General features: G+C 35.9%; 1 protein-coding gene across 1 annotated transcript; it reads right to left on the bottom strand.

Moving 5' to 3' along the window:
* Positions 1 to 51,935: 51,935 nt before the first annotated feature.
* On the bottom strand, positions 51,936 to 243,092 carry SEMA3C (semaphorin 3C). The gene is made up of 18 exons (XM_004263410.3): positions 242,686 to 243,092; positions 240,518 to 240,658; positions 145,178 to 145,338; positions 143,866 to 143,928; positions 136,417 to 136,536; positions 129,416 to 129,506; positions 125,476 to 125,595; positions 123,936 to 124,078; positions 122,510 to 122,624; positions 120,446 to 120,515; positions 118,568 to 118,712; positions 110,473 to 110,695; positions 80,769 to 80,857; positions 77,746 to 77,787; positions 74,255 to 74,412; positions 60,730 to 60,797; positions 58,485 to 58,615; positions 51,936 to 54,762 (listed from the first exon to the last, which is right to left on the bottom strand). The coding sequence occupies exons 2-18, from the start codon at positions 240,618 to 240,620 to the stop codon at positions 54,349 to 54,351; spliced, it is 2,256 nt and encodes a 751-aa protein (XP_004263458.1). The 5' UTR covers positions 240,621 to 240,658; positions 242,686 to 243,092; the 3' UTR covers positions 51,936 to 54,348.
* Positions 243,093 to 288,358: the final 45,266 nt, after the last annotated feature.

Genomic DNA, 288,358 nt, shown 5'->3' with positions numbered 1-288,358 from the left:
AAAAAAAAAACAAACAACCCAATTGAAAAATGGGCAGAAGACCTAAACAGACATTTCTCCAAAGAAGAAATACAGATGGCCAATAGGCACATGAAAAGCTCCTCAACATCACTAATTATCAGAGAAATGCAAATCAAAAGTACAGTGAGGTACCATCTTACACCAGTCAGAATGGACATCATTAAAAAGTCTACAAATAACAAATGCTGGAGAGTGCGTGGAGAAAAGGAAACCCTCCTACACTGTTGGTGGGAATGTAAGCTGGTACCACCACTTGGAAAACAGTATGGAGGTTCCTCTGAAAACTAAAAATAGAATTACCATATGATCCTGCAATCCCACTCCTGGGCATATATATCCAGAATTAGAGAAAACTCTAATTCAAAAAGATATATGCACCCCTATGTTCACAGCAGCACTATTCACAATAGCCAAGACATGGAAACAAGCTAAATGGCCATCAACAGATGAATGGATAAAGAAGATGTGGTACATATATACAATGGAATACTTCTCAGCCATAAATGAAATAATGCCATTTGCAGCAACATGGATGCAACTAGAGATTATCATACTAAGTGAAGAAAGAGGAAGACAAATACCATATGATATTACTTATATGTGGAATCTAAAATATGACACAAATGAACCTATCTATGAAACAGAAACAGAATCAGGGACATACAGAATAGACTGGTGGTTGCCAAGGGGGAGGGAGATGGGAGAGGGATGGATTGGGAGTTTGGGGTTAGCAGATGCAAACTATTATATATAGAATGGATAAACAACAAGGTCCTCTGTATAGCACAGGGAAGTATATTCAATATCCTGTGATAAACCATAATGGAAAAGAATACCAAAAAGAATTAAAAAAAAATTTTTTTTTAAATATTGAATCAGTAATCAAAAATCTCCCAATAAAGAAAGCTCAGAACCAGATGACTTCATTGGTGAATTTTACCAAATGTTTAAAGAATTAATGCCAACTCTTTTAAAACTCTTCCAAAAAAAATCAGAGTAAGGGACACTCCCAAACTTATTTAACAAGGCCAGCATTTCCCTGATACCAAAGCCAGTAAAAGGACACTACAAGAAAAGAAAACAACAGGCCAATATCCCTGATTAACACAGATACAAAAATTCTTAGTAAAATACTAGCAAACTGAATTCAGCAGCACATCAAAAAGATCATTCAATCTGATCATGTTGGATTTATACCTGAGAGGCAAGGGCAGTTACCATACACAAATCAATTAATGTGATACCTCACATAAAGAGAATGAAAGAAAAAATCATAGAATCATCTCAATAGATGCAGAAAAAGAATTGACTAAATTCAACATCTGTTCATGATAAAAATGTCTTAACAAATCAGCCATACAAGGAATATACCTCAACATAATAAAGGCCATGTATGAGAGGCTCACACTTATTATCATACTCAATGATGGAAAGCTGAAAGCTTTTCCTCTAAGATCAGGAACAAGACAAGGATGTTCACCCTCTTCATTTTTATTCAACATTGTATTGGAAGTCCTACCCAGAGCAATTAGGCAAGAAAAAAGAAATAAAAGGCATCCAAATTGGAAAGGAAGAAATAAAACTGTCACTGTTTGCAGATGACATTATATATAGAAAACCCTAAAGACTCTACCAAAAACTGTTAGAACAAATTCAATAAATTTGCAGGATACAAAATCAATACATAAAAATCTGTTGTTTCTATACATTAATAATGAACTAGCAGAAAGAGAAATTAAGAAAACAATCCCATTTACAATTGCATTAAAAAGAGTAAAACATGTAGGAATAATTTTAACCAAGGAGGTAAAAGACCTGTACACTGAAAACTGTAAGACATTGATGAAAGAAATTGAACATGACAGGAAGAAATGGAAAAATATTCCACGCTCATGGACTGGGGGAATTAATATTGTTAAAATTTCCATACTAATCAATATAATCTACAGATCAAAACAATCTCTATCAAAATTCAAATGGCATTTTTCACAGAGTAGAACAAACAATCCTAAAATTTGTATGGAACTGCAAAAGATCTCAAATAGCCAAAGCAATCTTGAGGAAGAACAATAAAGCTGGTGGCATCCATGCTTTGATTTCCAACTATATTACAAAGCTATAGTAATTAAAACAGTATAGTACTGGCATAAAAACAGACACATAGATCAATGGAACAGGGCCAAGAAATAAACCCACACACATATGGTCAATTTCTTCATGACAAAGGAGTCAAGAATATACACTGCAGAGAGGATAGTTCCTTCAATGAATGGTATTAGGAAAACTGGACAGCTTACATGCAAAAGCATGAAACTGGACTTACCTATACACAAAAATCAACTCAAAATGTATTAAAGACTTCAATGTAAGACTGGAAACAATAAAACTCCTAGAAGGAAACCCAGAAAAAAATATCTTTGACCTGGGTCTTGGTGATGGTTTTTTGAATATGACAGCTAAAGCACAAGCAAAAAAATAAAAAATAAGCAAGTGGGACTACATTAAACTAAAAAACTTCTGCACAGCAAAAGAAACCATCAGCAAAATGAAAAGACAACCTACAGACTGGGAAAAAATATTTGCAAACAATATATGTGATAAGGGATTAGTATTCAAAATATATAAAAACTCATACAACTCAATAATAAAATAACTAAAGAATCCAATTAAAAAATAGGGAAAGGACCTGAATAGGCCATTTTACAAAGTAGAAATATGAATGGCCAATAGGTACATGAAAAGGTGCTTAACATTACTAATTCAGGGAAATGCATATCAAAACCACAACGAGATATCACTTCATACCTGTTAGAATGGCCACCATGAAAAAGAGATAAATGCTGGGGAGAAGAGGAAGGAAAGGGAACCCTTGTACATGGGTGGCGGGAATGTAAACTGGTGCAGCCACTACAGTACAGAAAACAGTATGGAGGTTCCTCAAAGAATTAAAAATAGAACTGCCATATGATCCAGCAATTCCACTTTTCAGAATATAACCAAAGGAAATAAACACATTATGTGGAAGAGATATCTGTACCACCATGTTCATAGCAGCATAATTTACAATGGCCAAGACGTGGAAACCACCTAAGTGTCCATTGATAGATGAATGGATAAAGAAGATGTAGTAAATATATACAATGGAATATTATTCAGCCATAGAAGGAAGGAAATACTGCCAACTGTGACAAAATGGATGGACCTTGAGGGCATTGCACTAAGTTAAATAAGTCAGACAGAAAAAGACAAATATTGTATGATTTCACTTACATGTGGAATGTAAAAAAAGAAAAGGAGGTAAGATTTGTGGTTACCAAGATTTGTTGTTACCAGAAAGGGGATGAGAGGAGGGGGAATTGGATGAAGATGGTGAAAAGGTAAAGACTTCCAGTTATAAGATAAAGAATTAATAGATATGCAATGTACAACATGATTACTATAGTTGACACTGTAGTATATTTGATATATACATACATCACATATATGATAATTGTTAAGACGGTAGATCCTAAGATTCTCATCACAAGGAAAATAAACCTTTATTTTATTATCAATATGAGATGAGAGATGTTAACTAAATTTATTGTGGTGATCATTTTACAAAGTATAAATCAGATCATTATGTTGTACACCTTAAACTTATACAGTGCTCTATGTCAACTATACACATCGTTGACACGTGTACAGAAAAAATTAGAAAAATAAAATAATGTACATGTTCCTTTTAATGATTCTTATTTCCCCAAATCAATTCTAATAATTATAATTTAAGTTTCAAAAGACCAAGTACAACATTGTGTGTGGATAGTTTTTTAAAATTTGGCATAAAGGTTTAGAGAGAAAAAATTATACTGAAATTATTGTTTATTTTCTAAACCCTTTTTTTCTATTAGTATTCAGAATTAGAGATATAAACATGTGAATCTAGGTGTCCTTTACTTTTCATATGAATATTTGTCCTTCTCTGTGAAAAGGGTAAATATTGGGGGCAATAGTGATAAAGAGGCCAAAGTGTCTGAAACTGAATCCTGGTCCTGCCACCTCCCATTGCGCGGACCTAAGCATGTTAGTTAGCCTCTCCAAGCATCAAATAATTTTTCTCTAAAATGAAGATAACATGGTGCCATCCCCCTATAGTTGTTGCAAGGATTAACTGAGTTATTACATATAATGTGACCATGTACCAACATTTAAGTGTGATGGTAGATTCAGCTATCATAATGATCATGATGGTGATGGTGACAATGATGTAGCAGGCAATGATGATGATGGATATATTATGGAGAATGGAGATAAAAAGGAAAACTTCTCTTACCTCTGAAAGGAGGAAGAAGATGGAGAGAAAGTATTTAATTTTAATACAAAACCAAAACAAAATGTGTAGAAATATAAATAGGGTGACTGTCTGTCCCAGCAATGATCCAGTTTATCCCCGTTCTAGCATAATTACCAATTTTTACCAATTTCATTCAGAATTGGTGCAATGGGATGAAATAAAGTAAGTAAAAAACACTTGACACAAGAGGCCAGGGGATGAAATTAAAGCCTCAAGGAGGAAAAGACTTTTGACCTGATCAAAAGGAATGGTTAGAATAGGAAAGCCATTTCTCTGTTCCTTGCCAAGCTCCCCCTGAAAGGGAAATGGGCAGGGGAAGCCTAAGTTTTCCTTGAGTTTTCAGCAAAGCAGAAAGCAGAAAATTCTAAATGAGAGTATTTTGATCTCTTCTTGCTACTGTAGCACTGAACACTAAATTAGTGCCTTAAAGCAATGCAAATAGTCTCTCCTACAATTCAGGAGGTCAGAAGTCTAAAATGGGTCCACAGGCCTGCATGTCATTGGGAGGCTTCCGGGGAGACTCTGTTTCCTTGCCTTTTCCAGCTTCTAGAGGTTGCCTGCGTTCCTTGCCCCGTGGCCCCTTCCTCCACCTTCAAGACCTGCAGCCTAATCTCTTCTCTCTGAATTCAGCTTCCACCCTTACATTTTCCATAAATGTTAGAATCCTCCTGCCTCCCTCTTCTAAGGACCTTTGTGATTACATGGGGCCCCACCTGGATAATATAGGATCATCTCCTGCATTTTAAAATCCTTAATGTAATTACATCTGCAAAGTTCTTTTCACCATGTCAAGTAATATATCCACCACTTCCAAGGATTAGAACATAGACATCTTTAGGGACCCATTATTCAGCCTACAGTGAGAGCCACTGTTTTCATTGTTCTGGTGTCAAGAGTACAGCACTTGGAACCAAATACCATTCTATTGAAGATGAAAGGTACAATATTTTAACAATCTCAGGCACATGACTAAGTCAGTTAACTACAATTGCCAACACCAGAATCAGGAACACATTTACTAAGAAAATAGGGCTCCAAACTTCAATATGACTTCTACATGTATGTTTAAACTAGGAGAATACCAATGTAGGAAATCTTCATTATCTGAGAATAATTAAATAAAAGGCTTTTAAGGTGAATCCCTTTATAAAGGGGTGGGGGTGGGGGTCCATAATAATTAATGATAACCAAGAATGACTGGATGTTTTCTTGACAAATAAAATTGAAAAATTTTAAAATACATATGTTGAACAAAACACATTACATTTCAATTGTGGTCTAATGTGTTGAATAAAGATTAAAGTAAGTTGACTCTTTTGGTATAATATTTTTTTAATGTGATAGAGTATGACTGCATTTATATTTGGCTTTTATGGAATGATCTTAAAGAGGCATTTCTGAAAATATATTTGAGGGCATACCAAATTTCTCAAGCACCTCACAATTATTCACTTCTGAATAATCTATTTTGTTACCAATGTTATAAACATTTTTCTTTGTTAACAATTCTTATTCTATCAGATTTTCATTTCTTTATTGGATTTGATTACAATATTTTTCCAACATTATTTTCATCAACTGTGTTATATCTTATATTCTCAATAACATTGGTAAATTTACTTCAAAGTTGATCCGAAACAAATTTGCATAGAACATCAGGTCATAAAATACAAATACAATAATTAAAAGCCTGGATGGGCAAGGATATTGCTGTCATGGTGACACAATGTAGTCCTATTAACAGAAGAAGGATGTTTGCGCAGGGACTAACTGAATTGAAAACTCTAAATGAATTTTTCATCATATGATGACTTTTTCTTCCCTATGCAATATTCTTTACTATGGAGAGCTAAAACATTGAATACCCAGGTAACCAATTAAGACTTTTACTTAAACAGAGTTGTAAACACTGGGGGAAAAAATGGGGAAAAAAATCACATTAAATTTGCCTTAAAATTTTGTTCTTTATTTTATTACTATATCTACTACATTTAATGGCCACTTGACTAATTTCTAATGATTTTTTTCTTACAGTAATTATGTCTATATTGTTCACTATTGTGTCCCTAACACTAAGATAGTACCTAAAATAGAGCAGACATTCATCTGGTTTAGGGGAGAAAGCACAAAGTAAAAATTGTTTAAAGGTGAATATGTTGAGAGAGCATTCATTAAACCACAATATTTATCATGGAGAATTTATTATATCCATTTAAACAAAGAGTTCCTTGTAGAAAGTAGGAATATTTGATTAAAATATTTTATTACCAATATTTAATGTAAAAAAAGTATAACATTTACCTCCTCCTTTTACTATGAGAACATTCTTGGTCATAATTCAAAGTCAGTATTTCCCATAATGTTTACACTAAACATAGTATTATCCAAGATAAGCATTTGGGAAACAGGGAAATTTTTGTCCAATAAATGGAAAAAAACAGCATACTATACAAAGCAAAACAAAACATTTTTTACATTTGCTGTATTTAACTGATAAGGAAGACTCTGTCCCTCTCAAAGACCTACAGGAACACAATGAGTCTATTTAGAACTACTTTTGGAAGCACTTCTTTCTTTTTCTCTTCTTCCCACCCCATCTCTTCTCTACTACTTTGAGCTTTAAGAATTTGGAAAGTAGATAATGAAGTTCTAAAAAATAGGGAAGTAAGTAAAGAAAGGAGGGGAAAAGAAGAGTAGAAATGTTCAAGAAATATGGAGTTGATGAGTAAACAAGAGGCACGGTTGCCTGGAGAGTAGAGACTTGGAGGTAAAACTGCTGGAAGAAGATGTGGGCGGCTCATCACCCACAGGAAGCCTTTCGCGTGAGGAAGCTCTCCCAGCATGTGATGACATGGTCACAAATACCTGTGATTGTTTGCAGAGAGGAGGGAGGTGGTGATATTTTGGTCTTTCCTCTCTCAGAAAGCCCCTGAGATTCTTATGCAAATGGTTCTTCACCTCCCTAGAGTTTTGCAATCCAGGGAGTCAATAGAGAGCCATGAAGATTTTCTGACTAGACTTGCACTTATATAACTAAAGAACCCACTTAAATGAGTCTTTAAAATTTTTTAAATTATGAAATTATATATGTTTTTATGTAAATGGCTGTGCACAAAACAAATAATGAATATGTTTGGGTTAAAGAGGAATAAAATAAACACTTTGTTCTCTATACTATATAAGTTCACAATATCTGTGGACCCTCCCATATGCCTGTCTCTGGTCACAGTTCGCTCCATCCCCTCAAGAGCTAACTAGGATCCAGAAATTTGTGTTTATTATTTGTGTTTCTTTATTACTTTACCACACATGTACATATCCTTTAGCCATATATTGTTCAGTTTTTCATATTTCTGAAATGATATATGGCCTCAAACTGCATGTGTTCTGTGACTTGCCTTTGTTGTTGTTCAACATCTTTTGTGAGATTTATCCATGTTGGCACGTGTAGCTCTTGTTCATTTATTTTCACTGCTGAATTTTAATCCATTCCATGACCGTATCATAATTTATGTAGTCATTCTCCATTGCTGGATATTTCGACCATTTCCCTTCTTTTGCCAATACTGCCACGAACATGCTTTCTTGAGCATATACTTAAGAAGTGGAATTAGTAAGTATAAGCAAGTTCACATCTTGAACATTGCTAGATGTTAAATTGTTTTTCAAGGTGGGTGTGTAAGCAATTTGTACTCCTACCAGCATTCTCTAAAGCTTACAGATTACTCACATCCTCAAGAGCACTTGGTATTGTTAAACTTGAAGCCAATTTGCAGCAGGGCAGCAAAGTTTACTCCATGATCAGCTGCCAGCAGGCAGAGCCTGTGGAATTTTGAGCTCACCCTCTAAGAACATCTCTGCGGTCTCGCTCCCTTGTGAGTCAGCATGAGTTGAGACCCAGCCACTGTGGTATGGTGTCCTGTTATAGGAAACAATGTCTGAGAAAATATTTATCTAAGATATGTATCCTTGAAGCTGAAAGATGGTCACAACTCTATGCTGATCAGTTATCAGAAGTGACAAGGGCACCCCTGCAGGAGGGGAGAAACATCATCTGACTCTGTGAAACGCCCATGAGCAAACCAATGGTGGATGTGGATTAATCTGACCTTATAGTCCTCTCTTCCTGTCTGGTATTTGGAAGCAGAACTAATCTCCTTGGTAGTCAGTAAGCCCCTTTGTTCTTAGACAGTTCAGTGTGGGATTGGGATGGGAATGTAGGGGGACATCTTGAAAAGGGAAATAGAGGACATTACACTATATAAGGAAACTTGAAAACTCAAACAACTAACTGGAAAATAAAAGTGTGACTATTTATATTGCAAACAAGTTAAACAGGTGATACCAAATTCATATTAATTGCTGATATAAGACCCCTCCTTTTACCTCCTATTTCATACTAACCCCAATTTAAACTTCTCTGGCAAACTGCACCCAAATCCAGCCTTCTTATAATTAGCCAGGCTTATTTCTCACAACCTCATCCAAAATTTCACCTTGTCTTATCAACCTGGTCTTCTCAAAACCTTATGAATATGCCAAAGTTTAATTGTCAATATTTTCCTCTCTCTGGAATAACCTCTCCTCAATTCTTTCTCAGTATAATTAGTCTGAGGTCACACTTAAAACTGTACCTTAAATCATAATAACTGTAAGTCTGTACAAACCTTGCTTATAGAAATTCCAGTATTTGTAAGGACTACCGTTTTCTATAAATTTCCAACATTTGCTTACAGTGAATTATAAAATATTTGTCACTGGTCTTACCCTTCAGACTCCAAGGTAGGAATACCTCAAATAAAGCCCCCAGAGGTCGAACTCCATTTCTAAACCTCTTTCTTCCATCAGTTGTCCGTGGCCCATGTACCATTGACAGTGACTGATTGCTGTTCCTCCCAGTGACGCAACTGGACATAAAATGTCACTGCTAACTTTGCTGGAAGCCCTAGCAACTCTTCAAGTCTGTGGCTTACCTAAACATCAATCACCTCTTCCTGAATCCCTAGTGCCATGCTCCCCAAGATCCTGATGTTTTCAGCCAGTGGCCTCATCCATTCCTTTCCTCCTTCTTATAGAAAGGATGGCCTATCCATTAGTGGAAACCTTTCTCCAAAAGAAACCAAATACAAATTCAAGCTGATATAAGTAAGTAATCAAATAAGTAAGTAAATGAGTGAAGTATTGACTCATACACCTGGAAAGTCTAAGCACGTGGTAGACATTGAGCACATTTAGATCCAGGGTTTCTGAAAAAGCTGTCACACTCAGTTCTCTATCTCTGGGCTCTCCTTGCCTCTATGTGATGATTTCCTTCTTATGCGAGCTTTTCCACAAGGTAGCAAAAATGGCTGCTGTCAGCCTCAGGTCAGTATCTCCATAGTTTATGAACCAAAAAACAATGAGAGCCTCTCTCTTTCCCAGTGTCTATCCAATCTCATGGACTCAGGTAGGTCCTGCTTGGGTCGCATGTCTACTCCTTGAACTATCGCACTCACTGATTAGGGAGATAGATTATCCTGATGAGCCAGGCCAGATGTGGAGCCCAGCCTTTTTGCTAGGAAATGGTGGCACTATGTGATTGACAGGTCCCCTCAGAACCACACTGAATGGAAGAGGAACATTCCCCAATGGAAACAGTAGTGATAAAGCATGAATGCATTCGTGCACACACACACACACACACAATGTCCACTAGGCCACTCTAAACTAGTCCTATTTAGGGGACTTTATGTTCATCCCTTTACTAATTATTATTGTTATAGTTGATTTTACTTTTTTGTCTTTTAATCTTCATGCTAGCTTCTTTAAATGATTGATCCTTTGTCTTTACTAGTGGGATTTTTCCTTTTCTATAGATTATTACTTCTTGTTATAGTGTTTTCTTTTCCACTTAGAGAAGACCCCTTTAACATTTCTTTTAGCAGTGGTTTAGTATTGATGAACTCTTTCAGTTTTTGCTTGTCTGAGAAATTGTTTCTCTCTCCTTCTCTTCTAAATTATATTCTTGCTAGGTAGAGAATCCTAGTTTGCAGGTTTTTCCCTTTCAGCACTTTAAATATATCATGCCAGTCCCTTCTGGCCTACAGATTTTCTGCAGAAAAATCAGATGATATCCTTATAATGGTTTCCTTTCTACATTACTCTTTGTTTTTCTTTTGCTGCCTTTAGAATTCTTTATCTTTAAATTTTGCCATTTTAATTATGATATGTCTTGTTCTGGATCTGTCTGGATTCATCTTGTTTGGGACGCTTTGTGCTTCCTGGACCTGGATATCTCATTCTTTCTTCACATTTGGGAAATTTTCAACTGAATTTCATCACATACATTTTTGACCCTCTTCTCTCTGTCTCTTCTCCTTCTGGGACTCCTATAATGAAAATGTTGATATTGTCCTAGAGATCCCTTAAACTGCTGTCATTTTTTAAAATTTATTTTTCTTTATGCTATTCTGATTGGGTAATTTCCATTATTCTTTCTTTCAGACCACTTATGTGTTTTTCTGTATCACCTAGTCTGCTGTTTATTCCTTTTAGTGTGTTTCTCATTTCAGGTATTGTATTCTAATTCTTTTTTATATTTTCTAGTTCTTCATTAAAATTCTGGCTGTGTTCATCTATTCTCTTCCCTAATTCAATTAGCATACTTATTACTAATGCTTTGAACTCTTTATCTGATAAACTGTTTATTTCTGTTTCATTAATTATTCCAGGGTTTCCTTTTGCTCTTTAAAAAATTTTTTTCTGTCTTCTAATTTTGCTTAACTTTCTCTGTCTCTATGAAATTAGGTGAAACAGCTGTCTACTGCAGTCTTGAAGTAGTGTCCTTGTGTAGGAGCATCCCTATATAGTCTAGGTATGTCCAGTGCTTTGGTGGGAGAACTGGACCGGACATGAATACAAGTCATGTCTTTCCTCAGGGTGTACTGGCAGCTATCACCTTGGTAGGAGGTAGGGCTGGAGATAGAGGTGCTGGGGCCAGAGCCAAGTGTGAACCAGGACTTCTCCTCTGCGCATTGGCTGTCACCACCCTATAGGGGGTGTGGATTGGTCTCAAGTTGCTGGAGCTGAAGCCCTGAGGTTTGGGTCCATGATGCTCTGTTCCTTTTAAGTGTGTTTTGTCCCCTCTCTGAGCACTGGCACTCTTGCCCCAGAGGGGAGCAGTGCTGGGACAAAGGGAGCTGGCAATGAGCACCCGGTGTGGGTCAGGGCACGGGCTGCAGCAGTCCAGCTGGGGTCAGAGACCCAGACTGCTTCCAATACACTGCCTCTGTAAGCACCAGAAATGGCTGTCTCCACCCTGCTCAGACACTGCTTCGGGTCTGAACCTCCTTTGTTCCTCATAGCTGAGATCTTCCTTTGGTCTCTGCTGCCATTGCCTTGGTGTGGAGCCATGACACAGGGCAGGTGGGGCCGGGGCAGGTGCTCAGCATGGGTTGGGGTATGGGGTGTGTTCATCTGGCTGCAGAGATTGGGACTGCTTCTGATGGGCTGCCTGTGAAAGCACCAGAATGGCTGCCCCTGCCCCACTCAGACACCATTTTGGGTCTGAGCCATCTCTGTGTCTCATAGCACAGCTCTCTCCTTGGCCACAGCAGCCCTTGTCCCCGTGCGCAGCTAAGTCATGAAGCAAGCAGGGCTGGAATGGTCATTTGGCCCAGGCTGTGGCACGTGCTGGGGTAGTCACAGGAAAGCTTTTGGTCCACTCCTTTGGAATAGGGGCTGTTCTCTATAAACTGGCTGAAAAAGCCTTTGGCCTGGCTCCTCCTGGACCAAGCTATCACTGTAGAACTGGCTAGTATTAGCTTGAAAGCTGTTTGAATTGAGTTGTTTTTCGCTGTAACCTGTTAAAACTGTTTGAGAATTGTTCTTTTACTCTAGAGAAAAACCTCTGAGAAATGGGATCCTAGTTATCTATGTATTTTGAAGGCATCCCCCCCCATACAGGAACTTTAGCCAATTTTACCTTTATAAACCATTGTCCTTTCTCAGGTACCTTTCTCAGTAAATGGACTGATCTGACTAAAGGCAATGTAGAATGCCAATGGCCATTATGGGAAATTTTTGAAATCCCCAAACTTAATTTCCTTAAAACTTAGTACTACAATTGCTCAAAAATTTCCGGAGCTGAATAGTATGCCTATTTTGACTGGGATTTTGAGGCTTCCAGGCATGATCAGGAGTCTAAAATTGTCTCCCTGCAAAATTAAATTTTAAGATTAACTGAAGCAAACAAAGGTTTAAAGTAAGATTAAATGGCTCCCAAAGCCTCAGGCTCTCTCCTCCTTTTTTCTTTGTCTCAGGCTCTGCCTCTGGCACCATTTTCTCTCTCTCCCTAAGCTTCTCATGGTCAGACTCCACCTCCAGTGCCATTTTCCTCCTTTCCTTCTATGCTCCTTCTACCTCCTCTATACCCTCAAGTCACCCATATAAATTCTCTTGACAAACTTCTTTTCTTTGTCACTCTCGTCACTCCTTTTTCCTCTGAACTCATCAGAAACTATTTCTTTAAAATCAAGCCTTCCTAGGGTCCAGAGACTAAACCATTAATTTCTTATAGCGCATGGACAAAAGCTGTGAGCCACAGACAAAGATTTTCCCAAAGTAGCTGAAGATCCACACAGATTTGCTGAGGAATTTAATACAGTCATTCAAACTCATCACCTGGTTTCTCTGACTTATATCAGCTAGTTCACATGCTTGTCAGTAAAGGCCAGGCCCAGCGTTGTATGAAAACCGCTCACTGGGAAAAACCCTGAAATGTCTCCATGTTTACAACCAGGAGACCAGCCCACTAACTAATTTATTGTATGACAGGCTCTGGCGATCACTAGGCAACATCATCAAGTAATTCCTAGGGCTTTTCCAAAGTCTGTTGAATGTTACAAAATTCAGGCTTGCACACAAAAATTTGATGACCCTTTTCATGACTACTGCAACTGATTTCAGAGTGTTTTTAAAGAAAACTCTCATCTTCCTTCAGATATTGATTCCACCAGGTAGTTTTTAACTTTATGTTTACTAATGGGCTGAACTGCGACCTTTCACTTCTAGTAAAAAGGACCAGGATGGAATGAGAAACTTGTCCCATTCCACTCCAGATTTAGTCAATCTGGCAAACAAGCTTTCTCACTCTAAATGAATCACCCAGAAGGAAGACTGCCAAAATTCTTAATCTTCAACTCCAGCAAATGAAGGCTCCTAAGTGAAACCAGAGCACTCCTAGTTATTATTCAAGACACTGCAAAAGAAATTGTTACAAATTTAAGTGCACTAGGTGCCTACAGCCCTCTAACCGGCCTTCCCAGCGTTCTCCCTGTTCTCAATGATGGAGCTCCAAGAACTACAGAGGCTCTTTCCAGTCCTCCCTCTTAACTGGCTTGGAGAAACATTTTTCTGGATTGGTGATGAACCTCTTTCAGTCCTAGCTGACACCAGAACACCACTCTCAGTTCTCAACCCTACTACTATAAAACAGCCCCTTCCTCAGAATAGTACTAAAACAGCTCAAATAGTGGGGATCACTAATGAACCTCAAGAGGTTCCTGTCTCTGAACCTACTCCCTTTTGTTTAGGCCCTTTAGAGAAACACATCCTTTTCTCTTTAGTTCCTCTGCCCCTTCCAGTTTATTAGGCTGAAACTTCTTAGAGAAATATCCTGCCAGAATTTCTTTCTCCTAAAAGGGGGAAATCATTCTAGAAATTGACAGTAGTCATCAATGTAATCAACTAGGTGAATTAAATGACCCTTGCATCTCTGATTGTACTAGATTTGATTCCGGAAACACTGATCCTTTTGTCCCTATTGAATCAGCTCCCATCCTCCTTATGGGCAAAATCTCCAACTGATACTGGCAAAATTCACAAGGCACCTCCCATCAAGATTCATACAGATCCCTCAAAACCTCTTCCCAGAAATAATCAACACCCTATAAGTAAAGAAGCCCTTCAAGGCATCAAGCCCCTAATAGAAGATTACAAGGCTCAAGGCCCCTTGGCCAGTCCCTTAATACTCCTATTGTACCAGTGAGAAAACCTAAGGGCCAAGGCTGGAGGTTTGTCCAAGACCCTGAGCAATAAGCAACATTGTTATCCCTCTACACCCTGTTGTTCCTAATCTTCATACACTACTAAAATCCATTCCCACTGGAAGCAAATTCTCTACAGTAACTGGTTTGTGCAGTGCATTCTTTAGTGTTCTAGTTGATAAAGCTAGCCAATACCTTTTTGCCTTCACTTGAGAATAAAAACAACTCACTTGGACTATAATGCCTCAGGGTTTTATTGAGAGTCCTTCTTGTTCTTGCAAATTCTGAAGGCTGATGTGGGTGATGTAAAGTTCCCTAGAGTTTCTACTTTGAAGACAGCATCCAATTGCTAAAGCTTTTAGCATTAAAGTGTCATAAGGTCACAAAAGAACAATTTCAGTTTGCCCAAACTCAGTTAAATATTTAGGGCATATGATATTAGAACAAGAGTTACACCTAGATCCAGAGAGACTTCATGGAGTCCTAAGTTTCCCAAACCCAAAACTAAGCTGAGAAGTATTCTCAGGCTAGTTGTTATTGCTGAAATTAAATTCTAAATTTCTCTCAAGGCCAGATCTCTGTATGTTTTACTAAAAATAACATCCAGACCCAATTTTACGGGAAGAACTGGACAACATAGCTTTCAAGACCTTAAAGGAGAGTTTGAAGAACCCACCTGCTCTTGGGCACCCCAATTATCAGATCTCTTTTACCTTTCTGTATGTGATAAGGAAGGGAATGTTCTTGGGGAACTCACCCCAAAACATGGGACCACCATCAACCCATAGGGTATTATAGACAGCAACTGGACCCTGTGACACAGGGCTACCCCTCTTGCCTGTGCCATTACAGCCACTGCCCTTCTGGTTAAGACCACTGTGAAAATCATTATTTTTGCACTTCATGCAGTAGTAGCTCTCCTGGATTCTCAATCACACAAAACATTTCTCTGTCAACTGCCTCACCTCCTATGAAGTCCTTTTTTTATCTGCTCCTCACATAACTTTTATAATAACATTACTCTGCTACTCTTCTCCTCTCTGTCACCAATGAAGTCCCTCATGACTGCTTAATACTGACAGATCACCTCCAGACTCCTTGGGATGATCTAAAAGGTAGATCACCTTTGGGTAACACTGACTTCTCATGGTTCATTGATTTAAAAGGTGACAATGGCAAATATTGTGCTAGGATTGGAAATTCAACAATTGTTGGTTTGACAAAAAGAGAGAGCTCTGGTTTAGACCAAATAACAACCCAGTCCTACTAGAGACTCTAAAACTCTCACTCCTCCCCACCATACATGCATTAAACTATTGGTCTCCTGACAAAATAATAGCCTGCATGAATCAATATTGATGGGAAAACATTAACAAGAGTGCAGAAAGTGCCTACATCATTTGTCCAGCTTGTCCAAAGTACAACCCAGGGAAGCCTGTCTGTACTGCTCCCAGACATTTTAAACTGCCGAATGGACCACTCAAGGTCTGGAAAATGGATTTCACACAACTTTCTCCATCTCGTGGATGTAAATACATGTTAGTCATAGTCTGTATGTTTTCGCACTGGACTGAAGCCTTCCTGTGTAGACAGGCTACTGCCTCTTCTATGGTTAAAGTCATTTTGGAAAAGGCCATTTTTACCTGCGGAACTTCTCTTGAACTTTACGGTGACAGAGGAACCCATTTTACTGGTCAGAAATTTGGACAAATCTGCACTATTTGGCAACACTTTCGCTGTGCTTACCACCCTCAAATCTCTGATTTAGTCAAACACACTAACGGCCTTATTAAGACTCATTTGGAAAAATCTGTAGAGGCCCTCCAACTACCTTTACGCTTACTCCTTCTAAATCCTAGATCTATCACTTTTGGAACTCAGAAACTCTCACCATTTGAGATAGTCAAAGGATGCCAAATGCACTTGCTTCCTTCTTCTTTTGACTCACAACTGATAAAAGGAGAGACAGTCCAATATTGCAAAAACCTAATTACTTTCTAAATACAGTCACGTTTGGGTAGAGCAATCTTCTCTCTGTGCGCTCTTGGGAGACAAAGACCTTAAGAATCACACTTTGAAAACTGGGGACTTTGTCTATTGGAAAAAACACCTCCAGAAGAATTCTCTTCAACCTTACTGGAGAGGTCCCTATCAGGTACTGCTAACCAACCCTCATGCCAACAAACTCCAAGGAATAGACTCTTGGCTTCATGTGACACACTTATAGAAAGCATGGAACCCCAACTGGACCTGCACATCATCTAGTGACCTGAAAGTAAAGATTTCCTGGAATTGAAGTAGACAGCATCTGATAAGACAGCTTTCCCAAAATATCCAGACCATGACTGTTGGAATTTTGTCACCAAACCTTTCATGATGACATAATGCTTCAGATGATCTCCAATGTTTATAATCTTAATAACATATGGACTTTAGATAAAAAGTGCCTGAGAGTTCTCCCTTTTACCCCTCTTTGTTACTCTCATGTGACATCAATAGGTTTGCAATATGTACATGTGCGCTTGGACATGAGACGCTGCACCCAGTAAAGCTCCTTCCTGACACTGAGGGGAAAAAAGGCACTGAAACTAGAAAACCTGATTCTTGATCAGCAATGCTTTCAGAGAAAGATCTTGATCAAGATGGGGAAATGTAAAAAATTAATCAACAGAAACCTCAATTAAATAGAGTCTGGAGACCGGAATGGGAAGCTCTCATATCCTGCCATGATAGTAGAGCCCAACAGGAAGAAGAAAGAACCCTCTTCTTTTCGGGCAAAATCTCAGCCAATGAAAAGCCATGGACCCTTTATTTACTACAGCTCTTCCAGCTTTCTTTTTCCCCTATAAAAGTGTTCTCTCCTTGCTGTGTGGGAAAATTACACATGGCTCGCTATGGTTGCAGACCCCAAATTGCAATTCCCTGCTGATCCTGAATAAACCCATCTTTACTGGAAAAATATCTAGCATTCTACTTATTTCAGGTCAACAACAGTTACTTCACACAAGAGGGAAATAAAAGGATTAAAGTGTCAGGATGGTTTAAGAAAAAGCCCATTTAACTGGGAGATCAGTCATCTGGGTCCTATGCCTATCATAGCACATTGAATGCACTACTTTCACTCCTGAACTTTATAACAAGTTCATTACTTGTTTACCTCTAATTTTCTATTTGGATAGGTTTCCTGTTTTGAGGTTATCTTAAATTCATCCTTTCATTTACTCAATTAAATTTTATTGAAAACATATTATGCATAGGCTCTGTGCTATATCTAGGAATGAAAAATTTACAATGAATATATATAAAATACCTTCTTTAATTTTCTAGTCCACTGGGAATTTCGGGAAGTAATTGATGAATGAGTAATGGTGAGGTGACGAACTGTCAGGAAGCAGTGTTCCAAACAGAGAGAATAACATGTGTTCTGCTGATAGGAGGAGAGAGAAAACACTGGGTTCAAACTAATATACTAAACTAAACGTCAGTATTGCTACAGCATAGAAGGAATTTGGGGACAGTATAGTGAATGGATGAAGCTGGAGCTTATGAACAACCTTGCAAGTCATTTTCAACAGTTTGGACATGATCAGATTTGCATTTTAGAAAGATAGCACCAGGGTGGGGGGGCTCCAATCAAGCTGGCAGAGTAGAAGGACATGGAACTCACCTCCTCCCACAAATACATCAAAAATAACAATTCAAAATAACAATAACAAATGGAACAATTCTCACAGAATACCTACTGATCACTAGCAGAAGACCTCAAAAACCTGAAAAGACAAGAAAGATCTCCACTTAAATGGGTACGATGAAAGGAAAAAAAAGAAAAAGAGGAAGCAGACGGGACCTACCCCCTGGGAAGGAGCTATAAAACGGAAAAGGTTACCACACCTCTCACTGGTGGACAGATAAGCCAGGACAGAAAAGGAGCCTTAAAGGCTCAGAGGAGAGCACAATAACCGGCCTGCAGCAAGCAGAACAGAGAGAGAACTGCACAGTCAGTCAGCCCTGCGCACCCTAGCCTAAGACACCTGTCCACTGGTACGAGTGGGGCCTGGGTGCTGAAACTCGGGGTTTAGAGGACAGACCTGAGGAGGGGAGAAGACTGGTGTTGGCTGTGCAGAGAAAGCCTGAAGGGGCTGAAGTGTGGCATGTCCACAACCAAGAATGTTCACAGAAGAAGCCTGGGTCCACCAAAGAAGCAAAGCACCGACGTTAAGTGGCTGGCGAAGGGAGGGCCAGGGCCGCCATAGCAGCCTCTTTCTCTGCACACCAGCCCCATCTCCATGGGCTATGGGAGTGCACGCCCCAGCTGCCACCTTGGCGGGCTCCCGCATCTCAGCTACCGCCTCTGCAGGTTCTGGGAGCAGAGGCCAGCAGGTTGCCCATCCACAGGGGTTTGGGGGGGAGGCTGAAAACATAGCTGAGGCCCAGGGGCCTTACAATTTAGGAAGTGGGCTGAAATCTCTCCCTGCATCTGCATGAGCCACGGATTTACACCTCCGCTGCTGGCTTTGTAAATTCAGCACCTGCTCGGGACATCTGAGTGATAACAGGTGCTCCTGCTGCAGGGACTGGTCTGGCCTCAGCAGCAGTGGGCTTTGTGGGTGCACGCACTCAGGGGCCAGGGTCTGCGCTGTCTCCATACTCCCACAGTGAGTGGGTCCAGGTGCATAGCTACTGTAGTCCTCAAACCTGACTTCAGTGGATCTGTACTAGTAGCCTTGTGAAAACCATGCCTGAGGGACACCATGGCTGACTGCTGGCATTCCCACGGTTGAAGCAGGGCCTAAGGCAGTGACAAAAACAGTGTATTTTATAAGCCTGCACAATGGGTGACAGGTGACACAACAGAGTGCACTCAGCGGTGGACAGCTGTGCCAAAGGAATACTCAGTGGCTCCTCTCCCAGGGAGGAACATTTCTATCCTGCCTACCTCATACTGCAGCTCAGAAACAAATCTGGGGGCTTGTACTCCAACAACTAGGGAGGAAACCCTGCCTCTCACAGCACAGTGACAACCACAGAGCAAAGAGGAGGCCCTGGTCAATATCCAGGGCAGGCTTTGGTCACCCCAACACCAGTCACACCTCCTATCAAGGGGATAATGGCTAGCATACACTGAGGAAAGAGGTGGCAGACATCCATACTAAAAACAGCCCTCACACCAAAAATATTAAAACCACACAGGCTACATACGGACACTCTCACATAAAAATAGCATTCCAAGACCACAGTAGATAACTGTATCTCCTAAACTCATACAGCAAGAGAAATATAAGTAAAATGAAGAAGCAGAGGAATCACTCCCAACTGAAAGATTAAGAGAATTCCCCTGAAAGAACAAACAATAAAACAGACCTCTTCAGTCTTATAGACACCAAGTTCAAAAAGGAGATAATGAAAATACTGAAGGAATTAAGAAGGGCTATTGATAGAAATGCAGATTGCTGTAAAAAGGAATGAGAAACTATGAAAAGGAACTAAGAAAAATTAGAGAACTGATTCACAGAAATTAAAACTGAGCTAAAGGCAATGAATAGCAGAATGAATGATGCAGAAGAATGAATAAGCAATCTGGAAGATAAAATGACTGGATGTCAGCAAATCAGAACAGCAGACAGAAAGCCAAATGAGAGACCAATGGGATAATGTAAAGCATGTCAATCTACACAGAATAGGGATCCCAGAAAGAGAAGAAAGAGAAAAGGGGATTGAAAATGTATTTAAAGAAATTATGGCTGAAAACTTCCCAGACCTAAAGAAGGAAACGGATATCCAAGAACAGGAAGCACAGAGGGTCCCAAACAAGATGAACCCAAACAGACCTACACCAAGACAAATTTTAATTAAAATGGTTAAAGTTAAAGAGAGGATTCTAAAGGCAGCAAGAGAAAAACAAAGAGTCAATTACAAGGGAACCCCCATAATGCTATCAGCTGATTTCTCTACAGAAATGTTGCAGGCCAGAAGGGAGTGGCAAGATATATTCAGAGTCCTGAACGGGAAAAAACCTGCAACCTAGGATACACAGCAAGATTCTCAATTAGAATAGAAGGAAAAAAAGAACTTCTCAGACAAGCAAAAAAAGAATACAGCAATACTAAACCTATCCTAAAGGAAATATTGAAAGGTCTTCTCTAAATAGAAAAGTAAGAATCTATAGGAAAGAGAAAATCACAGTTGGAAAGTAAATTATTTAAATAAGCCAGTACACAGATTTTTTTTTTAAAAAATCAAAACATTTCTGTGAAAGCGATGATAACCACAATGAACAGCAAAAGGATGAATATAAAGATGTAAAACAGGATATCAAAATCATAAAACATGAGAGGAGAGTAAGAAAATGTAGGCTTTTTTTCTAGAATGTGTTTGAGTCTATATGACTAACAGTCTAAAGCAAGTAGATATAGTAAATGGTTAACATACTTTAAAAACAGGGTAGGCACAAATCAAAAACATACAATAGATTAACAAAAAACAAAAAGAAGAGAATACAAGCATAATACAAAAAAAAATCATCAAACCACACAAGGAAAAAAAGAAAAAGAGAGGGAAAAAGAAGAAATATAAAATCAATGGGAAAATAAGGTTTAAAATGGCAATAAATACATAGTCATCAATAATTATCTTAAATGTCAACAGACTAAATGCTCCAATTGAAAGACACAGAGTGGTAGATTGGATTAAAAAAACAAGAGCTTACAATATGATGCCTAAAAGAGATCCACTTTAGGGCAAAGGACACACATAGATTGAAAATGAGGGAATGGAAAAAGATATTTCATGCAAATGGAAATGACAAGAAAGTGGGGGTCACAATACTCATATCAGACAAAATAGCCTTTAAAACAAAGGCTATAAAGAAAGATAAAGAATGACACTATATAATGATAAAAGGATCAATACAAAGAAAGGATATTACATTCATCAACATAAATGCACCCAGTAAAGGAGCAATCAAACACATAAAACAAATACTACCAGACATAAAGGGAGAAACTGATGGGAATACAATAATGGTAAGAGACTTTAACACCTCACAGACAATGGACAGATCAATGGACAGATCTTTGAGACAGAAAATCAATAAGGCAAAAGAGATCCTAAGTAATACAATAGAACAATTAGACTTTATTGATATTTTCAGGACATTCCATCCAAAACAAGCAAAATACACATTCTTTAAAGTGCACATGGAACATTCTTTTCAAGTGCACATGGAACATTCTCTAGGATTTATGACATACTAGGGCACAAAACAAGCTTCAACAAATTTAAGATTATAGAAATTATTTTAAGTATCTTTTCTGACCACAATGGCACAAAACTAGAAATCAACCACAGAAAAAAAAACAAGAAAAAAAACCAAAACAATTACATGGAGACCAGACAACATGCTATTAAAAAACCAATGGGTCAACAATGAAATCAAAGAAGAAATTTTAAAAATGCCTTGAGGCAAATGACAATGAAAACACAACCATACAAAATTCTATGGGATGCTGCAACAGCAGCTCTTAGAGGGAAGTTCACAGCAATACAGATCTTCTTTAAGAAACAAGAAAAATCTCAAACAACCTAACCCACCATCTAAAAGAATTAGGAAAAGAAGCAGCAAAGAAAACCTAAAGTCAGTGGAAGGAAGGAGATAATAAAGATCAGAGAGAAAATAAATTGAGATTTAAAAAACAATTTTAAAAAATCAATAAAACCAAGAGCTGGTTCTTTGAAACGGTAAACAAAATTGACAAACCTCTGGCCAGGCTCACCAAGAAGAAAAGAGAAAGGACCCAAATAAACAAAATAAGACATGAAAGAGAAAAAAATCGCAACTGATAGTGCAGAAATACAAAAAACCATAAGCGAACACTATGAACAATTATATGCCGATAAATTTGACAACCTAGAAGAAATGGACAACTTTCTAGAAACGTACAGCCCACCAAAACTGAATCAAGAAAAAAATAGATAACTTAAATGGACTGATCACTAGAGGTAAAATAGAATCTGTAATTTTTAAAAACTACCTACAAACAAAAGTCCAGGACCTGATGGGTTCACAGGCGTATTCTACGAAACATACAAAGAAGAACATATACCAATCCTTTGCAAACTCTTCCAAAAGACTGAGGAGGAAGGAGCACTCCTAAAGACATTCTATAAAGCCACCATCACCCTGATACCAAAACCAGACAGACACACTACCAAAAAGGAAAATTACAGGCCAGTATCTTTGATGAATATAGATGCAAAAGTTCTCAACAAAATATTAGCAAACTGAATTCAACAACACATGAAAAGATCATACACCACGGACCAAGTGGGATTCATCCCAAGTACAGAAGGATGGTTCAGCATACGCAGATCAATCAATGTGATACACAACATCAACAGAAGAAAAGACAAAAACCACATGATCATCTCAATAGAGGCAAAAAAATCATTTGATAAAATTCAACATCTATTCATGATAACAACCCTTATGGAAGTGGGTACAGAGGGAACATACCTCAAAATAATAAAAGCTAGTTATGACAGACAGTCAATATAATACTCAATGGTGAAAAGCTGAAAGCCTTCCCACTAAAATCTGGAACAATACAAGGATGCCCACTTTTACCACTTCTAGTCAACATAGTATTGGAAGTTCTAGCCACAGTAATCAGACAAGAAAAAGAAATAAAAGGTATCCAAACTGGAAGGGAAGATGTAAAATTGTCATTATATGCAGCCGACATGATTCTACATATAGAAAACCCTAAAGACTCCACACAAAAATTACTATAACTGATAAACGAGTTCAGCAAGGTAGCAGGATACAAGATTAATATACAGAAATCAGTTGCATTTCTTTACACAAACAATGAAATATCAGAAAGGGGATGTAAAAAAGCAATACCTTTTAAAATCACAACTCAAAAAATAAAATACTTAGGAATATACCTCACCAAGGATGTGAAGGACATATATTGAGAACTATAAAATATTAATAAAGGAAACTGAAGATGATTCAAAGAAATGGAAAGATATCCCATGCTCTTGGATTGGAAGAATTAATATTGTTAAAATATCCATACTACCCAAAGCAATCCTCAGAATTAATGTGATCCCTATCAAATTACCCATGACATTTTTCACAGAACTAGAACAAAGAATCCTAAAATTTATATGGAACCATAAAAGATCCAGAATTGCCAAAGCAATCCTAAGGAAAAAGAACAAAACAGGAGGCATAACCCTCCCAAATTCAAATAATACTACAAAGCTACAGTAATCAAAACAGTGTGTTACTGGCCTAAAAACAGACATATGGATCAATGGAACAGAACAGAGAGCCCAGAAATAAGCCCATACACCTACAGTCAATTAATCTTTGACAAAGGAGAGGAGAATATACAATGGGAAAAGACAGTCTCTTCAGCAAGTGGTGTTGGGAAAGGTGGACAACCACATGCAAATCAATGAAGTTAGAACACTTCCTCACACCATACACAAAACTAAACTCAAAATGGCTTAAAGACTTAAAGATATGACACCATAAAACTCCTAGAAGAGAACATAGGCAAAACATTCTCTGACATAAATCATACCAATGTTTCCTTAGGTCAGTCTCCCAAGGCAATAGAAGTAAAAGGAAAAATAAACAAATGGGACCTAATCAAACTCACATGCTTTTGCACAAAATGAAAAGACAACCTATAGACTGGGAGAAAATATCTGCAAATGATGTGACTGACAAGGGCTTAATTTCCAAAATATACAACCATCTCATACAATTCAATTAAAAAAAAAATCCAATCCAAAAATGGTCAGAAGACCTAAATAGACATTTCTCCAAAGAAGACATATAGATGGCCAACAGGCACATGAAAAGATGCTCATCATTGCTAATTATCAGAGAAATGCAAATTGAAACTACAATGAGGTAGCACCTCACATCAGTCAGAATGGCCATCATTAAAAAGTCTACAAATAATAAATGCTGGAAAGGGTGTGGAGAAAAGGGAACACTTTTACACTGTTGGTGGGAATGTAAATTGGTGCAGCCGCTATGGAAAACAGTATGGAGGTTCCTCAAAAAACTAAAAAGAGAGTTGCCATATGATCTAGCAATCCCACTCCTGGGCATATACCCAAACAAAACTATAATTCGAAGAGATACATGCACCTCTATGTTCATAGCAGCACTATTTACAATAGCCAAGACATGGAAACAACCTAAATGTCTGTCGACAGTTGAATGGATAAAGATGTGTTATATATATACAATGGCATAACACTCAGTCATAAAAAATAACAAAATAATGTCATTTACAGCAACATGGATGGACCTAGAGATTATACTAAAAGAAGTCAGTCAGAAAGAGAAAGACAAATACCATATGATATCCCTTATATGTGGAATCTAAAATACAACACAAATGAACATATCTATGAAATTGAAACAGACTCACAGACATAGAGAACAGACTTGTGGTTGCCCTTCGTGGGGGAAGGGGCAGGGGAGGGAAGTACTGGGAGTTTGGGATTAGCAGATGCAAACTATTATATAGAGAATAGATAAACAACAAGGCCCTACTGTATAGCACAGGGAACTATAATCAATATCCTGTGATAAACCATAATGGAAAAGAATATAAATGTATATTTATATATATATATGTAAATATATGTATAACTGGATCACTTTGCTGTACAGCAGAAATTAACACAGTATTGTAAATCAAGTATACTTCAATACAATATTTTTTAAAAGATAACACTGACTACAATGTGGAGAATAGATTGGAAAGGGATAAGTTGAAGAGCAAGAAAATCAGTAGTAAAGTCTGTTTAATAAGCCAAGGGGTAGTGGGCTGATTTTTAAATTGAATGTAAAACTTTACAAAATGGGAGCATGTCATATCTAAGCTATTCTGGCAGCTGGTCCACACCCTGTTTGGCTCTGTGTACTTCAGCCAATGGGATAATGAGGAAAAGCAGGGAAGCGGGATCAACAGAAAAGGACAACAGGAACAATCACAGGTTAGTCTGTGCTGAACACGCAGCAAGTGGTTGACCTACAACAGTGTCTCTCCATCCTGCTGCTCATCAGAACCACCAGAGCACTTTTAAAATGCTGATGCTAAGGCAGAGATTCTGATTTAATTGACCTGAGTTGGGGTCTTAAAAACATCCCCAAGAGGGATGAGTAGGCAGGACTGAGATCCAACGAGAACCAATGAGTCTACCCAGAAATTCAGGCCTATCTATTCCAGCTTTATTAATTTATGTTCCAGAATCTAAGGCAGTTGTTCTCAAACTTTAGTAGGCATCAGAATTCCATGGGGAGCTTGTCGAAACTCTGATGGGACCCCCGTCAGAGTTTCCGATTTAGTAGGTTTGTGTGGGACCTGAGAACTTACATTTATAACAAGTACTAAGGCTCTGCTTCTGCTGCTGGTGCAGAAACCAGGCTTCAAGGACCACTAGTCTAAGGCAATCATTTTGGAAATGAGAATTTTACCAAGTGGGGGTGGGAGGGTGGGATGAACTGGGAGATTGGGATTGACACATATACACTAATGTGTATAAAATAGATAACTAGGGGCTTCCCTGGTTGCGCAGTGGTTGAGAGTCCGCCTGCCGATGCAGGGGACGTGGGTTCGTGCCCCGGTCCAGGAAGATCCCATATGCCGCGGAGCGGCTGGGCCCATGAGCCATGGCGGGTGTACCGAAAAAAACAACAACAAAATAGATAACTAATAACCTGTTGTATAGCACAGGGAACTCCACTTCGCTGTACAGTAGAAACTAACTCAACATTGTAAAATAACTATACCCTCCCCCCCCCAAATTTTTTTAATTAAAACAATAAATTATTAGAGAATTTAGTCTTATAAAATAAAGTCATATTAGTTTTCATTGTAAAAAAATAAAAATGATTTATTTTTTGCTGGAGGAACTAACTTTTCTTATTCTTTTATTCATTTAGATATGTAGAGTCTTTTTAGTTTCACACCTTGTGTGCTAGAAAAACACCAGAATGGAAACAAAGATGAAGAAACTATGGTAGGATTTTACTACAGATGTGACAAGTAAATAGAGCCTTAAAGAGTTTCCTCAAGATACAATCTGTGCTGATTCTTCTGCTTTTTAAAAATTTTAGAATGAGGCATATACAATGAGAAAATATATAATAATCTGATGGTTCACTATTGTTCATGATTTAGAAAAAGCTTGTCCACCATAATCATGACTGACCTATGTTTCTGTCTAAAATAAGTCTGCAATTTATGACAACCCAGTACCTGGGGCTGGTTGGCTATCTCATAATTCTGATAATGCTGATTCATTATTATTGATGTGACATCAATCATTGTTCTTTCAATTCTTTAGGAACCTTGGTTAGTTAACAAAAGACGCTTTTTCTTCCAGAAAAATATTACCAAAGAAATTTTGATTTTATAGTCAAGCCTGATGTATTTCTCAAATGTACACAAATCATTTCAAAGTTCTTATTAAAAGTAAAAGCTACTTTTACTTTAACTGCATGGTTTAATAACAACAAATGTAACTTAGGTCAGGAATTTAATGGCTTTTTATATAAAATACCTTTCCTTATTTAAAAAAATGACTTCCACAATGTCAAAATTCTTAATAATATTTTTCTGCTTAGCACATTGACATTTCTTATGCCAACTGGTGAGTAAAATCTTATGGATACCAAGGAATTTTCTTTTTCTTTTTTTAAAGGAATTTTGCCTTTTTTAAAAAAATATTTATTTATTTATTTTTGGCTGTGTTGGGTCTTCGTTTCTGTACCAAGGGCTTTCTCTAGTTGCGACAAGTGGGGGCCACTCCTCATCGCGGTGTGCGGGCCTCTCACTATCATGGCCTCTCTTGTTGCGGAGCACAGGCTCCAGACGCACAGGCTCAGTAATTGTGGCTCACGGGGCTAGTTGCTCCGCGGCATGATTGTTGCGGCTCTGATTGCCATGGCTGGGACTTCCAAAACTATGTTGAATAATAGTGGTGAGAGTGGACATCCTTGTCTTGTTCCTGAACGTAGAGGAAATGCTTTCAATTTTTCACCATTGAGAATGATGTTTGCTGTGGGTTTGTCATATATGGGCTTTATTATGTTGACGTAGGTTCCCTCTATGCTCACTTTTTGGAGAGTTTTTAATCACAAATGTTGTTGAATTTTGCCAAAAGCTTTTTCTGCATTTATTGAGATGATCATATGGTTTTTATTTTTCAGTTTGTTAATATGTACACCAGTATTATTTTTAACAGTAACAAAATGAAACCTATTCAAAGGCCAAAAACATACTAATCACCGTAGACTTTTATTTCTAAAAATGTACGAGTATCAAATATCACCAAAACTATGGATATAAAAATAAACCCATCAAAATAAAATGAAATGATGCAAATTTGAAATTAAGGAACTGGCTGACATTCTCTCAATTAGGAAAAAAATCTGGCTAAACAGATGGATTCTGAACTGAGCCCTGAAGGAGAATAGACTTGGCTTTACTGTACTTGGCTTTACTGAGACGCAAGCCATGGGTCTGGACTGTCCTTGTCCTTAACTCAGAACACTTTACCAGAGTGGAATATTCCAGAAATAAGTGACTATTAAATTGGCTTTGGGGAGCATTTTAAAAACTGACAGGAAAACCCAACAAACACTTTCTATTTACTTACCATTCTAGATTAAGTCATCAAACAACATGAGAACTTTTAATCAATTTTGGATGGTTGCTGGATTTTATCCAAATATTTCCTGATACACCTGTATTCAATAAGATGGTCCCTGCACACACCAAAATTCCATTACAAAAGAAACAACATGGTTTCTGCTGCAATCTCACTTTTGTCGCTTCCATGCCCTTGGGAACTCTTAATTTATCCAGAGCAATTTTAGCATTTCAGGGCAATGGGAAATTATTTTAAGATACATTACAATTCTAGACAAAAAGACCTGAAGCATCTTATAAGCCCATGGATGGATCTACTCTTTATTGTTCAAATCATGCAAAGGTGTTTTTAAAAATCATTGTTTGTGTCAGAAATAATTTGTGGAGTAATTCATCACCATTCAAGAAACATTTACTAAGTGCTAATGCAAGACACGGTGCTAATGCTTCTCGACACAGGTTTAGTTTCTCTTTAAGCATACAGATTGCTTATCATCACTTATTCATAGCCTAAAAAGACACATTTAGCTAAAAACAATCATAAAAAGCCTGAATGGTTAGACATGTAATCCCATAAGCCATTAAAAGAATATTAATATAGACTGTATTTTTACAATAAAGAATACTTGACTAAAATTAGATACTGAGATAAAATGGAATGTTTTGGATATTATTGACTTTTTGATGTTTTAAGTATTTAATATTTTCATTTGGAAGTAAAATCTAATTCAGTTATCTTGTAAGATTGTCCAAGAATATGATCATCATTTTGAATATTCTGAGTAAAAAAAAATTTGGAAGAAATGGATCAAAATGTGAAGAAAATATTTACAGCATTTGCCTCTTTCCCCTTTATTATGCACCAACAGGCGTGATAAAGTTGAAATACTTGCCTCTAGCCAATGCAGTAAATAATGTGGTCAAGCAGGAAGCCCAAGGAAAACCATATAGCATTATTTATGGTTCTTGGAAGTGGCTATGGGTACTGTTTGATAAACACACAATTTAGCACTTTAGAACAAGGAAGAGGAATTAGAGATAATCTATTCTGACACTCTCATCTACCCATGAAGAAACTGAAGCGCAGAGCTAATAGCAGAACTCTTCGTACGTAACCCTTTCTCATATTTGCTTGTAGTATACATAGCACATCTGGTGATACTTCCTCCTGTGATCTAGTATAAACTAGGGAAAACTTGCTTAGTGGCTCTCAAATTTTCATGTGCTGGTGTGTTTAATGGACAGGCCCCATGCCCTGAGATCAAGTTCAATATGTCTAAATGGAGCCCAGGTATCTGCGATTTTGTGATTGTGATGAGATCACTATGACTGTGATGAAGTCATCCTGAATTAGTACTGAGAAAAACAAAACTGCAGAATGCAAAAGTTTTAAAAAGGGATGTTATGCTGAGTGAGCACAGTTTTCCAAACAAGTCACAGCTTTTTCATTAAACTGTAATTGCTTTTCCTTACCTTTACAACTATAAGGAAAAGGGAATGCTGTTTAAACAAGAAACTGGGGAGACCACAGAGCAATATTCGATCAAATTCTTGACAATCAGAATCACCTGGGATACTTGTGCGACTACAGATTCATTGGGCCCTTTTCCTGGAGAGTCTTATTTATAGGGAGATACTGATGGGACCCAGAAATCTGTAGTTTTCAGAATCATTCCTGGTAATTCTGAAAACAAACGCACTTTGAAAACTACACCGTGATCTGTTGTATTAAAACAGGCTTCAGCGGTTCTCAACTCTGGTTTACACAATCAGCCAGGAGACTCAGGAAAACACTTACCTCCAGAGCTTCTGAGCGGGTAGGTCTGGAGTAAGTCCAAGAATTTGCACTGTTTCAGGCTCCCCGGTGACGTTGACACATTGCGAACCGCGGGGCGAGACTGTGCTGTGCAAACTGAGACAGAAGAGTCACGGGAAAATGACCAGACGCTGCGGCAATTTCTCTGCTGAAACTCGTACCTCCGCCTCCCGCTGCCCGAAGAACAAGACAATGGCGTCCGCGGCTTTTTCAAACCTCAAGCAGGTGCTTCTGATTAGTGGAACCTAAATTGGAAGCTCCTGGGAGAGAATCTGGCCCAGGTAGTTCCCAGGCATCTAGCTGTTACACTGGGTGGGGACAGCCCGGGGCTGCCGTGGAGAGGGGCGGGGGTGGGAAGTAGACGAGGGGAAATCGTGCTAACTCCCAACACGTAAGGTAGCGCAAATGTCAGGTAACTTTTAGTAGTAGTTTGTCCCAAACTACATAAATCAGTTAATCCCTGATCATATTCAAACCATAACGCAAAAATGTCCTCGTCTTTCATGGAAGTTGTGTAGTGAATTCTGTAACGTGATACCCAGAACCCCCTTCAGGACGGGTACACTTACTTCCTCGCTGCTGGTGAGGGTGCCGGAAGCACCGCCTGGTCAACAGCCCTCAGCGCTCAGCTCCCTTCAGGAACTGCATCATCTGATGTGAGTCACCTGGCCTAAGCCCCTGCCCCCTTCAGGAACAGCCAGCAACCAGTGACTGGACATCCGGGGTCCCTGCCAAAACTCTGAAGGATCTTGTAAGCTTTAGAGCCCCATGTGGGTTACAAAGGAATATTTTGATTGCATAACAATCCACCTTCTCTATTATCTGCCCAATCTCGTTTCCTTCTCTTCCCTCACCCTTCAAGGGCACGACCCCCAAATCGTCCTGCAGTCAAATGTCCATCGCAGAAAACCATATAGCAGGTTCTAGCTAACAAGAAAAACAAAAGAGAAATTAGATATAAATTATTAAAAAGATAAAAACTGCTATCTGGAAAAAACCCTAAAGAAAATGAATAATTGCAAAAACTCATAAAAATTCCATAAGGAGATCAATAAAAGAGCAATACACAAAAATCTATTAAAACCTCAAAGAGCAACACAATAAAATCTAAGGCCCTTCACATCTCAACTAACAAAAAATTGAAAATGTAATGGAAAAATTCTGAATAACAGCAAAAAGATAAAGCATCCTGGAAATCTAAAAAGCAAAATAAAGCACAAGATATATATGAAACACATTTTGAAATTTAAAAAATGCAGAGTAATGAGGAGAAAGGTTTTGTCCTACCAGTTATCAAAATGTCATATAAAACTATGGTAATTTTATCAATTTAATATTGGATGAAGAATAAAGTTATGAAATAGAAGCATCTAAAAACATGCTCATGAATATATGCGGATTTAATTTGTGATAAAAGAAGCAATATGTATATGTGGGAAAAGAATGAACTAACCATTTGCAAAACATGAAGTCAGATTTATGTCGTACCGTACACTAAAATAAGGTTAACTCTTAACTTGCCACTTAATCCTTTGATTCCCGTCCTTCCTTTCACCTGTGTAAATTCATCCTGTTGATTTTCCTCATCTTTTACTGAATGTTCCTCCTCTCCCTCTCTGTTCCGTCAACAAGGAAGCGAAGTCTTTCCCATCTTAAACAAACAGCCAGTAGCGACAAAAGAAAAACCCTCAACCCCACTGGCTTCTTGGAGCTACCACCATGTTTCTTTCCTCTTGATTGAAAGGCTGCCCCTGGTACTGTCTGTGCTTCGGCCTCTCCTGCTGCCCCTCCTACAGCAGCCTGCCTTCGGACCCAGGCCTCACACTGGGTCTCTGGAAACAGAGTCTGGGATCAGAGAATTCTGGACTAAAGGGGTTTGAGGACATTCTGCGAGGAGATACACTAGTAAGGAAGTGAAGGGGCAGGATTAAGCAGCTGGATAAAGTGACTTACAGAGTCGTTCCTGCTGAGGCCCCAGTTGATCCTGAGGGGAGCACAGGAATCCTTCCAACTGAAACAAGGGGCCTGGGCCTTTAACCCCCACATCAGACAGTCACTGGCCTGGGCTGCCTGTGCGTGGCGGTGCCCTGCAACTGAGGACAACTGCCTATGGGAATGACGACTCTTGGTTAAGGATGGAGTAACTGGCCCTACAGAAGGGATCTGGGTGGAGCCACAATATCTGCTACATCTCTTCTCTGAGGGCCTCACAATCACTTGCTTCTTAGCTAATTTCTCCCCATCAGGGAAAGGCTTGGCCAGGATTCTGGCTGGCCTGACTTTCTGGGGAAAATTGTGAGAGAAGGGTTGGTAGAATGAACTACAGTCCCCGTTGCCACACCTGATCTCAGAACTACAACTGATACTCACCATCTCTCTCCTCCACCACCCATTCTAGACTCCCCTCAGCCAACACCTCTGCTGGTCCAGGCATTTTACCTCCTTGGATGACCTACACTGTCATTCCTGAAGGGTCGGAGCCCCTGGTGACTGTGCCATTTCCAGGCTGCAGCTGCTTCTCCACACACCATTTAAACCAGGCATGGCAGTGCCCTGGACAACCCAGTGGATCACCTGAGGACCAAACATGTTTATCCCTCCCCACACTGGGTAGCAGCTGCCCTGCCTCCTCCTGAAGACGGGCTCCATCACTGCTGCTGGGATGGCGGCTCCTCTTCTTCATGCTGGCCTCGTGGCATGAGGATCCTGGAAGACTAGGTGGCAGCAGGAGTCTAAATGTCAGTGCTACTGTTACGGGGAGCCAGAGTCTCTAGATCTGTGGAATCTACAACGGTACGGGTGGAAAACACAAATTCCCTCCAAGTGGATCACTGAGAGTGGAGGTAATAAGGGCCACTCCTACTTCAACAGTTTGGTTCCCAAGCCCCTGAACTCTCCCTGCTGTGGACACAGCTCCAGGCAATACTAGTTGATTTAGGCTGTACGTGACACCCTGGAAGGTGGCACCATCCTCACAGGGTGTCCTCTGCAAGCCTGCACCTCAGCTATGCTTTTAAGAGGCCAATCCGTCTCCATCAGCCTGCTTGGTTCTGAGGGGTGCAGTAACATGCAGGGCCAGGATAATGTGAGGCAAGTGAGGCACGAAGGCTCAGCATTCAGGAGGCACTAATCTCCAGACGAATCTCCTTCCATACAAGTTGATGGACAAGGCCCACCAGCAAGAGTTCTGCCCATCAGGAGGATTCTTCCTCATTGATGTCTTTCAAGGCCAGCCCTGAAAACTCCTCAGAACACAAAAGGGTTTATGGTGAAAAGTAATCAGCTCCCCTCAGTCTCCATTTTACTTCCCCTGAAAGGTAAACATAATTATAGATGACATATATGTCTCTAGATAACCTATGCACATACAAGCATGTACACATATACTATACACACATGTCCATTTTATCTACAGATTTTTAAATACTTTTTTCTTAACCTTATGTTTTAAAATTTATCATATCTTGGAAATGGTGTCAGATTATATAGAGCTATCATTGTATAGCTATAATTTATTGATGGACATTTAGGTTGTTTTCAATTTTTTGTTATTAAATATAGCATCGTAATGGATCAGACACAATTTAAATTTTGATAGATAAATTAAAATCTATATATTATGGTATTTCAAGTTTTGATTGAGGGTGAGCATCTTTTCATATTTAAAAGACATTTATATTTCCTTCTTTGCTAAATGATTGGTTAATATCATTTGCTTATTTTATGATTAGTTCATAGAATTTTTTCCCTGTTAATTTTAGAGGTTCTTCTAATTATTTTTATAATCATCTGTGTTATAAATTTTTTAATACTCCATTAGAGTTTATTACAAGGTAATGGCTATAATTCCCTGTGCTATATAGTATATTCTTTATTTTTTGAATTTTATTTTTTTTTTTAATATAGCAGGTTCTTATTAGTTATCTATTTTATACATATTAGTGTATATATGTCAATCCCAATCTCCCAATTCATCCCACACACCCCTTTTCCCCCTTGGTATCCATACATTTGTTCTCTATGTCTGTGTCTCTATTTCTGCTTTGCAAATAAGATCATCTTTACCATTTTTCTAGATTCCACATATATGCGTTAATATACAATATTTGTTTTTCTTTTTCTGACTTACTTCATTCTGTATGACAGTCTCTAGCTCCATCAATGTCTCTGCAAATGACACGATTCCATTCCTTTTTATGGCTAATATTGCACTGTGTGTATATATATATATATATATCACATCTTCTTTATCCATTCCTCCATTGACGGACATTTAGGTTGCTTCCATGTCCTGCATATTGTAAACCCATTCACTATAACTTTATGTATGAATGATCGCATTGGCTGACCACTCCATACTACATTTATTTTTCAAAATTTTTTCTAGGTTACACACAATGACTTAATATGCAAAAGTTACTGAAACAATTTACTGTCTCTGCTGTTGCAACTAGTTAAAAAGGTAAAGGTGATATTTGTTTTCCTGTTCCTCTGTCACCAGTTTTATACTTTTCTCACCATTAGCTAAAATTTCACTCTAGATGACTTACTTGTCAAGGATTTGGAGCTTTCATTTGCTTCAATATTGCCAAAGGGTTTACTCCTCAGTTGGCATGAAAACACCAAGAGATGCTCCAGGGAACCACAGGGATCTCTAAGTACACCTGTCTTCTCACACTTTGTTGCAGCAGCCCCTGCTTATGGATTCAGGACCACATCTAGTGATAATGGTAACTCCTTTCTTTGCCTACTTGCCATCCAAAAAGAAAGAAAAAAGAAAAAAACAAATTCATAGAAAAAAAGATCACATCTGTCTGTGGTTATGAGAGGCAGATGTGCGGAGAGGGGGAATTGGATGCGGGTGGTCAAAGGTACACATTTCTAGTTATAAGTAAGTACTGGAGATGTAATGTACAGCATGACTACTATACATACACTGCTGTGTTTTATACATATATATAAGTTTGGAGTAAATCTTGAGTTCTCATCACAAGGAAAAAAACAATATTTTTTCTTTTTTTTTTTGTATCCATATGAGATGATGATGTTAACCAAATTTATTTTGGTAATCATTTCACAATATACATAGGTCAAACCATTATGCTGTATGTACACCTTAAATTTATACAGAGCTATAGATCAATTAAGTCTCAATAAAACTGGAAAATAGTAAATTAATAAAAATATAAACCTTAAACATACTTTTAAATGCAATTATTTAGGAAACAAAGTTAATTTATATAGTTAATTAACATAATATGAAGAGCTTGTAATGAATCATAAAGAGCCAACTTTCCTAAGGCAATTTTGATTTTCAATCAAGCTACACAAATCTCCGCGGGAGCGAGGGACTACCGTGCCGGGTTACTTGCTTTGAAGTATAAGGGCAGATAAGACGAGAACAAACACCCTGAGAGCAAACTAAAGTATCTCCATAATCTATCCTGCCATAGTTGAACACACACACAGACAGACACGCACACACTCCTTTAACAGTTCACTTCTGGCACCTGTGTAGTTATATAGTACAAACTACTATGGTTTGCCACTCATTGACCTTCTCGTCCCTGTGACCCACATTAGTCATCAGTGATGATTGACCCTGGTCCACTCGCCCCATTGCGTGGTCTTTCAGCCGTTCCACCCCCGTGAGCCATCGCACCTCGTGCCAGTGCGCTCTGCGCCCCCTTCCCCAGGGGCTCGGCTTCATTCTCGCATCTTCGGTCTGCTCCGGGCCACCGTACCTTCTGTGAGTCAACCTTGCGCTTCTCGTGCCACATTTCCCCGCCTCTGTCTTACTGTAAAAGTTTTCTATTGCTCTTTCACAAGGACTTTTCTTTGTCCTGGGTTACTCTCATTTCCTTAATTTATAGACTCCCTTAGGGTTAATAAATCAGGATTTGACAGGATCAGGATTATGACATATTTCTGTAATTCTAGCATAGTATTTCTAACACTCATTTTGTTGTGGTTATTGGACAAATTCTGGACATAGAGCACTAAAGATTAGGTTAATGAAATTTTATGATTAAAATGAACTTATTTCTTTTGTACATTTGCACTCCAGCTGTAGTGGTATAGGGGTGTGTGCGGCAGAAATAAAGATTTAATGAAAGTTTTGAAACAACTTCTCATTCGTGTAGGGAAGTTAAATCTCTACAACCTTATAATGCCTCAGTTAAATACCAGGATTATCTGAGGACACTATGAAATGGAGCGTTCAAATTCCAGGCCCATTCAAAATACATAGGTAAATCTGCATTTTAGAAGTGTTTCCTCCCCCCAAACTAGTTGTAAGCAACCATTTGATTAATTAGACACATTTTGTAAATCAAAGCCATTGATCTAAAAGATCCAGATAGAAAATCAACCTCTTTGAATAATCAGATAGTCTAGCTCTGTACTAGGTCCTGGGAGGAATTCAAACTACTTTGAGGTCTTTGCTTTTGCATATATACATAAAAAATAAAATTAAATATATAACAAGCAAGCCCCAAATGTCATAAGCAGTGCATTTTTCAGACAAATGCTATAGACAATAAACACTCTCAGGTGAAACTTGAGAGAAGTTGGAAATCATGTGAGCAATTATTCAGTAGGCACTTTTTGTTTTGTTTTGTTTGTTTTGCTTCAGAAGGCTATTCTTAGTTATACTATGATTAAAACTTAGAGATAGAATTGGGAGATGCTTTTAAAAAGAGAGATGGCAAAATAAGGAGTGGGAGAGCAGGAGTAATGTGGGGAAAAGCAAGAAAAAGAAGCAGAAGTGAAAAGGAGAGAGGTGAATATAAAAGCAAGAGAGGGACTTCCATGGTGGCGCAATGGTTAAGAATCCACCTGCCAACGCAGGGGACATGGGTTCGAGCCCTGGTCCAGGAAGATCCCACATGCTGTGGAGCAACAAAGCGCGTGCACCACAACTACTGAGCCTGCTCTCTAGAGCCCGCGAGCCACAACTACTGAAGCCGGCGTGCCACAGCTACTGAAGCCCATGTGCCTAGAGCCCGTGCTCCACTACAAGAGAAGCCACCGCAATAAGAAGCCCGCGCACCGCAACGAAGACCCAACACGGCCAAAATAAATAAATAAATAAATTTATAAAAAATATAAATAAAAGCAAGAGAGAGAGAAAGTCACCAGTAAGTGCCAGTCTGCTGAGGGGCACCCATGCCACAGGACCTATGTGCTCTGGGATGGGACAGAATGTGGAGGCTTGGATGGAAAACAAGTTCATCTGAGTGAATTACTTAATTTACCTTAGTCCCATTTTTCTTGTCTGTAAAGCAGCAGTCTGACCCCGATGATCACCAAGATTCCTTTTTTGCTTTAAAATACAAAAATGATATGAAAGGTCACACTCTAAGCCAGGTGGCAGCTGGGCAATTCAAGTACGTGTTTACATTCCAAACATATTCCAAAAGCACCCTGTAGAGTTTGAAAAGGCCCCTGAATGTGTCCATCAAAAATTCTTAAATATGAGCTGCTCTTTGGACTTTGTCAAAGTGTTCCTTTCTTCTTTTGTAAGAGACCTCTGTCTGAAAAAGCCACCTGGGAAATAATCACCTCAAGTTTTCTCGTAGGGTGGAAACAGTGTCGCTTGCTGACTGCCTAGAATGAATACAAATCCACCCAGTGGTAGCTAAGGGCCATCAAAACCCTAAATCACTTTCAGCTTGGAGAAGACGTGTGTGTTGGGATGGGTCCCATTTAATTAGTCTGTTTCAGCTGAACTCTAGAGTGAATCAGGGCTTAAGCCAATTCTTAACAAACACACCAGATTTTACCATCTGGAAGGAAGCTGATCCAAAACAAGTTATATGATCCATATAGAGTGTAGCTCTGGTGTGGTCATCTGATTCCTAAGCAGTGACCATACTCTGGATGAGTATGACGAACTTTTAACCAAACAAATGACAGTTTAGCAAACAATAGCTGCTCAACCCTTTCACTAGTAGACCTATAAAAATTCGCAGAAAATAAATTTTGTTTACAGCAGTATTAACACTTCAAAAATGGCTTTTTCTTTTTTTTGTCTGCAGAAAATAAGAGAGCTTGCAGCAATCCCAGGGTTCAGCTCTCCTTTAGGAGATAAACCATGCCTTAGAAAAGCAGATAAGTTTAATATCTTTTCTTCTTCTGCTCAACTGGCTCTTTAATTTTATCTTGAGCTCTGTTTTGAGCCTTTGCTAAGGCAAAGCAGAATCTGTCTTGGATGATTTTGTTAACAATGTGGGTTATACTATGTTTTATTACTAATTAAAATGGACTAAAAACTGCATAATGGTGTCTCAAATTAATGCACCCTCATTTGGACCCCCAGGGCTTGTCTCAGGAGGTTTTGCCCTAATCCTGTAGCCCTAGGCACTTTCAGGTGGTTATTGATTGAATCCACAGATTCACTTACAGCAAATGACACTATGTGGTCTGTCTCTTAATTACTTAATGCGGTCTCTGTGGGTCATGACAATATGCACATTAAAACAGGTGGTGTAAATTTAGCTGGAATGAGCCTGGTTGAGGCAATTTTTATAAAAGCTGCTCTACCCAAATGGGAGGATCTCAAATTCAGTTAGGCAAAGTGTTTCAGTGAAAATGATGCATTATCCTAAAAGCCATTTGGATGATGTTATCTGTTATGTATAAAATGACCTAATGAAAAAATTAAATTGATAAGGAAAGCGTGAATGTCTGTATATTGGGGGTCTGGATGGGCAGGGTAGTATTTTGCCTTGCAGGGAGCTCCTTTTTAAACTAGGATAAATAGGGGAAATGATGATGTCTAATTATTAAGCAGAGTTCATGGGTTCTTATTAAGGACTCTCATCTTGTCCTAAACATCTCTGAGGCACATCCACATGCTAGATATGAACCTTGAGTAATCCACAAGGCAGGGAATCACTTTAACTACATCGTTGGTCGGTTTTCTTGTAGTTTTAATACTTTAATATTCTATGAAACTATTCACTTTTTATTCATTTTTGGTTGGCTGTTTGGTCCAAAAACATTGCAAGGAAGAAGCCAATGATGAAGATTTAGTAAAAACTCCTGAGCTCAGGCAGTCAGTGTGTAGGAAAGATCTTTAAGAGATTTTCTTCAAGATTGTTAAACATCCCATGAGTAATTGAAGGTTAGGTGTATTTTCGTATTGATTCATCATGTTGTGTTACTTGGATGTTGATGTGTTTCCATTAGGTCCTTAGCCTATCAGTCTTGGGTCTTGTATTTTTTGAATGATAGCGATTCAGAGCCCAGAATCAAAATGCTGTGCTATATGTCACTCAATATCCTATCCAGTCCTAGTTTTTTATATCTGAAAAAAAAAAAAAGTGCCCCTGAAACTACAGAAACAGATGCAGATTGTTTTATCAAAGGTTAACTATTTCCAGAATATAATTGCTTTTATAGCCTTATTATTCTAGCATTTGGAAAGTATAATACACTCTATTATCAAAGTTATATTTCATATTGATTCTGTGGTATGCGAGGGAGGGAAAAGAAACAGATGTGTCTACTAGAAGAGTAAGGTTATTACTCTCATTAACCAGGTTTGTGAATAAGAATGAAGAAAAATATCACAGGAACTAGTTTTTGGTCCAGAAGTTATCCACAATAAAGATACAGCCAGCAAGACTTTTCAGACCTTGGCTATTAAGTCAAAGACAAGTTTTGAAATGTCTAGTCTGTTGCTAAACTCCAACAGCTAGGCTTTCTTGTCCACTTATTCATCAACCTCATGCACTCTGAGATCATGAGACTATAGCATTTCTTTAAAAATAAAGGAACTTGGACAATTCTCTTGTGGCGTATGCAAACCACAGCTCTTGTGTCAGTTGAACTACACTGTTGAGTGGCTTCATCTTCAACAGCAATGACGGACAAGTTCCTCTTCACTGACCCCACTGCCATCTGTCATCCTGGATTCCACCTACAGTGCATTATCTGAGCTACACTGAACAGGTTTCACCCTGGTCAAGGTCACTGCCCAGCCAATCAGAACTGACGGGGTCACTGCAAATATCCAAATTACTTCCAAATGGAGGTGCTGACAGACACTGTTAATGAGGACTGTTTTGTCAGACTTGTTGATGACCTTTGACAACATCGCTCTTGCAGACTGCCAAGAGTCGTCTAGTTTTTCTCCCTCTGACATTTATGTGGTATCCGATACTTAAATGCACATTTGAGGGTAATCTGAATACAGTGTCCAAAGATAAATTTGCACAAGTGATAAAACTGAGAGCATCGTTATCCATTCATTAGCTAAGAAAATATTTTAGCCACTTATCTCAAGAAAGATCTAAGCCTGCACCTCTGGGTAACTGTTATTGCAGAAGCAGATGTTAGATACGCAAATCTATATAATTGTAAGTATAGCACAATGATGATAGCAGTGCAAATAATTCTGCTTCTAAAAAATGTCATGTACCTATTTTTCCACTTGTATCCTGTGCTGACCAGTGAGGTGCAGAATATGAGAGAGAACAGATTGTTCAAAACTATAGTTTACATTCTAAAATAATGACATCTGCATATGCTTGGATGTTGTGATAAAAACAAGCAGGGATATTATCCAATAGACTTTTTTTTTTTTTTTTTTTTTGCAGTACGCGGGCCTCTCACTGCTGTGGCCTCTCCCCTTACGGAGCACAGGCTCCGGATGCGCAGGCTCAGCGGCTATGGCTCACGGGCCCAGCCGCTCCGCGGCATGTGGGATCTTCCCAGACCGGGGCATGAACCCGTGTCCCCTGCATTGGCAGGCGGACTCTCAACCACTGTGCCACCAGGGAAGCGCCCCCAATAAACTCTTTAATCATAACCTTGACCTCAACACTAGATAGCATTTCCAATTATCCTCTGTGATAAATCAGCCAAATCTCAGCATTCTCAAGAAGCCACTTAAAATGATGAGTATTAGACTGTGTGTGTCTGTGTCTATGCAGGTAGGAAACTCATACATAGGTAGATCATTGACAAGTCTACATTTCAATAAAACATCCAACTTAGAAAAAATTAATATATAATTTTGTTGTTTAATTTTAAAATTATTCTACCCAGCAGCTTTCTATTTATACTCCATATTTTCAGGTATGCATTCTCTGAGTTATACTTAAATACCACTTTTTTTAATACTTCTTCACAGTCACTTGATTCTGTGTTTTAATTGTCTGTGAACTTAAATTATGTGAAGGGAAATCCTTGTACGACTCTATTCCTTAGCTCCAAATGTAGGCTCCGTTGTCTCTCTGTTCTCTGCTTCCTCAACTAGCTTTAATCTCTGTTCATAAGCAGACAATTACTACCTGTAGCCTCTCTCAGGATTCTATGGTTCATCTTGCTTCCAACTTAAATCTGGAAGGCTGCTTCACACCTGTGTCACAACTTCAGATGAAATTACTTTAGTCTCAGAAATATAGAAATTTCCTTAGAATAGCCATAATTTAGGAAATATTGTCTGTTCTTAAAAATCACAGATGATCACCATAGAGATTTACTCTATCAATCCTCTTATTTTTTCAGTAAAAATTGTATCTGTAAACTCAGTCTTTTTTGCTTCAAAAATAGTCTAATGGAGTCAATTTTATGCTCCCCTCCTTTTGCAATTCAACATATATTTTTAAAAACCATTTACTATAAAGATAAAGGACCAAAGACATTTAGAACATTGACTTATGATCTAACGTCTGGGGAACGAATCCAAAATTAACTATGAGACAAAGATAAATGTAATAGAAAACAACATAAATACAAAGTTCTACAGAAAATGATCGCCAACATTCTTTTTCCTTTGTAATTTTATGCCATCCTTCCTTGTAGCTTCAACTCTGTTTGTGGAGAGCCCCTCAGGGATTCCTGCACCAGCTCTGAAGGCTTTTACACGAATCTCTTCCTGGTTTTGTATCCTGTGATCTCATATTGGTAACCACGGTGGTGGCATTTATGCCATGGAAATAGGTATAATTTCTTTGGTTTTTCTTCTGGAGACCTAGTTAAAACGTTCACCAGAGCATCACTGATCTTAATTCTATCGTAATTCAGGTTAAGACTTGGTGAAAATAATTGTACTTTCCCCCCTTTGTTTTTAAAATAGACATACAAAAATCACATTAATTTAATGAGCTATGGCTATGAAAAATAAGCAAAGTTAAGTTTTTTGGAGAAATGTTCTCCATATATTACTACAAAAGAGGCAGGTAACTGCATGCAAAGATAAATTGTATATTTTCAAGTCTGTGTCAGCTGTCCCAAGGAAGATAGTTTCTAATTGTTTGCAGAGAAATGAAACAATTGTTTCACTGTGAAGGATGAGAGAAAAGGAGAAAGGAATTGTCTTTTCTCTTCCTCCAAAATCTACCTTCATCCTCTCAACCATCAATTACAAAAGTAGACATAGAACCTTACCACTCATAGTGTGATCTGCAGACCAGCAGCATGGACACCTCCTAGGAGCTTATTAGAAATGCAGACCCTCCAGAGCAATCTTATTGAATGAACAATCTACCTCTTAACAAGGTACAGGTAATTCATATACATATTAATGCTTGAGAAGCATTGGCATCGAAGAGACAGAAGCATGGGAGAGGTAAGGAAAGGAAGGGGCTTGGATGGAGGGTAAGGGGATGCGGGGTTAGGCCAGAGGCACATCCATTCGGTTGTCAGGCCATAGTACGCTGGATTCTCTACAAAGGCAGGCACAACAGAGGACAAACTTGGGCTTTTTTAACAACATTTTTTTTCAGATGACTTTTCTATCCCCTACACCTGTGGTTGCTTTCCCCCTCCCAGCACCTGTTAAAAAAGACAGTGATGCTGACAAGATAATTCTCAACTACTGCTGAGAAAATTGGAGAAAGTTGTTGTTGTGACCCTGAGGGCGAAGCTCTTCATTTTTTCACCAGGCAGAAAATGTGGATTAAGGAAAAGCATATTCTTTCACTTTGGCCCTGTTTTATACAGAGGCCATGTGTAGCTGAGCAAAGCCAAATGAGACTGACCCAAAAAATCTGCTCTAGTAAGACAGCACAATTGAACAGCATCCAGGCAGTAATATGGAATCCCAGAAAGTCAAGCTTTTACTTATTTGATGCTGACAGCCAAAAAGAATCATGTTTTTGTTCTCGTGTGCACTTTTCTGCACTATATAGCCGTATCTCTAGGTCACTTATATATATGGAAAAAGCACTACATTGAGAAATAAATGTACTTCTTAGTAACAAAATATGTGACCTCTTTATGGCTGTCAGTTTCATCATCTGTAAAATGGTTGTGTGTGACAACTCTTGGGACCACCCTTGTCTTCCCACCTGCTTTATACTGTTCACCCCAGAGTATTCTCATCTGGAAGAGCCATTTACTCAGAACATTTGTCCTCTGGCTCTAGCTGTTTCAGTGTGTGCTGACAGCGTGTTCCCCTTGCCTTAGATTTTTTGGATTCTTGAACCTTACATTTGTTAAATTTGTCAGAAAGATTTTCTCAACTAAATTGTGCACAAGTATTGTGTATAATTCTACATATGGGTGTTATTTTAACCTAATCTTAATCATTGATTTTTCTTGTGATAAAGTGATGTCCTGAGACACTACAGTTGTTGGTACAATTGGTAGTTACTAGAAATTCTGCTATGCTGAAACCATATAATCTACAGAGACAAATATCTATAAATAGGAAGACAAAGCTGGAAGCCCTCATTTATAGACATTAATATTTCCTACCAAAATTTATCACTGACATTACAGATCACTTGAGTCTCATAGAGCACCTATGAATGACTCATTATAATGTAACAGGGCATCAGAGATTAGAATATTCTACTTACTAACTCTCATTAATGTTAAATTTCTTAATATTTGTGTGCCTTGGTTTCATCATCTGTAAGAAGGTAAATAATAGTAGTGTATTTTTCCTGGGTTTGCAGATGAGAATTAAACAAGATAATGCATATAAGCAACACTACCTGGCAATTAGTAAGCATCCCATTGATGTTAGCTATATTGTCATTTTAAGTAGTAGTAGTATTTCTCTTATATAAAAACATAAATAAAGCACAAGGTAGGTAATATTCCAATCCATTCAACAATTATTCAATATTTAACCCACATCTAAATATCAAGGGCCTTCTTAGTTTTGACACATACATGCAATACAAACCTAGCCTCAGTGTGCCCACTGAGTTGAGAAACGATAAGCGTTCATTACTCTTCTACCACGTTAACCTTATTGACCCCTAAAGTATCTTCTCACTTCAGATTCCTTTGAGAAGCATCCAGGGCATCCATCAATCAATTAAAGTAAATGTTTGCCCCTCGTTTCTCCCTTCTTAAATATATCCTCAAAAGCAAAGCTCAAACCATGTTTATTTCATTATTTACTCCATTCACTTGCACTCACATCTAACTTTAACTTTGCTCTTCCATAACTTCAACTCTCAAAATCAATCAGCGGGTTCCTTTTTGCATGGCCATTATGTTTCCCACCTCTGAAGCTCCAGTAATGTCCTTCTTCCTCCACATTAACCTATGTGAATTCTAGTCTCAGTCCATTTCAAGATCTTTCTGCAGCAAGGAACCTTCCCCCATTACTATAGTAAAATCTCCGTTCTCTCAACTCTTACTCCTTGGGCGGTATGGGCCGAAAAGTAAATGTGGTTTTCAGTCCCAGTCCAGTAATGTGCTAGCCGTGGTGGGAACATCTGGGCTTGTTTTTCCATCTGTAAAATTCATATAACAATGCCTACCAAATCATTGCTGCTGTGGGAATTAGATGAACTACATCGGACTTATAGCTAATACATCGGACTTATAGCTAATAGAACACTCATAGAGTGAAATAGATATTTTAATCATGTTCCCTTGTTGCCCTTGTAATATAAATTATTTGATTGTTGTTTATCGTCTTTTATTAACAGATATTTTAAATTTGTCTTAGCTTTCTCTTGTACAATTGAGATGGGGTTATTCATTTTTCACATGAAGGTAGATGGTATATTAATATTTTAAATTGTTGGTTGATGATAAGTTTGAGCGTTCTAGTTACCATAATGGATTTTCAAACCAATAACTCTTCACGTTCTGAAATCTGTATTACAGTATATAGTATCAATTCCCTATTCATTAGATATTAGAGTTTAAAAGGATTTACTATATACTATCTAAAAGGGAAGATGCTGTGTGTTTATTAAGCACCTACTATATAGTCAGCAATGTCCTAGATAATAAGAATAAAAAATGATTAAAATGAAAAACACACTGTAGCTGGCAAGAGAAAAAAATAAGAGATTAAATGTTAATAAACAGGGCTAATGCTATGACACATGTGGACAAGCCATGTGGAACAGCAAGGAGGGATAAACCAACCTGGGAAAGTGGAAGAAAGCCTCACAGAGCTGCAATTTTTTTCCTGAAAAAAAGTGTTGCAAGGAAGTCTGCAAAAAGGTTTTTATTATTTCTCTTGATGAATTTAAAAAAGAAAAGAAAAAAAAATTCTGGTAATCTCAGAAAATGTTAAGCACTTCTCCTGCTGTTCTCTGGCTGTAAATATTTTTTTCTTGACCCAGCTAGTGGTTTTGGTGGTGGTAGTGGTAGGGATGCTACAGGCTAATGCTCTTTATTCAGAAATGAATCGGACTCTTATTCCTTCTTTCCCTTCCTCAAATCCATCTTCCATAGATATTTTTATCCACAAATGTCCATAATTACTCTGTTCCTGAGAAGACACTTGGATTTTCCTCCATTTTCAAAGCCTCAACGACAGCTTCTGATGAAGCCGTCTCAAGGGAGTCAGTCCAGAAACCATCTTTCCTAGCAACACTTCGTTTCCCTTTTTAACATGGCAGAGGAAACAGTCATCTGGGGTGGAGAAGGGTCCATTATGAAGAGCTATAAGAGCTCCAGAATCACTGCTTCAAGGCTGACCCCAGTGCCTTAATTAAAGATTTGAAGTCCTATGTAACGTGCATTGTAATTTCACCCTTCTGAAAAAGGATATTTTACCCCACAATCCATTTTCTAAGTAGTTCTCACTCACTTGACAATTTGTTTCTAAGTGCATGATGAAACTGCATCACTTGCCCAGTAAATAAAATCAGGATTAATTAACTGGATTATTAAGACAGCTGGTCTTTACAAATTGTTGGTCTCTTAATCATGTCGCACTATATATTCAGTAAGGTTATTTATTGTGGACTCTCAACCATAAAGGCTGTTTGCATCCTCAGTTATTTACAGCCCCTGGCCATGTGACCCCAGCCTGTCTTAAAAGCATTCACACAACACTGTCATTAATGGCTCTTGGATTTTTATCCATGACTGATTTAGTTCTCAGTATTGAAACCTAAGCCACTTCCTCCTCTGGCTATTACTGCATAATAAATCCCTCTTTCTGACAGTTTCTGCATATTCTAGCTCCAGGACCACCCCTAGGGCTCTCTACAAGCCACCTTTGACCTCTTTTGGTGTCCCTTTTTCCCTTCTGGGGCAGGCCACTCCAACAATTCTTGCTCAACCTCAGGGGATGAGTACTCTCTCATATCACCCCTGCCTTTTATTTCAAAAGTACCCTCCAGGAGGAACCATTACCAGTTGTTTATACCTCTTTGTGAGTGAAAGTCAATACTTAAATCTACCGGTTATGTGCTCTTTTAAAAATATGTCTTTGGCTCCTAGTTGCTCTTTCTGTTTTCTTTGTTTGCATTCCTTGCTCTCAAAAGTCCTCTGAAATACAGCCAGAGATATTTTGTATGGAATGTAAATCACTAATGTGATGTCATTACCTCCATGACTTTTGTATTCCTTAGAATCAGATCTAAACTTCTCCCCGTTGTCATCAGGACCCACGTGGCTTTGTTTCTCTGCCTTTGGAATAGTCTCATCCTTGTCTTCTCTTCTTTCACTGAGATCAAGCCACTCAGGTTTTCTTTTCTTTGCCTCAAATCTGCCAGAATTATTTTTGCCCCAGAGCGTTTACTAGTTTGTCGCTCTGCCTGAAATGCTCTTTTCCCCTGATCTTTGCAAGATTTTTTCACCTGTCTTTAATTTCCTTCATAGAACTTATCTCAGCCTAACTTTTTTTTTTCTTTTATCGGGGTATAGTTGCTTTACAATGTTGTGTTAGTTTCTGTCGTTAGTTACAACGAAGCGAATCAGCTATATGTATACCTATATCCCCTCCCTCTTGGACCTCCCCCCTCCCACCCCCCCCCTTCCCACCCATCTAGGTCACCACAGAGCACGGAGCTGAGCTCCCTGCGCTATACAGCAGGTACCCACTAGCTATCTGTTTTACACATAGTAGTGTATATAAGTCAATCCCAATCTCCCAGTTCATTCCACCCCCATTTCCCCACTCCCTGTGTTCACATGTCCATTCTCTATGTCTGCATCTCTATTCCTGCCCTGCAAATAGGTTCATCTGTACCATTCTTCTAGATTCCACATATATGCATTAATATACGATATTTGTTTTTCTCTTTCTGACTTACTTCACTCTGTATGACAGACTCTAGGTCCATCCACGCCTGTACAAATGACCCAATTTCGTTGCTTTTTATGGCTGAGTAATATTCCATTGTATATATGTACCACATCTTCTTTATCCATTCGTCTGTCAATGGACATTTAGGTTGCATCCATGTCCTGGCTATTGAAAATGGTGCTGCAGTGAACATTGGGGTCCATGTGTCTTTTTGAATTATGGTTTTCTCACGGTATATGCCCAGTAGTGGGATTGCTGGGTCATATGGTAATTCTATTTTTAGTTTTTTAAGGAATCTACATCCTGTTCTCCATAGTGGCTGTATCAATTTACATTCCCACCAACAGCGCAAGAGGGTTCCCTTTTCTCCACCATCAGCCTGACTTTTACATAGCTATTCGTGTGTTTGTTTTACCTTTTCCATCCAGGAAGTAAATTTCACAACAGCAAGGATGTTGCTTTGTTACCTGCTATACCCTCAATGCCTAAAATACTGCCAGGCACATAGTTAAGTGCTCAATAAATCTTTGGTGAAAGAATTAATAAATGGTATTTCCAGTAGCAAAGACATAGTGATAAAATAGTTAATACTACCTGATATTCATTTTACATCAGGTAAGTTTTGAGCACTTTACATGAATTATCATGATCTTCACTTTCTCATGAGATTGATATTATCATAATGATGTCAGACCTGTAAAGTTAGGTAGTAGTAACCTAGCAAATTGAGTCTAGGCATTCTGACTCCATGGCCTGGGCTAGATGTTACCCAGAGTCCTATAAATTATATTATGAAGGCTGCTGTGTATGAATGTTTTTGTAGTGAAAAGCCTTCTTGGTGAGACTCTAAGTGATGAAATATAGAAGATGCTTAAAGTTTGGAGCTAGACTCTTCGGGGCCTTTAGAAAGTTATTTAACTCAGGGCAAGTATCTAAATGCATTAGACTCTCAGTTTTGCCATTTACAAAACAGATTAATACCTTCAGAAGATCCTATGAAGAAAGCAGATAACTACGTATAGTGTGTACCTTTACATAGGAATGCTCACAGAAAATGCTCAGTAAATGGTTATTTTTAAGAGGGTGATAATTGTGGTAGTTTTCTGGTGCTATAGCTGTTGACTGTTATGAGTTGCCTAGCACATAGTTTACATTCTTTACCAATATGAATTCAGCCATGATTTACCATGCCTGGAGCGTTGCCAGGAGACATTCGACGGGAGGCTATAGAATGGGAATACGGAGGACGATTATGATAAAGGACAAGTTTGTAACAATGTAGATGACAGCTAACATCCAGGGTGAGTAAATCGAAGCTCCAGGAGAGCCAGCTTCTCCCAGCAACTCAAGGTTACAAGGTGAATGGAGAAGAAATTCAACTTGAGGAAAGAATGAGTCAAGACCCTACTCTTGAATTGGGAAAATAAAAGTTCAGGGTCAAACATGAAGACCCACAGGTGCATAACATGATAATGATCATCAGAATGTCTGCTGGACAGTGGCAGGGGGCTAAGAAAATAGGAGCAACAATAAAGATAACTAATCCTCACTGGAGCTTCTGAATGAAGTGGAGAGGTCTTATAACAGCACATAACAAGAGCATTAATTCAACTAATAATAATATATAATCCTGTGGCAGGAATGTTATGAACACTTTATGTATAAATACGATTCTAACCTTCACAACAACCCTGTGAGTTGCTATCATTATTATCCTCATTTTTCAGATAAGGCACCCAAGGTACAAAGAGGTTAAGTAACTTTCCCAAGGCCACTCAGTAAGCAACTGGCTGCTGGGAGTCTGCATTACAGATGATTATCCTGGAAAATCCACGGATATGGGTCCATTGAGCCACACAGCCCATCAAGGCATGGTTGGAACTATAGGTACAAGTATTGAGAAGAAAGGTGGTTTCCAAACATTTTAAAAAATAAAATTGCAAGAGAACCTAATGAAATTGTCAGTTTTTAATGAAAATAAACTTTAATAATAATTATGTGACATATTCTTCAAAAGATACTTAACTGTTTGAATAGCAGCACTATAATGAAATTTCTTCCATCTCCAATTATGTAAGGACATTTCCTCACACTTTCATATCTAAAAACAAAAATTAGAAATAGCATTTTGGTTCAATCTCATTTCATCCAAGGTAATTTAATTAATGAAAGAAAAACATGCTACATCCATCTCATGTACATCTTCATTTAAGATTTTTTTTGTTTAGTGATTTTTATGCTTTTGAGCTTTTACCATGCGTCAGGTACTATAAGAATTCCACATGTATTAACTCATTTAATTCTCACAACTACTACATGTGAAAGATATTATTATAATTCCAATTTTAGAGAAAGCAACATCTCATCAAGAGGAGCATAACATTCCCAGGCTGTATCATTTTTAAGTGGAGAAGTTGGAATGGGAACTTGAAGCAGAAACTGAGACTCATTTTGAAATAATAAAAAAATTGAATATAGCTGGCTTGTGGATCTCGATGTGCATGATCTGTGGATACAATGCACATACATCTGCATCCATTAAAATATCACTGGGAATCCAATGAGTGTCCCAGGCAGATGTGGCTTGGGTAGTACCTCCTCAGTTTTTTTGTTTCCCATGGTTGCTTTTCCTATTCACAGCTTACAACTGTGAGTTCTCATCAACTCAAAAGATACTTTGAAGGTCCAAGTTCTCTGTTTGATGAGCCATGATGCAGCAGAGAAGGGAAGTTGATTATTAACCATACCCTCTCCACCCCCGACCCACACAAATCAGTGAAAGGGAAAAAATTAAACAAGATATTGAAAAATATCCAGAGAAACAATAGGAATGGCTTTGATTTTTATAATAATTCCATCATATATCCATTTGACAATGCAGAAATCATTACATTTTTGATCTCATAAAATGTTTGGATGGCATGTTTATAATTCAGAGGAAAAAACACTTAAGGAATATAATTCACCCCACTTTTGTACTTGGGGGTTGAGAGATAACCTTACATAGGATTAATAGTTTTAATGTGTTTGTTATAATGTCATTCTTTAATAGCACTTTATGTAACACTCAAGCATGGCAACATAATAGCCCTGAGAAATATACAATTCAACCTGTGGAAAGTATTATTTTGTGAGGTACATAGACAAATACATTAGTCACTAGAGTGAAGATGGCATTTTCTTATCTTGGAGGTAGTTCTTCCAATTCTCAATACCTGTGCACTATGAAAGTAAAGTTGTTATGAAATCATAAAAATTGAAATATATACCAGAGGCCCCTTAGGAAAAACAATTCATTGACAGTGAAGTTCACTGAACGGCACATACACAGAATTTGTTGCAATTGGTTTTGATTTTGCAGAGGGGCTTGTATTTTTGTGCAAAAGGTGATTGGATAAAATGATGGTGGGATAAATCTTATGAAAAAAAATATTTTTCACAATAGTCTTCCACAACTTTGTCACCATGCATAAAATTCAAAGAAATTCTCAATGCCACGGGTTAAGTAACCATTTTACTTAGTCTGCTTTTTCCTTGTCTAGACTGAAGTTTTCAATGGACTTGACTGTGCTGCAAAACAAAGCTGCGGTGTCTCTCTTGACTTTAGCCAGAGAGCAAATATAGGAAACTGTGATCCTTTCCTTAAAAAATTTTTTCACTTAGGTAGGAGGCACAAAGCATCAGAAATGCATTAAAATTATAAGAAATGCATTTAAAAAATTTTAAACTAAGGTTAAGTTCAAATAGAAGCAAGGGAGATACTGAGAAATGAAACAATTAGGGAGTGGTGCAGAATCATCAGGTTGGAAGATTTGTTGAGATTACTTTTATTTTTTGTTGTTTCTTTTCCTGTGGCTTCCTTTCCCTCACTTTCATAAAGGCTCATTTATCTTGGTAAGGTGTTATCTGATCCACTGACCCCAGGCTCCCCAGCCTAGACCATTGGCATTTAACTTGTCAAAGGACACAACTTAAATATTCCTTCCTGTTCTAGCAATATGTCACTTTCTAAATAAACAAATATTAAGAAATTTATTAATACTTATTATATGATATGTTCTGCCCTAACACTTTACTGGGATGAACTTGGGCAGAGAACTGAGGCAGAGAGAGATTCGATAACTTTCCCATGATAAGACAGTAGGATTGGATTCAAATCCTAGCAGTCTGGCTCCAAAGCCCAAGTATTTATAAACTATACTTTTTTTTTCCCCACTGTGGACACAAGTCTGAATAACTGTCCACAGACATGAATGTATGTACCATGCCTCTTAAAGAGAAAACAAACATGAATTTGCTTGCTGTTTATAAAACATCATAGAAATACACACAGAAACTGAGAACATTGGATCCTTCTGGGGTAGGACTTGCATAAAGGAGAGATAGTAGTGCAAGGAGAGATTTCCAAGTATATCTTTCTGGAAGTTTTGAATTTTGAAATCCAGATGCATTACTTTCACACACAAAAAAAGGATAAATAAATAAAACAGGCAAAAAAAGAACAATTACGAGAGTCAGTAGATTCTACCATGCCAACAAGAAATTGTAAACCCAACATTAAAAAGGAAAATTAAAGACATCCTTGGGGAATTCAACATGTTTTATTTTGCCAGGCACATGATTTCTTCAATATCCAATTAAATAATACTGTGCTAACTACATTTTCTAACAGAGTGAACATTCACTGTAATGACAGTTTCATCATGCTAAAATCTATCCACAAACCTACACTGTTAAAAAAAGTGCATTTCTAGGAAATTTTATGTACAAATGGAAAACATATCAAGTCATCGAACCGTCAAACTACACAAAATAAAACCAACCAATCAACCACCAACATTCAGTATACGTTAACAATATTTTAAGAAAGAAAATTTTCTTTACATTTGGCAGTTTTGTTCAAGAGGGGCTCTATAATTTTAAAAGTAAAATAATAAAAGTATATACAATTTAATAATGTTCAAAATAGAAGATATTAAATAGCACAAATAATGTTACAACACTAAACACCCTATTGTCTATCAGTTTGGGTTTACATGAAGCAAGGGGACCTGTATAGTTTACCCTATCCTCTGCGTCTAAAACAATTTTACTTTCAACTCTGTACATAGAATAGATTGGCCATAAATACAGAAGATGGTTTTGGCTTTATGCACATTTCTATTTGTGCAAGTAGAGTAGAAATAATGACCTACTTGCAAAACAAACTCCTTTAGAGACTACTTTAGAATCATATACATTTGGAACAATAGCTTTTATTTAATAGGTTTTTTTTGAATAAACATTATTTATGTTGTGTTTGTTAACTGCTATTTTTGCCCCATTGAGGCTTCCTCTTATAATATCATAATTTACCACCATTTAAATAATAAACTTTATTCCTAGATTTTGATCAGTGATTACATTCATTTTGACAATGATTTTAGTTCTTGACGCTTTATATTGTAGTGCTTAGGAAGGTAATATATCTACCTTGATTACCTTCTTCATGGCTTGTTAACTACAAATAAAACTTTTGTATTAGATTTTGATTAGGTATGATATAAGTTCTGTTTGCACCTAGAAACATGAAAATGTCTTTAAAACTAAGTAAAATGAAAGAGCAAAAGTTGTGTTTTTAAAAGAAATGTGAGGATATGAAGAAAATTTTTATACTTATCCCATCTAGTTGTTATTTGGAGTAAAAAAAAAAAATCACTTTTAAATTACTCTAATAAAAGGATCCAAACATACAATTAGAAGATAGTTATTTTATTCATCACAAACTTACCACATTTGTATTTATATACCAGTGAACATAATGTACCAACATTCTTTTAAAATAAAGTATGTCTATTTTTGTTCAAATTAGAATTTTTCTCACTTCTCCACAAAATGAGCATCTCTCCAGCATACATGAAAGAGTATTAAAAAAAAAAAAGAACCGGTGACTTAAAAATCAGTATGATATCTGAGGTTGCTAAACAAAAAAAGTGAGTTAATCATTGAAATTAATTATTGAAGTTAAAAATTAGTAACATTTTTAATAAACTTCTGTCAATAAAATTGCATTTTCTACCTTGTTTTTTTCTTTTTTTTTTCCACTTTGATGGTTTCGGTCCTCATATACAAGTTTGATATTTCAAAAGAAATTTCTTCTTATATTTTTTAAAATGCCATACAAACTAGAAAATTAGAATAAACACATTTATCAATTAAATTGTGTAAGATTATATTCTCTGAATCTAGAATAACTTAAATAACTTCCAAAAAAGAAAGTGCTTTTGTTTGGAAGATGATTACATAACAATATAAACTTAAATGCTTCACTGACATAATTCCAATTAAAGATATTAATGGTTAGGTGTTCTTTTATCTTCCTGAAACAAGGGAACAGAGATCAATGACAGATATCAAAAACTGATAATTTTTGCAATCTTAAAAGTAACCAATACTATATTTCACTGGAAGCACATAAACTCCATGTTATCTTTTTATGAAAATCGCTCGTGTTTTAGATTCCCTCTTCCTTGTCTCTTTTCTATTCTACATTTCTTTTGACAACTACTCTGTCACATGCATTTATATAACTTTTACTATGTAAAAATTGTGAACTTGGCATTTGGTCTTGTATACAAATGATTGACAGAACTCTAAACCCTTAAAGCAAGGATGGAAGATCACAGGTTATGGCCCTAGTTCAATTAAGGGATGTAAGAATTCTAGTTTTATAGTCGCCATATTGGTTTTGAAGAAAAGGTAAATAAAGATAAATAAAATCTAGGTTAAGTTAAATATTTCTATGCACCATGAGGACCATGACATGTCTAGTGCTAGTCAATATCATACAAGAAAATGCATACTCATTTCAGTTCATGTAACGTTCACCTTTAGGAGTGAGTAACCACCTTTCTCAGGAATTTCCCATGGGTAAAGCACAAGATTCTTTGCTCAGAAGTTGATCACTGAAGACAGATCATTTACTGATGGAAGCATAAGCCCCATTTAAGAAAACATTATGACTCTGGCAGCTGATTCCTCCTATTTCTACTTTTCCGGCTATTGATGAGAGCCTTTAACTTGCCGTAGTCCCCTCTCATCTTCTGGGATTCTTCTCCGTGTTGATGTTGCTGCCGAGTATCTTTGCAGTACTGATTAATCATCTGCATTTCTGAGTGGCTGAACGCCCCCATGATGTCCTTTGGGTGGAAGGGTAAAGCCCTCACAGAGCTGGCCCAGGTCCATGGAGACCATTTGTCTGTAACAACAGCCACCATTTCGGAATCTAAAACTTTAAAGTTGATCTTGGCTATGGTCTGCTTGAAGCTGTTTTCTGTTGCAATGCAGTGATACAGTCCTTGGTCAGAATTCTGAACAGAGCGGATCAGGAGTCCTTGTGAAGTGGCTATGATTCGCTCATTCAGCTTGACCTAAAAGAGAGATATCAAAGTTCTGAATAGCCAACTCTCTATATCTTCTAAAAAGATATGAGCAACAATACAGAGTGTTAACTTCCTTCTTAGTGGACACAGATTTTTGGTAAGTTCCATTGCCTTTTTTTTTTTTTTTTTTTTTGCTCAGAAACTCTAGTCTCAGCGGTACTGAATCTATTAAAGAGAGGGTGAAGTTATCACTCATATTGCCCAAAATAGCTTAAAGTGCATTCCCTTTGTATAGAAGTTTCTCCACATATAAGCCAGAGTTTGGGATGTTTCTGGAATGTAAATCACAGTCAACATATATAAATGAAATTCACAGATAGTTTAAAATGTCTATTTTATCCTATAGTTCTTGCCTTTTATTGTAACAAAAATACTCACTTATTGAGTAAAAACATGAAGCCACAATTAAAGAGTTGAATTTTGCCTTTTTTTCAATGAATGAATGAATATTCCCTTAACTAAAAATTTTATAAGCAGAGGAAGCATTTTGAACATTATCAAGGGCTTTTTCCTATTATCTAACACAAAGAATGACTAAAAATAAGCTGGAACTCATTATCTTGTAAGTACTCCAAGTGGTTTTACTTTCCAAGGAAAAGTAATAAGAAGCTATGAGGTGAATATTTAATTACTTTACAGGCTTATACTGGAAAAAATATCATTTTCTAGATATAAACTAAATGCTGAAATCCATTTCCTTACAGTTCCCGCTATAGTATTGTCAATGAACACATAAAAACCTAAGTGGTAAGTAGTTCCTTCACATGTATACTCAGGAATGCTCTTTCATTGAGGGAAGAAAGAAATTTGACCCAAAGAAAAATAAGGGAAGGCAAAATATAGTATTGAAATACAAAAAATAGAACAGAACTAGAAAAGAGAGATTAGGAAAAAGTAAGGACAGAAATATATAAAGCAAAATTTTTTATGTTCATTTAATTTTTAAAGTTTAAATGCACCTTGAAAATAGTTTTAAATAATGTAGAAATGCATTCAAAAATAAAAGAAAAGAAAGCCTTTTCCATTTGTGTGAAATTGGGAAAAATTTTGGAGGCCAATTTGATAATATCTATTAGCATGTATATAATATTCAGTGCAGACATTTTATTTCTAGGAATTTATATAGAAGATATACTCATACAAGTATGCAGATATTCATTTACATGATGTTTTTGATAAGAGGAAAAACAAGAAATAATGTAACCAGTAGATAGCTTCAGAAAACTTAAGGTATGTTCATACAGTGGAATACTATGCAGCCAAGAAAAATAAGGCAGTTCCACATGTACTGATATGGTGTGTGTGTGTGTGTGTGTGTGTGTGTGTGTGTTTCTGTGTGTCTGTGTGTATGTATCAGAGAGACAGAGACAGAGAAAGAGAGAGAGGAAAATAGGAAGATTATGGAGACTATTTGGAGGAATATATAATTCTTAGCAGCCTTTGATGTGGAGAAGAAGAGGGCTTTTAGTTTTCACTTATGCTATTCAATATGAACTATTTGCATTTTTCTCTGCATGCTTTTTTTTTACCATTTGTCTTACTTTTCAAAATAAAAGTTCAATATTTGCACACCATTAATATGAGAAATATGTGTATGTTTGCCTAAACTACTAAGGAAGAATTAAGATAAATTTAATTAAGTGTTAATAGTTTATTCAACTAAAGTGAGACTGAGTGGAATTGTGATCTACTTGAATTCTGGACAGAACAGATTTTCGTAATTACATTAGAGTTAATTTTTTCATAGTCTTAAATTATGGCATTCTTCTGTTTTTTGAGATTGGAAGAAAAATCAATATAGTCATATTTGAGTCTCCACATTCTTGAACCTTCTGAAATAGAACATTAGAAATACCATAAAAGTGATAAAATTTATGATCCATTCCCTTTTAAATTTCATTTGATAATTCCTGTGACATCTATTCAAGACTGTATATATTCATTTATTTCAATTTTACATAATAGAAATTACATTCACTCATTATATATTATTCCACTGGACTTTCTACTGAATAAAAGAAAAGCATGTTATCTATGTTAGGTAAGCCCCCGTTTGAGTTTTGGATTTCCAATTCACATACACACATACAGACTTTCTCTGGAAGGATGGTTCATGTCCACATGTCATGTGCTAATCTAAGAATTCCATTTCTGTATGATAATCATCATAGTACTTTATGAATTTTACCCCAGATTACTTTGCAAGGCAATTATTCTTATGCTCCATATCCATTCAAAATAATTTTAAATTAATTAGACTACAGACAATTCAAGACTAATTTGATGACAGATTTGATAGCAAAGAAAATAGGTCTCAAACAATAATTTTTTATGAATGAAAAAACTAAAAAAAAAAATTTAATATCATGGAAATCTGGGGCAAGAAGGGGCCCTGAAGTGCATGGAGCTCATCTTTGATAGTTATGTCTCATCTTATGCAAGTGTTCATCAGCCTATGGTTTAATATTCCAGTGACAGGGGACACAAAATTTCCTAAACAGCTCATAACATCTTTGGATAGGCAGGTCTGAGAATTGGGAAGTATTTTCTCATAAAGAGCCAACATCTGTTTCAGTAATTTTGATGCAATGCCTGTATTCTATATCTTGGGATTGTATCCATTCTACATAGCCCTCATTAATCTAATATGTAGTATGAAAACTGCCTACAATAGAACACACACAAATGCAGAAGGCTCTATTTTCTCTTTGCTACATCAGACTTTATGATGTACTGTTAGTACCACTGCAGGCTAGGCTACTTTAACGGTTTATATATACATATATATTTTTCTTCTTATCCTTTCATTTGTCAGGACAACGTGATATCAATATTATGGAATTCATTATTTATAATATTTCACTCTATGCTGTTTTACAATGTTTTCCTTTTTTTTTTTTTTTTTTTTTTTTTGCGGTACGCGGGCCTCTCACTGTTGTGGCCTCTCCCATTGCGGAGCACAGGCTTCAGATGCGCAGGCTCAGCGGCCATGCTCACGGGCCCAGCCGCTCCGCGGCATGTGAGATCCTCCCGGACCGGGACACGAACCCGTGTACCCTGCATCGACAGGTGGACTCTCAACCACTGTGCCACCAGGGAAGCCCTACAATGTTTTCCTTTTAAAGCAGCTCTTTACAATCAGTGAAAGGTTAATAATATAAGTGTCCTTTTATTTGAAAATCGAGGTTTTTATTACATATCAGTAAATAAAGGCAATGGTCTCATACACAGTGATTCCACATATTACCTAACAAAACCCCAGGAGTTATGAATAATAAAGCAATGGAAACAGATTACCACACAGCAGAAAAATGCTCTTTACCATTTCCTGCTGAGGAAAATTGAACTTTTTTAAAAGCCCCTTTTATCTTGTGAATCACACAAAGCTGTTGTATGAGAACTTAGCTTCTGGATTTGCACACATCTTGTTTCTTTTACAAATGCTACCTCACATCAATACCCCCATCTGAGTGCACAAGCTCTTGTTTTAATCACTGTGTTATCGAGGTGAGCAGGAAGAAAGGATTTCTAATTAATCCGTCAACTCTGTGGACAAAGCATTTTAAAGAAGGTGGCACTTGTCATCCCAGAGACATTAAAGGATGTTCATATGTCTTTCCTTTTCCATTTGATCTGAACCTCACTGAGGGATGGTGATTTAATGCTCTTTCCAAAGCCCTGACTGATTGCTGCTCTGCTGAGTTACTTACCTCTTTCCTTCTGTCCTCGTCTTTCTGTAACAACCACTTGATAGATGCCTGTGGAGACTTAGGGACACACTCAAGGAAAGTGGTGTTATTTTTTACTCCATACTGAACAATTTCAGCTGCATTTCTATATGCTGAAGAGCAAAAATAAAAGGAGAGAGGATGACAATGGAATTCTATTATTTGAATGTTTGTTTCTCTATAAAATTGTGAGCGACTATGGCAAACCCCAAAGGCAGTCTTAATCATTTAACAAGCAGACTATTATACATTGTTTGCCTGGTTTGTTTAAGCTAAAGGCAAGGAGAGAAAGATATAAGGGAATCAGTGTTTATTCAAGAATTACTTTACACGAAGGAATACACTTAATATCATCTTGAACATTTAATTATTATAACATCTTTGTGAATTAAATTTTCTCAGCTTTTCATAGCTGAACAAATTGAGGCTGTGAGTTATGAGGACACATATCCTAGTTAAAGAATCAGTAAGTGCCAGGCAATACTGAAGCCAAGTTCATCCCACCCTTAAACTCCATACTCAGTGTGGTATAGATTAAATTCGGAAAGGCAGAAAAGGCAGAAAGCAAGGTGTGGCCACAGTGGGATGTAATGGTTGAGAAAACGATCTTTGAAATCAGATTTTAGCCGAGGTAAAATCTTGACTTTATCACTACTGGCTGTGTAACCTTAGAGAAGTTATTTAATATCTCTGTGCTTCAGTTTTACTTGGTTCTAAAACAGACATTTTCAGACATTCTTTACTGAAATTCTTAAATTAGGAAGAGTATTTAGTATAATCATGTGGTAGCTTAGACATGGGCAGAATTCTCTTTCATAAAGTGGGAATAGGAATAGACCTTACTTAAGAATAATTTCTTGAGCACTGAAATAATCCATGAAAAAGCACTTAGCTCAGGTTTTGACACAAAGTCAACATTGCTGTTTGTTCATCATTACCTCCGCTGCAAATACTCTTACCACTATGACTGACACTCGGATTTATAAAATACTCAGCAAACAGAGAAATAGTAACCTGGCTTTATTCCCTCAATTAGATGTATGGAACAATTAAGCAAAACGTGTCTCAATTTTCTTCTTGTAGTTAGTGTAGTTAGTGACAAGAATTTCATTCTTTAAATAAAAACAAAAATGCCCAGACTCAAAAAGATTAGCAACAGGAATCTCAGTGTTAACAGTTAACAACAGTACCTCTGTAGCACCTTGGTGAGCCTGGAGGAAGGTCCCTCTGTTGGTGGGGTGGAGGTGGAGGGAGGGGGTCAGTGGGAAAAGTATAATAACATAATATCTCCATGTCAGGATGGGAAGAAAGGAATTAGATTAATTGTAAGATACAAGGCAGGACTGCCAGAAGTAAATGGAATGGTTGTAAACTGTAAAACCAAGGCACTAAAGTACACCCATGTTCAGAGCAGGATAATTCATAATAGCCAACTTTTGGAAGCAGTGCAAGTGTTCATTGATGGATGAGTGGGTAAACAAAATGCGATATATATTATACATACAATGGATTATGTTTTCACCTTAAACAGGAAAAAAAATATTCTGACACATGTTACAACATGAATGAAACCTGAAGAAGACATTAGGCTAAGTGAAATAAGCCATTTACAAAAGGACAAATATTGTATGATTCCACTTATATGAGATATCTAGAGTATTCAGATTCATAGAGACAGAAATTAGAACAGTGGTTGCCAGAAGCTGGGGAAGGGGGAATAGGGAGTTAGTGTTTAATGGTTATGGAGTTTAACTTCGGGATGATGAAAAAGTTGTGGTGTTGGTTGCACAACATTGTGAATGTACTTAATGCCACGGAACTGTGCACTGTAAAATGGTTAAAATAGTAAATTTCGTTATGTAATTTAACACAGTAAAAAACAAAAAACCAAGATGTTATATTTTCTTCAGTGGTAAACAATAAAATAAGTAAATTTTTTTCTTCAGAAAGAAAATAATGTCTAAGAAAATCTATAATTACTATCTTTGTGAAAGACTTACCTACTAACATATCCAAAGTATCTGTGTTCCCGGACTTTTGTTTTACAAAATTCTTAGTATACATACAAATAATATTTAATTTTTAATTACCATATATGAATACCACTAATTTTTTATAGTGAATCTTTCTTTAAAATGACATACTTGAATCTATTACAAGGTTTCCCTTACTGAAATGTGATACTGAGCACTGTTAGTCTTTACCAAGTCTGACCACTTTTAATTACCTTTCAGATTAAATCCTCTGCATTGAGTCAATGGATTTCCATGTCTCACATCTTGTCGTCGGCTCCTCCTATAAAGCACAGAAGTATATACAAGTGACTTAGAATTAACATCGCCAATTATACCACATTTAAAAGACTTCAGTTTAAATTTTGCAACCTTCTGATTGCCTAAGCTTTCATAAAGAAAGGTGGTCTGATTATCTGCATTTTTTTGTTCAATGCTTCCAATACAGTGTGGGTACTTAACCTTGTTTTCAATCTGAATTAATTCAGACTCTCCCCATCTACCACTTGTGATAGATGAACCTCCTATTATGTGTACATCCTGGGTAAATGCTAGATTCCAAGTTAATATTGTAAATTTTTATTTTAGAGACATTCATAGAAAATTTTCTAAGATGATAACTCCAAAGTATAAACTCACTAGCATCTTCCTCCTTATAATTTTTTCTTAAATAAGTACAATTCTCTTACAAAAGTCAATGCTTTCAAACCATTTCCAGAGATACTAAAAAGTTTCCAGAACAAGAGATACAGAGAACATGGATTTTTAGTATAAAGCTAAGCAAAAATTTTCATTTACTAGAATAAGAATTTTCCTTCACGTTTTTATTTTGAAAAATTTCAAGACTACAGAAAAGTGGATATATGAATACAATGAATGATGGTATACCTAGACTCATAAATCGTGTTTTGCCATATTTATTTTTTCTCTCATATGCAAGTATATGTCATGTATATACTGTGTATGCACATATATGAAAATCTTTGGAAAATAAGTTGCAGACATGATAATTTTACACCCTTAAATGTATGTGTCTTCTAAGAATAAGTAATTTCTGTACATAAGAACAATATCATTATTATACTAAAGATATCAATATTTATTTAATAATACTATATAATACACATTTTATATTAAAATTTCACTACTTGTCCCCAAAATATCCCTTATGAAGTTTTTAAAGTTTATTCAGGATCCAATCAAGGTTCACTCAGGGTATTTAGTTGTTACATATCACCAACTTAAGCATTTCAAAAATTTAGTTACATCCTTTGTAAGTTGGTCATTATTTAAATTAAAGTTACTTGCAAACTATTTAATTTCTTGTCTTAGATTCACTTACATATTAGCTTCAATTGTATTACATAGTGCAACAAATCAAAATAGAGCAACTGAAATTCTCTTAGCAATGAATCGTGGACATGAACATGGTTATTAGAGAGAAGAAAGGCAACACTCTTCGAACATTGGGAGTACAGGGGTAGATCAGTTGTTTATTATCAGTGCTGAAAAGTATATATGGATAAGCATACCACTTAATTGGGTTAGTTAAGTCTCTTAATATTTTTAACCTTAATGATAAATTAAAATATTCAGTAAGAAGAAGGGAAATATTAAAATCACACTGGGTTTATAAAATTTGCAAAGCAAAATGAACCTCAAAGTCAATGATAATGAAAAAAATTATTTTAAGGTTACAGCAAATAGTTAATAGTTTAAATAATCAAGGGATTATATACATCTATTTATGAAAATATGAGTACAATTTTTGTGTCATTTAAGTATTGTTTCTCCCAAAAAGCCACATGATGCTTATTCAATTGTATATTTCTTTACAATCACACACACACAAACTAGTGGAAGTCACTCTTGTCTCAGAAATTAAGATTAATACTGTATTTTAGAATAGATCCTATGTCAGGTTTTTACTGCATTGTATTTGCTATATTTTGAAGTCACAGCATTATTTACTACCAGCTAACTTGTGAGCGTATATTATATGAGAACCATATGACAGTTCTTATGGCTGAACTGGTCATTTTCAGCCATCTAGACAAGCAATATCACTCACAATGGTTAAACTTATTGTCCTGTGATCAGCACTGTGTTACGGTTTACTCAAGTACATGAACCTCCAAGCTGGGCGATCTGAATTTGCAGTATCACATAGCTTCCAGACATTCAAATACCATTCAAATACCATTGTTATGGCTTGGCTTAAATGATGAAAACAACAAGGCAGCCATCTGAGCTTTCTATATGTGTCGATTCCCTTTCAGGCATTTGTATAGCATTGTGAAAGCATGAGGGTAGACAGTCATATTATATTGCATTTAGGATTGGGGATTTGGCTCAAGTTGCCAATGTTTCTGCCATTATAGTCTATTCTTTTGGATAAACAATGAAATCATCTACTTCTTGTGTAAAAAAGCAGATATTTACTTTAAGGATGAACTGATTATCTTGTCTTAAAGTTTCCAACTTCATGTCTGAATCCATAATAAATAACATTTGAGATTAAATTGTAATATTTGATACAGATGCACAAATAAAGGTAGTTGAGGGTGAAGAGGAAAAATGCTTATGTTGTTTACTATGAAAAAACTTTTTTTAAAAAAGAGAAACTACCGAGCCAATGATACTTAACAACTCTATTATGTCAAAATATAACCTCCATTGACTTCCAAGTGTAACTGTACTTCTTTGTTTCCATACAAAGAACATGTTTTTGTTTTTCATTCCTATGAATTCCTCTACATGATCCTTGTGTTCCAGTTAGATAGTGCAATCGAAATAAAACCAGGTAAGTTAACACTATTAAAGAAAATGAAAAATACTCCAAATGATCATTTTCATATTACTATTTAATCTCTAAAGAAAACAAATGCTACATATGGGAATTTTACAAACAGCAGCAAACATGTTTTGTATTCACTATAACTGTATGCTTAAAAAAGTTTGGGAATAATTTGGAGAATTTAAATAGTATAGATAGTTTTTTTTTGTTGTTGTTTGTTTGTTTTGCGGTACGCGGGCCTCTCACTGTTATGGCCTCTCCCGTTGTGGAGCACAGGCTCCAGATGCACAGGCTCAGCAGCCATGGCTCACAGGCCTAGCCACTCCGCGGCACGTGGGATCTTCCCAGACCGGGGCACGAACCCGTGTCCCTTGCATCGGCAGGCGGACTCTCAACCACTGCACCACCAGGGAAGCCCATATAGATAGTTTTAATGAAACTCCCAGTATGCTAGCCAAAGACAGGTAAGCGTAGGCCAAGGAATACCTTATATATGTGTGTATATGTACACACACACACACAAGTCAAAACCACAATAAGATATCACCTCACACCTATTAGAATGGATATATATATATATGTGTGTATATATATATATACAGTATTGTTTTGGATCTCTGTGATAGAATTAAGACACTGCTAGAGGTATCAAGATAGCTCCTTAAATCCTTAGTTTCTTTTTCAGCCCATGATACATGTTTTTTTTCCTATCTGTACTTGAAAAACTGTGGTATAATTGACATATAACATTATATTAGTTTCAGGTGTACAGTTTCATATTTATATATATTGCAAAATGATCACCACAGTAAGTCTAGTTAACATCTGTCACCTTACATAGTCAATTACAAAAGGGTTTTTTTTTCCTATGATGAGGACTTTTAAGATCTACTCTCCTAGCAACTTTCAAATATGCACTACAGTATTATTAAGCAGTCACCATGCTTTACCTTACATACCCATGACAATTATTTTGTAACTGGAAGTCTGTACCTTCTGACCCCCTTTTGCCCATTTTTCCCACCACCACCACCCCTACCTCTGGCAACCACAAATTTGTTCTCTGTATCTATGAGCTCGCTTTTGTTGTTGTTTTTAAAATTCCACATAAAAGTGAGATCACACAGTATTTGTCTTTCTCTGTCTGACTTATTTTCCTTAGCATAATGCCCTCAAGGTCCAACCATGTTGTCAGAAATGGCAAGATTCCATCATTTTTTATGGCTGAAGAGTATTCCATTGTGTGTGTGTATGTAAGTATGTACCTATCAATCTATCTATCTATCTATTTATCTACCATATCTTCTTTATTCATTCATCCACTGATGGACACTTGGGTTGTTTTCATGTGTTTGCTATTGAAAATAATGTTGCAATAAACATGTGGGAGCATATATCTTTTTGAATTAGTGTTTTTGTTTTCTTTGGATAAGTACCCACAAGTGGAATTGTTGGATTGCATGGTAGTTCTATTTTTATTTTTTTCGGGAACCTATACACTTTGCCACAGTGGGTGCACCAATTTACATTCACATCAACAGTTCACAAGGGTTCCCTTTCTTCCACATCCACGGTAACACTCGTTATTTTTTGACTTTTTGATGATAGCCATTCTAACAGGTATGAGGTGATAACTCACTGTGGTTTTTGATTTGCATTTCTCTAATGATTAGTGATTCTGAACATCTTTTCATGTGCCCCTTGTTTATCTGTATGTCTTCTTGGAAAATGTCTGTTCAGATCTTCTGACCATTTTTAATCAAATTATTTGTATTTTTGCTATTGAGTGGTATGAATTCTTTATACTTTTTTTTAATAGATCTTTATTGGAGTATAATTGCTTCACAATACTGTGTTAGTTTCTGTTGCACAACAAAGCGAATCAGCCATATGCATACACATGTCCCCATATCCCCTCCCTCTTGAGGCTCCCACCCCTCTTCCCTATCCCACCCCCTCTAGGTCATTGCAAACCACTGAGCCGATCTCCTTGTGCTATGCTGCTGCTTCCCATCAGCCAACTATTTCACATTCGGTAGTGTATATATGTTGATGCTACTCTCACGTCGCCCCAGCTTCACCCTCTGACCCCATGTCCTTAAGTCCATTTTCTATATCTACCTCTTTATTTCTGCCCTGAAACTAGGTTCGTCAGTACCATTTTTTTTTTTTTTTAGATTCCACATATATACGTTAACATAAGGTATTTGTTTTTCTCTTTCTGACTTGCTTCACTCTATATGACAGACTCTAGGTCCATCCACCTCACTACAAATAATTCAATTTCATTTCTTTTTATGGCTGAGTAATATTCCATTGTATATATGTGCCACATCTCCTTATCCATTCATCTGTGGATGGACATGTAGGTTGCTTCCATGTCCTGGCTATTGTAAATAGTGCTGCAATGAACATTGTGGTACATGTCTCTTTTTGAATTATGGTTTTCTCAGGGTATATGCCCAGTAGTGGGATTGCTGGGTCATATGGTGGTTCTATTTTTATTATTTTAAGGAACCCCCATACTGTTCTCCATAGTGGCTGTATCAGTTTACATTCCCACCAGCAGTGCAGGAGGGTTCCCTTTTCTCTACACCCTCTGCAGCATTTGTTGTTTGTAGATTTTCTGATGATGCCCATTCTAACCAGTGTGAGGTGATACCTCATTGTAGTTTTGATTTGCACTTCTCTAATAATTAGTGATGTTGAACATCGTTCCATGTGCCTCTTGGCCATCTGTATGTCTTCCTTGGAGAAATGTCTATTTAGATCTTCCGCCAATTTTTTAACTGGATTGTTTGTTTTTTGATATTGAGCTCCATGAGCTGTTTGTATATTTTGGAGACTACTCGTTTGTCTGTTGTTTCATTTGCAAATATTTTCTCCCATTCTGAGGGTTCTCTTTTTGTCTTGTTTATAGTTTCCTTTGCTGTGCAAAAGCTTTTAAGTTTTATTAGGTCCCATTTGTTTATTTTTGTTTTTATTTCCATTACTCTAGGAGGTGTGTCAAAAAAGATCTTGCTGTGGTTTATGTCAAAGAGTGTTTTTCCTATGTTTTCCCTAAGAGTTTTATAGTATCTGGTCTTACATTTAAGTCTTTAATCCATTTTGAGTTTATTATTGTGTATGGTGTTAGGGAGTGTTCTAATTTCATTCTTTTACATGTAGCTTTCCAGTTTCCCCAGCACCACTTATTGAAGAGACTGTCTTTTCTCCATTGTATATCCTTGCCTCCTTTGTCATAGACTAGTTGACCATAGGTACATGGGTTTATCTCTGGGCTTTCTATCTTGTTCCATTGATCTATGTTTCTGTTTTTGTGCCAGTACCATACTGTCTTGATTGCTGTAGCTTCGTGGTATAGTTTGAAGTCAGGGAGCCTGATTCCTCCAACTCCCTTTTTCTTTCTCAAGATTGCTTTGGCTATTCAGGGTCTTTTCTATTTCCATACAAATTGTAAAAATTTTTGTTCTAATTCTGTGAAGAATGCCATTGGTAGTTCAATAGGGATTGCATTGAATCTGTAGATTGCTTTGGATAGTACAGTCATTTTCATAATATTGATTCTTCCAATCCAAGAACATGGTATATTTCTCCATTTGTTTTTGTCATCTTTGATTTCTTTCTTCAGTGTTTTACAGTTTTCTGAGCACAAGTCTTTTGCCTCCTTAGGCAGTTTATTCCTAGGTATTTTATTCTTTTTGTTGCAGTGATGAATGGGATTGTTTCCTTACTTTCTCTTTCTGATTTTTCATTGTTGGTGTGTAAGAATGCCAGATATTTCTGTGCATTAATTTTGTATCCTGCAACCTTAGCAGATTCATGATTAGTTCTAGTAGTTTTCTGGTGGCATCTTTAGGATTTTCTATGTATAGTATCATGTCATCAGCAAACAGTAACAGGTTTACTTCTTCTTTTCCAATTTGTATTCCTTTTATTTCTTTTTCTTCTCTGATTGCTGTGGCTGGGACTTCCAAAACTATGTTGAATAAGAGTGGTGAGAGTGGACACCCTTATCTCATACCTGATCTTAGTGGAAATGCTTTCAATTTTTCACCATTGAGTATGATGTTTGCTGTGGGTTTGTCATATATGGCCTTTATTATGTTGAGGTAGGTTCCCTCTATGCCCATTTTCTGGAGAGCATTTATCATAAATGATGTTGAATTGTGTCAAAAGCTTTTACTGCATCTATTGAGACGATCATATGGTTTTTATTCCTTAATTTGTTAATGTGGTGTATCACATTGATTGATTTGCGTATATTGAAGAATCCTTGCATCCCTGTGATAAATCCCACTTGATCATGGTGTATGATCCGTTTAATGTGTTATTGGATTCTGTTTTCTAGTATTTTGTCCAGGATTTTTGCATCTATGTTCATCAGTGATATTGGTCTATAATTTTCTTTTTTTGTGATATCTTTTTCTGGTTTTGTATCAGGGTGATGGTGGCTTCATAGAATGAATTTGGGAGTGTTTCTCCCTCTGCAATTTTTTGGAAGAGTTTGAGAAGGTTAGGTGTTAGCTCTTCTCTAAAAGTTTGATAGATTTCTCCTGTGAAGCCATCTGGTCCTGGACTTTTGTTTGTTGGAAGATTTTTAATTACGGTTTCAATTTCATTACTTGTGATAGTTCTTTTTATATTTTCTTATTCTTCCTGGTTCAGTCTTGGAAAATTGTACCTTTCCAAGAATTTGTCCATTTCCTTGTGGTTGTCCATTTTATTGGCATATAGTTGTTTGTAGTAGTCTCTATAATCCTTTGTATTTCTGCAGTGTCAGTTGTGATTTCTCCTTTTTCACTTCTATTTTTATTGACTTACTTCCTCTCCCTTTTTTTCTTGATGAGTCTAGCTAAGGGTTTATCAATTTTATCTTCTCAGAGAACCAACTTTTAGTTTTATTGATCTTTGCTATTGTTTTCTTCATTTCTGTTTCATTTATTTCTGATCTGATCTTTATGATTTCTTTCCTTCTACTGACTTTAGGTTTTCTTTGTTCTTCTTTCTCTAGTTGTTTTAAGTGTAAGGTTAGATTGTTTATTTGAGATTTTTCTTGTTTCTTGAGGTGAGATTGTATTGCTATAAACTTCTCTCTTAGAACTGCTTTTGCTGTGGCCCATAGGTTTTGGGTTGTCGTGTTTTCATTATCATTTGTTTCTATGTATTTTTTTATTTCTTCTTTGATTTCTTCAGTGATCTCTTGGTTATTTAGTAGCGCACTGTTTAGCCTCCATGTATTTGTGTTCTTTACATTTTTTTCCTGTAATTGATTTCCAATCTCATAGCATTGTGGTCAGAAAAGATGCTCGATATGATTTCAATTTTCTTAAATTTTCCAAGTCTTGATTTGAGACCCAAGATATGATCTATCCTGGACAATGTTCTATGTGCACTTGAGAAGAAAGTGTATTCTGCCACTTTTGGGTGGAATGTTCTATAAATATCAGCTAGATCTATCTGGTCTATTGTGTCATTTAAAGCTTGTATTTCCTTATTTATTTTCTGTTTGGATGATCTGTCCATTGGTGTAAGTGGGGTGTTAAAGTCCCTTACTATTATTGTGTTACTGTTGATTTCTCCTTTCATGGTTGTTAAGCATTTGCCTTAAGTATTGAGGTGCTCCTATGTTGGGTGCATAAACATTTATAATTGTTATATCTTCTTCTTGGATTGATCCTTTGATCATTATGTAGTGTCCCTCCTTATCTCTTGTAACAGTCTTTATTGTAAAGTATATTTTATCTGATATGAGTATTGCTACTCCAGCTTTCTCTTGATTTCCATTTTCATGGAATATCTTTTTCCATCTCTTCACTTTCAGTCTGTATATGTCCCTAGGTCTGAAGTGGGTCTCTTGTAGACAGCATATATATAGGTCATGTTTTTGTATCCTTTCAGCCAGTCTGTGTCTTTTGGTTGGGTCATTTAATCCATTTACATTCAAGGTTATTATTGATACATATGTTCCTATGACCATTTTCTTAATTGTTTTGGGTTTGTTTTTGTGGGTCTTTTTCTTTTCTTGTGTTTCCTGCTCAGAGAAGTTTCTTTAGCATTTGTTCTAAAGCTGGTTTCGTGGTGCTGAATTCTCTTAGCTTTTGCTTTCTGAAAAGCTTTTCATTTCTGCATCGAATCTGAAGGAGATCCTTTCTGGGTAGAGTAATCTTGATTGTAGGTTTTTCTCTTTCATCACTTTAAGTATATCCTGCCACTCCCTTCTGTCCTGCAGAGTTTCTGCTGAAAAATGAGCTGATAACTTTATGGGGATTCCTTTGTATGTTGTTTTTTTGTTTTTTCCTTGCTGCTTTTAATATTTTTTCTTTGAATTTAATTTTTGTTGGTTTGATTAATATGTGTCTTGGTGTATCTTTCCTAGGGTTTATCCTGTATGGGAGTCTCTGTGCTTCCTGGACTTGGGTGACTATTACCTTTCCCATGTTAGGGAAGTTTTCAACTATAATCTCTTCAAATATTTTCTCAGACCCTTTCTTTTTTTTTTTCTTCTTCTGGGACCCTTATAATTTGAATGTTGGTGTGTTTAGTGCTGTCCTGGAGGTCTCTGAGATTGTCTTCAATTCTTTTCATTCTTTTTTCTTTATTCTGCTCCTTGGAAGTTATTTCCACAATTTTGTCTTTCAGCTCACTTATTCGTTCTTCTGCCTCAGTTATTCCGTTATTGATTCCTTCTAGTGCATTTTTCAATTCAGTTATTGTGTTGTTCATCTCTGTTTGTTTGTTCTTTAGTTCTTCTAGATCTTTGTTAAACATTGCTTATATTTTCTCAATCCGTGCCTCCATTCTATTTCTGAGATTCTGGATCATCTTTACTATCATTACTCTGAATTCTTTTTCAGGTAGATTGCCTATTTCCTCTTCATTTATTTGGTCTTGTAGGTTTTTACCTTGCTCCTTCATTTGTGACATATATTTTTGCTGTGTCATTTTTTTTTTTTTTATGAGTGGGATTGTGTTCCTATCTTACTGGTTGTTTGGCCTGAGGCTTCCAACACTGGAGTTTTTCGGCTATTGGGTAGAGCTGGGTCTTGGTGCTGAGACAAGGAACTCTGCGAGACCTCACTCTGATGAATATTCCCTAGGATCTGAGGTTCTCTGTTAGTCCAGTTGTTCGGACTCAGAGCTCCCACTGCAGGAGCTTTGGCCCAACCCTGGGTTTGTGAACCAAGATCCCGCAAAACACCTGGGGTGGCAAAAAAAAAAAAGAATAATAGCAAAGTAAAAAATAAAATTAGACTAGGAAACTAACAGATATGTTAGGAAGAATATAAAAGTAAAAATGTAGATGAATCAACAACTGGAAGGTACATTAGTACCACAATAGTAAAAAAGAGGAGGAGGGAAAAGAAAAAAAATGGGGGGGGGAAGGCCTTGGCTGTGGAAGGCAGGGCCTAAGCAAGGGCGAGGTTTGGGCGGTGGGTGGGGCCAAACCTCGCCCTTGCTTAGGCCCTGCCTTCCACAGCCAAGGCTGGAAAAGTCCCTGGGGGCTGTGGGGGTGTGGGGCTTAGGCTCAATGGAACAGAAGGGGCCCAGGTGTGCCCCCCACCCCTGTTCTCAGAGGGCGGGGGACCTCACCTGGGATCCCAGCAGGCTTCTTGGGCATGAGTGGGCAGGGAAATGCCGTCCTCTCGTCTCCTGCTCCTCTGGTCTGGGAGGGCCCCTCCTGCCTGCCTCTCCTGATCTCCTTGGCCTCAGGGGCACAGATCCTATCTGGCTTCCACTTCTTCTATCCCCTCAGTCCCCCTACGTCCTGCTGGTTCACTTTGGGGTTCCTCCCATCTCCTTCAGCATCAGAGTCCCCCACCAGTGGCCAGCAGGTGCCCTAGTTGTGGGGAGACACTAACTCTGCATCTTCGCACACGGCCATCTTGACTCCGCCTCCTCTTTATACATTTTGGATAATAACCCCTTATAGGATATATGTTTTGCAAATATTTTCTCCCATTCAGAAGGTTGCCTTTTCATTTTGTTGATGGATTTCTTTGCTGTGCAGAAGCATTTTAGTTTGATATAGTCCCACTTGTTTATTCTTGCTTTCATTACTTTTGCTTTTGGAGTCAGATCCAAGAACTAATCACCAAGACATATCAATGAGCTTACTACCTACATTTTCTTTCAGGAGTTTTGTGGTTTCATGTCTTATGTTTAAGTCTTCAGTTCATTTTGAGTAAATATTTGGGTGTGGTGTACGAGAGTAGTCTAGTTTCATTCTTTTGCATGTGGCTGTCCAGTTTTCTCAATACTATTTATTGAAGCACCTGTCCATTCCACATTGTATATTTTTGGCTCCTTGGTTGTAAATTAATTGAGTATATATGCTTGGGTTTGTTTCTGGGCTCTCGTCTCTTCCCTTGATCTATGTGCCTGTTTTTATGCCAATGCCATACTGTTCTGATTACTCTAGCTTTGTAGTATAGTCTAAAGTCAGGGAGCATGATTCAATCAGCTTTTTCTTCTTCCTCAAGATTCCTGTGGATATTCAGGGTCTTTTGTGGTTCCATACAAACTTTAGGATTGCGTGTTCTATTTCTGTGAAAAATGTCATTGGAATTTTGATAGGGGTTACCTTTAATCTGTAGACTTTGAAATTATCCAGGCCACTTTTCCCTACTCCAGATTCATATTTCTAATTGCCTACACAACATCTCCACTTGAATATCTCATAGGCAGCATTAACTTAACATTATCTTTCTCTCCACAAACCTGCTCCTTCCACAGTCTTCTCTTTCTCAGGAAATGACATGTACATACTTCTGATGCTCAGTTCTGAAAACTTGCTCATTTTTGAGTCCTCTGTTTCTCTAACATCCCTACATGTAATATGTCAGCAGATTCTGTGAACCCTTGAACCCTATCCAGAATCAGACCACTTTTGGCTACCTCCACTTCTATCATCCCTTTGCAAGCCAACATTGTATCTCACTTGGATCATTAGTTAGTAGCCTAACTGTCTTGCAGCTTCTATTTCTTCTTTCCCACATCTTCTTCCCATCTCAAGACTTCAATCACAGCCAAACCCAACCAGACGATCTTTTTAAACCAAAAGTCAAATAATATCACTCCTGAGCACAAAAACTCTCAGCAGTTTCCCATTTAACTCTAAATAAAGGACCTTCAATGATTTACTAAGTCCTACGTCATCTGGCATTCTGATCCCTTTTCTTCCTACCCTTTTTTTTTCTCCCTACCCTTTTTTTTTCTCATTCCAGTATTGCCCCATTAGTCTTGGTGTTGTTTTTTGGACAATCCTGGCACACTTAAGCTTTAAGGATTTCTGGCCCCTCTCTCCGAAATGCTGTTCTCCCGAATAATGGTGGTATCACCTCATGGTATCATTCATCATCACATTCAAGCCTTTGTTCAAATATACCTTCAGTAAGGCCTCCCCTGCCCACCCATTTAACAATGCAATCCCCTGCTTCCACATGCCCTATCTCCTTTCCCTGCTCTTATAAAAGTTATAGGTCTTATCATTATTTGATATACTGGGGGGTTTCTTTCTTTATTTGTTAATTGTCTGTATTCCCCCTCTAGAACTTATTATCCCTAAGGCAGAGATTTTTGTCCTTTTGTTGTTAGTTTTTTTCCTGTTATATGCCTAGCTCTAGAATACTGCCTGGCAAATAATTGTCTCATGATACAAATTTATTGAAGTAATAGATAAAAAGATCAGAATAATCTTGATATGCAGAAGTGCTAGGGTTGTTTTAATCTGTCAAGTCCTTTAAGGCCTATATCTTTTTTGTTGTTGTTTGTTAGTTTTGTGGTATGCAGGCCTCTCACTGTTGTGGCCTCTCCCATTGAGGAGCACAGGCTCCGGATGTGCAGGCTCAGCAGCCATGGCTCACGGGCCCAGCTGCTCCGTGGCATGTGGGATCTTCCCGGACCGGGGCATGAACCCGTGTCCCCTGCATCGGCAGGCGGACTCTCAACCACTGCACCACCAGGGAAGCCCAGGCCTATATCTTTAACAGAGAATAAAGGAGGTATAAAACACCATCACCCCAGTGATTTTACTTGAAATATCACTGGTGCTCAAGGCTGGTCCTATTTGCTCTCTCCTGATGACCTGTGTTTTATAGGTTTTCCTCCTGTCACCTATTATGACCCATATCAAATTTTGACTGAAAATAGCTGTGACCTTGGTTAAACCTAAATTCTGCTTATTCTTTGTTCTATAATTTCACTACTGGTGTTTCCTTCCAACTTGGTGCAAGTTGGTTCAGAGTTTCCTGCCTAAGTCTTCTCTTGGATAAAAGGCACTATGCCTCAGACTGCCTTAACCTCTTAATCTAACCAGCAGTCATGCACTCACCATTCTAAGGGGTAAAGCATGGTCATCAAGGTTTTGAAAGTGTTCATGGTACCCATTCTGGAGCGATGCTCCTGTTGCCTGAAGTAGGACAAGCATTTGATTACAGGGGAATTAAGCGGCCAGGGAAATCCTAGGAAAGTTAGATTTAAGGATATCTGAAGCATATAAAACAAAAAAGATAAAAATTAGGTAATGTGAGAGTTAAATGCTGCTTGAAATATTTGAGGTGCGGATTGTGTTGCAGAGGAATGTTAAAAGGAGAAAGGAATTTTTCCAAAGTACTGCATTCTAATATGTCTGTGAGAATCTCAAGTTATAAAGCAGGGCCATTTTCTGTTTTGTTGTTGCTGTTTTTTTTAATATGTTAATCGCAAACTCCTAATTTATCTCCTCCCAACCCCCACCCCTCTGTCTCCCTTGGTAACCATAAGTTTGTTTTCTATGAATGGCCATTTTCTTTATTCAAAGACTACATATGGTGCTAAACTTAGCTACTACTTTTAGTATCATTTTACAGAGTACTGCAATAGAACTGATTTTAATAATGTGGAGCATTGCTTAATTGTCTGATGATGTCAATTTTGATTTTCAGCTGAATATTAATACTCACCGTTTCCCGGTTGGATAGAACCTAGAGCAAGCATGGCCATCCCAGGCGCAGTAAGGGTCTCTTGCCAGGCAGCAGTCAGCACAGGCTGTACCGTAGATGTGGCAGCGATGCAGAGATACTTGGGAAAGTCCTTCATTGGAGCTCACATACAACTGTTGCTATTAGAAGAATGATGGTGATTTATTTCAGATGTGGAAGTTAAAAGTGGACTTCCAGCAGGAACACAATGTAATATATGCCCACAAACCCTTGGATTCATTTTGAAATAGACTAAAAACAAGAAGCAAAGTACAGAAGGGTATAAAGCCAAAATAAATAGAATTTTCCTACGTTAATATGCCTATAACATTACCACTTTCCTGTTTAAAAAAAAAGTTCAGAGCACCATGTAGAATGGTAATGTATTTTAGACATTGGGATTCATTGTTCTCTCAGATTTGAGCTAATGTATTACAGATTTAAATTATGATGTTTGCCTTTTTTCTTTGAATGCTGTCTCTTGGCAAAGCACAAGGCAGCTTTCTTATTCTTCAAGTCTGGCAAACCATTACCTTGTAAATTTGAAAAAGTAGAGTCTAAAATAAGGGGCACTTTTATGTTTAGAAAAAATAGATGGTAAATATTAGATAAAAATATTAGATTAAAAAAAATTTCACATGCCTTTGAAAGTGACTTATTACTGAGAGCAATTTTAAAATTATTTAGAAGACTGTAAGTATTTATATTTAGACATGTTTTAAACTTTCTGTATGATCTCAAGATCTTCAGCAGCCTAAGTCATAAATAAAGATTTCATCCTCCTTCATTTGTACAGTGGCAAGAGCTTATTATGATATTTCTCCAACTCTTTTAGCTGTGCATAAAGCAGTTCTCAGGAGTTGAAGGGATGTTTCTAATTCACAGTCCTTATTTTACAAAGGACTGATAATATGTAATTCAAGTTAACATAGAATTTCTAAGCTGGAACTTGAATACATGCACATGTGCACACATATGTGTGTATATGTGTGTGTGTCTGTATGTATATATGTATATAAATTTAGAAATTATATATAAATTTAAATATTATATATAAATTATATATAAAAATATTTTAAAATTATATATAAATTTAAAAATTATATGTAGATTTAAAATTAAATCAGTGAGGGCACCATTGGTCTATCAGGTTCTGGAGGCACATCTCTGAGATTCAGATCCCAGCTACCACAAATTTGCTGGTTAACTTTTCTGAATCTCAGCTTCCTCTTTGGTAAGACTGAGACAATATAGCACTTACTCCATAGATTTTATGTAAGAACTAAATATAAGGGCTAACTCCACATAAAATGCTTAGAATAGTTTCTGGCACCTAAAGGCTTAATGAATATTAAGCAATAGTATTAGTAAACTACCAATGAACAAGCTAGCAATTTATACATTTTCAATTCTAATTAATCATTTGAATCACATCTCAGACTAGCACATGTAATATAAAATAATTATTTTATTCAGATCAATGAATTTTTCAGAAAATAGGCTGAAAATTACTGATCCCCATTTGAGACATTCAAGCTATAAGAAAACAACTGCATGTTTTGACGATAATCATTTCTCTAGAAATATTTGAAATAAATGTTCATTGAGTACATTAATAAATAATACAGTGAATGCATCAACCTCATTAAAATATTTCAGGGAAACTTGTTTATTTGAGGAAAGGATACAGGTAATTCCATTCTAGAAATTATCTTTTTTATTAATCTATTTTCTGCTATATGGAATGCAAGGATAAATTAGAGAATAAAGGAGCATAAAAAGAAAAGTAAAATTTTTAGTTTGAGCATTAGAGTAGGTACTAAATTCGTGGAATTTAAATATATATAAAATACCATTGGCAATTTGTAGTTCTTTCACACTGAAAAAATAATTCAATACGTAGTTGTGTAAGTGAATTCTCCCCCAAATCAAACAATTACCTTGCCCTGAATCTAATTGCTTTAATTAAACATTTTAAATTACCTACAATATAAGATGTTGAAACAAATTTAATACTCAGTCTTTCCAGTGTATGTTTGTGCTGTACACTGCAATTTAATGGAATGGATTGTGTATTACAAGTTCACCAGTTGAATTATGAGCTGAAACCTATAATTGTATACTGTACTACTATGTCACACAAATGGCTTTGTGTCCGTTTTGAATCTTGCTCTGATACTTTCTCCTTCCATTAAACTACTGTAAACAAAGGGATTCCATGCTGACTTCAAAGACAATTCTGACTTGGGATCAGCTCCCTAGGACACTGGGGAAAATGACAAATGGCTTCTGGTTACTTGGGAAAATGTTTGTTATGCACCATACAAACATTTTTACAGATGAGATCTTTAGCTCCCTTGTACCCTATTTATTTTTCTTCATAAAATTTAGTCAAGTGAAAAGAGTACGAGACTAACTGTGGAATACTTCTTTATCTGTAACAGACCAAATATGGTGAAGAACACTAAAGTTATATCATCAGTTATGCCAACACATAAAACCTTTATTCCATATTCCAAGAAAAATAAGTCTTAGGCTCTTACAAACAGCAGTTACCGAAGACCCATTTTGTTTTAGGTCATTTATATAAGTTAACTCATTTGTGAGAGCATTACCTTGCAGAGGCAGAAATTTAGGTCAGTGAAGTAAAATAATTTGTTTATAATTTAAGGTCACGTTGGGGTTCAAATGCATGTCAGTCCCATTCTGAAGCCTACCCCATTTTTGACTATACTGCTCTGCCCCTTAGAACTTTTGTTTTAGAGATAGCAACTTTGGGGTCTGGAGAGGTGCATGTTTTGCACATGTAGAGATTGGAATTGGGCTTTTCCTCTCCATGATCATTGTGTATTTGCGTGTGAAGGCACAAATTAGAAGATCAAACATTTCTGATAATCATAGTAAAACATTTATTCCCCAGATCCTGAACCCTGATATGGCTTAGATTTGAGACATTCAGATTTTTTAAATGACATGTAAACCCTATAAAATAGCATTTCCTTAGAAATAAGCATAAAAGAATGTACTGCATATTTCAAACATGTGACAGCAACAGGAACTCAAAAGAGGATTGATTACTCATTCCAAGTCCCTGAGAAGGTTCGTGATGCTACAGTAGCCCAAACATTATACTAAATTCTTCCTTCAGAAAGATTATTTTTATTTTGGTTGGCTTCATACACTGTAATATTTGAGAATAGAGGATATACAAATGTTGGAATATCTTGCTGCATATATATATATATATATATATATATATATATTCTACTCTGATGAACTTCTGTACAAAAATAAGCCTATTTTGTCTTCCACTAAAGCTAAATTCCATATCAAAATTAAGTGTGTGGTATACTATGAACAGTATTAATTATTTTGCTAATAGTAAAATTAAATTTTCAGAAATTATAAAATACATTCTTCCACAACAGTAAAATTTTTATATACAAAGAAAATAAAAATGGGGTTGTTTTTACCTTTTTGGATGAAATTTTCATTGTTGTTACAGGAGCACGATTCTAAAAAAGTTAGAAAAACATTGTTAGTTGCTCAAATAATCCTTAAAACAGATTTTACATTCAAAAACTTTTCTTGTTTCTGTTAAAATTCAAGAAATCATCATTTCTCTCTATATGCACATATAGTTTCAAAGTTTAGCAGTAATTGTCTATAAAGTACATTTCCTCTGCTTAGAATAAGGACAGATTTGTTACACAAATATAGGCCTAAACTAAAAAAAGTGGCAATTATAACACATCTATCAATATAGTCATTAGAAAAAAATGAAAATTTGAGAAATTTCAGAGAACTGAAAAAACTGTATCTTGGAATATTGAACACAGCGCATAACTCAGGATTGGATCTGGGTACTTGGGGTGGGGGGGCTGTGGAATGGTACCCCTCCTCAACACAGCACTTTGCATAAGATACTATTGTTCAGCTGCCAAATGTTGCTATGCCAAGAAGTATTTGCCTGAGCCATACTTATTCTCTTTGTTGAATACAAAGAAATATTGTTAGGTAAGGTCCTCTTTTGATAAATGTGAATTAGTGAAAGAACCTAAGAGTTATCTGAAATAGTCATCCTTTCTGAAAGTTCCTCTATTCTTAACTTTACTTCTTAAACATTATTAGTTCCTTTTAAAGATTAAAAATTAGAGTCGTGATAACCTGATAAAGATGTGTGAAGTTTTATTTGAATAAGTCAAGTGGCAACACACTGTCAAAGTCAACTGTGCCCATAATTATTTCACTTTCTGGAGTTGTGTGTTCCTACAAACATTTTAAAAAGAAAATGGTGATATCTTTAAATACTCAGTTGCAACAGATCATGACATTCATTCAGAAATATACACACATACAAAACAAGTTTTGCAATTTATATCCACCTAGGCAACTACTAATAGTTGTACCTCCAATTCAAATTAAGTTTAGGGAAGTTGGACATATTTTCAGAAAATATTCTGAACAGAGGATTAAAAAATATATTATGGTTCTGCGCTCTTTAAAAACAAAGTGCCTGGTTTTTACATTGAGTTTCCTGCAGTATATCAGTGTAACACTTAGCTAAGGAATTTATTTCAGTTTAAATGTATTATTTCCTCAAGTGCCCATCACAGTATATCATACACACCCAATTATTTTCACCTCACCTCAGAAAATGTGACACAAACACCATGCTGAAGACAGTAACTGTATTTGGTAACTGTTTCTCTCAATTTAGCCATATCAATCACTGGCACACGCATCCAGAAGGAAGCTCAAACTTCTTTAGTCTCTCTTGGGTTGATGTCCCCCAACATGCATTTTGACTGACTCCATTTTTCCACTGAGAGTTTATTCTTTATGATATAACACCAGCATAACTCATAAGTAGTTAGCACATGATCAGAATAACTCTCATTTCTACGACCTTTCCATAGAACATATGTAAAACTCAATTAATGTTTCCTTATTATCAAACTCACTTAATTAATGTTTGTGTCAAACTCACTTAATTAATGTTTCCTTATTATCAAAAAAATATATTTCAGAATTAAAAATGGAGTGCTGCAATACGGCCTTTTTGCTATTTTCAAGAAAACTACTGAATAAGGTACTTTATACTATTTTGGCCATCCAAGTTGTCCCTATTGAATTGAATGAGAAGAAATATATTATATATATATTATACGTAAAATGCAGTTTTGGTTAATCCAATGAAACAATCAATTTCTTTACAAAGCAAGGCATAGAAAAGGCACTTAAATGCACATAGTTAATATTTTATGAGCATAATTTTAATGCACTAACCACAAGGAACCTTATGCCAAAGTTAGTCTAGCATTAAAAATTGTAACCTTAATAACATATTGGGAAATTGCCAGAATTCCTCAGTTTCTGTATTTGATTTGATTTTTAAAATAGTTCTTCATATTTAAAATGTGTTAGTAAAATCTAATATCATTGTATCTTGATCACTTATGTGCTTATAAATCCAATATTTTTAGTGACTGGGGGAATATATATTAAGTTAATACATTCTGAGTCCACTCAACAAAGCAAGGCAACTTACTGGACTAGCAATAGGCTGCTCCCAGGGGCTTTGAAGTGCTATTTTTACTCCAGTATAGGCTGACTCTGCTCTTTTGGTGTCCGTGGCCATTGTTTCTTAATTGGTTTAGTTGGAAATAGAAGTTTGCTGTAGGATTGATTCCATACCAAAGTTTCTTTGAAATCCTCTGGCTGTGCTTTACCCATCTTTCCAAATCAGGTAGGAGGGACCACTTAAACTGCAATGACCTATACTTTAAGGAGAGAAGGATTTGCAGGACATAATGTACCAGCTCTCCAGGCTCACAGACACATAAAGAATTGGCACTCTGCCCTCAGTAGGTTACATCTTACAGGACTGAATCTTCTTCTATGTGCCTGTTTTTTGTTGTGTTTTCTTTTTCTTTTTATCCCAAATTCAAGGACAAAGAGAGTAATACAATGCAATCTCAATTTCAGACAGAACATGAAGTTTTAAGAGACAACATTTGTTTTATTTAACTAGAGTGACATTTGAGTTGAAAGCAATAAAATAAGAGAAAACAGCAGTTTTTCTTGAAGTTACTGGCTAAAAAAATATGAGAAAGTTTATCTAACAATCAATAATGTGGAAGAATTTGGGTCTCGGTGGCTTGTGAAGCAAATGATAAAAGCCCTTTCATGGCAAATCTTCTGGACCTTGACCACAAGAACTCATTCTTTAAAAATAATGATGACCACAATTCTTCAAGTTGTGACGATAGCTAAAAAACTAATTCTTTTATGCTAAGATAACTTAAAATGTTAAAAATTACTTCAGAAGAATATTTGTTATTTCTCATTTTATCTGGTGTTTCCTCCCCTCAAAAATTTATAACATTCATTTATTTGATCTTTTATCAATTTTTTTCCCTCCCCAAGAGATTGTAAGATTAAAGAGTTGCATTTATCATGCGTGTGCTGGGGCTAATAGAATAGATGTTCAAACCTTAAAGACTTCCAACTCCTCCAGAATGAGCTCACCGCTGGCAGAGCTGTTAGAAGGAAGAACAACCACCTTCTGCACAGTACCTCGATCTAAATCAGAGAAAGAAACAATGAGATGTAGGAAACAAAGATATTTAGACATAAGACTACTACTGGCTTAGAATTTAGAATATTGTTTATGTAATTACTTAGTCATCAAAAAAGAGATTACATACATTGAGCTATTACCATTTTCTGATTTCATTATAAATCTCATATGTTTAAATTGAGATTATGTAAAATTCAAAAGGAATTAATAGGAACACCTTATATTTTGCACATATTTGGTATAGTCATAATTATGAGAGAAGAAAGGAATGTCCAAATGTCTTATGAAGTTCAAAGTTCTGTTTCTGAACCAAGTGTGTATTCTTGAAATAGTAATACATAACTTTAAGTTTGGCCCTTAAGAATATTACTCCTCCTAACCAACATTATAAAGTGACACTCTCATATTTTTGTTAAAATTGACACATAATGGTTTGATTATCGGAGAAAAAATTACTATGAATGAGTTTTTATAATAATTTTATTATAAATCATTAGTACTAGAAATTGACATTTGACCTGTAGCGGTGAGAGATTTTAGACATGGTAAAATGTTTCACTCACAATTCAAAATAATTTTCAAAGCAGAAACATAGCTATGGCTTTATTTCAGATGTGGACACCTATTCATAGAATAATTCTATGATTTTCACAATTATCTTTATCAGTTGGGAATGTTTCTTTGGGTATTTTTAAAATATACGGAAAATTTCAAAATTACATGAGTCGAATAAACTTAAGCAAATAAAAAACCTACTTGTATTTCTCAATTATAGATTGCCAAAAACAGAGACGCCCAAATAAATGTACTATATACAGAAAATGTTACTTATGTCAAGATTTTTTTTCTTTTTTTTGCGGTACGCGGGCCTCTCACTGTTGTGGCCTCTCCCGTTGCGGAGCACAGGCTCCGGACGCGCAGGCTCAGCGGCCATGGCTCACGGGCCCAGCCGCTCCGCGGCACGCGGGATCCTCCCGGACCGGAGCACAAACCCGCGTCCCCCGCATTGACAGGCGGACTGTCAACCACTGCGCCACCAGGGAAGCCCTATGTCGAGATTTTTAATTAAGATTGTTTCATATGTAACATAAGCATTTTCTAAACATATAATTATGCCACTCTACCAATCACTTAAATTTTAGGTTTAAAAGAAGCTAGTTGAAATTTAGCAATGTGGGGTTAAAGCAAATTTGTGAGTGATCTGAGAAAGTAAAAATATATTTCCTCACCAAAATATGTTTCCATTAAAATAATTAATGAGCTGCTTCATGAATATCAAGTCATCACTGTTAAAGTATGAGCATATAACTGTGAATTTATAATTTGGATAGGCACATTATCATCAACAGATACTAAAACATTTTCTAATTCTGTTGAGAAATGTCACTAAGAAGAGGTAACTTGAACTGAGCTGTACAGGACTTTACAACTAGGAATCATTTAGTGATGAATACCAATACCACTAATCTCAAGTCTCACATCTCAAGCTGGGCGATCACACAGGCAAGCATTACTCTAACATATAAGATCCTATTTATTGTTTATAGTTTCTATTTTAAGAACCTAACTGGAAGATAAAATAATTCTTAATAAAAAATAAACTCTACTTTAAAATTTTACCAACTAACAAACTAAAAAATTAAAACCTACTAAATAATAATAAAAATCTTTATACAGAAAAACGACAGAGATTTTGCCAGAACAAGCCTTGAATCTTGTGAGACTGCGAAGTTTAAGTACCTGATCTTTGAAGTTTCAAACTACGCTCTGTAATTTAAAATTCTCTTCTTAAGCCATACTCAAAAATAAACAAAAATCCTAAAGATTGGCAGGCTCTAGGTGTAATTAAGAAACTTGGAAGTTTCTCTGTTTCACCGTTCAGCTTCCTAAGAATTAGCTCTGTACCAATCTGTACTATTTTCTTGGAAGATAATTAATGCAGGTATGAATTGGAAGCGAAAAAACATTTGGGGATATGGTGCAGAGACACATCACAATTGAAAATGGATAAATGTGATTGAAGGTGTTCCCCATTTTCTATTAACAATTCATCACAAAGAACAGTGTAAACTTCGACAGGAATAGAATATACCAAAAACCCTAAAATTAAAGCCTTGACATTATAACAGCTAGGGCAGGATTTGTGTGGTATTGTGTTTGTGTGTGTGTGTGTGTGTGTGTGTGTGTGTGTGTGGTGTGCCTGTGTGAGTGGGTGGGTGAAAGATGAGGGCATAAAACTATCTTTGTTTTAGGTCATGTTATCATAAAGATCACACTCTTTTTTTAAGTCACAACAGCATTTTATGGTTCCCTGCTGAAGCTTGCAAGGATCACTGCCATTCTACATGACAGCAATGACCACTTCTTGAGTAGAGACTGAGCAGAAGCAATGTATAACCACAGCCCCAAATAAAGCTGCATGAGAGGAAATCTTGATTACAGGAGCTCCCAAAGATAAAACTATCAGCTTTGAAAATAATTTTAAGTATTCTCAAATGAGAGAAATGGCTACTTTTTTACCTAACGTTTTAACTAACTATGAGAACATTATTCTACATAAATCATCATTTCTTCTGAAAAAGCCCACAACAATCATATTTTATTCATGCCATTTATAAAATATTACACAAAGAGCAGCTATAAAAATGGGCTAATAAAAAGACAATGCAAAACTTGGTTTTGACTCATTTGAAATGAAAGATAGAACACCACCTTTATTTATTGTTTGCCTTCCTATTTTAGTCATTTTTTGTTTTGCTGGTAATGATGAGTAGATTTCCCTTTAAAAAGTAAAAAAATAAAAATTTAAAGGTTAAAAAATATATTTTTCTACCTAGTAAAATGTCAACTTATCTGAAATTCTTACAGAAATATAAGTAAATTTAAATATTGGTAATGTTTCTACCTCAAAATCAAGTTTAAATAAAATCATAGAAATGCAAGATCCCCACAGTGAAACAAATATTTATTGGATGCCTACTATGTGCCTGGATCTATGATAAAAATATATCATTTCAAGAACGTAAATATGCATTTTAATTCCTTTACTTTTCCACATTTAGATTTGAATTGGTACTTTATGAGGTAGCGTATCTGCAGAGTTCTTCATTACACTGGTTCAATTTTCATCAGTGTGTCACAAATGAACATATTTGTTCTCATACTACATATTAAAGCTTTTTATACATAAATTAGAAGTCTCAAATTTATGGATTCAATATGAATGGAATAGCTTTAGATCCTTGTGAGAATCATCACTATTAACAGTTGTTAATTGGATTTTATGAGACCTTGAACTTTTATAATTTGGGGGGGGGTCTTCTTTAAGTAAAATAATACATAAACACAAAAACAGAGTTGTTTGGACCTTTCCCAAACAGTTATAAATGAGGAATTCTAAAGTTTCTGGTAAGTCCACCTCTGACAATTAGCCTAGTTTTCTAAAAAAAGAAAGTTTCTATAAAACTGGACAATGATACTTTCTTTAAATTGAAGAATCTCTAATTATCCAATGAAATCTCATCTACAATATCTTATCACTACAATTTTATTATCCAAGGTCAGTTTTTCACAAGTTAGCAAAAGGCTGGAAAATTCTTCTTTAGTTGAATGCAAATAGCTCTACCTCCCTGTTTATTTTATCCATTGGCCTTTCTTCTACAGCTGCCAAGAATATACAGTACTCAATCTCTTTTTCACATCTCTCCAAGTGTATCTTTATACCCTCCATACTCTGTTTCTCTGGTCTAAGCATGAGCACTCTATTCAAGTAAATCTTATTCAAATTCAAAGTCAGATATTTTTACCTGGCTTTCTCTGAACACCCTGCAGTTTGGGATTATCCTATTTAAAATGTGGTGCTCAGAATTATACATGACTATGCAGTTTTCTTACCACAATGCAGATCTCACTGAAGGGACTATTTATTTATTTATTTTTTGTGGTACGCGGGCCTCTCACTGTTGTGGCCTCTCCCGTTGCGGAGCACAGGCTCCGGACGCGCAGGCGCAGCGGCCATGGCTCACGGGCCCAGCCGCTCCGCGGGATGTGGGATCTTCCCGGACCGGGGCACGAAACCATGTCCCCTGCATCAGCAGGCGGACTCTCAACCACTGCGCCACCAGGGAAGCGCTGAGGGGACTACTTAAAAGACACAGCAGGAGTTCTAGTTGATCAACTCCTGCTGTGACTTAGGTGATTGGTCAGGATCTCTAGCACTTGGACCCTCATAAACAGAGATCCCAACTGTAGTGTACACGTTTACAAGGCTCTACTCTAGATGTCTTTATATTTCTGCTCCTCTTACAAACTGCCAGACTCCCACAACCTCCAGTTCAGATTCTCAAGAGGCAGATTTAATTTGGTCCAATTTAGTCATGATGAAGGCACACTGCAAACTGTGGTTTGGTGGATAGATCAGTTGTCAAGTGCTAATGTGTCATTTCAATCAGTTATGGCACCAGGAAGGAGCCAATATATATATCACCCATGGTTGCCCCTTAAATTGGCCCATGTTAATGGGAAAATTTCTCTCAAAATGCAGTCATGCATGGTAGACACCTTTGGTTTCTTTTCTAAACATACTCACAAAACCTCAGTTCCATATATAGAAAATACTTTTGAGGTATCCTTGGGATGAACCATTCACTACTAAGTAAATAAAAGGACTTGGGTTGTCTTCCACCCATTTTTACTCATTGGTTCAACAAGAAATTACTGAGTACCTTCAGTATGTCAGGCACTATCACCAGTATGAATGCAAAGATAAAAGGGCATGGCACTCAAGAGCTCACAGTCTAGAATTTACAGTTTTTTTTTTTTCTATGGTTTTTTGAATAGTGTGTTCCCACTAAATGTTAGTCATTGAAAAATATGCATTCCGGAATGTCCATAAAATTCCCAATTACTTATGTCTACATAAAGCCATCTCTGAACCCTTTAGCTTGAAGATGATAATATATATAGTTATCAAATACCTTCCTTCTGGCGGTAGTGACAATGGCATTCCTTGAATATATGCAGCATAAATTCTTTTTGCTTTTGATCTGCAGAATTGGGATATAGCTTATATTTCCTTGGGAAAAGCACCTTGCCTACAATATAGTTACAGTTTGCTTGTGTGCAAATGTAAATAATAATTATAACTTTTGTAATGGATATCTGTTACTAAGGTCTACCTAGGATCACTTCCCCTTTCTTGGTAATAACACCCTGAGACATCTTTTGGAAACAACACCTCTCTCATTCTCAGTCTACATGGTTAAGGAGTGGAGTATCTCTCTTTCAGCCCCAGGGAGATGCCATGACTTAGGCCTATGCAATTAGAACATCTCTTTGCCCCTATGATTCATGCAGGAGTGGGCAGAGAAACAAGTCAGGGCCTAGCCCTCCTTGGGAATTAGATAGGTGGGAGCCTCTTTCTTTCTGAGATCAGGATTGTTAAAGACTTGTAAATTTGGAGGTGCTGAGGCCATCCCTGCTACCACATGCACAGACTCCATTTGAGAATAAAGAGGAAGGCAGAGCTGAAAGTTGGTAAGATAAATTCCTGAAAACATCCAATTAGCACAAATTCAGCTATATCTGAGGCTGCCTCCTGCATTTCCCAGTTGAACACACAAAAAAAATTATTATTCTTTAACTAGTTTAAGTAAAGCGTATGGTCACTTTCAGTTGAAAGAGTTCTGACTAATAAATCTAAATGAATAATACATGCAAATTGCTTAGTATGATGTCTAGTGCATAGTATACCCTCAGTAAGTGCAAATTATTTTTTATTTGTAGCTCGACCACTTACTAAACTTTTGACATTATTGGAGTCACTATGTTTTCTGAACCCCAATTTTCTTATCTGTGAGATATACATAATAGGCATGCCTTGAATACATTAAAGCATTGTGACATGAATCAAGCAAGACACATCTTACAAGTGATTTGCATAATGTAAACTGATATACAACGATAGCATAGTAGACTCACCAACCCATATTAGTGCTCTTAATTTTCTTCTACTTCATTGAATCTTTAAAGAAAATTCCCCAAACTTCTTTCCTGTATTATATATTTTATAACATCTAGGTGTTCTTTTTCTTTCTAGTACAACAGATCATAGCAATACTATCCTTAAACCTTACCACTGTCTCCAGATGAGAGAACAGCTTGCATTTATAGCACAGTATAAACAAGTGATGAAACATAACTCATTGCCTGCAGGTCATTTGAACAGTGTATGTGTATCTGTCTACTGAGTCTCCTCTAAACTAGTCCTTAGAGGTTTCCCTAGAAACTGCTCTGCCAAGCTGTCTGCTTGCCCTTGGGCTTCTGGCTGCCTGGGGATTTGGGAGAACACTGCCTCCTTAATCAGATTTAGTCAGTCCCTTACCCCTGGTTGTTATTCTTTAAAAATATTCTAGTCAGGGTTGGCTTCATGGGTGTTAGACTTGTTCAGTCACACATATTTCTGTGGTCAGAAGGGTTCATATTTAGTTTAATGCTCTGTTGTCACCTCCTTGAAATTCTTAATAATTTTAAACAAGAAGCCATGAATTTTCATTTTGTAGAAGGCCCTGCAAATTACGTAGCCAATCTTATTCTAGGTGTTGGTAATTAAAGCTAGCAATTTGTACCAGCTAAGGAGGGACCTCATTCAATTTAGTAAAGACAAACATACAAATTCCAAAGTCATATACTTAACTGTTTCCTCCTTTTTCTCAATCTTCACTATAGTGTCTCTAAATGTCAACCTAAGCAGCCCTTTGCATGACTTCAGAGGTTAATTATTGCAGGAAAATCAGTTCTAGTGTTTATTAGTTAAAATTAGTATTATCTAAGATAAAATCACTATATTTGTTAAATAACAATACTTTTTTAATTATAGTTTTCTGCACCAATTTGTTTATTAAAATTAAGAAATATATTATAAAGCCAAAAAAGAACTGCAAAAGCTCTGTTTGGCAAATGAAAGCTTTATAGACAATATAGGGAAGAATGAAATGACTAGATACCTTATATTGTTAGTTTCTATAATTAGACCTTACCAATTGGCTGCTTTAGTTCATGTTAGTTAAAATATATATTCATAATAGATTTCTTTTTCCTGTTAGTTTATCAAACTGCTGCTACATTCTTTTAATAATATTTTTTAAAATTTGAGAATAAAACTGAATCTTAAGTTTATAAAATCTTTATTAGTAGTTTACTGAATACACCTTTAAGAGGTGGCAATTCTATTCATGTATGACCCCCCGTTACTATATATATATATATAGTATATATGTATATGTATATATATTTCTAAACTAGGTCATTTAGCACAATTTCTCACACTTAGCAGAGCTTTTCACACGCAATAGGTTATCTAAATGCTGTGATGTTGACACCTGCAGCTTCAGCCCTTGGGCAGTTAGAGCCCTAGTTGGTCATCAAAGGCATCTCAAGTATCTCTATTTGAAGGGAGGTCCTTGGAAAGACAGTATCAACAAATGCTATCTATTCAGCCTCTCCCTGAGTGTGATAATGTTAAAAAGTTTGTAGGAAAAAAAAAAGTTGGTAGGGTTGAATAAATTTGGATAGTACTAGATTAACCTAAGTTAAATAGGTTTCTTTGCTCTTTACTACAGAACCTTTCAGAACTATAAAATACTTTTCCACATTGTGAGGAAAATACAGTATTCAGTGACTTTGAAGTTTATTTGCTGATACCATTAATTTCATTTGACTCCCAAGCACCTACCACCCTTTTAGATACCATGTTCTTTTAGATACTCTTAGATAATCTTTTAGATTATCTTTTAGATTATCTTTTAGATACTCTTAGATACTCTTAGATAATCTTTTAGATACTCATGCTCTTTTAGATACCATGTTCTATTATACAAATAGTTTCTCAAAGTGTTGTGTTCAGTCCACCTCAAAAAAATTAGGAAGTTTCCAAAAAATTTTGATGTTGATTCCCACGTCAGATCACAGATTTATAATTTTTAAAAGTGCTAATTTTAGGGCTTCCCTGGTGGTGCAGTGGTTGAGAGTCTGCCTGCCGATGCAGGGGACGCGGGTTCGTGCCCCGGTCCGGGAAGATCCCACATGCCGCGGAGCGGCTAGGCCCGTGAGCCATGGCCGCTGAGCCTGCGTGTCCGGAGCCTGTGCTCCGCGGCGGGAGAGGCCACAACGGTGAGAGGCCCGCATACCGCAAAAAAAAAAAGTGCTAATTTTAAATAAGCTTTACAAAATAAATATATATCTGTTCAAACATTCGAAAATCACAAAAGATGAACATGTACTGAAAAAGCTACTAAATTCATTTTAAAATATCTATTGATTTTAATTTTTTTCTGCCTAAGTTCAGCTAAAATAACATATTTTCTCTGAATATATAAAATTAATGACTTATCTGGAATGTACTAAAATATTCTGGGAGTGTCCCCAAGCAAAATTATAATAAAAAGTTTCAGATATTTTGAAAATCATACTGTATATGATTTGTATGTAAAAGTGTACATGTATGAAAAAGTATATATATCTAAAAAGTGTATATACATATACATATGAAATTACAAAAATACCCACTTAATCTCCAAACATTAAAATAATGTTAAACCTAGAGCTGGTATGGATATAAAGAAAGAGGTATTTTCATACACGTTTGGTAGAAATGCATTCTGAAAAATCTTTCTGGAGGGCAATATGGCAGTTGGTCATGATGCAGTAACTGATACTAGAATATCCTTTTTGTAAGAAACAACTATAAAACTGGATGAGTTATATGAGACAATTCTTTCTAGGTAATGGATAACAGACAGTACAAGACTAAAAGAAGAAAAAAATTCACAAGGTGGTCTTCATGATTACCCCACTTTCTGCCTGGGAACAATTTCTCAACAGAGGTGCAGAGAGCAGGTGTCCAAGTAGTGCGGAGTAGTCCCACTGCGATGAGAAGGCAGGTATGAGAATTTAGGGCAGCAGAAGCAAATTAATTCTCTGGCACATGGTATCAGAGAAAGGGAGGGGTCCAGAAAACGGGTTCTAGAAGGCCATGTGAAAATCCCCTGTGGGTCTATGGCTAATTCCTGGGCTATACATTTGCAGGATGACACTCCCAAAGCTTAACAGATTGCAACTCCTATTAGGAGTATGGAACAGACAAATTATGGGTGCAGCAGATCTGGAGAAGAGCAATCCTGGTTTAATTGGAGCTCTGGCTCTATTAGAGTAGACAGATTGCATTAATACCTTGTTAAAAATCCTGACATCCACCTGACACAAGAAGGTTGACCCTATAAGAGTAAGAGTCACATTCTAGAGTTAAGAACTACGTTAGGTCTGCCCTAACACAACTTGTAACCAAGATCTGACAAGAGTTACAAGGGAGAGAGTTTGGAGTTTGAGTCCTGCTAAATTAGAATGCTTGAGCACAAGAATTTTAACAGAGAGTAAAGAAGTCTAAACAAATTCAAGGTGATCAACTAATAATTGACTTCTTGAACCTAAAGGCAAGTTATTATCTACAATGTCCAGTATCAACAGCAACAAAAATTATTGTATGTGTAGAGAGAGAGAGAGAGGGAGAGAAGAGGAATGAATACATGAGTGGTTAGTCTTCGGGAAGAAAAAGAAGTTAACACTATCCAAGATGTTGAACTTAGCAAGCAGAAACTTTAAAGCAGCTATTATAGCTATTATAACTATGTTCAAAAAATTAAAAGGAAATCAGAAATGAAAAGAAGTTATGGTCTTAACGAATGAACAGACAAGAAAAATTCAGCAAAGAAATAAAAACTATAAAAAGTCAAATGGATATCTTAGAACTAAACTATAATAACTAAGATAAAAGATCAATTTTATAGACAATAGCAGATTGGGGTTGAAAGAAGAAAATCAGTGAACTTGAAGCCAGATCAATAGAAATTATCCAGTTGCAAGAACATAGAGAAAAAAATTGAAGATAAACAGACTCTTTTGGGCATGCCTGACATTACTGAATGGTCTAATATATGTGTAATTAGAGTTCTGAAAGGAGAATGAGGAGAGACTGGGGAAGAAAAAACTATATGAAGAAATAATGGCTGAAAATTTCCCAAATTTAGTGAAAAATAATATGTTGTAGATCTAGGAATTCTGTGAGACCCTAGCTAAATAGATATAAAAAGAGCCACGCACAGGCACATTATATTTAAATCTCTGAAAACAAAACTTATAGAAAGAAAACTTCTAAAGCAGCCAGAGAAAAAAAGACATTATGTCATGAGAACAAGGAATATAATTATTGCTGACTTTTTTTTTTTTTTTTTGGCGTTACGTGGGCCTCTCACTGTTGTGGCCTCTCCCGTCGCGGGGCACAGGCTCCAGACGCACAGGCTCAGCGACCATGGTTCACGGGCCCAGCCGCTCCGCGGCATGTGGGATCTTCCCGGACCGGGGCACGAACCCGTGTCCCCTGCATCGGCAGGCGGAGTATCAACCACTGCGCCACCAGGGAAGCCCTATTGCTGACTTTTTATTACAAACAATGGAGCCAGAAGATAATGGAGTGACCTTTTTTTAAATACTGAAAGAAAAAAAGAGTTAACCCATAATCTTATACCCATTGAAAATATTCTTTAAATAGTAAGATGAAATCAATCATTTTTTAGATAAATAAAAGCTGGGAAATTTTGTTGCCTGCAGACCCCCTTCATTTGAAGAAATGCTAAAGGATGTCTTTTAGTCAATGGAAATAATACAAAATAGAAACAGGTTTATAGGAAGAATAAAGAGAATCGGATATGACCTCTTTCCATTAGGGCTGATTGCTTTGTAGATACGTTTTGGAACTTCTGCAGCCATTTGTAAATATGAGAAGAGTTAACCTAAGAACAAAGCTGATCTCTGCTCCCTGCTAAGGAGGACAGAGCCAAAAACTCCAAAGAAAGAAGCTGGGGTCCTGGTCAAACAACATGTAAAACCACTCTACAATTGTGTTTTTCAGTTTTGTGAACCAATAGATCTGTAACAAAATGTAAGTAATAATATTTATGAGAATCTTAAGTGACAGTAAAATAAAATATCCCTCTCTTCTCTCCCAAATATGCCAAGCAGAGCTATTTGTGATATCTTACAGGGTAAAAAAATAATTAGTGTATATATAGTATAATCCCTCTGTATAAGTAGTGGGTTACACTAAATTTTTAATATGGGCTTATAATCTTTTTTCTGCAACTCTAAATTTCAAAAGTTTTTTTTTTTTTTTTTTTTTAAGTGCTTTGGTGGTAAAATCTGCCCTGACTTGAACTCCTTTGGTCACAAAATTTGACCTGCACTTACTTAAGGCTATTTATGGTCTTTATTTATTATACTTGGTTTGAAGATTTCTATGTTTCACTGTAGAAATAGTACTGTGCATTTCACTGTGATCCAAGGTTCTACAAGCCATTATCTAATATATATGTACACATTACCTTGTCCTATTCACATACTTCTTAATGTTGAAATACACTTGGTTTCAAATTATGGAATACAAACTAGGATTGTTTTTTCTTTTCTTTTTCTTTTTTTTGTTCATCTATTTCCTTGATTAAAAAACATTTAGCTCACGCAATAAAAAATAATAATTTAAGAGATATAATTAAGTAAAGCTATAGATCGAAATAATGTTCTGGTTATTACTAAAAAGATAAAGTAGAATGTAAGTATTCAGAAGTAAACTAAAGCTACTGTATAATTCAGGACACTGCTATTGAGTCTGCCCAACATCAGTTACATTAGAAGGAATACAACCAATTAGTACTGTTTCACCATACGCTGAACGCTGAGTACACTTGTAACTGCGCTCTATGATGGTTCTCTTTTTGCAGTTAGCTCTCAGGAGTAGATAAGCATTGCTTATTAACAGCCCAGTGAATGGCAGTTCCCACACCACTACTGAGAAAAAATATATCTATTTCCCCAAACCTACAATAGTGTCCTCTATTCTTATCCATTCTGGTTTTATACTGGAAAATGGTGTAAACTTGAGCAAATCTGCCTCCTGTAAGCCTTTTTATTTCTCTATAAAATGTGGATATAGTATTTGCTTTACATACCTGACAAGGCTGTTCAAGATCAAAGGCAAAAGTCTATGTGAACCTTCTTTGTAAACTCTACAGAGATTATAATTTTTCTCTTAGTGTTCCGAAATTGTCATTCCTCATTGTCACTCTTTACCTGTTACATAAATTACTTACTGTTCTTATATACCAGCGCTTTACTTTTATCTATAATTTCCAAACAGAAGAAATGCCTCTCATTTATTAAAGGCAAATTCATCTATGGTCTGTCATCAAAGGTTTTGTTTCCTTTCTGCTTTTCCTAATACAGTGTACTCAAATTTAAGTAATGCTGTAAAATAATTATGCACATATTATTCATTGCCTGTTTCCTCCCACAAGAATATGAACTTTATAAAAGGTGAGACACTTGTGTATTTTTTTCACTGCTTATTTTTGGTGAATAGAATAGTATCAGGATTTGCAATAGAAATTCAAAAATACTTATGTATGCACAAATATACTTATATATATGCATATTTATATTCATAGATATGTATGATTGATGTCAATAAATATGTATCTACTGTATAGATACTTGTGTATATATACCTGTTGAGTGCTTACTAATTTCTAGGCAGTACATTCAAGGTTTTATACACATCATCTCATTCAATCTTTAAAATACATCCATAAAGTAGGTACAGTTAAGAAAACCAGGCTTAGAGATGTTATATAATTTGCTCAGGTCATATAACTGGTAGATGATACAGAGCAGAATTTAAACATACGTCCTTTGAAGTTAAAGCATGTTCCCTAACCCTTAGCCTAGAACTTATCCAAGAATAACTTATTATAACTATTCTAACAAGTTATTCTGTTTTTAACAAGGTTTTGGAGAAATCCTAAACAAAGTTAGAATTGATCATTATGAGAATATCTCTGGAAATTTTAATTTCCCATTTCACACTGCCATTTGTAGGACCTAGGATTTTACAGGTAAGCACACACACGCTTGTATCCGTTACTGCTGTAGAAAGTTTGGGAGTTACATATCTAGATAAGCTAATCGAGAAGTAGACTTCTGGGGCAAAATTTTAAGGCCAACAATCTTACTAAACTGGCAATTTTATAAGGAGTGACTAAATTATAAGCCTTGACTTAGTTGGGGCTTACCAAAAAATCAGAATCCAGCAAAATGTGCCATTTTAAAAAGTTGACTTAATTATTTATTCAACTAAGGTTTCTGTCCTCACGAAAAATATCTAATGTATCAAAATGTGTTTAATTAAGTTACAATATAATATGTTCTGGTTCTAGAAGCTAATTTTTCCTGTAATGATTTTGAAAAATAATCTAACAGTATTAGACCAAGGGATAATCCATCAGCATATGGTTTACTGTAGTTATTTCCTGGTGATACAGCTAAAAATAATACTCAAATAGGGCCTCAGGAATCACTAAAATTAATGTTTTAGGATTTTGTAAATTACCAAAAGGTACATATCATGTCTCATTATCCTTCACTGCATTATATCATGAATGTTTTATTTACATCTCAAGTTAAACAGACTTACATGCAGGTGCATGTCCTATGTAAAGTTTTACTGATTCTACACTATGAAATAACTAAATTTCCAAAGAGGCAAAACTGGAGCTAACTCTTTCTACTTAATCCTTTATCATTTGGGGAAAGAATTACTCATCTGAGATTAATGAATTTTATGGTCATTAATTAATTTATTTTCTGCACCATTTTTACCATAAGATAGGCTGTTCTGCATTAATTTGCAAAAATTAAAGCACATACAGAAGCTGATTTGGAACATTTACCTATGTTACTGGGTGCTTGGGTAAAGAGGAGCTTTCCCCTCTTCATTTAGTCATCTCTTAATCCACCATGGACTTGCTCATGCTAACGCCTTCTTACTGCCTCCTGTTCACAACTCATTCTTTCCACTGGAATGGTTGTCTCCTCTCAAACTTCACTGGTCTTCAAGAAGACAGGCTAATGAGGAAAGGAATGTATTGCAAGGGCAGTCAGACATAACTGTGCTACATCTGATGATCTCGACCACGGCTTCTTTCCTGCCTGCTATTCTCTTCTCTCCAGATCACCATGATATTATTTCCTCTTATTCTCCTGTTACTTTCATGGTCACTTGTTCTCCATTTTCTTGGTAAATACTCTCTATTCCCCTACTTCTCCTACCATGTAAATGAGCTCCCCAGAGTTAAATCCTTATCTGTATAATTCCTAGACTGACCTCAAGAATTGTCATGGATTCAGCTAACACCTACATTGCTAATGACTCCTATATCTACATCTCTAGCACAGCCCTCTCTGCTGAAGTGTATCTACAACAACACCCTCTTTGACTTATCCATCTGAATGGTACACAAAATCTTTAACTCAGTGTGAGACAGACCTGGGTTGGAATTTAATTAGTTTCTAATAGCTTCATGAACATAAGCTCAGTTTACACAGTTGTAAAATGGGAATAATGATTCCACCTCATTGGGATGCTATGAGGTTTTAATGAGATAGTGTATTTTAGGTGGTAAATTCAGCTTCTAATCATAACAGGTCATAGGAGAAGACAGGTGTGCTCTTCAGAAGGAATTCGTTACTTCCCAAATCTGCTTGCTGATTCTATATTCCCTTGATCAGTGAATGGTACTTCTTTTCACCCCTTTGCCAGACCATAAATCTACAAAACACTTTAGACACTTTTCTTCATCTGCCTACCCTTCCCTCATCAATTTGTTATCATCAGGTCTTTTCCTCTTCCTAAATATCTCTTGATAATCTCTCTCAATCTCTGACTTCTAATACCTGTTTTAATTTAGGCTGTCATCAATTCTTGTCTATAAAAAACAAAACTCTCCTAACTGGCCTTCTTTCCTCAGTCTGTAATGTATCCTCCCCACCAATACCAAACAGATCTATTTAAGTGTATCTGGGCAGTGACTGACCTACACTAAGGTGAACCCTACTACGTCATGCCCCTGTATAACTTCTCCCCTTGAGTGCAAGTGGATGTGTGATTTGCTTCTAGGCCAAAGAATAATGCTAAATTGATGGTATGTCAATCCCATGATTATGCTCCATTGTATGAGACCCCGTGTTACCAGATTGAAGGAGCAAACAATCATGTTTTGAATGGCCAGTGGCAGGGAACTGCAGTGCCTCATTCTTGCATCAGGAAGGAACTTAATTTTTCCCAAAACCATGTGAGTTTGGAAGAGAATTTAAACTCCAGAAAGGAATGCAGTCTGGTTTACACTTTGACTGCAGCTTTGTGGGACCCTGAGCAGAGAGACCATGATCCAGGGATTAGGACTTTGGGGGACTCTTATTCTGCTTACCACATTAGTGAAGAGAAAAATAAGCATACAACTAAGTAAAACATTTATGACTCTAAACTAAATAAAACATTTATGACTTACCTCAGAAAATCCAGTTTCAAATATTTTTGGTTCAATTCACACTACACTTCATATTCTACAATGAAACCTTTCTTTCCATTTTTGACCATTTGAACTTTTCTCAGTTCCATAAAACTTTTTTTTAAAAAAACTGGCTTCCCACAAAGACCACCCTCACAACTGACACCTGGCTACGCACCTCCTTTGGGTAGTCACATAGAGAGGGCCTGGCCTGGCTGGGTAGTGGGCTGTGAGATTTTCTCCTGGGGACAAAGGCTGCCAAGTCTGCTTCAGCAAAGCTTGGCAGCACATCAAGAACAAGAACAGAGTGTGGTTATTTCTTCTTAAGATGCAGACAGAAGACTTCATAAATTAATGTCTTTAGGCTAGAAAATTTTCTTACATTCATATAAGAGTAAGGGGTTAAATGAAGGCAACATACGGATTAGGTTTGACTGTAGTTGTTTTATATTAGTGATTAAATAGTAAACGAACCAGTGATAAAGAGCATATTGTTGCCAGCTCTACTGCTGAGAGGCACTATCTCCTTGTGTGATATTCTGAAATCCTCCATATCTATCTACTGAATATGCAAAATCTATTTTAAGTAAATAGAAACCTGCAAATTAGATATATGTGTTTTGGTGAGTGCGTAAGACATTTTGGACACAGATATAAGCCCCATTTCAAAACACACAAAGATTTAGTGATATATCAAAAAGTAAGATGAAGTACTATTCCATTTCTGTACTCTACTCTCCCCCCAAAGTATTACCTCCTTCACTCCTAAATATATGGCAACTGACATAAAAAGATATCAGAATCACAGGTTAATTGGTTAATTCACATACAAATCCAGTCTGTTCCAAGTCTTTTCTGTCACCTTGAGAGATATCTCGTTCACATGTAAGACGTGGTGACAGCATGTGGATGGGCAAAAGCGAGTGATGTCATTCAAACAAAGCAATGCTGATGCTAATGTTGAATGTCAACGCATCAGCAATATCTTCTTGACATATGTGGATGAAACATTTAATTCATAGTAAAATGAGACAATATAAATTAAATTACCTTAACTTCATAAAAGGAAAATATGTAAAGTGCTGATGGTAGATGAGGTAATTAACTTGAAGAGGGTAAATGCTCAGGATGTGAAATCAGACAGCAAGAGGTGATATTCTGGTTGTATCACACCCTCAATATCTATGTGATCTTCACTTATCTGAGCTTCTGTCAAACACGATGGAGGATAAGTGCAACTCATTCACTCATTCATTCAAATAATATCTACTGAGTGACAACTTTGAGTGATGCACTATTCTAGGTACTGAGGATATGCCAATGAATAAATCAGACAAATATCCTTGCTCTCTATGGAGTCTACATTCTCACAGTTCTTCAATGGGTAGCTATAAGGGCTGGGGGTGATTCAATAACATATCTGGAAAAAGTAAGCACTGTAAATAACTTTAATTAGCATCACTATAATAGTAATAAAATATTTCAGAAACTTGAAAAAGTACACTTATTTGCATAATAAGTAGCATACTAAATAAGTAAATGGGTAATCCAGGCAAACTAGCAACACTAAAATTTGTATAAAAATTATGTGAGATTTTATGCTAGCTTTAAAAGAATGTATCTCTGAAGAGTAGCTTAAAGGAAAAGAATTATGCTTAAAAAACTTTTTTTCAGCAATTATCCATATATTTATTTTTAACAAATTGTCTTTTTAAAGTAAAATTTAAATGAGAACATTTCTCTGTGGATTAACAATCACCATATGGGCTCTCTTACATTTTTTTCTCTTCACATATCCCTTTTGCTACTCTTCCACATGATCAAGCAGTCATCACACCATGATTTATCATCTTTCTCCTGTCAATTCAGCCATCACTCCACTCTGTTCTATTACTATTTCCTGCTGTGAAAATCCCTGTAGAATCCTTGGTAAACTCTCAGAAGTTTCCAGATTCTGCTTTGGAAAGCAGTGAACCACAATGTTATTAAAAACCAGTGACTTATACGGGGATTTGTTCCTTACTCCTAAGCAAAGGAGTGACACTCATGCACAGCTTCCAACTGACAGTATAGTCTTTTCTGAAGTCAAACGTACTGTTTCAGCTATCAAATTTTACATCTTGAGTAATTTAGGGAGTTCTTTAAAAAGCAAAATGCCTGGCTCTGCCGTTCATTCAGTGTGCCATTCCAAGAGCTGTGACTGCCAGAACTTGTTAGTTATTATGAAGGCAGTTATCCTGTAATGCTGCAAGGCAAACGTATTAAGGTTTGAGTCACATATGTGGGCACATACTTCAAAACTCCACACTTTCAAAGGACTTATTGGAGCCTACAGTCCAACTTAGTACTCGTCCAGTTAAACAGACGTTAAGAAGAGCATGAAACACTACACACTATATAAGAATTTTCACAGAGTAGCACACGTATTGAGCTTACATTAAAAAATCATAATGGCATTAAATCATCCTAAACCTCTAACAACCATTCACAAGAAAACTCTCACTCTTTCATCAGAAAGCACATGGCATTCTGATTCATATTTAGTGCTAAAAATGTAAATTCGACAAAACGTGTCTGAAATTGACCTAGACACTTAAATATTTTCATAACTCCAGAGGCAAAAGGAAAACAGGCAAAAATCTCTTCACTGTGCATTATAGTTGGCTTTGAACAAATAGCCTGGACGTAAGCAGTAGGTGGCAAAGTTAAAATAGAAATGTTAATCCTATGAGAACCCTTGCCTGCTGTTTTATAGCCCTTCCTAAAATTAAAAAAAAAAAAAAAAGAGTAAGGAACATAAAAATACCCATCGCCCTAAATACTAAAAACTAAAAAACAAAAAAACGAAAAATCAAAAATGCTACAGAATATCAACAAATAATACCAAATTTTAGGAAGCACTGATTATAAATTACATTTTTTTCAACCTGTGCTCCTTTTTAGGGGATGTAGTAGCAGGAATGAATGGGAAAATAATTAAGTAAACTTGGTTTCTAGTTTAAGTTTTAATAGAAGAGCAGGACATTTTTTACTCAAGATTAAAGAAGATGTATTTATATGAGGCAACGTTACAAATTCTTGTATTATAGCTACATATTAGAAAATAGCTTCTTTCAGAAGTCTTAATTTTTCTAAAATTATATAATTATTAAATAAAACAGGAGTCAGCAATTTTTTTCTGTAAAAACCCAAATAATAAATAATTTAGGCTCTTTGGGCTAAGCAGTCTCTGGCAACTACTCAACTCTGCTGTAGTAGCACAAAAGTAGCCACAGACAAAATGTAAATGAATGAACGTGGCTGTGGTCTAATAAAACTTTATTTGTGGGCACTAAAATATAAAAATCTTATGATTTTCACTGCTCATGTAACATTCTTCTTGTAATTTTTTTTAAAGTCGTTAAAAAATGCAAAACATTCTTAGTTTACAGACCATACTTGCAGAGGGCAGTGGGCTAGATCTGGCCCATGTTGTAGTTTTCTGATCCCTAGACTAGACATTGATAATGCAAGCTAAGAAATAAAAGATGACAGGACAAAGCTTACTTTTCTTTCTCCCCTCCCTCCCTCCCTTCCTTCTATTTATTTACTTATAAATGTACATATGTACATACGTAGGTATGTATGTATTTATTTGTTTGTTTATTTTGTCAGCTGACAGCACACAAAAACTAATGAGGCAGTCCTAGAAGGGCGAAAAGACAGATTACCAGCCTCTCAAGCTCAGCCAGAGTAGTACACTGTAATGGACTAACTGTAACAGTTATTGGGCATTGAGCCCACACAACTACCATGGAGATTCTGTGAACTACAAATCATTCATAATAGTCAAAGTGGATACAGTTACAAGATACGTATTTGCATTCCAATGACCTGTCACATAAGTTTTTCCTATGGCAAATTTTTTGACAACCAATGTCTTCATCAAATTTCCTTAAATTCTCCATGAAGGTCCAGAGAAAAGGGAAGCCATGAGAGAAACTTGCTTCATTGTGGGAATAATTGAAGCATCATTATTTATTTATAACAATTAAAGGGCTATTTTGTACTTGGGGATTTGACAACACCCAAGACATATTATATCCTTCCTAAGACATTTAGATACACAAAGCTAAGAAATCCTGGGAACAGTGATCTGTGTTTCTCCTAAGTTCTATTTCAGAAAAGGCTATTTTATTCACTTTTAGCAGCAAACAAGCGCAGAGAACTGTCTTCTGAAGAAATTTCACCAGAAATCCAAGATCTACTCAGGCAGAAAATATTTCATCACGATATACTGTTTGTTAGAGTTTCACGAAAGTTGAAATCACTTTTAAAAATTACAATGTGGGGCTTCCCTGGTGGCGCAGTGGCTGACAGTTCGCCTGCCGATGCAGGAGACACGGGTTCGTGCCCCCATCCGGGAGGATCCCACATGCCGAGGAGCGGCTGGGCCCGTGAGCCATGGCCGCTGGGCCTGCGCGTCCGGAGCCTGTGCTCCGCAGCGGGAGAGGCCACAACACTGAGAGGCCCGCGTACCGAAAAAAAAAAAATTACAATGTGGTTTGATAGAACCATGAGGATAAGGTTCAATGGTTAAGTGAGTTACCATCTATTCAGAAAGGTGCTGTTGGCAGAGGCACTGTCATAACATGCACTTTCCAAATAGGATACAGTCTTCAAGAGACTTATGTGGCTTTGTAAGCAAGCAGTAGTGAAGCTTCCCACTACAATTAAAAACAGATGCCTAAATACTGTTTTTGAAAATGATACAAGTTTTTTCTTTTCTTTTTTTCTTTTAACATCTTTATTGGAGTATAATTGCTTTACAATGCTGTGTTAGTTTCTGCTGTATAACAAAGTGAATCAGCTCTATGTATGTGTGTATATATATATATATATATATATATCTCCCCATAATTCGACCCTCTTGCATCTCCCTCCCACCCACCCTATCCCACCCCTCTAGGTAGACACAAAGCACCTAGCTGATCTCCCTGTGCTATGCAGCTGCTTCCCACTAGCTATCTATTTTACATTTGGTAGTGTATATAAGTCCATACCACTCTCTCACTTCGTCCCAGCTTACCCTTCCCCCTCCCCGTGTCCTCAACTCCATTCTCTACGTCTGCGCCTTTATTGTTGACCTGCCCCTAGGTTCTTCATAACCGTTTTTCTTTTTCTTTTTTTTTAGATTCCATATATATGTTTTAGCATACGGTATTTGTTTTTCTCTTTCTGACTTACTTCACTCTCTATGACAGACTCTAGGTCCATCCACCTCACTACAAATAACTCAATCTCGTTTCTTTTTATGGCTGAGTAATATTCCATTGTATATATGTGCCATTATCCATTCATCTGTTGATAGACATTTAGGTTGCTTCCATGTCCTAGTTATTGAGCTGCAGTGAATATTGTGGTACATGACTCTTTTTGAATTATGGTTTTTCTATTTTTAGTTTTTTAAGGAACCTCCATACTGTTCTCCATAGTGGATGTATCAATTCACATTACCATCAAAAGTGCAGGAGGCTTCCCTTTTCTCCACACCCTCTCCAGCATTTGTTGTTTGTAGGTTTTCTGATGAGGCCCATTCTAACAGGTGTGAGGTGATACCTCATTGTAGTTTTGATTTGCATTTCTCTAATGATTAGTGATGTTGAGCATCCTTTCATGTGTTTGTTGGCAATCTGTATATCTTCTTGGAGAAATGTCTATTTAGGTCTTCTGCCCGTTTCTGGATTGGGTTTTTTGTTTTTTTGACATTGAGCTGCATGAGCTGCTTGTAAAGTTTGGAGATTAATCCTTTGTCAGTTGCTTCATTTGTAAATATTTTCTCCCATTCTGAGGGTTGTCTTTTCGTCTTGTTTATGGTTTCCTTTGCTGTGCAAAAGCTTTTAAGTTTCACTAGGTCCCATCTGTTTATTTTTGTTTTTATTTCCATTTCTCTAGGAGGTGGGTCAAAAAGGATCTTGCTGTGATTTATATCATAGTGTTCTGCTTATGTTTTCCTCTAACAGTTTTATAGTGTCTGGCCTTACACTTAGGTCTTTAATCCATTTTGAGTTTATTTTTGTGTATGGTGTTACGGAGTGTTCTAATTTCATTCTTTTACTTGTAGCTGTCCAGTTTTCCCAGCACCACTTATTGAAGAAGCTGTCTTTTTTCCATGGTATATTCTTGCCTCCTTTATCAAAAATAAGGTGACCATATGTGCGTGGGTTTATCTCTGGGCTTTCTATCCTGTTCCATTGATCTAAATTTCTGTTTTTGTGCCAGTACCATACTGTCTTGATTACTTCAGCATAGTCTGAAGTCAGGGAGTCTGATTCCTCCAGCTCCGTTTTTCTTTCTCAAGATCACTTTGGCTATTTGGGGTCTTTTATGTTTCCATACAAATTGTGAAATTTTTTGTTCTAGTTCTGTGAAAAATGCCATTGGTACTTTGATAGGGATTGCACTGAATCTGTACATTGCTTTGGGTAGTATAGTCATTTTCACAATGTTCATTCTTCCAATCCAAAAACATGGTATATTTCTCCATCTGTTGGTATCATCTTTAATTTCTTTCATCAGCATCTTATAGTTTTCTGCATACAGGTGTTAGGTTTATTCCTAGGTATTTTATTTTTTTTGTTGCCATCGTAAATGGGAGTGTTTCCTTAATTTCTCTTTCACATTGTTCATCATTAGTGTATAGGAATGCAAGAGTTTTCTGTGCATTAATTTTGTATCCTGCTACTTTACCAAATTCATTGATTAGCTCTAGTAGTTTTCTGGTAGCATCTTTATGTATAGTATCAAGTCATCTGCCAACAGCGACAGTTTTACTTGTTTTCCAATTTGGATTCTTTTTATTTCTTTTTCTTCTCTGATTGCTGTGGCTAAAACTTCCAAAACTATGTTGAATAAGAGTGGTGAGAGTGGGCAACCTTGTCTTTTTCCTGATCTTAGTGGAAATGGTTTCAGTTTTTCACCATTGAGGACGATGTTGGCTGTGGGTTTGTCATATATGGCCTTTATTATGTTGAGGTAAGCTCCCTCTATGCCTACTTTCTGGAGGGTTTTTATCATAAATGGTGTTGAAATCTGTTGAAAGCTTTCTCTGCATCTGTTGAGATGATCATATGGTTTGTATCCTTCAACTTGTTAATATGGTGTATCACATTGATTGATTTGCATGTATTAAAGAATCCTTGCATTTCTGGGATATGACCCGCTTGACCATGGTGTAGGATCCTTTAAATGTACTGCTGGATTCTGTTTGCCATTTTTTGCTGAGGATTTTTGCATCTATGTTCATCAGTGATATTGGCCTGTAATTTTCTTTCTTTGTGACATCCTTGTCTGGTTTTGGTATCAGGGTGATGGTGGACTTGTAGAATGAGTGTGGGAGTAATCCTCCCTCTGCTATATTTTGGTAGAGTTTGAGAAGGATAGGTGTTAGCTCTTCTCTAAATGTTTGATAGAATTCACCTGTGTAGCCATCTGGTCCTGGGCTTTTGTTTGTTGGAAGATTTTTAATCACAATCTCAATTTCAATGCTTGTGATTGGTCTGTTTATATTTTCTATTTCTTCCTGGTTCAGTCTCGAAAGGCAGTGCTTTTCTAAGAATTTGTCCATTTCTTCCAGGTTGTCTATTTTATTGGTATAGAGTTGCTTGTAGTAATCTCTCATGATCTTTTGTATTTCTGCAGTGTCAGTTGTTACTTCTCCTTTTTCATTTATAATTCTATTTATTTGAGTCTTCTCCCTCTTTTTCTTGATGATTCTGGCTAATGGTTTATCACTTTTTTTTATCTTCTCAAGAACCAGCTTTTAGTTTTATTGATCTTTGCTATGGTTTCCTTCATTTCTTTTTCATTTATTTCTGATCTGATCTTTATGATTTCTTTCCTTCTGCTAACTTTGGGTTTTTTTTTCTTCTCCTTTCTTTAATTGCTTTAGGTGTAATATGAGGTTGTTTATTTGAGATTTTTCTTGTTTCTTGAGGTAGGACTGTATTGCTATAAACTTCCTTCTTAGAACTGCTTTTGCTGCTTCCCATCGGTTTTGGGTCATCGTGTTTTCATTGTCATTTTTTTCTAGGTGTTTTTTAATTTCCTCTTTGATTTCCTCAGGGATCTCTTGGTTATTTAGTAGTGTATTGTTTAGCCTCCATGTGTTTGTATTTTTTACAGATATTTTCCTGTAATTGATATCTAGTCTCATAGCATTGTGGTCAGAAAGACTTGATACAATTTCAATTTTCTTAAATTTACCAAGGCTTGATTTGTGACCCAGGATATGATCTATCCTGGAGGATGTTCCATGAGCACTTGAGAAGAAAGTGTATTCTGTTGTTTTTGGATGGAATGTTCAATAAATATCAATTAAGTCCATCTTGTTTAATGTATCATGTAATGCTTGTGTTTACTCATTTATTTTTATTTGGATGATCTGTCCATTGTGAAAGTGGGGTGTTAAAGCCCCCTACTATGATTGTGTTACTGTTGGTTTCCCCTTTTATGGCTGTTAGCATTTGCCTTATGTATTGAGGTGCTCTTATGTTGGGTGCATAAATATTTACAATTGTTATATCTTTTTCTTGGATTGATCCCTTCCAAAGAAGTGTCCTTCTTTGTCTCTTGTAATAGTGTTTATTTTAAGGTCTATTTTGTCTGATATGAGAATTGCTACTCAAGCTTTCTTTTGATTTCCATTTGCATGGAATATCTTTTTCCATCCCCTCACTTTCAGCCTATACGTGTCCCTAGGTCTGAAGTGGGTCTCTTGTAGACAGCATATATATGGGTCTTGTTTTGGTATCCATTCAGCCAGTCTATGTCTTTTGGTTGGAGAATTTAATTCATTTACATTCAAGGTAATTATCGATATGTATGTTCCTATTACCATTTTCTTAATTGTTTTGGGTTTGTTATTGTAGGCCTTTTCCTTCTCTTGTGTTTCCTGCCTAGAGAAGTTCCTTTAGCATTTGTTATAAAGCTGGTTTGGTGGTGCTGAATTCTCCTAGTTTTGCTTGTCTGTAAACGTTTTAATTCCTCCGTTGAATCTGAATGAGATCTTTGCTGGGTAGAGTAATCTTTTTTGTAGGTTTTTCCCTTTCATTACTTTAAATATGTCCTGCCACTCCCTTCTGGCTTGCCGAGTTTCTGCTGAATGATCAGCTGATAACCTTATGGGGATTCCCTTGTATGTTATTTGTTGTTTTTTCCCTTGCTGCATTTAATATTTTTTCTTTGTATTTAATTTTTGATAGTTTGATTAATATGTGTCTTGGTGTGTTTCTCCTTGGATTTATCCTGTATGGGACTCTCTGTGCTTCCTGGATTTGAATAAGTATTTCCTTTCCCATATTAGGGAAGTTTGCAAGTATAATCTCTTCAAATATTTTCTCAGCCCCTTTCTTTTTCTCCTCTTCTTCTGGGACCCCTATAATTCGAATGTTGGTGCATTTAATGTTGTCCCAGAGGTCTCTAAGGCTGTCCTCAATTCTTTTCATTCTTTTTTCTTTATTCTGCTCTGCAGTAGTTATTTCCACTATTTTATCTTCCAGGTCACTTTCTGTTCTTCTGTCTCCATTATTCTGCAATTGATTCCTTCTAGAGAATTTTTAATTTCATTTATTGTGTTATTCATCAGTGTTTGTTTGCTCTTTAGTTCTTCTAGGTCCTTGTTAAACGTTTCTTGTATTTTCTCCATTCTATTTCCAAGATTTTGGATAATCTTTACTATCATTACTCTAATTCTTTTTCAGGTAGACTGCCTACTTCCTCTTCATTTGTTTGGCCTAGTGGGTTTTTACGTTGCTCCTTCATCTGCTGTGTGTTTCTCTGTCTTCTCATTTTGCTTAACTTATTGTGTTTGGGGTCTCCTTTTCGCAGGCTGCCAGTTCATAGTTCCCATTGTTTTTGGTGTCTGCCCGCAGTGGCTAAGGTTCGTTCAGTGGGTTGTGTAGGCTTCCTGGTGCAGGGTACTAGTGTCTTTGTTCAGGTGGATGAGGCTGGATCTTGTCTTTCTGGTGGGTCAGGCCACGTTCAGTGGTATGTATTGGGGTGTCTGTGACCTTATTATGATTTTAGGCAGCCTCTCTGCTAATGAGTGGGGTTGTGTTCCTGTCTTGCTAGTTGTTTGGCATAGGGTGTCCAGCACTGTAGCTTGCTGGTTGTTGAGTGGAGCTGGGTCTTAGTGTTGAGATGGAGATCTCTGGGAGAGCTTTCTCCATTTGATATTACATGGAGCCGGGAGGTCTCTGCTGGACCAATGTCCTAAACTTGGCTCTCCCACCTCAGAGGCACAGGCCTGACACCCAGCCAGACCACAAAGACACTGTCAGCTACACGGCTCAGAGGAAAAGGGAAAAAAAAAGAAAGAAAGAAAGATATAATATAAAATAAAATAAAGTTATTAAAATAAAAAAGTAAAAATACTTATTAAAAAGAAAAAATTAAAAAGAAAAGAAAAAAGAAAGAAAGAAGAGAGCAACCAAACTAAAAAACAAATCCATCAATGATAACGAGAGCTAAAAACTATACTTAAAAAAAAAAAAGAAAAAAAATTGGACAGAGAGAACCCTAGGACAAATGGTAAAAGCAAAGCTATACAGACAAAATCACACAAGGAAGCATATATATACACATTCACAAAAAGAGAAAAAGCAAAAAAATACATATGTTGTTGCTCCCAAAGTCCACCGCCTCAATTTTGGGGTGATTCGTTGTCTATTCAGGTATTCCACAGATGCAGGGTTCACCAAGTTGATTGTGGAGATTTAATCCTCTGCTCCTGAGGCTGCTGGGAGAAATTTCTCTTTCTCTTCTTTGTTCGCACAGCTCCTGGGGTTCAGTTTTGGATTTGGCCCCGCCTCTGCGTGTAGGTCACCTGAGGGCATCTGTTCTTTGCTCAGACAGGACAGGGTTAAAATAGTAGCTGATTAGGGGGCTCTGGCTCACTCAGGCTTGGGGGAGGGAGAGGTACAGAACACAGGGCGAGCTTGCTGCATCAGAGGCCAGCATGACGTTGCAACAGCCTGAGGCGCACCGTGTGTTTGCCTGGGGAAGTTGTTCCTGTATCACGGGACCCTGGCAGTGGTGGGCCACACAGGCTCCTGGGAGGGGAGGTGTGGATAGTGACCTGTGCTCACACACAGGCTTCTTGGTGGCTGCAGCAGTAGCCTTAGCGTTTCATGCCCATCTCTGGGGTCTGTGATGATAGCTGCGGCTCGCGTCCATCTCTGGAGCTCATTTAGGTGTTGCTCTGAATCCCCTCTCCTTGCACACCCCGAAACAATGGTCTCTTGCCTCTTAGGCAGTTCCAGACATTTTCCCGGACTCCCTCCCGGCTAGCTATTGAGCAGTAGCCCCCTTCAGGCTGTGTTTCCGCAGCCAACCCCAGGCCTCTCCTTGGGATCCACCAAAGCCGGAGCCTCAGCTCCCAGCCCGCAGCTGCCCCAGCGGGTGAGAAGACGAGCCTCTCGGGCTGATGAGTGGTGGTCAGCACCGATCTTCTGTGCAGGAATCTCTCCGCTTTGCCTTCCACACCCCTGTTGCTGCGCTCTCCTCCGCGGCTCCAAATCTTCCCCCCTCCACCACCCGCAGTCTCCGCCTGCAAAGGGGCTTCCTAGTGTGTGGAAACCTTTCCTCCTTCACAGCTCCTTCCCATTGGTGCAGGTCCCATACCTATTCTTTTGTTTCTGTTTTTCATTTTTTCTTTTGCCCTGCCCAGGTAGGTGGGGAGTTTCATGCCTTTGGGGAAGTCTGAGGTCTTCTACCAGCGTTCAGTAGGTGTTCTGTAGGAGTTGTTCCACATGTGGATGTATTTCTGATGTATCTGTGGGGAGGAAGGTGATCTCCACATCTTACTCTTCCGCCATCTTGAAGGTCTCCAAAATGATACAAGTTCTTAAATACCAACATAAAAAGTCTATGTAAAGGTGCCAGATACTTATGTGGTAAGAAAAGCCAAAGAATTTGTGTAAAAACATGTTTCTTACTGCCTTCTATCTAAATAAACACTGCTGAACAGTTTATAAAGACTAAAAAATTCCATCCATGAAACCTACATATTTTATGTAGACTTTCATGAAAAAACAACCTGAATGTGATATCAGAGTCCACCTCTGAGAAACAAAAACACTAACTGGAGAAGATATCTGCACCTCTATGTTCACTGCAGCATTATTCACAATAGCCAAGATGTGGAAATAACCTAAGTGTCTGTTGACAGATGAATAGAAAAACAAGTGTGGTTTAAAATGTTACTCTGCCATAAAAAGAATGAAATCTTGCCATTTGTGACAACGTGGATCGAAATTGATGGCATTATGCTAGGTGAAAAAACGTCATACAGAGTAAGACAAGTATTTTATGCACTCACTTATATGTGTAATATAAAGAAACAAAAACAAAATGAAAAACCACATTCACTATCAGATGTGGAGAGAGGGAGAATTAAATGAAGGCAATCAAAAGGTACAAACTTCCAGTTATGAGATACTAAGTACTAGGGATGTAATATACACCCCCATAGTTTTGGGATGTACTACAGTTACATTGCTGTATGATATATATGAAAGCTATTAAGAGAATAAATTCTAAGAGTTCTCATTAGAAGGAAAAAAATTTTTTTCTTTCTTTTTATTGTATCTATATGAGATGACAGATGTTAACTAAACTTATTGCAATAATCATTTCACTATATATGTCAAACCATTATGTTGTGTACCTTAAATTTATACAGTAATGTATGTCAATTATATCTCAATAAAACTGGGGAAGAAAAGAGTCTACATTTAAGACAGCCTTCAAAAGGAAAATAAGAAAACAGTCATTTTTTTCTGAGTAATATGAGAAACTAGAGAGAGGTGTGACTCTAAATGACCTCATCACTTCAGGAAAAAAAATTTTTTTTTCAAATGCAATTTCCACACTGGATGATCAGCATCAAGGCTAAAAGAAACTCTTTATAGTTATTTATATGGAAGCAACATCTTTGGAGAACACAGTTTTATGCAAGTGAAGATTAGCTTTTGCAATCAGTTACGAATTCATTTCATTGTACGTGTTGCAGTGGATATAGTTACGATTTTCAGTTCATCTTGACAAATATTTACTGAGGTTACCCGGTACTGTGATATGCCTAGAGAGACATGACATACGAAGGAGAAACAGAACCTTGAAAGGAATGTGTGGTAATGAATACAAATATGGGAGACTGGATTAAGCACTGGTTAAAGAGTTTTAGAAGTGAATAAACTGAGTTTGAAGCATGATGTTTGAAATGTTAACCTGTCATACAACTTGTGTTACCTAATAATAACTTGTAAATGCAAATACTGAGCTCACAAAATGGCAAGGACTAGAGATACACATCTGGGATTGTTTGCACAGATTAATTAAAACCAAATGAATGAATGAGATGGCCAAAGAATACATAAAAATAAGAGGACCATGCAGAGAACCTCAGGAAACACCTACACTCATGGGGATGAGAAAGCCAGGCTACTGAAGGAAACTGAGAGAGAACTGCTAGAGACAGAGGAAAATTATGTGCCTTGTGGCTGAAGCAACAGGTAGGGTGATTCCAGAACGCCAAATGAGGCAAAGAGGATATGGAGGCATTTCAGTGGTTAAAGGATTTTGGATTTTCTTGTCATGGGAACACTGAAGACCTTGGCGAAATCAGCAGTATAGCAGAGGTGGCAGTAGGTGAAGGTACAGGCCTAGTTTCATTTGCTAGCGTAAGGTTTCTAAACCAAGAATTCAGTGGAGGATGAAATGGAAGAATAAAGTATATAATAATATAATTGATAAAGAAACGTCCTGGAGATGGCAGGAAAGCATATATGGCTCCATGTGTTTATGAAGCGGTCACAGTATTTGTTTTAGTTGAGAGAACACTCATGCTTAAAATTTCCCATCCCTTCATTCATCTCATTACCTTATTTCACCACAATATATGCCAGGAATAGTTCTAGGTGCTTTACATATATTAACCCATTTGTTCCTCACAACAATCCTATAAAGTAATTTATCTTAACTCCATTTTACAGATGTAGAAACTGAAGCATGAAACACCTCAGAGTCAGACACATGTAAACACTGAAGTTTTTCTGATTTCAATATCATGCCCGTAGCAAGTACGCTCTTTTACTACACATTAAGCTAGTTTGAGCTCAAATACTTACCTGTTCCGAGAAACAGAACATGGTATCTACCATCGGCAGCATTCACTCGATCCACAGCTATTTTTGTGTACTTATAGTCAGTGCCTGTACGAACAATCAAAGGCCTTCTGTGGATTGGGTAGATGGAATTGTACATGAGAGGGTGGTTCCGAATAAAAGTGACAACATCGTCTGGGAACTCCTTGGTGGTTCGCATATTGGGTGTAAATGCTCCTCCTGGGCACTAAAAAAAAAAATTTTAAAGGACTAAGTTAATACAATAGTGGCTTTATTTTAATAATAATCAGAAGACCTCTATTTTTCAAAATACTTAGAAGCTCAAGCTGTTTTAAGTGTATTTGCTACCGAGTGAGGAGAAAACTGCATGACTATGCATAGTACTATCTGTAGAAAATAAGGTGTACAATTTGATCATTTAAATAGGCTAAGTCCACTTATCCTGCACTGTTTGTTTTCAGAGAGGAGCTGACACCATTTGGTATATGGTATAAATTTTCACCCTTCTCATCCATCACTTTTCTGTTTCTTATTCTGCACCAGGTCCAGTGTTGTTATAAAAAAAAAACCCTTGTGGATATAATCTAATGCTGCTACTGGCTAAAATAAATTAGATTATTGTTATCAAATTCAATCAGAACTCTAACCTGCGAGAGTTTTATTCTATCTGATCCCTTCTCCCAAAAGAGGGCTCTCTGAAGTTGGAGCTTGGATTGGACATGGTACACTAGACCTTATAATTTCCCTCTGGAAAACACTCCAGTGATTTCCATTACTCTCAGAATAAAATCCCAACAGCTTAGCCTGGCTATAAGCCCCTGAATGTCTGGCTTGCATCTGCATCTACCCCTCCCATAGTTCTTGCCCTTCCTGAGTCCCAAGCCAGCTCCCGCTCTAGGACCTTGGCACTTGCTCCGTGGTTTTCTCTGTTGCCTCATTCAGTTCTCAGTTCAACAGTTATTTCCTTAAAGGTGATGACACATACAAAAATAGCTCCCCATTGCCATCTCCACTCTCCATCTCCTTAGTTTGCTTTATTTTTCATCACAGCTCTATTTACCTGTGTGTAATATATTTGTTGCTTATATCTTTATTGTCTGTTTCTTCCTCTACAATGTAAGCTGTGAATTAGTCTTAACTGGGTAAATTTTGTTCATGATTTTACCCTCAGACCTATAATAAAGCTGAAGAATATTAAATATTCCACAAAGAGTAGTTGAATGAGTGAATTACTCTGTTATATCTGGCATCCAATTTTGGTGCAGGGGCTGTATGAAACAGGCGCCTCAGTTCTGGGGAGGAGAGGAAAGATTCAGAGCATCAAGTTTAAAGGGGCAGAGAGAAAGCAATTATGAGATCTAAAAATGACTGCTGGACAGTTTCAGCAGTTCTGGAAAGGAAGCATGACAAGGGCTTCTGAGAAGAGGATTCCATTTACAGAGCATCTGAGGCCAAACTCATGGGTAGGCTGGGAGGTGCTGAAGCTTGGAACTTAAAACACACTCACTAATAGGAGCTGAGCGTTAAGTTATATGAGCAACATATAAGCTTTTAACACATACAAACATTATTTGTCTAACCCTATTAAACACTGTCAATACCTCTACTTTCAAAAAAAAAATACTTGGTCATTTTGTTTAAAACAAAAGCACTACTGTTCTAGATTTCATTTATCCTCTTTAGAGAGGTACAAAGTGAAAGGAAAGCAACAAAGCAAACTTCCTGTTCAATAGCAATGGGTACAGCATCTGTGGTGAACAGCAAGATGTAATGGGGACAGTAATAAAAGGAAAATTATACCTCATTCGACAGTGGCAATGAACATTTATTTCTAGTTGACTGTTCCTATGCAGGAATATAAGCCTAGTGTGGCCATATTCCAACAGAAGATAGAAATGTGGAATTTTATGTGAAATCTGCCAAAATTTTAATGTTGACTCAATGAAAAAAAAAGAAAAACAACTTTAGGGACCAAACAAAACATGGCAATTTCTGGGTTAAATCCATGCAACAGCTGACCTACAATGTCACTGCCTCTGGGCCAGTGTTGCCAGGCAGTCCTACATTTGCAAATAAGACTCAGCAGATTATGAATGTGCTCTCACTCATTTGAACTGTATCATCCTGAATGCAATTTTTAGACTAACTTTGACCAGTTAACATTACTAGAATTTTTTTCTAGGACAAGTAAATATAGTTCTCTTTTTGTAGAAAGGCATAAGGAGCAATTAAATGACTTCACTGAAGAGAGATAATGAGACAAGTAATAAAACTAAGCTTCTCATTCATTATCCCATTAACTAGACTTTCATCTGGGGTTCACATGCTTTTCTTTTAGGAAGAAGTATTATATTTATGCATGTTTATAAATTGCTTACACTAAAAGACCAAATGAGGACAAAAAATTCCATGTGAGGGTATTCTAAACTTATGGGTGTGTACCATACTTCTGAAAAGTGTAGTATTATGGGTTTTTTCTACCCTCATTCCTCACACAAAGTGGAAAACGGGAAATACATTGCTCACTGAATGAAAACATGGAAAGAACAAATGCATGGGCAATTTAAATAGTTCCAGTCCTTCGTAAAACACCACTAATGATGGTCTGCTAAGCTGAGATGTCTCCTTAAATATTTGCAAGTATTCTCATTTGTAAGTTCCAGAAAGATCCAAAGTTAGCATATATTACTAGGCAATTTATACAATTTCCAGTTAGCAATTATTTTCATGAGTGATAAGCTTATTAAATTGTAAGTGCCTAGTTTCTGGGTTTTACTTAATAGTAGTTGAAATTTAGATAAAAATTATGTTCAGTTGCTCAAAACCATAGTTATTAAATATGTAACCCAAATAAATCAACTCAAATCAATTATTTTATATTCATTCAAATGTTCTCCATTTGGGACTTTTGTTTTATATTCACAATAAACTTTACTTAGAAATAAGTGTCTCCTAGTAAAAGTTTGTTTTCAAAATTACAGAAGAATTCTTTTTGACAATAATTAATTTTTCCATTGATTCATGGCATAAAGCTTGTAGATAAGACACAGAATGAGTGACAGTGATGGTGACAAGAACAAAAATTGATTACCCTTTGCAGACTTTCCATCTGGAACTGTGAGTTTGCTCAGTATAAAACTGCCAAGTATAAATAAGATGTGATTAACGTATCCCTCACCTTGTGATATATGAAAGCCTCTGTACTGAAACCTCAAGATAATATAACACCCACGTGCTACCATAAAATAAAGCCTTTGTCCATTAATTGGGCTGTTGTCTCATTCTTAAGAAGGATAATTTTGCTCTACAAATAGTCATTAAGTAATTTTGGTTAAACTTCTCCTTTAAGTGTTTGTTTTTCTCCAGTTCTAGCTTCTGTTTATCAAGTGGTGATAAGCACTCCTTTTTTGAGTAAAGACATTTTAAGTGTTTTGATTACTAAAGTGCTAAGTGAAATACAGGAACAATGAGAATGCCATGTTAAGGAAGTATGCCAAATTTCCTTGCTATTCTCAGGTATTCTTGAGCATCTGCTCCTAATCCACTCACCCATTTATACTAGTCTTCAGCATTAATATATTCACATATTAATTCATATGTCAATTCTTTGGACAGCTTTTATTCAAAATGCTTTTTGATGTGCCCAGTTGGGGACTTAAGAATCGGGAGCTACCACTGTCTTCTAGACACAAGTGTTCTAGTAAGGAAGATGGACATATTCAAAGTAAAATAACAACTGATACATATAATTATAATTTAATATAAATATAAAATAAATAACAGAATTTGGTTCATGATCAATAAGAGCCAATATTTTTAAAATGAATTTAGAATAGTAGAGAACTTAAGGCTGCCAGAATTAGTGAAGAGGTTTAGAGATTAAAAAAAATAAAAAGAGTTTGGAATATTTAGGGAACTATAAATCCTGGGGCAATCCTGAATCACAGAGCACAAAGTGAAAGAAAGAGGTAGGAGTTGAGGCTAAAGACAGATAACAGAAAATAAATGCAAAACTATTCACAGAAGGAGTGACAGGCATGTTTCAAAAGAACCTTGACCTAACACTTGAAGGACAAGTGGTATATGGATAAATAAATGGACATAAATAAATGATATTCTAGAATTGGGGCTAGTTTCTAGCATTGGTCTTTGAAACTTGTGTTCGGAGAGAGATTGATCTTACGTTTAAACCCTTGGTAATCTAGGCCTTTTATTTAAAGCCCAAAGAATTACAAAGTTGAAGACTTGTATTTATGCACCAGCTGGCCCTCATCTTCCTTGTATTTATCCTCCACGACTTAAAAGAGCTCTTTGTTCCAGTCCTACTAGCCCATGCAGAGCTTCTAGGATTCACTTATTAATTTCTGTCTTTGCTTTGTAATGTATGCAGTAACCTTTGCCTGAAACATCCCTCCTTACTTATCCAAATTATCCACATCAACTACCCTTCAGGCCCAGCTCAATCTCACATATTTTTATATGCCTTTCCAAACAGGGCTGTCCCATGTCGACCTCCTTTTTCTCTAGACTTCAATAATATTTATTGCCTGCTTTATTCATATGTCTTGAATAATTATGTGACAATAGGTAATTAACTTTTCATGCCTATATGCCTCATGTGTTCAATTTTATTGTAAACTTTGCTATGTTTTAAAATGTCTATGAGGAATAAAAATGCTTCTAATGTAAGAACAACCAAAAGATGCTTTGAACATGATCCATATAATTAGTGGTCCCAAGAAAAAGGGAAACCTTTTTGCTGGCACTTTTGTCAGGATCATGAATTTTCTGTGTTCTTTTGCTGCACCAGGTTGTAGACCTGTTCAAAGCACGGTGATTGAAGCAGATGGTTCTGGTCCAGTTATAAACAGATGTTAAAACTGAAGACTTTTGTGAGGTTCTGCTTTAACAGTATAGTATAAGCAAACACAATCTTCTACAGAAGCTTAAACATGTTGTATCAGAATAATGTAATATGTTAGCTCAGCCACAGAGAGAATCTGCAGTCCTTGGCTGCCCTTTGCAACATACCAAAGGTGTCTTGTTTCTTCCACAAACTTGTATTACTTATGGAAAAACATTATGACACAATTGGCAGGCTTCTTCCTACTGACTTGGGCTTGCTAGTTGGGAGTTTGCTAACACAGCTATCAATGCTGCTTTAAAAGAAGCACCTACCAGGAACATTAGAATGAGGGTATAGGATTTCTGCCAGTGTCATTTCTTTAAGAATCCAGTCATATATTTATGAGGTTGACCTTGCAACTGGACTACTGTATAGGGAAATAAAGTATGGCGATCATAGTTGATCCTACCTTGGGAGGCTTCGGAGGCAACATTCTTAACCCTAGAGAAAAAGAATGCTTTGGGTCAATTGGCTGTAAGTCTTCTGGCTACATGAAGGTGATATTAAACCTTAGAAGCCCAAGAAAGAGACAGATACTGGCCACTCTGAGTCAGAGAGCTGACTTCATGGTGTTTTGCTCAGTGAAGTGCGGAGGAACTACATCTTCAGGGAGGTATGCTTTTCCAGGGGCAGTTCCAGAGGTCATTCCTCCACCCAGCCTCTTTTATTCCCTAAGGATTACTCATCTGACAATTTTTTTTTTTAATTTAAGGGAGTTGCTCTGGTCTCAGCACCAGATGTAAGAAACCACATTATAGAAATATGTCTCAAGTACTGACTACTCACTCCCTTTTTTCATGGAGTCTCCTCCAGATGTGTGTCACTAAGCCCTGGCTTACTTCACACTGCTTTGGAACAGGAAAAAAATGCTTATTCTTAGGAGTTCAGAAATAGTGAAAAGTGGGACTGTTCGCAGAATTTTCTAATTTAGCGTTGGTTTATATTGTTTTACTAAAAATGATTTATCTAGTCTCACATTTTATGTAGGATAATTGCTATTCAACATGAGTGTTCTTCTCAGAGACCTTTTGAGCTGCCATTGGGTGAAGAGTCATGAGGCACTGTGGGACCAGGGAGAGCGCTTTTCTTTAGGGGAAAATCCCTGATTTGTAACATCTGCCAATTTCCATGGTGTAGTAATCCCACCATGGCTGATTTCCAGTTGCTACTGTGACCTCCTCAATTGAGATGAGGTGAACACAATCTCTTCTTGCCAGCCAGGTACAAGCTAACTCCAGCACACACTCACTGAGGCTCTGAGGCCTTGAACCCTGATTCAATGAGTGTGGCTCTCTTTTATCTCTATCTGAGAGGTTTCTCTTAAAGTTTTATTTAGGGGAAATAGAATTTTATTCAGTTTACAAATCAATTGCTCCTGTACTAATCCCATATATATTTTGTTCAAAAGAATAACTGAGGAAAGCATATATAATCACAACCGCCTCTTAATTTGCTGATTTAAGATGAAGCAATGACTTGGTCAAATTCAAATAGCAAACAATTCTCAAAAATATGACAAATCTTTGGATACTTTATCAGTGAATCATTTGAAAATACATGAACTACATTCAATGAAATAATGAGAGCCTTCAGTTATGATGGAATTTGAAAGTTACTCAGCTTCCCCTTGCTTTCCCTTCTCTTATGTAAACCCTGCTTCTTATCCAACACACTCCAACTTGAGGTACCCTAAGATGGATATATCTGTTGACTTCTTTTCCTTGTGTGATACCATATAATTAAATGTTTCTTCCATCTTCTGTTGAGCTATAAGCATCAAAGTGAAATCATTTAAAAGGAGAATGTAATTATATGGTTAAGACTTTGTTGCCAGCCATGATTAACTACAACTTTTTAAAACAGTTCTTTCCTGGATAAGTAGCAATTCTGATAATCTTTCCAAAATTAATTAAAAGTTAATTGTTCTAATAAAATACATATCAATGACTAATCTTTGAGCTTCCTAGCCAGGGAACCAAACCTGAGCCCTTTTAATTTTGAATAAACGTGTTCTTTAGAGGCTTAGCACACTTTTTTCTATTTTTAAAACATTTGACAGCAGTATACTTTAAGATGATGAGAAAACAAAGGAGTAAATAATGTATTGCAAAGAAACTCTAATAATAACACAAAACTAAAGTGAATCAACAGTCAGTAAAAATTACGAGGAATGAATGTCTGAAAGTATATTGACAAAGGGGATTTCATATTCAAATAAAAACATTTTAAGTAAATATTATTTTAATAAATATCTTTCAATTTTAAAAAAATCATTCTTTACTTCCCTCCAACCCAATTTATAAATATAACCTTACTTGATGAAATGCAAAGATATAAGAGGATTATATTCCTCTTGGTCAATTGTGTAACATCTCCTCTCAATCAGTGTGTTGTATGACATTTTACAGAGATAGAAACTAATCAATATTTTAGAATGCAATGCAGCATTATTATGGTCCAAATTAAAAACAAATAGTAAGACTGTGATCATTGTCCTAGAAAAACTCAGTTCCAATCTGCCAGTGCATTGTCTGTAACTTCAGCTGGAAAAGGTAGTTTACAATGTACCCCTTAATACTACAATGTTGCAAGACATGGTTATATTTGTATGCCTTAAAACTTTATAAATATTTTATTTGAATTACATCACTTTCATTGTCATTACTTGCTCACACACACCATTTTATTTCTTTGAGAAATATACACAACGTGTAATTTTTAACTAAATATATCCCTAAAATTGAAATATCTCCACATGATTTATCTCTAAACTAATTCTCACATGATTATTCTTTCATTAAAGTAGATGAGATTCCTTAATATAAGGAAGGATTGTGAAAAGCAACTAGCATTCAAATTCTTAGGCTGCCTTCAAAATGTTAACACTTTCCAAGCTATGGTTTTTATGCCAGTAAAATTAGGAAAATATCTCTTCCCTATCTAACATATCCAGCTGTCTTGAAATACAAATGAGATTTTATTATCAATAGCACTTAGAAAAAATTGTACAGAATGCTGTAATATATATATTTTTAAAATCCCAAATCTAAGAACCTGTGAGCTGAAAAATTAGAATGAGTATACCAGTAGGTCTATAGTTGTATTTAATAAACATCAGCATGATATTCATTTCTTAGTAACTTATATTTTTTAAAAAAGTAAAATAACAAAGAAAGTTTCCTGGATACTTACAGTTCCAGGGCGAGGATAAGGAATTCTACCCTGGTAGGAAATCAGCTGATGATTGGGCCCTTCTTTGTGAGCAAAAGGCCCATTAAACACAGTCTGTATATCAGATAAATGATACACACACACTGCTGATCCTTTAAAAACTGAGCTAAAAAAGAAAATAGAAAGATATTAATTTTCTTATTTTTAAAATTTAAATACAATTTTAAAAATAAAGGTAAAATTTGTGATAAAAACTTGATGTAATTCATCATGGAAAAGTTGAATGTTATGGTACACATTGTAAAAAACTAAAAAACTTCTACTGTTTTGAAATAAGCCATTGATATCAAAACATTTAGTTCACCCATGGAGGTAGTAGACAATAAGTTATAGAAAAGTACTCAATGTACTTGTCCTAAATATAGGACAAGTCAAAGAAATTTCCAACTGGTGTATCTTGCAGAAGATATTAAACAAAAAGTGAATTGATGATTTATTAAAAATATGATTTGAATTCTAAATCAGTATCAACATAACCTATCATAGTTTACCTCACAGAAATAAATCTCATTAATAAGAGAACACTGTATCTCTTTGTCTTAAGGTTATTTCAATGTGAGAGTATTCTTACAATGCTGTCCTAAATACTAGTTGGAGAAATTGTAAACATTCCCTGCTACTCTGCTGTAAACAATAGAGTCCAAAAAAGATTCCTTAAATTATGTTTAGTCAATAAATTCTCATAAAATTTATTTGGATGCATACTGAAAACTATTTCCATTGTCACTAAGCAGACTGACTGAAACCAACATTTTCCTGAATCACATATTTCTCTTAAATTAGATGCCTAATGGGAAACTTAGATGCCCACTGAGAAAACCAAGATATATTATTAATCATTAGCATTAATAGTCAGAAATGACAACATTTTTTCTATGTTAAAGTTATTGGTGTTGGGAAACACAGAACTAGGGAAACACAGAAACTAGGGAAATATTTTTTTGAGACACACATTTTCTTCTTAAGAATCTGGTTCTTTTTGCTTCGTTCAATTCTTTGTGAGTTAAATCAAGACTATTTCCTTTGTTAAAACAGGTGTTAAACTCATCCTGAAAGACATCTTTTTAGATATCTTATAGGGCAAAGTAAATATGATTTATAATCAATATCCCTGTGATATTCTTTTACTGTGAAGAGATCATTACAGTTTACAATTATACCACATTTCCCCCACTAGAGAAGAATGGTAAAATCTTTAGATTTTCATTTTGTAGTTGACTGTCTGATGAAAAGGACATTCTGAATTGGCCATATCACAACTGGAGTATTGTGCTGAATTCTGAGTAACATTCCTGGTGTAAAATGAGTACGCAGGAATACACGCAGGAAAGGATGAGAATATGCTGAACTGTCTTGAAATACATGATAATTGGGATTGGGCATTCCAGATAAATTAGAAAACAAAGCTATTTTCAAATATCTAAAATACTGTCACATGGAACATGAAAACTGGTTTAGTGTGTTCATAGCTATCACTTTAGATTGCTATTGAAATAAAAATTATAATAGAAATGCTAAGAGTTTTATTTGCATCATGAGTCTTCAAATTATTTCCTTAAAACAATAGCTTATATACATTATCCCTGCATTGTAGTTTATATTTTCCTTTCTTTGAGAAAAATAGCATATAATCATTATAAATACCCCATACAAAACTATTTTGAAACTCTGAGTTCAGCTTAAATATATTTTAGTAATCAGGCAAAAGTAATAAAATGAGAGAATTACATCCTAAGTGTTAAGTAAAATTAAAGAGTTGAAAAGAACATTTTTATAATAATTACTATTACTTAATAAAGTTTATTGTTTAACTCATACAATGTAATTGTTTAATATTACCTTGATGTTGTAAAAATGCCATACACTAGTGTTGTCCTTGGGTTATCAGTTTCCAGCAGAAACACATCCTCTATAAAAGGGAAATATCAATTTTTAAGATTCCCAAATATTTAAAAAATCTATCCTAAGAAATAATTTCAACTACAAAAAGTATTATTCAGAAAGATATTCCTGCAGCATCATTATAATTTGACAGCAACTAAATGATAAGCACATGGTAAAGTAAGTTAAATAAAATGTTACACAAACACTTATGGAAACTATGCTGATGAAATAATATTAAATAGAAAAGACACAATGGTATTTAATATGGACCAGAACCATGTAAACCTTAAAACTATACATCAGAATACAATAAGAAGATTACCAGTGAGTGTTTCTGGTTAACAAAGCTACAGAAATTTTCCTGTTTCTTCTTTTTTCCTGAATTTTCTAAATATCCTTAATGATAATATATTACATTTTTAATTTAAAAAGTATTACAAATCTCAATTTCTTTTTAATCTAGGGTTAGAATTTGGAACATGGAAGAAAACTTTTTCACAGTGACTTATAAGACTTTTTTGTCTTTTAGTCAAAATTGCTAGTGATATTTTTATTTAATCAATAATTCCCCTAACAACAAGAATTTTTAAGTATATTGAGGCAAAGGCAAAAGTATAGATCATAAGGTACAGTAATACATAACAGAACCTGGAAGTAAATTTCTGATAGGAAATTCCAATTAATAACCAATTGTTATGAATGCAAGAAAGATCTGGATTTAATGACCTTTTTGCAAATAAGATTCTTGCTGACCAATACAAAGAAAGATTGTTATTCACAATAAATTTAGAACCTCTTAAGCAATAAATTAATAATCACTAGTCTTTCCATAAAAGGCTGGCACTGTCTATTCTCCCTAAAAATGGGAAAGACTGAAACATTCTAAGTCACTGAAACATAAATATACTTGCAAAGAATTTGGGGGGAAATAATGAGTAACTAGGTTATAACATGAAATCATACTTAGAACGTTTTTTCTAGAAAAGCTGACATAAAAACTTGTGTTTCTATGATCAACATAATGGCTTTTTGAGGAGACCAACTGTCTATTTCAATTATTGTAGCTGCTAGAACCAGTATTTTTTCCATATTATAATACATTTTTATTGTTTATCTCATCACCTGCCTCAGTATTTGAGACTAACCAGCATTTTATATTTTAATGGATTAAAGCAAAAAAAAGTCATTTCTAAATGGCACTTAGTAAACACGATACTATTATGTGTACCAAGTTATTCTACTGTTCGAAACATATGGATACCAAGGGGGAAAAGCGTGGATGGGGTGGTGGTGGTGTGATGAACTGGGAGATTGGGATTGACATGTATACACTAATATGTATAAAATAGATAACTAATAAGAATGCGCTGTATAAAAAATTAAATTAAATTCAAAAAAAAAAAAAGAGAGAACTGTTCCTTGGCAGAAAGGAATCAGATTGTCAGTCCTTATTTGACCTGGAAAGTATAACCCTCCTCATGTCACACATGCTGAGAATATTTAGTCCCAGGGTCACCAAGAACTAAAACTGGAGCACAAGTCTACTTTCTACTCTGACACTTTTCCATCTAACCTCTATTGTGTCCATTAACTGTAGTAAAAATATATAGCTGTATTCTCATACAAACTGATTTTAAACCAGAATATCAGAATTCAAATATATATGAAATATACATTTATTTTAGAAAAGCACAAACATATCATTACTTATATATAAATTATATAAATACCTCTCTCTTCTCTCTCTAAAACACACACAAACACACACACAAAACACACGGATTCATATATCATGGTGGATTCAATGAACTAAATGTTTCAGCAGTGCACTTAGGGGCAAGACAGATTTAAAAAATACTCAGGAAATTCATGAACAGTATCCAGATCATTAATTCAAATCAGCACTTATTTATGCTGAAAACATTCATGAAAAATACAACCTCTTTTGAGAGTTTATTAAAATATGTAAACTTTACAAACTCTCTTTCAAGAACATTTTTCAATCTCACATTTATGTACCTAGTTCATCAAAGTGTGTTTCTGGGCCATCTTCATCAGTTACCGAGCATACCAGCCTCGCTTTTAAGAAGGTAGTCCACTTGTTGACAAGGCTACGCAGTCCACCAGTGTCATTCTGAAACCATTTTGTAAACACATTTCAGATTGCTTAAATAAATATTGAAGTGTATTTAAAATTTACCTTGGATTCTTACTACTTGGGGATTTGTTATAATCTGAAAGATGGAAATGTTAACCAAATCTGCATATAAATAGTTAAAGAGGAATATTTAAGATCTATAGTATTTTTTAAAAATAGCCTTAGTTATACTGTTATTCTCCTATTATATGATATCAACTGAAAATGTATCAAAATGAATTTAATAAATATATGCCATAACACTTTCTAAATTTCTGATGAAAATATGAGTAAACTGTTATGGAGACTACATAATTTAATTTGCCTTTTCTTGATAACTCATTTTCTTCAGTACAAACATAAATGATTGTATACAGGGAAGCGTGCAGATTCTACCGTGGTCAGGAGAGTGGGTTTATACTTACACCAAATAGTCCCCAATAATTCTATTTTCTCTCCTTCATTTCTCTGCATTATCATTTAATCCTTAATATTTCTAATCAGATGCTTTATATACATATTTCTCTGGTCAGGGCAAGGAAAATGGTATTTGGATCATTCACAAATAGTCTCTATTGAATGACATTTTTTCTGTACTCCCTGAAGCTTTTCACATCATCAGCTGGCTTCACTGCCTTGTTCCAAATGACTGAGAAGCAGATAAGCTCCAAAATCAGTGGAATATTATAATGTTTAAAAATAGACTATTTTAAACACTAAATATTTTAAGAAATACTTTTGCACAGAAGATGCTAATCATAAATGAGTCAGGACAAGCCTGTAATACTCTTATGTGAGAAGACATCATGAGTTTTTTTGAGTTTCTATGTATACTTACTCTTGATACACAAGAATATTTTGATCAGTTTGTAATTAGAACTGTATTTTACTAAAGCATTTCTTAATTCTCACTATTATAGACAGTTCCTCAATAATTGTCTTTTACTGATGTTTTGCTGTATTTTATTCATAAGAATTGTTCTATTTCTTTTTATAATATACAAGTCAGCAATTTCTTTTTAATTCTAATGCATTAAGTGGAAAAAAGCAAAAATTAATCAAAACTGTTTATTTGTGTAAAACCATAACCAAAATATTCCTTGGATTAAATTATTTTCCAAAATAGTGTGTTTATCTTGTATGACTGATGTGAATAAACATTAAATCTAAATGTTTCCTTTTAATATTTTATTAATTTGTAACCGCAGATTTAAGAAGTAGGAAGATAAACTATTGGGAAAAGAAGACATGTTTACATAATTTGAATTTCTTAGTCTTTCTTCAAATTAGAACAACTTTAATACTTACAGGACATATTCTAGCAATCATGGAATGAATCTGTTTTGTGCTTCTGCTATTGTCGGTCAGTTTCTCTTTGAAGAAGAAGTACACCTTAGCATCATTTGGATCAGTGCCATCTGGGATAACATGTGCATCCACAAACATAGGTTCTAGAAAAAATACAAAGACGATATATATACTCATGATGAAAATCCATCTACTCTCCATCCAAGTAGACCACAGGCACATGCCTTTCCCATCTTTGGTATAAAGGAACAATTCAATATTCATAGCCAAAAAGTCTAAAAGCAAGCAATTGTATTCACTGAACATACCGCATTTGGAATGTCAAGTGCCATAAAGTAGAGCTATGATACAAAGCTTCAACTATTCTTCTCTGTCTGCAATACATTCTGGAAGCACACTAATTGCAAAACTTCTTTGTGCCTGATGAGTTTTAAAATATTGAAAAACTTTTCTACCAGCTATTTCCCATGGGATCTGATAGTCGTTTCATAGAAAAAAAAGTTTGTTTTTAAACGTGTGGTTTTCAGGCTAGTGCATATAAACTCAAATTCACTGAGGCAGAATGAGGAGTTGGGAGTCCATGATCTGAAAAACACATTTCACTTAAAATACGGCATATGAAATGAAGGGGAAACTTTTCAAGGAAAAAATGCAGTCATTTGAAGACATAGAGGGATTCCTTATTTCAAGAACAAAACAATTTTTAGAATACTCTATTTCCAGATGTACTGGAGGAATAATTTGAAGAAGTAAATGGACAATCACTGCTTTCTTGTGCTGGTCTGTCAGTGAAATAAGATGCTTAACTGTAGTGATTCATGCTTAACTGTTTTATGTTAAGTGAATTGCCAAATCTAAGGTCAGCTTAAATTTTCCCCAGGGTGAAATGACAAACATCTTAATGGTTTCTTCTTCCTCTAAACAACAGCAACTGATTGGAATTGTATATTAAAGTCAAATGAGCACTTTTCATGATGTGAATTCCATGTGACCCCCAAAATTGAAAACATTTGAACACTGATAATCATAAAATTATCATACTTATGATTTCCATTAAGTATTAGTCAAACTGTGAAAAAATAATATATACCAGCTTTATAATTTTAGAATCTAAGCATAAAACAAATAGGAGTTCCTAAATATGCCCTATTCGTGATATCTGTCATAAATTTAGGAAAATGTTTAGATTTGGCATTATTAAAATATACAAGTAGACCAAATAAATAAATGACGTTTAATTGTAACATGCAACAATTAAACAACTGGAGAAGATTCTTGTCTATAGGTACATATGATGAATATCACTGTCACTTTTATTTATTCATATATCCTATGATAATTCTATGATTGTTAATAAAGAGTTAGAATATGAAATATGGCTCATTTTATTTACTTTTTTAGCCTAAATATTTAAAATCACAGAGTACAGAATTGTTGTTACTCATATTTTAACTTTTTAGCCATTTTAATGTAATTTTCATTATGAAATTAAATTAGTTTAAAGTATGATTCTCAGAAAATGGATAAACTGTTATTTTACCACTTAGCCATTTGGAATTGTGTTGATCAGTTCTGACTGCATTCCTCTTGGTTAAACTTCGAAAAATAGCTGCATCTGTTCCCATGAAATCTATATACATTGCAGAGAAAAGCTCCTCATCTATGAAAAAGAAAATGTGAACAAAATTAAAAGCAAATCTTAACTGTTTTTAAGGCTATTTTTAAAATCAAGGAGAATTTGCTTATTAGATCATGACACATATTACAGAATATTTATAGTTGTTAATTGGTTTCCATTGTTCACCAAATTAAAAAATTGGATAAAGTTTAATTTGGTCTCATTATTGCCCGTATAATGACCAAAACAATCTTTCTGCTATAGGGATAAAAATTCCTCTGCCTGTACTTAATTATACTAAATACTTAACTAAACTTGATTATATAGTGTAGTGTGTATCCGAAATGGCAGAAATAATATAGGTATAAAAATAAAGAAACGGCTTAATTATTACTTCTTTAATAAATAAAAAATACTGTAAGAGTCAGAAATCTTGATTTCTAATTTTGGCCGTAGTTAAACTGGGAATTAGGGATAAGTCATTTAGTACCCTGAATCTCAAACTTCTATGGGAATTGGATTATGATCAAAAGTTCGCAGTACATATTAAAAACTCTATGATTTTACTAAATGGATTGAAAATAATAGTTTTTATTATTATTATTTCATGAGATGGAGCCACATCAAATTGTCAAAGTACTATTAATGATAAAACAATTTCATCATTAAATGTATATGTTTTGATCTTTATGCTAGAAGGTTTCTCTAAGGTAAACAAACTGCTACTTTTTCAATTGCAACACATAACGTGTTAACATTATGTTAACAATATAATATGATGTTAATAAGCCATATGTGGCTTAACATATTAGCACATATAAAATAAAACTTAAAGATAAGAAAAAAGATATTGTAAAATTAAATTATCATTATTAATGACAAAATAAGATATGTTAATCTGTATGTGCACAACACTGGACATTTTGCTTATTTGTTAAGATCCACATTAATTTTTATTCTAGTAAGGAGAGTAAGCAGTAAATTGGTATGTATGACCTTTGAGTACAAAGTTAAGTATCTATTAAAAAATAATAAAATTGATCAGGTTTGGCCCACTGGACTACCATGCAGCTGCGTTCTTTGACTAATGTTCTAGAATTACTCTCCTGGCTACCTTCAGATTGTGGTCATTTTGGCAGGACTGAAACATTTTAAAGCACTCTAAGCTCACTGTTTAGTAATAAGCAATACCAGTTGGCCTAGGATAGAATGGAGAATGGAATGTTTTTAATATGTGCTCACCAGGTCACAAACTGGACCCCTACCAGTTAGCAAGTGGGTATGGCAGGCATTGTGTCGCCAAGTTCTGCTTCCTGGTAGAGATCTGAAGTCCATGGGAACAGATTATAGGGAGATAACAAAACGTGCCTGAAAGAATTTTGAGCTATTTAGCTTCTTTACAATTTTGTGAACACTTGTGAAGCATCTACACAAGTATTCTGTAGATACAATGATTGTTAAATTGAGATAACTTTGTAATTAATTATTTCACAGCTTTGTTATATCCAATTATGCCCAAAAGAGGAGGTTATAAATTCCTGATATTCAATAGATTTATTAGCATCTGTCTACAGGAAGGAAAATAAAAGGACACTCAGAGGATGGTTTATGGCAGACAGGACTGATTCTAACCCTGCTGTATACCACCTTATTAGTTATGTCTTAAACATTACAAAAGAGTTAGATGGCTAATTGGCTTCATCTCCTGTCTTAAATTCTCAGCAATTTTAATAGCAAGTTAAGGATAATAAAGTTTCTGCTTTATTTTGTGTAAGAAATATTTAATTAATGTCACTTTGGAAAGAATTTTATTTGAGAGTAGAAATTCTTTTCTTTCAGAATTTCATTGTAGGGTTTATGCAAAGATAAACTTGCTCAATTTAAACTTTAATCCAAAAATATTTTGCTTTCCAGTTGTACTTCCACTGACTAAAAACTATCTCATGAGGTTTTGAAGAGGTTCTTTAAGAGGTGTCATCTGACTTTGTTGTGCTACAATAATTACTAAAAATAGCAAAAGAACACTAGCACGTTGGGCCAGATGCCACGCTATATTATGTAATTTGAAATTCTAATGCTCAACGCTTCTTGGTACTTTAATAGATAGAAATATTTTAACCAATTTGTGTTGTTTAGTGCACTGCAATTGAACAGAAATGATACAACATCAAATAGCAAAGTGAGATGAGTACACAAATGAAATATTAGAGATAATATTACAGGGATAATCAGTAGAATAAATAAGATGATAAATATAAGGTTATAAAGCTTCCTGCTCTTTTTAGTTTCAGGTTTCAAGTTAAGCAAACTGTTTAATGATTTTCTTTGAGAGTAAAAATTATAATGTTAATCAAAATATTAAAAAGTAGCATAGGAATATAAGCCTAGGAATTGAAGTCTCAGGTCCTTGAAAAATGAAGAGCAATAACAACTTTAATTTCATAAATGAATCCTATTCTCTAAAGCGCAAAACTATTACATGACTTACTACAGTTTAACAGGAAAATTTATACTGCCTTGTTTTAACCCTTTTTTGTTCTAAATAATATTTGATGAGATAAAACTCCAGTATGTGTTAACAATAATTTAGAATTTTGAAGTTTATTTTCATAGCATTTAACTTGAAATAAGTGAAAACTTTATATATTTATCTAGTACTATACAAATCTTACAGTTTCTAAAGGTGAATAAAATTTTCTTCCTCATGAAGAAAATACTTTCTGAGACACTGCTTCTATTAAATAATATTTAGAAACTTATTTGAAAATACTCTGCATCAGACTTAATTGGATATCTTGAAGTTTCAAAGCTTTGTAATTTTTCTGTCCTAATGATACATTTTCATTTCCTCCCTACCCAATTTGAATGACTATAGGGAAATAATTTACTGGATAATTTCCAAGCTCACATTTCAGTCAGTGCTGGATGTATTTGTCTTAATTTAGTTTCCAGATCTGAGAAAGAAAGATGAGTTGCCTTTTTAAATGAATCAAAGCAAAGGGTTTTGAACAAATTAATTATTTTTCCACCTGTTCTACTGTCAAATGATGCAATTTTACCACTGGCAATACATAGAGAAACAAAAAGGGAAAAGCATTTACTATATAATCGGCATACTGAAATCCAAGATTTGTCCCACAGTCAACTAATGTTAAGTCAGACATATTCTAGAAGTGTCTTAATTAGCCAGAAAAGAATGTCTTCTAAGTGAGGTATAGACAGGCACTGGATGATTGAGACTCAAGGATATTGATTTATTAATGTGTGTAGCAGCAATCAACTGGGCCTGCTTCTTAACTGATATATTTTATAAAAAAATGAGAAAATAAAAAAGTGATTTTATGAGCGCATCTTTTTTAGTACAGCAACTTCTAGACAATCCACAGAGAATGTACTTAGCTAACACATGCACTTTGTTATTATTTCGCATGAAAGGAATACCAGTTTTAATCATTTGTAAAAGATTACTAAAACATGAGGAAAAGTGAATATAATTAATACTAGAAAAACAACTACAGAAAACACTGAAATTTACTTTATAATATATATTAATATATGTATACATATACACAATACCTATTAATATATGTATATACATACATACGCTTTTTAAATGGTTGACTTGCTCTACAAATAACAGCAGTCATATTAGATGAAAAAATACATGGTTATCATTTAATCATGAATATTCTTGGAAACGAGAAATTAAAATTTCTCACAACTTTCTATTATTTTACTCAGGTGCTATCATCCATGCAGCTATCCAAAATGGGCATATAGTATCATGAATTTATTTTCTTTAATTAATTTAATTTCCTTTTTTAAAAAATATTTCCCCCTCCCTCTTTTATTTTCCACTTACTGATCATAACAGACACTGTGTTCACATTGGGGTTGAAAGAGCAGCGTCCTTTTCCGGATTCACACTTGGAGTCAATCATGAAAACTTGGTCCTTTATTACAGATAAAATTGGAAATGTAGTAACGATAAATTACTTTATCTTAGTTAACCAATTTTTCTTTAGTAAAACAAAGCATCATCATAAATAATATGCTTTCTACTTGGTTGCTTATGCCTTCCCAATTTTACTATATTAAGACTCTCTTGGCCTATATGAAGAATCCATTTGTAAGTTATAAAGCTAACCTCAGCAGGTCAAGTTCACATCCTACTACACTCCCCATAAAGCTGATCCAACAAGTTCTCAAATCAACATCAATAAAAAACACTTGGAAATCAAGGATCATTGTAAACCTGAACTAGGTATGTTGAACATTGGCCAAAAGAAGAAAACTGATTACAGAGAAACAATGTGTATGAGGATTATGAAACTTTCAAAATAATCAAGATTTTTTTAAACATAAAATTTGTTACCACTTATTTTGTTATATAAAGCATTATACTAGATTCAATAAAATAATTCATAATTTAGATTAAAATGTTTCTTTTACTCATTCACTTATTTATTTAACAAAAATTTATTGAGCACCTATTACTTGCCAGACACTGACAAAACATTGGGGGTAGAGTAAACAAAATAGACAAAAATCCTTACCTGTAGGTAACTTATAATCTAATGACAGATAATATAAATAAAGAATATAAAGATAATAAATACGTAAAATATAAAGTATGTTAGATGGTACTCAGTGCTTAGGAAAAAAATTAAACAGGGAATGGGACTAGGGAAATCCACGGATGGGGGGCAGTGGGTTCAATTTGAAATATAATGGTCAGTGTAGCCTCAGTTAGAGGGAGCATTTTGTTGGTATGTTTATCTTTTTTCTTACATAAAGTTAGTAAAAGCTACTACTAAAATTCAAAGAAAAATGATCACATTTGTAGATTGCATTAAATGATGGAGGACCTTAATTATCAAGCTGCTTTTCAAAATTATCCTGAATGAAATACAGGCTCAACATTTTTGAGCATGGAATAGAAGGATCAAAACATTGCTTTAAGAAGATTGGGTCTTACTTGTGCTTTAAGAAGATTGAGAATGGTGGTTGTAAAGACAGACACTGGGTTCAAGAAAACAAACTTGTTTTGAACTGCAGTAGTCCAGGAATTAGGTAATAATAATCTGACATGCCAGGATCTCAGTGGTCAGGGTAAGAGTGGTAAAGATGTAAGAGGATTTGTAAAGTGAAAATCGACAGAGCTTGGCAATCAATAACAAATTGGAGGCAGCTCAAGAAGATGAAGAAAACAAAGTTGATTCTGAAGTTTTGACTCTTTAAAGAAAATAAAACTAGTTCATTTTTGTTATACTGAGTTTGATGTATTGGCGGGAAATCCCTGAGGTAATGGGAAATTAGAGAGCTTAAAAAGAATCACAGTGCTCTAGCCTAGAAAGGTCCTATAACACAACGCTTTTCATGGATTAACTCTAAAGATGAGGAAAATATGACTTGTCCAAGATCACCCATAGCTGAATAGTGACAAAAGCAAAATTAAAATTCAGTCTCCTGACTCCTAACTATGTCTGCTTTCCAAGAGGTCATCATTTATACAATAACTAAACAATGATAAACCTGCAGGAAAACAATACAGTTTAGTAAACTTGGTTGTGTAGCCAGAGTCATACATAGATTTGACTAAAAAAGTGACAGCTGGCACTGCAGGAATTGAGGAGATTGCTTAGGCACCACTTGCTCGCCACTGACTTCCTTCTCCATTGCATAGCCTCCTTGTACTCACACAGTGATAGTCTAGATCTTGTCATCCCCAGGAAGGGATGTGATCCACCTGAATAATGACTAATTCAAGCACCCTGCAACAATTCTTCAAACTCATCGCCTAAGAACCCTTTCTATTTTTTACAATTTATCAGCCTTCTATCTTCTTGATAGATAGATTAGATTCCATGCTTTTTAATTTTGTTTTTTTCAAAAATATCAATATTAATTTCCTTGAATCTGTGATTGTTTTCATTGCACCCATAGGCTATAAAGACACATCTATCTACATTCTCCACACCTGCCTCCAAACTTCTAAGCATTTTGCGAAAGGTTATCCAACAAGGTGTATTCAACATAGTATAGATTTGTGATCACCAACTTAAAGTGAACCCTCTACACTGCTCAGCAACCTTTCAAAGGCACTCTGTCAACTGGTTCTTCCCTTGATAACTTCAAACCATTGCCACTATCGTCAAATCTCCCAATTTATTCTCAGCTCATATGATTGACAACCATGTTGCTTAGAAAGTGAAGCCCTTAAATGAGGCATCAGTTTCTCACTACCAAACATATAACTATACGTGAATACATCCACTAATACACGAGAGGAAATATTTCTCTTACTCTGAGGCCAATCCTTCCACCAGTGTTTCAGATCCTATCTTACCCAGTCTTCTTAGGCAACTTATACTTTCCATTATCCCTACTCGTTCTTTTTTTTTTTTAATTAATTATTTTATTTATTTATTTTTGCCCGTGTTGGGTCTTCGTTGCTGTGCACGGTCTTTCTCTAGTTGCAGGGAGCAGGGTCTACTCTTCATTGCGGTGCGCAGCTTTCTCATTGCAGTGGCTTCTCTTGTTGCAGAGCACGAGCTCTAGGCACACAGGCTTCAGTAGTTGTGGCGCATGGGCTCAGTAGTTGTGGCACACAGGCTTAGTTGTTTCTCTGCATGTGGGATTTTCCTGGACCAGGGCTCAAACTTGTATCCCCTGCATTGGTAGGTGGATTCTTAACCACTGTGCCAACAGGGAAGTCCCCTACTTGTTCTTTAATCTCATTAACTGGATCCCTTACAACATTATTTCAACAACTCCTTCAGCTCTTATACATTACTCTCCTTGAGAATCACATTTCTTAAAGAATTACATATACTCATCACCATTTCCTGAGTTCTCACTTTCTTCTCAATCCACTTCAGTTGGGCATCCAACCTCAACTGCTCTATTGAAACCCTTTTTTGGCAAGACCCCTGATGACTATCATGTACACAATTCAGCGCTTATTTTTTTAGACCTCTTCTTTCTTGGATTCTCAATGGTATTTGAGATTGTTGTCCACTTCTATCTTTTTTAAATGACTTGTTTTTATTCCCAGAACACACTTTTTTTTTTTTTTTTTCCTCTCCTCTTGTTGTTTCTTTTTAGTCTTTTTTGGAGATCCCTTTTCCTCCATCTGGCCATTTAAATTTAGGAGATCCTCAAGTCTCAGTCATAATCATTCTTTTCATACTATACTCTTTCTGCATGATTAAATCTACACTTTGTTTGGGCTTCAGTTACTCTTATGAAACAATTACTCAAACATTTATATAGCCAAATTTATATTCAGCTGCCTACTTGATATTTCTACTTGTGTCTTTCAGCAGCATCTCAGACTCAACAGAATCAAACCCAGGCTCATAATTTTAACCTCAGACATGGTTCTCGTCATTGTTTCTCATCTCAGTTCATGGCAACTTTATAATTAAAGAAGCTAACAAACAAACAAACAAAAAACGAACAACAAAAGTATCAATGTAATGTAAAATACAAGTGACAACACAATTCTGTTCATGGCACTTTCTGCTTAAGGTTGTTTCAGTTGCTTCTTCTTAGACACAGGACAAAGACCAGTATCTTAAAGATAGCTTACAAGTTCTGAAATGATTTTGTTTCTGCCATTACTCTTATTAAATAAATACATATTTGTAGATTGAATCAATAAGAGAAAAAATAGGACCAGAAAGAGAGTATGTGGTGAAAAATCAGGAAAGAAGGCATGGCAAAATGTCCCATGGTTATAGATGTCAATAACGGCACTGGGCTTCCCTGGTGGTGCAGTGGTTGAGGGTCTGCCTGCTGATGCAGGGGACAAAGGTTCATGCACCGGTCCGGGAAGATCCCACATGCCACGGAGCGGCTGGGCCCGTGAGCCATGGCTGCTGAGCCTGCGCTTCTGGAGCCTGTGCTCCGCAATGGGAGAGGCCACAACAGTGAGAGGCCCGCCTACCGCAAAAAATAATAATAATAATAATAATAACGGCACTGAAAAATAGAGGGCATGACCAACATGTCATAGATCGGTCTAGGAGAAAGGATGCTGATTAGGGGAGTCCATTTGATCACTGAGAATCTTGGTCATTAGGGAAGAGTTTCAGTTAATGGGTGAAAATGAAATTTAGATTAGAAAGGTTTAATGAAAGACATGGAAAATAGGATTGTAAAAGCTGAAAATATAGCCTACTAATCCGAGAAGTTTTGTGATAAAGTAAAAGAGAGAGAAAGGAGAAGAGTTGAAAAAACGTCACAAGAAAGAAAACTTATTGTTAAACAAGAAAAAAAGAGTAAATACAGGGGAAAGGGAAAGAAGACGTAAAACAGTGGAGGCTAAAGATCAGAGAACTTTCATGATAAGAAAAATGCACAGCTATTCTTCTGACAAGAGAAAAGCTACAAAAAGATGCATAAACAGAAAAGTTTGGTGATTAATTTTGTTCAAAAAGCACATGGAATAATTTGAATGCCTGTGATATTCTTGGTCAATCAAAGGCAAGGTTATCTGCTTGATGAGTGGCAGCATCCGGGGCTTAAACAGTATTCAGTTATGAGAACTGATGTTATGGAGGCATCTGATAAAATCAACCCGAGATGAGAGATAACATTCCAAGAATGTGCAGCACAATTAACCAATAATTATTTCTTATTAATGTTTTATTCATTAGTTAAAGTCATCATTTACTTGTGTTGCTTTATTTTTTTCCAGAAACAGAAGACAGTGGATAAAAGAGAAAAACTATGGTTAGGAATCTATGTAGCAAAGATTGTAGGCTCTTTGGATGGACACCATTGAATTGCTCTAGGAAAGCTCTGAATCAGTCTCACAAAATAATGGAAGGGCCATAGAGTCTCATGAAAGTGCGTGGTGTTCCAAATGTGAAGTAGGGTTATAAAATGTTCTCTGAGAACCAATGAATTGCTATTAGACAGGCAAATAAAAGATGGTAGATAATGTGTCAGAAATAAACAGGAATACTTAATGACTGTGCCACCCTAACTTGGTTCACTTTCAAAGTGGTTTCAAATACATGAAAAATGCCATATCTTAGTACTAACATAGGGTGTTAGCAGTAAGTACTACCTCTGATCACTACAAAATACAATGTTAGTGATGAATAAGGAGAATTCTCTCAAAATACAACTTTCTGCATCATGTGGTCTTTTATTCTAAACTAAAGAAAATAAATACATAAGATGTTTGATAAAACTGTGCATTCTATATTTATATTATTACTTATATACTACAGATATATAAAAATGATGTTGTGGTGAAACACTTTGACTTGACTATTAAGGAAAACAAAAAGCTTAAAATTTCATAATCTTTTTCACACTTAAATAGGCTCTTAATATATTATTTAAAGAGATTAATTAATGGAAATGATTCCCCTTTGAAACACATCTTTTGAAGTGAGACTAAAGTAGTTCATATTTAGTAAAGTGATTAAAATTTATTCCATGCTGGTTTTCCAAAGGAGATTATTTTTTGGACCAACTTCCCAATTAAACCATGAAGTGTATAGTGGGCAATTTGTACATGGGAAAATGATTTTATTTAAAATATGAAAACTGCTATGCAGTTGTTGGCCTGTACAGTGACTGCACAGCCCTCAGTGGAGTGTCTGACAGACTGCAGACGTCTGGGCCACTAGTTTATTTAATCAGCTGATCACAGGCATGTGGTTCTAATGACAAGCTCAATTCAGCCAATTGTACTCCTCCAAGAAGCATAGCTTTACTTTTCTTTAAGAATTTTAATATTTCATATCATCTTAAACCACTTGTAAATGGCTCAATTTGGGGTCCAATTATAATTACTCATTTATTTTTAAATGGCTTTTTATTCACTGAAAGATAGATGCATATAAATTACATCTGAAAAAAATTTAATAATAAAAGACTATAGAGGAAATCATTGTTCAATTATGTTAGTACTAAAGTGGATGAATCCTTGTTAAAGAAAACTAAACTTAAGTATATCAGTAGCAATATTTAATCTTTTTTTACAATTCTAACCTCTAAAATTGAATTAAGATATTATTTAAGGACTGGAATTTCTAGATTTAAGTTGCATAACGAAACAAAAGCAAGTTAATTTGAAAGAATTCAGTTTTAAAATACTTGTATTAAGTAAAGCAACATGTTTCATTAAAAGAATAAGGAAAACTCTTTTGATCTAATGCGTAGTTTCCTTAGTCAATAATTGTGAACTGAGATAAACAGTCTTAAATATCACAGGTGAAGTTCAACCAGCCTTATATTTGACTATACAATTAGCTATGTATTTAGTCTTTAGTAAATGCTTTTGTTCACAGAACCCCAAATCATTTTAACCAATGTAAAAATAAAGCTATAATAGCCTAGTGTAGACCAATGTTGGTCTAAAATGGAAGTATGATTTATTAATTATATAAAGTTCTTTTCAGCTAAGGCACTTGTCATCCTGCTTTATACATCTCTTACAGGTGTCTACCTCATAAAAATTTACCAAATTTGAAATATAATAAATAAGAAATTACTTAAAATAGATTTGAGAAAGTGAGTTTATACTACAATATTTCTATAATTTGGAGCACATATTATCAATACCTTATGCTCTGAATAATTATGAAATTATACCATTCTCCTTCCTTTATCTTCTGCAGCTTTTCCATTCAGAAACATATATATTTAATTGAAGGCAAAAGGCTACACTTGAAGTAACCTGGCAGACAGGAACCAAATGTAATATATTTTGTGTTTTAAAGGGCTTGAAACGTTTTTTTATGGCCATTAATGATATTTCCAAGTTTTTACTGTTAAATACAGTTGTAAGAAATCTTTGACACTAACATCAAACTAAGAATGAAAAATTGTTACACTTACCTCTGATCTCCTCCCTCTGTTCAAATAAGTACAGACTGGGCTGAAAGCACCACTCCCACAAACATACAAATGCGTGCGGTTGAAAGCCTGAATTACACGGACAAAGTTCCCGCAGCCATGCTAAAACAACAGGTAAATAAGCGGTTAGTAACCGAATGACTTTTATAGCTATTTCTAAGTATTACTGTGATACTTTGTTATACATTTTCCTTTCTGCCCTAACTTTTTAATTATTGTTAGGAGATAACAAGAGAACATGGTGCATTTTAGGAGGAAGGTAGTTTACCAGATAATGAGTAAAATGATATGTCTCTCCTATTTCAGTATTTATATACTGGGCATCTTTTTATGTTCTGAAACTTTATGAGCTTACTCTTTATCTGAGAAAGTTTAGAAATTGAAAGGTACACCAAATTGTTTTTTCAAATTTTCCTCAAAACATTACACATAACACACACGCACCCTCACATATTATATACACATGTTTTGAATGAACTTGTGTTTATAGAAGGTCCATATTATCATTAGTTACAGTTGCAAACACTATTGGTCTTCATAACTGGTGAATAAAGCAAACCTTAAACAAAATGCCAGTATTGTTGCTTTCTATGAAAAATAATGGAATCCTGATCTCTCTGCTCTTGATACACTAAAATACTCTCCTCTCCCCCAAAACTCCTTTCTCACCTGTTCCCAATCCAACCATTGGAAAGGCTGTCATTTATTCACTCAATGAAATGCAAAATATGGTAATTATAAGTTGACTATGACTTTGCAGAAATACATAAACATGGTCAGCACCAAATGCAGATCTCTGTGACTGAATTAACCATTGCATGTTCTACACTTGCAGGGTCACTATCCTTTGCTGACTACACATTAATCAAGCCTGAGGTTGAATGTAGTTCCCTTCACAAAGTCATTGATCTAGCAAAGAACATTATTAAAAATAATGTTAGAAATTAGAGACAAAAGTTTTTATAAAGAAATATGTCAAAATCTAACAGGGGTTTCCCCATGGGTGGTCATACAGTGTATATTTTTTTCTCTTCTAGGTACCATGTATTTTACTAAATTATTATAATGCACATTTATTGTTTATATTATTAGAAAAGTAAAAAAAAACTTTTCTAAAATAGAAATTTAAAGTCAATATTATTTTATATTTTCTCATCATTTTTCCCTTTTATACTCATTGTTACTTGCCAGCAAATATATTTTTATTTTCATATGTAGTAACTGTATACACGTTTCTAATATGGACTTATATTATCAAATCATCAATCACCAACTCTGCTGTTAAATAAATTTATCCTTACAGACCAGACTATATACTTTATTTTTATTTTAAGACATTAAGGATTTTTGTTAAATATATAGTGTCACTGTATCTTGACACCTGTTTATAGAGGTACCTGGAAATTGACTACATAACTGCAGATGAAATGTGTTTCTCTGGAGAAAAAAGCATAGATGAAGTACAGTGTATATATAGTATGCCTATGTTAAGGGTATCTGTGAGCAATGACACTTGTGTTTATTGTTTTCACATCCAAGTCCAGTCATTCTGGGATTCTGCATATAACATTTTCCCGTAAAACACAAATTCGATCCAATTCTATTAATAATAGGTTCTGTCTTTACATTTCAATACAGGTTATACTTGTTTCATGTATATGGTTATATCAACATATTTCTTATATATATGATTATTATGGCTAATATTTTTGAGAATTTATTATGTGCTAGACATTAGAATAATCATTTTATATACTTAACCCCTTTTACTTCCCAGGAAGTTTGATTTTTTACATTTATGGATCACATTTATTGAGCAAACTATATGTACTTAGGCACTTTATATTCATTCAGTTTTTTCAACTCAACCCCTTTCAGAAAACAAAAGCTTAGACCTTGTTTAGCTAACTCGCCTAAGGTCATGTAGCTAGAAACAGGTAAAGCAGATTTTCAAACACAGACGTGTTTTACTTTGAATCTTGTACATTTAACCACTTTATAATTTGTCATTGGGTGAGAATACCATAGTTGTTAGAGGGAAGTTTTTATAACAATTATTAATATTTACAGAGCTCTTAATCCTTTGATGTTAGTTGTTTTTAATCCTCACAGCAATGTTCCAATTAAAGTATTCAGTCCCATTTTAGTGATGAGGAAATTGAGTCCTCAAAAATGTTAAATGAAGTGCTCTAGGTTTAATAAATAACTCTGGGTCTTGAATCATGGCTACCCTCCACCATGAAAACTAATTCCCACACTATCTGATGATGCTTTACTGTGCTCCTCCAAAGCCTCCCCAAAGAGAAAAACATGAAAGGAAAAATAAATCAATTGCTTTAATTATTGAAAATCATTTTCTAGGTCCCTTCCATTTCCATTGTGCTTAGTTTCTGTCCACATTATTTCTGTCCTAGACCACTGCAGTTGTGTCAATTCCACCCAGAAAATATTTATTTACTGAACTCATTCTGTGAAAGCACTGTATATGGTGCTAGCAATACTGAAATGAATAGATTCAACTCCTGTTTTCAGAGAAAGGGGAGTATAATACATCAGGCTGTAGTAGATGCTATAATAGGGTTATATTTTTCAAAGTGTGCTATAGAAAGAAAGAGGAAATGAGTAATACTGAAGTGGGTGTAATGGTTTGAGAGTGGATGTCATTTGAGCTGGAACTTGCAGAATAAGCTAGAGATTCTGACAGGCAAAAGCATAAGAAAGGAACATTCCAACAGAAAACACAGCATGAACAGAAAAACTGGAGGCATAATAGTGCAGGATTTAGCTGGGGAATAGTGCCTAGAGAGGACAGAGGATTATTGTGTGATGAAACCAGAGAGGCAATTAGAACTGGACTATCATCATGCCATAGCATGATGGGCAGCAGAGAGTGAATTTAAGTATACAGATCTCAGAGCCAGACGACCTGGGTTCAAACTCTGGCTTTATCTTTTACTAGCTATTTGAACTTGAGATATTTACTTAGCCTCTCTGTGCTTCAATCTTTTTATCTGTAAATGGTGATGATAATATTTGTTGTAAGCAGTATACTACTGAAGCACTTGGAACAGTGTCTGGCACATAATAAATATACCCAGTGTTAGGTATTAGATTCTTTCATATATATTTTCAGTTCCAATTGTCAGTACAAACCCTGTGTAATGGACAGGGAATTTGTCCTGCATAGAGATTAGTACAGGTCCTGACCACAGTAGACATCCATAAAAGGTTTGCGGAATGAGACATCAGTGAAATTCAGTACCATGGATGCTTTCTTTTTATTGCTTAATTCTCTTTCAAAACTATTTCAAAGTACAATGCTAAATGAAAAATCAAGCTGCTAACATTATGCAGAATGTAATACTATTTTAGGTATATACATATACATGTCATATACTAAAATGCTGGAAGAATATACCCCCAATTTTTAAGTTATTATGTTTGGGTAGCGTAATTAATTTTATTTACTTAACAGTGTGTGCTTACTATGTGCTATGTACTGTTCTAAGCTCTCTGCAAATATTAATTCACTAATCCTCTTAATAACCCAATAAGGTAGGTTTTATGAGTAGCCCATTACACATTTAAGAAAAATGAGGCACAGAGAGGTTAAGTCTCCAGGGTCAAAGAGCTAATAAGAGATTGTTTTCTGTTGCTCACTGCATGCTTTTCTAGGTCTTCAAAAATTTCTGTCTTAACAGGTATTATTTATATAATTTTAAAATAGATGTTTTAAAATAATATATCGTGGAGCTCAGATTAATAGGGCTTTAAAAATATTGACTCTTCATGGTCCATACTATGCAACGGAAAAAAAAATACCTCTTAATTTTTTTCTTCTTGGCCTATACTTCTTGGTCTGGGGAATATATCAAGGTATTTTGATAAATGTATTCCTAAAGAAAATATGTTTTCAAATAGTTTAGGATCCTCTGGTCACAGAAGCAGGGAAATTGATATTCTACAATTAATAAATCAAGTTTGACACTGTGTGTATGTAATGCATATAGGTCTAAATATATGTAACCATGCTTAATTTTTCAATGATCTCATACAGTACTTACTTAGCACATTCATTATGCTCTATCTCATTGGATATGTTTGACAGCATGTGTTATTGTAAGCTCAATTTATTTAGCATATGAATAAAATATTAATATTCAGAAATAAATAGAGCATGTAGGAATGTGAATAAATAGGGGCAAAAAGGGAAATTGGGAGGTAAAGTTATACTCTCTTAGCTGAGGCAGACAATAAGCTATATTCCCACCATGATAATTTACTTTCCTGATAAACATTAGTTTATTATATAGTATTATGATACACATTACCTGGGATCAAATTTTAAATTATATTGAATTATTTTCTAATAATTGAGTATTATTTTTATAACTTTAATTAAAGTTTGATATAAGTAAAAAATCTAAAGGAATAAGAGATGTTTGATTCTATGGTTTTTTTTCAATTGTTATAGAAATATAAAATTTGTCACTAGTTTATGCTTTTCTTAGTAGAAGATTAACATAATATTTAAAAGTAAAAAAATTAACTTAACCAAAATATACCTTTAAAAATTGTGCATAATGAATTTATTATAAACTTATTAATCTAAAGGTATTAATAACTCAATATCCATTGTGTCCTACCCCCAACCTGAGAAAAGTACTTGGAATAGATTCCCATGCTTACTGCTTCCATCTCCATTTTTCCAGATCTTGTTGAAATTTCATGAAGTGCCTAGATACAGATCTGGGCACTGGATCCAATCACTAAAAATGCAGTGAAATAAGTTCTAGAGTGTTTCAGGTGAACGCACAGGGAGGGGCAGCTAGCCCAGTCCTGGGTAGCAAGAAAGGACTCTCCAGAGAGGTGACATCTGCACTGTTATTTGAAAGGATGAGTAGATGATTCCCAGGTTAAAAAGATGGGAAGATAATTCAACAAGAAGAGAATCACATGTAGCCTGTACCAAAGGCTGAAAGAGAGAAAGGATACAACTTATTTGAATTTCAGTATTATTGAACTAGAATAAGGGGACAAGTTAACGTAAGACCTAGCATAGTTGCCACCAAATCTATCAAACCTTTCCTAAATATCCCAGATGCAGTGAATTTTTTCTTTGTCTTTGTGTGTATTCTCAGCATTTATCATATTCTCCCTGGAAAAGTGGCATGTTTTATCAACTAAGAGCAAAAAGATCTAGAGCCATATGTGCCTGAGTCAGACAGAGGCCTCCCACTTGCAGGCAGCGCAGCTTTGGGTAAGTTCCTTACTCTCTTAGTGATTCAGTTTATCTATCTTAAAAATGTGGATGAAGACACATCTTGCAGCATCGTCATGAGGATTAAAACAAAACACTTAGAATAGCACCTGGCCCATTCCATTAATTGTTGGCTAGTATTACTTGGTAATTATTGTATATATGTCCCATCATCCCCAGTATATTGTGAAGACTCTTAAAGGTAGGAACTCCACCTTATATACCTCTGGTTCCTTCACTTCAATTAACTGATTTGTACAAATTAAAATATTCTGTTCCTGCATTTAAAAAAATGAAATATTAAGTAATTAGATGATATTTATTCCAAAAGAGCTAAGAGATTCTTAAATATTTAGTTTCATTGAGAAGTGTAATTAAAATGTTGTTCTATAGAACTTCTATTTAGCATCATTTTTCTGCCATTGGTATCCTGCTTAAAGGACACTTGTTTGTAAGTACCTCACATGCCTTAAGCGAGATGAATTTGTCAACATTCTCTTCTCTTGCATAGACAGAGCATATATTTGAAACTTAGTTTGATTATTATTTCCCAGGCCCCAACAGCGTTGGCTGTACTACAACAGAGCCCACTACCAGTTACCTCTGACTGGCCATGTGGCAGAATATAAAGATATCCATGAATGATATTACAGCATGACAAAACTATGTGAAAACATAAGCATGTATTGAAGATTTCATCTAATGACATTTAATTATAATAAAGCAAATAACAGAGCATTTCTACTTTGCCAAAGGGAGAAAGAAATCAAATGACTTGGCTAAGACTCTTCAGAAAATCAACAACAATTTTTGGAAAGAGAATGTGCAAAGGTATCTAAATCCTATGTATTCTGCCTGTGGCAGTTTCTGTGAATGGGACACAGAAATTTTTTAAACAAAGAACAATTAAATCCAGTAATTACAACCACAGGATATAATCGTGGCAAAAGGCGAGACATGATCACATAAACATCAATGGGAAAAATCTCTACATTAGAGGATGAAAGAAAGTAGTTTAATTCATGCAAAATTATCGAAATCATAGCTTCAGGGGACCAAAAAAAAGTGCCTTTTCCACTACATTATACTTCATTCTGCTATTGGTTCCCTAGAAATTGTAATGTACTCTTTTGAATGTTTCTTTCACATTTTTTCTGGATTTTTTTCCTTTTTGATTGTGGTCCAACAGATCCTGTGGGTAGCAAATATACTACTGTGAGCTCCTTTTGCCCATTTAAAATTTTCTCTTATAAGGTGAATTATGAAACTAAAACAATGAAACCCTGAGCTGAGTCACTCCTGGTCAGCACTCTTGCCAAAACACCCTCTGGTGAGACCCAGAGATCTGTACTCCAGAGTCTGCTGTGGTCCTGCCTTAAGCCAGGCTTTTTCAGAACTTTGTACCTGGACTGCTAAGAATCAATAAAATATAAAAGTTTCATTTCCACACTTCTTCTTCCACAAGGAAGAAGTTTGAGACAAGAAGGTGAAATGACATCTAAGCTTCATTATAAACATTAAATGACTTGTGCACATTAAAGAGCTGTTCCATGTATTTTTTATAATATTCAAGAATAATTTAATGTGTCAGTTTCAGAAAGTCATTTGTAGAAATCAATGTAGATTTATTCCTTGATTCTTTATATGGAATACATTTTGTAAAAGTATTGCACACTGAACATTTACTGATATTTGTATCTGCCTTGATTTTTATTTCTGTGGTTATTTTTAATTAACAAAGATAACAGCCATTACTGGTGATTTATGCTTCTGGAATGTGCTGGCTAACCACTACCCTTTTGACGAGAATCTTTCTTTGGAAAAGCCCACATGGTATCTGGGAGCTACTCCAGACACTTGAATTATCATTATTTCAGCAGCCTGCTGAGAATTCTGCAGGTTGGATCCACTTTGAACAGGGGTTATTACTGAAATCCATCATGAAAAGTGTCAGGGTTCAATAATGAAAGCAAAGCAGGAAATTTTTACCCAGTCAGGAATTCCTAAGTTACAGTGTTTAAGAGTTCCAATCACTTTGCATTTACATTTCTTACTATGTGTCCAGCCGAGGATTCAAAACACCAATACCCTTTGTCTCATTCTTGGATGCACTCAAAGTACATGAATTCAAAGACCAAATATTTAAGTTTTGGATTTTTTTAAGCACTCACTGTGGGATCTTTGCCAGCCATTTTGCACTCTTCAACTTTGATTGCAGATGCTGGCCAGAAAACCTGCTCAGAAAGGAAAATAAAGGTTGCATAATCTCACTTGTATATATGACAGCTCAGTACTCTTCATTTACTTTATGCTAACAGATTTCTTTAAGTTAATTCTATATTTATATTTCAAATTTCTTCTTTCATTTTATGAACTCAAGTTAATAAAGATTTTATTACTTTATTCTAAGACCTATGTTTTTGTTTCTTCCATGAATTTTTCCTTCAACAATTCTTTCTATAATATGTGCTCATTTACTAATGGTACAATTTTAAAATAAGGAAATTATTGATGTGCACCATATAATGTATATTTCCCTCCCTCTGATTTATAGTACACTTTTCACAACTGCTTATATCACAATGAATTTATGTTTATACTGCTATCTTGGGGATTTTTTGGTAAACTACACAGCTAGGCTGGTAAATTTACTGCAAACTAGGTACTTCAACAGCTAAAATAACCTGGATAAAGATTCTCTCTCTGACATACTGTGCTAGCATGCTAAGTCATTGCAGCCTTGGGTCAGGTCTGATGGAGATGATTTTTTTTTCATCCTGTAGCTTTTTTCAGCCTGTAGCTCATTGTTAAAATAATAAATTCAGATGTGTTCTTGCTGTAATAAATTTATAATTACTTTTATTTCTTTACTTTAATGAAGCTCAATTTATTTCCTTGCTGTGACATAGAATGATAAATATAGTTAACCCTTGAACAACTCAGAGGTTAGGGACACTGACCCTATATTCCAGTTCCACATCCAAAGATTCAACCAACCATGTATCATGTAGTACTGTAGTATTTACAACCAAAAAGAATCTGCATATAAGTGGAGCCATGCAGTTCAAATCCCTGTTGTATAGGCCACATTTTTTCAAAGAACACTGCATTTAATAATCGTGTTCTTTTCAAGGCCTTCTTGGTTTATGTACAGATGACAAGGTACGCTGTCCTTTAATATGACCATTTTTCATGCTATACTCCATGCTTCTTTTCCCTTTCGATGTATGTATACACGGGAAGTATTTTCTCACTTAGCTTCAAGTTTTAGATGGCTAAAAACTATGAAACTAGACATGGAGAAATGAATTGATTATATTTTCAGTCCTTGAAATAAGTAGTAATTTCCAACTATTTATTGATATATGACCTGTATTTTCTATTGTTCTAATGAAGTACATAATTTTTTCATTGTATTTGAAACTTTTAAAGAAAAAGACACCTAGGAATTTAGCATTGCCCTCATGAAAATGATAAACTTACACTCAAAGGTTCTTGACTTATGTTGTTAATATTCAAGGAAAGAATGTGATCTTTGCTGCCCACATATATCCGGTCCTGATCTTCATCCATTAATAATATCCTGTAGTCTAAAGGGTGGTGAGATAGGCTGAAGTATTCAGAGGTCTTGGTTTCTCGAAGCTCTGAAATAGTGAATAGCACAAGTGAAAATTGAGTATCTTGATTCCATTATTTTAATGAAAATTATCTTATGGAAATATTTACCAAAAAAGTCAAAATACATTTTCCTCCTACAATAAATTAATTTTAAAACAGTTATATTAGTGGATATTTTTATTTATTTCCTCTATGTTGAATTAAAACATAAATAAATCCATAAATGCAATGTTAAAGTTTATAGTAGTACTACTTGATTACAAAATTATTCACATTTTGCTAGGACCTCAACTCAGTTGTTTACTGTTTGTCATCAGCTCAAAGCTTGTTAAAATAAATCACCCAAAAAAATATAGCAAGTGATTAGATTGAACAAAAAACAAAAGCAATGATGGTATGAATGTCTTCCTAGACTCTCTTAATATTTTATGGTTGGACTTCAATACGTTCATCATTTTAGGGTTGTTGTTTCCTACCCTGAATATTTACCTTACTTCCTCAACATAATTCTAACTAGTTTAATAAATTTTTCTATAAATTACTTGGATTGTGTTCAGGAAAAAAGTTAGCCTCTGCTAGACCAGAGGTTGTTGCTGAAGTAGGAAAAAATATCCAAGAGCTCAGAACATGAGAGAGAATATAAAATGCAACAAATGTCACTAAAGGTGGGAGAAGACACATTCTCCTTTGATTTTGCCTAAAATCCAGGGTGTTTAATAAAGCTTGCTTTTCATCCAGTGGAGGAGATTCATGGCTGCATAATTTTCCTGTAAAACATCATTTGTAGGGTGCTGATTGGGTGCAGAATAGATATTCAACAAATACCTCATGAATAAATAACTCTCCAGTGAAATACACAGATTAAAGAAGTAAAATATGACTGAGTTTGTGGCATCTGGGGCTCAGTCACTGGAGTCTGAATGCTGGCTCTACAATTTCATTTATATATGTACTTGGCCAGTGCCTTTATCCCTCTAGACTCCAGTGTCTTCATCTTTAAAGTCAGGATAATAATAGTCCCTACATCATAGGGGTATTGTGAGGTTTAAATTGTTAATATACATCAAGAGCTTAAAAGAGTACCTGTCTCACAGTGACATGGATTACATGGGTTACCTATTATTATGACTTGGGACAAGACTTCAAGCTTCAGCCAGACGAGTAAGAAGAACAATTCTTTACACAGGGAGAAAATATGGAAGACTAAATTGTCTGATTTATATGTATTAATATATTTAATATTTCTTTTTGTCACATGTAGAATCTACTCAAATTATTTGAGCAGGACAGTAAAATAATAAATCATATTTAAGAATAATAATTTGGTGTGCAGGATAATTTTGGGGCCTGTGAGACTGGAAAACTAAGAGATGCTCTTCCAGATATGATGATGATAAAGACCTGATTTGCCAGAAATAGAAAGGAAGAGAGGAGTTGACGTGAGGGTCACTTAAAGGATTTGGAATGATTTTATATGAAGTTGGTCTTTGGGTAAAAGGAAGAGGTAATTATCTTCCAAAGATGTAAACTGAGAACAGGTTAAATGAACATGGCCTTTACTAATTTTGAGAGATTCAAAAAGGAAATTTCTTTGGTAAAGAGATTACTTGAGTGTTGATAGATTAAATTCAAGTAAAAGTGGAAATGTCCCACAAGCATGTAAAATTAGATAACTAATTTGTCATTAAAAATATCAAATCTGCAGGGAGAGATTTCTAGTTCTTCTCATGGATGATATGAAGCTCAGAGAGTAGACAGCTCTGAGGAAGCTCTGAGGAACAGTAAGTCTAAAGTGAAAAGCAAAACACAGAGATGCATTGATCATTAGATCCAAAAAGAGTATCTCTGTAATTGAAACTCAAAGTGAGGCATGGTACAGGCAGCAGTGGAGAGAGTACAGAATTGGAGTCAGACAGTTCTGAGTTGAAATCCCAGTTTCATCACTTACTAATCTGTTAGTTTAAAAAAACTACCTTGTTTCTCCCAGGTTTCGATTTTCTCATCTATAAATTGGTTATGTAATTACATAGCTCAAAGGATGTTCCACCAGCACACAGTAGAAGATCAGTGTGCTCCTTTTGGCAGGAGAGATTACTGACCCTCTGTCTAACAGATATTTTCTTTCTCTTTCCTGTTGGCAGGGAACCATATGCCAACCATAGTGGATCCCCCAGCAAGAGAGTGACTAAAAATATGACCATGTGACTAGTTCTGGCCGATGAGATTTAGAGGGAAGTCTTCTGCAAGGTTACTAGAAGAGGTTTCTTGGGTCTTAAAAATGGCACAAAAAAGAGGTGATTTCTTTTTCTGCCTCTGGACATTGGTAAGTGAGAATATAATACTTTCAGCAGTTGCTGCTACCAAAAAGATTGCTATCTGAGAATGGCAAGCAGAAATTTAGGAAAAATGCTGAGTTCTATAAGAAATCATTCAATGTCTACACTAACCCTACAACTGTTCTACTACAGGATTACTTCTGTTATATATGATTTTTTTTAAAAAAATCCTTGCTTTTTTTTAGGCACCTTGAATTGAGGTTTTCATTTCCTGTTGTTTAAACCCTTACTAACTGATCATATCTGATAATATCTCTCCAGTGTTCACAGCCACTAACACCTTCTCACTCTTTCTACCATGGTTTGTTTAGTCTGGCTATTTAAAAAAAAAAAAAATTTTTTTTTTTTTTTTTTTTTTGCCTTCTCTTCCCAATGTATATTGAAATAAAACCAAGAGTGTGAACTGGGCTGGGAAAACAGTCTCAACTAAATTTTACTTGCAAGTAACAAACAATGGCAGTTCTCCTCTTTACCTGTTTCGTTAGAAAATAATCAATTTCTTGCATTAATTCAAATACCAGAGGGAGCAATAACTGCATTAACTTAAGACCTTTCTGGTCCAAGGATTTTATCTCTTTTTCTGGGCCATAAAGCTATCTTCAAATTTAATTACCTATAGCTCATTGATAGCTGACAGCTGTTAACCAAGGAAGATTTACTTTAGAAGTGCCTCTGTTAGAAGCCTAGAAGCTAAGGCTATTTTTTTTAAATGCTATTTAAACTGCTGGTAGTTAGCCATAGCTGAACTCTGGGGCTTGGGAAAAACAAAAAAATCAAAATGAACCTTTTTTTTTTCTTAAGGAATAAAGAGATGAGTTCAAAGCATCCAGGATTTTTATCTATAAAGAGAATGACTGAATAATCCATCATTTTTGGTTTAATGCAGATCCAACTTAAGTCAATGAATGATTCAATAATTTGGCTACAGTTAGAGAAAATGACTGATTTAATGATTTGGTTACAGCGAGAGAAGGAATTCACAATTATTGGTCTCTCATCTAAACAAGTCACAGAATGGCACTGTCCTACATTTCTTTACATCTTAATAATTATGTCATTCTTTTCACAGCATTGGAGGTACAGCTAGTTGAGCTGTTTCTCCGGACATGCTCAACTGACTGAGAAGGAACTTTGAGAGTATGCAGTATTAGAAAATGCAGCGGCCCCACAAAGGGCAGTGTAGGTCTCTAAATCCTTGGGAAAATCTCCTGGGAAACAGTATTAAAAAAAATACTACATGCTTCTATCCTGAAATGCACATTATTGTAGCGTTCTAGGGTGGAAAATTACTGTAATGTCTTCCATGGCAGTGTTCCCTGAGGGAAAATTTGTAGCATGATATGCTTACCTGAAATTCATGTATTGACATGGGCTTACCTTTGTATGGAAACTATTGTGAGCCTTGAGAATTTAACCAGGGCTGGGAGAAAAATAAGTTCCCCCCAAGTATAAACCCTCGCAGTATAAGCTTCTGGGACCACTTGAATATAGTCAACACACTGCTATAGCAATTACAACATAGTTTAATATACAGAATATATTGTCTGTAATTAACACTCTATCCCTAACCATATTAAGAATTAACCTTTGTTCTCTGTTAGTGATCTTAAGATTTCTGAGGTGACTAAGTCAGTGAGAACTTATTAATGTGCTCGAAAATGTGATCTTGGTGGAGAGTCTAGAGTTCTCTTTTATGAATAATATATATCTGTTAAACTACTGATTAGGGAACACATTCCCTCAGAATACTATATTATCTTTGGCCTTTTATAAGTTTCAAAAACAAGCAAAAGATTACCTGATTGAAAATCAATCCCCAGGGGTCTCTTTATGAGAAGCATATGCAATGGTGGCTTATTAATTATATTTAAAGTTCATGATGTGCTATTAATTAATTAAATTTTTTTGGCATTACTTTAATATTTTATTTTTAGGGACCACAAGATGAGTTAAGAAGTTCTGGAAAATATTGGAGAGGCAGGATCCCTATCACAAAGGCTTTGAGTACCAACATAAGAGGCTGCTACTCTGTTCTAAGGACATTTGTGAGCCTTGGGAAGCTACAAAGCAGGAAAGCAACAAGGTCATCTTCTGCCATCAGACACTATTTATTAAACAGCAAAATTAATGAAGACCAAGTGTCTACCACACCTGAAGACTGTCCCATCCCCAGGGCCCCTGCTGTGAAGGTTGTCACAGAGAGAGAAAGCATGGTTTGGAAATCAAGGGATGTTAATGTCATGGGCCCTGTCACAGAGCAGCTACTCAGAATAGATGTGTGGAAGGAGTGCAGGAATAACCAAGTGAGTGAGTGTGCCCCAGAGGCTGTGGAGAAAAGGGAACCCTCTTGCACTGTTGGTGCCAATGTAAATTGATACAGCCACTATGGAGAACAGTATGGAGGGTCCTTAAAAAAACTAAAAATAGAACTACTATATGACCCAGGAATCCCACTACTGGGCTTTTACCCTGAGAAAACCATAATTCAAAAGGACACATGTACCCCGATATGCTATTAATTTATATATTCAATACATCTTTATTAAGCCCTTATCAAGGCAGGCTAGACATCTGCTCACAAAACAGGACACTAATATGAACATACCAGGCCCCTACGACAATTCCAAATCTTGACTTACATTCTGTTATTTTGTTTGGCTAAGCCCACCATGACAGTTTCCTCACCATAAACCTCAGCTCTCCCTCTGGCAGAATGCACACCTACAGATTTTAAAGTAAATCCTTAGCATGTCTTTTACTTTGGAGACATTGCTACTGACAGGATAATTTCCTCTCCTGAATGTCTTATCTCAGAAGAATTTTAAGTAGAGTGGGCTTAAATGACCCATCCTCTCCCTGAGGCTCACTATCTTGAAAGTGGCTTAGAAACTGAACTTCACCTATCCCTTTAGGACAAACAGGCAGATAAAGACCAGTGAAACTTCAGCAGGCTGACACTGCAGTTCCTAATTCCTAAGGCAAAGAGACACCAGAAGGAATGTAGTAAAAGCACATTTGCTCAAAAATAATAGACCCAAATAGCTACCACTTGTGGGTCTAACAGCAGAAGTAACTGTTCTAGGTGCTTAAAACACCTGTTTAATTTGCATTTAAAACCTCTTTGTTAGGCTTTAATATCATTCCTGTTCCACATTTAAGGAAACTAAAATTCAGTTCATTTGAGCAATCTAACCAAGATCACATAGGAAAGAAAAGAAGAGGCTAGAGCCAGGATTCAAAGCAAGGTGGGTTCCTTAATCTGTGAACTCTATAAGACACCCTTTTGTTTTTCAAATAAGACGGACAATTTAAACACTTATTTATTGGGTTTTTACTATGTTCTTGACCTGCCCATGAGTCTGTGCAGTGCCAAATATAGTATAAGAAATGCCTCAGTCTCTGAAATTTTTTCTTTGCCAATTTGAGGAGCAGGGGGTGAGGTGGGGTGGGGAGAGGAGAACATACTCCAAACAAATTGAGAATAATCAAATTCTCAGTGATGCTCTTCTCATTAAATCATCAGATCAAGTCCAAGAAAAGCTGCATGAGAGTGAGATCAGAGAGTCAGATATAGCTTCATGTAAGAGGTAAATGGTTCCACATTTTCTATGTTTTTGATGGATGGGCATGATTGGCTAAATGGAAGCAAACTGCCAAATGGATGAAAGAAAGAAAAAGGAAAACAGTTCTATTCAGTGAGTCTGGCCAGGGAAGGACAACAGTGAATACAGAATGTATCTCCCAGGCACTGCATCAGAGGGCAAATTAACCAATATATAAGAGCTTTTAAAGATGATTCTCATCCTGGCTTGCCACAAACAGCCCAGCTTTGGGCTGTTTTACCAGTGTAATTATCAATAGTGCCCCCTTTACACTCTCAAAAGATTCATGGTTTAAATGATTATTCTAATTTTAAGCTTTCTCTTCCTGTCTTGAATGATTTTCCATTACTTTTAGAACAAAATCCAAAATTCTTAACATGGCCTTTGAGGCCTGCTATAATCTGGCTCAAGATTACCTCACTAGAAAATCTCAATCATCACTATTTGGATATTTTGTTTGTGTTCTCACCCTTCTGACCTTTTCACATCTTCAAACTTGCCTTCCTCCTTTCTGCCTTAGGGTCTTTGTACATTTTATTCCTCTTGCTGAGAGGACTTTTCCTGCCTTTTTCTAACTCCTACTCATAACTCAAGCAGTAATTTCGATGTAATTTAAATTGGACTGCTTCATAAAGGCTTTGTTGATCAGGTCTCTTGATGTCAGGTCTCAGATCTGCTGAGATTTGCTCGATTTCCCTTTGAATTTTCTCTTCTCTTAAAGGCTGCCTGAAAGATCATTTGAAATGGTTTAAAATGCCATGGATTGGGGGGTGGGGGACTATACTGTATGACTTGCTAAGGCCCACACTGTTTTCTGTAGAGTTTTGCATCTGAAACTGCCTCAAAATATGAGACAAAGTTCTTTGTTCGTTCACACTCTCTCCCTTTATTCTGTTATATTGAGTTTTATGATCTTTTAATTTTAATGAATTAAAAATTATGACCATGGATCCACCAGAGAGCAGAGAGCAGAAATAAGAAGAACTACAATTCTGCAGCGTGTGGAAGGAAAACCACATTCACAGAAAGATAGACAAAATGAAAAGGCAGAGGACTTTGTACTAGATGAAGGAACAAGATAAAACCCCAGAAAAACAACTAAATGTAGTGGAGATAGGCAACCTTGTAGGAAAAGAATTCAGAATAATGATAGTGAAGATGATCCAGGACCTCAGAAAAAGATGGAGGAAAAGATTGAGAAGATGCAAGAAATGTTTAACAAAGACCTAGAAGAATTAAAGAACAAACAGAGATGAACAATACAAGAACTGAAATGAAAAATACACTAGAAGGAATCAATAGCTGGGTAACTGAGGCAGAAGAACGGATAACTGACCAGGAAGACAGAATGGTGGAAATCACTGCCACAGGACGGAATAAAGAAAAAGGAATGAAAAGAAATGAAGACAGCCAAGGAGACCTCTGGGACAACATTAAATGCAACAACATTCACTTTATAGTGGTCCCAGAAGGAGAAGAGAGAGAGAAATGACCTGAGACAATATTTGAAGAGATTATAGTTGCAAACTTCCCTAACATGGGAAGGGAAATAGCCACCCAAGTCCAGGAAGAACAGAGAATGCCAGGCAGCATAAACCCAAGGAGAAACACACCGAGACACACAGTAATCAAACTGACAAAAATTAATGACAAAGAAAAATTATTGAACGCAGCAAGGGAAAAATGACAAATAACATACAAAGGAACTCCCATAAGGTTAACAGCTGATTTCTCAGCAGAAACTCTACAAGCCGGAAGGGAGTGGCACGATACATTTAAAGTGATGAAAGGGAAGAACCTACAACCAGGATTATTCTACCTGGCAAGGATCTCATTCAGGTTTGATGGAGAAATCAAAAGTTTACAGACAAGCAAAAGCTAAGAGAATTCAGCACCACCAAACCAGTTCTACAACAAATGCTAAAGGAACTTCTCTAAGTGGGAAACAAAAGAGGAGAAAAGGACCTACAAAAACAAACCCATATCAATTAAGAAAATGGTCATAGGAACATACATATCAATAATTACCTTAAACGTGAAGGGATTAAATGCTCCAACCAAAAGACATAGTCTCACTGAATGGATACAAAAACAAGACCCATATATATGCTGTCTGGAAGAGACCCACATCAGACCTAGGGACACATATAGACTGAAAGTGAGGGGATGGAAAAAGATATTCCATGCAAATGAAATCAAAAGAAAGCTGGAGTAGCATACTCATATCAGATAAAATAGACTTTAAAATAAAGAATGTTACAAGAGACAAGGAAGGACACTACATAATGATCAAGGGATCAACCCAAGAAGAAGATATAACAATTAAAAATATATATATACCCGTAGGAGCACCTCAATACAACTGCTAACACCTATAAAAGAGGAAATTGACAGTAACACAATAATAGTGGGGGACTTTAACACCTCACTTACACCAATGGACAGATCATCCAGACAGAAAACTAATAAGGAAACACCAGCTTTAAATGACACAATAGACGAGATAGATTTAATTGATGTTTATAGGACATTCCATCCAAAAACAGCAGATTACACTTTCTTCTCAAGTGCACATGGAACACTCTCCAGGATAGATCACATCTTGGGTCACAAATCAAGCCTCGGTAAATTTAAGAAAACTGAAATTATAACAAGCATCTCTTCCAACCACAACACTATAAGATTAGAAATCAATTACAGGGGAAAAAAACATAAAAAACACAAACACATGGAGGTTAAACAATACGTTACTAAACAACAAAGAGATCACTGAAGAAATCAAAGAGGAAATCAAAAAATACCTGGAGACAAATGACAATGAAAACATGATGATCCAAAATGTATGGGATGAAGCAAAAGCAGTTCTAAGAGGGAAGTTTATAGCAATACAAGCCTTTATAGCAATACAAGCCTATCTCAAGAAACAAGAGAAATCTCAAATAAACAGTCTAACCTTACACCTAAAGGAACTAGAGAAAGAAGAACAAACAAAACCCAAAGTTGGTAGAAGGAAAGAAATCATAAAGATCAGAGCAGAAATAAATGAAGTAGAACCAAAGAAAACAATAGCAAAGATCAATAAAACTAAAAGCTGGTTCTCTGAGAAGATTAACAAAATCGATAAACCTCTAGCCAGACTCATCAAGAAAAACAGGGAGAGGACTCAAATCAATAAAATTAGAAATGAAAAAGGAGAAGTTACAATGGACACCACAGAAATACAAAGCATCATAAGAGAGTACTACAAGCAACTCTATGCCAATAAAATGGACAACCTGGAAGAAATGGACAAATTCTTAGAAAGGTATAACCTTCCAAGACTGAACCAGGAAGAAATAGAAAATATGAACAGACCAATCACAACTAATGAAATTGAAACTGTGATTAAAAATCTTCCAAAACACAAATGTCCAGGACTGGATGGCTTCACAGGTGAATTTTATCAAACATTTAGAGAAGAGCTAACAGCCATCCTTCTCAAACTCTTCCAAAATATTGCAGAGGAAGGAACACTCTCAAACTCATTCTATGAGGCCACCATCACCCTGATACCAAAATCAGACAAAGATACTATAAAAAAAGAAAATTACAGACCAATGTCACTGATGAATATAGAGGCAAAAATCCTCAACAAAATACTAGCAAACAGAATCCAACAACACACTAAAAAGATCATACATCATGATCAAATGGGATTTATCCCAGGGAGGCAAAGATTCTTCAATATATGCAAATCAATCAATGTGATAAACCATGTAAACAAACTGAAGAATAAAAACCATATGATCATCTCCATAAATGCAGAAAAAGCTTTTGACAAAATTCAACACCCAGTTATGATAAAAACTCTCTAGAAAGTGGGCATAGAGGGAACCTACCTCAGCATAATAAAGACCATATATGACAAACCCACAGCAAACATCATTCTCAATGGTGAAAAACTGAAAGCATTTCCTCTAAGATCAGGAACAACACAAAGATGTCCACTCCCACCACTATTATTCAACATAGTTTTGGAAGTCCTAGCCACGGCAATCAGAGAAGAAGAAGAAATAAAAGGAATACAAATTGTAAAAGAAGTAAAAGTGTCACTGTTTGCAGATGACATGATACTATACATAGAGAATCCTAAAGATGCCACCAGAAAACTACTAGAGCTAATCAATGAATTTGGTAAAGTTGCAGGATACAAAATTAATGCACAGAAATCTCTTGCATTCCTATACACTAACAATGGAAGATCAGAAAGAGAAATTAAGGAAACTCTTCCATTCACCACTGCAACAAAAAGAGTAAAATACCTAGGAATAAACCTAACTAAGGAGGTAAAAGATCTGTACTCAGAAAACTATAAGACACTGATGAAAGAAATCAAAGATGACACAAACAGATGGAGAGATATACCATGTTCTTGGATTAGAAGAATCAATATTGTGAAAATGACTATACTAACCAAAGCAACCTACAGATTCAATGCAATCCCTAGCAAATTACCAATGGCATTTTTAACAGAATTAGAACAAAAATCTTAAAATTTGTATGGAGACACAGAAGACCCCAAATAGCCATAGAAGTCTTGAGGGAAAAAAAACTGAGCTGGAGAATCAGACTCCCTGACTTCAGACTATACTACAAAGCTACAGTAATCAAGACAATATAGTACTGGCACAAAAACAGAAATATAGATCAATGGAACAGGATAGAAAGCCCAGAGATAAACCCACGCACCTATGGTCAACTAATCCATGACAAAGGAGGCAAGGATATAAAATGGAGAAAAGGCAGTCTCTTCAATAAGTGGTGCTGGGAAAACTGGATAGCTACATGTAAAAGAATGAAATTAGAACACTCCCTCACATCATACACAAAAATAAACTCAAAATGGATTCGAGACCTAAATGTAAGACCAGACACTATAAAACTCTTAGAGGAAAACATAGGAAGAACACTCTTTGACATAAATCACAGCAAGATCTTTTTGATCCACCTCCTAGAGTAATGGAAATAAAGTAAAAAATAAACAAATGGGACCTAAAGAAACTTAAAAGCTTTTGCAAAGCAAAGGAAACCATAAACAAGATGAAAAGACAACCCTCAGAATGGGAGAAAATATTTGCAAATGCATCAATGGACAAACGATTAATCTCCAAAATATATAAACAGGTCATGCAGCTCAGTATTAAAAAACCAAACAACTCAATCAAAAAATGGGCAGAAGACCTAGACATTTCTCCAAAGAAGACATACAGATGGTCAAGAACCACAAGAAAAGCTGCTGAATATCACTAATTATTAGAGAAATGCATATCAAAACTACAGTGAGGTATCACCTCACAGCAGTTAGAATGGGCATCATCAGAAAATCTACAAACAACAAATGCTGGAGAGGGTGTGGAGAAAAGGGAACCCTCTTGCACTGTTGGTGGGAATGTAAATCGATACACTATGTACATCTCCACTATGGAGAACAGTATGGAGGTTCCTTAGAAAGCTAAAAATAGAATTACCATATGACCCAGCAATCCCACTACTGGGAAACCATAATTCAAAAAGACACATGCACCCCAATGTTCATTGTAGCGCTATTTACAATAGCCTGGTCATGGAAGCAACCTAAAAGCCTATTGACAGACAAATGGATAAAGATGTGGTACATATATACAATGGAATATTACTCAGCCATAAAAAGGAACGAAATTGGGTCATTTGTAGAGACATGGATGGATCTAGAGACTGTCATACAGAGTGAAGTAAGTCAGAAAGAGAAAAACAAATATCATATATTAACGCATATATGTGGAATCTAGACAAATCATACAGACGAACTGGTTTGCAGGGCAGAAATAGAGACACAGATGTAGAGAACAAATGTATGGACACCAGTGGGGGAAAGTGGTGGCAGGGTTGGTGGTGGTGGGATGAATTGGGAGATTGGGATTGACATATATACACTAATATGTATAAAATAGATAACTAGTAAGAACCTGCTGTATATAAAATAAATAAAATTCAAAAAATAAATTATGAGCATGAACCAATAAAGTGAGAAAAAAAATGCTATCCAATTTTTTAAATTAAGGTTTTCATGATAATAATTTATTACTATTAAAAGGTAAGGTGTATGGGGAGAAAGGCCCAGTTTTAGAATGAGCCAACTGGGGCTGAAGTTCTTGTTTCATCATTTGTTGATACAGGTTTTCGTTTGCCCCCATTCACCCAATCACTCCCCCCCTTCTATTTCCCCCCACCTTAAGTCTTACATCTACAAAATAAAAGGAGGAATGAGATTATTTATTAACCAGAATGATCTCCAGTGTTCCCTGCAGCAATAAAAATGTCCATGAAAATAATTCCTTTTTAACTGTTTATAAGTTTTATCTACTATTGTAAAATATCTGTAAAGCTAATGTAATCCTTCATATTACTATAAAAATGATAAGAAGAAAGGACTTCTCTAAAAATCTATCTTAGCAATATGTAATACACAGTAATACAACTGTGTCCTTTCTGGAAAAGAAGCTAAGCCAAAAACCAGGCTTTTTTTCTCCCTACCTAAAGCATATTCCATTTGTGTTGTGTGATTCAATCAACCAGAGAATTATAAATTCTGACTTCCCTTCCTCTAAGCTGACTTGGGAGACATGAAAGCTGGCTTCAAAGATGTTAGATGCCAGGAATTCCCTGGTGGTCCAGTGGTAGGACTCCGTTCTTCCACTGCAGGGGACATGGGTTCCATCCCTGGTGAGGGAACTAAGATCCTGCATGCCATGAGGCACGGCCCAAAACCAAACCAAACGCAATCAAAACCAAAAGTGAATCACTCTGCTGTATACCTGAAATTAACACAACATTGTAAACCAACTATACTTCAATAAAATTCAATTAAAAAGAATAAAAATTAAAAAAAATTCTAAAAAAAAAAGATGTTAGATTCCAATCTTTGGCTCCATGTATGTGGCAAATGGTGGCTGGAGTCTATCTCAGAATATGGAGAATATACAATTAGGGGATAGCTAAGATGTCTTGAGAGTCTTTAAATTAGAAGGAAGTAACTTCTGGAAAGTAGAACCAAATCTGAACCTATTGCTAAGCTGTAGAGGATAGCATGGATGAGCTGAGCTGTCATTACCATTGACATTCCTACTGTCAGGAAGACCGCAGCTTCAGAGTGTCCACTTAAGATGTAAACAAGGGAGATAAACTTGTGGAGGAGGAAACACTTCATCTGACACCTCCTTTCTAGAGCTCTTGACACTTCTGGAAAAGCTGCTTTGGGGCAAGTTATTCAAAAACAGTGGGTCCAAGGTAAGAACAGTAGGTAAGGAGACAATACCTCAGACTCAGCTGTTTGCAGTGGGGAGAGGTGAAGAGCTCACATGTTGTATCACGCCAGCAAAATCCTAGGGCAGAGAGAATACAATAGACCCCACTCCCCCACTCTAATTCCCAATGTGAACCATTCCCCACACAAACCATCATATGGAAAGATTCTTATAGTAGCATTTAACACTTGTCTATCACAACATTTTTACTATTTATTGATTTGCTATGCTTTCGATAAAACTTTCTTTGGATACCCTGTGGCCCTCCAGTGGGAACTTCTAGTTAGCAAACTTGATTAGAGCAAGAGTAGTAGGAGTTACCTTGTGCTGAGTGAGGTCTCTTGTCCCATCTCACCCCCATAAAGTTCTCTGACCCTTCATGCCAGTTCCCTATGATATAAAGCTTACATTTTAAAAAAATACAGCAGGCTCTTCACAAAATTAAAATATTCTTTGAGGTATATATTTATTCAATCATTCAATAGATAGTAAATGAGCCAGAGGCCAGTTAAAAGATGAAAATTCTTGGTGTTTCCCTTCAAAATGGATAGTCATCGATGGAGGTACACAAACAATTGCAGTACAAGAAGATGACTCAGGAAATTAAGGGGACATTGAGGAAGGAAGATTAAGTCTTTCTGGAAATAACAAGAAAATCTTAAAAAGAAGGAAGCACTTGACGTTATTTCTTCATTCAACAAATCTTAGTTGAGCCACTCTATTCAATTAATACACAGAAATAAATGCACAAAGTATGGTAAAAGACAAGATAAGTGCTTAAAGCAAGGGCAGCTGCTTTACATCAGGGGTCAGAAAAAGCTTCTGTGAGTGTCATATAAGCTGTGACCTGAAGGATAAACATGACTTAATAAAGAGATAAGCATTTTCCAGGGAGAAAAAAGAGCTTGTGTTGAAACACTGAGATGAAAGATTCAAATATGTTTAGAAGTTTTTAGAGTTGATAAGAAAGAGGATTTGGGTGGGCAGAATCAGGGAATCAACCAACACGCAAAAATGCAAACTTCTCGGTTGTCACACAAGTAACCTGTAAAGATGCAAATTCCTTGTATATCAAACCAAAGTGCTTCAATTTTTTCAAAGTTGCTTGGGGCACCAGTGAAAAAATCTGAGAAAGCACATTACGTGATAACTTGCAAGTTTTACAAAGACTATTCTACTATTAAAGGGTTTTCAAGAGTGAGATTATTTTATGACACAATATTAAGTGAATAAAGTAGAAGAAAACATTTTGTATAACTAAACTATAAGATGCCTGCATAGATGCATGGACAGAAGTCTTGGAAAAAATTCAACTTATTAACGTTCTTCTTCATGATGTGTTAAATTAGAAATAAGAAACCGATAATACTGATGGCTCAATTCAACATTCTGTCAGTTTAAAGAACTGTAATTACTCTTTAATCAAGAATCAGGCTGTGCAAACTTTCTCTACAGACCTCTATGATTTAAATATATTCTCATACCAGAATCTGGTTGCACTACATATAACAAAATGTTGAACTAGACAAGGAAAAAAATACCAATTATCACTAACTGGAAAACAGCTATATATTGCCAAAATTTTTCTATCTCTAGATTCTTTCAGAATGATGGAAGACCACCCACAACTTCCAGTAAAACAGAGTATTTGGAAATTAACAATCCAGCTCCTCCCACTACCAAAATTCTTGAACTTTGCTTTCACTTGATGCATCTTTAAACCCATTTTCATTTGCACACAGGAAAAAAATACAATAAACTGTATACCACAAAATCTCAAATCTAAAGAACCAGACTTTATGAAAAAAGAAATACAGAGATATTTTCCTAAAGAGACAGCTATTTTATCTAAACATTATTTAATTCAACATGACTCACTGTTTAGCCAAGTTACTGCTTTTGGCTTCAAAACAAAGAAACACATTTGGGAAAATGTAGAGGACAGTGGAGACATGTTCATTTCACTTTAAACACATTCATCAGTCATTCAATGCAGAAGCTCCCTTTTCTCTTTTTTTCTTGTTTCTCTCTCCCCTAACACTGTCTAAAATACAAGGTCAGTGACTGCAGTGCTCAGCTGCTGGAGAGGAGATTTTTAAACAGTCCTTGGGAGTGTGCCTCTACATAGTAATAGAGCTACCCTTTGATTCTTTTCAAGAGAAGCACAAAGGATCCAACCATGTTTCCTGCAGCTTTGAAAAGCCCAAGACTCATCGTATATACAATGGCTTTTCAATGTATATGTAAGAGGTTTCTCTTTACTTCATCCTAGATTGGGAAACCATTTGTTTCCAAATTTAACGTGATCCCATTTTGAGAAGGAGTAGATGCAGCCTCACTCAATTTTTCAAACTAGAAGATCAGTGTTGTACTTTTCTGCTTTTGCTCTGGGACATAATATTTATCATTCCTGCAGGCACTTCAAGGAGAATAGCAGAATATGGACTCAAAGCTTATTTATTTTACAAAATGCTGTTGCTTCCATCAGGTAAGAATTAGCCAAGGCTGTCACTTTAATTTTCAGGGTACAAGTAAAATCTTTTGGTGGAAATAAGGCACACTTAAACAAGGAAGTGACAAGCTATTAAAAACCAAAAGTTTGACCTGAGTATTAACAGCTCACGGTCGCCTATTTAATGTGAAGGGAAGTTTCATTCTACTGACTTATAGCCATTTTTATCACTGAATCTCAAAAAGCAAAACACATTTTATTAGGCAAAATGACAGGTGTAGATAGTTGGAATGATGTTATTTGAGGGATTTCACATTACACAATTCAAGTGACTTAGCAAGACAGTCAAACAAGCCACTTTACGCTCTAAAACTAGAAGAGTGGATAAACAGGTTTTAGTTAGGCATTTGCCTTTGGTTTATCTCATCAAAGACATACAAGTTGTACTTCCCTAATTTTAAAACTTTGCAACCTTAATTACTCATAAATAATGAACGTACAAACAACCAAGATTGTCTTTTAACATCCAAGTGGAAAATTAATTCAAGTTAGTACAATTCAAGTCTCAAAATAGTTTTAACCTAAGATATACAGATAATTAACATAAAACTCTGTTTTTTCTTTACCAATGCATTTTTCTGGAATAAAGAGTGGTGTTTCGAAACAGAGACATCTATACCCAAATTTTGGCACTGCATCTAACTACATGGCTTTAGGTAAGTAAATTAAATTATTAGTGCCTGAGTGTCCCCACCTGAATGATGGAATAAGAATACCTATCTCAGGGGACAATTGTGCTAACAGAAAGAGAAAATAGTTGTAAAGCACCTGGAGCATAATAGCTATCACTCATAGCTGTTAGTTTCTGTGCTAAGACTGGAGTTTCAATTTTAAACAGGGTATTTGTGCACTGTCATAGCTTTGGGGCATTACTCTGCAGTTATTTTCTGAGTTAATCCTACTAAATAAAGTTTGTTGAATTAACATCTAATTTGTATTGAAGTGCAATCTGTGCACCAATAAAATGTTATAATGTTTCAAAATTCTAGCAAAAACAGTTCTCAGATTCCAACACAAAAGTAAATGATTTTTGTAGAATACAATTTTTCTTGATCTTTTTCCAGTCTGCCTTTCTTAACTTACCACTCACGCTACCTACTATCTATTGAGAACATACAAAGTACCCAATTTACTAAGAAAAGTTTACACTGTTTCACTTAGTCCTCACAACAATCCTATTAACTGGTCCTACTGTTTTCTGCATTAAACATACAGAAAAAAATTTTGGATGAATCTTGGGTAACTTTCTCAAGTTTTGAATGTAAGTCTGTATGACCCAAAGTCCATGTTCTCTGGTAATTCAAGGAGGATAAGAATACTCGGCAGGAGAACTTGGTCTCCTTTACTTTTCCCTGAATATAGTAGTGGTTTAAAAATTTTAATACACATAAGAGATATGTGAATTGCTTATTAAAAATAAAAATTTACAGGAATAAAAATAGTTCCTTCCAAAAACACTTATTCAGAGGGTCTTCTCGGATCTTTCTGCTGAACACACTCCAGGGCTGCTGCCAAGGAGATTAACCAGATCTTCCAAAGACTGCTTCCTTCTTCTGATTCTGAACTCAACTGACACGTCACTGGAGGGATATCACTTCCCACTTTATCTAAACAAGCCCCTCCCATGTTACTGGGGACTACCTCTATTTTTATTATCTTCAAGGTCTTAAAATTATTTCTGGCCTAAAGCCTCAACTTTGTTTTAAATATGCTGCTGGTTGTAGAATTAATATCAATGTGTGACTGGAAGAATGGTTTTTGGAGTCATCTGACAAAGTCATTTGAAGCCATCTGACAAAGAATTCAAGATCCTCCAAAAGGTGAACTTACTTTTCTTCACAAGACTTTGTGAAGATCAGAGATAACTTACACTTTTGCCCAGTTCTCCTCTTTCCACAAAGAATTTGGAAAGAGTCTCAAAAATGTGTGAGAAGGAAATAGGCAAGAGGGACTGAAGCCCTATGTACGGCTATAATACCTGTGCAGAAAGGCCTTTTCCCCAGTTTTTGGTACAGAAAATCCCTATCTTATATACAAATATGATCCAAAAATTAATGAGCAAGCTAATTATTTGAGGTTCAAGATTAATTTTTCCTTTAAAAAACCCAATGTTATAAGTTGTACTAAGATCCACAGTTCTCCCTGAAAATCTGTCACGTTAGTATTACTACTGAAAATATTGAATCAAATGTTTGTCCAATATTTTCTAAGATTTTCCATTAATTATTTCCCTTCATTACAGTCCTATAAGGTCTATAGTGGTACACAGTCTAGGCCCTGGGTCCAGAGTGCCAGGGTAAATGCTCTCCTTGCCACTTGCTCCTTGTATTATCTAGCAGTTACTTAATTCCTTGAAGCCCCCATTTACATATCTGTAAACTGAGGATAATGATATCATCTATCTCATGGATTTGCTGTTAGGGTGAATTAAGTTAATAACTTAAAGCAGTAAGAACAGTTATAGGCACATTACATTGCTCATAATATAGTAACTATTATTGTTACTCCTATTTTCAGGGACTAATGGTTAATATTTCTCAGAAAAATCAGACATCTTTTTCAAGGTCACACAATGAAAATGCCAATGAAAAGAAACTGAAATTAGGTCTTTCTGTCACTAGAACCACTGTCCTTTCTACTTCACCATACCATCTTTCTATACTATCAGGGCACTAACCTTTGAACTATACCTAACCAGCAGTGGACTATGTCTTTTTGAGGAAATGCATGCAATGTGCCAACTTAGTACATCACTGAAATCATTTTCAAGATATATAACACAGCCACCATGAAAATATCCCCCTAAATTCTCTGTATCTGTTCTGTGAAAATATATCTCTTTGTCAGAGGGTTTCATTCCCTACCTGCTTCAGAAGCAGAACTTTCCAAATGAAATCAGAAGTCAAACTATAAAACAGCTCAGTGAGAAACGGCTCTTTTTGAGTCTCTAGTAGGAACTCCCAAACCCTACCTATCCGACCTCTCCTACTTCACTATTTACAAAGCACAGTCAGTCATACTGTTCAGCTTTTCACTTCCATTCTATGAGAGGTTCCTGTTTCCTCACATTAACTGAAAACTGTTGTGAGGCCAAAACTGGCAGAAAGTTTGAAAATGGGATACAAAAGGTAATCATTCCTATAGGCTCTAGAAATTGAACTATACCCTCTACAGCATCTTTAATTTTTTTAAAGATATTTCCTGAGTACTTCTTAGCTGGACATGGCTAAACCAACTGCTATTGAGAATACCATAAAAATTAAAAAAATAAAACTTTCTAGAAACCTACAGTCTTCAAGAGAAGATATGGTATGTTCAAGGTAATATAATATAAGGCAGTATAAGATAACTGCCTTTAAAGCAAGGCACAGAATGGCACCAGCATCCATCATCCAATCTATAAACCAGGAAATCATTCTTAATTCCTCCCTCACAGCCAATCAATCAGTTCCTGAGTCTTGCCGATTTACCTCTAAAATGTCTCTCAAATCTGTCACCTTTTCTCCATCCCAATTATCACTCTTTAATTCTAGACACTTATCATGTCTCTGACTAGATAATTGCATGAACCTTCTAACTGTTCCTCCTGCTTTTAGTCTTCTCCTTTGTTCAAATATTTATTGAATGTTGGAGAAACATGGGTACTATGGGGCAGTCTGTGTGCTGGGAGCTAGGGATAAAAGACTTAGATTCCACCCTACAAGTCAAGTGGAATTCTCACATCAGCTTCATGCCTCTACCCGAATTAACTACCATCCAAAAGCTAACCATGACCATGTCTTTTACACTTAGCACTTCTGTCCCACTTTAAATCTATTCAGTGACTTCCTATTTTCTAAACCAATAGTTACAAGCTTGTTAGAAGCCATGGGGTACTTTTTTTCTCAAAAATTTCATATATGATCATAGCTATAAAATGTGTGAAACTTCAGGGTATCCCTGAAACTCTGGCATTCATTCAAGTATCCCTCCATGTTCCATGGGGGTGGTGCATAGGAGGTAGGGGTCCACACACTCACGTTATAAATGTCCCACCTAAAGAGAAAATTCCTTGCTTATGAGTGTACTAAGCAAGACACTACATGACCTGACCCTTGCTTACCTCCTTAGCCCAGCACTTGGTATTTCCTCCTTGATCTTTATGCTCCTGCCAGTAGAGCTGCCGGTAATGTCTTAAAAGTCATCTTCTTACCTCATGCCTCTCAGCTATGTTCATACTAGTCTCTTTTGTCTTATTTGCCTTGCTAACTTTTCCATGTTTTTTAAGGCTTAGCCAATACTACGCTTTCTTTAGAGTCTTAACCAATTCCCACTTTTCCTGTGAGAAATGAAAATAATGACTTTATTAATAACATACTATTTTACTGGCACTGAGATAGGTGTTTTAATTACATACATTTAATCTTTGCACTGCAAGGTGTATATTTTGTACTTTGTGTCTTACACATAAAGAAATTATGCTTAGAGGAGTTAAGTGTGTTGATGGATTATGGCTAGGGAGTGGTAGAGTCAGGATTAGAATCCAGGAAAGCTTGACTCAAGTTCTTTCCATTGAAACACAGTGAGTACACATCTATTCTTACACATATTGGACTCAACCAGATGCATCTGTCCCACAAATGTGGGCACTTTAAAAAAAATTTTATTATTTATTTTAGAAACCTCAGGAATGCTTTAGAGACATTGGGAGATTGTGCCTGTTCAATAAAAATTGCTTAAACTGGCCTTCAATTTTCAACTCAATTTGGGGGAGAGAGAGGGAGAAGAGAAGAGAAAGGATTATTTGTCCCAGCAGGTAGTGTTGCCTGACTTCAACTATTTGTCATTCACCATGGAGGGAATTTGAAGCCAGAGTGGTATAGACTAATCCTTTTCAAATGATCAGTGGTGAAGGACAAGTGTTTTGTTTGTTTTATTTTTGTAACATATAATAAAAGTGAATTTCTAGGTACGTGAAAATTAACAACTCAGCCATACAAAATTCAATCCCAAATTTCTTAACATTAGATTCAGTTAACATTACAGTAAGTCCCCTACATACAAACGAGTTCCGTTCCGAGAGCACGTTCATTAAGTCTAATTTGTTTGTGAGTGCAACAAAGTTAGCCTAGGTACACAACTAACACAGTCTGCTATATAGTACCGTACTGTACTAGGTTTATAATACTTTTCACACAAATAATACATAAAAAACAAACACAAAAAATAAAGAAAACATTTTTAATCTTACAGTATAGTACTTTGAAAAGTACAGTAGTACAGCACAACAGCTGGCATACAGGGGCTGGCATCGAGTGAACAGGCAAGAAGAGTTACTGACTGGAGGAGGGAGAGGAGGTGGGAGATGGTAGAGCTGAAGGATCGTCAGCTATAGGAGATGGAGGGCGAGCTGCCATTTCACTCATGCCTTACGTTGATGGCACAGGTTCTGGTTCCTTGCTGGATTCAATTCTATCTACCCTCTTGAAAAAATGATCCAGTGATGTATGGATAGTAGCTCTTTTTTCTCATCATAGATGACACGGTAGCACTAGATTGCATTGTGAACGGCTGCTGCAACCTTTGTGTACCATTCTGCATTTGGGTCCTGTGCCTCAAAAACTAACAGTGCCTCCTCAATAAAGAAAAACCCCTTGCCATTTCCTGCGTTGTGAATCTCTTCGGTTCTTCAGTTACTTCTTCTTCCTCTTGTCTCTCTTCGTCCTTTCTCTGGGCCTCCAATTCCATCAGGTCTTCATCAGTAAGCTCCTCATGTTGCACAGCAAGGAGTTCAATGAAGTCATCCTCTTGCAGATCTAGCTTGAAATAAAGATACTGTACTCTATACAGGACTGTACAGTAAAGTACACAAAAGCACAACCACTTGTAGAGAATGTAAGCACGTGACAATATATGCCAGACACGTGAACGTTCGGGACCGGACGTGCAAACGCACATTCGCATCTTTGAAAGTTTGAAACTTGAAGGTTCATATGTAGGGCACTTACTGTACAGTACTTTGTCAAATGGTTGTACTCTGATTTTCTGTATTTACCACATTGTGGACTGATAACAGTCTGATTTTCTGTATTTACCATGTGTGGGCACTCTCTGCCATTTATGAAAGACCAAATCTGAATAGTACTGGTACAGAGTAGTTTTTTCCTTTTCCAAAATTAATAAAAGCAAATTCACTTGGCATTCTCATTTTGCTTATGATGCATTTCAGACAATGAGTCAATAATGTAATTAGTCAACAAGTCTTCAATACTGAGTAGTCTGCAGTTTACTATGGCAGCAGGCATGAGAGCCAGTGTGTCTACAAACAGCAAGTATATGCTATGCATAAATCAGGCAATTTAAACATTTATTAGATGATAACTTTACCGCCTTCATGTCTCCATACTCTGGACATAGAATACGGCCAAGGTCAGGTCATGGAGTGCTGTCAAATATTTCTTCCCTTAATACACTTGGGGAAAAAAAAAGATAGCCTTCTTTAGAGAAGTCTAAAACAACTTCTTAGTCCCATCCTTTTTACAGTTTACAATGTTTTTATTTTTCAAAGGATTTCTACTCTTTCTATTCCTCTGTTAAGTACATTTAGAAAACATAGGCAAAATATTCCAAGTCCAAATATTTCTTCAAACTGAACATTCTTTTTCATCCTCCTTTCTTTTTTTTTTTTTTTTTTTTTTTTTTGCGGTACGCGGGCCTCTCACTGTTGTGGCCTCTCCCGTTGCGGAGCACAGGCTCCGGACGCGCAGGCTCAGCGGCCATGGCTCACGGGCACAGCCGCTCCGCGGCATGTGGGATCTTCCCGGACCGGGGCACGAACCCGTGTCCCCTGCATCGGCAGGCAGACTCTCAACCGCTGCGCCACCAGGGAAGCCCCCATCCTCCTTTCTTTATCTTGATTTTTTTTTTTCAGTACGCGGGCCTCTCACTGCTGTGGCCTCTCCCGTTGGGGAGCACAGGCTCCGGACGCGCAGGCTCAGCGGTCATGGCTCACGGGCCCAGCCGCTCTGCGGCATGTGGGATTCTCCCCGACCGGGTCACGAACCCGTGTCCCCTGCATCGGCAGGTGGACTCTCAACCACTGCGCCACCAGGGAAGCCCTATCTTGTTTTAATGAAGTATTTCTTTCTTACATATATTTACTCAGCCTTTGTATTTTATCGAACGTAGTCATTTTCATCCATATTTTCTTTTCATTTTTCAATCTATGATGGATTTTTTCATGACAATTTCATTGCAAAATCTAGATGAAGGAATCCTGCCTTTTTCTAACTCTAGAATCCCTCTCTTGAAATTGACCACAGTCTCTTAGTTGGGGAGATGATAAGATCACTCATAAACTTACTTTGGCACCCTTCCCCTTATCATGTTTCACAGCAACACATGTTTCTTAAGGCAAGAGATTTTACTGCCTCCTTCATCCAGCTTTTGAATGTCATACAAAACATCATTTTGCAGCTAAGTTTCTAAATTTAGCTTTAAGTATGTCTACCTAATTCTACCATGAGTGGATAACTGCTTAATCTTCTAGTTACTGTTCTGCATGAAAAATAATACAAGAATATTTATTTAGCCTTCATTTTGTATCATTTATAAACAGCTTTTCCACCTAGAATTTCAAACCAGAGGGGAAGTAGCATGACTAAGCTTCAAGAATTAAAGAACTTTGATACTTTTGTTGAGTAGATACATAAAAGGAAAAATTACCATTGCTGATATAATACTTTTCCCTGATTTTAAAGCCTTAATATATCTTTTAAACTGATAGACTATAAGTTATTTTTATTAAGGTCTCTACTTCACACATAATAAAAAGATTCTTATGCATAAAAATACATTTTCTTAAAGGGCGGGTGCTACTGAATGTAGTAGATAATAATGTACCATTTCATAATAATTTTTCAAAGAAAAAAGGAAATAAACACTATAGGTGAGGGTACTTTCAATCTCAGTTGGTGAACAAATCCCCTAGAGAATAAAACAGAATACTATCTTTATGGCCTTGGGATAGGTAAAAATTTCTTAAATACAGCAAAAGCAATATAAGTCATAAAGAAAAGAATGATGAACTGGAATACACTAAATTTGGTATTTCCATTTATACAAGAGCATCATTAAGTGTGTGAAAAAGCAAGCCAAATAATAGGAGAAGATTTGTAAACTCATACATATAACGTATAAAAGGCTGATATCCAAAATGTATAAAGAACTCCTAGAAATCAGTAAGAAAAAAATAAACTAAAATAAAATAGGCAATGTCTTGTACTCTGCAAGATATCTACATTACCAATAAACATTTGAAACAGTGTTTAAACTCGTTAGTGATCCAGAGAATTCAAATTAAAACTACAGTGAGATATCACTATATTGCTACCAGGTTCACTAAAATTTTTGTTTTAATAAAAATAAAAATAAATAATAAAGATGGCCATTTCCATTTTTTCCATCCAAAAGCAATGGGAACAAAAGCAAAAATAAATAAGTGAGACTACATCAATCTAAAAAGCTTCTGCACAGCAAAGGAAACCATCAACAAAGTGAAAAGGCAATAAACTGAATGGGAGAAACTATCTGCAAATTATATATCTGATAAGGAGTTAATATACAAAATATATAAAGAACTCATACAACTCAATAGCAAAAAAAAAAGAAGAAATAAAAGAAGAAGAAAAGGCAAATAACGATTAAAAAGTGGGCAGAGGAACCAAATACACATTTTCCAAAGAAGACATACAACCTAACAGGTACCTGAAAATATGCTCAACATCACTAATTATCAGGGAAATAAATGCAAATCAGAACCACAATGAGAGATAACTTCAGGCCTGTTAGAAAGGCTATTATCAAAAAGACAAGAAATAACAAGTGTTGGCAAAGATGTGGAGAAAAGAGAACTCTTGTGTACTGTTGGTAAGAATGTACATTGGTCCACTCACTATGGGAAACAGTATGGAGGTTCCTCAAGAAATTAAAAATAGAACTACCATATGATCCAGCAATTCCATTTCTGGTTATTTATATGAAGAAAACAAAAACACTAACTCTCAAAGATACATGCACCCCCAAGTTCACTGCAGCATTGTTTAAAATAGTCAAGATATTGAAACAACCTAAGTGTCCATTGGCAAATAAATGGATAAAGAAAATGCGCCATATATTTTGATATATACAGTAGAATATTATTCAGTCATAAAAAAGAATGAAATCTTGCCATTGGCAATAACAAGGATGAAACTTGAGGGCATTATGCTAAGTCAGACAAAGAACTAAGTCAGACAAAGAAAGACAAATACTGTATGATCTCATTTATATGTGGAATATAAAAACAAACAAACAAACCCAAGCTCATAGATACAGAGAACAGACTGGTGGTTGCCAGAGGTGGATGGTTGGGGTGGGTGGGCAAAATGGGTAAAAGGGGTCAAAAGGTACAAACTTCCAGGTATAAAATGAATAAATCATGGGGATGTAATATGCAACATGGCAACTACCATTAATAATACTGTATTGCATATTTGAAAGGTGTTAAGAGACTAGATCTTAAAAGTTCTCATCACAAGAAAAACTTCTGTAACTATGTGTGGTGACAGATGCTAGCTAGACTTATTGTGGTGACCATTTATCAACATGCAAATATTAAATTATTATGTCATACACCTGAAACTAATATAATGTATGTCAAATATACCTCAACACAAAAATAATAAAATAAAGTATAGTCAGGACTTCCCTGGTGGTCCAGTCTTGCAATGCAGGGGACACCGGTTCGATCCCTGGTCAGGGAAGTAGAATCCCACGTGCCAGGGGGCAACTAAGCCTGCGTGTTGCAACTACTGAGCCCACGTGCCACAACTACTGAGCCCGCATGCTCTGGAGCCCACGTACCACAAGTAGAGAGAAGCCCACGCACCACAATGAAGAGCTCGCGTGCTACAATGAAAGATCCCGTGTGCCGCAACAAAAGATCCTGCGTGCTGCAACTAAGACCCGATGCAGCCAAAAAATAAATAAATAATTTTTTTTATGTATGGTCATTTTCAAGTTTATCAAGGATACAGAACAACTATGTATACTGCTAAAAGAGTATAAATTTATATAACCATTTAGAAAATAATTTGGCTTTGCCTGTTCAGTTTGAAAATGTGCATACTATATGACCCAGCAATTCAATTCTTAGGTATGTACAAAAGAAGGATATGAAAATGTTCACAGCAGCTTTATTCATGATAACCTCAAACTGGAAATGACACAAATGTCTATGAACAGGAGAATGGATAAACACATTATGGTATTTTCCTACAATGGGTATTGTTCAGGAATACACTACTTCTACTCATAGCAATGTCACTGAATCTCTCAAACAAAATGTTAAGCAAAATAAGTCAGACAAAAGAAAAAATATACTATACAACTCCATTTACGTAAAGTTCAAAATCAGGCTAAATTCATCTATGGTGTTAGAAATCAGGACAGTAGATACATTCAAGGAGAAGTTGAAACCAAGAAGGACCCTGTGGGGCTTCCAGGCATGAAAGCCTTTTTGTCTCCCCGTTTTCATGTAGGTAAGACTCCAGCCTCCATGACCATCCCTGAGTTCCAAAAGGCAGATTCGAACAGTTGCTAATCAAAGGAGGAGCAGTCAAGAAACCACCTGAGGCGAGATTCATGGGGCCAGAGAAGTTCATCAGATGAGGAGACTGCCCACCTGAGAAGACATTAAGGGAGTGCAGCCCTGCACACACCTTAATCTTATCAGCAACCCCACCCTTGAACTACTGCTATAAAAGTCCTCAAATCCTCCCAAGTTGGGACACATAGTTTTTGAGGGCAGGAGCCCTCTGTGTCCTCCTTTGCCTGGCAAAGCAATAAAGCTATTCTTTTCTACTTCACCCAAAACTCTTGTCTCTGAGATGTGATTCGGCACCGGTGAATCACATCTCAGAGACAAGAGTTTTGGGTGAAGTAGAAAAGAGGCCAAGCTTTTGGGATCAAAGGGAGAGGATAGTTATTGAGATGGACAAAAAGAAACCACACATATTTTTCAACCTGGGTGGTAGTTACACAAGTATGTGCCAACTCATGTGGTAATTTATTTATAATGAAGATTTTTCTGAATCTATGATTTGTTGAACATCATAGTTTTGAAAAGAAAAGGTATTTAAATCTATACATAGTCTCTGAATCATGGTGTGTTAGCGTCCTCATTGCTATAACAAATTACGACAAGCTTTGTGGCTTAAGAAAACAAATGTATTCTCTCACAGCTTTGGAAGCCAGAAGTCCAAAATCAGTATTACTGGGCTGAAATAGAGGTGTTGGCAGGACCACGTTCCCTCTGGATACTCTAGGGGAGGATCTCTTCTTTGCCTCCTCTAGTTTCTGGGGCTACTGACATTCCTGGGCTAGAAACCACCTCCTCTTCTGTGTCAAATCTCTCTTATAAACAAATTGTGATTGTATTTAGGGCTCACCTGGATAATCCAGGATAACCTCCAGCTCTCAAGACCATAAATTTATTCATATGTGTGAAGTCAAATTTGCCATATAAGGTAACGTTCACAGGTGTCAGGGATTAGGATATGGACATCTTTTAAGGAGCCATTATTCAGTCTACCATACCTAGTGCCATTGACAGTAATCACTGTGAGTTCAGAGGGGAGAAAAATAACCAAGTACTAGAATCAGCTGAAATCCCTCATGGAACAGAAGGGGGAAAACTGTATTTTTATGGATAATGGTATTGGAACATGTAGGAAAAAACAGGCCTTCGCAGTCCAAAATGGCCACAAAAGATGCCAAGTGATAAAGAAAAACAAAGTTTAATATAGTCCACTATTGGTAAAAGAAATCAACATGTGCCTAAATTGTGGTACCTTTTCATGAAAAGAGAGAATATTAATTTTAGCTGTATTTGTACATCAGAAATTATACCAGTGAAAATGGTAATTTTCATATGATAAAAATTTGATTGAAAGGTGAATATCATCAGTAATTTTTGTTTGGGTTTGTTTTCCACACTTGTGAAACCCTTTGCCTTTAAATGCCTGTGCTTATTACTGTTATGCAGAGTTACTCAGGTTGCTAATGTAAACACACTGACAGAGTGTTGCTAGAGATCAAGCATTTCGTCATCGCCCTGGCACTACAACAAGACTCAGACACATCTTACTAGAAGCAGAAGAACCCTTTCACTATAGTCCCCAGTTGGGTCTCTGAAAGCAATCCCTGTGGAAAATCAAGATACTCTCAAGTGTCTGCTCCTCACGTTATTGCTACGTGTGCAGCTTAATCCCTGACCTTCTTGATGTCACTGGTTTGAAATGCATGCCTGTCCCTTTGGAACAGTAGCTGCGGTCACTTGCTATTCAGAAATTTCTTCAAAAGAAGAGGAGATTCTTTTCTGACATCCTTACAAAGAAAATAAAATAATTTCAATCGCATAATCTCCATAATGAAAACTAAGGTTATTACACAATTAAAAATTATTTTGCTCTATTTAGCAGGGCAGAAATAGAGACACAGATGTAGAGAACAAACGTACAGACACCAAGGGGGGAAAGTGGCGGGGGGGGGGGATGGTGGTGGTGTGATGAACTGGGAGATTGGGATTGACATATATACACTAATATGTATAAAACGGATAACTAATAAGAACCTGCTGTATAAAAAATAAAAAAAATTCAAAAACAAATTATTTTGCTCTAATACAGTTCGATTATAAATAGGCATTAAAATGATCCTGAAAAATAGGTTATGTACTTTAAAGTGAGGTTACTGATAAAAATATTCTTTTAATTCTGGAAAATTATATGCTCCTCCCAAAATTCTGTCAAAGACAATGACAGAAAGTCTTTCCAAAGTTTCCCATCTGTCCTTTGCTTGAGGTGACCTTCAGAGCAGACTCCACATGAACTTGCACAGCTTATGAATTTACATGGAGAGGGGAGACTTCCTTTACCCGATTATGTTTTGGAACAATTTTCTTAAGCTCTCCACTCTGGGGGAGGGGGCACTATTAAAGGAACAGCAGAAGTACCTCCCATTAGAAAGGTCATAGGCTTAAGCTAGAGCCAAGTTCTGGGGATCCACAGCTGGGGCAAAAATGAACCTCTTAGTTGCTGGATCCTGGGTGAGACCAAGGTTCTTGGGTAAGGCTGAGGCAACAAAGCTGGGAAAGGTTACTTGGGGTTTTTCAACATTTTAATAACAGCACAGGTATATTGATGCTTATCAGGCAAATATTAGGCCATTGTATTAATGGGTGGCCATCTGTGCTCTTTTATATCTTTATGGAGAGGGTGTTTATCCAACAACTAAATCCAGTTATATTATGGCTAATGTATAACCTATTGTTTGCCTAAAATGATGTCTGCTTGAAAGACTAACATCCATACATGTTTTTCTACCAATAGCATTATTTTTCATTTTTGTATTTTATTACTCCCTTGGTTTGAAAATTTTGGAATGTAGACCTACTGATATAACAACTTTGTTTCTATATTTATATATAAGACAAGACACAACCAGATTCTTTGAAAATAGACTTTTGGGAGTATTTAGGATAACCATGCTGTTCCACTGTCCATTATGTTATTGCACAGGGCATGTGGAACTACTAGATTTCCCTTGTCAATTCCGTTTCTTTACATTGGAATTATATTGGAATTATAATAGACAAGAAATACAATAATCTTACATTTATAGGTAACATTTCTCTAAGCCCTTTACATAACTGTGAATCTTCACAATAGCCATTTAAGAAAAGAAACTATAATTTATCAACTAAAATGGGACATTTTTGAGTGTGAAAGGGGGAGCTAGTTATAATTACTTCAGCAAACTGTCATAAATGGGAACTGTCCCTGGCAAACTAAGATGGATGGTTACCATACATATTATTTTTATCCTTACACTGAGGAGGATATTGGGCACAGATATTTCAATGATGTGCCCACACTCACAGCATTTACTAAGTGTCAGAATCAGGCCTGGCTCCCTGGGCAGCCTGGCTCCAGAGACCTTGATCTTAATCACACCCTGGAGGACTCTAGTAGAATCAACATGATGTAAACTCTAAGGAACTGATAGACATAAAAGGAGATTATAATGTTAACAGTTTACCTCCTTTGAAATATTCAGTTGTAACACCAGTTTGAGCTGAGGAGATAACTTTTTTGTTAGTGTTTAGATTTCACTTCACCTTGAAGCTCTTTTCAAAAAGAGCTTTCTTTTTCTCAGTTTCTCATATTATGTTTTAACTAGACTTGGCATGTATTTAGCAGTCTCATTATCATGTATTTCTATAAAAGGTAAGCCTTTATGAATTTATTTCTTGCTTCTTTAAAAAGAGTTTGTGTGGGGGGGATATTTGGATTAAATGTATTCAGATAACCAGTTTTAAAATAGTCTTTAATAAATCAGAAAAAGAATTTTTAATTAACTATTGTTACTAATTTTTTTAGAGTTTTAAAATTATAATTATTGTTTCTTAAAAGGCTCTTCATGAATGCAGGTAAAAATTTACCATTCTTCTGATTTCATAAAGGTGTCAGGATAACAATGGATTTAATAGATGATCTCAACTTAAAAAATGACTGCTTTGAGGCTGCATTTTAGAATAGTTGTCTTTTGTCCATTCTCCCCTCTGTTTAGCAGATAAGGCATGTCAAACAAACAAACAAAAAACAAGAATATAAATTCACCCTGAACTAACAAAATGATAACCTGGAAGGAACAAGGGTTAGCAAAAGCGGGGAGAGGCTGGCACTGCTGTGCCGCACTGCATTCAAAATAATGGTGCCACCCCCATCAGAGATTTTCGAAGGACACACAATCCTGCAATGGTTGGGAAAAGTAGGTCAGAAGAGGAATTTATGCTGATAAAAACTGTGTACTTTAATCTTAGAGTTTAAGGATTAATAAACAAAGGAGCATTGTAGATATAAATTCCTTTCTGAAAAAAATGTTATAAACATCTTATCATCTTACTGACAGTTCTGTGACTGAGTAAAACTCATCCACTTACATGTCTCTACTGCTGAAGGAGCTAGAATTGAAAAGAAACAGATCTTATCCTTTACCTGGGCCTATGGCCCTTAGTGAGAGACGAAGGAGACTTCCGCCCCACACACACCATGTCACCTAGTATGGAAGAAATTCAAGGTGTTAATCAACCTAAATGGTCACTCCATTTGCCTCCCCTATGTTTTGAGATGAAACTTAAAGCCTCTGGGGTTTAGCTTGAATCAAAAATCAATGTTAGCTCCATCCTCCCCTTCCTCTCCTCTTCCTTCCTCTTATTTCATTCTAATCACCACATGCCACTGGACGGGATCTGGAGAAGCAGTCACTGAGGCCCTAGCCTCACAAATTTCATCATCAATGTATGTTAGAAAAAGAAAGTCTCTTCACCTTCGCCTAAGCCTTTCATTAAATTGATTCTTGAATTTAATCCATTTTAATTTCTTTTTGCCTGCTTATGTATATATATGTTCCTTAAATTAAAGTCAAATTCCTGACTTCCAAGAAGAGGACATAAATACTTCAAATGATGCAGGCTTTGGCGTCAGTGACATAGGGTCCTTTTTACTGAAGGGAATTTGAATTTTCAAGGATGTGCCCATGTGCGATATATTCTTAAACCCAACAAATTACTCAACAAAACAATAATTTCATAAATGTTCAGCAGTTAAAAGAAAGGAAAGGAAAAGGCAAGAAAAGACCAAAAAAGAAAAACGAAACAAAACAATGTCTTAATTGCATGATTGATTGCTAAATTAGCCACGACATCTCAGTATTATCACTAGATAAAGTGTTTGCTTAAGGTATATTAAAAAATTTTAAATTAGTAGTCATAACCTGATATGAATGGATTTTTCTCCATCCAAGAATAAATACATCATAAAAAATTAAAATCATATACTTATGAGCATTTATATCTGTCAGAAACTTATTTTCTAGAGAGGATGGCCAGCTCTTCCCTTTCTCTAGACTCCTGACCACTTGACAATAATATTGAAGGAAATATTTTGATCAGACCAGTTAGCTTAGAGTCAGCATGAAGAATATTTTAAAGGAACTAAGGATTCTTTGCTAACTAAACAAACTAAAAATTTCTATCAGCTCAAACATTTTTACCAGCTAAACATTTACCAGTGTTTTAGTTGTATGACATGTTTGTCAATATCTTGTTATTAATTGTGATGTTTCTAAATATGACTAAGGATATTCTATGTTCACAAAGTTGGAAACTGAATCAAACAGCCTGATGATTTTTTCTTCTTCCCTTAAAACTTCCACAATGTTCAGATATTGGACACTGATATGGGGAGTTTTGTTGTGTTATCTAAGATATTGCTTTAATTTCACCTTATTTTTTTTAAGCATCTAAAGGACTCAACCACACTTACGGCACTGACAGATTGAAAATACTCTTAGGCATTTGTGACCCTAGATTATGGTAGGCTTCTAAATCTATCTGTATTTGAGGAAGGCTTTCAGGAGAGTCATATAAGAATATGTATCCTGGACCCTACTATAAACCACTGGCTAACAATTCCTTTGGGTGGGGCTCAAAAATGTATACTTTAAATAAATCTTCCTGAGAATCCTGAAGTTCAAGCAGGTTTGAGACCTACTAATCTATATTATGAAAGAACAAAGATATTTGCCTTTAGGGCTTCCATCTGGTTTAACTGATGACTTGACACTAAACCCCAAAGGGAAATTTTTAGTTATGCAGGAGTCCAGATATATTCCAAACTGAAAAACCTCTGTGAATACTGTACAGCAAACTAAGGTACTGCACTTAAGAGTCTTTGAGATTAGAGATTTTTGTTGTAAACTCATAAAACTACAAAACTTTGGAGGAGGAATTTCAGTCCCTATTTTTACAGACAAGGAAATCATCAAATAAAGTAAATCCTACATCAAGTACTGGTGTTTACAAATCACACATGCTCAGATGAAGTATAGAAAATGAATAAAAAAATTTTTAAATGCCTAAGATAAATTGAAATAAGAAGCTTGAGTTACATCAGGCTGAGCCATCCAAGTTCATGAACCTGCCAGGTGCAGATCAGAGCCCAACCTTTTTACATCCTTTCACACAGCCCTGCAAAGTTTAATTAGACCAGATACATTTTAGTCGAGACTGGATCTAGCTTTACATAGAGCAGCTATGAATTAGAGGTAACTGTGCATTTGTCTTTTCCATTTATTTTAGGAGTCTAAATTTAGGGAGGAAACAAACCTTTCCAATCCAACTTGAATTTGAATATAACTGAAACTTAGACATGTAGAACTGAATGTATCTAGAGAGGATGAAGTTAAGGCTCCTTACTTAGAGTTGCATTATTTGTCTCCTTCACTGCAACACTCAGAATTTATAGGAGCTTTTGATTTTTCAGGCTTTTTTTCCTCTCTTTCACCTTTCATCATTTGAAACTTTTGCCTAAAACTCCCTCCTGAGACAGGCACTCATCTCACTTTAGTTCTTAGACTAAAAATCCAAGAAAAAATAGAGGTGAAAACTCAAGATAATTTCCCAGTTTTTTTGTATGTAAAAAGAACTACATTTATTTCATCTATATAGATGAGGTATTATAATGGTTTATCCTAATTATATGCTTAGACATACATATTTAGATAACTTTTTTTCCTTAATGTTTATGGGTCTAGAAATCACTTCCTTTGCTTTTTATAACAGGTGTACTGCTAAGTTTTGGTATGCTTGTCTTAGAGTTTTGGTTGTTCTGGAAAAGTACCCAACACAGTCTCCGCAAGGGATAACTTATTTTCTACTCTATCATTTCCAAGTTCATCCTAAATAGTCACATCAAGCCTCAGGTTGGTCTAGTGAGCTCACAAATGCTTACAAGCGCCTCTCTAAGCCAGGGTAGCAACTAGTCCTCTCAATCATGGCTATACAACTGCATGAACTGAACTCCATGTTGAAAACAAAGATATGACTTTTGGTGTGTGTGTTTTCTATGTTAACAATTGTTCAGGGGCACACATTTTGAAAATCCTTCCACTGCCACAGTTTGCTGACAGCCTCCATTTGGGTGTCTTTCCTTGGATGGTAAGCTCTTCTCTGAGACAAGGCATGAGGCCTTATTTGGTGATGATAGCTCAGCTCCCAGCTCAGGGGCTGGCACAGAAAATGTTTCTGCACTGAACTGAAATATAGAAATCTCTAACACCTTTCACATATGTTTTGGTTTAGGAGTCCCTTTCTAAGTCTGTCAGACACAATTTATTTTTTAAATAATCGGTTTTCAAGAATGTCTCATCTATTGGGCTATAAACATATTTAAACTTGGGAAAAATATTTTAATGAAGAGGGAAAAAAATATAAAAGGCTATTTATATAAATCCCCCTTAGGTTTTACTCAAATAAGTCTTAATTCCACTGAAATAATCCTTGTGGTTAAATGTATGCCCAGCAAATGCATATAGACTAGCATTTTTATCCCACTCACTTTTCAGCAATACTACTATTTCCTAGGAGAAATTAACTATTGCCTAGTTTTTACTGAATAAACTATGACTACAGTCCAGCAGCTTAAGTTTATAATCATAAAAATAAACTTTTAAAAAATATTACGAATCTTCCACGATGGCCAATTATTTTCTGGCTTCTTTGTTAAGATTTTGGAAATATAATAATCCTGTTATTGCTTCCCTAAGATACTTCATCATCTCTATTATAGCCACTTTCAGAGGGGAGCATCATCACATTTCTGCTAACATGAGTCTCTGGACATACAATGGTCCAACCGTGTCCCTTGAAACACTGCTACAACATGACAGAGAAAACTGATTTAACATGGTAAAACCTATACATAGCTTGAGCTCTGTCCAACAGCCTGAGAGCTACAGAGGCATTATCCTGTTTCTATTTGATAATATTAAAATAATCTCAATCAGGGAACAAGATCTAAGTTTAATTGGCAGAAACCCAGAGTGGAGGTTTGAGATCCCAAACTTGCAGAGGTCAAGGGCCCACAGCCATTATTCTTCCAGCAGTGGCAGAGACAGAACTGGCAAGTCCATTCAATCAAAGGGGATAGATAGTGAGTAGAAGGCCACCCACACAAACCTTTGTTTGCTTGCTTGCTTCTTTTCTTAGAATACCGTGAAGACAGGTGCTGTGGGGCTTGAAAAGTTCTGTCTGGGGAGACCTACTGCTTGGTGAGTGCTTTTTCTTCTGTAGATACCTCCAAAGCACAGTTTTGTTCTTTAATTGATGTTTGTTTATTTAATGTCAGCAATGTTGACATAGCTTTATGTGTGACTTTAAATCAAAGGCACACAGGATGAAATAATATGGATTTTCACTTAATTAACAAAGACCTTTATCCAGTTGACCAAACACAAGAAAATGAGAACATAGCAATATGAGCATTCCTTTGCCATTTTATGTCCTGACAGCAGCACTACAGAACAAATTTTGAGTGTAGGGCACATGAAAAAAAGTTACTTTCTCCTATATTCAGTAAAACTTTGATTTTTAAATCTATTCATCCATCCATTATTCCTAAACCACAGGAGTGTCTATCCTTAAAAGGAAAAAATATATATCATAAAGTATGTTCAAAAGGCATTGCTTCCAGATCAGTTAGTTCTGAAAACTTATAAATATATTAGAAATAATTCAGTCATTTGTAATATTATAATATGCAGTTAAATTTGTTCTGAGTAGCATGATGTCACAGTCACATATTTACTTGCAACGGTTTTCAATATTATGGGCCTGCTTTGACTATCCAATAAAATACCCGAATTTTAAAAACTACTTCATTTTATGGCCACATCATATTTTATAAGATTTGGGCAATATATCAAGGGAAATATATACCAAGCCAGAATTCAGGTTTGTTCATGCAAATTAAATAGCTATAAATTTAAATGGTTAAAGCCTTTAGAAAGATGATATTAAAGTTTTAAAAATGTAAATATCATTGACATAGCAACATTAATTATTTCAAAGGATATTCCTGAGTGTGTATTATTTGTCAGCCACTAGGCTCTGAGAATACAATGTTGAATTAAACACCATATTTCTCTCTGTATGTAGTTTTTATTCAATGTTCAATTCAATGCTGCAAGGATTATTATGTAGTTACTAAAGTAAACTCCAATTATCCAGTGATTAGAGAAAATATCAAGAAAGATTGAGTATAATGTAGGAGATTAAAAAATAATAAAGAAAAACAAACAAAACCCCCACAAACACCTTAAAGCCTCCAAAATACAGTTGACCCTTGAACAACATGGGTGTGAATTGTGTGGGTCCACTTACACTTGGATGTTTTTCAATAGTAAATTCTACAGTACTACACGATCCACCACTGGTTTAATCTGTGAACATGGAGGAACTGCATATACAGAAGGCTGACTGTAAGGTATATGTGGATTTTCAGCTGCGTGGAGGGTCAGCGCCCCTAACCCCTGTGTAGGTCAAGGGTCAGCTGTATATATGCTTAGACAATAATACTTAATTAACTTCTCTAGCCGTATCATCCGTGATACCTCTAAACTTATCTTCCACTCTGGCCTACTGATCTACTTAATATGCCACAAACATATTCCAATCATTCTATCTCCATGTCCTGGATTTTATTGTCTTTTCTATCTGTAATGTTCTTTCTCCAAATTCATCTTTCTATCTTTAAGAATGCAAACCAAATATCCAGACTTTCCTGACCTCTCTATTTTCAATGTCCGTAGCACTTAATTTATAGTGCTTTTACTTTGCTTGATCTGTAAGAAGATAATTCCTTACATTATAGTGCCTAACTATAAATGCATTAAGAGGAGGCACTATATTTTGCTTCTCTTTTTGTCCCCTGTAGTGCCTAATTCAGTGTTTTGCATATAGTAAGTATTGAATAAGTATCTCTTTAATAACATTTATCTAACAATTGGAAATATCAGGTTAATGATTCCAAAGTGCTCTGATATTTCCTCAATTAATGTGCATAAAACTCACAGATTCAATTTACATATAAGGAAATTGATTATTAGGTAAGTTAGGTAATTTGTCAAGATTATATAATCGGTGATTATATAACTAGTGATGGTAATACTCAGGCCTGAGATTAAAAGAAAGACTGTCTTCTGAGGGGTTCAGTGTTTTTTCTATAATATTATGGTCAATATTCAAATTAAAAGAAATGTATTTGAACAATGAAAACCACACTGTAAAAAGTTTCCTTCTAACACAATTATTTTTACTTCCACTTATTTTTCACAGTTCTTTAAGAAGCGGTCATGTCACCTGGTTAAAACCTAGTTTATCAGTGAATTCCATGAGGATGGCTATGCATAATTATAATCAGCACTCCTGAAAGGTGCCAGGGCAGCTGGAGAAGGTGTTTGTTTTGACTGAAAACTGGGCATTCTGAAGAAACAAATAGTAACTTAGTGTTGAAGGAACTCATCCTTATAGCTTCTGATAACTCCAGTAATTTAAAATAATCACTTGACATATGAAGCATTTAAAATATATGGAACATTATTTGCATTTAGAGACACTGCATTTTTAACATAAGATTTCTATGGTAGAATAAATAAATAATATAAAATTTCCACAGAAGTAAGTTCTTAGGACTACATAGCTTAAAAGCTGACGTATTTGCTTAACTAGATTTGCTTAGAAAGAATGCAGAGAGTAATGTAAGACTGAAGTTGTGGAAACAATGAAGCTTGTGAACCAACAAAAATGAGTACGTTTCAGATAAGCAGAAAAAAGTGAGAGAATTCCAGGGAAGGGGTCCCCTTGGAATGCCTATTTGAGAAATCCCTATTAGAAAAGCATTTTTTTGTTAATATATGAGATAAACAACAAGTTACCAATTTAACATGCTACTATGGGAATTCATAATATTTTCTGATTAATGGTTGTAGGGAAATATTTTGAAATAATCAAAATATATCGTTTCAAGCAAAGAGAAAATGTATTTATGTTGGTGTATACATACGGCAATTATTTTTATATTGGGACAAATGTCCTAATAAAAATGCCAATATTTCAAAGTATTACAGTTTGGAAATCACTAACATATAATAATATTTTGAAGTTAATTCTGTTCTTACTTTTGTCTACAGTGTTGAGTTGATTGACCTCCCCTTGTTTCCCTGTCTTGTTGTCCCAACTGCTTTGTGAATTGTTAGTACAGGCAGGAGGCATGTGATAGATCTGAAACCAGGGAAGAAAATAGGGTGCAGAGTGGCATTATAATGCTGAGAGCACATTTATCATTTCTTTATATATCCACATGTATAAATACACACACAGACACCACACTAGTTAACCTTCTCCTTGAAGAAGACATCATGACAGGGAAGTATTCCATACATTTAGAGACTACGTATATAATACCAATGAGTCAAACAGGCCAGGAGATACTATAAACTGATGGTCAATAGGAACTGAGTCTTGTTCTCAGTTTTAGGATAACAGTAAAGCATGATGAGGACAGTAGAAATAAGAAAGTGCATGCCCTTATAAAGGGGGTAGCCATTTCTTAGCTACCATAGTCTCTGTACTGACAGATTTTCCAATTTTTCAAGAGAAACAGACAATTTAGGTTTTATTATGAAATTTCGCAATTTAAAAAATTAGACAACTAATCCACAGGTTTATTTAAAATTTTTATTTTATATTGGAGCATAGATAATTAACAATGTTGTGTTAGTTTCAGGTATATAGCAAAGTGATTCAGTTATACATATACATGTATCTATTCTTTTTCAAATTCTTTTCCAATTTAGGTTATTATAGAGTATTGAACCAGCATTCCCTGTGCTATACATTAGGTCCTTGTTGGTTATCTATTTTATTTAATTGATTAATTTATTTATTTATTCATGGAAAGGCATTTTTTTATTTTAATTTTTTTAAACTTTTTATTTTATATTGGGTATAGTTGATTAACAATGTTGTGTTAGTTTCAGGCATACAGCAAAGTGATTCAGTTATACATATACATGTATCTATTCTTTTTCAAATTCTTTTCCCATTTAGGTTATTACAGAATACTGAGCCAGCGTTCCCTGTGCTATACAGTAGGTCCTTGTTGGTTATCTCTTTTATTTTATTTATTTATTTTTCATGGAAAGGTATTTTACTTTAAATATAGCAGTGTGTACATGTCGATCCCAAACTCCCAGTCTATCTCTCCCCCTCTTTCTTCCCCCCTCATAACCATAAGTTCATTCTCTAAGTCTGTGAGTTTTGTAAATAAGTTTATTTTTATCATTTTTTTAAAGAAATCTTTGTACACATATGCAAGTACATCTTTATTTTTATTTATTTATTTATTTATGGTGCATTGGGTCTTTGTTGCTGCATGCAGGCTTTCTCTAGTTGCAGCGAGCGGGGGCTACTTTTCATTGCGGTGCGCCGGCTTCTCATTGAGGTGACTTCTCTTGTTGCGGAGCACAGGCTCTCGGCGCGCAGGCTTCAGTAGTTGCAGCACACGGGCTCAATAGTTGTGGCACACGGGCTTAGTTGCTCCGTGGCATGTGGGATCTTCTCGGACCAGGGCTCAAACCCGTGTCCCCTGTATTGGCAGGTGGATTCTGAACCACTGTGTCACCAGGGAAGTCCCTGTATCCTTTTTTTTTTTAATTCTGTAGTTTTTTAACACTGTGTAGATCAAGGTCTACATGTCTGTGGTTCATCTGACCTGCAGGTAGCAATCTGTGACTTCTAGAATACAGGACGTTGCATTTCTGTCTTCCAGTTAAGGCAAACAAAACAAACAGCAGCACCAGGAACAGCAATCTCTTCTTTCCTCTCTAGATCCCTCCCTTATAATTTAAAATAGGATACTGATTATTAATATAGATATTCATTAGTCATGTATTTGTAACCAGCTGATGACCATATACTTTCCTCTCTCAGGAAGCAAAGATTATTCATGAAATTTATATGATGATGTCAAAATTTGTTGTTTGGAGCAGGGGGAGCAGAGTTTATTACAGTTGGCTGGAGAAATTCCACAAATAGCAGATTGCAGGAATCCACAGCTGATGTCTGTGTGATTCTATAGCTGCTATTGTGGCTATACCAGGTGTCATAAAAGGAACTGGAACAGACAACCAACAACATTTTAGAAAACAATTTATCTGTAAATTGGGAATTACCCATATTAAATGTATAATAAGCTTGTGTCATCAAAGCAAAAACAATAAAATACACATTTAAAATTAGGAAAGACTATTTACTACTCCTAAAACCTAAGTTAAATGTATATTTAAGAGTATAAAATGCTTTGTATATTTCAAATGGATAAATTACGAGTAACTAAATTTTAACTACAATGAGGATAGTGGAGATTTTTCAAAAGGGTATTTTAATGTAAAATCCTGGTATTATTACAACTCAGTGCAATTTTTAGTATCCCCCAGACCTGGCACTCCTGTAAGTAATCACATATGAATTTAATGTTATAATTAACTGTAATTAGCTAGCAAAGTGTTAATGAAAGTGTGTTTTTTAGCAGCAAAGAAAATCAGCATCTCATTACAAGACAAGCAGGGATTGTTCGATGTATAAACCTACTTGTTCATAGATCAGTTCTTAAATGTTAAAAGCACAAATTTTCTGTGTTACTTTTAACATTTATAGCCTCATAAAAACTCTCACAGAAGAAGTAAAAATATGCAGTATGGGATGTTTTTCTACATAGCCTCACTCCCAGTTCTACATTCTTCTCCTTCGCCTTTCCAGACCCACACCAGAGCCCTTCCATCAGAGTTGGATTCATATTTATTGATGTTCTCCATGCCAGGCACTGTGGCAGGAGGGAAGTGAATTATAGGAGCTGTGAGCACCTCAAATATGGTTTGGATTAATATGTTTTCCTTCTGTTGGTATTTAGAATCAGAGAATTTATTGCTAGATGTATTATTTTCTTCCCCAAAGCAGCTTCTCCTTTCCTGAAAGCACTATTTACTTAAAGGCATCTTTCAAGTTTCTGGGATTCAGATCCCAGTATCATCCTTGACCCTTATTCCTTCATTTCTCAAACCAAAAAAGAGCCTCATGTCTATGGTTTCACGTCTGGGATCTCCTCATCTTTAACTGCAACTTCAAGTCCCTCTTTTTTCCAGTTACTTTCTCAGACTTTACTCTCTCTTCTCACCAATTCTTCCTTTGCCTTGTTACCAAAGCTTATTTTCTTATAGAACAGATGATAACAGATGATCGAAACCTCTCATGTTTATAAATTTTCAAAGACTCTCTTTCTTGCAGAGTAAAAGCGCAGCCTATAACTTGCAAAGTTCAATGTTCTCCACGGTGTTTCTGAACTCTTTTTTTCCCATATTCAGTTTCCACTACGTCACCTTTTATTGTATGCTAAGCACTGTGCATTCCTCCTTGTGGAAACAGGCTCAATCAGAGCCTTTCCCTACCTGGAATTACCTTATCCCACTTGAGTAGCATGACAACACCCTTCTAATATGTCCAAAGCCCATCTGAGAAGTTCCTTTCTCTTCCATGTCTTTTCTGATGGCAGTACTCAAAATTCTCATCTTCCTCTTCCATGATTTCACAGCACCTTGTAGATGCCTTCATTAAAGTGCTCGGCAGTGTGCATTACATTAGTTCTATCCCCATTAGATTGTAAACTACCTGAGACCACTATTTATTTTTCTTTAGAAAGTCATTCTTTATTCCTTTCACTCAGCACATCCATTTGTTGAATACATTTTCTCCCTTTTAATTGAACTAAAGTCAGACTTTTCTTATTTTTAGATTAGTAAATCAAAGCTTAGACATGCTAAATTACTTAATCAGGGTTTCTTGGCCATTTAGTTGTTAAGTTAGTTCTCCTTGACACCCAGCCTCCTGTGCTACCCGCAATGCCATAACAATAAACACTAACACTGCCAGAGGGAATACCACGTGTCAGGGACCATTCCAATTATCTTTACATGTGTTATTTAATTCTCACAACTACTCTATTGGAATCTCTATTTTACAAATGCATAAACTGAAGCATAGAAATGTTTAATTAGTTGCCCGAGGGCATGCAGCTAATGTAACGTGGAGGCAGAATTAAACACAGCAGCTTGGTAAGGGAGCCCAAATTCTTAACGTTCTCTATGGGATTTGTATTTCAAAAGAGTACAGCAGAAAGAGTCACTTCAAAGAATGTCTCTCTAATGGTAGAGTTTAGACACTTGTGCTCCCTGCGTGGGAGGGAGAAAGACCTCCCCTAGAGCCCTTCAAATCACACCACAGATACCACACCTCCTCGCTTTATATTAACAGTTTGCCTTGGAGGAATACGTGCATTTTTGCCTGAGTGAGTTCAGACTTTAATACGGACCATGTTTAATTTATGTTCCTCTATAAAAGTCAACACGAGTTTCTGGCTGTAAATTTGTCATGCCTTACTAATGAACTAAATTGTGTTTTCTGTCAGTGTTCCATTTAAATTGATGTGATCTCATTCATTAGGACATGAGGTATGTATAGCTGTAAGAAATGTACAAGGGTTTCAAAAACTTCTCCCTACTCAAAAAGCCAAGGGGAAAGTGGGCTGAAGAGTTGATAAACATGTGTGGGCAAAGGAATAAAAATTTAAAGATGATTTTATTTCATTTAACTTTTACTATAAAATCATTTCTCACATATGCCACTTATATCCTGTTACTTCCTCGTTTGCAGACCTTTAATTTTCTGCATTAACTGCACGATCAGTTTAACAGTCCTGCCTTGTATGCAAAACTTCTTACAGAGCTAGCTCAAACCTATCCTTCTAAACAACTCCCATTTAGACATCTTATGTTCATTTACCAATTCACTTGTTCTACATATGTTTGCTGGGTGTCCATTATGCTTCAGGCACTGTTCTATGTGCTGAAGAGTGCTAAAATGGTGAATATAACAAAGTCCCAGCCCACATGGTGCTTATATTTTAGTAAAAGAAACAAGTAGGGCTTCCCTGGTGGTGCAGTGGTTGAGAGTCCGCCTGCCGATGCAGGGAACACGGGTTCGTGCCCCAGTATGGGAAGATTCCACATGCCGCGGAGCGGCTGGGCCCATGAGCCATGGCCGCTGAGCCTGCGCGTCCAGAGCCTGTGCTCCGCAACGGGAGAGGCCACAACAGTGAGAGGCCCGCGTACCGCAAAAAAAAAAAGAAACAAGTAAATAAGAGAAGTAATTTTAGTGTTTGATATATATCTATAAAGCAGCAATTCTCAAAAATTTTGGCCTCAAGACCACTTTGCATACTTAAAAATTATTATATACCTCAAAGAACTTGTTTTGAGTCTATGTTTAGTGATATTTACCACAATAGAAATTAAAATTGAAAAAAGTTTAAATATGTATTAATATATTAAGAATAACCATAAAACCCATTACATATTAATGTAAGTAATATGAGTTTATGAAAATAACTATATTTTCAAAGCAAAAGATTAATGAGAAGAGTAGCATATTTTTCAGATCTCTCTAATGTCTGGTTTAATCAAGTGACCAGAAATTTCATATCTGCTTCTGCATTCAGTCTGTTGCAGTAACACCTATCATACGGCTTCTAGAAAACTCCACTATATGGTCATGAAAGAACAAAAGTGAAAACAGAAAGCTACATCTTACTACTACAATGAAACTAATTTTGACCTTGTGGGCCCTCCTGAAAGGATCATGGGTGTCTTCGGGGATCCCCAGACCACACTTTGAGAACCACTGGTATAAGGGAAGGAAACAAAGGGCAAGGGGTGGGGTAGCACTTTTAGATAGCAGTCAGGAAGTACTACTCTGAGGAAGTGAAAGCCTCGCTGAGGTTTGAAGAATGAGAAGGCCCCCAAACAACTGTAGACAGAGAAAACAAGAAACATGAAGGACCCAGAGTATGGAAGAGCTCAAAAAATTTGAGAACCTGAAAGGAAGCCACTGCGGTGATAATATGGTGAGCAGGGGAAAGGGTAGTATGAACTGTGGTTGCCAAGCCAGGGAGAGCCAGACTGAGCAGGGCAGAGGTCAGAAGCTAGTGGCCTGTGGTTCTGATCTAGACATCTGTCTTGCAGATGTATTTTGTCTGCACAGTGTTGTGTTTTTTTTTCTTCCACTATTCTTATTGAGCCAAATATTTTTAAAAGGGGATTTCACTTAAAAATCTGGATTGCTGGATGCTCTTAAGCAGACCAGAACACCAGGCAAAAGGAGAGCTACTGCTACATGGGGCAGCTAGAGCTGAGTAGCACCTAATATCGCATTTGAAGGAGCCATAGTCTCCACCACTCCTCACGCCTTCTTCAAAGCTGAAGCCCTCTCCAGTGCTATCCATTCTGGCCTGATTCACTTATTAAACTCATTTTTCTTGTCCCACACATACATTGTATGTATGAGACCTCTAAGCAGGGACTCATTTTGCAGCATTTGCTTCTTGATTCTAAGTGAAATGGAAAATCTTTGAACTGTGGTATGCAGGGAGAAACACGCTCTCATTTATGTTTTTAAAAGACAACCAGTTATTGTGTGGAAAGTAATTACAGGGACAAGAGTAGAAGCTCCTCTGAAATATTCACCAGGCTCCGCCCCCCTCCACCCACCTCCAGCATCGTGAACTTGGTCTTCACTCCTGCCTTTCCCAACAGTAATGCCCTTCCTCCCACTTACACCTTATCTTACCTTTTCTTCCTCTAAGATCTACCTCAAAGTGGAGATGCAGTGGGAGGTATCCTCAGACTACAATCGCCCCCTGAGGCTATTATGCTATTCCTTGTTTACACAAAGAATTTATAATCCATGGTTTTAGAGCTTTTCACAGTAAGAGTAATTTCATCAATTAGACTCTAAATTCTTTGAGAGCCTGAACTTATCTCTCTACTGCTTCTACTACCTAGAACTGACTGCTCCTACCAACCCCAGCAAGAAAAAAATCACAGCTAGCAATTACAGTTCCTTAGGTGCTTTCCTCATGTTGGCTAGGCTGTCACCATCTCTTGCTTAGTGGTTGATTGATCATGATAGGCAAACATTTGAGAAATGACCAGAATTTTATCTATACTAGGTACAATTGCTTTTACCACAGAGGTATCACCTTGTTCTATGTATTATTTAAAATACTACAGGCAAGTGATTTATCTTCTCTCTCAAGTTTCTTCACCTGTAAAGTGAAGTTATAATAAACAGCACTTCCCTCATGGGCTGCTGTGAAGATTAAATGAGATAACAGTGCTCAGTTCTTAACTACCATCAGCAGCATGGCTTTTAGCTGCCTATTCTCACGTACAAGAGAAATGTTTGTGCTATTCGTAAATCAGAAAAAAAATTTGTGACATTTTTACAAAGTTCTCCCCACTAAAACGCACTTGAAAGCATACCTCTTTTGTGACGTTAATTTTTTAGTAATAAAAAACGTTTTCAGCATCCTCAGTGTATATATTACTTAAAGGCACCTTTCTGGAGAGAAATTTATGACTAATCAATTCACATATTAATAATTTCTCTAATGACCTATTTTTTAGTATCTTTGCAATTTTAGATTTTCTTACATTATGTTTTCAGTACCAAGCCCCATAATCTTTGTAGGTACTACTACACTACACAGGTAAGTTGAGCATTTTAAAGAAACATACAAGGAGAATACAGAGAAGTAAACTGATTAAGAACAGGGGCTTTGGAACTAGATGGCTTGGTTTGGGACCTCAATCTATCACTGGTTTTGTGTCATAACTTCTCTGTGCCTCATTTACCACCTATAAATTGGAGCTAATGCTAATATCTAACTTATAGGGTAGTTTTAAAGATTAAATAAGTTTTGGTGGTAATTTACAATGTATGTCCCCAAATATAACAAAGCATTATCAAGTTATTTAGCAAACATAATTTAAATATAATTGATACTGCTTCTTAATCATTAAAAATATTTTTCAAAATTATTTTGATCGTTGAATAGCTCCTTCTGCAATATAAATAAAAGCCACACTGATAATATTTAAATTAGGCCACACTGAAAATTGAAATAAATTTTCAATTTCCTTGTCAATTTGATTTGTCGCATGAAAAATACCTATTCTCAAGCAGCGTGAAAACACTTGTCAGCAAAATGAAAACGCTACTGGTCTCAGAAAGCTCCCATTTCTTTGCTCTTTCCATCACTGTATTGCTTCCAGCAGTTCCTGGGGAATTGCTTTCAGGGTCACGCCAAACTGGACCCAAGAGATTGCAATAATTACATCCCAGTGGTGTTGACATTCAGCTTTGTCCCACAAGCTGCTGAGGACAGGCAGGGTGCCATCTGTTATGTTAGATGACCACTAGCTAGCTGTGAGTTGTGGAGATTACTTTTCTGACATGCTACAGTTTACTTCTGAGCGAACTTTGTAAAGTCTGAAGCAATTATAGTTATCTTGGAAAAAGATAATGGCAAGATTATGAGCATATATTGATCATATACAGTTACAAAATTTAAGCATAATATCACAGGAAACATATGTAAGTCACTATTAATTATAAATTTTCTCTACAGAGGCTACCATATATTTTTAACAAGTGTGCTAGTTTATTATACATTCCCAGTTATAACATTTATTAGTCACGCCCTACTGATTTTTTCTTCAAATTTGAAATGTTTTGCCTCATTCTCCTCCAACTGCTAAGCTCTTTGTAACCTGAGGTTCTTTAACTTTGGCAGAAATACTTTCCTTTATATTAAATGTTTATTTTTAAAATTCCTTTAAAGATTAACGTAAAATGTGATTTTAACTGCCATATACTCTACTACCTAATCTTATCTCAATGTTTTCACGCCATGTGGTGATAATGGCCACTGATGTTTCAAACAGTATTTTTACTACATTTCTTTTTAAATATACTTATTAGTTGACAGATGGAACTAAAATAAAAAATACATTCACACTGTTTTCCTCTTTTCTTGAAATTAAATTCCATCTTACACAGGTTTAGTGATTATATAATTTAAATATATTTTCCCATCTAGTCTTTTGTTTTGCATTGATAAGAAAACTGATTTAACAATGTATTTTGTATTTTAAAAAATTTCCACAAATTAACTCTTTCACGGATTTTGAAATGTAAAGTATAGTTTATGGTGTATGAGATTGGATGTAGTGCAGTTGGAAGCAATATGACTCAAAGGAGGTAAAATTTCTCTCAGTAGATCTTACATAATGAATTCCACTAAGGGTGGAATTATTTCTTTCAACCTAAATCAAACTTTTGATTAGTGTTTTTTGTAATGACAAGTTTAAAATTTATATTCTTCATTCAAATTTAATAACTCTTTATGATTAGAGCCTCTTCCATTAATGTGAATTTTATTTTCACAATGGAATTTATGGTATCTGTTTCAAGTTTTATAGAATAAAAAATAAACATAATTTCACAAGAAGTTACATTGGGCCACCAAGGTAATTTAGGAAGTTTTATGTTATAAACTATAAAAGTCAAAGTAATTGATCATATAGGGGCGGTGAAAAAGGAATCAAGAATGGTGCTCACAGGGAAAATATTCTGTATGATACTATAGTGATGGATACATGTCATTGTATATTTATCCAAACCCATGGAATGTATAACACCAAGACTGAAGCCTAATGTAAACTATGAACTTTGAGTGATAATATTGTGTCAATGTAGGTTCATCAAGTGTAATAAATGTATCACTCTGTTGGGGGATGTTGATATTGGGGAAGGCTGTGCATGTGGAAGAATAGGAAGTATATAGGAAATCTCTGTACCTTGCTCTCAATTTTGCTGTGGATCTAAAACTTCTCCAAAAAAATGGTGCTCAGGTTCACAGCTTGGACAGTGGGGTATTTAGGGCTGCCAATCACTAAATACAGGACAAGGAAGAGAAAGAAGTTGGGCAGTGTTTAGAGTTTTAGAGTTAGACATCTTGAATTTGAGGGTGCCTATGGGATATGGATTTTCACACTTGTGTCTAGGTCATGGTTCTACATAAGAACATTGGATTCACGGGAGACCTCAACAGGAGATACATCTGGGAAAGATCATAGAATGTAGATGGTGAAGGAAGTTTTGCCAGGGGTTGAGATTGTCCAGAGTGTGGAATGTCATCCTAGGGACACTGGTATTTATGGGGTGTGTGCAAGAGGAGGAATTTAAAAAGATTACAAATAAGTTGCCTCAGAGGTAGACTTGAAAAAAATGACTTGAAAGAATATTGTCATTGGAGCTAAAGAAAAGAATATTTTCAGGGAGAAAAGTGGTCCATTGCCTCAAATGTTATACATAGATCAAATCAGATAAAGAATGAAAATAATACTAACGTAGCAGTGAAGAGGTAGGTGACTCTTCAGTGAGATAATGGAAAAATCCCATCAGTAGAGGCCTGAAGACTAAAAGGGAGGAGATGATGTGCAAACAGCAAACACAGAAATGCATGTAAAGAGCTTGGTATTGAAAAGGAGAAAACAGGCAGGCGCTGCTAGAAAACGGGACCTAGAAAACAATTGTTTAATGATGGGGGACATCTGAGCAGGTATTAATGGAAATGGTCATTTAAACAAGATTTGTTGGAGATATAAGGGACAATAAGTAACAGAACAAAGTCCCTTCACAGACAAAGGATACAGAATTCCAGAGGACAGGGAATCAAATAGCATTAGAAAGAGTAACACTCGATTCTTTTCAGTCAAGAGGGCAAGAGGCAGAGATATAGAGGCAGGAAGATTGCAGGCACGTGATTGTGTTCTCAAGATGCTGCAGAAGGAAGGGGATGCAAAGGAGCACAGATTCCAAACACATATAACACTTTGTGAAACCCCATTTCAGGCCATGCATTCAACTATTCATGGAATTTCAGGGACCATAAGTTTATGGAATTATTCAGGAATATTTATTTATATATATAAATATAATTGGACCTAGAAAAGAATTTTCTGTCTATCTATCCATCCATCCATCCATCTAGTTTTGTGTGCGTGTGTGTGTGTGTGTATGTGTGTGCGTCTCTGCTAAAGCCACACCAGCATGGAGTAAGAATATAAGAATAACAGGAGACAAACCATGAAGAGGTTAGCTGATATTTAAAATGAATTTGGACACATTACCAAACCTAATTCAAGTGACCTTGAGCCAAGAGGCTTAAAAGGCTTCTCCATCCGGTTTTCATAAAATCCAGTTCTCCTCTTTGAAGGACACTCGTCACGGTACTGCCGTAAAGAGATGTGCATCAACCCCCCTTCAACTGACTTTGACTTTATCCCTACTATTCTATCTCTCACTCACTCTGCCTCAGTCACACTGGGCTTCTTCTTAGAACATTCCAGGAATGCTCCCTTACCCCTTTGGGTCTTTACTCTGGCTCTTTTCCTCTGTCTGGAATGCTCTTCCCACAGATATTCCCTTGGTTATCCCTCATCTCCTTCAAGTCTTTGCAAATCTCACAGTCTAAAAGAGACCTACCCTGACTACCATTTTAACACTGAAGGCGGCCGTCCCTCATCTCTGCAAAACACCATTAACCTATTCTACTTTTTCTTTTCCATAGTACCTACCACTGTCTAAGATACTAATTTATTTATTTGTCATGTTTTGTGTTTTTTATCTGTCCCCTCCCACAAGAACATAAAGTCCACTACAGAAGGGGTATCTGTTCTGTTCACTTATATGTTCTGAGTGTCTGTAAGAATATCCCACACATAATAGTGCTAAATAATACACACTTGTTAATTAAATGAATGGATTTGAATGATGTCCTGGAGATATACTATGTTTAAAAATCATGGTGGTTGCTTATCTTAGAAACACGTGTTACATAATTTATAGAAATCTCTCAAAAGATCTGTGCCTTTTAGGATATTGAAATGTTCCCTCTGACCTCCATTTAAAATAATCTTATCCAAATGTAGATCATACTACAGCAAGAAATAAATCAGCATGCCTTTTAGGGAAGTCCCTTGCATTGTAAATATTCAATAATAATCATTCTTATGGAATTATAACTTTGATGAAAAACAACCAAAGTTAATTTGATTGCTAGGATGTGAAGTGGTGTTTTTGAAAGAATGATCTTCTATCAAGAATTTTTAAGCCTAATTGTTATTTTTATTGCCTGGGGAAGGACACACACACACACACACACACACACACACACACACACACACACACAGTCTCAAGTTTATCAATCATTTTACCCAAGAACTCATCAAGACCAACATTATTATTCTTCCAAAGGAAACCCAAGTGTTATTCTATCAATAGTTTCTTAGCTAACCTTGTATCATTTTTATATTCAAAAACAACCTATAAGATGTGGTTTCTGACGAAGTATTTTTTTAACACTAACGTAGCAGCACTAGCTTCCAAGAAAATAGATTGATAACTTCCTCTGAGTGCACTCTGAGTTTTACACACTGCTTGCAAGAAATAATGGACAAGTTATGGCATCACTGGAGGAGTTTTGCTTGTGTAATTGATTAGGAAAGAGAACGCTACAATTGCTACATTCTCCCAGGGATTATCTTTTGTAGAATGGAAAAATCAAACCTCTCCTACATGTGGTGCTTATCTTAGTAATCACGGAAACAATTATCTGCATCTACAGTTGGCTTTGCAGCAGCAGCAGCAACAGCAGGAGCAGCAGCAATGAGTTGAAATAAAGTTAGAGAACTGGATTCATATTGTTCTTTGTGGAGATAACGAATGAGTAGGGCTAAAAACCTCTAATTAGCCGGTGCATTACCATAAAGACAGTGTGAGGAGAAAATGTCAAGCCACATAAAATTTGTAGTGACAAAGCCTGCTGAAAATCATAAAAGCCTGAAAAAGCTTGTCCATAAATGAATACAAATATTGTTTATTGGGGGAAAATAATGAAATAAACTATTCATGTGATTCTGTTGATTTAATATAGTAATAAGTATTTTGGAATACATTATATTTAAGTAAAACATAAATATAGCTGTAAGGGGAAAAATTATAGCATACAGAAACCTTTGGGCACACAGGAAGTGACTCTATTCTTTTAAATGTCCTGATCACTTTTTAAATTTACTGTGATCATATGAAAAAGAACCACAGTAGAAGTTGACGTTAGTCATTATAACTGATCATATAGATTACTACACCTAGTTCCCCAAATGCTATGATTCAATACTGTATGGCTTAGACCACTAAAATGTACTCCCCACCCATTGCAAATAATCTCAATATATGAAATGAGATGTGTTAGTCATGTCTATGAGCACAGTCCTCATTTCCTGGGAAGTATTTTCATGGCCTGAAATGCAATACACCTTCTGGTATTTTTATTTTCTCAGAGGCTAGACTGTAGCGAGAACTTTGAATCACTGTATAGCATTGAGTAAAACCTCAAAATACATTCTGGAATTTTTAGGAAATGCATTTTTTCCTGGTATTTGACACTGTCAACTCTGCCTCATATAATTTACATATTTGCTGAAATGCAATCATATGAAGAAAAGCCATTTAACAGAGCTCCTGACTCATAGTAAGTATTCATCGAATATTTGGTGATTTGTTAAGCACTAATGTCAATGAAACATTTCATCTCCAACCAGCACACTAGAAGCCAGATTAGTACTGGCTTCCCCCCTTGCGGAGTCACTATTACCTCATGTCTCACTTCAGACAATTTATTTTTCTTGTATGCATGGCTGGGTTCAAGAGTTCTTTCCTTGTTTTAATTGGATATATTCTTTGTACCATTTTTTTAGTACAAGTCCTATAATACAGTAAAGACATCCAATAGAACTCTTTGAGAGTTCTCTGGAAAACTTTTATACACAAATGTTTAATTTGGACAGTTTCCACATTAAAATGGATCTACACACACAAAAATTTTAAAAAGAAAAAGATCCTGAAGAGGAGGCTCCTATCAGTAAGTGAAATTCACCTAAACCCATTTGTGAAAAAGAAGGAATGATGGTAAACACACTTGAAATAGAAGAATGAGGATTCCATGGCCTGACATTCTATGACACCAGACACTCAGAAATAAGAAGTTCTCTTCCATCAAGTGATGACTTCTTTCATGTTTTACTATTATAATACTTTTTTTCTTAAGTATTTGCTAATATGCCACAACCTACCCTTTGTACTTTTTATATTTAGCAATCAATAAAAAACATACAAATTAATGAACGGTAATTCGAACATTTAGCCTCTTTCTAAAATTAAAAGGGGCCTGGAAAAGTAGATTCTACCTAAGTACATCACAGCTTACACAGAATTTAGATTCTGTTCCAAATCTCAGAGGGCAGAAGCACACACCTTAACAGCACCCCTTGTTTGGACTTTGCCTGATCTGGGATAGTTTCAAACTGAATCAGAGGTAACGCACTTGGAATATCAAATAAAAGTAATTCTAATCCAATGGTATAACCTTCTAAGGGAAAAAGTTGGTTTTACCCTCATTACGTGACCTTTGAGAACAAAACAGCTTACTTCCCCAATTCGGTTTCTGCATCCTCAGACATAAGGTCACCACTCTCTCTTTGGAATGACATTTTGTGTTTTTGTCCTATGACTCATGCATGCTTCTTGCTGCTCCTCCCACCCTGGACACAAATAAAGGCTCACAATTTTCCCTAAGACAAGCTTCACAGGCAGCTTTGCACTGGTTCAACTGCTCTGTAGTCCTTCATAGTATCAAAGCACATCTTTAAATCATGAGGAAAAGATCCACAATGTCAACAAAATTACCTCATACCACCATAACCCATAATTTGCAGGAATCATCACTCATCTTTCATTTTCACTTGGTAGTCATTATTTCCTATGAAAGAAATGTTTCTAGAGTCCACACTAAGTGTGAGGCACTATATACCCTAATCTCTAGGGTTAAAGTCAGTGTCACGGCTACTTTGTGAACAAAAATGTCATTTCAGTAAACATTTGCTATGTTAACTTAGCAGTCTTCATTTGAATTTTATTAGTTTTAAATTTAAATTTAAATTCATGGGTAAGCTTATTTTCCTTTTATAGTCAAAAAAGCTGTAAGCAAAAGAAACGTATCCCTAATTTTATATATTGGCATATATAAGTAAAATTTCATATATTCAATAAACTTGTTCCTTTTAAAAGGTGTGAAATAGTTTAGATATAAGGATCCATTTGAATTTCTACATTTTATAGGTAAGAAAATTGAGAGTGGCCCAAGATCATAAGGCTGTTAGTGAAAGAATCAAGGTAAAGTTCTTTTGATTTCACTATAGATGACTTTTAACTACATAACTAGCCTCTATTTAATTGCTACAAAAATTCGAGGCCCCATGAACTAACTTTTCAAACATGAGAGACACTGAAGACTCTCTGATTTAAAAAAAAATACAACTATGCTACAATATGGTAAAGAAATGAATAAAACCTGTGTTTTTACAGACTTTTATGGGCAATTCCAAAGTGAAGATGAGCAGCAAATAAACAGAAAGGCCAGGCAGAGAAAAACTCCAGCCTTGGAGGGAAAGTGTTGATGGGAGAAAGTAAGCAGTACATTCTCATACAAATGGTGGCATTGTTTTTCATGGAAGCTGGTGCAAGGTAACCAAGATGTAAACTCTAGCCACATGTTCAGCAGAAATATTGAAATAACTGTGTTTCTTTGTACAAGAATTTCTTTATGTGTTTATTACTGCTTTGATGTACACTATAAATTTCTGCTTAAAGGTCACAAGATTGTGTTGAAACATCACAATCCAGGTTGCAATAATACATTGACTGTACAGAAAAACTGTGTAACGAACTAGAGAATAATAAACGTTAAGGCCAATGTATGAATTAAAAAACACAGCTTTAGTGCCTTTAAAAAAAGCCTTCTAAGGAAATCTTTGGTTCCCATGAGGTAGTATAAGTAAAATATTTTACTGTTGAGTTGAAGTCATTTTTTTTAATGAAATCATTTCAGTTGCAAGCTTTCATAAGATTACAGTATCGTGATAACATTTTTCTTTAGAATGAGACAAAGAAGATGATTCTTATGATTAACCTGTTTAACGTTTTACAGCTCGGGATTTTCCCCTATATATTGCTTCTGAAGCAGACTATTACCTGATCTCTTAAGTACACACAGAATTTCTTTTTATGTTTTCAGATATTTGGAACACAGCTTTTTTCCCTATTTGATCCCTAGATCAATTGTGTAAAGAATAATTTTTGCCTTCTTAAAAAACCTGTACATTGGTGAATTCATATAAAATTACAGTAGTTTAAAGTAAAAAATTAACAGCTCTTTGATAATGAGTTTTAAATACATGAGTCAATTCAAAGCGATTGTTACATCTATGTAAATTTGTTATGTTTAAAATCTGTTTTCAATACTATATTCCAACACAGGTACCTATGAACTCTGGCCCACACTCCTGCCTGCCCCTCTCCCGCCAAAAAAATTCTTCACTTATATATTTGTATGCCTTGCTGCCCCAGTGATTCTGCCTACGCAGTCCTTTAATTTAACTGTCTTGTCATTGCCTAGCGAGCCATTAGTTTATACAAACCTGCTGTGCTAAGCATCTATTACAACAAACCTGCTGGTGACATATTGGTTTTTTTCCCCTTTGAGACTTTAGAGCAGCTGTGTTTTTTGTAAGATTCCACTGAGTCCAGAGCATACTCACATTATCCATTCAAACTAATTCAAATTGAGGGACAGTTAATGAATGTCCTGTTGAAGATGCTATCTAACAGTAAATACCAATGAGCAAATTAATTAATTATAGCTTCACACATATTTATTTTCTTTTTTTCTTTTTTTTTTTTTTTTACTTTTGTGAGTTTATTTTATTTCTAACATCTGGTAAAATGTTTCTAAGTTGGCATTTGTGCAATAAACTTACACTGTATATGCAGTATGTATTGATATGTCCATGTATATAAGAAAAATGGCTCAGCTGACTGTGTACTTACAGTTAGAAATTAAATTTCTTAAGGATTACTTGCATTCTCAGGACTTCCCTTAGCAAATATTGCTTGGTGGGCAGAATTCTAGGAGTTAGTTAAATGAGTTAAATGTACTATCTTAAAATTTATTAAACCAGCCTTGTGCTAAAAAATCACCAGAAATCAGTCTAGTCCTTAATGCTGAAAATATAGTTGAATTTATATAAGTATTTAAAAATCTCAGTAAGTCAATAGTTCCTTATAACAAGACCAATAAGAAAGGAATTAGGATATTTCTAAGTAACAAATACTGGTGGATTTTTCTCTCTTTCCAACATTGACCACTAAGATCTTTAAATGTGTACGTGTATGTGTAAAATCAATAACAGGTTATGTTAATTAAACTATGGCATGCATTGTCATTCTCTCAGTGCTTAGTTTATACTCAGAGTTACTAGATAGTTAAATTAAAATATTGCATGAAAAGATTTCTATTTTAATGTAGCTATGTAATTTGATAGAGCAGATCCAATTTAAAGCATGATACATCAAGTTCATTTACATTTTCTCACCTGAAATATTTATTTAAATAGTTATTTACATGTATTTAAATATGTAAAGTATTTATTTAAAACAAAGTTTTAAATGGACAGAGGTATTAAATATCTAAACAGTTGAGCTTACCACTTTTTAGTTAGTATCCAAAATATTTATTTCAATCTGGTATAACAGAAATAGACAGGTTGAAGAATAAATGTTAATAAATAGAAAAGAGTGACCCACTGAAATTTTATAACTGAGTTTTTGAATGCCTCTCACTAAGGTTCTATCTCCAGGAAATATACTGAATTTAGAAAAAGTAGAAAGATTAAATCAATGGTTCAACTCCATAAACCAAGATTAAATGGATGAATAGAATCACCAAATCAAAGCATTGGTAGTATGTCTAACAAATTACAGTACTGAAAAATACAGTAGCCTCGAAGTAAAGGTTAAAGACAATTACCTTCAGTCTGTCAAACTAGTTACTGAGATGCTGGTTACAGGTTTCACATTTCTTAGAGTTAATTATATAATAACACAGATTTGAAAGCACTGCCTACCCTGAGTATAAAGAGTAACTGAGATTGGATAACTACTTGCAATTGCATACCATGGAAAATAATCTGAAGACTCCAAATATATTCATCTCTCTGAAGAAATATTCAAATATTTAACATAGTCTATTATAGAAGCTCTATAAATATTGATGTTATGTTACCTTAGATATCCAAAGACTATAATTTTAATTTTAGTTTATCAATTGTAAACCATCTATATAAAGAATGTAGTTTGGAAGACAGAAATATAGACTAATACTATTTCTCCAAAGAAGTTTTAAAGATTAATGAATTTATAATTATAAAATAAACACAACATTTTAGAAAGATGTGTACTGGCATTTTTTCCCCCGTAAACCACTTAAAGTCAGAGATGATTCCTGAGATGGCCTCTAGGAAACTTAAAGTGAAAGAAGTTTGTAATTATATGAGATACTGGCATGAACACTAAGTTTACAACACTAATGTAGTAAAGAGACATCTGAAAGGAAGGAGGTATACAGTGAATATCTATTTACATTGTTTTTAACAAAGAATGAAGAAGGTATGGTACCATTCTTAGGTGTCTGAATTTTTGTCTACGCCACTACTTCTGTTCCATGTCCCAAAAGTATAAGGATCCTTGAACTGATTTTGATTATGCTTAGACATAATAAACATTTTAAATATTTATAATCACAATTATTAAAGAAACTTATTAAATTGAATTAAGGAGATAAAGTATGCTGTATTTTGTCTCATAGTTTAGTGCAAAAGCATATTTTGATTTGATCTTAAACTTGAAATATGTTTTGAATTTTATATTACAAAAATAAATGGTTTTTTTCCATTTAATTTCTCAATAGCCCTGTTTGAGAAAGGGTAGCTATTACTATTTTAATTTTGATATGAGAAAAGGAAAGATTGTGAAGTTTAAAGGAATAAGACATAGTAAAATTAAAACTAGAATCTAGGTCTCATCCTAATCCTGTATACTTTATGTTATATATAATCATCTTTTTATGTTATAAATAAATCTGCAAATAATTATTATTCATGATTTCCTTTTAGTATAGAACGTGTCATTTTCCTCTTTCTTGTATTACCACACATCCCTGTAATAGACTTAAGACACCTGTTATATTGGTTCAAAATAATAATTTAGTTTAACCTGCAAAATATATTCTTCTTAAAGAAATATGGTTACAAATTCATTATGCATTATTAGTTAAAATATATATTATTTTAGATAACATGAATACAAATCAAAGTAATTGTATACATTTCCAAATACAGCACACTGTTTTAAAGGCTGAGCTATAGTTATCTTAAGCATAAATATGATGATAGAAATGAGGACACATCATATATTGTAAAAAAAAAAAAAAAAGGATTTATTTGTAGCACCCTCCTAAATAATACCCAACAATATAAATATTTTTTCCATTTATGACAATTTTTAATAACACAATCACAAATATCTAATTCAGTGAAGTCAGCTGTACGGAGTTGACAGTGGGTGAACAATCATTCAAATTATACCTCTGGCAACTTTAAGCAAAATTAGAAGCCATATTATTCATTTTTTAAATGTTTCCTTATATGTAGTCTATTGTCCTCATAATTGCAAAAAGTAATTAAAATATGCAGAAGAGAATCAGATTAGATGTGTGTTAGAGGAAACCATTTGCTTTTAGAAGTTTGACGTATTGAAGGCACTTACATTATGGCTAAAAAGTCTGTTGTCTTTGACAATCTGGGCACTTGTCCAATTTAATCTATCACATTTTCAATACATAAATTTTTAATGCTTGTTGCTGTTACTTTCGGATAAAATTTTACCATGGCTCAAGCAAGGGCAAGCAAAAACAAAAGCTTATTTTTATTTCTGATCTCCTCAGTTGTTGAAATGGGCAAATGCTTCCTGAAGGAAGCTGAGGACCTTCCAAGGTTCCAAAAGTATCCCTCCCTTTACTTGCATCACCCTTTCAACATAGACCATAAAGCTCAATAAAAATTAATAACAAGTTTAAGAGTGTATAAAGAAAAATGAAAGTAAGTTCAGAAAGCTTAAAATCTTGAAAGGGCACTTGGTAAAATAAACTTTGGAAACCACTTCTAAACAACCAAATCTAAAGGCTCAAAAATGACCAAAGTTGTTTTTCACTTGAGGTTTGGCTGAGTTATTTTATTATATATACTTTCTACTTTTTAAATCTGTTGCTTTCAAGGCTGAAATATACATGTTCAGTAGTGACTGAACTTTCCTCAACTAGTTTGGCACATAATGAACTACACAGTTCATGGAGTTTCAAAAATACGAAAGAAGAACCAAGAGCTCAGTGTCAGAGAAATATCTCTATAGAGAAAGTTTAGATTCTGACAAGATTTTAGACAAATACTATCATAGGCCATATGATATTACTAGCATATTATCACTTTCTCCAAAATCCAAAACAACAGTCAAATGTCCTGTGCATCAAATGTATGCATTATCTAGGTATAATGCTATTATTTTATGATCATTGTAGTATTGGATTTCAGTGGGTTTCTTTGGGAGGCATATGCACAGGCAATCTGTATATTACCAAGGCTCCCTGCAAGACTTACAAGACTTAATGAATCTTGCTTCAGACCCCACATTTCTGGGCTTGATACAAATAAGAGTCTCCCAGGGAGCTCAGCTCGGTGCTCTGTGAAGACCTAGATGGGTGGGATGTGGGGGTAGGGAGGTCTAAGAGGGAGAGGATATATGTATACATACAGCTGATTCACTTCACTGTACAGCAGAAACTAACACAACATTGTAAAGCAATTATACTCCAATTAAAAAAAAAAGTTTCCCAGGAATTCCACACAAGGAAGCACAAGGAATTCTCTCTTGTGCTTTATCTCTGTTTTGCCTCTTGGTTCAGAAAAGTCAGCACACTTCTGCACCATGTGAGATAGGGCTTGGAAATTTCCACTTTTTGCTGGTTTCCACTGAAATTTTGGACACATTCAGCATTTTGTGATACTTAGCAAATTTACAAATAGTCTATGAGTGAGATAGGAGGGGTCTCAGTCACTGAAACCCCTCTGCCATATTTCCTGTGCACCCCTTCTTGAGTCCAAACTCCTGACGGGTGTCCCTCTTCACCATGCACAACCTGTTGCAGAGTGAGTCTCTCCCGCTTTTCTGCCTCCCCTTGATACCTCTATTGTTTCTGTAGTAGTAATAGCCTATTGGACCAGCTTATCTTCTCCAGCCTTGCTTATAAATGGACGTCATCCATTGCATTACACACATATAAAATCTTCAAATAATTTGGGATACATAGAGAGGAATGGGAATGAGGCAAAGAGAACAAAAAAGCAAAGAAAAACAAGACGGCATAAATATGTTCCTTTTTCACGCTTTTTCCCTTGTTTTAAATAAAATACATAAGCGAGATGAATTGATAAAACTATTTATATTCAAAGAAGAAAATATCAAATTTCCTTAAAGAACAAACAAAAATATGCAAACTATTTTCTTGAGTCCTGGGAAAAAATGTCCTATCTTTTCTGCTGAATATAATGGTCAAAATCAAACTAGAAATTACAAATCTACAAGGACTAGTAATTTCACCCTCTTATCTAAAAAACGTTCTCCAGATAATTGAACTATTATACTTTCCCTAAATGAAGATTCTTTTTCCCATGCTAACTAGAAAATGGTATTACTATAACATTTATTCTTGAATGTAAAAAGCATTAGAAATTGTGGAATTCAGGCAAGAATGATCAACTAGGAAAATTTATTTATTTTTTCCTCCCGTCCTTCTAAAAGTAACTACTATATGCTTAGGATAATAACCTTACCAAAAGTCTGAAGTAGTCAATGTTTTTAAAAACCATATATTCCTCTCATTTATTTTTCTATTGGTTATAGGCCGTTTCATTTAGAAATACAGCTTTGCAACCACTCTTAGCATAATGGTACTACCTTAGGATCACATATAAAATCATTGGCTTGTGTAGGTAATATCTTTACAGGAGACAATAAACTATTGCTGTACAAATTGACTAAGGTCACTTTGACATTTAATTTATCTTGCAGTTCTCGGTAATCTTTCATAGTTAAAAGCTGAATACATAGCAATGTTTTTATAGGAGACAGTACAGATTATTGAAGTGTATTTATAGAGATCATTCTTCACTTTAACAGTTAATGTGAGTCTTTTCTTCTTATTATTATAATACCAAGGTAATTTATATTCTGCAGTTATATATATTCTTTCCTTGGGGGTATATGCACAATATTTCAAAGATAGTCATGATATTTTCTTCTTTTCAGATGATTCTCTACTTCTTATTATAGACCTAACTGTGATTAAGTTCAGTGTGTACATTGTCTAAAAAGGAGACAGAAGTAGGTCCTAGACATTGTAGGAAAATGATACACTAAAAAACTTTGAAACCGAAGGGAAAAAAAGAGCAAGATAGTGTCCTACACCTAATAGACACTATAGAGACACCAATAGTTTTTGAGTTGAGAAGTATAAGCCACTAAATCATTTTCACAAATATAGGCTATTGAAAATTATGTTATCTAACATGAATTTTTTTAAAAAAGGCGTTTCTAATGATTCAGGTGTAAGTACTTTTTTCTCTGTCTGCTCAGGTTCCTAACAAAACTCCCACTCTGAATAAATAACTCCACTGTTAAAGTTTGGAATATGTGGCTATATTATGATCTTTTTTCTCCATTATTATTGCTGTAACAAGAAAAGATTAAATTTCTTGTGATTTTATTCTGAAGGAATATTTCAACATTGACTATTGATTATTTTCCCATTCTTCAGAAAAGGATGGAAGCTAGGAATGGTGCTGCATTGGATGGCCTGAAGTTGTACTTCAACCTTATGAAACCTTTTGTCCCTAAACTCTTTCATCAGATAATTAATGAGGAAGAGGCAAAAACTGTGATACCCAGAGTTTTTACTTATTTTTAAATCATAATAATCCCCTTTCACTAGTTTACTATTATTGGTTTCCTTTTCTAGCCCTCTGTTTCTCCTACTGTTGTTCCTTGAATGCCACCCAACTGCCTTGCCATGGCAACTTGCCTCACTATTTGGACCACATGTTAGACAGATTAGTTTCTCCAATTCCATTTCATCCTAATCCCTATAGTCAACATTGTTCAAATCCATCACATGGTAAAGACTTGATCTTAGTCTCAAACAGATCAAGTTGAGAAATCGATGTCTACACCATCGCTCTATCAGATGCACTTTCTACCATCTTTCTTGCTTCTGTGTGTGTGTGTATATATATATATATATATATTTTTTTTTAAGAAGATGTTGGAGGTAGGAGTTTATTAATTAATTAATTTATTTTTGCTGTGTTGGGTCTTCGTTTCTGTGCGAGGGTTTTCTCTAGTTGTGGCAAGTGGGGGCCACTCTTCATCGCGGTGCACGGGCCTCGCACTGCCGTGGCCTCTCCCGTTGCGGAGCACAGGCTCCACACGCGCAGGCTCAGTAGTTGTGGCTCACGGGCCCAGTTGCTCCGCGGCATGTGGGATCCTCCCAGACCAGGGCTCGAACCCGTGTCCCCTGCATTGGCAGGCAGATTCTCAACCACTGCGCCACCAGGGAAGCCCTCTTGCTTGTATATTTTTAAACTGTATTCTTTCTTCAGGTAAAGCTCAGATTGTACCACTCCTCTTTCATTTTTTCCTTATCTCTTTAGCCTTCAACACTAATCATTAACAGTGTCATCTATTGTATAGTTATTATTCTCTTCATCTCCTTAATGGGATTGTAAATTCCTGGAAAGCAAGAAGTCTATCATTTACTGATATTCCACTCAATAGAGGAGATAATGCCTTAAATGTGGTAGGTTCTCAATCAGAATATTTTAAATTAGAAAATATCCTGAAAGGCTGAGGGAGGTGTCAGATTTATGTGTACCATTGTGAACTGTGTTAGCTGTCATCCTGTAGTGATGTAGACTCTAGCTCTGAGATTACATGAATAATTCAGGGAATTATATCAAGGATATTTCCAAAGTATATCAAATAATTCCTGAAAACTAAACAAAGACCACCGTATCAAAAAATTAACTTAAGTTGCCCCTTAGCCATTATGAAACAGCCAAGCACTTTTAAAACGTAAACAAACCCTTAAAAGTTACAAGAAATTTAATGCTGTACCATGACTGAAAGGTAACTGAAGACATTTCTCTACTTTGAATATTATTGCTATGACTCGAGTTTTAACCTTTGTCACACATGAATGCTGAGAAAACTAATCCTACCTCCCAAAGATAACCCACTTTTGCCATTGTTATGAAATAAATACCCAATTTATAGTACAACAACGAGATAATTCTTCCTTTGGTAGACAGTACAAATACTTCAGACTAGTTTCTGAATATTGTGAATTACAATTTTAATTATGGCAGTTGAATAAGAGAGTGTATTAGAATATACTATTTTTTTCTTATTTAATGTGGTGGCCTCTATTGGTAAAGAATATTAAAAAAACGCATTGAATTTGATTTGGATATATGTAAGTTAAACTCCTTGTGCCTCCTTGATAAAGTGGAATATAAACTGTATTTCATGTGTTATTCAGTTATTTCACTTTATCATTGCAGTAGGATGTTTGTTAGAATTAAACTTACATGATTTGTTTTTTCAGATTCTTTTTCCCACAATGATTATGGGAATTTTTCAGAAATGTAGAGGTCATGGATACATGTTTCTACCAACAGATGCTATTTTTTTAAACAAAATTCATATATTTCCCTAAAGAGCATGTTTCCAAAGTAGACAGATTTGGACCTTCTCTGATACTGGCTAATTAGCACTTAATGGGTTTTTGAAGGCAGATAACTATAAATGCTTTCATTTCTTCTTTTTTCAGATCTAACTGCAAATAGGTGTTTTTCAAAAAATCAAATAATTTTCATTTGTTTGTAGTCCAAAAACTCTCCCAATTTATTGGTGTCAGTTTACCTTTCACAGTTATGTATTAAAGCCTGATTGGCTCCACTCTATCCTCTCCCTTATCATCCTTCACACTGCATTTCCAGTTTCTCCATATATCCCTTTAGCAGATAAGTAGAGAAGACAGTTATGATGATGTGGGAATGCTATGTACAAGTAACAAGTATACCCAAGTTCTAGTTATTCTGCCTAGTGGCCAAGAAATTTAATCTCTTTGGGCCTCAGCTGTAATATAAAAGGGCCAGATTAAGTGATATCTAATTCTTCTTTCAGCAACAGAATTCTGATTCTAAATATAGTAAAGTGATGCATATTCTTTCTGGCCACTACGATGCCACTTAGCATTTTTACTACGATTAAACTGTTAGAAATAAGTCTGTAACATAAGATATGTCTCCATGACTAATGGCACCCAACCCAAGCACTATGATCTTATTTCTTCCTTACTGATTTATCCAAACACACACACACACACACACACACACACACACACACACACACTCCATAAATCCTCATTCTCTTTGAAAGTGCCATTTATTTTAGTTAAAACCTTTCTTAAACTAGTCTTTACTAATGGTGCTTAATCTCCATGTGGCTTAAAGTAACAAACCAAGGAGTCTGTGTATAGTGAGCATGTGGTCACGAACAAGAGGAAATCTGAATTTAAAGGGCAGAAAGCAATGGAAAATGGAAGCCAGCAGACTAACTCTGTTTTTCCAGCTGTTTCACTAGTAAAAAAATTCTAATAAAACAGATAGTATTTCTTTATGGCCTCATTAGTTTTCCCTATGTAAACTGACAATGCAGGGCAGTGTTCCCTACGTCCAATGTTCAGACACAGCAATCTTTTAATTTAAAAAAAGTATTTCTTGACCATGCTCAACAAAGTGGTAAACTTTCATAAAGGTGTTAAATACAAATCTGCAGAAATTCTAATCACTGATAAATAAAACAAATCCAAATTCCTAATATGCACATCAAACTACACATTAGCACAGAATGGTTAGAAAATTGCAGAGATTAAGTTTAAACATGAAAGGGTTTCAGTAATACATGCAATCTATTAATTATCTAAGTCTAGAAAAATGAGGGACACTAAAAAACACAGAGGAGAATGCCTACAAAAATCTCCTGTTAAACATCCAAACAGTTACCTCATTTTCTAAAATATCTCTGTGATCTGGAAAAATGAAGGGATGATTTAATTTAGGCTATCTAAGGCAAAGTTTATCCTACAAAAATCAATTATTTCAATTGCTCTCATTTTAAAAATTTTCTTACACAATTCACCCTTACATTGACTGATCTTTAGGCCTATGATGTTGGTATATAAATAAAGTTTGTAGGCACTTCTTAATTAATGCTTTTCATAATATTTTCTAAAATGTTATGAAATAAAAAGAGAAAATACAGAGAATACAGTATTATGAATGTAAGATTTGTGTTTAGATTTTCCATGTTGATTCTACTCAATATTCCCACACTATTTTTAGCGTAATCACAATACTATAATTCACTTTACAATATGATTTTTATTACAGCTTTTTTTTTTTGGCCGTGCCACATGGCTTATGGGATTTTAGTTCCCCGACCAGGGATTGAACCCGGGCCCTCTGCAGTGAGAGCGTGGAGTCCTAACCACTAGACCGCCAGGGAATTCCCAAAATATGATATTTAAATTGCTTTAATTTTTAATTCGCTTAAATAGTAGATTTTTGTGTTTAAAATAGCCCTACAACTACAAACACTGGATTCATTTATTAATTTATAATAACAATGCAGTTGCAGAGAACTTGAAAATGCTCCCAACTTCAATAAAATCAGGATCTTAACGTGATTATTCTGGGTACCTATAGGTATCATCATTTTCATTAAATCAAGGTAACAGTAAAAATTCTTGTCGTTGCCCTTTAGTTACTCCAACTATGGGAGTTCTTCATTTCACTACCTCCAGATGCTGTCATTTAACTAGGCTTCAATCATACCTACTGTCAAGAACGGGTATATCTGAGTTTACCTTCTGTAAAAGGATCTATGTAGAAAAAAAAAAAAATAGAAAGGGAAAGCAGCAAAGTTATCTTAGCAGCCACCTGGACCAGCCCAACAGTGAACTGGACCTCAACTGGAGTACACTAGTAGCTCTAATAGTTGAATGGATCTCTTATGACCCTCAATCAACCCTAGTGGTTGTTCCTTTAGAAGTGGCCATCACTTCCGTGTTGTATACTCTAGTCTTGCCATCCTGCAAGACTTGCCATCACACAGCTAGCCTACATCTTGGCTTCTTTTCCTTTTGTGCCAACTTTTATTTTGTATTCATCTTCTTCCTGAATTAACCTCTCAGTAAAAGAGATCTGATAAGACTGTGTGTGGCAGGGTGGCAAGGCTTGGTGAGTACCACCTTTGGAGGCAGATAAGGCTGAGAGAGGCACAGAGTCACACAGACCCCTTAGGGCAGCATGGGGCTATGCAACCATCCAGCAGCTTGCATGGCCCAACTAATCCACCGGCCTACATTCTCTGAAAGTTAGTAATTCTATTCTCTTCTTCTCCCTCTAACTTCCCTTTTAGTAGTGATTAGAAAAATAAAGATCTGAAATAAACTAGGGCTAGATAAAATTATTCATTTTTGTTTCCTGGGTTGTGCAGCAGTGTATGGGGTTGTAGGGCATTGAATGGAGATATTAAATTTAGGAATTTCCACCAAAACATAAAACAACAAAACAATCCATTAAAAATCAACATTCTTTTTTTTAGTTCCTTGAGGAATAAGCAGATATCCAGAGGGAAGTAATGTCTCCTTTTGGGGATTGGAGACTATAGAAGATGTTTAGTGGTAAAATGATTGCTTAGGTAAGCTTTAAACCACAGCCTTCAGACTTGCTTACATGCCTAGGTCAATTCTGGCCTCCCTTCATGAACACCAGAGAAGAAAACTGAAGGAAAAATGAGAGGAGGTGTGGATGGCAGAACACACAGATAGAAAAGAGTGCTCGGCGGTGAAGAAGACGGAGAAATGAAAATCAGGAAAATCAAAGAGCAGAAAGATAACTAGCTGAAGAAAAATACCGAAAAACAGTGTGAAGCTATTAATCGATTGCAAGATTTGCTACTGAGGAAAACAAAGAGTTGAATGAAAATTCAAGCTAAGAAGGTTGTTGCATTTACAGTTTAAAGATTAAAGCTACTGTGCTATTTTAACTATAAACTTTTAAATTAAGACTTTTTTTAGTTTGTTATGCAGTACCTTTATTCATTGACAGTATAGTCAGATAGTGCAGAAATTATGTTGGAATGAATACATAATGAAACTTTCTAAATTCTTCATGAACTTGGAAATTGTATTTTTTTTTGTTTGTAGTTACAACTTAACATGACTTGCTAAAACTCCTGCCAACTGCCATAAAGAATAACAAGAGAGTATTTAGATGCAGTTTATGTTGACCATTTCCAGAAGATGTACTTTTTCTATATAATTTCCCAGATTAAAAAATGAAAAATATATAAACCCAAATACTAAATGTGAAATAATTCTTATTAAAGATGAGTAACATTGAGCTCCATGTATAAGAATAGAAGCAAAGATAAAGATGTGTCATAATAATAATAAAACAAGAATTATTGTACTCATTAGGATACATATGCTCTAGGCAGTGTTTTCTGTCTGTCAATATTTAGCAAAATATGGGTAGAACCAAATCACACCAATCTTGCAGCTCACAGGACTTGGGAATCAGACTTCTGTAATAACTTGGTATTGAGTATCAGGAAACTTATGTAGGGTATTTCTTTCCTTAAATAAATCTGCATGAAGCTAGGATAGCTGACACTAGATTTTCATTGAAATGACTAAGTAAAAAGTTTTGTCAATAACTTGACAAATAAGAGAATAATAGTCCATATTTTCACATCACTAACCACAGCCTACCCATAACTTCTCTGAGATCAAAAAACTAGAACTGCTGATCAGAGAGTGGCTTGATAAATTCTTTCCCAAAGTCTGTCAACATAGCCTAGACTATTTTATAGGTGATTTATGCCTTCATGCAAACCTCAACACATGTACATATGCATATATATTTATGAATATATTTATGAAAAAGAAATGCTGTTGATTCCCTTTGAAAGAAACCATGAGATTAGTGGGTTTCTATATTTAAGGATTCTTACATGCCCTATATTCTCAACTTCTTTTTTTCATAACAAACTAATATTTTCATAAGCAGAGACAAAAGTTAATGTACTGTATTATTTTCAGTGTGGGTATCATGAAAATGATATACGTATTTTTAGGAAGATATGATATGTCTTATTTTATGTTTTTTTTTTTTGCGATACACGGGCCTCACTGTTGTGGCCTCTCCTGTTGCGGAGCACAGGCTCCGGACCCGCAGGCTCAGCGGCCATGGCTCACGGGCCCAGCCGCTCCGCGGCATGTGGGATCTTCCCGGACCGGGGCACGAACCCATGTCCCCTGCATCGGCAGGTGGACTCTCAACCACTGCGCCACCAGGGAAGCCCTTGTTTTATGATTTTATTTCCTTTTTTCTCTAACTGTATGTTCCTTGAAAGAAAGAATTCTATCCTTTATGCCCCAATGCCACCAAGGAGACAGGATCCTTACAAGATCTATTGTTTTATCTAGAAATTATTTTTTATCCATTATCGTGTCCCACTCTAGACCCAAGAGTAGAAAGTCCATGTTGGTGAGGTTCAGACAGGCGACATGAGTGAATAAAGGAAACCAGACTAGAAGGGACAGTCCTACTCAGCCCCTATCAGTGCTTCCTAGATCCTCTGACTTTTCAAGAAAAAAGAGAAATATACATTATAAACTAAAATCTCCTGATTCCTAAATGTTAGCATCTTACTCATTGTTAAATATTATGTGAGCCAAGAATATCATTTTCCAGGCCAGTGTCCCACAAGTTTTCCACATCTAGAATAATGTTTCTTAATATAACTAGACAATACATTTCTTAAGGTGATGGAATATATCCTAGTCATCTTTTAATTCTCTCACTTTATACAAAATAATTATAATAATATTTAGCATTTAGTATACTTTTAACTGTTGTCATGTCTTGCTAAGTGTTTTATATATGTTACCTTGTTTAATATTCACAATGACATTATCAGGTGGGAACTAATTTATCCTTATTTTATAGCCTAGTAAACAAAGTTTAAAGAAGTTGATGGAACTGCCATGAGTTGCATGTCTCATAAGCATTAGAGCAATGTTTCAAACCCAGGCAATTTGCTTCTGGGCCTGACCTAGGCTTGAGCATTTGCCTTAGCTAGTAGAGGTGGTGCAAAACAAAATAATTTCCATTTTGGTTTAAACAAGGCAAAGATAACAGGAGGGCCCATTCGCTACTGTCCTATAAATTGCTCATTAAATATAAGTAAAGTCCCTCTATATAACAAATGAATTTATAAAATATAGTTCTTTCATGACTAGTTTATTGCACTATACTGTAAATTCTCCATCACCTTTCCCCTCTTTATTACTGAGATAACACAGAGACAAGAATGAAGTATGGAAAATGTGTAATATGTGTTTTAGTGTCTGTTCCCTAGAACAGAAGATGTTGGATACATTGCTTGAGTGGCTCAAAAATAAATTGGGAAATATTGTACTATCACAACTCATTTTGTAACATTGCACTGAACAGTTCTGGAGTAACTGGGTGGGGGAAATGAGTCATAGTTTTGTTTGCTGAAGAAGGTGGTAGAATTACCACACTTCATTTTGGTGGATGAACTCCAGAAATGAATTAAGAACCTCAATGTTACAAGATAGTCAAGCAAATTTTCCGATTGTCAAGTTAGAATTAAATGATAATTTGGGTTTTAACAACAATATTCCAAAACAAATAAATGGTAAGTGAAATACTCCAGGAAAAATAAAAACTACCTTTGACTACATGACTCCACAATTTACTAATGCAGTTATTTTAGTATTTTACAGAAGTAATTTCCACTCAGCAAAGCGATTTTTTTTTATACCCTTCAGAGAAGTACAGTTGTGTAACTTGCATTTTGACACACATGGAGTTGTATTCTTACAGTCTACTAAGCCAGATATTGGTATTTTACTCCTGGAAATATTTTAAGCATTTACCTCTTACTTGTGAGTTCCTCATTTACTTTGCCAGACCAAGTCCTAAATAATAGGAGCACGCTAAATCTAATTCTTTCAAAGGCAAGATACATATCTTTCCATTAAAGATCAATCAATAAAGTTATAGGTGGAAGCATGGAAAGAATGATATCTTAGCTTGATGTGACTAGAATCCTAAAAACCCACACTGTCCTAGAATATCATTTGCTGTATCATTTAATAAGATAGCTGCCTATTTGTTTTCTTTCCTAAACTTCATCCAACAAGCAAAACATTTTTCTGAACTTGCCCATTTGAGGTATATTGGGCATTTCAAGGTGTTAAATTTATATCTTCCACAAAAAGAGAGTTTTTTCCCTATTTCTCCTTTAATGAAAGACATCATTTTGGTAAACAAACATATACTATAAAGCTCCTGACAATAGCCAAGAAAACTTTTTAATTCATGTCGTTTTAATAAGAACAGGTAAACGTGACATGTCCTTCACAGTGAATACTGACATTTTCAAAGGCCCAAAGTTCTCAATTTGTGTTCTGTTTACTATTGACCTGCCCATAATATTGCTTAGTTTATTTCTACCTAGTAACCCCTACACATAGTTTTTTTTTCTCCAGAAAGTCGTCAACTGTGAGTATGCAGATATTTATCATAAACTAATGAAAGGTTTCCATGGCTTTCCTGCCTTCATGGCAATAGTAGGATCACAGTACAAAGGACAGAGATCTAAACCAAGACAATTTTCCAAGAGGAAGGTTAAAAGCATATTAAGAAAGGCCTCTCTGAATTATTGGCAACTTATGATCCTGGAACACAGAGCTGGACAGGGTTTGATTCTCTATTTTTGTGTTTTTGGACCTACTTCTGCTCTCTTCCAGTTCTCTAAAACTGCTAATGCAGACATAATTCATTCATTCTTTTACTTTCAAAAATTTATTAAGCATCTACTATGTATCATACATCATTAAAGAGACTGGAAAAAGAATGGTATACAAAAACGGATCAGTATCTGTTCCCATTGCCATAGGTGAAATATTTTTTTCTGAGTGAGAAGAAACCTTCCCTATCTTCCACTCCCAGTCTCCCTATCACTACCACTATAGACTGCCTCTTTGTCTTAGAGAGTCTGCTATCCCACATTTAGACACAAACACATACAAATGAACTTGTCTGTGAGCGAGTACATACTGCACAGATCTTTACCGAATTTTCTTAGCACCAGGCTCTGTTAGACCTGACTACATAACCTAAATCAAGACTAGCTTAGGTTGTCAAGAATCTCACTGAGATGACACTACATTTCAAAATATAAAGGAAATAGAAAATAGAACATAATTTTCTAGGTCATAACTTTGACATGACTTTCATATTTCACAAAGAAATAAGTGAAGGGTATTTGTTCACTCAATGGGTAGTGAACACTCAAGGTGCATTATGGTTACACTAATGATGATTTTTCTGGCATTGAAAATCTCCACTGTTGAGTAAAGTGGCTATATTTCAATGTTTAGCAAAGACTCTATCTTGGAAACCATTAGAGCAATAGACTGAATAGAATTATATTTCATTGTTAAAAGAACCTTGGAGATTTCATGTTCCCTAACAGAAACTGAACTTTAGGGATTTGGAGGCAGTGGTCTCTAAATATGACTGCAGATTGAAATCACCTGGAGAAGTTTAAAAACAATAGTGGCTATACCTCATCCCTAGAGATACTAACTTAATTGGTCTGGGTGTGGCCTTGGCAGCAGAATTTTAAAGCTCCCAGGTGACTCTAATGTGTAGCCAACATGGAGAATCAGTGTTATAAGGTCTTGGGTTTAACATGATCAGTCGTTCCAAACATTTAGAGTTATAGATTTTTCCCTGGTCTAATTTCTTCTGTCTTGTAGTCTTATGATAAGATGGAAAACTGCTGATGGGAATGAAAGCCCAGAGAAAGGAGCTTCTGACCTCTGGTATGGAATTCATTTTCATGTATAAAAGAAGATATTTCTGAAGACCTAGTTATTTTGGACTTCTGATGTTTAAGACAGGCTGCTTCATGTCTTTCTTCTATCCCTCACATATGGCCAACATTGTGTATTTGTGTGTGTGTGTGTATGTGTGTGTGTGTGTGTGTGTATGAGAGAGAGAGAGAGAGAGACAGAGAGAGAGACACAGAGACAGAGACAGAGACAGAGAGAGAGAGACAGAGAGACAGAGAGAGAGAAATCAAATAAGAGAACAAGAGAGACTTGGAAACTGAGAAATGGAGAAGACTCTAAAAACAGTCCCCTGCTCCTACCACCACTATGGACAGTTTAGGATTTTAAATGCTCTGGGCATTCAGAGACAGTTTGGCAAACTGGTGCCAAACTGTTTGTCAGTATATCACTCATAATGATTCTACATTATACAGGACTGCTGGAGATTTAGAGGTGAATAACAAGACAAAACAAATCCTAGCAAAAGAGCTTTGCCCCAGAGGCTTGGAGAACCTTGGTTAAGTGTAATAACCTCTTCCTTGGCATTCCAGTTGAACTCCCCTCTCAATCCAGTTTATAACCATGATAAAACTGTAATCCCTGCTTGCAGAATGATTAATGCCCACAAAGGGTTTAAAGCCAATTTTCAAAACCAACTTAAGATAATGTTTTTATTTCAAAACTGGCTTCTTCTATAAGTTGTTTGTGTCACTCTTACGGCACACATTAAGCTGTGCCTGGTGTAGTATTTATGTAGTTGGCTTACCCTGCTGATTAGAACGGGTGGTTACTGAGGACAGGATCCATGCCATACTTCTCTTTGTACCTATAGATGTAGCAACCACATTGTACAAGGTAGGTTCTCTAAAATATTCGTGGAATTCAGTGCAGTTCTTTGGGTCTTTTTAAAAAATGGAACAATGTATTTAATGGAATCTCTCCAAAGTAGGGTGGATGAGTGGGGAGTAAAGGGATAAGAGACAGATGGATACAACATTTTTTTATAAAAGCCTGAAAGCTTTTTCTTATATTGACCCATAATTTGCCAACAATCAAGTCTAACCACATTTTCCAGCTTCCACTTTAAGGTGAACGTAATGTGTGCTATTGGAACTTAATACAGATACTTACATACCTTGAAAAATATCTATGCTTTATTATTAATGGGCCTCAGCAAATTTATCTTTGGTTATTAAAATTCTATTTTTAACCCAGAAGCAATTTTAGAAAAGGTTTTAAAATTTTGCCTTAGTATCAAATATTTATTGTAAAATTTGGAGACCAAAGATGGTTATTGCTTTAAAGGTAATTTCATCTAAGTGTCTATGGCACTAAATTTCATTTCCAAAGCATATATAAATGATGCATCTTAACTCTAGGCCATCTTTAACTCAATTCCTGCTACATGTTCCATCAGCACCTAGGCTCTGAGGCTTTCACCATTTTATGAATGAGTCCAGGCTAAGCTTAATAATCTTTTTCTTAATTCAATTAAAAAAGAAGAAAAACCAAAGAAAGAATGTGAGGAAAACAAATGCAAGGTGATAAACTGCTAGATAAATATATTTTACACTTTAAATTCCTGATGTAATATCTGAAATGTCTATACATAACTATAAGTATAGAAAAGTGTCAAATACATATCAAAAAAGTAGAAATATATGAGATGAAGTAAATCAATGCAGATCATTATAAAATATCTATAAAGACAAACTGTTGAAAATAAGCACATTATAAAAGGGACATAGATATTATACACATAATAAAAAGATAATCATTTCCTTTCACCTGAAATCAGAATATTTTATTATTCTATAGCAAATAGGTATGTGCTCCTTTGTCCTTCAACAAAATAGAGCCTATTGAATATTCTTTTCCTCCTGTAATAGAAAATTGCTTACGCCACTGGAGTCAATACAATTAAATGAATAACCAAAGTATATGACTAGCATAAAAATCTATGCTAGATATCAGAATAAAAAACATAACTTTGTAGAACATAAGCATTATCAGATCTCCCTGGAAAAAATATGCATAATTAGATTTTCACACAAAGGTTTTAAAACTCCAGTCATATCAGCAGGTTTTGAGTTCTAATGGAAAGTGGAATTGATGCAATTATGTTGAACAGTGGCAGGAAGCATGGCTCTTAAGAGAATCAGCTTAAATAAAAAAATCCCAGTTGCATGTGCATTAAAGCTGTCAAGACTCTAAGCTAAAGATCTGCCCTCTATGCCAGCTAAACCCCTACCCGACTCTGGAAAGTATTGTAACTTTCTGAAGTCTTGCCAAGCCCTTTGCTTGAAAATAACATCTTAATTGGTTTCTACTAATAAAATTCAAAATGCTCTTTTGGTGATGATAATACACTCATTGTTTTATTCCAGCTTAATGTTCTGGTCTCCTGAAATGTTCTGAGTATTACTGTTCAGGGAAAAGAAAAAAAAATCCATGAGTTTGAATTTATGGAGCGACAATCTGGCTGGATAGACCAATAAAAGTTGGAAACTTTTGATGCCAGAAAGACTGCTTCTGAAAGGAATGGTTCTATTTAAACCTAGATTTGTAGATAATAGCAATGAGATTCCAATCTCTTCCCATTGTCTGCATCTTTATTACATAATAACATTTAGGTGTGAATACAGAACTAGGTGGATGATGTTTAGAGAACACTTAAGGTTCTTACTGGCAACTGACAATTATCCAAAGAATCTTTCAAATCAAGAGATAATTTAAGTCATGAGGTTTTGTTTTTGCTTGAATTATGACAAATAGCATATATTTAAGAGGATGGAAAAGTTTCAAAAAGAGCTTCAAAATATTCACCACATCATATTATCAGAACTTTTGCATGCCTGGTCATCATCTTAAGTTTCTTTATTAAAATATTTTCAATCCAGTCTATTGAATGATTTGCATACATATAGACGTAACTCTAATTCCATAATGAAATTCAATGAAAATCTTTTTTATACAAGCCAATTTTATAATCACTTTACTACTACTCACTTCTTCATTAAAAAAGAAGTCCCTGTGTTAAGAATTACAGTTCTGTGGAACTGTAATAGTCTCTACCATTTAAAAGAAACTGTGGCCACATACACCACTTCTACCTGACCCAAATAAGCAAGGAAAGGAATACTAGGATGTTCTACTCCCCTTACTCTCAGTTTCTAATTTTGTTAGTGCTGTCTTAAAAGCTTCAGACCCTTGTATTCATCATAAAATTTCAACAATGAATGAAGTCCCAGCTTGGTGCACTTCACACAGTTTGTATAAAGTTATGTCGATTTACAAAAGAAAAAAGGGATTTTCTAATCTAAATTTTGCAAAGATTTTTAGAAAGGAGAAGCTCATAATGAAAGATTATGTTTCATATGCTATAATTAGCACACTGCTAAGTCTTTGGTAATTGATGCTAACTATAGTCACACTAGCCACTTGGGTTGGAAGACTTTACGGCTGTAAAAGAAGCAAATGTTGTAAACAAATTTAGGTATTTATTTTACAGTGCCTTTACATATTATTTTTTTCCATTCGCTCCCTTTAAGTTCCTGTTTTCTGTGCTAAGGATGGATTACCTCCTTCTGGCAGCAAGTCATTTTGTTCTCACTATTACTAGCCATAAATAATGGGAGGGAGGCAAAGCTCAAATACAGAAGCCACCAGAGTTTCTTGCCCTGGTCCTCAGCTCACGTGCACTAGCTATTACTGTATAACTAAGTGTTACAGTAACATTTAGAGTACTAAAGTGTTTGCCAAGCTAATTATCCAATTTTTTTTTTTATGAAAGAAAAAGAATATTCATTTATTTTTAATGACTTATTAGAACAAATACCTATAGATATCATTATATATATGATATATAAATTAATTATACAATATATCATGTATTAATTATTAAAACATACTCTGGTAAATATTATATATTCAATATGAAACAGGAGGAAAGGGGGCAGGGCACAACCTTTAAAAGAATTACATAGCCCAAGGACACAACATAAACTGATTAGAACAAAATAGGTCCAAGATGGCGGACGAGTCTACTTCCACTAGACCTTGAGCCTCAGTATACACTCATTGTAACACATAAGCAAGCTAAGCGACACACCCACAGGTGCCAGGACAGTTCCAAGGATGACCATAAAGGTCAAAAAGTGGGCGGTGGCTCAATTCCTAGAAATCCCCACCCCTTCCCCAAAATAGTTGGAATACTCCTCCCACTCATCAGCGTATGAAATTACTTACCCCTATAAAACTAACAACCCCATACCCTGGTGCTGCCCTCGCCTTCTTTTTTTTTATTTTTTTTTAATTTTTTTTTATAGGTATACCTGGATTTAATTCTCACTTCTACCGCTTGGTAGCTGGATAGCCTTAGGCAAGTTTCATACCTCCCTGAAATTCACTTAATTCAGTCTGTAAAATGGCATAATAACTTATTATAGCATCTTTTTAGGAATTTTAAATCAGTTCTTGAAATAAAAGTACACAATATATAGACAAGTATGGATTCCTCAATAGATGTTTGACCTTTCATTTCTCCAGTATCCCACCCGCATCAAATAAAGAAAAATACTTTTTAAAATTTACGAATATTTCATTGTTGTAAAGTTAAAGCCATAAAAATAATCAAATGGCCTACTATCATACCGTTAGAAGAAAAAAAAAAAAGGTGTTCATGAGAGTTCCATATTAGAATACAAGTTTTCCTTAGGCACCTGTTTATGTATGCTATTCTGCTCTTTACAATAAATAATTAAATTTAAAAGACTTAATTCCTCACTTTTAAGACCTTATTAGTTTACAAATTACATATTGACCTATGCTAAATTTTATACTGACCCATGCTAATGAATTCAGTACAGAAAACAAAAAACACTGCACTCAAGCAAACTACATATATATATATATATATATATATATATATATAACTTATATGAGAATTGCTACTCCAGCTTTCTTTTGGTTTCCATTTGCATGAAATACCTTTTTCCATCCCCTTACTTTCAGTCTGTATGTGTCTCTAGGTCTGAAGTGGGTCTCTTGTAGACAGCAAATATATGGGTCTTGTTTTTGTATCCATTCAGCCAATCTGTGTCTTTTGGTGGGAGCATTTAGTCCATTTACATTTAAGGTAATTTTCGATATGTGTGTTCCCATTCCCATTTTCTTAATTGTTTGGGGTTTGTTATTGTAGGTCTTTTCCTTCTTTTGTGTTTCTTGCCTAGAGAAGTTCCTTTAGCAGTTGTTGTAGAGCTGGTTTGGTGGTGCTGAACTCTCTCAGCTTTTGCTTGTCTGTAAAGGTTTTAATTTCTCCATCAAATCTGAATGAGATCCTTGCTGGGTAGAGTATTCTTGGTTGCAGGTTTTTCTCCTTCAACACTTTGAATATGTCCTGCCACTCCCTTCTGGCTTGCAGAGTTTCTGCTGAAAGATCAGCTGTTAACCTTATGGGGATTCCCTTGTGTGTTATTTGTTGTTTTTCCCTTGCTGCTTTTAATATGTTTTCTTTGTATTTAATTTTTGACAGTTTGATTAATATGTGTCTTGGCGTATTTCTCCTTGGATTTATCCTGTATGGGACTCTCTGTGCTTCCTGGACTTGATTAACTATTTCCTTTCCCATATTAGGGAAGTTTTCAACTATAATCTCTTCAAATATTTTCTCAGTCCCTTTCTTTTTCTCTTCTTCTTCTGGAACCCCTATAATTCGAATGTTGGTGCGTTTAATGTTGTCCCAGAGGTCTCTGAGACTGTCCTCAGTTCTTTTCATTCTTTTTTCTTTATTCTGCTCTGCAGTAGTTATTTCCACTATTTTATCTTCCAGGTCACTTATCCGTTCTTCTGCTTCAGTTATTCTGCTATTGATCCCATCTAGAGTACTTTTAATTTCATTTATTGTGTTGTTCATCGTTGCTTGTTTCATCTTTAGTTCTTCTAGGTCCTTGTTAACTGATTCTTGCATTTTGTCCATTCCATCTCCAAGATTTCGGATCAACCTTACTATCATTATTCTGAATTCTTTTTCCGGTAGACTGCCTATTTCCTCTTCATTTGTTAGGTCTGGTGGGTTTTTATCTTGCTCCTTCATCTGCTGTGTGTTTTTCTGTCTTTTCATTTTGCTTATCTTACTGTGTTTGTGGTCTCCTTTTTTGCAGGCTGAAGGTTCGTAGTTCCTGTTGTTTTTTGTGTCTGTCCCCAGTGGCTAAGGTTGGTTCAGTGGGTTGTGTCGGCTTCCTGGTGGAGGGTACTAGTGCCTGTGTTCTGGTGGATGAGGCTGGATCTTGTCTTTCTGGTGGGCAGGTCCACGTCTGGTGGTGTGTTTTGGGGTGTCTGTGGACTTATTATGATTTTGGGCAGCCTCTCTGCTAATGGGTGGGGTTGTGTTCCTGTCTTGCTAGTTGTTTGGCATAGGATGTCCAGCACTGTAGCTTGCTGGTCGTTGAGTGAAGCTGGGTGCTGGCGTTGAGATGGAGATCTCTCGGAGATTTTTGCTGTTTGATATTATGTGCAGCTGGGAGGCCTCTTGTGGACCAGTGTCCTGAAGTTGGCTCTCCCACCTCAGAGGCACAGCACTGACTCCTGGCTGCAGCACCAAGAGCCTTTCATCCACAGGGCTCCTTAATTTGGGATGATTCGTTGACTATTCAGGTATTCCACAGATGCAGGGTATATCAAGTTGATTGTGGGGCTTTAATCCGCTGCTTCTGAGGCTGCTGGGAGAGATTTCCCTTTCTCTTCTTTGTTCTCACAGCTCCCAGGGGCTCAGCTTTGGATTTGGCCCCGCCTGTGCGTGTAGGTCGCCGGAGGGCGTCTGTTCTTTGCTCAGACAGGACGGGGTTAAAGGAGCCGCTGATTCGGAGGCTCTGGCTCACTCAGGCCGGGGGGTAGGGAGGGTCACGGAGTGTGGGGCGGGCCTGCAGCGGCAGAGGCCGGCGTGACGTTGCAGCCTGAGGCGCGCCGCGCGATCTCCCGGGCGAGCCGTCCCTGGATCCCGGGACCCTGGCAGTGGCGGGCCGCACAGGCTCCCCGGAAGGGCGTGTGGCCAGTGACCTGCGTTCGCACACAGGCCTCCCGGTGGCGGCAGCAGCGGCCCTAGCATCCCACGTCTGTCTCTGGGCTCCGCACCTCCAGCCGCGGCTCGCGCCCGTCCCTGGAGCTCTCCCAAGCAGCGTTCTCAATCCCCTCTCCCCGTGCACCAGGAAACAAAGAGGGACGCAAAAGTCTCTTGCCTCTTCGGCAGGTCCAGACCCGCCCCCCCGGACTCTCTCCCGGCCAGCCGCGGCGCACCAACGCCCTGCAGGCTGTGCTCACGCCGCCAACCTCAGTCCTCTCCCGGCGCTCCGACAAAAGCCGGAGCCTCAGCTCCCAGTCCCGCCCGCCCCGGCGGGCGAGCAGAAAAGCCTCTCGGCTGGTGAGTTCCGGTCGGCCCGATCCTCTGCGCTGGAATCTGTCCGCTTTGCCCTCCGCACCCCTGTTGCTGTGCTCTCCTCCGCGGCTCCCAAGCTCCCCCACTCCGCCTCCCGAAGTCTCCACCCGCGAAGGGGCTTCCTAGTGTGTGGACACTTTTCCTCCTTCACAGCTCTCTCCCGCTGGTGCAGGACCCGTCCCTATCCTTTTGTCTCTGTTTAGTTTTTTCTTTTGCCCTAACCAGGTACGTGGGGGGTTCCTTGCCTTTTGGGAGGTCTGAGGTCTTCTGCCAGCGTTCAGTAGGTGCTCCGTAGGAGTTGTTCCACGCGTAGATGTATTTCTGGTGTCTTATCCAATTATTAAATGATAAATTTGTGCTAATTATAACTTTAAAGTAAGAAAACATATCAGTAACACATTGAAAACGATACCAGGAATACAACTCTTTTCTTCGCGACTTCTCAGTTTTTGTTATATGCACTTACAAGAGAACATATACTTAGAAAACACCAAAACGGTAATGAAATATAATTGATCTTTACCCACAGAGTATGTGTATACATGTATGTGTATGTAAAGATTGTGCATTTATCTTTACTCAGATATATATCCCCTCTCCATAATTCATTTATCTTTAGAAAGTGAAAATCTATACCAAGGAAAGAGGAAGTTTTTCATGAAAGAATTTAACAACTGTTTCTTTAGTGCTATTACTCCTAAAGAGACTCAAGGTTTTCTTTTCGCAGGATCAGCAGTCTGACCCTCTTCTTAGATAAATAGCAATTATCTTCTGTAAAATTATATTGCTTTGACTCCTTTGGCCTATCAATTCCATATAGGCTAGAGAATTGACATTAGCTATTACATTATATGTAAGCTTAAATATAAGCAATCTTATATCCAAAGTCTGGTATCTGCTAATTTTTTATAAGAAAATAGTTTCAGTAAAGTAGTAATTTAGGAATTAATTAGGTAGAATATTTTACCCTTTTATTATCAAGAATCTTAAATGATAGAAAATGTTAAAGTTGAGAAAGGCAAGAATATTAGGCACTTTCACTGGCATCACTTCAAACCAGATCTTAAGGTTATTTTAATGATTGTTTCTTTCTAAGATAATACGTAGAATACTCTGTTCTAAAGACTGACAAAGGGGAAAATGGAATCCTAAAGTACACAGCACAGCAAGTGAAACTCTTGACTACAAAAGCAGTAACTTGGGGAAGGCAAGGTAAGGAAAGTATGTTCATTAACTTACATGAATTAGAAACAAAAATATGAACTTCTGGTATTTATGTATTGCCTCAATCTTTTCAAAGAAAATTTACAGGCATTTCTAATATGTTCAATATATTTGAAGCCTGACATATAATAATCCATAAATTACTGCTAAAAATCAGTAGTTAATTAAAAATGTAAGGTATGTTCAAGCTACAGTGTTGTGCATACTTTGAGGAAGCAAATAGCATGTGACAAATTTGCTAACATTGAAATGAATGGCCTGGCATTTCTGCAGATTTTGTAATATACATTTGCAGAATGTCTCTTATTCTCTACATAATTAGTTTTCTTTTTCCTATACCATTTCCCTCTTCCAGTCTTGTCTCTGTTAGCATCAAGCTGCAGATCCTTAGCCAAGACATTTAGCTCCTTGGGGCCTCCATGCCCACCTATTGCCTAAGCATTCTGTAATAAATGAGATAACATGTGGAAACTCTCCGAAAAGTAAAAAGCACCCTGCAGAAGTAAAATATTACTACTGAGTGCTCAAAGGCAGTTAATTCTTACTGAATAAGGAGGGAGTGTAGAAATGATTGTTTCTGAGCATGCATCTTGGAAATGTAGAATGTACTTGCCATCTTTTACAGCTCAGCACATTGTTTCATGGCTAGTGCTGCCCTAAAATAGCACATGGCTTAGCACTCAGCTCTGCCTTTTATATGCCCTTCTTGCCAACTCACAGTCTGCCTTAGAAAATGTCTAACCTTTCTGTTCCTTGCTTTTAACTGTTTTCATTAACAGCAGAGGTTCTCAGTAACACATAAATGGAAATGCAGAAGGCAAAAGAGTCCTGGAGTTTGCCCAAAGCCTGCAGCTCTCTTTATGAATACTTTTATTTTTTGACAGTAATGGAACTAAAATAAAAATGACTGGATTTTTTTAACCTCATTATATAAGAGATATTTGGAAATTGAAAAAACTGAGTGTGTCTCAGTGCTATAGTTAGTTGACGCTGCAATGGTATCCATAAAAAAGAGCACCTGAATTTTTTTTTTCTTTAAAAGAAAGTATAGGCTATATTGAAGTTAGGGGGACACACCCTGATAAACCTGTATACTGAGGTAAGGAGAGTGAATAATAAGTTTTTCTATAGTTATCCTTTGTCTGAGCTCAGATTTGCTCTCACAGCCACAAAAGGAGACCTCACCTACAGCAACAAAATAAACTTGTTCCAGAGGGTGATTCCCTCATCCTTACTTTGATGAAACTGAAATTGAAGAGGGAATTAGGAATGGTGTACAGAATGAGTTTTATTTCCTTTATTTTCAGGAAGGCTTGCTGTTCCACGAGAAGAGCAAAAATATACTGACACCCTTAACATGATAAAGTGAGTTATAGTGTGACTTCCTCAGAAAATGGTTTTTTATTTTAATTGTGATTTTTGTGGACCTTAAAACTAATTCTAGCAGCATCTGCAGAAACGGCTCTGGCTCTGGACTCTGACTGCTTGTGTTTTATCATGTCCCTTTCCATTCCTGTGACCTCAGGTAAGTTACTTTCTCTGTACCTCCATTTTATGAGGATGAAAATAGTGCCTAATTCACAGTGTTGTTAGAGAATAAAATGAGATAATGTGAAGTATTTAGAATAGTGCCTGGCACAAAGGCAACATTAACGTTAGTGATTATTATTATAATGAATACAAATAAATTATCAAAATATTTTAGAAACACAGAAGACAAAATGGTAGCACACATCTATGAAGGATGGAAAAATGCATATATTTAGTTCTAGGTATATTTTTCTAAATCAAAACTGCAAAGAAAGTCTATGTAACGTATCCTATTATCCACACTTGTGAAAAACATATCCACATATTTGATCAACATGTAAAATGGATTTAAAATAATCTATCAAGCATCACTTGAGCCACCTTCATTTGACAGTTCAATCATAAATATTCACATGTATCTATGGATAATCATGGAATATGACGCATTTTTTCATGGAATTGCTATAGTTGGTTGACTAAATTAACAGAGCATATAAGCTCACTCTTCTGATTTCAGATTACTGAAGCATCCCTCTTTGTTCCCAACTGCAGGAACCTTGTACCTCTAGGAATGGCTTAACACCACAACATCATCTTTTGGCAACAGAATTAAGCTTATTGGATTCTGAGAAAACTCACCAAGAATTACTTTTTTATGACAGGAAAATATGTTTCCAACTCTTTTCTAAAAATCATTTAAAAAGAGATACACAGCATATCACTGTAATACATTTCTGTCCTAATATTTCCCAAGAGACATTCTTTGCTATACCTAAAACTTCTCTCCTCCAATTCAAGGCTATGAAACAGATTTTGTCTTATTTTGACTACTAGAGTCCCATGTCAATATATACCTTACGGCAAAATAGACATATGAATTTTTGGGCAATTTCTTCTCATTTTCTATTCCCACAGTATTTTACAACTGTTTTAACTTGCTCTTTACACCACAAATTTAGTGCTACTCTAAAGATTCTTTATGCTTTAGGTAACATCCAACTCACACTTGCATTCATCAATCCCTTCCTGAGTTCAGTGACTCTCTCACAGGGGAAGAATGCAAAGAGCTTCCTATTCACACAGCACCCCTTGTTGAGTTAGGTTTATTAAAACATGCAGGTGTTATTTAAGATGTTTAATTGACATTTAACTGAGACCACTGGCAGGGAAATTAAAGGAAATTGTAGTAACACAAGTTTTCCCAAGAACTAAGTATTTCAGAAGATTCAATACAACCAGAGTGAGCATTCTCCAAGATTAATGGAGTAATCAAGGCTTTATTTTTATCTCTTGGGCAACCAGTAGGCAAACTGTTTTCAACAAATGTGCCTTGCAATGTTAATGCTACCAGAGTTCATAAAGAGGCAATTTATTGTTTTGAGTTTATTGTCCAATAACAATTTATCAGCTTTTGGATTCAGCCTACTAGTTCACAGGGGTCCTTTCATTTATTGTTTAATTAACTAAGCTTTCTGTCAAATGAGGCAGGTATTAAAAGATAAAAGAAGTTTTGTAAAATTCCATCATCTTTCATTTGTATACTATCAATGACCTGGAGACTTTGACAGCTTTATTAATTAAAATTCAGCACTAAAAGAAGGCAAAAAGAATCACAAAGTAAATAACTGAAAGAGCTCATAATCTTATGCAACCCTAGTCTCTACACTGAATACACTTGTTTCCCGATACAACTCACACTGACATTTTTATGTTTTTAAACCACTGTCATGCATATGTAAATGTAAATGTAAAACTCAACTTTGGGCTGGAAAATTGGCCAATATTAGCTATGTATCCAAATAGCAAAAATCTTTATGGAGTTTTAATCTTTTAATTGTTTTTTTCTTTTGAGTTTTAGGTAATTAGTCACAGGCTTAAATGGGGTGAGGAACAGTTTAGTAGTAGAAAGTCTTTACTGAACATAGCAAGGAATTACTAGCAGTCACAAATAATTGACTTTTCTGCCATGCATTTAACTATCAATGAATTTATTTTTGAGCATTCATAGCTTTATAAAGCAATTTAAAATATTTCCATGGTTATCTTGATAACTCATAAGAGTTTTTTAGAAACTCTAAAAAGAAAACTTGAAGTGGAGCCAGACAGCTGCCTATTCAGTAAAATGATATTCAGGCTTTTTGAAGCTTGTGTTTTATTGAGTGCACCTTAGTCTTATCCTACTTCTTTATTTCCGAATATTATCTTTCTAGATCTAAAAACATAAACAAAAATGATAATCCAGTATTTATCAGGATTACTTAAAAAAATAAGGTCTGATAACTTAGAGGTTTGTTCTAACAAAACCAAAACATCCACATGACTGAATTAGTGCTTCTTTGCCAAAAAATCCACCTCTGGCACAGCAACCCACAATTAGGAGGGATCTCACAAATATAGAGCTTCTCCTTGAGGAGTGAATGGTTTGTGCCCCATATCAAGCACCCCAACCCTTGGGACTTGCACAGGAGACATGAGGCCCCATAATGTCTGGTTTTGAAAACAAAGGGGCTTATGTCCAGGAGACCCAAAAGGCTGCTGGGAAGTGAGATTCCGCTATTAAAGGGCTTTTACATACAGACAACTCGCCTTGGGACTCAGCACAAAAGTAGCAGTTTGAAAACCTCCTAGTCTATATGTGAAGGAAATTCATTTGCTAATCTTCAAGCATCTGCTGGAGGGGTAGTGGCCTTTTAGGACTCTCTCTGGGGATGGAGGTGTTGGTGGGTGACATTTTTTTGTTCTCCCCTCTACCTGGCTAGTACCACCAGGCACATACAGTCACAGCACTTTCCTGCTGCTCTGCTAAATCTCTGGCATTCACGACCTGCCCTGTGTTCTCCTGCTGCCTTCTAAAGCTGGAAGTTGCATTACTGTACTCTTCTGCTCCATCTCTAAAGATAACATCTGCAGATGCATCATGACCCTGAGTTCTCCTGCTGCCTCGCTAAAGCCAGCAGGTGTGCACAGTCCACACAGGAGATGCACCCTGATCACCTGCCTCTGGTGGCCAGGGGAGCTTTCGTTTCTGGGCCCTACAGGACTGAAACAATCAGAGAGTCAGTTCTTGAAAGGCTACCACACCCAGGGCATTGAACAGACAGCAGAATGAAACACAACCCCAGTCTTTCTGTGAAAAAAGGCCTATTTTCTTGAGCTTCAACCTGAGGGGGAAACTTAAGGTTTGCCACACATCTAGAAGCTATGGAAGTGCTCTCAGGGAATGTAGGACAGGGAATGCCATCATTGTATTCTCCTCCCTTGGCCTCACTACAGCTCACTGGTGCCTCCCAGAAAGGAGTTTATACACTCGTCTGGAGCCCTGAGTTTTGCAACTGTCATCCAGGCGACACCTCCACATCACCTGATCTGGAAGACAGCAGGGCTTACATTTGTGGTCCCACAGAGCTGTATATATTTGCATACTTTAAAAGCTGCTACCTGAGGGTATTCTTTCCAATCAACCTGAAACTAGGTGCTCTCTGAGATCCCTCCCTATGGAACACTGATGGGGCTTGGTACACCCTCAACATCTGTGACATACCAAAAATAAATCAGGCTGCTTAGACAATCACAGGGGTTTGAGAGACACGCAAGAGTTACTGCAAGGTTGAACAACAAGGTTCATCTCCTACATAAGACCACTCCTTTGAGACTGAGAGAGGTAGCTGTTTCATCTAATACATAGACACAATTACAGAGAGTCAAGCAAAATGAGGAAACAAGAATATGTTCCAAACAAAGAACAAAATAAAACCTCAGAAAAAATCTGAATTAAATGAAGACAAGTAATTTGTCTGATAAACAGTTCAAAGTACTAGTCATAAAGATTTTCATTGAATTTGGGAGAAGACTGGATGAACACAGTGAGAACTTGAACAAATACAGAAAAGATAATAAAGTACCAAACAGAAGTCTCAGAATTGAAGAATACAAAAATGGAACTGAAAAATACACTAGAGGGGTTCAACAGCAGACTAGATGAAACAGAAGAAAGAATTGGTAATCTGGAAGACAGGGCAGTGGAAATTCACACAAACAGGGCAGCAAAAGAAAAAAAGAATTTTAAAAAGTTAAGATAGTTTACAGGACTTCTAGGACAACATAAAGAGAAACAGCATTTGCCTTACAGGGGTCCCAGAAGGAGAAGAGAAAAAAGACAGAAGATTTATTTGAAGAAATAATGGCTGAAAACTTCCCTAACCTGGGAAAGGAAACAGAATCCAGATCCAGGAATCCCAGAAAGTTCCAAATAAGAAGAACCCAAAGAGATCCACACCAAGACACATCATAATACACTGTCACAATTTAAAGATTGAGAAAGAATGTTAAAAACAGCAAGAGACAAAAAACAACTTGTTACATAGAAGGGAACGCCCATTAGACCATCAGCAGAATTTTCAGCAGAAACTTGGCAGAACAGAGGGAATAGTGTGATATATCCAAGGTGCTGAAAGGAAAAACTTCCAACCAAAAATACTCTACGCCACAAGGTTATCATCCTGAATTGAAGGAGAGATAAAGTTTTCCAGGCAGGAAAAAGCTAAAGGAGTTCATAACCAGTAAACTGGCCTTACATGAAAAGTTAAAGGGACTTTTTTAAGCTGAAAGGAAGTGGTACCAATTAGTAACAAGAAAACATATGAAAATAAAAATCTCACTGGTAAAAGTAACTATATAGTAAAGGTAGTGGATTAATCACTTATGAAGCTAGTGTGAAGGTTAAAAGACAAAAGTAGTAAAAATAACTATAACTATAATTAGTTAAGGGATACATAAACTAAAAAGATGTAAAATGTGAAATCAAAAACATAAAAGGTGGTCAGGGGAGTAAAAGTATACAGTTCTAGAATGCATTCTAATTTAACTTGTTTTCAACTTAGAGTAGACTGTTATGTATATAAGCTGTTATATGTGAACCTCATGGTAACCACAAAGCAAAAACCTATAGTAGATACACAAAAGATGAGAAAAAAATCTAAGCATAACACTAAAGAAAGTCATCAAAACACAAGGGAAGGGGCTTCCCTGGTGGCGCAGTGGTTGAGAGTCCGCCTGCTGATGCAGGGGACACGGGTTCGTGCCCCAGTCCGGGAGGATCCTGTGTGCCACGGAGTGGCTGGGCCCGTGAGCCATGGCCGCTGAGCCTGCGCGTCCGGAGCCTGTGCTCCGCAACGGGAGAGGCCACAGCAGTGAGAGGCCCACGTACCTCAAAAAAAACAAGAACAACAACAACAAACAAACAAAAAAAGAAACACAAGGGAAGAGAGTAAGAGAAGATGAAAGGAGCAGAGAAGAACTACAAAACAGCCCCAAAAAACAATTAGCAAATTTGTACATATCTATTAAACATTACTTTAAATGTAAAGGGAATAAATTCTACAATCAAAAGACAGAGTGGCTGAATGGATTAAAAAACAAGGCCCATCTACATGCTTCTTACAAGAGACTCACTTCAGACGTAAGGACATACATAGACTAAATGTTAAGGGATGAAAAAAGATGTTTTATGCAAACAAAACCAAAAGAAAGATGGGGTAGCTATACTTATGTCAGACAAAATAGACTTTAAAACGAATAATGTAAAAAAGAAAACCAAAGATGGTCATTACATAATGATAAAGGGGTTAAACCAACAAGAAGATATAACATTTGTAAATATTTGTGCACCCAAAATAAGAGTACCTCAATATATAAAGCAAATATTAACAGACCTAAAGGGAGAAAATGACAGCAGTATAATAATAGCAGGGGACTTTAGTACCCCACTAAGATCAATGAATAGATCATCCAGACAGAAAATTAACAGAACATCAGTCTTAAATAACACATTAGACCAGAAAAATTTAACAGATGTATACAGAACATTCCATCCAAAAGCAGCAGAATACACATTCTTCTCAAGTGCACATGGAATATTTTCCAGGATAGATCATATGTTAGATCATAAAACAAGTCTCAATGAATTTAAGAAGACTGAAGTCAATTCAAGCATCTTTTCTGATTATAACAGTATAAAACTAGAAATCAATTACAAGAAAAAGAAGGAAAAAAACCCCACAAATATGTGGAGATTAAACAACATGCTACTGAACAACCAATGGGTCAATGAAGAAATCAAAAGAGAAATCAAAAAATAACTTGGGACACATGCAAATGGAAATACAAGAAATACAACACACCAAAATCTATGGGATAGAGCAAAAACAGTTGTAAGAGGGAATCATAGTGATACAGGCCTACCTCAAGAAACAAGAAAATATCAAATAAACCATCTAACTTTACATTTAAATGGACTAGAAAAAGAAGAATAAATGAAGCCCAAATTAGTAGAAGGGAGGAAATAATAAAGATCAGTGTAGAAATAAATTAAACAGAGACTAAAAGACAACAGAAAAGATTAATGAAACTAAGATCTGGTTCTTTGAAAAGATAAACAAAATTTTTTTGATGCACCAAAGAGAAAAAGAGAGAGGGTTCAAATAAATAAAATCAGAAACGAAAAAGGAGACTTTACAGAAATACAAGGAATCACAGAAATACAAGGAACCATAAAAGACAACTATGAACAATTAAACACCAAGAAATTTGACAACCCAGAAGAAGTGGATAAATTTCCAGAAGCATACAATCGGCCGAGATTCAATGATGAGGAAATAGAAAATCTGAATAGACCAATTACTAATAAAGAGATTGAATCAGTAATTGAAAACGTCCCAACAAACAAAAGTCTAGGGCCAGATGGCTTCTCTGGTGAATTCTACCAAACATTCAAAGAAGATTTAATATCTATCCTTCTTAAAACTCTTTTTTTTTTTTTCGGTAGGCGGGCCTCTCACTGTTGTGGCCTCTCCTGTTGTGGAGCACAGGCTCTGGATGCGCAGGCTCAGTGGCCATGGCTCACGGGCCCAGCCACTCGCCAGCATGTGGGATCTTCCCGGACCAGGGCACAAACCCGTGTCCCCTGCATAAGCAGGCGGACTCAACCACTGCGCCACCAGGGAAGCCCTATCCTTCTTAAAACTCTTGCAAAAAATTGAAGAGGAGGGAATGGTTCCAAACTCATTTTATGAGGCCAGCATTACCCTGATACCAAAGCCAGTAAAGGACACCAAACACACACACACAAATTACAGGCCAATATCCCAGATAAGCATAGGTGCAAAGATCCTCAACAAAATATTAGCAAACACAATTCAACAATACACTAAAAAGAGCATACATCATGATCAAGTGGGATTTATTCTAGGGATGTAAGGATGGTTCAACATCTGCAAATTAATCAACATAATATACCACATTAACGAAATGAAGGAGAAAAATCACGATTGTCTCAAATAAATGCAGAAAAAGCATTTGACAAAATTCAACTTTCATTCACAATAAAAACTCAACAAAGGGGGTACAGAGGAAACATGCTTCAACATAATAAGGACCCTATATGACAAACCCACAGGTAACCTCATATTCAATGGTGAAAAGCTGAAAGCTTTTCCTCTAAGATTAGGAACAAGACAAGGATGCCCACTCTTTCCACTTCTATTCAACATAATATTGGAAGTCCTAGCCGGTGCAATTAGGAAAGAAAAAGAAATACAAGACATCCAAATTGTAAAGGAAGAAGTAATACTGTCACTATTTGTGGACAACATGATTATATATATATAAATTCATAAGACTTCACAAAAAAACTTTTAAAATGAATAAACTCAGTAAATTTTCAGGGTACAAAATCAATATTCAAAATTTGGATGCATTTCTATACACTAACAATGAACTATTAGAAAGAGAAATTAAGAAAACAATCCCCCCCTTTATAATTGCATCAGAAAGAATAAAATACTTTATTTCTATTAATCAAAACCATTTTTGATATTCCAGATAGGAATCATGGATTAGGGCAAAGGATAAAGGGCCAAATGAATGCCGGTGAGTTTGTGCATTATATAAACCTTACCTAGTATCTTTGTCTTACATCACATTGACTAAACTTGAGTCGCATAGCCACTCGTAAAGAAATTTGGAGGACCAAGACAGCAAGGGAGCATCCCCACTTCTATCATCAATGAAAACACAGACTGCGGCTTTGGAAGACTCCATACACACTACCTCACTGGATCACTAGATAAACTCAGTGAAGTACGTATTCAGCACCTACATTGGTGCTATGAATTTTTGAGTGTTAGAATATTACTGTTTCCCATTATTTTCTGCTCTTACAAAAACCAGCATCAGGAAGAATGCCTTAAATATTAAACTTTTAGTTGTGCATGGCCCAAGACCAAAGACAGAAGCAGGAGAGACTAATTTACCACAGGAACCATGGAGGAGCTTCTCTTTGTTTTGCTTTGAAAAGCAGCTATGAGAGGAGCTGAGTAAGGCATGATGACTAAATGTAATGTGCTATCCTGGATGGGATCCTGGAACAGAAAAAGGATGTTAGGTGAAAACTAAGGGGGCTTCCCTGGTGGCGCAGTGGTTGAGAGTCCGCCTGCCGATGCAGGGGACACGGGTTTGTGCCCCTGTCCGGGAGGATCCCACATGCCGTGGAGCAGCTGAGCCCGTGAGCCATGGCCGCTGAGCCTGCGCGTCTGGAGCCTGTGCTCCACAATGGGAGAGGCCACAACAGTGAGAGGCCCGCGTACAGCAAAAAAAAAACAACAAAAAACTAAGGAAATCTTAAAAAATGGACTTTATTTAATAGTAATATATAAATATTGGTCTATTAATTGTAACCAATGTACCATATTAATATAAGATGTTAGCAAGAGAAGAAACTGGGTGTAGGGTATATGGAAGCTACCTGTACTACCTTCTTAATTTTTCTGTAAATCTAAAACTCTTCTAAGAGTGAAGTTTATTTAAAAGGAAAAAAAGAGTAAATACCTAGGAATAAATTTAACCAAAGAGGTGAAAGACCTGTACACTGAAAACTATATACTGAAAGAAACTGAAGAAGAAACATGGAAATGAAAAGACATTCTGTGCCTATGCATTGGAAGAATTAATACAGTTAAAATGTCCATATTACCCAAAGCAATATACAGATTCAATGCAGTCCCTATCAAAATTCCAATGACATCTTTCACGGAAATTGAACAAACAATTCCAAAATTTGTATGGAACCACAAAAGACCCTGAATAGCCAAGAAATCTTGAGAAAGGTGAATAAGGCTGGGATATCATGCACCCTGATTTCAAACTATATTACAAAGCTGTAGTAATCAAAAGTGTATGGTATTGGCATAAAAACAGACACATAGGTAAATGTAACAGAACACAGAGCCCAGAAATAAACTCAAGCATACATGGTCAATCATTTACAACAAAGAAGCTAAGAATATACAATGGGGAAAGGACAGCCTCCTCAATAAATGGTGTTGGAAAAACTGGACAGCCCAATGCAAAAAAAAAAAAAAAAAAAAGAATCCAGACTATTATTTTATAGCATACACAAAAATGTACTCCAAATGGATTAAAGATTTAAAAGTAAGACCAGAAACAAAAAACTCTTAGAAGACAACACAGGAAATAAGTTCCTTGACATCAGTCTTGGCGACGATTTTTTGGGTCTGACTCCAAAAGCAAAGGCAACAAAAGCAAAAATCAACAAATGGAACTATATCAAAGTAAAAAGCTGCTGCACAGCAAAGGAACCCACCAACAAAATAAAAAGGCAACCTTCTGAATGGGAGAATATATTTGCAAAACATATTGTATATACCATAAGGGGTATTACCCACAATATATAAAGGCCTCATACAACTCAATAGGAAAATTACAAATAATTCGACTAAAAAATGGGCAGAACATATGAATAAACATTTTCCAAAGAGTCATACAAATGGCCAAGGGGCACATGAAAAGATACTCCACATCACTCATCTTTAGGGAAATGCAAATCAAAATCACAATGAGATAGCTCACCTTAGACCACACCTGTCAGAATGGCTACCAACAAAAAGACAAGAAATAAGTGTTGGTGAGATCGTGAAGAAAAGGGAACCCTTGTGCACTGTTGGTGGGAATGTAAATTGCTGCAGCAACTATAGAAAACGGTGGGGAGGTTCCTCAAAACACTGAAAATAGAATTACCATATGATTCAGTAATTCCACTTCTAGGTATTTATCCAAAGAGAATGAAAACCCTAACTCAAAAGATATATGAACACCCAAGTTCATTGCAGCATTATTTAAAGTAGCCAAGATATGGAAACAACCTAAGCTTCCGTCAATGAATGAATGGATAAAGAAGATATGGTATGCATATACAATGGAATATTATTCGCCCACAAAAAAGAATGAAATCTTGCTATTTGCAACAACATGGATGGTCCTTGAGGGCATTATGCTAAGTGAAATAAGTCAGACAAAGACAAAAACTGTATAATCTAATTTATATATGGCATCTTAAAAAAAAAAGTCCAAGCCTTAGATACAGAGCACAGATTGGTGGTTCCAGAGGCAGGGCGTAGAGGGTGGGCAAAATTGGTGAAGGGGTCAAAAGATATAAAACTTCTGGGTATAAAATAAATACGTTATGGGGATATAATATATAGCATGGTGACTACAATTAATAGTACTGTATTTGAAAGTTGCTAAGAAAGCAAATCTTAAAGTTCTCATCACAAGAAAAATAATTTTTGGAACTTTCTACAATGACATGGTAACAACCTGTTGCAGTAACCATTCTGCAGTGTATACAAATATCGCATCATTATGTTGTACACCTAAAACTAATACAATGTTATATGTCAATTACAGCTCAATAAAAATGTAAACAAAAGAGAAAAGAATATCTCATTTTTAAATAGAAACAATATTTAACACATTTAAAGTAGTCATCAGATTTCATATCTATTCAAATATAGACAATATTTCCATTTTTCTGAAGCTCAGCACCTTTTCTTAAAATTACATGCAACTGATATCTTCTGTCAAATTATGGAGTATTTATTCCTGATTTTGTAAAAGATTACATGCTAAAATTTCTTCTTGATAAAGCAGAATCTTTTCAACAATTATTTCCCTTGCATATTAGCAAGCAAAACAAGTTTTGTCTATTTATATACATAGCCTCGCCTTTCCTTATGACCCTTATTGATCTTAAAGATTTTCTGGAAAAAAAATATACAATAATGTTATGAAATGTGAATTTGTCAAACAATTGGAATTTTTTCAAGAAAAATTCAACTCAAACAAAAATAATTTGCATGAACGTTTTATTCATTTGAAAAGGTATATGGCAAAAAATAAGAATTATAAAAATTATGAAATGCAATATCTAATAGGAGTCACAGTTCTTTTTTTATTTTTTGTTGCGGTACGTGGGCCTCTTACTGTTGTGGCCTCGCCCGTTGCAGAGCACAGGCTCCGGACGCGCAGGCTCAGTGGCCATGGCTCACGGGCCCAGCCGCTCCGTGGCAAGTGGGATCTTCCCGGCCTGGGACACGAACCCGTGTCCCCTGCATTGGCAGGCCGACCCTCAACCACTGCGCCACCAGGGAAGCCCAAGTCACTGTTCTTTTAACATGCAAGATTTATCTAGCACAAATGTAACTAATTAATAACACCTGAAGTACATTCTCCTATAGTAGTGATGACCATCTGGTTGACCTTGCACTAGATGAATAGGGAAGGCAAATCTGTAAATCATTGTTTCCCAAATGTTATCACCACCACAAGAAGGGATGGAATTTGGATGGGAGAAGAGATCTCTTATTTCACCCACCTTTAAATTGACTGTGATTCTTAATTGGACAGTAAGACAAGACTGAGAGGATTCTTCTAATGTGTCACTCAGAAATTTTTAATTATGAAATAAATGAAAGTATATATCTGTATACATTTAAATTAACATATATTCATATATATGTCAACCTTGTACAAAGTTCTATATTTTGATGTTAAGACTAAACCATTTTGGAAGAAATTTAGTAACCTATTCAGTGCGATACTCAGAGAAGTCATAATAAGATCAAAGAGACACTTTAAGTGATAAGAAATTTGGAACAGGATCTCAAGCAGGTTCACTGTCAAATCTCTTAAGAAAATTAATATGAATTAATGATTGAAATATATACATTTTAACAATTGGTTTTGCTCAAGGTACTTTTCCAATGATACTTTGTCTATTATACAGTTCATTTTTGGAGTTTTTTTGGTATTAATTTAGAAACCGTGGCATTTCATTATGCTTGTTGATATATCTCTTTAAAACAGTATTCAAATTAAGTGAATTCTATCTCTCTAATTATTTCCTAGTAAGACTCTTGGGAAGAATAAAATAGGAATTATAAGACTTTCAGATCATTAGCTTATCTAATCATGCTGTATTCTGCATATGTTATAAATTAAAGTATTATTCTATAAGAATCAGTTTTGAGATTAAGAGCATTTAAAATTTTAGATATGCAGAATTTTAAAAAGCCCATCATAATTTCTAGTCACTTTGTAAATAGCAGTCACTGTCCTACATGGTATTGAAGTTTGGTTTTAAAAGATTGTATTAATTTCCTCTGTAAAAGGTAAATTGTAATTGTCTTTTCAAACACAGATCTAATGAATTATCTCCACTGACACACTTGTTTTTAATGTTTACATATTTTGGTTTAAGTTTCAGTTAAAAGAAGTTCGATTAGTTTCAAAGTAATAGAGAGAGCAAGTTTAGATACCTCATCTATGAGACCACTCCATCTTCCTATATGCTGAGACAAATACAGAAAACTGGGGAGAAATTGTACTGTTCCTTAATGCCTTTCTTTTTTATTTGATTAGGTAATTCATAGTTCTCAACTTAGGAGAAGAGGTGTTGGCAGACTGCAAGATTTGTTAGTAATTAAAAAAAAAAAAGATACTTCAAAGGTCTGTTTTTCCTTTCTTCCCAACTTAACTGCATAGCCATGGTCTTTTGAGGGGAATGCCTAACTCAGAAGCTAAGGAAACAAGTAGAAGCTCATACACTCTAAGTTCTAAATAAGGCCCCTTCAGTGCTTATGATGACCTTGGGGAAAGCACTTGGTGATTTAAGAAAGAGAAAAGGATAGCCATTTGAGTGATAAGTGTCAGTCATACTGCTGTTTGACATTCAAGATAGAGTTTCAAAGACATCCTGCTACATAAGGCTTGAGAGTATACTATTTCTCAAATGAATGAAAATATGCCCAGTGACACTGAGGTTTACGCAGAGACAGAGCTGAAAGAAGTAATAAAAATATAAATGACCTGACTGGCAGGATGATCTTCCTGCCTGATCCATTTCTTTCTTTCTTTCTTTTTTTTTTTTTTTTTGCGGTACGCGGGCCTGTCACTGTTGTGGCCTCTCCCGTTGCGGAGCACAGGTTCCGGACGCGCAGGCTCAGCGGCCATGGCTCACGGGCCCAGCCGCTCCGCGGCATGTGGGATCTTCCCGGACCAGGGCACGAACCCATGTTCCCTGCATCGGCAGGCGGACTCTCAAACACTGCTCCACCAGGGATGCCCTCTGATCTATTTCTTATTCCATCTGTCCAATTAGTATGCGTTACGTGACTGACCAAAATCATCCATCTACAAGTCATTTGAACTATATACATTAAAGCTCATGCGCACATTTGGCAAACCATACCCTCAGAGGACCATAAGCCTTTCACGTTTGTGAAAATTTGAAATCACACTCGTTTCCCTAAGCTTCTGAAGAGAACATCTGCATACAACAGCAATCAAAATATTGCAATATTTCCGACTATTCTTTTAGGTCCTTTTCAATTAATTAGGAGACTTTGCCAACCTCAGGAACTCCTCATGGAAATAGAAGAAACACCAGTAGAACAATGTATGGAGAGACCAGTTTTGAGGCTAAGGCCCAATATGTATTATAAAAAATTGTAATAATTAAACCTGCATAGCTCTTTCTGCTGATGAGGATTAGCAGTTAAGGGGTGTTCCTCAACAAAGCCAAGTGACTACTAAGATCAAAGACCTTAGGCTTTGAGTTCTTCACCATCTCCTCATACGTGTGCATGCAAACACAGAAGAAACTTCAGAAAGGGCAGAATATACTTCAAGCATTTTCATAAACAAATGCAAGAGAGGCTTTTGTCTATTAACCAATAATTTAAAATAGCTGTCATCCAAAAAGCTGTCCACTAGATATTTTTAAAGCTAATCAATACTCAATAATATTTTACTGTCTTTAGTAATTTTTGAATCTGGATAAGAAAAAATACTTCAAATAACATTGTCCTCAGAGTGTTTATCAACTTTCTTACCATCAAATGTTAAGTAAACTCTTGCTTGGGGCTGAGATGATCCTTTTACACAGGTAGAACAAACAAATACTCCAACCAAGACCCAAATTGCCTGGAATGCCATTTCTTCAGATTTGCAAGTTAATATCCAAGGGAAAGTACCTTTAAAATAAAGATAACAAGTTTGTTATATTTCACTTCACATTTTAGGAGCACACCCCCCCTTCCCACCACACACGCAAAACCAGCAATCTAGACAGAGCACTCTATTCACAAAAGACACAGCTGAACTTTTACAGTCATGCAAACAGTAGGAGGTGCTGTGACTGTTTCTTAGATGTGAAAATTTGGATTTGATTTCATTTGTGTCTGGAAGTCTTTGTTAAAAGTGAAATTATTTCATCTTCCAGCAAAATAATGCTAATATTAAAAACAAGGCAGCCAGGAAAAAGTTACTGATTCCCAAAGGAAAAGCCAATATTTAAACTTATTTTTCACTTTAAAAAACACATTACATTGAAAAGACTTGAGAATGGTGCAAATAGGTATTAGTGGATGAAAACTTCTCTTTCTACCATAAATATAGTAGCAGTAGGAAAATCCCACATGAACATTCACTTCCACACACTCATTAGCTCTTTTGGAGTAACCATCTCTGAAATGATATTTCTACACAGAGATCTACTAGTGCTCAATCCTTGATCACTGGAATTAGTTATCTGCCAGTTTATACAGATGACCATACAGCTGTTAAGTGATGTAGATGAGGTAACCATGGATTTGTGCCAAATTCAAACCAATGACTTAGTGGTGAGCAATCCAGTGAACCATATATCCCTCAATGCATATTTAAAATAAATCGACTAGAAAGTGGGCTGTCAAAATGTCAAAAGATAAATCAGAGAGACAGGTATTACTGTTTGAAACTATAGCTATAAAATTGACACATGCTATTAACTAATGTCTGAATAACAAAGATCAGGTAATGTGTAACTTCATATCTATAGGAGCTCTAGTGGCCACAATATGCAAAATAAACTCAGGACCATAAAAGAAACCCCATCATTTTGAATCTACCACAATTATACAATAAGATGACATGACAGAGTTTAATCTAGAAATTTATTTTTACAAGTTACAACAATACTGATCTTCAATATTATGTGGCTTTTAAAATTAAAATTTTACCACTAATTTTATTCAATAAAGAAATGCCACTAAAATTTGAAAAGTAACAGAAGCAATAGAAAAGCTTTAGTAATACAGAAGCAAAGGAACAATTAAACCGAACATGCCATTGTAAACAAAAATTATAAGTTGATTTCCTAGGTGGTATATATGTTATAAGAGGCAGAAACAAAATTGCATGCTTCTTTTACCACACAGATGGAGGAAACCCTAGAGATGTTTGTGTTGGTAATTTTCAAAAGAAACACTTTCTTCCTGCTTCCACAACCTCTTCACCTTGTCATCCCTAAATTAACTTAGAAGAAAATTGATTTTATAGGGTGACTTTCCCTTAGTAATTTACTCCCTGGTTTTGTTGACTTTATGTATAAAGACCCACACACACAAAGCTATAAATATGCCTAAACTTTGTCTCTTTATTAAGCAGGCTGATAATAATCACGAATTTCTACATATTGCTATTAACAATATCTTATCTGATATGCCTCCACGAGAGCTACATATGCCACAAATTGCAAAGAATAATATTGGAGATGAAATGACAGGTCAAGTGGAGTGAGTATACAGAGCAATGTGATTTCAAGCCAACCGAGAGCTGAGAAGGGACTGAAAGCCAAGTGTCTCATACACGCCCCCGCCCCTCATATTTTATGACTTCTTCCCTTTAACTCAAACACTTAAGACATGCTGCTTGTTGTTTTCACTTGTACTGATTGAACACTAATAACACGTAAGAAAAGGACTCTTTCATAAAATCCTCTCGAGTAATATTGCCTTAGAAGGCAGGGAAATACTCAGCTTTAAACTCTCCGCAGGTGTCACAACCTAAAGAAACAATTCCAGCCGGGCTCTCAGCAAGGGAAACACTTCCATGACAAACTGCATGCGCTCTTAAGAAAATATCCAGACCTGAGCACACTGATATGTGAAAAGTCTATACCCAGACCCAAAAGTTATATTTTTCTAAATTTGTAATGCTGAAAACAACGAATCCAGCTTACCGATGTGGGACGAGATCAGCACGGAAAAGTCAATTTGCTACAGGTTTGGATCCGCGTGTTTGTAGTCCTTTTCCCCAAAGACCGTAATTTCTAGGGCGTCCCAGAGGTGAAATTCTTTCTTCCCGGTCCTCTGAGTTTCTTTGTAAAGGAATCCTCAGCGTTGCAGTGGCGCGGCACCGGGAGCCCTGCTCTGCGTCGCTCAATCAAGCACTATGAAGTGAATGGAAAGTGGCCGGCGCATGGGGCGAGCGCTCGGGTGTCCGATTACAGCGACGCGGCGCGCGGCTCTGGCTGCCCCAGCGCGCCGCCCAGCCGGCTCGCTTCACCCGCCCAGCACACTCGGCCGCATCTCCACCCGCCGCGAGGCCCCACCCAGAGCGCGCCCGCGAGAGGGTGGCAGGGAGCCGCCAGGGCGGGGCCGACCCCAGGACAAGCCGCCCTAGAGATACAGGAATGCGCCGCAGCAGTCTGGGGGACGAACTGAGCACCTCTGCTGCTTTCGCGCTCTGCAGTGGAGTGAACAACTTAACAGGGTGTGCTCCAAGGTTTTTGTTTGTTACCGGCTGCTCTTGGAAGGCATTCAAGATTAAGCTTGGCCTTAAATATCAAAGTGCAAAGCAGCTTTTGCAAGAGAAGGATCACTAAATCCTTTTAAGGCAAAGAGATGCGTTTCTAAAAGGGCACGAATCTCGTTCTTTTCCCGTAGAAAATTTTCTAAAACCGGTCGAGATAAACCAACAGCCTCATCGCAGATGCTTATCCTTTTAATGGGTATTGTTTCCTATTGTTTCCTTAATGTCCGAAAGGCAGTAACTCTGTTGACCTCACCACGTTGACTCATAATACAGTACTCTACCTCCACCCTCCCAGATATTACCAAAACATAATTACAAGAAATTATTTCACAGTTTTGTAAAGGAAGGCTGTTCTGAACTATGCCAGCAGATAGAGGTTTACAAATCTAGGCCTCAGGGGGTATATTTCAGCACTACTTTCAGATAAACTTGTTAAACTCTGGAATGACTTTGATGTTTAAGTGAAAATTATTTCTCCGGATCACAATGAGCTACATACTTGAACTTCGGGAGAAATGAGCTTCGACCTCCATAAAATGAGCAGGTACTTGCTTTAAAATCACTGTGGGCTACAGCCCAGCAGATGTCACTATACAGAGGGAACATGGAGTGTAATTTCTCCACCTTGTTCCTCATAATTTTCTTTATGAAGTAAAGCAGATCACTAAATTCTTATAAACTATCATAGAAAACACTTCTGAAAGTGCAAAATCTTTGATGGAGTGGGACAGCTGAACTAAATCTCAGGTAGGAGGAAGTGAAGAAGTGATTAAGACATATCTTTCATGTATCTAAGCACCACTTGTTATGTCGACATAAGTCATGTCCCTAACTCTTTCTGTATAGCTGAGATATGAAGGGATCATGTCAAATAAGAATGCAAATTTAAGTGTTCAAAAATTATATTCCAGGGCCAATATTATCTTTAAACACAACTATGTTTATGAAAGAAATTTCCAATTCAGTGGATGTGTTCTTTTAAAAAAATCTAATACAGTTAAATTATTTTTTGTGATAATTAGTGCAATAAAAATGTGAGTAGCTCCTTGACATAAGTTTGTAATAATGAATTTAACCCACAAAACATCTGACAGTATCAAAAAACCAGATGCAAACATGAGTAAGCACTATGCATGGTTTTCTCTGAAATACTTCTGAAACTGATTAAGACCCAAGTTATACTGACCACTATTATCTTCCTACTGATGCCTGAGTCAGCATTTGTAAATTAGGAAGACAGGGAATAAGTCATTAAGAAAGAAGAATGCTGTGAGCTTTAACAAATTATGTAATTCTTAATTTCAAAATGTAGAGTCATTAGACACTGATTAATCTATAAATCTATGTAAAGTAGAATATATTTACACATTTATTTTTCAGTTTCAGGGAACTGAGATGAAGAAATGCAAGGTAAAATGCATGTCAAATGGTGTTTTTACAGGGGAGTTTACTACCAAACTCAATTTATAAAAACCCAAAGCATTATCTCAGTCTCTCATATATACTCAAAAGGCTTTAAGAAAGTGTGACAAATAGTTTAGATTTAACTACAGTCTATGAAACTTGTGCCGTGATTCCCTCTATCTTTCTTGAATAAACTTCTTTTCTATGCATTTAATTGAATTGTATGCCTAGTACTGAGACACTGAATGCTATTTGCTTAGTACTCAGACATTTACCATTGGCCGCACCTCAAAATAAGTCATGAAAATATTGATAGGCATTAGCCAAGGCAGATTCAAGCACAAGGACGCAATTACTTCTCATGTTTGATTGAAACTTGGGCCATATAGTGAAATTTTAACAGTGGCACTAAGTTCCCATAGCAAGATTTATCTCTGCTCCCCTTTCTCCAAACTGCTTAGGAGCCTAAAACACCTTGACAGGACTTACATAAGAAACATTGCTGGCCAGTGCTACTTTTCTCCCATGCAGTCTTTGACTCTTACAGGTGGGAAAGTCCTTACAGGTGGGAAACAACATGAGCTAATTGTGTAAGCTAATTTGGGAAAGGTGGACACTACATGGATGTACAAGAGTAATGACACAATTAAATTTCGAGGCTACTAATTACAAATTTTGCCCTCATCAAAATGTCTTGGGAAAAAATATCCAAGTTAAAGTACTAGAATCACTCTCATTGAGATGTTATAGAAATGTTATAGAACCTTGTACACTGAAGTTTCTCTATTGAAGTATAGTGACTTTATTTTTTAGTATTTTATATTTTTGGTGGTCCTTAAAAATACTATTTAACTTAAACTCTTGGACTAATTTTGAGTAATGTACTCATCTTTTTTTTTAATGAGTTGTACAGCTATGAATTCTCTTATTTCAAATTTAAAGAAAACAGATCATTTTCAGATTTTCTCCATCATACAGATAACCTATATAAATAAACTTTACCTCGAGAATCTCAGTCCTTCAGAGACTGAAAGTTGTCCTCTTATTAGTTATAATTAGTATTTGTCACAGGAGAAGATAGTTCATGTATATTCTAGTCATTTTGCATATCATATGAACAGCATTCTTAAATGAAGTTACTATTTTACATATGAGAACATTGAAGGTTTGCCCAAAGTCACATGGATAGTAAATATTGGACTAGAAAGAGAAACTGGGCATGACTGACTCATCATTTCATTTTTTTCAATATGAACCTGAGCAACGGTTACACTTGCTTCTTCTCTTTAATTCTCCTCTCCTCTTTACCTCTCCTCTCTCCTATCTTCCTCCTTTTCTCAAATTCCAGATGACAACCTTTTAAACCTCCTGAACTATATCTTTAGAAAGTTTGTACTTCAAATGGTTATTCACATCAGCCTTACTTCTCCTTGGTTTACCTTAGTTGGTCTGAGAGCAAGCCAGTCAAACAGGTCTGGTCTAAAATCTGTTGTGGAATTGCTATCTGCATGGATGATAGGCTTTAGTATTTCCTCTATTAAAATCATTCCTTATTTTTCAATAAGATGAGTGTATCTCTATTTTCATTCTTAACGCATTGCTAATCTATATCCCTGACCCTTGATCTCCTTCTCTTTTGATATGTACTAGACCCTAGGTTTCTCAAATTGTACAGTCCCTGGCACTGAACAAAATAAACTGGTGACAGTGGTTTGCACTGGAGAGGGAAACTGGCCAGAAAGAGAATTTTTGTTGTTTTCCCCTTTTTGCCTTTGTAATTTTAAACCAGATGAATGTATAAGCTTTTACAAAATTTGAAATTTAATTCTTCAACATTACTTTAAATACCCTTAAACTTCTCAAACACAATAAAGTGCTGTATTTCCCAACTCAACCAAAATAAGAGCATGTGACCTCTAATGTCTATGTATTATCGTATTTCAAATGTAAAATTAGAATAGTAAGGAATTTCAGTAGTAGGAGCCTGTTAGTGATTTTATTTTATTCTTTATATGCACATGACAAAGTTGTAAGAGAGTGTTGTGATCACTCACACTTTCATCACAGGGGTAAAATGTGAACTCTGTTTTGTCCTTATTGGAATATTTCATGGGAAACCTCATGAGGGGAGTAGTATCTGTCTTTGAGATTAACTATCAATATAAATAATTGCAGTTGCAAAGTAAGTGATAGTTACTTAATAATGTTTGTTAATTGAATATATGCACACACAACCACAGTCAGACTTCTTTTAAGGAAGGCAAACTGCTTTGATGGCTCTATTGTGTCTAAATCTCTCTTTCTCTTTACCTGACAGTATAAAACCCTTTCCCATATCTATTCTCACAGGAGAGCTAAGAGAGGCCCATGGAAGTGCCTCTGATTGTCATATGTGTGTAAGGAGGCTCAAAAATAATAACCAGCTGGAGCAATGAATTCAGGACTGTTAGTTACGGCTAAATTGACTCCCATCTACAGTCCTTCAGCCTGGTCAAAGGCCTTTTCCATGTCATCTTCAGATTTTACTATTTTTCTATTATTCATGGACTTTAAGTGGTTGATTAGAAAGTAGAATATTAAATTGTATAAACAACTTTCACATCCTAGCAGAGGCATTCTCGTAATGAAAATCATATGACCAAGTCATCTATACCAGTGATTTCTAGGAGATAGAGAAGACTGTGAGGTAAATTTAAAAAGCATCAACTGGGCTTCCCTGGTGGTGCAGTGCTTGAGAATCTGCCTGCTAATGCAGGGGACACAGGTTCGAGCCCTGGTCTGGGAGGATCCCACATGCCGCGGAGCAACTAGGCCCGTGAGCCACAACTACTGAGCCTGTGCGTCTGGAGCCTGTGCTCCGCAACAAGAGAGGCCGCCATAGTGAGAGGCCCGCGTACCGCGATGAAGAGTGGCCCCCGCTTGCCACAACTAGAGAAAGCCCTCGCACAGAAACGAAGACCCAACACGGCCAAAAATAAATAAATTAATAAAGTAAATAAATAAATAAATAAAAAAATAAAAAGCATCAACTACTACTTATTATACTTATTTAATTTTAGTCACGATACTTAATGCTTTGAAATTTCAAGTGACATCTAATAACTTTAAAGAAGGATATACAATTTTCATTTTTTAACAAATGCAACACAAGATATGCAGCTCGGGGTACATTTCAGTGAAATATTTTTCCTTTGATGGATTGTGTCTGTTGCAATGGGCTCACTGAATTTTAGACGAGAAGTGTACCAGAGGGGAGTATGATTTAAAAGAGAATATGTTATTTAATAGATATTTTACAAAGAGTATTTCTTTTAATATCCATAACACTCCTAAAAGGAAGGTATAAGTATTGACATTATGCAAACAGGAAAGCCAGTGCAAAAATCTGAGTCACCTTCTCCTACCTGGGCCCTATCCCTAGGCAATGAATTCAGATCTGCCTGTGCCCGAGTCCACACACTTCCCACTTTCTACTACCATTGGTACATTAGTCCAGTCCAGTAAGTAGGAAAAGGCAGTGGAGACCTTTACCTTTCCTCCTAGGCTATTTAGGTCCTGAAGAAGGTTTTCTGTTTTTGTTGGATACTAAACACTATCTCACAGATCTGAGTTGTAAATGCAGATGTCTTATTATCACCATGAAATTATAGACAGTTTCAGAGCAAAATCACTGTCTATTTCTCCTTCATATCTTTAGAATAGCTAGAACTGAGATGATTAATGAACAGCCTTGAAGTACAGATGGAGAAGGATTTCAGGGAGTATGGGTGGAAGAGAAGAGGGAATCAATAATAAATTGGCTAGGTAAAAGACCACACAATTATAAAACAAAAATTCATGCATATTCTTTTTATCATCCATCCAAGGGCACATTTATAGTTATATAAATTGGTTCTCTTCCCTTATGTCTATTTTGTTACTTATGCAAATCAGTAAATGCCAGTCCAGAAACAAATTTGCACAGTGGATTCAGCCTGAGTAACATGAGGTTCATTGATATCAGGGAAGGTCAAATCTGATTATTATAAGTCACAGGTTACCTGTTATGCCAAATGTCACCAGGGTTACTGAGCAGTCTTTTGTTCTTTCACTGAGGATAATGTTCCAGCTTATTTTCACGGCTTAGACATTCCCTTTCACTGACTGAAAGGTCCAGGGTCCAGGTTAAACCCTCATCCCCTCTCATCCATTCCTTCCCCTGGCACCTTAAACTTCTATGCATCAAATGCCTCACCTTACAATTCTTTGACCACACCATACCTCCTCACACTTCTGTGGTTTTGCACACCATTTCCTGTTTTCCCCCATCTCACCCACCTTTTAAATTTTTTCTCATTCATTGAGACTCACCTCAAATAAATCCTCTCTGTTGAATGTTCCTCTTCTACAATCCCAGGCAAAATTAGTCAAGTCCTGGATGTTATATATAAAGTGGTAACAATATTAATTTTGATGTCAAATAGATTTTGATTTAAATTTTTGATACCTAACTTACTATTTTGAGTATTGTTTGATTTCCAGTTTTATTTTTGTTATTTGTAAAATGAGAATTATACCAACTACTGTTAGGTTGATGGTTAATTAGATACTATAATGTATGATGATACCTCTCTCTATTGTATTCCCATAAATTTGTTTATCCCTCTGCTGTATACTTACTTAGTGTTACAATCATGTGAAAATGTTCTCCATTAACTCCCACTGCCACAGGAAAGGACATAGGACTCTAGACATTTTGTAGCCAGAAGCAAAGCCAAATCGTGGCACACAGTGACTGCTGGATAAATGGTTACTCAATTAACTAAACCGAACTTTTTTTTTTTTTGCGCTACGCGGGCCTCTCACTGTTGTGGCCTCTCCCATGAGGGCTGGAGCACAGGCTCTGGACGTGCAGGCCCAGCGGCCATGGCTCACGGGCCTAGCCACTCCGTGGCATGTGGGACCTTCCCGGACAGGGGCACGAACCCGTGTCCCCTGCATCGGCAGGCAGACTCTCAACCACTGCGCCACCAGGGAAGCCCTAAACCGAACTTTTGAAATGACAGTGTTGCATTTCAATACATGCAGTTTCTTACCAGCTTGTTAAGTAACCACTTTCCAAGGTTCATAACTTTACTCCCAAAGTAATTATGTTTGTATTTTCCCCTTCAGGCCACATTTGAATTTTAATTTGCATTTGTAAAAGCTGTGAACTGTAAAAACATTTGAACTGGCTTGATTCTTGATAATCAACTGTTATAGGAACAGGTGGTGTGAATTAATTCAAATTTTTAAATTTGAGCTTTAAAATTAAAATTCAGAAAACATGTTCTGAGCTCTCTGTTTAAAAATTTAAAACAACGTTCTGTGAAACTCTTATCACATTAAACAAAAAATAAGAGCATGATTATAAAGAAACCAGTAGCAGCAATTCTTGGCATAGAAAGGGAAAAATTATCTATTTCCACTAATTGAATATAATTTTGTTTCTTCTCATGTTTCACTCTAGAGGTGTTTCATTCTAGCTTTCTTCTACCAAGGTCTTAATTTGAAACAACAAGAACATAATCTTTTAAGAATTAAATTTAAAATATTCTATAGATTTCCACCCCAATTATTTATTTATTTATTTATTTATTTTTCCAGTACGGAGGCCTCTCACTGTTGTGGCCTCTCCCGTTGCGGAGCACAGGCTCCGGACGCGCAGGCTCAGCAGCCACGGCTCACGGGCCCAGCCGCTCCGCGGCATGTGGGATCTTCCTGGACCAGGGCACGAACCTGCATCTCCTGCATCGGCAGGTGGACTCTCAACCACCGCGCCACCAGGGAAGCTCTTTTTTTACTTTTAAGATATATATCATTTAACATAATATCATATATTAAAAATTTGGGGTTATCTAATGCATTAATAATAGGATGAGTTTTAAAACTTTGCTTTACCAAAGGGTTCTTCAATTTATCCAAAAGATTTCTTTAGTTAGCGAATTCTCTGAATGCATTCATGTTAAAAAATGTATATATCAATTTTCAGAAAATATCTATGGTTTAAATGAAGAGTTACAAAAAATATCACCAATAATACCAATTCAGTTTTAAAATTCTATGATGGGTAGAATAATGCAAAACTTTTAAAATTATAAGCGTATTACTTCAGGAACATATGGTATATTATTTGTATTTATCTACAGCAAAAGCATTTATACTTCATGATAATAGAAAATATGAAAATTTTACAAAAGTAAACCTTATTGAGAGACATTGAGCTCCAGCCATAGAATTAAGTGCTAGGGTTGAGTATTTTTCTACTGATCCCTTAGAAAGTATAAATGTGCACCTGTAACCCCAGAAAATTCATTACATGGGTAAGATTTTATCTAGAGAACTTTTCTTTTAAAAATGAACCATTTCTCTTCTTGGATTTAAAAAGCCCACCTCCCCTATCCCCATACATATCCATATATTTTGAAGAAGTGTCATATTAAAAGTTTCTAGGAATATTCTGACCCTGGTCTACAAGTTTAAGAACAAACACTAAAAGATACTATAATTCTATTACAACATAGATATACTGAAGCCATGACCTCAATTTTGAAAGTACGAATTAGAATTAAGCATCCAGTTATTGATGTTGTCATTTGTCTAGGTATGTATGTATAGACCCATTGGAAAGGTTTCTAAAAGGCAACAATTTTTGATAGGAAATTTTTGATAGAAAATATTTCATTATTTGACTTACATTGAATTTAAGTCTCTTGAGTGCACATAAGCTCCTTGGTCACAATACATTGTTTCCTCTATGGGATTTATGTTCTTTATATACTTTACCTTTATATATACATACATACCCTGAGGTATGATTTGGTTATAGGACACATTAATACAAAATGTGTATGTTTGATTCTTTTAGGCTTTCACTTTGATTTAAGGCACTTTAACCCCCAAATCTTCTGTTGTTTTTATTCTTTTTTACATTTCCTCCCTTACCAGACTTTTTTTGTTTTTTTACTTTAGGATTATTATTTGAATGAAGCCAAAATACGATGAGAGTATCTGCAAATTGAAACACAAGAATTTACTTTTAGTGGAGAATGTAGCCTTTGGCAATATTTTAAACACTGACTGCTGAAACAATGCACGGGCTAATAGTGAAGTTTTACATGTGCTATGATTTAATCTTCTCAGATTTTGAAGGGCAAACAAATGTCCTTTACTTTTAAAGTTTAACATTTTCCTCATATTTAGACTTGGAAAAAATAATCTGTTCACTGCTCAGTTTCACCATTTCTAAGTTAAAATCCAAAATCACAGATTGGCATAAATTTAATTATAAATCTACTTTTCTCAGACATCGCAGCCTGGTAACTAATCAAGTCACATAGATGATCCATATTTTACTGAATTTGTCAAGTTATACAATAGTTTAACCCAAATAAGGTCCTTTACTAGAGTAATAGCTTTTCTCAACATGTTTCTTAAATACTCATACAAATAGACAGCTACCCTGCTACTTACTGTCTCTTTTCTCTTCTAATGCTTCCTCTTCACCCTCATTTTTGAGTCAAAACCCCCATGCCTGCTGTTGAAATATGGATTATCTTTAAAGAAACAAAGTTTTGCTGTGTACAATACCAAAGAGGGCTGGAGGTGGAGGGAAATGCTTTATTTCCCATTTTTGATACTTTCTAACAGAGAGCTATATTAGTTCAGTTTGCATCCTATTGTCCTAAGGAATTTTGCAAGGAATAGCTCTGTTAGCATTTCTAGCTTTTATATTCAGCATATCTTACCTTCCACCTCTCACCTAAGATTTAAAAACAAGGAAAGCGAAGCAAGGAAATAAATCTGAATGAAACACAGGAAAGACAGAAGGTAGTACTCAGAATCTACATCCCCCTCCACCTCTTTTAAGTCATCACTGTCTAGCCCTGTTACAACCTACAGGATGTCCTTTTTCTATGCAGGTGATGGCCACATTGTCTTGACTACAGTTTCAATGGCTTTCTGAATTACGCCAGTATCACTTGGGAGGAATTGTGGTTTGAACTGTGTCCCTCAAAAAGGCATGTTGAAGTCTTAACCCCCGTACTTGTGAATGAGACCTTATGTGGAAATAAGGGTCCTTGCAGAGAGAATCAAGGTAGAAGGGGATCATTGGAGTGGACCCTTAATCCAATATGACTGGTGTCTTTAAAAGAAGGTCATATGAATACAGTGACAGAGAATGGAGTTGTGCTACCACAAACCAAGGAACACCTGGGGCTACCAGAAGTTGGAAGGGACAAGGAAGGATTCTCCTATAGGGAATTCAGAGGAAGCATGTCACTATCAACACCTTGATTTTGAGCTCCTAACCTCAGGACTGTGAAAGAATAAATTTCTGTCATTTTAAGCCACCCAGTTTATGGCATTTCGTTACACCAGCCCTGGGAACCTAATGTTAATTAGTTTTCTGCTCTGCTCCCTGCACTGTGCTTCTTTCCCCTGAATCATACTACTTGTTATAAATTAACATTCACCAAGGACTCGGACAAGTCCTCTTCTCCCTGAGCTTCAGATTCCTGACTTGTACAATATTGTCAGTGATGTTTCCCTCCCATAACTGTGTCGCTTAAGCAAAATAAAAAAACATGAAATATCTAACATGTATAAGAGTCACTATTTCCCTGCTTCACTAATTTCAAACATTTTCTAATTATATGGAATGTAAAATCCTCAATTTCATATTTATTAATGAAAGTCAAGATGTTTCATGTCTTAAAATATTTAACAAAAAATGAAGAAATATTTACAAAAATAGCATAGAGATTGCATTAGAGTCAGAGACATTACGATGAACTCATGTTGAGTTTAATATATAAATATGTATGGAAACAGAAACAGCTACAGATATGTATGCATGATGGCTAATTTTATGGGTCAGTTTGGCTGGGCCACTGTGCTCAGATATTTTATAAAACATTATTCTGGATGTTTCTGTGAGAATGATTTTGGATGAGATTAATGTTTAAATCAGTGGACTTTGAGTCAAGTGGATTGCTCTCCATGATGTGGGTGGGTCTCATCCAATCAGTTGAAAGCCTAAATAGAATAAAAAGACTGACACCTCTCAAGCAAGAAGGAATTCTGCAGCATATGACTATTGGATGTGAACTGCAACATTGGATCTTCTCTGAGTCTCCTACCTGCTGGGCCATCCTGTAGATTTTGTATTTGTCTGCTCACATAACCACATGAACCAGTTCTTTAAAATAAATCTCTTTCTATGGTACACACATCCTATTGGTTCTATTTTTCTGGAGAACCATGATACAGTATGTACACAGGGGTTAGTATGTATATGTATACTACCTAGCTATATATATTGAGAAGCAATGACATACAGTAACAACAAGCACATGTAACACCTTGATTTTGGTTTCAAACACTATTCTCCAATAAAAAGGTACCAGGGCTCCTATTTCTCCAAATAGCTGATTCTAGAACCAGGGCAGAAAAAAATAGAAGACAAACCCCGATCATCTTGTAGCTCCAGAAAGTAAGGAAATGTTAAAAAATGAAAGGATGGGGATACTTCAAAGAGACACGACTAACTTAAAAGAGCTCCCAATGGCCAAAGCTGGAACAATTTGAGCAACAAAATAAAAAACATTGTACTGGGTTATAACCTAAAGTATAAAATAAGTATACATGAGTTCATACTGATATAAATAAATGACTGAATAAATAAATAATTGAGGAAAAAGAAACAAGTGTTTCTTCCCAGAGGAATTCCAAATAATATGTGTAGATACTCCACGCTACAAGAGGTAAACAGTAATTCTTGTCTCTATTCTCAGTTAAGGATGGACTAGACTTAATGATTTATTTCCAAAGAATAGAGCATCAAAAGGGGAAATAGTGACTGTAGAGTGGAGAATCATGGAAAACACTACTTTAACCAAGTAATTAAGATTAACACCATGAATGATGTAATCTAGATAGCATGTACTTCTGATATGATATGAAGAGAAGGGCACTTCCCTTCTTTTGTATTCTTTCCAAAACCTATAACCACAGTCTAATCGACATTAAACAACAGACAAACCAAGATTAGAAGACATTATGCAGAATACCTGGCCAGTATTCCTTAAGATTGTCAAGGTCATAAAAACAAAGAGAGGACTTCCCTGGTGGCTCAGTGGTTAAGAATCCACCTGCCAATTCAGGGGACACAGGTTCGAGCCCTGTAAGATCCCACATGCTGCAGAGCAACTAAGCCCGTTCACCACAACTACTGAGCCTGCGCTCTCCAGCCTGTGTGCCACAACTACTGAGCCTGTGTACCACAACTACTGAAGTCTGCGCGCCTAGAGCCTGTGCTCCAGAACAAGAGAAGCCACCTGAATGGGAAGCCCACACACCGCAATGAAGAGTAGCCCCTACTCGCCACAACTAGAGAAAGCCCGCGCACAGCAACGAAGACCCAATGCAGCCAAAAATAAATAAATAAATTCATTTATTTAAAAAACAAAACAAAAACAAACAAACAAAAAAAGGAGAGGCAGAGAAACTGCCATAAACCAGAGAAGCCTGGGGAGGCCTGACAACTAAATGCAATGTGCTACCTTGGATTGGATCTGGAATATAAAGAGGACATTAATGAAAAACTTGGTGGAATCCAAATAAAGTCTACAGTTCAGTTAACAGTAATATATCAATGTCAGTTTCTTAGTTCTGATAAATGTACCATGGTAATGTAAAATGTTAATGGGGGAAACTGAGCAAGGGTATGTGAACTCTGTACTCTCTTTGCCACTTTTCTGTAAATCTAAAATTATTACAAAATAGAAAGTTTATTTTTTAAAAAGTAGCACCAATTTTAAAAGTAAATAGTAGAGATGGACTTATAATTCTCTGGCCAGTTCATCTCTTCCTCTATTCCTGTTCTCCACTTTTAAACATATATAAAGGTCTATGCTAATATTTCTTACATAATTTTAGAGACGATCTTTTGTGTTCATGGAATGATAGGTGGAAGCAGAAACTTGTACAATATCTAATTTACTTTCAATCTTCTATCCCTGTAAAAGTGAGATTGCTATCACTTTTTGTTACTTTTAAAATTTTATTTCTGTTATAAATTATATTCTTACACTTTTATTCCTTTTTCCATCAACAATAGCCAATATCTCCTGAATCCTCATTTTGTAAGATTTGCATGTTATTATCACCCACAGCCTCTCCTCCAGCTCTTCTCTAACTTCCTCTCTCTAGTCACTTGAGCATTTTCTTATATATTGTCAAGGTTGGTTATACCATATTCTGTTCCATAACAATAAGTAACCTTTCTGCTCTATCTACAGCTTAGTTTTAAAATTGAAAGGCAATATGAGGTATTTTTTATTCATGTTCATCTAAATAGTGTTTACCATGGAACTGTGTCATACTGTGATAACATTTTCTCTTCTATATAGTTTTTTTTTTTTTTTTTTTTTGCATTACGTGGGCCTCTCACTGTTGTGGCCTCTCCTGTTGCGGAGCACAGGCTCCGGACGCGCACGCTCAGCGGCCATGGCTTACGGGCCTAGCCGCTCCGTGGCATGTGGGATCTTCCCCGACTGGGGCATGAACCCGTGTCCCCTGCATCAGCAGGCCGACTCTCAACCACTGCGCCACCAGGGAAGCCCCCTATATAGTTTTATTCATCCTTTCGTTCCATCATTTATATCTTTCCTGTAGTTTAAGGTGACTTTCTTTTTTTGTAGCTTTTATCATATTTTTTGTTCTTTAAAATTCTCAAAATAACAAACTTATGAAATCTTTTTTTTCCTCATGAAATAATTCCCTTCTCTCATCTTCTATTCTCCTTCTCCAATGTGGACTGATTACTGTATAAAACATTCTGGTCCATATCTATATGACTCTTGAGGATTGAATTCTTTATTTTCTAAATTCCATATGTCCATTTCCATTTTTTGGTGTTAGTTTGCTCATTTACTCCTTTTTACTAGAACTCACACTTAAGGAACTGCCTAAAAAAGTGTATGTGGAAAGTAATCTTTTGATAGCTTATTTGTGTTGCAGTGACTTTGTTCTGTCCACCATTCTCTCCATATGGTACAGGATGAAGACTGATCGACTTTGAAGGCATGTACCACTTTCTTCCAGGATTCAATTTTGTTGTTAAGAAGTCTGATGCTAGTTTGAGCATTATTTCTCTATAGTTTAAGCAGTTTGGCCTTATAGGAACTTCTTTTTGTCCTTGCCATACTGAGCTTTTACAATGCTTTTCTAAATGTATATCTTTTTCATATACTCTGCTAAGCACTCAATTAGCCCTTTTAACCTGTAGATTTATACTGACATCTTTCAGAAGTGTCCATTAATTTATTTTTAATCCTTTTCGTTGTATTTTCTCTCTTCATGCTTTCTAGAGATTTTTACTAGTTCGATGTTCAGTCCCCAGGATTGATCTTCTATATCTTTTACCTTTACCTTCTTGAGAAATTTCTTTGACTTTATATTTTAAACTTAATTAATTATTTTAGGGGCAATAAATTATTAATTGCTAAGAGATCTTTCTTGTTCTCTGATTACTCTTTGTCATAGAATCTTATTCTTATATTATGGAAGCAACATATTCTTTACAAAAATCTAAGGCCCCTATTAAATTTTTGAATGTTTTATTTTCTTTTGTAAATTATCCATTTCCTTAGGGTCATTTATTCATCTGTTCACTTTGGCTTTTTTACATTTCATACTTTTCTAAACTTTCCTGTCAACTCTAGTTATCCATTTATGTGGATTCATGACTATGAATTTTTCTGATGTGTGAGGTATTTGCTGATTGCCAGACTATTTAGAATAAGGTCAGAATGTTGAATTGCGACATATTTGGATCCTTAAATCAGAATATAGATGGTCTTATTATAGGGTGGCTACTTCCTCACATGTTAACAACCTTTAAAAGGTTAATTTTTGATCTCAGAGTTAAAAAGCTGGCTGTCTATATTTAGTTGTGAGAAATGGAGTAGATTAACTATTCCATCTACCTACTGTAAATTAATCTTCACCTTTTATGGTAACTGAAACTTCTGGTTCTGAACTGTCCTGTAAGTTTGTAGCATATATTGACTCTCTCCTCACCCCTGTTGCCTTTTCCTCATATTCTCTAGGCCACAGATTTTTCTATCCTTTTGCAGTAGTACCACTTTGCCATCTGCTTTCTGTCTTCTAGAAACGTGTCAGAAGCTCATGGATAACCCCATTCTGCTCGCTTTGTTGCTGCAAATCACTTTAATGTAAAGTTAAGTGGGGAATTATATAAATACAAATGCTCCATCTACCATTTTGAACAAAGCTTCCCCTCTCCCAATCTTCTTTCTATTTGGAATTACTGTTCCTCCATCTCATCTCAACATTGGTAAAAATTCTGTTTTGCACTGGGAAGATTTACTGACTAAGGAAAACAGAATGCCAATAAAATTGCTTTCAGTAGGCCTTGCTTATTAGATGTTGGCTGTTCTAAGAGTTTACTACATAAAAAAAAACTAGACAATTATAAAAATGAGATACATTATATGTGGTGTAGAGAAGACTATCTTCTCTCTTAACTCTTGGCCCCAGCTCCTCACCTACTGAATTAAAAAAAAGAAATAGGGCTTCCCTGGTGACGCAGTGGTTGAGAGTCCGCCTGCCAATGCAGGGAACACGGGTACGTGCCCCGGTCCGCGAGGATCCCACATGCCGCGGAGCGGCTGGGCCCGTGAGCCATGGCCGCTGAGCCTGCGTGTCCGGAGGCTGTGCTCCGCAACGGGAGAGGCCACGACAGTGAGGGGCACGCGTACTGCAAAAACAAACAAACAAACAAACAAACAAAAACTCTGAGCTCTCTGCTGAATTTGATATATTTCAATTTGATACATAAACCCTCTGTTAGAAGTATTTTTCATAATTTTAAATAACATCTCAATACTATAACCAAACAATATGTTTCAACACTTTCAGGGCATTCGCAGAAATGGTTTTGATACGAGAAATGAAATCATATCTTGGAATTTGTCCACATAAGTCTTCCTATCTAAGTCCACGTGTGAACTTAAATGGGGCTTCATTATACACTATGCCTTCTAATTTAATAAATCAGTATATAATAAAAAAATAAGAATATATGTACTAAACACATTCATGTAAGATTTTTCATGCATTCTCTAGTCTTGAAGACTATGTAGGTCTCTACATGCCCTTATAAGTATATTTTTCTTTATCACTAGACAGAATAAGTATCTTCTCATGTGGAGTGGGGCCATGACTTCAATGACATTTTAATGGATTTTAAGTGGATCTTGACCCTGACCTTATCTTATTTGTATGTGACTTTCTGTAAAGCATTAGACCTATGTCCTTTATTCAGTTAAATTATGAGAAGCAAAGCTGGTACATGCAATTCACTTCTTTTGTTCTGTGACAAAACAATATTTGTAAGTGGCTTTTATTCATATGGTGAATTAGTGATAAAATTAGATAGTTATTTTCAATTATGGCATAAAAGACTATTGGGGAATGAATTTTGGATCAGTGCATTTGAGCTGAATATTCCATTTGATGTCATTTCCAATGTCAGGAATGGCCTCTGTCTAATGTATGGCCATTTCAGTGAGGGCTATGCCACCTTGTCTTTCTCAACTTGCGGTATTTAAAGAGTTTCTTTATGTGACTGCCTGGTATCTTTGAACTATTTATTGTAAAAACCTGGCCATCTTTATATTTTCATGTAAAGTTAAAACCAAGTGTTTATAATTATTGTATTTTGGTTGTGATAATTAATATAACTTTATGCAAAATTATCAATAGACACTTTCCTTAATCCAGAAGATTTCTTTAATTTTTCCTGTGGGGAGAAATCATGTATTAACATCTTAAAACCAGTTTTATACTTGATTGAACTAAAATCTGGTCAAAGCACCTTTTATTCCCAAATTATCTGTAATATTTAGAATCCTAGAATTGGAAAGAATCTTTGAGATCATGTTGTCTAATCAATTCTTTATACTTATGGAAACTGAAGCTTGAGGTGACTGGTGAATTGTTAGTATACTAAAACTAATATTCAGCAAAGCCTCAGATCAGATAGAACCATTATGTGTTGGTTACCAGTCCACAGCTCTTTCCATTGCCACTTTGTGTCCACCACACTCCCATACCGCAGTAAATCAGATATTCATTCCTCATTGGCCCAAAGAACTGACATAAATGAGTAAGTATGTCAAAAGCTATTTGTCATTTATCATTGTACAGGAATTCACAGAGTCCTGGTATCATAGAATAAGAAAGATCTTAGGGGTCATCCAACACTATATTACATTACATTATACTAGTTTATATTACATTCTATTCTATTTTATTATAGTGTGTGTTATATGTAATATTACATAGGCTTAATGTATTATATTTGTATTAATTTCATATCCTATGTATACATTTAAATCTTGATTTTTTATTCAATTAAAACTACTTATTCAGTACTTACTATGTAAAAGATATAATGCTTAGCACTTTACATATATTATCTAATTTAATTTTCACAATCACCTTGAGAAGTTTCCTAATCGCCAATTACAGACAGGCAAGCAATGTTGAAGAGACAGTCTTTGAGAGAGTGAACATCTCACTTCATATCTCACAGAGCAGGAAATCAAAGTCAAGTCTATCTTTCCCCATGGTCTGTATTGTTAACCATACTTTTCTTTGGCACTTCACACTATGTTCTGCAAAACTGCCGATCTTATTCTCACTTTAGGGTATTCAATGAAATGGGTCCCTCTGCCTGGGAATGCTTACTCCTCCATCTTTGCATCGTTCCCAACTTCCAGTCATTGAGATCTCAGTTACAATGTCAGCTCTTCAGAAAATTGTTTCTTGTTCATTTGTTTATGTTTATTTATCGTATTTTAGTTATTCACTTTTAGGGTTAGGGTTAAGGTTGTGGTTAGGGTTATTTACTTTATATTCTTATTGATTATGATTAAATTTTCCATAACTTCTTTTTATCTATATTTCTTTCTTCCTTTCTCCCTTCCTTTCTTCCTTTCGTTCTTTCTCTCTCTCTCTCTTTCTTTCTTTCTTCTTTCTATTGTCTTTTTTAGACATTCACTAAAATGTAAATTCATGAAAGCAATACATTTGTCTCCTTTACAACTCTAGCTTAGTCCAATGCCTGGCATGGAGTAGCTCTCAAAGATTATGACTTGAATGAATAAATGAACTTACATGATTTATAGACTCTTAGAAATTTTGTTATTATAATCTCATCGTAAGAGTTAATGATATTTTAACAAAATAATTTATTTTCAGATACAGTATATAACCTAGGAGATGCATTATAATTTACTTATTCTCTACTTTTAATTTTTAAAATTTTTAGTTTGCTATATATATATATATATATATATATTTTTTTTTTTTTTTTTTTCTCTAAATTAAAGTTTTTCATCCTTGGCACTATTGACATTTTGGCCTAAATATTTCTTTGTTGGGTATAAAGGTGGGATGCTGCCTCTTGCACTGTAGAATGTATAGCTGCATCCTTGGTCTTTACTCATTAGTAACTAGTAGCTTCTCGATCCGTCAGCTGTGAATACAACAATGTATCCAGATATGGCCAAATTACCCCCAGTTGGAAACCATATCTCTAAATTATGCTGTAATAAATACCTTTAGTTATAAAGCTTCTTTCCATATGTAAAAGTATTTCTAAGGGTCAACATCTCAGATATGTTTTGTAGATGGAAAAGTAGAGGCTTAGAGAGTAAAACATCTTGCCAAAGGTTACAGTTATGAAGTGGCAAAGTTGGAACTTTATCCCCAGTCAGCATGAGTTCAGGACTTTGTGTTTAACCACCATGCTTCGGGACTCCTAAATGAAGTCCCCATGAAGTCTGATCCCAGACTACAGTATCTTGCATTTCAATAATTTCCTTCACCATACTTCTACTCCTTTTTCCCAGATTATCTTGCTCTTCCATCCTGGTTTCTGGTAATCTATTTTCCTATTTTGTACTTGGAGATTCCTATTCTCCCTGTCTCTTCCCTTCCACTCACCTCTCCCTTTGTTTTGGTCAGGCTCCAAAGAAGCAGACCCTGAGTGAAGGACGTATGCATAAGTGACTTATGAAGGAAATGACCACAGGGTTACTGGTTAATGACCACAAGGGATAAGGAGTTGGAGGAATCAGGAGAGAGAAGGGAAGGAAGCCAAGTAACAGTGCAGATGCAATCTCAGGCATAAGTCCTGCAGAAGGTAACTTACGCCTGGTTCTGCAGGGAGCTCTAGAGTTATATATTATGCCTTAGAGGTGCCCCATCTGGAGGCAAGAGAGCTGGTTTTCATAATATCTGTCAGTCTTTTGTCATTGTTAAGGGGTAGAAGATAGGTTGTTGAATACATACCAAAGCATTAGTACCCCACCACTTCCACATAGAAAAAGTGAAAAGGATCCAATGGATCTGTGAAGAGCCCCACATTGTCCACTATATACTTCTCAGGTACTGAGTCAGCTCTATCCTAAAATTCACCATCTGCTTACTGTTTTCTGTTGCTGTGACCATTCTACTAGGTCCTGGCTAATAAACCAGGAACACTTAACGCTAGCTGTGAACAATGGTCCTGGGACCACGAGTTCTAGGATAGCCTCCTCTGGGAATCTTTGGTCTTTATCACAAAAGAAAAAAAAAAATTAAGTTTGTTCATGTGTGTGGAAATTCACTGACACTTTGATAAGAGATCCCTGGACCAAATGTGGCCTCTTAGGGACTCCCATTTGAAGGCTTTGTCCTAGGTAGAACTGGAATTTTTGGCCTGAGGAAAATGGCAATTACCTCACTTAGGGACAGCTGGTACCTTCATGGGGAGTTAAACTTAACTTTACAGATAGAAACTAGTCATCTTGTGATTCATAAATATGAACTCATTGTTATAAGGAGTATACCAGGGGCAGGCAGGAAGGCCATAGCAAAGACAATTACAGTCTTATTTCAGTGCCATAAAGAAATTGTCACATGAGCCTTGACACAAATTCTTACAAACTGAGGATCATGCAACTATTGCCCAATAGAGTTAAACAGAATGATTGTACTTGGTCTTAACTGCCCAGTTTCTGTCATAAAAATTAGGCACTGAATAACACCATGATACATAATGGAGTGAGAAAATGTTGAATTTCTTCATATCAGAGACTGTGAACACAATCCTAAAATAAATATCAAGCTATCAAAACCCCAATGCAAAATACATATCAATTTGCAAGAAAAATTTATACAATTGATATCCTATAAGTGTCATTTATGACATACTTCTTTCATCCTCTCTGCTCTGTTGTTTGGTCACCTTCCTTGTCTCTCTTCTCTTTCCTCTCCTTTACTTCCCTCACCAATTTAGTATTTATTTCCTAAGAAACAAGTTTACATAAACCTTAGTTAACTCTTTGCCAACAGAGATTTCTCACTTTTCAACTGCAAAGATCAAGGTATTTTTCTAATGAATCCATTCCAAAGAGGAATTCTAATGTCCACTGATTAAATAATAATTGTTTTCAATGTGTTTTCAAATATACTGATGATATTTGAGAAAGTTATTGTAAGCAGAAGACTTCTTAATATTGTAGTGCTGACAAAAAAGTAAGTTTGTAAAATCAGATTGTTATTTAAGAGCTCTGATTCTGAATAAAAGGCTCAATTTTCTCTTCTATATCCAGGAAACACTGGCTGATCCATGGCTCTTGCCAGCACTCTCATAGCTGCTTCAGACAGCCTGTTGCAGAAACTCTGGCTGAGTCATGTCTCTGCTCAGCTACTCAGTAATGAGCCATCTCTAGGGACATTCCTGAGACGTGCCAGAGATGTATTTCTAGTCTCCACCTATTTCTCTGTTATGCCCCAGGCCACGTCCACATTGGTGGAATTTCCAGTGCAATGCCCGCTCCGGAGGATAAAGGGAAAGTTTGCAGAATTGCTACTGAATATTACTCAGTAAATCAAGAAGCAATGAATGGAATGGAATGCAAAATTCTTGGCTGTTAGCCCTAGATGGAACCACTTCCTTCTTATAAGCAAATAGTGGTTAACAGGTTGACTTGGAGGGCTGTGGGAGTAGGACAGTTTCTAAGTAGTTAATTTTACTCTGAAAATATGGAAAATACCTTTTTCAAAGGGAGGAACTAAGCTATTTCTTTTTTTTTTCCCCCTCAGAGTAATAAGTATTTATCCAGGTAATATAATCAGTGAACAAATGTTTGCTGATTTTAATTGTTAAACAAAATGATTCAAAAGAGTTACTAAATGAACACTTGCTGATTTAATAAATAACATTATTATTCACATATGAAATGTGTTAGGTTCTGCAAATACTACATTCTCTCCTTTCAGCCAGTATTCTACTTTTGTCCCAGGAGAGCCTCCAAAAGAAAATTGCTACTGCCAATCTAGAAAGATAGCCATCTGAGAATAAAAAGTATAAAACATAATTAAAAAGATGTTGGAGACAGTGAATTGTAGAGAAAATGCAGAAATGGCTCTTCTTTTCATTCCTATTTTGCTAATAGTCATATCTGCACCAAAACCAAAGTATAGGAATGGACAAATTTTCTTTCAGACTCAAGAAAACGGCTTCATATCACTGTTTCCTGATTTTCTTTTTCAAGATGACCTACTGCTGTTAACTTTTAAAATATTTCTTCAATTTAAGCACTCCCTTTGGTCCCCCGACCCCATCTCCCCTCAAATGTTCCAGTGTTATTAGAACTGCTCCCTCCTGAACCTCCCCCTCTAGCCAGTGTGTTCATGTTCATGTACTCATGCACCACACCCGTTTCCCACATATGGCAGATATCACTGTTGGATCAACAATATTTCCTGCAGAGATTTCATTCTGAGACCTCTATCTGGGTAACTGTGATTTACAGATAAAATCTACTTGATGCAGTAACTGTAGTCATTCATCCTTTTAAGTCCATGCTTCAAAATACCACCAAGTTTTTTTTTTTTTTAAATAAATGTGAGTATGCCACTTCCCTGTTTAAATCCTACATGGCATACAATTTCCCAGAATATAAAATATAAACTCTTTGGCATGGTAAAAGGGCTTTGCAAGGTGACCTTAACCAGCCTTTTCCTCTGCCTGTCACATATGGGTTCCAAGCTCACAGTGCTCTAAATCACTCCTTGTTATCAACATGTGGTCCCTGTGAAGTCTCTATGCCTTCGCATTTGCTCTTCCCTTTAGCTGGCATAACTTCCTCTCTCGTATTACCACTTCATCTCAGTTTTAGGATTTGGTTTAAATGCTATCGTATCTGTGAGGTCGTCCCTCAATCTCCCAGACAGAGATAATTATTCACTCACTCTGCTCTTCAGAAGCTAACAAAAGCAGTGAGTGTCTAAAACTGTGTTAGTTGCTGTACTAAGGATAAGACATGGCTGCTGTCCTTTGAAAGATCATGGGCTACTGGAGCTATGAAGGTATTTCAATTTTGCTCTATGTTTTTATTATTTTTGGATAGTCCTCCCTGAACTCTGAGCTCTTTGAAGAACTGTTTGTCAACACTGATTGTGAAGTTTAGGCAGAAGTCACTGGAAGCCATAAGCACATTGGTGTCGAGAGAGAGGCAGAATGTACGTGTAAGAAAGAGCATTACAGGACCTTCCCATAACTAGTTGAGTACTGGTCAGTGCACTAATTAAAGATAAACGTTTCCTGTTACACCAGCTTTCCGAATAGGCATCAGTTTTTTAAATTATTGAAATGTAGTAACAACTGCAGATCTGCCTGGTAATGAGCTGGCTATTTATTATCTTTAGAACAGAGTTAGACTAGGACTGAGAAGCATTAGGTGATTAGGAAAGTGGATTATGGATGTAATTTTAGAAGAAAGCCAAGCCATTAGAGTTACTCCCTTAATAAAGCAAATTTCCTTAGAAGGGGTAACACATTAAGCAGCATCTTAGTATGCGTTTACTTATTATCTTTTCAAAAAATGTATATTGATGATCTTCCTCTGTGTAAAAGATTGTGCTAGATAGAGTTGATACAATAGATATAATCTTTTATTCTGAGGGCAAAAAAAGACAATAAAAACTAATGTGCAATAACATAAATTACAAATAATCAATTATTTCACTGTAATTTTTTGTTTTTTAATTTAATTTTTATTTTATATTGGAGTATAGTCGATTTACAATGTTGTGTTAGTTTCAGGTGTACAGCACAGTGATTCAGTTATACATATACATATACCCATACACACTACTACATATAAAATAGATAATCAATAACGGTCTACTTTATAGCACAGGGAACTCTACTCAATATTCTGTAATAAACTATATGAGAAAAGAATCATCATAATTTTGAGACACGGGTGAAGAAAGCATAGAACAGAATAATAAAATTTAACCTTGTGGTCAGGTAACTTTTCTATGAGGAACTGATATCTAAACCATGATATGAGGAATGGCAGGACTTAGGTGAAGAAGGGATGACAGTGTGTTCCAGGCTTAGTAAATAGCCTGTGCAATTGCCCCATGGTTTAATGGTATAGAATGCATTCAAGGATATGAACAAGGCAGATACAGTTTGGAAGCAGAAACCTAGGGTCAACATGTATTAAGCTGAGTGTAGAGATGTAGAGAGTAATCAGATTTTGGTAGGTCATATTCAGAATTTTGAATTTTATTATAAAAGCAATGGGTAGGCATTTTCTCTTCTCTTTAAGAGGAAGGGATTTGTATAGAACATTGATCTTAACAGATTTTCTGGCTAAGAAATCATAGCTTGGAGATAGATAATGCTGATGTGAGGAAGTCTAGTAAAAACGCTTGAAATGTATATGATACAGAATTGACAGGACTTGATGTTACATTGGACATAAAGTTTAAAGGAGATGGAAGTATCAAAGATGATTATCTGCTTTCTGGCTTAAGCAATTAGGCGGAAGTCCAAGTTACTTTTTGCCAGTGGAACATAGGAGGGGGTCTGCTGGCCATGAGGGGATCCTGTATTTACTTCTGGATATTCTAGATGTGAGGTAGCTATAGTACCTCTGGGTGGAGCTGCCAGTAGGCAAATGGTTATATTAGTGTGGAGTCAGATGACAGTTATAGGATTCAGATTTCTATTTTAGACTCTTCCACATATATCGGATAAATGAAGCCATTAGAGAAGATAATAAAGCCCAGGTAAAAATTATGGAGTGGTAAAGAAAGAAGGCCTAAGAAAGAGCCCTGAGGAACTTCAGCTTTTAAAAGTTTAATAAAGAAGGAAGTATTAGCTATTAGACTGAAAGTATATGTGAAGTACTTTACCAATTATTAGCAAGCTAGCAATTTAAGAAGACAGAGCACTTTTACAAAGAAAATTCAAAGGACTTAATGGTTTTTTATTATGATTTTTTTTCTGAAAGAAGAGAAATTATTTTTTAGCAAATTAGTCATGTGCCTACTAGCATTATGTTATTAGAAAAGTCATATGACTATGACTATTAAAAAGTTAAAAAAGTTAGCCTTGGAAAGAAATGAAGTATTTCATCCCACAGATAAAATCTGTAGGCTAAAAGTAAAACTTCTATGCTATATGTCACCATTTTGACATTCTCCATTGTCTAGAAAATTTAACTAATTTTGTTTTTACCAAATATTGACTTCATAAATCATCTCATTTGCCTAAACGTAAGAGTTGGCTTTTTATTTTACCTCCCTATGATGAGATGACATCTTTTTCTGAGAACATAGTAATGTGGTGGTCTTAGAAGTCCCTGCTAGAACAGTAAACTGATGTTGATATGTATGTTTAAGACTAATTTCATTTTGTACAAAAATAACATATGATGAAGCATACACCAGAATACTGTTTTTATCTTTTGAGGATTAAATTTCCCTTTGTAAAAAACAAGTCAAATGGCCTGGAGGCAATGTCACTATTGCCTATTAGTGCCACAGAGAAAGAGATTTGGACTAGAAAGTAAACTTTGCATTTACAAATCTCTCTAAAGCAAAACCAAATATCCTGGATTTTTGGAAAGCACTTGAAATAACTTTTGAAACAGGAGACAATTCAAGAAGAGGGCAGACAAGTACAAATGAATCTTTCCAAGAGTTAAGAGGGTTTCTGAAACATTCAAGCAATGAGAAAGAATAACATTTGCTCTCAGAATCATGGCAACATTATTGTTAAACCTTTCATATAGTAGTAAGTGGTTTGAATATTTGAGAACTAGACAGTTCCAGAAATCCAGTTCTCTTTTAGAAGAATTAACATTTGAGGTATACTTAGAAGAAAGAGGATTTCTATAGGCAGAGAATGACAGGAAGGCTGTACTGTCTGAGAGAAGATATGAAGGGTATGTGGAAGTGAAAATGTGTTGGAGGAACCAGCTAGTTTATGTTGTGTGCAGAGCATTGGGTGCCTAAAAGGAAGTAGTAATAGGTTAGGGTGAAATGGAAGGACACTAGACAGCCACTGTTTGGTCTGCCTTGTATCTTTTCCTCATTCTGAGAAAAGCCACCTCCTCTCTCAATCATCTGATTCTCATCTAACTCAAAAATATGTGATTCTATTCGGGGCTCCTAATTATGATATATTTATTGCCTGGCTCCCAATTCCATTGTTATCACTAGAATGGATAGGTGGCCCTTGCCAGGTTGATTGGAATTTTATTTTTAAGATGAAACGAAGGGCAGTTATGTCTTCATCTTTTCCGCAGTTTGGTCATTGTGGTTAGGCAGAATAATGACCCTACAAAGATGTCCATTGTCTAATTCACGGACCCTGGAAATATCTTCAGTTACATGGCAAAGGGGAATTAAGGTTGCAGATGGAGTTATGGTTGCTAATATGATGAATTTAAAATAGGGAGATTATCCTGGAGTATCCAATTGAGCTCAGTGTAATCACCAAGTCCTTAAATGTGGAAAAGGAAGGCAGAAGAGGAGGTCAGAGTAATAAATACCAATTTATCTGGGAACCTTGAGAAACTACATGGCTTTCAAGTAATTTAGAATTTCAATTTCCCATTCTCCCTTACATCTTGTGCTTCCTTGGGCAGATTTTCTTCCTTTGGTGTTCTTGTTAATACAGGGTTAAGGTACCATATTTCCTTGGTCCTCTGACATAAGCTTTATATCTTAAAATATTTATTAATTTGGGATGCATAGTACAGTGGACCCCTGAACAACATGGTTTTGAATTGCACCGGTCCACTTCTACACGGATTGTTTTTTTTTCACTAAATGCATACTACAGTACTACAGGTTCTAATGTTGGTTAAATCTGTGGATGTGGAACTGCAGATAGGAAGGGCCGATTGTAAAGTTAATACTCAAATTTTCCACTTCAGGAGGGCGGGGGGCCCCTACCCCCCACGTTGTTCAAGGGTCAAATGTGTAATCAATATCACATTTAAAATAATACATGTCATGCTCCTATTTTTCTTTGAATGCTGTTATCAAATCAATAGTGTCTACAATTGATAATATCTTAGAATTGAGGAAACGTGCTAATTAATGTCTGTTTTTCATGAGGATTAAATGAGTTAGTAATGTAAAGCACTCAGAATAGTACTTAGTACATAAGTTTCACTTAACAAATGTCAGTCATTATTGTCAATAAACATCATCATGATTATGCTAGGTAGAATAGTGAAATCGTTAGGAGCACAGTTTTTGAAACCTGAGCTCAAATCTCACTTTGCCATTTGTTGTCTGTGGGGGCTGACAAGTTATATAGTTTCTCTAAGCTTTGGTTTCTTCTTATTAAAATGGAAATATAAGATTTACATTAAGACAGCAATGAGATTAAATATGAACATCTACTTTATGAGCCTATCATAGTGCCTGGAGCAAAGCAAAATCTTAGCTGAGGAAACAGCAGTCTGTTCCCAATTAGCCGTCAATCATTAGAGCATCCAGCATTCTGAACATTGGGCTGTATTCACAGGACTAGCATTTGTCAGCAGGTTTTTTCAGGAAATGGAGAGATAAGAAAGAGCAGAATGTATCTGATGTTTCTGGTCTTGGCTTGCATCCTTATTCCTATGTCTAGTACCATTGCTTTTGGATTTAAACTTGATGTCATCTCTGGGCCTAAAATGACAGATGATCACAGCCTTGCTGCTGTTGTTGTTTACGGAAAGGGATAGAAAACTGTTATGGGATATCCTAATAGTGACCTTGAATACAAGTTTTGGCAGATTCATGCAGTGACCCTTTGGCTTCTCTCTGTGTAGCGGTCTCTTAGTTTGGTGTGTGATTCCAAATGTTTCCATTGTTGGCATATAATTGGCAGGAGATTGGGTGGGTGGTAAACGTGGCATGCTGAGTAGACTGGTACTGGTCTTGTAGAACTGATTGTTAAATTTTCAGTTTTGTAAATCCAGTTATCCAAAACAGTTATTATTAAAAATTAAATTACATAAACTTTCAATTAAATAATATTGAAAGCAAGGTCATAAGCATCCAACCCCATCATTTCTTGATTATTTTACTACCTAATAATACTATTTATGCTTTTGTGGCTATTTAAATCTATTGTCTTTGTATGGTGAAATGCCATTTAACGGTGTGCTACTGCACATCACTCTTCAACACTGCTCATTGACAGCACTTTGGTAGTCTTAAATCAGCCATAATATAAGTATACACTACAGAAGAGGGTCTTCTTTCCCAAGCTGTTTCTTAAACATTTACCAGGATACCACTTGAGTGAGCATAGAGTTGGGCACATTAGAGTGAAATGTTGTTAAGCAATCATCATGCACAAGGGTTCTTTCTAGATTTCCTTGAATGCATTTGACATCAAAGTAATGGTAATTTAAAAATTCTGTGCTTGTGTTTCTTTCTTTCTCTATTTTTTTTAAAGACAAACTTGTGAGTTCAGGGTAGAGACAGGTTATGCCCCATAGGACATGAATGTTAAATATAATTAGGAATTTCGATAGCCAGTGGTAAACTGGCTTGAAATTGTCTATGATGTGAGACTATTTGCACTAGAAGTGAGAGTGGTTTTGTTGTTGATTTTAAGAGGTGGTTTACCAATACCATAACTAAAATCCTTATTTTTGCCTAGAGTTCCAACAAAATGTTACCCGGTTTATCAATATGTTTAGCAATTAGGGTCATTCTTACTCAATCTTTGCACAATTTTAGTAACAGTCTATGAATGACATGAGGATAAACTCTATAAAACATTCAGAAAATACATTAAAACTGAACCTAGGGGCTTCCCTGGTGGCGCAGTGGTTGAGAGTCCACCTGCCGATGCAGGGGACACGGGTTCGTGCCGCGGTCTGGGAAGATCCCACATGCCACGGAGCGGCTGGGTCCGTGAGCCATGGCCGCTGAGCCTGCGTGTCCGGAGCCTGTGCTCCGCAACGGGAGAGGCCACGGCAGTGAGAGGCACGCGTACCGCAAAACAAAAACAAAAACAAACACACAAAAAAACTGAACCTAAAAAAACATACTACTATATATAAAATAGCTAACCAACAATGACCTACTGTATAGCACAGGGAACTACACTCAATATTTTATAATAACCTATAAGGGAAAAGAATCTGAAAAAATATGTATAATTGAATCAGTTTGCTATACACCTGGAACTAACACAACATTGTAAATCAATTATACTTTAATAAAAAATTAATTAATTAAAAAAACTGAACCTGATAAAAAACAGTGAAATCATTTAGTGACATAATACATGTATACAGTACAATTTTATATATGTTTTCTGTTTTTAAAATGTTATTCTCTGAATTCCTCTAGCATTTATTCCATTTGAATTCTGTCCCCTATTATGTACCTGAAAACATACTGGAATTCCTTTTGTCTTGTTAATGGTTTCAGTCAATAGATAACTTTCTTTAGTAGGAGTAAAAAGATACAGTAAAAAGCTTTTTGCTCAGTTTTTTCTAGATACTATTGCTAAATCTACATTTTATGGAGTTTGAAATAGAATTATTTACAGTCCAATACATATGATAAGGTGAAATAAGAAAATAATTATAAAAGCAAGTGATCATAAATTGGTTGCAAGACATTTTTCCTTGGTTGTGTTTGGCTTGGGTGATTAATGATTTATTAATTTGGGGGAATCTAAATATTCACTCATGGTTAGCCTAGAGGTGAAAACTAACTTATCCTCCTTTAATTACTACTTCACTTATAACACTGAAAATGCTAAAATAAGTCATCATAGAAATATTAAGTCCAATTAATTTTAACTTATCTGATAATAAACTATTTAATAAAAAAATGTCATTTACCAAAAAGCGTATTTGCAGGAATTTTTTTAGAGGCCTTTGTGGAGAATCTCTCTTAGAACAGCTTTAAGAGAAGAGAGAATCAGTTTGATAATACAGAAGCTCATCAGAACTCTAGTATTGTATCTTTTAAAATCTCTAGTATAACCGGTGCTGTCTTTCCTATTTTGAGTATGGTGCATCATTGCCAAGAATTGCCAGAGCATGCCTGAGTCTTTTGAAACTTTATCCTCAAATTCCAGAGGGTCTATTGCATCACAGAACTCTCTTTGATTTTGCCTACTTAAGGCTCCAAATATAGTTATATTCATTCTTGTTCAATTGTTGCTTTTCATATATTTCCAAGAAATGCTGTATCTCACCTAAAACACTTCAACTCATCAATAACTATTATGCATATTTAAATTAAAGTGAGTTGATTGTGTGTGTGTGTTTACGAATTGCCATGCCCAACATTGGCAACAACCAGGAAGTAGCTCAAATTTCACTTCCTCCATGAAGCCTCTCTTCACCTCTTAAACATAAATAATTCTTCCCTCGTAAACATCTAAAATATTTTGTTACCAACACTCATGTGGCACTTATCACATACAGTTAAATAGAATATACTTTTAAGAATAGTTTTACTTTCATCCCTTCTTAGTATAGTGATATCAATCACAGGGTCAGAAATTAGACTAACTGGTTTCAATTCTCAGCTCTGCTTCTTAACTTGATGTATGACCTTCAGCAGGTTTCTAGGGCAAATTGTCTGACCTCTCTGTACCACAGTTCCATCATATGTAAAATAATACTAAGTAATATTTATAATTTACTTAAAACTTTATTTTAGAGTGTTCTGAAAATTAATGAAATATATTAAAGCTCTTAGACTAGTTCTTGGGACATAAAACATGCTCAATTATTTATGAGTAGATAACAACAATAGTAGCTATTTAAAATTGGTCACCTTTGTGTGGTACATTCTTGTTAATGTTTATATATGTTACATTTCGTTTAGTCATCCCAATAAACTTAGGAGAAAGCTGAAGCTTGTAGAGATTAAATTACTTGCCCAAAGGCACATCCTTAGTTAGTCAGGGAGTTGCAATTCTGACTCAGTTGGTCTCATGGTAAAACATCTGCTCTTTAACAGCATACAGTTCCCCTCTCCAACCAGCACCAAAGGACATGGGTCGCTTCTGTGTAAATCTATAGATTCACATATGGCATGGGAGAAGGCTTATATAGACAACTCAAATATCACAACTACTAACACACATACCAGTGGTGCTCAAACTTTGCTGAACTTTAGAATCACTTGGGATTGGAAGTTTTTTTCTTTTTCCTTTTTTTTTTTTTAAATCCCAATGCCCAGGGTACTCCTAAACCACTTAAATATGAGTCTCTGAGGGTGCGGTAAAGGCAACAATACATTTAAAACACCCTAGATGATTCCAATATGTAACCAAGATAAAGAACCAGTGGTTTAGAACAGTGATTATAATTGGAATCAATTCGAATTTAGAGAAATGAATCCTCAAGTCTTCCAGAAGGGTCAGTAAGGGCTTCATAGAAGAGGTCATTCTTGACTTGATATTTGAAGGAGGAAAAGTTTTGCCAAGGAATCATGGGGAAAAGAAGGAGTAGGGAAGGGGAATAAATATGAATGAACAGAATATGCAAATACACAGCAGAGGAGAAATGTTGATGGTAAACTGGGGCAATTGCCAGAATTCTGCACTCCTGGCTGTATTGTACTATCCCTCGAATGATCTTGTTTGTGTGATAATGTTTGCAATTCTTTATCCATCATCTTCATCTTTTATTCTAAAAACATGACTTTCTTTGTTTCTTCCCTACCCGCTCTCTGACAACGTGTATTTTGACTATTGGATAGTATTTTGACTATCCAAACCAAATCCACTTGATCACTTTCTTACATTTTGCTTATCTTTTATCTGTAACCAGTTTGGATACTTACTTACTTTAAAATATTGGATAATAGATTTGTTCTATTAGATTGTGCACACTTCAGTGTAGGGTCATTTATTTTCTTCAGTTATATATCTGTATACAGTATGTACACAGTAAATCATTTACACTTGAAACAGTGTTTACTGTGTAACTTGTTGCAAATAACCTGATTTTTTTAAGTTTTGAAAAATTTAAGTATTGTTGCCTATATATCTTTTCTATATTTCATATTTCTATAAGTATTAAGTATTTTATTGAAAAGTACAAAAGAAATTTTAATGCCTTAAATGATATGTGCGAGTAAAATAATATATATATATATATGAAACATGTCTATGAGGTAAAGTGCTAAGTTAAAAAAATCTGGCATTTTGAAAATGCATTAAAATTTAAGTCTATGACAAGAAGATATTCTGTTCCAATAATTCATGTATGTACCTCAAGCTGCCTTATTAATGAAAAATCAGAGATTAAAAAAAATGGTTACAGATGGGATAACAAGTTGGGTATAAGAGAAATGTTTGTGAAGCCTATTGTTTTGCCTCAAACTTATGTGCAAATGACTTCCAGGAATAATTGGTCAGAATGTGATTTGACTCAGAACTTAAAACTCCAAAGAAGACAATAATAAAAAACAAACTAAAATGCTATGCAAGTCTGAGGGTGAAAAAGTTGTTTACTACAAATCCAAAGTAGAAAATATAAAGCATTAATATATTTTCTTTTCAATGGGAATTAGTAGCAAAATGCAACATGTGGCTTGTAATCACATTGTTGACAGTTTTTGGAAACTACTCACTGTTTTCCAATATGAAACCAAAAAACAGATATCATACTGTCTTTAAAATGTAGTAAGCCAACATGTGCCTGAACTACTAATGAAATCTTTCAGTGTTAATTGCCCCTGTGAGAGAAACATAATGTATAAGTGGAATTGATAGATTAAAAAGTTAATTGACCAATTTGAACCTGGATCTTCATAATCATGTGGTTGCCAGTCTCACATATTCAGAAGAAACAGCTGTTGACATGACATTTCAGATAACAGGAGAAATTTTATAGGCCCTTAGGAAATGCATGTGAAGCTTTGGAATCATCCTTTGGATGAAACCATCGGAGCATTTGTGAAGTAACTGCTCTGAAACAGTATTCCCTGGGACCATAGCTAATAGTTGCCAAATCCATCGTCACCCAGATAGCCTGTTCTACAGAAAAAGACAAGTAAATCAATCTATCATGATTTTACCTCCATAACATGGTTGCCTTTACAGGTCAAATACTAAAAAATCAGAATATGACAAACATAGTTTTTTTAAAAAAAGGTTCCCATCATTGGAAAACATAATTTGTTAGGACTTCCAAAATCAAGTCACTTTCATGAACAGTCCTCTAGAATTCTACAACTTTGTAATCACATTAAAAGATGAGTTGATTATTTTGAAAGGTGACATCATATACCTGCAAAAGCAAAGATCTGGGGATCAGGGGTGTGTGTGTGTGTGTGTGTGTGTGTTTATGTTTTCCCTCACAATTTTTGTGAGGGAAACCATTATATTTTTCTGAGTCTCTTTTAGCTTTTCTGCAAACTGGCCAGTAGACTAGATCAGTGGTTTTCCACTTTTTATGGGTTGTTGTTTATATGCAGTGAAAGGTTCATTACATATAAAGTCAAATGTGAAACATGAGACATTAGAATATGTCAGTTTGGAGATGTAGGAGTATAAAGTCATTTTAGCTCCTTGAAAATCATGTAATGTTATTTCTGAAATTGCTCAAAAATAAGTTTGAGAAAAATAGGGTTCAACTAATGATGGTAAAAAAGGACACGTGGTATGTACTGAGGCATTTTGGTAGTCCTACAAACATGAAATTAGAATTTTATTACTTATGACATAGTTTTAACCTTTTAAAAAACTGTTATAAAAGATGACTTTTATTTACCAATTACTAACTGCCCAGTGCTCTTATAAACATTCTACAGATAATGATTAATTTTGACCTCATATCAACCTGAATTACAGATGAGGAAAGCAAGGCACAGAGAGGTTAGGTTCCTTGCCTATGACCACACAAAGATTAGGTGTGGAACTGGAATATGAAACCAGGCAGTTTGGCTCCATAATCTGTGTTTCTTACACTTTAGTGGATTATAAAATAAATCGATATCCACTGTAAACAATCAAGTTACTAAGTTATTCTGACCAGTTAACTCATTATATAGACCATGGAATAATGCAGCTTCTGCTCTCACTGTGCACCTTCCTCAACTTTCTGTAAATGTAGAATTTTATACCTTTTATTAAAAGCATCCAGTCTTGAGCATACCCATCTTCTAATGTAATACTCTGAAAGCAAGTAGATTACTCAAACAGTTGCACATATGTTAATAGTTTCCAGGTTATCTTTTTTTATCTTTCAACAAAAAACCCTCTTTTCAAGGTAACTCATAGGTGGAACTCAATTCACATGTAAAACTTTTACTTATTCAATGAATGTCAATGAGAAAAATTTAGTTGTCTTAGAGATATTAAAAACTGAAATCAAGGGCTAGAAAACACAGCTGCAAATAATATTCATTATTGCTCTATTTTGCTTTGATTGTACCATATATGGACCATCTTGACTGACATAGGTGAGTAGTTGCAAGGATGACATTTTTCCAGGGTTTACCTTTGCAATTTCAGGATAATCTTCTATTAAGGCTTGGTGGATTAATGGTAGGAAATGTTGAAGTTGAAGCACTGTTATCATAAATATAAAATCAGAAAAGAAGACCTCAAAATGGACTAGTGGTAATACTCTGTAATATAATGTTATTCACTTGTTATTTAGCCATTTGCACTTTTATCCAGACATGTGAAACTACTGGGTCTTGCTAACAGGGCTTGATTCAGATACATATCCCTGAATAACAGACCCACTTGTACTGATGTGCATTACTGGATATGCTCAGGACTGAATTTTGTATTAAAAAAATCAAGAAACATAGTGCTGAACTGCACTTTCTTAATTGATAACAACGTTTACAAGAAGTTCAAGTATATGCACGAAGATGGCTGGAGACAGTGTAAGATCTGCATAAGATGGGTTAACCCTGAAGAATAAGTTAATGTGCTAGTCGTTCTACAGGGTTGCCACTTAACATAAAATACCTTTGCTGTGGATGTTGTCTCTCATTACAACTTTAAGAGTTAAAATACATTTTTGAAAATTTAAATTCTAATTAATTAGTTGTAGAGCTCCCCCAAATACCACAAGAGAACTTAAGTTTAAGTTTTGAAAACCATTCAACTAAACAACATTGTACAGCACTTACATGATGTACAATTATGTAATTCTAAAAAATTCAAAAATATTATTGGCTACTAAATTTGTTTCTGGATTGGTTTATTATTGGCAGATATTTTGACAGATGTACTTTGCTTATTTTCTGTAAGACTTTTCTTTGTAAAGGGAACATGTAGAAAAATAAGTACCATATTTAAGTTTTGTTCCTTTCAGCCTTGAGAAGGTATGAAAATTAGTAGACTGGCCAAGACTAATAGTGTCTTATTTTTGGATGTGTTTATAAAGAAAGTTTTTCAATAGGTCTTTGACCATGTATCATTTTGATCCTTTTCTTTCCCTTTAAACATGTATAAATTATCAACTTGACAATTACTCCTTCAGAATGTCTTATATATCTGCTCCCTATGTTCATTCCCATTGTAAGTCACATAGTCCTGGCTATCTGTCTGCATTATTGCAAAAATATGGTCTCTGTGCTTGCAAAATTTCTGCCTGTTTTCTCTAAATTAATCACTATGAAAATGATTTTATGTTGTCAACTCCTTCAACAAAAATAATATAGAAATTTCACATTCCTCCTATGATAAATTCCAAATGGCTCAGCATGTAATTCATAACACACACACACACACACACACACACACACATGCACACACACACAGAACTTTCCAATCTAATCTATTAACATTCTTAGTGTAAACTCCCTGCTACATATATTCCAGTCTCAATGTTTCACCTATCTTCTCCTCTTATTTAAAAATTCTTAAGTTTTGCTTAAGATTTAGAAAGATGTATTCTTCCCCATTTCAACAGAATTTTAGTATTCTTTTTTTTTCCAAGTCTGTGCTTTTATTTTTTTAACATCTTTATTGGAGTATAAAGTATTCTTAATAGTAATGAGGGATTCTCATTTCATTGTGTTAATATAATTTTATTTTCTATTTACTCTGATTTTATTTCTTTTGAGGATGTGTTAATTTCACCTGAGTTGTAGCTCTTGCTTCATTGATTTTGCTTCCCTGTGAGATTATTTTTTTTGCAAACTTGCTGTTCTTTTATTTCACGATATAGGAAATACAGGTGCCATACACAGCAGTTAACAGGACACTAGCCAAATGATGTGATAGAGACTGAAGCTGGTCATGTTGGTTTAAACTTATCTGAAATGACTAGCCTTGTAAATATCAGACCCAAGTGCAATTTACTCACACATGCCATATGATTTCTTAGTGATGTTCAATTACTTACTTCCCTGTAATACATTTGTTCAACAAACATGTACTATGTACTGTTCTAGGTGCTAATGATATAACGGTGAACAAAGAAGAGACAGCTTCCTACCTCTCGCAGAGTTTATAGTCTGGCAGAAAGGCAATAATCCAGGATAGACTAGTGAATATGTCTGGGGATAAAAAGGCATTGTAAGAGCTTACAATAGGGCATTGACCTAAGGAGGGATCTCAGGGAACTTTCCCTGATGGAATGCGCTTGCACTGAACTCAGAGTGTGAGCAGACATTAATTTGTTAAAGAAGGGAGGGAGAAGTATTCTAGCAGAGGGTACAGCATAGTTAAAGAACTTGCAGTAGAAGGAACAGGACTGGTTCTGGGCCTGGAAGAAGAGCAGAATGGTTTAAGAAGAGAAAGTAAAGGGGAAAGTGCTGGAATTTGAGGCTGGAGAAAGAGATGGAGGCCAGAGCCAGCCTGGTGCTAATACCTTGTAATGAGATTTCTTATCACCTTAAGAGCATAGGGAAGCCAGACGGACTTTAAACCAGGGGAATGATATATGCAGAAAAATACTCAACACTAAATGGTGACTAAGAATATAGGATTTGTAGATTTTAAGCATTCACAATAAGAGTAAACACTTGGGAATTGTTAAAAAGTGCATTAAATGCTATGTTATTTTGTTTATATTAAACACTTAAGTCACAATGCAAAAGCACATTGTGCTGACATTTGGAGACTGTATGTATACCTAATAAAATGGCAACCCAGAGTCCTTTTATAAATAATCCATTAATTAAAATCTAGGAATGGCTCAATGTTTTTAAATTAAAACACTTGAACTGAAGAAGTGACCAAAATGTTTATGTAATAGGAATTTGATGTATCCATGGATTCTTAAGCAATTTTACTCCTATATTTTTCTTCTGGCTTAGGTTAGAAATGACTTGAAATTGTTACCTCCTGACAGCTGCTGACATACTTGAAATTAATGAATTCTAGGCTTAGCTCCTAGAGCAGATGTCCATGTAGTAAAGCTAATGTCCTAATTGCCACCAATTGGTTTCTTCTTTGGCTAAGTCAGTAAAAAGGCCAGGATCAAGTTGTTTAATCACATCAGTAAAAAACGCAAAAGAACACTTAGGTCAGTTTCCCTCTTTCCTTGAGACTACAACAAACCTGCTTCCTACCCTTTATCCTTAAGTGTTTTGCCTAGTCCAATTTAAATGTATCAAATGATACGAATTCCTTGCTTCCCTCATAAAACCTCTAAACATTCTGCTCACCCCACCCACAGCTGTTCTGCTCTTTGCTTCCTTAGTAAACATATTAAAGGATTCCTGCTTTTTCTCTGTATTTCCAGGATTCAGATAGTAAACGGAGATGTTCACTTAAATGATGAAGAAGAAATGAGCTGGAAAAATGAGTAGCCTCCTTACCTCAGTGGGTGGTCCTTGTGTATGGAAATAAAATTTACCAGAAGGGAGGAGTTATAGTAACTGTGAGCCATCCACAATACAATAACATAGACCTAATGTCTATTTGGTATTACAATCAAATATTGGCCAAGAAAGAAAATCACTATAAATTCTAAACAAATGAAATACTTTAAAGGTTGGAGAGGAAAATGAGAATCTGTGATCTGGAATATTCTATTTGTTTTAGTTTTGAGGCTGAGTAGAATGCACGTGACTGTAACAAATGTTTATTTTCAATAACCACACCTTAAAATGTGTTAGAGGGTAGGTAGTGCTGAAAGAAGTTATCAAATGTGCTACAGACTGAATATTTGTGTCTCCTCCCCACCCTAATTCATATGTTAAATTCTAACCCCCAGTGTGATGGTGGTATTTGGAGGTCAGGGCTTTGGGTGGTTATTAGGTCATGAGATCAGAGCATTCATGAATGGGATTAGTATACTTATAAAACAGACCCCAGAGAGCTCCCTTCTCCCTTCCCATTCCACCATGTGAACACACAGGGGGAAGATAGTTGTCTATGAATCAGGAAGTGCACTCTTACAGACATCAAATGTTCTGGTGCCTTGACGTTGGACTTCCCAGACTCTAGAACTGTTAGAAATAAATTTTTGTTGTTTGTAAACCACCCAGTTTATGATATTTTGTTATAGCAGCCCAAATGGACTAAGACAACATGTGTTTGAAATTATCAGAAAAAAAGCATTTCTATTAGGAAGAACGGGTTCTTTTTACATTATGAGAAAATACCTTTTAAAGGTGTTCTTTTCATGTTCTTATAATATGACATTATTGTTTAACAATGTAGGGAATTGAAATTCAGTAGTGTAGTAAATAAGAAGCAAATCTAGAATTAGATTCAGGGATCTTATCTTTCAAAGACTATTTATCTCCCCCTTATCTATGGTTACGTTTTTCCTTTTATGGTAGGTTTTTATCATATATGAAAGCCAAAATGAAATGTTTTTGAGCTATGACAAAGAAATTTTGAAGTAATGGGGATAGAAGTAAGGAGGGGGAAACCTTGTGTTGATGAGCAAAGCATTTAACAGTTTGCTGTTTCACACATGGAGAAACAATCTTGAGGTCATCTAACACCTGTTTTACCAGATTCTGATATATCTGGCTTACATAAACTCCTTTATTTTCCTTTTTGTGTAAAGGGTTTTACTGCTAATTAGCTATGGGGAAACAGAGTCTCAAAAGCAGAAATAATGTGGAAAATTTACAAAACTCATGAGTTTGATCCCTGATCTTTATCTTCTAACTTCTTTATAGAGTTTAATACTAATTCTAAACAGACACTGTGAATCTTCCATGAAAAGGAGAGAGGAGATATTTAAGAACCGATACTTTCCCTATAGAAATTGCTCACAGATCTTGAAGTTTCCCCAGTGTTCACTTGTTGGAAGAACATGAACAGAAAAAGTCGGATGACTTTATAACCATGCCATAATATAGAAAGCATATAGAATAATATATAAATATTAGTATAGAGAATAATAATTATTCTATACACTATAGAATAATACTATGTCATATTATAAGAACATGAAAAGAACACATTTAATAGTAAAGTATATAGAATAATAATTATTTCCATAATATAGAAAGTCTATATAATTCCTATTTTGATTTAGTTGTTATCAGTATGACTACTAAAATTTGTCCTCCACAGAGTGCCTGGCAAATGACCTGGGGAGGCCAAACTTTCAGTTAATTAATGGAAATCTAAGGGTAACTAGCAAATATATCAAAGATAGTGTAAAAGATTAGATCATTCTTTGTGATAAAAATCTTTAGTAAAATGTATTGCTTGACTTGCATTACTGGGAGCGTCATGACTTTCACTCAGTTATCCAACCCTCACACAGCTCATGAAGATTTCGTATTATTTTTCCCCTGTGTTTTCTATATGCACACATAGACTTTGAAAAATTCCTCGGTCCAGAATAATTTTAGTTAAATTAAAAACAATAGTTATATCTACGTGAAAAATGAATGCAGATTTGGTTCTTTATTCACAAAGCGTTGCCATTAGTCTTGTGACAATTGGTTAAATAACTACTATAAGGCAAATCAATGTAAGTATTAGGGAAGGGGCTGTGTTTTCTAAGCATTTGCTGAACACTTAATTCCAAAACCAATGCTCATAAAGTATCTGACTCCTACTGGGTGTGCCAACAGGGAAAACTCATATCTTTTTATAATCACATATATTTTAATATTGTATAAGTCTGAATCCAATCAGGAGATTAAACCACATAGTAATCTGAGCAAGAAAAGTTTACTATAAAGACTTATTAACTATAAGAGGGGAATTGAAGAAACAAAGTATTGGTTAGTAAGAATTAAAGAGAACTCTAATGGATTTGGAAATGAAACATATTAGGAATAGCCAGTACCCTAAGGCTGAGATAAGTTGTCCAAAGAAGAGTCTCCCTTCCCCCACCCCAGGCCTGAGATCCAGACTTTGTTAGAGAGAAAATAATCTTGTCTCACTCGAAGACTAAGGAGTTGTTATGGTGGATCTTGCAGGAATCTGTCCTTTAGAAGTTGCCAGAAATAACTATCTTGGTATCTGGGGAAAGCTACTCATGGGAAGATGTCTCACCAAAGGCACTCTATTATGAAACCACCCATGGGGCATGCCAGAGGAAGCTGCTGGTCCCTGAATGCTGCTTATAACTCTTCTATAGAAGCCTAGTGCTGGAAAAGCTACTTGTTTCAAAATGTAGGTTTTATTACCCAGGTATGATGAGCCCAACAGATCAAGAGATTATTGCCATTGAAAAGAGAGTTTGTTATACTCACACATCCCAAGAGGAGGGAACATGCCATGGGGGAACACATGGAGAAGCACCACTGTCAGTTAAGAGGCAAAAAGAGTTAGGGAAAAGCATAGGCAAGAGACTTTAATTGGGATCTCCATGTGAAGGAAAAGGCAAGGCAGGGTAAGCAGGCTCATGACTGGCTAGTTTGAATAATTTGAGCAGGCTCTGGGACAAAGGAGCTATCCCTAGTTGTCAGGTACCTGATCCTGGGAAGGTCAGGGCAGGGGGATAGTGGCCCAGAGTGTGAGAGCCTGATAAAGAAGACTGTTGGGGATATGGGCTCTGGATTGGTTAGTAGGTATATGAAAGAAGCTCTTGAAGGTGAATTGTTTGCTAGCTACAGAAATTAGCTAACCTTGGGAGAGGCAGCCTCTTAAGGGTCAGTAAGGCCCCAGTACGTCAAAGCATCAGTATAGAAAATAAAAGGCATGGTTAATACATAAACCCCACTGCAGAAGCTGGGCACTAGGAATGCTACATGCACTGTTAGAATTGGATGCTTCACTCTAGTAACCAGGCACCAGCGAAGCTGTCACTGTCTAAATCTTCCAGGAGAGCACACTAGAAAATTCCCACCTGCAATATTTTTCCAGCTCCCTCCACGAAACTTAACATCAAGCCAGAAGATAAAAGTAAAATCTTTAAAGGGCCCATATATGTTTTTGCAGAGCAGGTAATGAAATTTGGATTTGGAGCTAATAGGCAATATACATCTATGTTCAACTGTTGATTTTGAGATTATAATGTCTCTATTCAAGCTAATTCAACACACTGTTTTAGAACCTCATTCAGTGAATCAAAATGAAGTTAGAGTGGCCCTTTGGATCTATCCCAAGTTTGGTTGAGATAATTGGTTCTTTATATCCTTACATTGATCTGTCTTGGATATAGTTGCCCAAGTAGGTTCAAAACTGAGGCAGTGTCCGGCATACAATAGGTGTTTGAGAAATTTGTTTTGAATTTATGCTGTTATTGTTATTATTAACACTATCATTTATTATATAATTCAATGAAATTCTTGCTGTGCCCTCAGGTGAAAATTTCTCCCACTTTGAGAACCAGGATTTCGGAATCTGTAATGCGCAAAATTGCAAGAACAGGTAGCACAGACTCCCAAGTGGGTCACTGGAAGTGATGGTAAGTGGAGCTATTTCTGCTACTATAATTTTGTTCCTGGACTATTATTTCTATTAGGAGTAGAGTGTCACATAAAGAACTTTAATTTAAATTGTATACTCTTCTACTGCATCCTAGAGGATAGTGCCCCATTATCATACATTATCATAATGTGTCATCTTCAAACTACCACTTCACCAACGACTTTAACAGGCTGCTCTGTTAGCATAGATTTTAGATGGTGTGGTATATGAAATGATATTTGCCCATGGTCCAACTCTGGAATTTTCTTTGCTCTAAAATGTGACCCTTGTTCTGATGTCATATTCCTGTGGGGTCTCATGCAAGTGACTCCTACAGGAAAGAAAGACAAAAATGTACCAGAATACCTGTCTATTCCTATCAGAGTGAATTTCTTAGAGGTCCAATGTAGTCAATTTGACACTGTCCAGGACAATCCTTAAGAGATTGTGCTATATAAGCAATTCAACATTAGTCTCTGTTTCTAGAAGATTGATTTCTGGGGCCCACGCATAAACTCTATCTCTACCTCCATGGCTGCTTTACTCAGGTGTCCATAGTGCCAGCACTAGAGTGGTTATTGACAAAGACTTGACTAATTACAACTAGACAAATAATTTTGTCTGCTGAGTTGTTTAGTGCCTCTTCTCTGGTAGATGCTCTCTGATGGATATGAATGTGTGATACACATATCTTCATACTTCATTGCCACTCTTATAGGTACACTCACATGTCTCTATTCCAGAACTGCTTTGTCCTTTTAGGACCCAGATCAGCCAGGCAAGCCAATGTCCCTGCCCATGATTTCAAGTATATTCTAATCCAGAGTCATTCCTTGTTTCACTCAAAGTGGAAGACCAGGTGAACTGCCCAAAGTTCTGTCCATTGGGAGGATCCTAAACTGCCTTAGATGCTTTAAATCCATTTGAATATACTAGTTCATAAGCAATCGGAAACAAAGCTACTTAAACTTCAGACAGGATCACTTGGAGAGCTTTCTCTTGCTCTGAGCCTCATGATTTTAGCATTTCAGCTTTATTTAGAGTGGGCCTCCATTGGGGTCTGCTTTCAATCAACTAAGTAAGTGAATAATTCAAATCACTCCCAATTCTGTATGTTAGCACAATGAATTGTATTCCTGTTAAGGACACCCATACCAATAAATCTGGTCCAACTTAAAATTAGAATCTTCTGTATTTATTCTGGCTCCCTCAGAATTAATTTCTACCCACATTCTTCCAGCATTTGTTAGCATAGTGCAAACTTGAGACCAGGATATTTGTAGAAGTAAACATAAAGTTATGGCCCATGCTGAGGCAGCTTGCAATTCTAGAATTCCCATAGAATAGTAGTTTCCAACCAGGGACAATTTTACCCCCACTCTTTTCCCCCGGATTGTCAACATCTGGAGACATTTTTTGTTGTCACAGCTAGAGAGGTGTTAGTGGTATCTACTGCGAAGAGGTCAGAGATGCTGTTAAACATCCTACAAAGCACACAACAGCCTCCACACACACACACACACACACACACACACACACACAGACATACACAGACACACACAATTATCTGGCCAAAATATCAATAGTGTTAAGGTTGAGAAATCTACTGAACTCAGAGAAGTGGTCATTCTGAGAGAAAACTCACTGTGGGAGGGGCTGGGGGATATAACTTTACCAAAAGATGGTTTCAGTGATGGCTCTGTAAGCCAGGGATGACAGAAAGAGAAGTTATTATAGAACTAGGCTCACTGGTGGCAATGAAAATAGTAGAATCCACCTAATGGTTATTAGCCAGTCCCTGAATATATAATTAGAATAATAATAATTGGTAGTTGGCAAAAATCCACTTTGGGTCCTTGGTCTGTGGGTTAAGAGCTATTATTGTTCTGTATTTCTACAGTCATCTACTTCCCTTTACAAATCACTTTGCTCTCATGCAAAATAGATGATTACTAGAGGACAAAGATGTTCCTAATTAGATGACCAATATTCAGCAACCATTATAGGAACATAAATAACCAAAATTTCCTACCAAGAATTTCAAAAAGATTCCCTCCAATTAGCAGAAATCATCAGCAGTTATGCAGCTACACCATTTTTCCCTGCTCATAATAACATGGGTTTCTCATTCAGATGGATCCAGAAAAATGAGTTTATTTTGTTTTAGGTACAAATCTGTCAAAATAACACAACAAAACAACAAGAATAGAAGCAACAATAACAAAAATAAACTCAGCTCTGCTTATTCATCTACATACCAAACATGCAGTGTTATTCTTTTGCTTTGTCTCCTTAGGTCCAGACTGAAAACACAAGCATATAACCCCAATTCAAATCACTTACCACCTAGAGAGTAATGGGTTCAGAATTTTATGCCTAAAAGTGGTCTTAAAGTTTCATCATAAAGATAAAGAAATTGTGTCTCAGGAAGCTGAAATTACTTCCCCAAGGTTGAAGAGTGTTTTAGTAGGCAGTAACCTAGATTTCTGTATTCCTATTTAATGCTAAATAACAAAATGATAGTACTAGGGATGGTCAGAATAACTTAATTAAAAATCATGCTATGTAATTCTATTTTTTGTTGTTGCTGTTTCTCTTGAATTTTTGAATTTTATTTATTTTTTTATACAGCAGGTTCTTATTAGTTATCCATACACATCAGTGTATACATGTCAATTCCAATCTCCCAATTCATCACACCACAACCCCCACCCCCTGCCACTTTCTCCCCTTGGTGTCCATACGTTTGTTCTCTACGTCTGTGTCTCAATTTCTGACCTGCAAACCGGTTCATCTGTACCATTTTTCTAGGTTCCACATATATGCATTAATATACGATATTTGTTTTTCACTTTCTGACTTACCTCACTCTGTGTGACAGTCTCTAGATCCATCCACGTCTCTACAAATGATCCAATTTCATTCCTCTTTATGGCTGAGTAATATTCCACTGTGTATATGTACCACATCTTCTTTATCCATTCATCTGTCGATGGGCATTTAGGTTGCTTCCATGACCTGGCTATTGTAAATAGTGCTGCAATGAACATTGGGGTGCATGTGTCTTTTTGAATTATGGTTTTCTCTGGGTATATGCCAAGTAGTGGGATTGCTGGGTCATATGGTAGTTCTATTTTTAGTTTTTTAAGGAACCTCCACACTGTTTTCCATACTGGCCGATTCCCACCAACAGTGCAAGAGGGTTCCCTTTTCTCCACATCCTCTCCAGAATTTGTTGTTTGTAGATTTTCTGATGATGCCCATATTAACTGGTGTGAGGTGATACCTCACTGTAGTTTTGATTTGCATTTCTCTAATAACTAGTGATGCTGAGCAGCTTTTCATATGCTGTAATTCTATTTTAAATGAACTTTATTCACTTGGGCCTAAACATATTACTAGACAAAAATTAAGACATTCATATTAAATATATGCTATATTCTTTATTAGATTAAGCAATTTATTTGATATTCCCAAAAGACTTCTTTTGTTTCTCATGTAATTTTTAATTTTCAGCAGAAGACCATAAGAATCCAGGAATTGAGAAAGTGCATATCTGGGCTTTATTTGCATCATTGTTGATAACATACCTGCTCTTGAAAATTGCTTTGTTCTTTGTGCTTCTGTTTCCCCACTAATAACTCTGCCTTTGTTCTCCACCACATCACAGGAGGGTGCAGATGAATAAAAGCTCAGGAGAGTGGTTGTTGGGAAGGCAAAATGGTAAGAGATAAAGATTTTAAACAGAATTTTCCTGGTGTATAATTTAAGAGTAACAACATTAGGCTAAATAGTGACTGAGTATGTTTGAATGAAATACTTGGTGGAGAAGAGAGGTAAAGGGAGAGTAGGGATTAATAGAATATGTAGGATAATTTCTCTCTCCTAAAGGCTTATGGTATAAACCTCTTTTTCCTATTTATAAAGTAAAAAGAATTACATTTTGGGTAGCCATTGGTCCTAAGGTCATCAATTCTCATCTAATTCAGGAAAAATAAAGGATTATTCTCTGAGTCTAATGGTACAAAGGAAAACAAGATGTGAATACTAAAAATGTAATTTCATGGATGCTGTCCAAAACCAGACTTCATACTATAAATTTGAATCCTAAAATATAAATAAAATAAATATTCCTATTTTTATCATAAACATCTTTCTAATACCATCTAAAATGCTGCAGACTGGGACTTCAAATGGGATGAAGAACGTGAGCAAAGCCTATTATTTCACTTAATGAGAGGTTGTATGTTGAAAGCTTCCTCTATTCTGGCTACTGTAGTTCTCACTTATCTAAATTTCTTCTAAATTTGGTTCTAAATTTCTTCCTGTGTTTATTGTTCCATTTTCTGAACTAATGATAACGGTATTCATTCAACAAATATTTACTGAAATACCTTTAAGCCACAAAACTAACTGCTAAATATCAGAGGGGAATTGTCCTTGCTCTAAAGGATCTTACAATATTAAGTAGTAAAATTAACCTAGATGCATAATTTTGTTCAGC

Source organism: Orcinus orca, chromosome 9, assembly GCF_937001465.1.
Source record: "Orcinus orca chromosome 9, mOrcOrc1.1, whole genome shotgun sequence".
NCBI lineage: Eukaryota > Metazoa > Chordata > Mammalia > Artiodactyla > Delphinidae > Orcinus > Orcinus orca.
Note: the sequence above shows the minus strand (reverse complement) of the source record. Positions and strands in the feature narration are given on the sequence as shown.

Excerpts from the sequence above, each read along its gene's own strand:
- SEMA3C (XM_004263410.3), bottom strand. The coding sequence starts at position 240,620 with ATGGCATTCCAGGCAATTTGGGTCTTGGTTGGAGTATTTGTTTGTTCT. Across the intron at positions 145,339-240,517 it reads AGTTTACTTAACATTTGATG|AGCTTCGAGAAACCAAGACC; the intron begins GTAAGAAAGTTG and ends TCACTATTTCAG. Across the intron at positions 122,625-123,935 it reads TGATTGCTAGAATATGTCCT|AATGACACTGGTGGACTGCG; the intron begins GTAAGTATTAAA and ends AAATGGTTTCAG.